This window comes from Xiphophorus maculatus, chromosome 11, assembly GCF_002775205.1.
Source record: "Xiphophorus maculatus strain JP 163 A chromosome 11, X_maculatus-5.0-male, whole genome shotgun sequence".
In the NCBI taxonomy this organism is placed as follows: domain Eukaryota; kingdom Metazoa; phylum Chordata; class Actinopteri; order Cyprinodontiformes; family Poeciliidae; genus Xiphophorus; species Xiphophorus maculatus.
In genome coordinates this window covers 9,268,060-9,556,417 of record NC_036453.1, presented here as the reverse complement: position 1 = coordinate 9,556,417, position 288,358 = coordinate 9,268,060, and the positions used below count along the sequence as shown (strand labels likewise).

At 36.8% G+C, this 288,358-nt stretch overlaps 6 protein-coding genes across 12 annotated transcripts in view; 3 read left to right on the top strand and 3 right to left on the bottom strand.

The window, feature by feature from the left end:
* The window catches only part of arl10 (ADP ribosylation factor like GTPase 10), a 16,163-nt gene extending 14,787 nt beyond the window's left edge, over nucleotides 1-1,376 (top strand). Inside the window, exon 4 of the mRNA XM_005800386.3 lies at nucleotides 1-1,376. This exon is cut by the window's left edge and continues 52 nt beyond it. Within this exon, the coding sequence (XP_005800443.1) occupies nucleotides 1-122 (122 nt within the window). The 3' untranslated portion in view covers nucleotides 123-1,376.
* Nucleotides 1,377-3,583: 2,207 nt separating this feature from the next.
* nop16 (NOP16 nucleolar protein) lies at nucleotides 3,584-9,945 on the bottom strand. Its single transcript, XM_005800370.3, has 5 exons — nucleotides 9,746-9,945; nucleotides 8,442-8,550; nucleotides 6,875-6,941; nucleotides 6,049-6,155; nucleotides 3,584-4,794 (listed from the first exon to the last, which is right to left on the bottom strand). The coding sequence occupies exons 1-5, from the start codon at nucleotides 9,850-9,852 to the stop codon at nucleotides 4,651-4,653; spliced, it is 534 nt and encodes a 177-aa protein (XP_005800427.1). The 5' UTR covers nucleotides 9,853-9,945; the 3' UTR covers nucleotides 3,584-4,650.
* Nucleotides 9,946-12,117: 2,172 nt separating this feature from the next.
* On the top strand, nucleotides 12,118-66,161 carry grk6 (G protein-coupled receptor kinase 6). Its single transcript, XM_023342716.1, has 16 exons — nucleotides 12,118-12,320; nucleotides 24,538-24,633; nucleotides 36,214-36,326; nucleotides 40,168-40,245; nucleotides 41,325-41,425; nucleotides 46,605-46,697; nucleotides 52,598-52,661; nucleotides 53,389-53,529; nucleotides 56,272-56,462; nucleotides 56,552-56,589; nucleotides 57,464-57,553; nucleotides 58,227-58,435; nucleotides 58,616-58,753; nucleotides 60,761-60,898; nucleotides 62,804-62,938; nucleotides 64,387-66,161. Exons 1-16 carry the CDS (start codon nucleotides 12,269-12,271, stop codon nucleotides 64,435-64,437), a joined length of 1,728 nt encoding a protein of 575 aa, XP_023198484.1. The 5' UTR covers nucleotides 12,118-12,268; the 3' UTR covers nucleotides 64,438-66,161.
* Nucleotides 66,162-76,946: 10,785 nt separating this feature from the next.
* On the top strand, nucleotides 76,947-97,556 carry prr7 (proline rich 7, synaptic). 3 transcript variants are annotated; one of them, XR_002753441.1, is made up of 4 exons: nucleotides 76,947-77,328; nucleotides 85,596-87,153; nucleotides 94,551-95,747; nucleotides 95,851-97,556. XR_002753441.1 is itself a non-coding variant. In XM_023341801.1 (4 exons), exons 3-4 carry the CDS (start codon nucleotides 86,691-86,693, stop codon nucleotides 95,105-95,107), a joined length of 1,020 nt encoding a protein of 339 aa, XP_023197569.1. In that variant the 5' UTR covers nucleotides 76,947-77,328; nucleotides 82,709-82,792; nucleotides 85,596-86,690; the 3' UTR covers nucleotides 95,108-97,556. The 3 variants fall into 3 exon arrangements, 2 of the variants coding, with proteins under 2 accessions (XP_023197569.1, XP_023197568.1); XM_023341801.1 differs by adding an exon at nucleotides 82,709-82,792 and having other exon boundaries at nucleotides 94,551-97,556; XM_023341800.1 differs by having other exon boundaries at nucleotides 94,551-97,556.
* A 4,674-nt stretch (nucleotides 97,557-102,230) lies between these two features.
* Nucleotides 102,231-192,651, bottom strand: dbn1 (drebrin 1). 5 transcript variants are annotated; one of them, XM_023342098.1, is made up of 15 exons: nucleotides 192,490-192,651; nucleotides 127,518-127,573; nucleotides 125,557-125,669; nucleotides 122,169-122,243; nucleotides 118,345-118,488; nucleotides 117,947-118,024; nucleotides 114,271-114,422; nucleotides 113,790-113,847; nucleotides 113,018-113,074; nucleotides 112,669-112,783; nucleotides 111,704-111,832; nucleotides 107,775-107,903; nucleotides 105,953-106,446; nucleotides 105,759-105,858; nucleotides 102,231-104,947 (listed from the first exon to the last, which is right to left on the bottom strand). In XM_023342098.1, exons 1-15 carry the CDS (start codon nucleotides 192,570-192,572, stop codon nucleotides 104,892-104,894), a joined length of 1,839 nt encoding a protein of 612 aa, XP_023197866.1. In that variant the 5' UTR covers nucleotides 192,573-192,651; the 3' UTR covers nucleotides 102,231-104,891. The 5 variants fall into 5 exon arrangements, with proteins under 5 accessions (XP_023197866.1, XP_023197868.1, XP_023197867.1 ...); XM_023342100.1 differs by having other exon boundaries at nucleotides 107,775-107,885; XM_023342099.1 differs by having other exon boundaries at nucleotides 113,024-113,074.
* Nucleotides 192,652-202,246: 9,595 nt separating this feature from the next.
* LOC102226906 (AT-rich interactive domain-containing protein 5B-like) lies at nucleotides 202,247-259,999 on the bottom strand. Its single transcript, XM_023342440.1, has 12 exons — nucleotides 259,755-259,999; nucleotides 230,264-230,416; nucleotides 227,974-228,081; nucleotides 218,623-218,830; nucleotides 214,841-215,071; nucleotides 213,011-213,117; nucleotides 212,448-212,595; nucleotides 211,214-211,266; nucleotides 210,865-210,962; nucleotides 210,575-210,764; nucleotides 209,732-209,941; nucleotides 202,247-208,986 (listed from the first exon to the last, which is right to left on the bottom strand). The coding sequence occupies exons 1-12, from the start codon at nucleotides 259,773-259,775 to the stop codon at nucleotides 207,841-207,843; spliced, it is 2,673 nt and encodes an 890-aa protein (XP_023198208.1). The 5' UTR covers nucleotides 259,776-259,999; the 3' UTR covers nucleotides 202,247-207,840.
* Nucleotides 260,000-288,358: the final 28,359 nt, after the last annotated feature.

Below are 288,358 nucleotides of genomic sequence, written 5' to 3'. Positions count from 1 at the left end.
ACGTCGTGACTGATGACAGGAAGCTGTTCCTCCTCGCTGCCCAGCTGGACGCCGAGGAAGCCAAGAGGAAGGCCTGCCAAGGTCTGGACACCGTCCAGGACCTCATCCTACAGCTCGTCTGATTTCACATGGACATGGGCTAACTGAGCCAGAAATAGAGCCTGTAAGAACATGGTTCACCCCTTTTCCTGTTTGGTGAGAGGTCTGCGCCGGACGAGGAGGTGATAGACGGAAAATCCTCCGCCACCATGGAGCTTTCATACAAACAGGAGAAGAAGAGGAGGAACACAAAATGTGAAATAGGAGATGAAGTTTTGATGAATTCAGGTCAAACTGTACCAGGTCTACTAAAGCTAAGTCATTTTTAACCAAGACATTGTAACATTTTATCTGGAGCTGCCACATATTTTTTGTTGGTTTCTTGTAGATGTTTTTATGCACACATTAAAGTGTTCATTCTCCTGTAGATTAATGAATGACACAAGCTCTATGAAATGATTTCCTAAGGGGATAATTACTGACTCCTGTGTTGATATTTTATTGATAGAGATTAAAAATGGAGGCCTATAACACTTTATACAACAGCCTTGCTGTAGCTATATAAAGACAGTTTGCTGTTGGCGATTGTATTTAAGGGGAAACTAAATGTATTTCCAGTGACTTTAAGTGTTTGTATTACATAATATTCTTAACTTTGTAATTTCCCAGCATTTGTTAGCCTGGTAAATATGCAAAGATATTACGAAGAGAGCTAAATCGCAAATTTAGTAGAAGGTCAAGAGGTGTTTGATAAAAAGTTCCTGAATATTCATTTTAGCATATTTTTACCTTTTACCTGAGAGCTTTTGAAAATGAACCAGATACCCACTTTGATTTATTATGGAATATTATTACACACTATAGGAATAACAATCAACTTTAAACACTGTTTTAAACTCAAAATTATTGCTTTATCATTTTACTGGAGTTTTGACACCACTTATGTTTGTACAAGTTTACAATTTAGTGTTCGCTGGAAAGTAAATTAGACTTTTTTGTTCTATGCATAAAATAATGAATATAAAAAATGTTTTTTAATGAAGACAATCAGTAATAAATTGTACAATTTCCAGTCTTTTCTGCAACATAGAGACCTTCTCTTTCACACAAATGAGGTTGAATTGATATATTAGGTAAAGCGTTGCTGTAACTTTAATCTGACATCTAAAATGTAATTTGTAGCTAAAAAAGGATTTTATATTTATTTGTGCTTTTTTTTTGTATTCTTTCTCTATATGTTGTGCTGATTACATGTTTTAGTCTAAAGAAATTTGATTGTATTCTAGTTTAAAATTGAACTTAAATAAACTTATGTGAATCTTATCTTTTCTGTTAACTGCTGCTGTGTAAATAAAATAGTTTGAATGACTGAAAATCATTTTAATTCCTTAGGAAACTGTCAAAAACAAGTCTCAAAAAAGGACCAATGCAGGATTAGATGAAATGAGTTGCTATTAAATTGTCCTTGAAAGCTGATGAGGAACACGTCGGGTAATTTAACAATGATTCCATTACTTCCCACATGATCAGAGTAGAACACAGGAAGCAATCAAAGATATCTAAGTGACAAGAAAATCAATCCATGTACAAATTTTAAACTTTTGAATTTTCCTTTTCTCTAATAAGAGAATTTAAATTTCTATAAAGGAAACTGGATACATAATACAAATCATCTATTTCCCTTCAGTTTTGTTGCTGTAAAATATTTATAAAAGCAGAAAAAAACAGGATTGAGATTAGGTCCATGTGGAACATTGTTTATTTAGCTTAAATTATTGATTTTAAATGTTAATGAGTTTTATCAGTGGTGTAGACATCCAACCCACTAGCATTGCTTATGTAACACTTAGCTAACAGCATAAACAAAACTACTGTTTACTCTATTTTTATTCATTTATGACTGCTGAATGGCTTTACCTCTTTAAAATTATGGTCAAATATTTGTTGCCTGGTACTCATTGATTTTTACTTGGTGTCTGAGGAATAATTGAGCCAAATCAAGTTACTGGACAATAACAAAGCCTAATTAAAGAGTTGACGTGGTATAAATTGGTAAAATGTATTTCAATTAAATGATTACAAACAAAATTCACCTACCTCAGCCAACAGAGAGTCTGAATTAAGGGGGTAATTATTTAAACTTGAGGGGTCTCTACTCTTAAAGTAGGAATGGCAACATCTATGAGAAAATATGTCTGTTTCCCGTCAGTACAACATTAAATTATCCAGCCAAGTAAACATCTGAGCAAGAGAGACCAGAGAACAACTCAGAAGGTTTGGTTGCATAATGATCTACAAGCCCCAGCAAGTGGCACGTTATCTTGTGAAGCAGCTGGAAAACAACTTTTCTTCCGTTTGCTGACAGACCAGATCAATGCAAACACGAGTCGATAAACCTATAGGCCAACATACCTGGCCTGGGGCAAAGTTCACCAACCGGTCGAGCAGGAAGTGCTCTCTTAGACAAATGTCAGTGTTTTTACTGGTGAGAGGGAAAAACGTGACGCAGTCGGGACGAGAGCTCAGAAACAAACAAAACCCTCCAGCTTGTACAGCTGTTATATCAGAGGGATTTCTGTGGATGATTCGTGATATCACAGCCAGTCAGGGGGCTCTAGAGTTCGTAAGATAATCACAAAATATTTTCCCGCAGGATCAGAACTGGAAATTTCTTGATATTTGCACCTCTATGTGAATTATGTCTCTGACTGTCCATCACGGGAGTATTTAACATCTTAAAGATTCAAAGCTTTAAAAATTCTATTTCAAACTTTTGAACAAACAAGTTTAAAATCTTAGTTCCTGAAAATCTGCGTAACTTAGGGCTCCAACTAACGATTATCTTAGGAATCAATCATTCGGATAACGGATAAGATACAAAATTTTCACTTTGCATATTTGTCATTTAACCGCTTAAGGAATTTTTAAAACATTACAAATACATAAAAATGCAAACAAATTGCTTTTTCAAATGATATTTTCATTTCCTAAAATGCAATAGTGTAGCATTCCTTTAGTGAACGCTTCATTTGTAGCAAAGGATGAATCTGCAGCTAAAAAATACTTTTAAACATCAACATGTTAAACTCTCAGCCATTTCTGTTAGATTTAACAATAGTACAGTTTTGGGCTGGTCTTTAATAATAGGATAGCAGAAAGTGCTTTAAAGATTTTTACAGAACTTGAACAAGGTGAAGCTAAATTATTCCACTTGAGGAATTCTGGGTAGATCATATTTACAGATAAAAACACAAAATGTATTTTTTTGTACAGTTTTGGCTTTATTGCAGCTCAGAATATACCGTTCATTTGGCAAAGGGCTTTTTTTTAAGTCTATATATTCCAGTTAATGATTAATCTATTATTTCAATAACTGATTATGTTTAAATATTTTCAGCCATAGTGCCATCCTATTAATAATAGGATGATGAAGACACGGGTTCATCAACGGCAGACTAACAGCCTTCAGTCATGTAGAGAGCAGGGAGATTAAATATTTACTCTCAAACTGATCTGAACAGAAAAAAAAAATCTTAAAGACATGTTAGATAAAAGTAAAACATTTATTCACAACATTAATGAAATTGACCAATAAATCAAAACATGACTTAGATCTCTGGAGGAAGTTTAAACTCTTTCACCTATAGAAATGTTGGTAATCCTCCAGGTTTCTTTTAAAGCTTAAGTCTTGACTGAGGAAATGGTCACTCCATCAACTTCTGTCTTTGTTGCCTTGGTGATATGTTTTGGGTTGTCACCCAGGACTCAGGTCCAACATCTGGACCCGAGTCAATAAACATCAATAAACAACTTTTCTTCCCGTTTGTGTGAAGGCTTTATGAAGCCAAAACCAATGACGGTATGAGGTCCTTCGCTGGTGGCGGGGAGTTTGGCAGTGAGCAAACAGAGATCCAGAGTATCTATCTATCTATTTCATCAACCTATAGTTGTGAGTTTTAGGCTGCATTCACACCAGCCCTGTTTTGATTTAATTGAATTCTGGTTGGTGTGCCTAGAAAATCCGGTTCTCTTGGGAAGATGTGAATACATAATCGAACAGTGATGCGTACCCAAAAAAGGTAACTCTAGTACGCATAAAAACCTCGGTGTCGGTTCCGTTGCAGTGAACTCTGGTGTGGTTCGAATACATATGTGAACGCCAAGTGGTTTCCATCTGTGGTTCTTGGTGCAGCGCCACCACAGGTGAGGAGGTATCAGATGAAAATGTAACACGTTGTCATTTTGGTCCCCAATTGAACCGACTCTACCAGACTAACACATCTGGAAACAATCTAAGTTGATCTCAAGTGGCAGTAAAGATGTTTTTCCGCTCTTAGTTGTTTTTGGTTCATTGTTGGTTCCTTCAAGGTTTGGTTTCCTGAAAATATTGTAATGACCAAACCACAACTGAAAATGTAGATACTCATGTTGACGAGCCAATGGGTTTTGAGCCGTTTATGATAAATTAAAAAGCAGTTTTTAAGAAGCAAGAACAAAATAGAAAAACTACAAACAGAGAAAGCATAAACACAGAGTCTCTGCTTGTTCATCAGTTTTTCCAACAAACAGCAGGCTGTGTGGCTCTGGTGTTCAGTCCCAGACCTGATGGCTCTACTGATCCATGGGCTCCGGAGCAGCGAGCGAGCTGACAAAGGCTTGGTAGAGCTGCGGGTGGCAGCGCTTGTACTCGTTGATTTTTCTCTTGATCTGTTTGGGTGTGTCCTGGTAGTAGTTCTTCTCATCTCGAGCCATCGCCTGCAGGAGCAACACAAAGAGGGACGATGAAGAAGGAAGTTTTCACACTCAGAAACAACCTGGACAAACGCAAAACAGAGGTTTGAAATGACAATTTGATTGAACAGATGTAAAAGAAAACCAGTTTAGTCTCATTCTGAAGACAAACAAACAACCTAGAAGGTCAGATAAATCCGAATGTTATTCTTTAACTCAGCTCTGATTTCAGTTCTCGTCATAGAAATGAACTCTACATCTTGTGGCACCGTTTAAAGCCTCAAATATAAAAGTGTGTTTTTCAGGGACACTTTTTGTTGCAAGGCGCAATCAGCCACAACTCACCAGGGTTCAGAGTCAAGGATGAAAGTCTTTCTGTGAAATGACTTCAATACAAAGAAATGCTGATGCTTCCAGAGAAGGCAGAGGAAGAACCACTGATGAAAATCCATTTGAAAGCTGCATGACCATCGGTTATGAAACATCTTTAGTCCCACAAGGCAATGGCTCCACACAATAGATAAAAGCCTAAAGTTTATGAAAGGTTGAACTCAATTAAAATTCTTAATCGCACAAATATGAACCGACAAAATATGACTGTCGTTTATCGCTGTTTGTGGATGTTGTTTATGTGTCACATTTACGGAAAAGAACTGAAAAGGATTGAGTGAAGACAAGCCTTTGGACCACTGGATGTCAAAATTGTGGACCGGGGGCCATTTTCAGACCTCTGCAGGATTTTGTTTGGCCCCTCAGTACGCAAGGATAGGAAGAGATTTTTACAAACAAAAATAATCGTAAACATATAGTAAGTATTGACTATGTCTCTGCTTTCATTGAATACACTTTGATAAAAAAAAAGATAAAAAGAAAAGAAAAATGAGGACAAAAACATCTTGGAAAATATAAACCTGTCTTCCAATACAGCAAGCATGCAAGACAATCAACAACGGCTTACAAAATCCTTTTCTAGAAAAATTTGACTGCTTTATTAAAAATATTGTCTATTTACTATATTACTGAAGAGATACAAACAACAAATGTCTTACGAAATATTTTTCATAGTTTTAACTATGAAGTCAAATTGTGGCCCTTTGGTTTTCTCAGCTTGACCATTTTGGCCCAAGTAGCAGAAAACTTGGAAACAAGTGGTTTAGGTAGAAGCAACAGGAAATAAAGTCTGGTTGTAAAACATACTGTCACACTTCCAAAGTTTAGAAGCTCAGAATAAGAGCTGAATTTATCATTTCCAGCCACCGTTTCTGTTTGAACCGTCACCTTGTAGTTGTCCTTATGTTCTCGGATCATGTGCTGGACGTACTCGATCAGGTCAGACGACAACGTCTTGGAGTCCTTCTCCTGAAGGCTGGCCTCCTCCTGCAGCTCTGATGGTGACCAAGCAAACCAAACATCAATCTTTAAAGATTTACTAAACATTTCAGTCATTTGAACCTTCGGAGCAGAAATATTAATTTATGGTCAAATTTAATGTAAAGCAGCCTCAGAACAGTTATTTAAACCTCACACAGCTTTATCTGTCTACTTCTAGTTTCCAGTGTTTAGTTAATGACTGTAATGGTTAATTTAATTGTAATTTTCCATTACAATTCTTGAGTTAATTCACAAAAGTAGGACTGCGGCTAATGATTATTTTATTAAACGATTAGTCTGACAATTAATTGGATAAAAAAAAAACTTGGCACATTTGACATTTTTTTCCTTTAAATACATTAAAAGATGCAAATAAACAATAAAGTTCATTCTTCAAACAAGAAAATAAACATTTTATTGCCTAAGATGCAACAATATAGCTTTCTTGTAGTGAATTTGGACTCAGTAAAGCTAAGACAATTCCACTTGAGGAAAACTTCTGGGGAAAAATTTTTTTACAGACAAGGGTGTTTTTATATTAAATATATTATGTAAAGTTTTGGCTTAATTACTTCTCTGAACGTTTTTTTCAGCAAACTGCTTTTTTAAAAAGTCTGTATATTCCAGTTAACAATCGATTACTGAATTAGTTGATGATTATTTCAATAATTGATTCATCACGTTTAATTTTTCCAGCCCTAGAAAAGTCCATGATGAAGATTCAGAAACTCACTGGTGAGAATGTAAGGTTTGGTGACGATGGGGGCAGGTCCTCTGTCATCGGTGTCTCCTCTGAGGAGCTGCAGGAACAAACACAAACACAGGAAGTAAGTAAAATGTATTTGTAAAACACCTATCACAAGCTTTAAAATCATAAAGTGCTCCATAAAGACACAAACATAAAGAATATAAAAACTGTCAGTAAAAAATCTATTTAAAAAAAAGAAAATCGCCCTAACAAGCCACAGCTCAGATTACCAAGCAGCAGCAGAGAGAATTGGTGATCTATTTGAACTCAGAGAAATGAAAAAGCATTTTTAAAAAGTCTGAACTTATCTTCAGAAGGGTAAAAAAAAAAAAAGACAGTTCAAAAATTTCAGCTTGAAAATATTCCTCTTAGGAAGCAAAGCAAATATGGGCAGTTTAAGATCTCAGAAGTTCAACGTGTAACATAACCATTATGTTTGTTTTTTTCTGAATTAATACATTAAAGAGTAAATGTATCAAACTGTTTAATAGAACAGATGCTGTTACTTCATTGTTAAAATTATTACGTATTTCCACTGTTTAAAACTGATTTTGGGCAGCATCATGCTGGTTTTAGGTGTGGTTGAAATGAGTAAATAAATAAAAAGGACCATGTGTGTTGGAGCAACTGGAGAGGGAGACGCACACTGTCCGATCTGTGCAGCGGGAGACTGGACTTGATTGAATGTTTAAAACTAGTAAAAAAATCAAAGAAAAGACATAAAACGGCAATCAAAGTTTGCCCCAGCGCCGCAGATTGTGTGTTTTAGAAACTGGATCGGAGCTTCCACCCAGGAAACGCCGCCTGGTGCGAGAGGACGCCACCGAGGGGGAAGACAGACGCTCCCGGTGCGATCTGGACTTTACTGTTCTTTTTGGGGATTTTTGGTGGTGCCACTCTTTTTTCTTATATTTTGGGGGGGAGGGGGTTGACGTTTTGGATTTTTTATTTTGGATTGGGACTTTGGATTAAAACGGAGAACTACTTCCAAGACTTTGTTTTGTTTTTGAGGATATGGAACTCGTTTGCAGACATTATTCTCATTAAAAAAAGAACGGGAATTTTTGGACATTTAATTATTTAGGCTTTTTATTTTTTGCTGACATAAACAAAAAAATCCAACCTATAATTATTTTTGAGGGATTTTTGGTTACTGATCTATTTATGAGAATAACTATTATTATTTCTTAGTGTTGTGGTTTATTGAATAAATCATTGATGCTAAAAATCAACAAATTTCATATTGAGTGGTTGGATATTTATTTTCTTATCAAATTAAATGGTGTAACTTATTTTACCTGATTCCTGTGACAGATTGTGAGTTCTGCTTTAAATCGAGCTGAATTTTACAAACGTTTGATTTGAGCTTTATAACCGACACTCTGCCGCCCCCTCCTGGCCTAAATCTGAACTGCAGCATCTGGTATTAACTGGAGGCTCTTCACTTAGGAACCAGAAAACATTGTATTTAGCTTTTAATCACTGAAGTTTCTGTTTACGCTCTTGAAAACAAAACCTTTGTGTCTCATTTAAGCCCAGCTGTTCTCCTTACTGTCTGTTTCTTTATGGGCACAGTCCGGTTGGGATCAAACGACAGACCCATCTCCTGCAGGTTCCTGGCCATTGATTTGTTGTTGTCCCAGGCATTCCTGATCTGAGCACTGAAAGAGAGAGGAAATATTGAAGACACACAGATCCAGGAACGACAAAATCCTTCCCACACATACCCAAATTTATTTACAAAACAAACAAAAGGCAACAAAAAGCAGCACATAAATCATGTGACAATAAAATATTTTACAAGATTTCTGCTCTTTTGAATTAAATTAGCTTGGCACAAAAACCGGGTCAGATCGACTTCTGTTCTATAAATGAAAGAGTTATTTATGACAGAGAATCAGGGACAGGCTAAGAAAAAATAAGAAAATAGAGATAATATTACAAGAAAAAACTGGATTAAGTCAAAATAATATGAAAATATTACCAGAATAAAGATGAAATAATACAAGAAGAAAGTTATATTATGAGAATAATGTTGTATGACAAAAACCCATTAAGAGAGTAAAGTCATAATATGAGAAGTCAAAATATTACAACAAATATATTGCACGTAATACAACATAATACAATACAGTTGTAACATGAGAATAAAACCATAATATTAATAGAATAAAGTCATATGACAGTCACAACATTATGAGTTTAAGGTCAAAATAATACATAAATAAAATCTTAACATGATAATAAGGTCGTAATATTACCAGAATAATACAAGAATAAAATTTGAATAATCTCAAGGCTGAAATGATCACTATTGTTTCTATCACACTTTTCTAATAACATACTCAGATACAGAACTAACCCTATGTTAACAGACATCTATTCTAATTTTCCAATTAACTGAAAAATTATCACTTTAAGACAGTGATCATCAAAATTAACAGATAAAATCTGTACAAGTGTCGGTACGTGTTTTTATTCCGTCTATAAAATATACTAATGTCACCTGAATAAATGGAATAAGCTATTTCGATTTTATGTAAATTTATTAAAACACATTCGTTATGAAAGTTTCACAGAGAGTATGAATCCTAGGAAACATCGGTCCAGATTTGACCTCTAGGTTCCAGGTTTAAAACCAGAGTAGGTCCGATATAGTCCGTAAAAACGGTCAAATAACCGGATATTTTACCCTACAGCGAAATCTAGGAGGGCTAATCTCAAATTTCACAAGTTTCTAAAGGTCCCGGTCAAGCGATTAGACCACGAGTGTCGAGAGTAAAACAGTAAAAACACATTTTAACATCCTGTTACGAACCCTGCTGCTAGCTAATAGCCGAATGGTTCGGAACTCACTGTTCAATCCTCGGGTTGGCCTTCTTCAAAAACTTCTTCTTCAGCTTCTTCCGGTCCGTGTTGTAGTCGAACCGCTTTCTTCTCTTCGACTGTTTGGTTTTCGGCATTTTTAAAATGTGAAAATTGCTTCAGAATTGAGACGGAGCAGCACTGGACTAGCGAGCTACACACAGAACGTGCAGCTGGAAACAGGAAGCACGTGCGTGCGTCTCCCCGGTCATGTGACTAGAAGCCACGCCTTCTTACATTTTTCCTACACTTTTTAAATAAGAAAATGTAACATAAAAAAGTAAAATATAAAACAAAACGTATAAAATGAACATTAATAAATATTTCTACTATAAAAACTACCTCAAAAAGTAAAGCAATACATTTTAAAACTTAAAACGTTATTATTACAAAACAAAGCTGACATTTGGTACAGCTGTAGTTAATCTTGGTTCATATGTACAATAACTCGGAAATCAAAATAAAACTTTGATTGTTCCTGGAAAGTATTTTTACTCAAGTGACTAGTGATTAATTTTAATGTAATTGTACAATAGTAACGGCGAAAACCATATTTTCCAAAACCAAATTAGTAATTGAAATTTGATTTTCATGTCTGATTTTCGTGACAAAAACAGCACATTGCTGATGTTTTGTTGACATTTTTCATGCTAATTTCCCATTATATGCTTTTATTGTCTGAAAAGTTGGACAATGATACATCCCTTGTGTCCACTTTATCCAAGTTACACATCGCACAAATATCGATTTGTGACAAGATCCTGTCACAAATCGTCACTCATGATGCACTTTCCTGGAAAAGCTTTAATCCTAAGGGATATATGAAAAATAAGCTGCTCATTAGAGTTATTTTATGCTAAGTGACATTAGCTGCTAATATTATCCTCTAGATGTTAGACTGAGTTAAAGCTTGTTTTAGAAACTGCAGCTCGTCTTAAAACATATTTTTTAAACAACTAATTCAGCATGGTCTAAACCCAGCCCTACAGATTTTCTGAGATATTAAATTATTTTTTGTATTTTCTGCTTACTTCAACCCCCTTTAACGAGCCAATAACTTTCAACTCTCTGCCCAATCTCTTCTATTATCAAAATGAATGACAAAACAATGAATGGCATTCCTAATGCACCTTTAATGCACTGTGGTCCTGACTTTATTGACCGGGGCAGGAAAATACACTTCCTGCAGAATGAGCGATGAACCTCAAACAGATTCAGCTTCACAAACAAAGTCATTTGATGATTTATTATACCTGATTATTCAAACTTGTGTCAATGAAATTCATGATGGTGAAAGTTTTTTAATTTTGTTATAGAATAATAAGAGAACCGAGCAGTGGGAACAGTTTGGAAACTGATTATTCCTTTACAGAAAAATATTGAATATTTTGATATATGACCCCTGCGACAGACTGGCGACCTGTCCAGGGTGTACCCCGCCTCCCGCCCGGAACGTAGCTGGAGATAGGCACCAGCAACCCTCCCGACCCCATTAGGAACAAAGGGTGACCAGAAAATGGATGGATGGATGGATGGATGATATATGACCAATTTTGGAATGTAATCATACAACTGTATAAATTTATTCTTATACAGTACACCATAACTCAGAACAAAAATATAATTAGATTGCATTAATGAAGCCGAATAAGATCCTTTTGGCCGAATTGTTCATAACAAAAATCAAAAGACTACTTCCTGGTAGCCAAATTGACCAGGAAGTATGTAACTACTCCAAAGTTAATACTTAATACTTGAGTAATCTTTTTAACAAATACTTTGTCCTCTTACTTGAGCAATTTCTTGGACAGCTACTTTTTACTTTGACTTGAGTAAAAATATGTGGAAGTACTGCAACTCTTACCTGGGTACAATTTTTGGGTTCTCTTTCTTTCTTTCTTTCTTTCTTTCTTCTTTCTTTCTTCTTTCTTTCTTTCTTTCTTTCTTTCTTTCTTTCTTTCTTTCTTTCTTTCTTTCTTTCTTTCTTTCTTTCTTTCTTTGTGTATTCTACCCACCTCTGGCCTAACAGAGTGGCCGTGTTGAAATTCCGACTTTTTAACTAGAACGCTCTTACGTCGGGCGTTACGTGAAACCCCGAGTTCCCATTTCCCAGGTAACTAGAACGGAGCGTTAGACAACTTTTAAATTGGGTTTGAAAATAATTTTGAGACAGAAAAGGAAAATTGGTCAGAGTAAGAGGTCTGTCGTGACATCTATGTTTTAGTCAAGCGGTAAAAATAGAGAACAGAGTGAGAGCTCTGTATTTTTGCTCCTCTATGACATTAGCAGCAGGGCGGAGAGGAGGAGGAGAAACGGGAGGAGGAAGAGGAGAGGAGGGGCGCTTCACGGGGGTTGGGGGAAAGCAAAGACAGGTTTCGGGTTTTCCTAGTTGACTGGGCGGTGGGCGGAGGTGGCGGACGGTGTACAGGAACTACAACCTACTGGGAGGGGGGTGGATCACCAGGAGCTGCTGCTGCTGCTGCTGCTGCTGCTGGAAGCCGGCTCAGCATCGACATGGAGCTGGAGAACATTGTCGCCAACACCGTGTTGCTCAAAGCACGGGAAGGTAAGGATGTTACTGGCCGGGTTGACTGCAACTCTCTGCGTGTGTCGTTTAGAGACAGCCCCGGTCCTACAGCCGGGTTGATGCCCCAGACTTGGGGGTTAGAGGAGGAGTTGGTGCACTTCCTCATCGCCTTGCTGTCAAAGCTGCTCTAAATATGAGGAGGATATGACTTGTTTTTACTGCCAGATAAACTCTGAGGGGGTTGTACTTCAGGAAACTGTCAATAACCGAGTACTAAACACAAAGTAGTTGCAATAATAATGCTGTGGATAAGTCCGGAAGACGCTGCAGCTGTGGAGTGAATTTGCAGCGGCGCATATTTTCTTTTTCTTTTTTTTTTCTCACGTTGCAGCATAGTCTCTGTAGTTTGCGAAACAGGATGTTGAGGCAGAGTGGTGCTGCGCCTTTTCGCTTTGTGCGCACATTTGGTTTAAACGCGAGGCGACCCTTTTTACAGGTGGATTTGAAAACCATGTAAAAAGTTCAGTGATTCAATTCAAAAAGTTAACTCGCCTATTTGATAGATCCTGGTGGATTTCTTTAACTTAGAAACAAAAAAAAATATTTTCATCTCAAAAAATTATATCAAGTATCTCATAGAGTCATTGTGGATGGTAGTACTGTGGGCAGAATGGATTTCCAGTAGCTGTCAGTCTTGCAACGAATCTGTAGAGGCCTCTGATTGAAGACTGTTGCCATATGACAGTGTTATGACTGTAATGACATGCTAACAGCTCTATTTCCATGCAGTAGAGATAAAATTTCATAGTAACATGTCCTGAATGACACAGTCAGCTGCTAGCGCCGCTTTTGCCGCTTTTGCTGCTTTTGCTGCTTCTCAGTTCATGTATTTGAGCTTTTGAGATGTTAATTAGCTTCTCCCAGTTGTGAAATCAACTCTCTGTTGCCATGTTTACACAATATTTCAACTGTCCAAAAGTAAAAAGAAGCATGTATCCTTCCAGGGGCACATTATCCAGAACCAGAGGAAATTGAAGCTAATGTAACAGAGCTCCTCCAACATCCTGTCACTGTGAGCGGTGCAATTTATTGTATTTTTCTTGGAGATCAGGGTTGGACTGAAGTATAAGTGAACTCTGTAGCTGGTCATAGTGTCTGAGCAGCTTGTCGACTAGAGAGAATTTGACAAGAAATGTCTTTTCCTTAAAGACATTATTTAGTTTTGAGGAAAAAGGAAAAGTTCAGTGATAACTTACAGAAGAAGAGTTTTTACCTTCCACTATTAACCTACCTTCCAGCTAGGTTTTCATGAAAAATTAATAAGATTTTACAAGATTTGGACTGTGGCTACAGTCAATGCTCAGAGAGCTACCACACACAGACAAATCCATTACATGTGTTAAATAACCCCTGAACAGGACACATCAGAGATGACCTGTCTGGGCTAAGGAGAACGGGCATTCAAAGCCCCTCGACTATTAAATGGTAAATAAACTGAAGATAGATAGTGCTTTTCTAGTCATACTGACTGCTGAAAGCGCATACACATCTCTGAATTTTTCCTTCCACTTAACTTTCAATATGCTTATAAACAGCACTGTGAACAGTGGGTTTCTTCAGCAATTATGTTACCGAACTTCTATGGTGAGGGTGTCAATGTTTGGACAAATGCGTACTAATCTATTTTTTACTGGTTTTATGTAATATTCTTCTCAGTTTTCTGAGAAGCTTAATTTCAGGTTTTCATTAGCAATGCTTCACAATTAATAGAAATAAACACTCAAAACATTATGATGTGTCTGAAGAATTTATATTAGTTAAATCAACTTTTGAGTTATTTCCTAATTTATTGCAATGCAGTCTCTAGGTTGGTTAGAGGAAAATGAGCAACACAGTTCGTGTCTGTTTAGTTCTTTAAACAGACAGAATATTGGTCCCTGTGACCTCTGACCTCCTTTAAGCATCCCTGAGTTTCACCAGACCTCTTGAGTGTGAGTGCAGTTTGTGATGTAAAGGCAAGTTGTTCAGTTTGTAGAATCTACTCCCATATATTAGCATGCTTTAGTCTATTAAAGGATGAACCCTCTGATTTTAAAGCTCAATGAAGTTGTTGTTGTCATGAACAGTTCAGCTTCAGATACCAGAACAGCTGATCTCTGAAGCAGAATCAGACTGTTCTGTGAAATAAGCGCTTCAGCTGCATTGTTCTTCATTGTCACTGTTTTGGTCAGAACCTGAACAAGTTTTACAGACAAATAATATTTCAGCTTCTAACAGGGTGATTTCCATGGATCTATCAGCCAAAAACCTGGGATTCAGAACATGATCTACTGAAGCATGATCCATTGTTCACGTTTTGTTTGATTCCTTTTCCTCAAAGACATTATTCAGTTGCAGTTCAGGTTGATCCTGTTGTAGTTTCACTGGACCGACAACTGCTCAGCAATTTCAAATCTGGTCTTTCTAACTCTGGAGTATTTTTGTGGTTTGGATGCTTCTGTTATCTTTGTCTCCTCATAGAGTGATTTATTTTCTAGCTACTTGAGTTAAGAAAATGTAATAATAATGTGGCCAACATTATGAAGACAACATTGTTTGTGACCTTTAAATACTTTCCTGTAATTCTGTTAGCGTGTAATTTCCTCTTGATGCATTTCCTTTTTCTCTCAATTTTTCCCAGTAATGGATGCTCAGCACCAGCCGACTCAAGTGTTGAGTTGAAACGTTTTCTGATTTAGATGTTTTCACAGTGACTCCAAAAGCTAATTGTTTAGTTTAATTTTAAGCTGTTTTTCCTTTTGAACATCTTACATCTGAAGAAAGATATAAGATTATGGAAGATAATAAATTAACAAAACTGAGGAAAAGCAACTAGGATGTACAGATAAATAGAACAGGGCCAGAGCATGTTCTGTAATAAAGAGGGAAAAACCCTAATGGCTTCATCAATGACTCCCTTTAGAAAGGAGGTGCAGCAAGCGCACACAAACCCTGAGCAATGGATACTTTCATAGAAACACACAAATTACTCCATCAACAACTTCTTTCAAGAACGAGTCAGTAAAAAGAGAAGCGCAGGGCCAGGGGTACTTTCTATGACAAAAAACAAAGATTCACTAATTTAGTAACAGTAATATCTCCATCAATGTTTTTTAAAAGAAAGAGACAAATAAAGAGAAGCACTAAACTATAGGTACCTTCTATGACAAAAGCAAAAAGAATGTACGTACAAAATTTGTACCAGCAATAGCTTCATAACTATTTAAGAAAGAGAAGTAAAGATACACACTGGCCAGTGGTACTTTCTATTTGAAAAAAAAAGAAAATATACTAATTTAGCACTTATAGACTCTATCGTTTTTTTGAAACTTCTAAAGAGAAGCACTGGTGCAGAGATGCTTTCTATCACCAAAACAAAACAAGAACATACTAATTTAGTACCAGCAAAAGATCTACAAATGTTTTTATAATAAACAAAACTAAGGAGAAGGACTGGGCCAAGGTTACTTTCAATGACAAACAACAACAACAAAAGAAAATTAATTTAGTCCCAGCAATAACTATAGATGTTTTTAAAAGAAACAAAGCTAAGTAGAATCTCTGACCCTGGAGTATTTTCTGCAAGAAAGAAAACACAGAGATAATGGGAGCAGGTTTTGCTTGTAATTCATCCTGAAGGGCCAAGAAAAAACGATTGATCTAAGTTTTACTTAGTTTTTCTGAAAAAAAAAAAAAAAATTATTAAAATTGAATAAATATATTTTGTTTCAAATTCCTTATTTCAGTCATAAACACAGTCAGTGCTCACTAAAATGTATGACAAAAGACTGACGGTCCAAATAGATTAATAAATTGGACCAAAACACAATAAAGTTTCAGTGGATTGGTCTATACTGTAAGTTACCTCCTTTCCACCACTATGGACTGACTTATAAAAACACCTTATAAATATGGTCTTTTTATAAGGTGTTAAATATTATAGACCTCACAACAAGGAACCAAACACTAAATGCAAATAAAATGCAAATGCTTCTTTTTAGGGTCTGTACTGCCATCGTCGAGTGCAAAAGGCAATAACTGTTACTTAATCCAGTTTCAAAATGACTCCATCCATCCTTATTTATGAAATTTAAACACTGCTCAGTTAATCAGCTGTTTGTTTTGTTGTTTTTTTTGTCTCTAAAGAGGCACCGTTGACCTTCTTGTATAATGCAGAAACCACACAGGAAGTACAGTGACAGGAAGAAAACTGTTGCAAAGATTTTTACTCTTTACAGCAGCAGATTGCAAATGTGGGAATGTTTCTTGTGTGACATGGAAAAAGGGAAATGGGCTCAGCGGTTTGATGAAGCACGCGAACATGAAGGGCAAAACAGGAGGCAAAAACAGAGCTTCTGTCCTTTTTAATGAGGCTGAAAGTCAGTTTGTCTGGCCTGAAAACTACCCAGTGCCTTTTGTTTTCTTTCTCCCAGACACGGTTCTCATCTTTGTGCCACTTTGTTAAGACCTTCACCTTGTGCTCAATTATGCTAAAAATATAGCAATTTTTACCAAATCGTCCCTGGATTGTTGGAAGAAATTGTCCCTGGAGGATGATTCTTTATGATTCTTGATGATTCTTTGAATAATCTGTATTCATAGCTGTGTTTTTGGGCAGGAAGCTAAGGCAGCTCCACACTTGAGTCGTCATGGTAGCTCCCATCTATTCTCCGGACATAGTCAGAAGGAGGATTCATCAGAGACAATAACTTTTCACCTGTTTTTTGAGCTCAATTTTTTGAATCCTGAAGACGTTGTCTGTTTTTGACACTTTTCTTGTCCAAAAGTCGTTGTCTCAGGTTGTTTACAGATGCACCACTGATGATTCTGCAGTTTGCTGGATACTGTTGGACATCCTGAAGCCTTCTTCACCTTGACTCTCTTGATGATCCAGTTGAACTGTTCTTTCAGCTATAGGTTTAGGTTGCATTCACACCAACCCTGTTTAGTTCATTTAAATCAAACTCCAGTTTGTCCGTCCGTCCATCCATCCATCCATCCATCCATCCATCCATCCATCCATCCATCCATCCATCCATCCATCCATCCATCCATCCATCCATCCATCCATCCATTTTCTGTTCACCCTTTGTCCCTAATGGGGTCGGGAGGGGTGTTGGTGTCTATCTCCAGCTACGTTCTGGGCGAGAGGCGGGGTCACCCTGGACAGGTCGCCAGTCTGTCGCAAGGCAACACAGAGACATACATGACAAACAACCATGCACACACACACACACCTAGGGAGAATTTAGAGAGACCAATTAACCTGACAGTCATGTTTTTGGACTGTGGGAGGAGGGGGTTAGCACGCCCCACATTTGGAGGCCTTAGTCCTTGACACGGACGTTGCTGGTTTGACTCCTGGTTCCGGTGACCTTTGCCGCATGTCCTCCCCCCTCCTCGCCCTCTTTCCTGTCTGCTTACTGTCACAAAAAAATACGAGCCACTAGCGCCGGAAAAACCCTTCGGATAAACTCCAGTTTGTTTGCCTAGAAAGTCCAGTTCATTTGGAGAGGTGTGAATGCACAATCAAAGTCTGACACGGACCGAATAAAAAAACCTAGGTCTGAATTCGGTTGAAGTGAACTCTGGTGCAGTTTGACTGCATGTGTGGATGCCAAGCAGACCGGAAGCTGCTGCAAAAGCAGGAAGTTTACTACATTCTGGGTAACTGCAAACAAAACAAATGCATGAGTCTAGAAATGGCTCGTAGTCTTTTACCAAAGTCAAAAGAGATATCCTCCAACTGCTAAAATCTAATAACGTTTTCTTTAGATTATTTTAGATGTCCTCTACAAAAAAAAAAATCCAAAAATAGACGCATTTTCTGCAAATAATTTGCATTTACTTTGTGCAGAAAAATCCATAAATTCATGGAATCCACTGTATGCAAGTCTGTCCCTATTTTATAATGACCAGCAATTCAGACATGACTGATTTCTGCTGAACTGATGATGTCACTCCGCTGACATAAAATTAGCAAAGCCATTTGGATAAACAGTGAAAATATATATTTTTTGTCATAAAGTAAACTTTTCAGGTTCATAAAACTCTTTCTAATGAATTAACCTGCCATCTGGTCAGTCTGCACAGCTGTAAGCGCAAACATATTAGCTTCAAAGTTTGTAAAAACATCATTTGTCACTACAGAACTGTAAATATTGACTGTTCAGATGCCAATGAAAGGCAAGTGAAAGAAAATGGTTCTAAAGGTTTCTGATCATTATGTTTGTTCAGTTGCAGTTTTTCATCTCCACAGACTCAAAGATGCCTGACTCTTTTGGTATTCAACCAAGTAAGTTGAATAGCTATTTTTCTCATGACGTTTCCTACCGGCATCAATTAGTACCCAAATAGAGGACTATGGGAAGCCAGGTCAACTCAAAACTTGTCTTTTCATGTCTTCAATGTGTTGCTCACATAGACTCTTTGTAGCAAACGTTGGTCATTTCACTACTTTGCCAAAACAACAAGGGTATGAAATGACAGTTCTTCATCTAACTTTGCTGATATGAAATGTAGCATTCTGCTACTGGAAGTTTCAAACTGACTATGCATCAATTCATACTGCCTACAGAGTCTATGGAAAGCAAGGAGGACCAAAAACCTTTGACTTTTCATGTCTTATACACATCATTTGCATGCCTTTTTATTCAATTTGATAAGAATGCATATATTACACTTGAACAACAGCTCAAAGATACATGAAAAGTTGTTTTTATATACCATACAGAACATTTTAGTACGTTTGGTGGCAATTTCACCATTTTGTACCTGACAAATTGTGATTTATGTGACATTCTACTTTCTACTCATATTTTACTGCAAGAAAATTTGGTTAAATAAATACAACTTAGCAGGAAGAAGCCACTAAGAGCTATTTTGGTTGTATCTCGGGAGAAAATAATAGGGTACAAGGCATAAACTATAGGTGAAAAATATTCTATTTATTTCCAAAATATACCAATAACAATATGAATTTACTTAGGCACAAAATGGAAGTAAGAAGGAACAAAATGGTAATGCTTGGGTACGAAATGGGGCTATGAGTAACTGATTTGACCCAGAACGACCGCAAACGTTCAAAACGTTTTGAGTTATCTAAAATGCGTGCGAGTTATACCTCCTGTTTCCTACTATTTCCAAACAAGGCACCTTCTCGTTTACAGCTTTTGAACACTCACCATCTTTATTCATTGTGAAATCGTACAATCATTGCATTTTTGCCATCTCTGCATAAAATAGTATTCATTTCCTGGAGGCTTTTGCCCAAACAAACAGTTGGAGGAAGTGTTTACAGAGAAAGTTACGGGGTTCCCATTTCCTATTTCAAAGGAAAGTTATTATTAGACACCAAAAACACATTTGTATTTGTTGAACTCGAAAAGTTATGGACTGGAGAGGTCTTGACAGTGTTGTACTTTCTACTGTCTACCATGCTGCCGACCACATCCTCTTAAATGAGATTGACTTTAAAAAAGAAAAGCGTCCTACTGCCAGCAATTTTTTAGATAATGTATCACGTTGAACTGAGACCACAGACACAAAGAAAACCTCTGTTGCGAAGGCTCACAGGAAGACACACATGAAGCCACAACTGAAAACTTCAACGCCTTCAGGGTTCGTATCACGCTTCATGATTTCTGGTTACTCACATTTCTGCTCTCTGGCTGTGAAAGCTTTCAATATCAGGGCAAGAAAACACTTAAAAGCATTAGATAACGGCTGCAGATGTTTGATGGTTAAGCACAATCCTCAAGTATTTTAGTTTTGGTTAAAAAAAAGGGGTCTATTTTTGTATAAAGTATAAGTACAGTCACATGTTAGAAATGGGAATATGTAATAAAGATCTTGTATAAGAATCAGTTGGGTTTGTATCCTGATGGGATAAGTCCAGGGTGAAACTGTTTTACCTTACATTTATAGGGTGCAACTATAATTGAACAAACAATGGAAAGAAGAATGTAGATAAAGCCTATGGTTATTTACAAAATCAACCATAGGACTCAAAAGTATGCAAACATTTTCCTCAAAGACCAGTGGTCAACAACTTTCAATCTAAAAAGCAAGTTTGGTCATTGGTACAGCTAAATATAATTTCCTAAATAACCATATAATAAAGAAAAGGTTATGCATTTTTGTCTGCTGTAGGAAACTTAAGATTAGAAATATATTGGGTCTTAAAATAAACTGCTACAAAAAAGGAGTTAGCACATTTTCTTACATTGTTTCTTTTTCTAATTTTTATTTTAGTAAGTTTTACATTTTATTTTATTTTTGTTAATTTATTTTTATTTTATGAAAACAGCTCTCTTGTAAATGAGGTCTTGAATCTCAACGAGACAACTTGCTTAAATAAAGGACAAATAATAATAAGAAAAATGTAAATGTAAAAAAAAATATATATATAAAACCCCCTAAAAAAATGTGATACGGTCCCACTAAAAACTATCCAAACTGTGAAAAGTCAACTTTCTACACCTTAAAACGCCACAGCGAGCTTCAACTTGAGCAGTGGAGGAAACTAAACAGTTTGTTGGTGCCAAACACTCACCATGTCAAAAAAAATGAGCATTACCTTTTAGATCTGGCATAGTTTCTTCTCTCAATGTAAAGTTTATTCAGCAAAATGATGTTTACTTTTTCCCACATTGTCTACCGCGCCTATATGACTTTGAGTTTCCTGTCAAATCTCCCTAACGTGCAGAAGAGTGTGCAAACATAAACGGTCTGTCTTCTAGTTGAGTTCTGAATGAGTTTCTTTTTTTTTTTGCAGTAAAATCAAAACTTTACTACTATTTCCATCCATATGAAGTTATAGCTATTAAAGAAAAACACAAAACAAGACAGTGCAACATAAATTAGGGCAGAGGGCATTTATTTTTTTCTTTTTTAATGGATTTTTTGGAACTAGTAGCCTCCATACACAGCAGATCAGACAGGACATTGGTAGAGACATTTTCCACATATGTTCCCATTCTTCAGACTTGAGGAACACAATTTGTAAAAACTATACGAAATAAAAACTACATCATTCAGATAAAGTGTGATGTACCTTGTAACATACAGTGGAGCCCTACCTATTTGTGGTTCACTATTTGCCAATATTTTTAATGAGATACATCTCCAAATTATTTGCAGAAAGTCTGCCTATTCTATTTGGGGCACTATTGACTGAACCTCCAAGAAAGGAGATATGGGAGACTGTTGATGTTAGCTTCTGCGCTAGTGCTTAGCTTAGTTTCTACTGTGCATATTAATTACTATAGGTAGTCTTCAAATAGGTAGTTTTTAGCAATTTTATTGAGTTGCAGGTAATTGTATATTCGTAGATGAGCTACTAACCAGCTAAACCATCAACCTAGACATTTACCAACTTACCATTAGCTGCTAGGTTGTTATTGGCAGCTCTTGTATTTTCTCTCAAAACAGAACATCTTCAAAGAACCTCCTTTGTGTAGATTTAGGGTCCAAACTAAAGCTATTTGCAACACTTGTTGCTGTTTGATAGTTTCTGCTTTTTGTTTTTGATGGACAATCAGAAAATACTTTTTTTTTTCATTTGGTGATCACTGTGTATAGTCTTACATGGTTAACTAACTAAATGCTGTACCATGGTAACCTGTTCAAACTAACATTTCATTACATCTGCAAGTTGCTACTTTTTTCAAGCACAGAGAAAAACAAAACTTGTTAGGGGAAAATTAGACCCAAAATGTCCGTATTTTCTATTCCTTTATGATCATAGTTATCCATCTTAATTGCCAGTACAATCTCTTTGGTTATCTTTAACACTGTGGGACAAGAAGACAATATATCGGCATCGACATCAGCATCAGTCATTTCCTAACTTACCAGTATTGTTCTGATAAGTCAATCTGGGTTGATATTAACAATCAATGTTTATTTCAATCATGTTGCCGTTTGTGTAGGAAAATATATGTAATATTGGTAAATAACTGGCATAATGGCAATATATCAAACATTGATACCGGCTCAAAATTTCTTATCTGTGTGTCGCGTTAAGGTATGCAATTTCTACAAATAATATATGTTAGATCACACCACTATGACTGTGATGTTAAACAAGTGTTCTGCTACCCCGTGGTAGTAAAAAAGGACAAATCTATTAAATTAGACTCATTTCAGTTTATTTATAGAGTGCCATTTCACAGCAAATATTATATTAAATAACCTTGACCTTAATAAATCAAATTCCAATTGAAGGAATCTATTATTATGAGTGTTAGAAGAGTTTGAAATGAAGTGTGTCTTTATGTTTTCAATGCCTTCTCAGCATGAAAACGAGAAGTCTGTTATTCACCCATTTATTAGAGTGTGGCAGCAAGGAAACATTACAAAAGCATGAAAGGCAGTGACTGCATGAGTTAACTTAAACCTGCAGAGTTTGGGTTTTGCAAACCATTCGTTTCGTAATTGTTTAGCCATATCGTCCCTGTAGTTAATAATATTGATATAATACTGATCGAGCAGACAACTACAACTCCAATTATTATTTTTGAAACTTATGTGAAACTTAGTTTCTGTGGCTGATCTCAGTCTTCATGCCAAGCTGGCTTTGCCCCCCGTTTGTCTTCACATCGTCACTTGAGCACACAACAGGCATTATTCATCAATCAGCTTATCTGTGACTGATATTATCTTCTGTTTCCTGGACACAGGCACCAAACATCTTGTTTGCAGTGTATCTATGACAATAATTGATTTTCTTAAGCACAGCAGCTGCTTTGTAGTATTTGAATACCCAAATCCTGGAGCGTTGCGTTGATTTCTCTCCACATCAGAGAAGTGCTGAAATAAACACACATTGAAGTTGCTGCTGCAAAACAACTTTATGCTATCAATACATACTTTGCACACAAGGTTCTGGACCATGACTTTTTGGTCCAAAGTAAGTGTGAACAGGAAGAAAGATTTGTAAACGACAGTAGAAAAGAAGACATGTACTATGAATAAGTATTTGTTTTACTATTATCTAATAACATCATCTTATGGTCAATGGAAATGCAGCTAATGAAATCAGTGAGCTAACTTCTAGTAGAAACAGGAAAACTAAAACTCACTCCAGAAAGTGAAACAATTTTCTGTTATTTTTGTGGGTTGTGGTTAGAATTGGAGGTATAAGTAGACTGAAGGGACAATAATGTGGGAAAACAAATTCATGTTAAGTCTTGAACCCTGCAGACATGAATCTACTACCCTTGTATGGATGGCAGTTTGGGTTTTTAGTTTCATCAAAATGTTTCTTCAATTTTAACGTCAGAGGGGGTATTTATTGGTCATCGTAAGCTGTAGAAAAAAAGAACGGCACTTCAAATGAAAGTTGTACTCCCCCAAGCTTCTTATGTTCTTTTCATCAGGTTGAAAACATGTTGATATTTATAGATCTACTGTGTAGCCCCATGTACATATTACAACTTAATTGTAATATTTCTCTATGAGAACAGGGTTGATATGTAATACTGTTAACAAAACAACTGTGAACATGGATGATTATTGTCTTTCTATCCCTTAAGAAAAGTTGTAATTTTAGTTGAAAATAAGACAGAGAAAGAATGAAACTAGAAGAGCCTTAAAATGTAAAATCCTGGCTGCTTCCTTTTAATCTCACCAAAACAAAATGAGCCTGCAGAGACTTGAAACCCTCTCAAAACTGAAGTAGCACAGCGAGCGTCGTGTCAGCTCATGTCCCGCTTCTTGCTTTGTGGTGAGTGAACTTGCACCAGAAACGCTGTTAAACGAGTCACAGGCAGAACATCAACGCAGAAAGGACAGGAACTTCCTCTGTCTTCTCTGGTTCCCACCGTGTTTCAGGCCATTCATCGCCTGGAGGGCTACCACAGTTCAAACCTCGTCACAAGCTAAGACGCACCAGAAGCCTGAAAGTAACAATTGATCTTGTGACCTAAAAGCTATCAACCAAAAGATAAAAAAACACCTTTTTCTGTCAACCTAGCATTTATTAAAGATTGCATTTTTTTTTTAAAAGCTACGAATTCATATCTTTATCACAGTATTGTGCTTTGGAAATTAAATTTAATGCCTGAGCTACAAGGATGCTTCACTTTAACTTAAATATTAGTGCTTGGTGGGAAGCTTAGAAGTGAAAGTGTGCTTTTGTCTCCATTTTCATCATTTTCATTGTGTTCAGTGAAAAAATAACCATTTTTATGTTTTGTTTATTTTTTCTTCTTAGGAGGTGGCGGCAACAGAAAAGGAAAAAGCAAGAAATGGAAGCAGATGCTGCAGTTCCCCCACATAAGTTTGTGCGAGGAGTTGCGACAGACCACAGGTAAAGCGGGCCTGGTCTTCCCTGTCTGCATCTTACCCTGCAGGGCTCTTCATCTCTGTCCTCTTTATGTGCCAGTTGAGTCAAATGCCTCTAAAACCAACTTGAAAATGGTTGACCTGAAAATGACCTTTTATCAGATCCAAGACAGGCCTACTGTACCAAAATATCCAACAGTCAGTCAAAACAGTCAAAACAGTCAGTGAAGTCTCAGTAGACAGAATTGCTTGCCAACACAATAGAAAACAATACCAGGTTGTGGTGTTCCACATTGTTCTTGTTGACTGTTGGTTGCTTTGGTTACTGCCAGATAACTCAATTTCTCCACACATAATGCCACAACATGGGACCCCTAGTAGTGGTTCTAGATTCTCCAAATTTTATGTAATTACATCCAAATTCCTTCTGGATAAAAAAACTTTTGTGTTAATCTACGTTCACAGAGCAACCAAATGTGATCAATCAGATTTTTTGCCCATGTTCAACCTATATCTGACTTTTTCATGGCAGTCTGAACAGATATTCAGATATTTTCATCCCCACAAAAAAACTAATTTATGACTCATCCACATGTGGTGTTAAATAGGACAACTCAAAAATATGCATTATTGTCCTTCCGCTTTACAGTCATTGACTTCCCTGTGTTGGTCAGTCACACAAAATCTCAGTAAATTAGGTTAAACTTTGTGGTTGCAATGTGACAAAATAGGAGCAACATTCTTGAGGTGTTACTACTTTACAGGCAGCTCTGCTTTATGAGTCTGTCAGGGATAAACTCAAATCAAGCTTGAAAGCAGTTCAGTCTTAGAGGAACTGAGTCATCAGTTATCAAGGCCAAACTTTGACAGACAGAAATTAGGATTTTAGCTTCGACATAGAGGTTTCAGCTAAAAACTGGTCCTCAACAAGCTGCTTCTGTGCCAACTTTTGCCCCATTCGGTGTCTATCTGCATAACGACACTGAATTCATACGTTAAGACAAGAAAAACGTCTTTAAAAGATACCACAGAGGAAATTGTGGGCAGAGCAGAAAGAGGAAGCAGACTGCTGCCTTTGCAAAGTTGCTTTCTCTATAACATACAAAAAAGCCGGTTACTGCATGTAACTGGCTAACCATCTTAGCTATTCAGGATAGCTGCTTTTTACAGTCCAGCTAATGGCTTTTAAACTAACTGCTACCCAGGGTCCAACCAGCGACTCCTAAAACTAAAGGCTTCACTGAAGCTAACAGCTACTCTGTCTCAAGCTAATAGCTCCTCAAGTTAACAAGAGCCTTTTCGTTACTCACCATCTTGATCACACACCATGAGTTGACATCAAGCAGCAGTGTAGCAGAAGAAAGAAATAGCGCGACAAAATGTAGGCATTTGTTGATTTTGAGTGAAATTCTGCAATGTGGAATACCGAAAAACAGGAGGAACTGTCTTGGCCCCTCAAACACATGTCCAGTTGGTACTTCAGCTTCTCAAACTGCATTTTCTTTAAAATATTTTAGTTATGATCTACAAAAACATGTTGAGATATCTTAGTTTTCCGAAAATAATTTGGAATCACAGTGAGTGGTCGTCCTCTGTTAAAGTTTGGAGTAAATCACACTAAGCACTGAAATTCTTCCACCTGCTGACATAAGATTGCATTGACATGCAGGATAAGGTATATCTTGGAGCATTTTAGTTAGCCTAATCTTCAAACAATAACACATTTTGTCACAGTTTGTGATATTGATCAAAATATTTACCTCTTAAAATAAATGTGTTTTAGCCACAAACAACTATCCAAAATAATTTTATTCTTATATTCCAGTGCAGAAACATGTATGGGACCATTTCTTTTTTTTGGTAGTTTTAAGGAACTGCATATAGTCATACCACTAGATGTTCCTACAGTAAACACTCATTCCAAATAACTATTGTTCCTCTGAGCCTCTGAATGTGGTAGCAGTAGTCTATTACATGTAGTAGTAACTAGAGCAGCAGTGAAAAGTTCAGAATGAGGTTTTTACTAAGTGGTGAATGATAGAACCAAATAACATTGATCCAAAATAATTTAGCTTTATCCAGGACAAAACCCCATGAAAACCAGGAGTGAGGAAAATAAAAAACAGAAAAAATATTCTGTGTTTTTTGTGTTCCAAAGCTGAAAAGCCTCACTTGGTTTGTGTTTGAATTTATGTCTTATATGGTAAGTCAGTGGCACCAGAAGCTGGTTTTACCCCTTCTCTCTGGAATTTGGTTTTTATGTTCAGGAGGTTTGTTGTTGGTAAAACAAAGAGAGGATTGAGTTTCTTCTGAGGAAGCTGTTGGTTTGAGATCCTTGGGCTGTTTTTTGAAGAAACAAACATCATCAGGGTCACTTGTTTCTCTATTTCTGTCTCCAGTTCACATTTATTTAAACAGTTCCAGTGATAAACTTGTATACCACATACTGATGGCCTTGTTCCTCTGTTTTTATTTTTAACCTCGTTCTGAAGAGATTTATTGCTTTAATTATGCTTGAACTGTGTTAGCTGTAAAAATGAGGTGGAAACAGAGTCTTTACAATCATTTTCATTTAGATTATTTAGTCAGTGTTCAAAAAATTATTAACCAGCATTTTTAGATTTACTTCTACCTTGTTAGATTATGCTCTTGTTCATTGAGGTTTATCTCTAACATGTTATTCCAAACAGTATATATGGGAATATTTGCCCCATGTTGTGTTGTTACCTCTCCTAAAGAACATGTGATGTTAGTATGGTGTGAACCGTGACGCCCATCACAGGAGAGTTCCAATTCATTTTCTTTTCCTAGCTTTGGGGTTTAATTTGGTTTGCTGTATGTATCCATACATAGCAACAGAGCAAACACACTGGCCTTATTGTTGGGAGGAAGAAGAGGCAGGAAGGCAAGGCAGATTATGACCTGTGATAAAACTGGTTTGCCTCAAGGAGTACTGTGGCGACAGATAGACAATAGTTCAATTAAATCTGGGAGAAAAGATTATTTTCTGTACTGTACTTGTTCAACTTCTACACTAATAAAGAACTTCAATAAAGGTCTGTAACCAAAAAGCAGGAGCTTTTGTTACATATTAGATACCCTTACATACAGTAAACAGGGTCTTAGCTTCATTCTGACATGAACATAGTCAAAATCACTGAGAAACTGTCAAGTTTTAAAAAAAATTGTTCTATTTAGTTGAGGAAAACAAAATATTAATAAAAAAAAATAAAATAAGCTGAAAAAATCTCTTTGTAGCTTTTCCTCCAGAAGGTTTATATTAATATGCTGCAAGCTCTAATTTGAATGAGTTAACTTGAACTCGTTCCCACACAGGCAGGAAGTTGTAGCTGTGAAAGAAAAAAAAAAAACCCGAAAGATAAACGGATTTTCGAATGACTTGTCTCAGAGATAGAAACCAATCTTTCATACGAAAAGGTTGTGCACAAGTGAATTACCAGAAGCTGTCAATATTTTAAATGCAACAAGAACCAGATAGATTTGCAGAAAGATGAGTTCTTTTTGTTAATCAGAAACAACTTGTCCTTTTCCGCCATCATCTTGCAACCATAGATTAAAACATATCGGCCTAAAAGCAATAGCCTACTTCTGTTTGTTGTACAATGATATCTTGTTCCTGGTGTGCCACAGATTTTCTTCCTTTGTTAAGAAACATCCTGTGGCTCAGACTTTAAACTAAGTTTAAACTGGGAACTTCAGCCACATTTCTAAAAAAACAAAAACAGGACTGTAACTTTATGAAAACAGATCTTTAGTTGCTTCAGAATGTAATTTGGTTATCTTGTGTCAAAACATGGGGTTGATTTTGTTTATAGTGACAGAAAATGAGAGAAAGCCAGATTTTGCTCTGAGATTCAAAACCTGTGCAGGAAATTCACTGCACGTGTGAAACTACCTGTTTCATAAGATCCAGTTTCTTCTGATTTACTAAGTCAGACGTGCATGAAGACAATAAAACAAACAATAATTCTACTACCGAAACTAAGAGAGAGAGTGTTATGAAAAATGTTAAAGGGTAAGTTCGATCAAAGATTTGCCGGTCTCGCTACTTCCTGAGGGCCTTCCTGAGTTATAGCTAACGGTAACCTGAGGGGAAAAGTTAGGGGCAAAAACCAAACAAAGACAAACTGTTTTGACTTAAAATAACCAAAGGGTAAAGTAACACAAACAACCATAGCAGCTAAAATCTTGCAGGTTGCAGGTTTTAAAACTCCAGGACTGCCACAAATCACCATCATGACTGACAACATGGATATACATTTTTATTACTTAGATGTGTTTTCTTTTTCTGAAATTGTTGACCAAATGTTGAGGTAAGAGAGTTCCACCTCTTCAGTCTGCAGCAGTTAGCAGAGTTCATTCACTGGCTGATTCTGTCTACACTATTTCAAAACAAACATGGCGGATAAAACATCTGACAATAAATTGAGCTGGGCTATACAAGATTTTTCTAACAATGTTTATATATTTACTTATATAAATTTCATTATTTAGTCAAAACCAAATTTTATGTGAATTTACCTTTTTCAGTCTGAAATTTCTGTTAAATTGTCAAATGTTTTTATTAAAGAAGCAAAACAAAACAATGGTAGTAGGTTATTATTTACCCTTTATTTTAGAAATGATGAGAGTTTAGACCAAGAAAAGAAAATCTGGTATTGTGGATTTTCTTGGCCAGTCATTTATTTATTCATTCAGTCACAAATCGCATCAAGTGGAGCACTTTAACTCAATTTGCATGTGATAAGCTTGGCGTTTTGTTATTGCCTAATGAAAATTAAACATCCTAAACCCCTTGAAAAGTCTGTCCTGTCCTGAAGCCTTTACACAGTCATTTACAACAAATTTGGACAAATGCATTCTTGTAAAAGTGGAATCTTTCTTCTTGGTGCATTTGAGTCTCTTTTGGGTGCAAATTGAAATGAAATTGGTTGAGATTTCATGCAGAAGTCTTGTGACATTTGCCCTTAGTAGCTTTCTCTTTCTTCTCAAGTTGAAAATGGTCTTTTGTCTTGAAGGAAAGAATGGAACTTTATTTGCTTTTGGGAGTTAGAACTAAGTGGATGTCAATGATGGCTGTGAATCAGAGTTTGACTGTTAATGGTTCCTAATTATCTCAAACAATAACATTATTAACATAAATGTACATGGATAGCACTTTATTAATCAAAATTAACTTAAAAAAACCCCACAATTATTCCACAGTTAGACATCAATCACAAAAGACCAAACTCACTAAATCTACTAATCCTAGCCCATATGATAGGCTGAGAATCACCTGATTTGTTGAGGGCAATAATTTTAGCATGACAGCATGAACGATCCCTCTACATGTAGAACAGTGGTACCAGTTTAACAAGACTCAAAATGACATTAGTTGAGGACTAAGTTTCAGAATACTAATATTAACACTAGCGAGTCTGACTAATGTATAGTACAACCTCTGAGCACTCTGCCTACCTCGACTAGGCAGAGTGATAAAATTGAGTACAGTGCTTCAGCATTTTTAAATATAGTAATTACAACCATGAGGACATTAGCTTAAGCATGCAAACATTAGCATCAGCCTGCTTGGTCAGCAAACAAACCTCTGTAAAGTGACACAATTTTAAGATAGTGATTTGGTGATTTTAACAAGACTAAAAGAAACAGAAAATGGAAAATAATCAATTTTTTAGTCATGAACATTAACTCCAAAATTCAAACATTAGGTTCAGGTTGCTCGGTCAGCTAGTTTGACCAACCTTGTATATAAGCCATCTATGCTCTGCATTTTTAATGAAGAGAATGGCTAAATGTTAATGTAGTGAGTATGCATTTTACTGCTCTGCTTTACTGCAAAATTTAAGAAGGCTCAAAATCCATCCCATTAGAATCTGTGGACATTAGCCTTAGCATACCAACATAAACATTAGCTTACTTGGTCAGCAGGTTTGACCTATCTATACACCCAACTTCTGTACACAGCCGTTGTACACTACTTCCATTTTAACCTACTTCCCTATGACAGATTTTACTGTTTGACTGGAACCATTTCTAGTGAACTGGACGGTTTAGTGGATTAAAACAAAGTACAGTTCAATTTTCAAACACCACTACAAAAAATCCTGACCTGCTATGTATTGTATTAGGTTCTCTTCTTAAACAGCATTTAAACATGTTGGACTGTCTTGGACGATATTGCAGTGTGTGTGTTGTTCTGAGGACCAATGAGAACACAGCCTGTCGAATGTGATGTGTAGCCATCCGGAGACATGGAGGGGAATCCAAAATACAGAACACAAAACAACTGCCATGGTGCACCAGAAAGTCTGATGGACGTTGGAGATTTTTTGCTGAATATTTATCACAAGCCATCACCATTGCTACTTTTGTTTAGTCTGAACTCGTGTTTGGTCTCTAGGGGTTTTGAGACATTTCCTGTGTAACAGCTGAACGTTTGTGAGTGAAACTGGATTGTGTGTATTGTGTTGTAATTGCCATGTGGCTTGACACCACACACCATAAGATCCAGCCTGTTATAGCAAAGATTTCTTATCATCTCTCACATTTTGAAAATCGTCTGACTGGTGTGAACCAGGGTTAGTTAATTAATTAAATAAGTAAATTTCCCTTAATTTCAAAGTTTTAACTTTTTAATGAGAAAACTCAAACATGAACATCGTGTCGGTGTTTGCAGGTCATTTGATCATTGAGGTGAATAAAATAAAATCTACTCCACCCCTAAGAGCTGTTAGGTTCAGTCCTTTGGTCCATTTGAGCTGCAGAAAGCTTTTATGTGCCCAGCAGATTTTCTAATTGATTTACATAAGAGAGGAACTGCAAAAGCCTTGATCTGATTTCAAACAACTGGCATCATATCATTCACCGTGGAGACCACGAGGCCCTCAGAGCCAACAGGTGCTGGGCAGCAGCCTCTTTGTTTGAATTCTGTGTTGGTTCTTCCAATTCTGGAGCTTCTTTTTGTGAACATCACACCTCCACTGATCTTTTGAGAAACCACCAACAGATAGATTCCAGAACCAATGAATGTCATATTTCATGCATGAGGATTTAATGTGGGACCGACTGAGCAGCTTTATGATGTATACTGAAGCTAATTATCAGGAAGAAAACCATAGTTTATGGAATTATCTAGAGTGAAGTGGACTATTAACTAGAAATGTTAGAGTTGCACAGATTTTCTGATTAACCATTCATGTATTCAGCAGTTTTTGGCTTTCTGTTTAATTTCCCTGGTTCTTCTCAGACTGTCATTTTCTCTAGCCTTTGCTCCCTTTCTAGTTGACCTTTCAGCTCACTTTGCAACAGGACGTAGGCGGAAGAAATGATCGATAATTAGAGTAAGGAGAGGAGAACAAAGAGGATGAAGACAACTAGAGCAGAAAACAGTTAGCAGAGAGAGAGAAAACAAGACTTTATATGGATAAACACAAGTTATAAGATCATTGAGGGGAAATGACTCAGTAGATGCTTCAGGAAAGAAATGAAAGTGATGCTGCAGCTGAGTTTTGTTTAATGACTGCATCAGGGAGAGATGGAGAAATGATGTTGCAGACGCCTAACATTTACCCACCGTCAAGCCTTTTCATTGGCATCTAAGGTTATTTTATTGTCATCGACAAGAAAGTTATATTGGTCCAGTTTGAATCCAGCATAATTCAATAAAAAACAAGAATTACAAATTCTGAACTGCTTCCATAAAGTTTAACATGATAAAAAATTCAAACAACAGTTTCAAAATCATTTCTCAGCAAGTATGTCTTTAAAGGTTTAATGAACTTTAATTATTGAAGTTTGGAATGAGCATGTTTGAAGGTTTTATAGAAACTGGGATGGATTTTTTTATAAGAAAGAAGAAGACATAGTAAACATGCTGAGTGGCTGATTGCTATAGCGATTTTCAGGTGTAGGCAACATTTCACATTATCAAACTTAACTAATAAACTAAATAAAAATTGTTTTTTAAAAAAGGACACATAAGCAGGTATTGGACATACTTTACATTCAGACATTTCTGTTTTAATTAGTGCAATTTGATGTAATCTATTTTCAGTTTTTCATTAGCTGCAAGCGGAAGATCATTATAAGTAACAGAAATAAAGGCTTAGTATCAGTCTGTGTGTATTTAATCACATAATGTTTCACTTAGTGTGTGGATGTATTTAATCAAACAGACATTCTTAACTTATTCGTAACTTAATTCACTATGAGTTGCTGAAATTTTACAAGAACTAAAATCTCTGGCAGCAAATCTTGGGATAGGATGACGTAAAATGTTTCTTGGAGTTTAACTTTAGATTGTGTGGCATCACACTTTAAGATGTAAATGTAAGATATAAAAATAGCAAAAACTGAAACTTTCAATTGTGTGAAAAACTGGTAAATGTATCAAAATGCCAATTCAGAAGTCCAGCCTTCTGGGGCCTTTTTAAACGCTCATCTGAGCTCAGATGAGCAGCAGTGGTGACGCTCATTTCTGTATTTGTCTTACAAATAAAAAGAAGACACAAAAATTAAAAACTGGTTATCAAGAAGGAATTGACTAGATTCATCTAAACCTATTCTCAAAACTGAGTCTATGACCAAAGAAAAGCCAAAGGTTCTAAATGACTAGTTAAGAAACAGGTGTGATGATTAACTCATTATGTTCAGACGCGAGAAATCAAAACCAACAAAAACAACTCATGGAACAGATGTGATACACGAGAACTGCATAAAATGAAACCAACACAACAAATAACACGAACAAAAACTGAAGAAATCTCATCTCTGGTCCAGAAATGCAACGTTATGAAAAACAGAACACCAAAGAACTCATGTACTCAATCCATAACAGTGAGACTAATTACGTAAATCTTTTCCTTTATAATGTTCATAATGGGGCTTCATTTTAAGATTGCATTTGAGATTATTGATTCCCTATTGATTTGTAAATTATAGATGGATTTTAAAGACCCTGTATTCAGGTGCGTGTGTTTTGTTTAAAAGATTAAATAAACCTGACAGAATTGAGTGTTTTCTTTATTTTATTATATGGAAAAAGTATTGCAGTGGGGTTTTCTCCCTATTGTTGGGTTTTCCTTAGAGCTGTGAGATATGGATTGCAGAGATATGTTTAAGCTGATTTGTGGGAAGGGATGGTCCTCACTGAAACATTTATTTGTGAGTAAAATATATTTTGCTGCTTTGCATCTGTTTGCATCTCAAATGCAAATCTTTTTCTCCTTGATGTTTAGTTAAACACACATGAACCCAAACAATGTGACTTCCAACAACAAAAATAAAGTTCCTATGAAACGATGTGTGAGATTATAGGTCAATCATTGTGTCTGCCTTAGAGTTAGTTGCAGTTCTTCCTTCATTTTCAAATGTTTTGCCCCTTGCTTGTCCTCTAAATTTAAAAAGACTTGACAAGACTTATCAGATCCTTTTTAGATATTTTGTGAAGTAGTGGCAAAGTACAAAACCTAGTGGAACCCCATAACAAGCTCCAAAGACCTGAAACAAACTTCTAGTTTAGATTTGTGGTATGATGGAGTGGTGATATAGCTAAGCAATTTAGTATTCCAGATTATATCTTTACTTTACTAATAAGTGTTGTTGAGTATCATATGTTCATTAGAAAAAAAAAATCTTATTGCTGCACGTCCACATATCTAGTGGATCATTATTATGATTTCCAAAGGCATGAACAATAACTACATTTAGAACAGCTGTACCAGTTTTGGTTCATCTAAAAGACCCAGAACACTGGCTCTAAAGGACGGGAATCGGAAACCAGGGGTTTAGAAAAATAAACAGAAATCTATGAGACAAATGGATTCCAGGTACTCCAGTGACTAAAAGACGGTCAATATTTGTTGTAATTTATCTGGTGATTAGCTTTGTTTATTTTATGGATTAGCTTAGATGAGTATCATCTACATAGTGCATTCCACATAGGTAAATAATAAGAGCAGAACATGCTGGTCCAAACACAAAATCCTGAGGAATTTCATTCATTTGAAATGTAGAAAGACTTAAAAAATCTGGAATTTATCAGAAAAACACAATTGAAACCCAATAAAGGATAGTATTTTAGTTCATGAGGGGGGATATTATCATTCATCGACAGGAGTTACTGTTGTCAATAAGATTTTCAGTGTGCTTAGCTGTCGACATCCAGTTTGTGTTTAAGTTGCAAGACAGTCAACCTTTCTGGGTTGAAACAGGAAATAGTAACTAGTTCACCTTTGCAGTACATCAACCAACATGCTGTTTTGAGGGTGTTGGAGCACAAGAAAATGTTTTTTCCAAATTAAAAAAATAGCAAAACAAATGGAAAAACTGATAATTGGTTTTGTAAAACCAGTTGATTGGTTTTACAAAATCGACATCTGGTATTTTGGGAGCATTAAGTTCCTTAACAGAGGTTCACATGCTTGTTATCTGACACCCAAATGGGCAAAATAAAATTAGCATAATCCAAACCACCAACCTTGCAATATGTAAAGTTATCAGCATTGTGGTGAAACGGGACTCAGATAGGATCTGCTGTATAACAGATGTGATAGATTTGCATAGATCTGTGATAATGTTTGCATGCACCTTCACTCTTACATACAGGAACATTGAATGCTTATTAAGTTTAATAAATGATGGCTTATCGGATGATTTTGAAAAAAAAACATAGGAGGAAAAAGGAAGACTCAAATGAATGTCATGGAAACTTTTTATAATTTTTTTGTTTTTAGGCTTCAGTGTGGATTTGTGTAGAGAAGGAAATGGGAAAACATATCAGACACAGAAAAAATGAATGGACAAATGGGCTAACATATGGGTTATACTAAGATATGATATTCACATCTCTGTTTGACTACATTTGAAACTCAGAATCTAAAAATAGCCCTAACTCACAGTAATTTCTTGTTCTAACCAATATCTGGTATTTTTGGATTAAAGAAACAGCATCCTTCATGTCTAGTCTGAAAACTTTCACTTCTTATGTCACACAGCAGTCTAGTTTGTCCAAAAGTCGTAGAAAAGTCGTAGAAAAACATGTCTGAAATCTACTAGAACTGGACAGAAGACTTAAAATCAGTCAAGGTAAACCAAAAAAAAAAAAAAAAAAATCTAAAGAAACTTCAGAAAGCCAAGAAAACTGTTGATCAACACCTTGAGAGACAGTCCAGTTGAGAAAACATGGTTTGAATAGAAACTTTTACAGAGGCACACACAAAGTGAGCCAGAATCACCATTTTGCTGACTAAATATGTTTATGTTTTAAAATGTGTTGGGGTTTGAGTCAATGAACTGATATCCCTCGTTGTGACAGGCTCACCAACAACCAGTTCATACCACCTGCAACTACTATCAACCATAAAGAAATTTCTAGAAAAATCATGAAACGTAAAGTTTCTCTTTGAGAGTGTCAACAATGCTTTCCATTTATTTTTGTATTGATTATGTTGGATTTTTGCTACAGCAAGAAATCCTAGCCATCTAATGTTTTCAACAAGATATTGGTGAAAAACTCTGACGTTTAGTGTGTATGATGTGTCCCGAGTCGTTTGTAACCTTCATCCCTTTGGCGTTTGTGCAGAGAAAGACTACAGCAGCTTGTGTGAGCGGCAGCCCATCGGACGGTTACTGTTCAGACAGTTCTGCGATACCCGACCGGAGCTGAGACGCTGTGTCAAGTTCCTGGATGCTGTGGTGAGACATTTGTATGATTGGTTTGTATTTGTCCTGTTCCTTAGAAGACTCACCCTTTAAGGTTTAACTGGTATTTCAGCTGAGGTCAAGTCGGCTTCACTTCTATCACTGATCTAAAAACAACTACGGTTAATCAAAGCCCATTATGTGATAAAAGATCAACACACTAGCTAAATACAAACACTGATGTCATACTCAACCGGAAGCTAAATAAAATGTATTTGATTTTAGCAGATATTTTAATTACTCTGCTGTTTGATTAGCTCTGCTTTCCAAAGGCAGGAAGTTCCAGAGCTAGGAGCCACCACAGAAAAGACTCAGTTACCTTTCGGGGTTAGTTTGGATCTGTGGGTCTCAAAGGCTGTGTTCATACAACCCAAATCTGACTTTTTTTTTTGCCTATATGTGACCGATATGATACTTTTTTTTACCGTAGTCTGAACAGCCTAATTTCAATTTTTCACCCCCCCAAAATATCAGATTTGAGCCACTCCCATATATGGTATTGAATGGATGTTTTTTGATTGTTTTCAAAGCATTTGGAGTCAGATCGGTTTTGAAATCCTCTGTTTCTGTTACTGAATTTAAAAAGAGGAGGAAATGAGTGTCCTGGTGTCCAGCTTGTGTTCCTTTTGTCCAAATTAATAAAATAATCTTTTCCTGAGAAAAGATGTCATACTCAGCTGGAAGCTAAATAAAATGTATTTTATTTAGCAAAATTTATGTAAAATAATCTTTTCCTGAGAAAAGATTATTTTATTACATTGTTAGACCTGTAGTAATATGTCTAACAATGTTACTACATTGTTAGACATGTATGTCTAACAATGTGATACCTAACATCACATTGTTAGACATGTTATTACATTTTATGGTATTTTTATATTTTGCTGACTATGGCTTTTATGTACAGGGTTACTGAACTAAACATATTTTTCTGTACAAGATGTCAGATTTCTCTATTTATTTCTGCATTTTATTTTTTTTTAGAACAAATAAAACAAAACTACACGTGCATGAATTGTAGTCGAGTCTCAGTATCGACAAATTCTACAAATAATAAAAAAGCACAATATTAAAAATGGCTTCCCAGTTTTGGGACTTGGTCACATTTAACATCTTTATTTACACTGAAATTGAATTAAGACAGCTTGACTCTTAGATGCTGAATAGGTTGCAGATTAAGGCAGTTGTTGCGCTTGATGTGATTTAAGGGTATTTGAGTGAAGGGGGCTGAGCAGAATGGCAAACTTTGCAGATTTTCATTTGCAATGGCATAAAGAAAGGTTTTAAAATGATCGATTTGTAAAAGTTTTTGTATACCAGGTGAAGTCTTGCTCACTAAATTTCCCAATGAGTGGCATAGAGAGGTATCACTGCATGAATAGATGACACATATGTCATTGTAATCCATAAAGACAAGTAGAACCCAGCATCAGAAATGTGACTCTGAGAAAATGTGCTTGTTTTATACTTTATTAAAGGACATATAACAGTACGCAGCTGAAAATAAAACCTGGTTCTCATGTTTGCCTTGATGCAGGAAGCTTTAATTATCCTGAAATGTCTGAATGAAGCACTCAAAGCTTGCTGAGAGCCTCAGGAAGTGGAGTTTAATGTGTGTTTAATGAAATACAGGAACTCTTCACTTCTTGGAGCAAACAGTGTCTGTGAGTCAGCGTTCCATACCTCCCATGTTGCAGAAACAAACTATGCATTTAGTTTTCCCTCTAATTCCCAACTCTAACTCGGACGGACTTTGACGTCTTTGCTTTGATGGTTTTTGTTCTGGTTCTCATGGAAAAGTATTGTTTTCACAGCTACTTTGGGGTTTTGTTGACGTCACAGAAAAATGAGAGGAAGCTAGGCTTTTTTCAGAACCGTGTCTGACAACATGCAACGGCTAATGAAGACCTTATCAGTCCCCCTTTCAGCCGGCTCCATTCTGACTCACTGACTTGTCCAAATGGCTTTGCAGCTTTCCAGCGGGCAATTATTTCTACCCATCCAACCGCTTCTAGGCTCTTCTCTAGGAGAACGGCGAGATGGAGAGGCAGAGTCGGATCTGAACAGGCTCTGCTGTCACTTAGCATGCATTTACTAGCACTCCCAGTGAGAGGAAGCACTTTGGATGTTTCCATTCAGGCTCATCTTACTTCAGGTCGACAGAGGAGATACGATCCTTTGATGTGTGGAGGAGGAAAATCAAAAGTTTGTGGCGATGACATTCACAGCACATTAGAAATTTTATCCTAAATATTTGGAAACCGATCAAGATGAACAAAACTGGCAGTATGGTTGTGTCAATCCAGGAATGATGCAAATTTGGCTCATCCAATACAGGTGCTTCATGCACATGGAGACTTTTTGTTTGTAATTGGGGTAAAATTACTGGCATAATTTTCTCACAATGGAGCATGTTAGATACAACACAAACTATGAGGCTTTTTATAACCAAGCTTTTATAATAAGTGGAACCTAGGGCTGGACAATAAATCCATAATAATATATATTGCAATAGACATGTAATTAATATCAATAGATATGACCAATAGAATATTCAACAATTTCTCTGAGCTCCTATTCAGGACTTTACTGCATTCTGGGGGATGTAGGCAGAGGAAAGGCTGTAACAGCTCAACCTTTCACGGACTGCTAAACAAGCGTGGTGTCCTGAACTAACTCACCCACTCTTTTGGTTACCTAGTAACTCACTCTTTCAACTTACTCAACCTGTTGAGTAAGTTGCGCAGCAGCAGTTTCAGGTTAATTGTGTCTCATAACTGCTTAAAAATAAAAAAACAACAGTGTGGAGAGAAAACTTTGGCTAAAACAGGAGAGGTGATGTCATCAGCTTGGTGTTATTTCAGCTATTTAAAACTAAAACTAATTCATACTTATCAATATCAACTGACATGAAAAGCTTATATCTGGATCAGTTTTTCAGCAATAACATCCAGCACCAGTAGAAACCCTTTTATCCAATAAAGACCAAATCAGTGTTTAATCCAATAAACGTGGCTAAAATATGACAAAATCCTGTAAGTACATTTGTTCAATCGAGCTCAAAAAATTTAAAAACTTGACGTTTTTCTTTCAATACAGCAAATGTACAAAACCTGTTTTAAGTTTTAGACCTACAATGAATAGCATCCCCTTCCTACAAAAACCTACTTTATTTGCTTGATTATTTATTTTTTATGTTTATTTTTGGTCCATGTGACAAAAAGTTTGGATGCCAATTCTCCATAAATATGACGGGTTGATTTCTTGGAGACGTTTTCATAAAAGTAAGAAGTTCTTTAGGTGGATCAAAATATTACTGTCGTCATTCCAGAAATGTAAATTGTACAAAGTGAAATTATGAAAAATGTAAGATTTAAAGATGAAAAGTGCTGCCTGAAAATGTGTCACCCAACAACTTCCACTGGGCTTGGATTTTATCGGGTTAATTTTTATTAATTAATTATGTAGATTTTACGCATAACATTTTTTAATGCAATTATTTACTTTTTTTTCTTCTTTTAAACAAATAAATGTTCTGGCCATAACCTTTGCATTTGCATGTTTCCAAATGTAGCCGTATGCCAAAGTTGCATTTAAGGAGGACTGGGCTAATTTTCAGTTTGTTTGTGACTGAACCACAATTACACAAACCACATGAACATAATCGGACATCCTGAGCTCTGCAGACCTCATTTAGTGCTGTAGTTCTGTATTTTTGAGCAAATGTTTCCTTAAAAACTCATTTAATCCTGCAAAAATGTAAATCCTTGAAGCTGGAATGCTCATCTTTTATTTCAGCACCACTAAATGCCAAACTCATTGCAAACGTTTTCAGGCGGAGTACGAGGTGACTCCAGATGAGAAGAGGAAGGAGTGCGGACAGGAACTCATCGACAAATACTTCAACCCAAAGGTATGCCCTTCAGCTTTTGATTCTTTAAATCGAAATTTAACATTTGTAACAGTGTAAAAAAATCTGCATTCCAACCAACATTCAATATTTGATTTTAGGTGCATCTAAAAACTGTAAATCAATAAACTTTAGTAGATATGATAATCTTACTCAACTTGATTGCATGTATTTTGCTGTTAATTGCCTGAAATTCAGTGATGTTTTTTTGGGGGGGGAGATTTTTGGACATGAAATTAATCATTCTTTTAAACAGATTTTTGCACAGATTGTTGGAAAATAATTTTGACTGTTTTTTCACTAGTTAAAGTGTCATGCCACTCATTTATACTTGCTTTTAACTTTTTTAAACCAAAACTAAATGAATAATTCTTAATATCTGCATAATTTATCAATTAAATAAATTTTAATATTCAGAAATAGTTTTTATTGACAAATGCTAACTTTTAACATGTGTAATATTGTTATTAATTATATTGTTTTATTTAGGCTGACCCAATAACAGATATTCTGTTCTTCAATCATTTTAATTGTATTAATTAATATTCAAATGGACAAATTCAGGAAAGTCTAAAAATATAAATGAAAAAGTCTATTATTAGCTCAAAATAATTATTAAATAAGATGACTTTAGAAACGGTAAGCTTAAGTGAAAAGGTAATGTGATTTATAAATAGTATTACTAATTATTGGTGTTTAGTTTATATAACTTAACACAATTTTTCTGACAGAGCTACAGATTAAATGTTTGTCCCAATTTCCTTTTATTGCCTAAAAGCAGAAACAAAATCTGAAATGTGTTGAAGTAAAAATAACTAAACAATCACATCCTCATTTTTCTGCCACCACAAACAGCTCTAGTATAACAACAGAATTATGGTTATGAATAAAAAAGTAATCTAAATAGCATATCTGTTGTCATAAACAGAATGACATTCCTCTGCTGACTATGAATTGTTTCTGTTTTTGTATTTTCAGACGTGTGTGAACTTGCAGATGTTTTCAGTCTCATTGAGAATCTCCTGCAGCTGGTTCACAGCAATTTTTTGTTGTAAATCTCACTTGTTTGTGTTTTTCTGCAGTCAGAGAGCCATGTTTCTGAGGTGGAGGCAGCCATGATGACTCAGTGTACAGAGAGGCTGCAGCAGGAAGCCTGCAAAGAGCTTTTCAAGGACTGCACCAAGTAAGGTCACAGTAAATGTAGAAGCAACTGGGAGTTATTTATGTATTCACAAAAATGTGACACTTATTTCCTAGAAAAATAATCATGTCTGAAGATATTTTCTGCATCCACTTTCATTACCAAACAAAATCATTTGGTTTGTGAAATATTAGAAATATTTAAAATTCATCTGGAAAATGTATCAGAGAAACCCTAAAACTATTACTGACATTACTGACAACACTATATATGGGCAGAAGGTTTTGCTTTCAGATTAATTACTGTAGCTTTTGGTGTCCCCCAGAGATATGTCCTTGGACTGTTGCCTTTCCCTACATATTATTATTTTTTATGAACATTTGTGGGGATGAGGGAACACAACCACCAGTGAATAGTTCCATCCATCCATTATCATACATCCTTGTCCCTAGTGAGGTCAGGAGGGGTGCTGGTGCTCAGCTCCGGCGGTCAATGACAAGAGGTGGGCTACACCCTGGACAGATTGCCGGTTCATCACAGAGCCAGTGAATAGTTGAAATCTGCAAATACTTGAGACACCTCTCAAAATGCTTACAACTGAAAAATGTAATAGTCCAAACATAAAATATTCCTTGATATGCATTAATACGCTCAGTGAAATCGTCTTAACACTATTGCAGAAACTAACATCTGTAGTCTTCCTTTGGTATACAGCCAGGGGTGGAAATTAAAAATGTTCTCCATCAGCCACAGTGGCTGGTAGAGAAATATTTTTACCGGCCACTAAGACATTTCACCAGCCACTGTTTTTTTTTTCCTTTCGATTACAAACCCCACAAGTACAAGCAAATTATAGAAAATGTATGATTTATTCTTAGCTCTATGAAAACCAATTTACTGACAATAAGTTTACCATACAGATGTACATATACAGAATAATTTAACATAAAGCATGGACACCTTAACAGGGTTGTAGTGCAATAAGTTAATTTGAAGTAATTACTAATGGCAAACTTTAACTACACAACCCTAACATTCTTGCAATCATATGTTGAACATTTCCAAATTTTGGCAAAATCTCTCCCTGATGGTATTTATTAAAGATGTGTCTAGTCATTTTTAAAATATTTATAAATTGTATCAATAGCTGTTTTCTAACTGTTATATTTGTTTTCCCTTACTTATTACAATTATTAATAAAATATCTCAGAACGTGTTCATAGGGCACCATAACTCTTCCTCAATCTGTCCCTGGTCACGTATCTCTCATCATCATCCTCCAACAATAATATGAATTGTTAATTCCCTCTCCTTGTCTGCTACTGAATCTCCTCAAACGGTCAAAGTTAGTGTGATAATTAACATATCGGTTAGTTTGACACATTTTTCTGAATGGGCTTATGCGCTTTTTAGCTTTTGTCGTAGTTTTTCTGACTTGTCTCGTATCCGCTCATTTTCTCGGACTCTGGTTAGCTGAAATGGCGCTATTTATAAACTTAGAGGGGAGGGACGGGTCAAGGAGAACAGATCTGTTCAAATTGTCAACGTTGCTCCAATTTACATGACACTTCATACTTTTACCCACATTTGGCCAGTGGTGGGTCAAACCCAGGGTTCACCCCTGTATACAGCCAATCAGAGTCAAGGAAAATAAATGTCACTCCTTCATTGACTGCTTTGCAAACACCAGCCAGTAGCATATTGAATAGCATTGTGCCTTAATATTTACGCTTTTTAACTTGGATCTAATATTTTAATGCACTCTATGAAAGACATATCTGCAAATAATCTGCAATTATTTCTCACAAAACATCCATGAAGAGTTGAGTCTGTGAATCGGCGGGGGTCCACTGTACATAAAATATAGTTTCTTAAACTTAGAGGGAGAAAACAAAATCTTACATATAGTGTGAGGTCATCAAACTGATTTTAACAAATAGATTAACAGGTTTTTCTAAAATTATTTTTATTCATTAAGAGAAAAAACGTGGTTAACAACCCTGAGCACTTTCAATAAAGTTTTAGTTAACTCTGGTTCAACACTGTTGAGCTGCATGTGATGCTAAAAGCTCTTGTGTTTAAGAGAAGCCGTTAACCAAACTTAATAAAGTCTTTAATATGCAGGAAAAAACAAGAATGGAAAGGGAGAAGAACAATAGAAAAGAATAAACTTCTTCCATTTGGGTGTAACAGTTAAAAATTCATGGCTTGGGCTCTGAGCGTCGTGTCACCGAAACATCATCTTCTGACAGATTCCTGAAGCAGTCTGACAACCGAGCCAGATCAGAGTAAACATGGAAATGTGCAGTTGGATGGGAAAGTGATGCTGGCTTTCAGTGCATGAAGACTCTAACTTTAAGTCACAAGTAGTTCTTGCGTTTGAGAATTAGACATAATTAGACTAATTTACAATGATTTATCACTGATCTTTGGCCTGCTCCAGTATTTAATGAGCAAAATGTACAAATATCTTCTAAATACTTTTGAAAACATTTGTTTGAGAGGTTCAACTCCAACAGTATTTGCTCATGAGTGATGTAAGAGGAAATCATTTGTTTATGCAAAGGCTGCTGTGAGCTATGTCAATACAGACTCAAAGAACTTTTTGAAAATAATTTTCTAAATCTTTTGAAACATTTTTTCTGTATCTAAAACCTGAAAACACGAACAACAGTTTTAGAGACTTGAATACTAACTTTATGTCAATATTCAGGAAAAGCGCAGGATATCACTTTTTCCTGATTGTTTATTGAAATAATGACAAAACTGTAATTTGACTTGAAAATCAGTGTGTAGCAAGCAGTTTGACCTTTAAGGACAAAAACATTTGAATAAAAATAAATGCACATGGATTTTAAATAGCCTTTAACAAAAAGTTAAACTTTGACCTGTGGATACGTCTGAAATCCTTCTTATGGCAGAAGTATTCACAGATTAAGCGATACAGCAATGTTCAAATGAAAACCTGTTATAAAATTTTGAAAATTGATCCTCATTCCTTAAAAAATACAACAGAGAAAAATAATATTTAGTTTAACTTCAAACAGAGCTGTCACAATACCAAGTTTTCTGGATGATAAATTGTCCCCAAAATTATTGCTATAAATGATAATATTGTTTTAAGATGTTTTTCATGTAATATTTTGATAATGGCACATTAATGCAAATTTACCCTCTCAAAGATGCATAAACTTTAATTTTGTAAAGAACGCTTAATACTGGAACTGGAAGATATTTTAAATATCCATAATAAAACACACCAACTAAAAGCAACAAAAATGTAAATAAAAACCACACATGACTGAAATCATAAATATGGATTATAAAGTATCTGTAAATAAAATTGCCCTTAAAAAAATATTTGTCAGAATGGAAATGATCAAACTCTTTTTATCTCATTATGTGATTAATTGTTTATTGCAACAGGCTTAACTTCAAACTTATCTTCTTATTTCTTTTACATCAACACACGGCCTTGTAGAAATCAATTTAGAGCATTTAAATCAGCAACCAGATAAACAGCCACCATCCACAAAGACCAAAATAAATAAACTTCCTGTTTCTAAAGATTCACCCAGACTCCTTTCACTGTGTGTGTGGTCTATAAATTTCATTACATCTGGGAATCCCATGACTCCAAATGCCAAGTGAGAATCACATTTTTTCATTACAACTCAGGCCATCAATTAATCATGCTGAATGAAGCTGTCTCACATGAAATGTATTTACAGTGTTCATAATTTGATCTCAGTTCCTGGAATTACATCTTGGTTAGATGGTTATAATGTCTTTTTGCTGTAAAAAAAAAGTCCAACGTTGAACCAGGATCAGCTGGAATGCAGAGGACTGGGAAAAGTTAAAGTTAAGGGATTAGCAGAGAATGAAAAATGGTTGGTTACAAGTTGATGACTGATCGAAGGAAGGTATGATAATTTACTGAAACCAGCAGAGACACAAAAGTAAAAAAAAATTATTTGCAACCGGGTTTTGTATACAATTTAAAAAAATTAAATAAATAAATTTGAGAATTTTACAAAAGCCACAAAGTGTATGGAATGTTTTTCAATAAAGGAAACTATAAACATTTTACTCAAAATTTCTAAATGTAGATTATGTTGCATTTATAATAATGAAAACTACAGTAAATTATGTCTGCTTGCTTTCAATGTTTTTTTGTAAAGACAATCACCATTTCTTTGGTTGTTCCACATACACGGTAAAAAACTGAAGGGACCCGGGCCCTTCAGTCAGTGGCCCCAAGACTGTGGAATAGTTTGCTCTTGCAGCTCCATTTTGCTGACTCTGTGGAGGTTTTTAAAAAGCAACTAAAGACATTTTTATTTTCCCAGGCTTCTATCTCTTGATTTTATTGTGTTTCTTATGTTGGTTTTATGTTTTGTTTGGTTTTAAGGTTGATTTCTGCTGTACAGCGCTTTGTGATTTTAGACTGATCTGTGACACACTGGGAAAAAGTAGACAGAAAGCTCTACAATTACATGTATAAACTGTACAACAAAGGTATTTAAAATTAAAAAGTTTGTGAATGTTTAAAAAATGTAGTGTCTGACATCATCCCTATCTGAACTGAACATTTCATGGAGAAAATATGTCAAATCTAAAACTGTGATGTGTAAAAACTGGTTACCTAATTCAGTCAGGTAAAGGTGAACTTTCTGTGACTCACTTAAACTGTGATTGGCGTTTCTGCTCTAAAATACTGCTGAATTATGGAGCTTCAAAAAGGGCTGGGTTGTCTCACGTCTTCATTAATTGCATAAATAACATGTGACGTTTTGCCTCCAATTATCAGATTAGAACCAGTCCAGTCAAGATTTGGTCAAATTTTGTTTGAGTTTTTCTAACACTAAATTGAGCAGCAAACCACAGATTGTAAGACAAACTCAAAATTAAGCGGAAATGGACCAAATATTAAGTAGTGCGAATGAGTGAGTTTGTATTATCTGATGTTGTATTTGAAGGAACTTAAAAGTAAGAACAGAAAATCAAACAAAAGGTAAAATTATCCTGAAGTGTGGCTCATTTCTCAAATGACAATTAACTCTTAATCCAACAGGTTTCATTTCACCTTAATCCATTTTAATAATTTTTACCCTTCAGGAATTTCCTGATTTCAGGCTATTAAATCTAAAACCAGCAACCTAAAGAAAAGTTGAATTCACTAATTCTCATTTTGTTTTTTTGTTTTTTGTTTTTCTTTCAGATTGATACATGACTACCTGAGCGTGGCGCCTTTTGCTGACTACCTTGACAGCATGTACTTCAACAGGTTCCTGCAGTGGAAGTGGCTGGAGAGGTAAGGCTTTCTAACTGTTTTTTTTCTTTCCCAAACATGGTACGAGTAGCAACATGCTCAGAGAAAGTTGCCTCACAGCTTCCTGTTCTCCTCTGGGTTACAACAACACCACCATGACACATTTCAAAAGACAAGTTGGAAATTGCCTAATGGAAAACATTCACTTTTCTGTTAAACTTCGGCAGTAAGAGTTCCTCCTATTGTTGCAGCAGTCTGAAGGTATTAGAACAACAACTGATGGTTTTCCTTTACTTTTACCAATAATAAAGGGATCCAGCAGGTTGGGTTACTTTTCAATTCTATGTGTCTATTCAAGACACCTAAAGTAATCCTACTCAATATGATTTGTAATTGAAAACATTAAAAAAGCAAGTTTAAAACCACCAGCTGCAATGATCTTTAAGGAAAATGGAAAAAAAATCCTGAATTTACTTTTCAGTACTTTCCACATATGGAAAAGTATGCGAAAAGAAAACTTTAGAAAAATATGAGTTTTTCCAAACTTTACTTTATATCCAACATTCATCACTATAGACAGAGGTAAATAGCTAAATAACCAGCTTCATTCCAAGTGAATTTATTCAGGTTCACCAAATGCACATTCTGAATTAAATCTATCTACCAGCCATGAATAACTTTATTGTCACATTTTGTTAATAATAAATAGCTCAATATTTAATGCATCAATTAGCAGGCTGATGCCAATGTTTTGCATTTTAATACTTCTCCCCTGTCAGTTTATTAACAGATCTGATTAATTTCTTCAGATCTCTTTGCTTACCTTGACTAATTGTGAATTTGTTGCCTAATTTAATTGCCATAATGGAAAATAAGTGAAATTTTGACAAAAACGGCAGTTCATTAAGACTGTTGTTCCACTAATGGTCTCATTCCCTGCCTGCAAAAAACTCTGCACTGAAACAGCAAAAATTACTACTTTGTTTTGCAGGTGCTTTTGGTTTATATAAAATATAAAAATTATTAATAACATGGCAAAACAAATACATATATGTGTGTAACAGGCTGAATATTACACAGGCTTAGACACAAACACACATAAACCAAACTGCTGCTGAAAATGTTGGTGATTTTCTTCAAAAAGATGAAAGAGTTAACTGATGAGTGTTAAACAGTTCATTAAGCCAAGTTCAAGTCTTGATAAAAAAACAATATTGTTAGGTTCAAAGGTCTCCAAAAACATTTTTTAAAATAATTTCTGGCCTCAGAGTGCCTTGGGATGGATGGATGGTCTCAGGTTCAGTTGAGTTTTTTTAGCATTTAATTTGGATAAAATATTGAAATCAGTTGGTGGAATCCTATACTGTAATGTAAGGAGGTCAAAAAATAAACAAATAAGGAAATGGTAAAATGAGTGTTTCTTTCCAGTCAGGGAGTTTTTCCTGGATCCAAATAGATGATTTCATGGTCAACCGTTCAGGTCTAAACCTAATTGTGGCTGAAGAGCACGTACAGTGTGAACTGAAATGTGCAACCCGCAACCGCAAGTATACCAAGATATTTTGGATAAACTAGCCGCCCAAGAGCACACGTGAAACCACAGCCCACGTTGCTGGTCTAATTCACGCCCATATAGTGAGAAACACACTGCAAACGCAGACACACCCAACGTGACTAGAACTGAACCAGACATTAACTGGCCAGAGCAAGACTTGACAATGGAGATGGGGCTTTACATTTCCTTTCATCTCCACTCTAAGGCCGATTTGCATGATGTCTATGTTGAATCTAGATACCAAAGTGTTGCTGCCATGTGATTGGCTGATTTGGAGGCTATGTTAACAGGTGTACCCAATAAAGTGGTTAGTGAATGTACAGTTCCTCCAGTAAGTCCTAGTTCTCTTTGAGGTTCTCCTTGTAGTTGGATGAACCTGGAAAATCTCCAAATGTGCTTTGAATCCCCCAATTCACAGCCTAAAATTGATCCTGAGCCGAGGTTCTACTCCAGTCTCCTCACCATTTTCTACAAAGGAAGCTTGTTTCAGTGGCTTATGTCTCAGGTCGTCTGTTGGTCATGATCCAACAGGGCACCTGCTTATTCTGCAGTCTGTTGGTCTGAAGCCAAATACAACACAAAGACAGTCTTTCCTTGTGTTATTCCTTTGGGGTTTCCAACTGTACAGTAATTACTAATGACTCTTGTGGGTTGAAGGACAAACAAATAATTTTTTGAGTTTAGGTGCTGAGAACAAAAATTGTAAGAAATCTTAAAAAACTAGGACATCACTGATGTGAAAACGGGTGACTCCAGATATCCAGTGACACCTGGAAGCTAACAGTCTGGATGGAGGCTATGGGATTTACTGTAATGACAAAAATCCAGGAATACTGGATTATAGTTGTGCCTGACCTCATTGTTGTGTTGGTTTTACCAAGCATCTCCTGCAAGACCAAACATGTTTCTGGATTGTAACTAAAAGCTGATTCTGGTTGGCAACAGAAAGTTGTAATGCTGCAGAGCTTTAAACCTGAAGAGCTTCACAGGCATCAGGACAGAAAACAAAACAAACAGAAAAAAAACACTTGCTAACAAGCAGCAGTTTCCCAATCCCAGGCTTTCTTAATTAGTAAATGACTCATGGTGTTAATGAGCGTAAACCCCAGAGACCTGTTCATTCACCTGCTTGAATGATCAAACTGGTCCAGAGGGGGATGAAGTGGGAGGCATGATCCCAGGAGGAACCAGATTGGTTGCTGATGTTGATTAAGAGAATCATTTGTCTTCATGAATCCAATCAAGATTCAAACCAAGCGTGAAATTTAAATTTGAAAACATACGGACCAAGAGAGTTGTTGGTGTTTCCAGATGTTTAGCAATTGGTTTTGATCAACAGCTATCCACAAGGTTTCATTTGCTCACTTTTAGACCAATGCCTGAACATGTTCAGAGGAATGTCTCATTATTTACCAAAGATCTCAACCACAGACAAACTTATCAGAAAAAAACAAGTTGAAATTTGCTCTTTTGACTCCAGCGGCCTCTAAACAAAGACAAGTTTTGTTTCTTTACATCAGAAGCTTTCAATCGTCTTACAACAAGAACCATAGAGATGTGAAGATTTCCACTCTAATGGACAACCTGCTTCAGATGACTATGAAATAAGTCTTTTCACTTCTGTGTTTTTGAAGTTGAATGATACAGTTATTATGTCCAAAATGTAAACATCACAATTGCTACACTGAGGGTCACTGTTCAGCTCCTTCTGATTGATCCAAAGTTGTTTCCTTTTGAGGAGGTCCATGTGGTTCCTCCAGAGAGTTCTGAGCATTGCAGCATCTCATGAGGAGTAGGACCAACTGTGCCAGTAATAAAATGTCTTAAACATTCCTCTTACTCCCACATTAAGTGCTCAGTATTTGGAAGCATGGCCAACATGGAATGGCTATATTTACTTACTCCACTGCCATTGGTAAAACTACAACGGCAGTGGTGAAACTCAACATTGTTCACAACTTCTTCTATGCTGGTTGGCCTGCATGAGATCCCTCCTGAAGAATCGAGCAGAATTGCATAGAAAGGCAATGGCCAGGCTACAGGTAGCAAACATCCGTCTTCTCAGCAACACTCCCCAGCTTCTTATAAGGGATATATAGTCACTTCGGAGAGATCTGGAAAACCTTCAAAGGGAGTTCACCTGCATGCATCCCTGACCTCCAGTACTGATTCCTTCTGATGCAGAGGAGCAGCAGCTCTACTTGGACTCTAATTGTGAGCCAAGCCACTCTTTTTAGCTGCTTGTATCAAGGATCTTGTTTTTTAGTCATGATTCATATCCCATGACCATAGGTGAACGTTGGGACATAAACAGACTAATAAATCAAGAATTTCACCTTTCAGCTCTGCTAATTCTTTACCACAGAGTAAGGATCTCTCTACTCGAGCCAAACCCCAATCACTTTATCATCTGCTTGTCTCTTGAACAAGATGCCTCCATGAAAAACTGATCCTTGAAGTGGAGAGAGAATCTCACTCTTTTCCTACTGAGATCCATGTCCTCAGAGTTAGCGGAGTTAAAGATCCCACAGAGGACAGAGTTTTTAACACTTTCTCATTGTAACTATAACAAGGTGGTTCCCAAAGAGCAATAGATGATGCATCTCTCAAGTACTGTATCTGGGTTTTTGACATTTGCATTTACAGTAATAAACATTTACAAGTTTAGGTATTACAGAGAGGTAGGGCTCTGCAACATCTCATCCACAAAGAAATTCTGATTATAGAGCGAGGCCAGACACAAGAGGATAGCTACCTTGATTTTCATACTGAAGCATGGTCCAAATTCTTTACAGTTTGTCCAATACAGTGCAGTCTGTCTCAACAGTCTGTTCTAAGGCTGAACATTAATATGGGCTGCCTGTTTTCTGACACTTTCTTTCTTTTAGTTTGATTCTACCTGGTAGCTGAAATAAAACAATATGAATTCAAAGGAGAAATAGATCTAGGATAGGTTAAACTTAGCTTCCAATAAGAGTTGGAAAGCTAACCTATTAGCATCAACAAACACAAGCTTACCCTTTGTAAGCAAGAGTTACAAAAGTAGGGTCATATGTAAAACACCAGTGATTTACATCAGCATTCAACTAAAACAAATGGTAATACTAAGAATTAGGGGTTTTGTAAAAATTAGGTCATCTAAAAAAAGTTGTGTGCAAATTCAGATAATTAAAAAAAAAAATTAAAGCTAGTACAAAAACAATTACATGACAAAATCAAAGAAAAAATCAGAAAAAAAACTTTTAAATTGCAACATTAAATTGCTTGTTTGGTCATTCTTCTGCTTTATTAGAAAACACTAATAATTAACGCTTTTGCTGACGGATGCAGTTCATAAAACCTTACACAGAATCACATGTTGTAGCTCAAAAGCTGAATGTTTTATATGCACACACTGTAGCTGCCTGGCTCCACAAACAATTACCCACAATTACGCTGACTCATGTATCAGCATGTTTTCAGAAATACTTCATCATCACTGAAGGGAAACCACAGCTAAGCAGAGGAGAGACGTTTACCTGTGAGGATTTCTACCAGAAATAATAAAAAAACAAACAAACAAAAAAAACCTTTTGACTGGTTGTAGAGCAACTAAAATCTTCTAAGGCTGATAACGATGATAAAACAGTATGAAAGTCTAAACGTCACTCTTTGAGTTTCCAGTTCTGACTTCAGATTTGGTCATGAAGGTGAACTTTGCTCTGGATAATTAGAAAATACCATCCAGGGAAAAGTATCTGAACCCTCCACAGATTTCTCCTGTTTTTACTTATTTGGTCACACCTAAATGTTTCAGATCATCAAAGGAATTTTATTAGCACACAAAGGTAACATACGTAAATACAAGAAACAGTTTTTGCCAACCCTTGGCAGCAACAACCCTAAAGTTTTTTTTGACAATCTCAAGCAAAGCGAAAACACTACACAGTGGTACCACCGCCTATTCATGGTATTTTCTGTGGTGCGTGACTTCAAGTATTTTTGGAAAACTTGCCTAGTTGCAGCTTTCCTTTCGTAGAGTAAATCTAAAGTTTTTAAAAGAAAATTCAGCTTGGCGAGCTGAGATACTCAGACAATGCTACTTGACTTGCTATTGGCTGGCATTTGCAAACCAGCCAGTCTAGAAGTGCCATTTATTTTTCCTGACATTGATTGGCTAAACACCCAAGAGCAGAGACTGTGCATGTTAGCTTCCGCTGTAGTGCTATTTTAATGCATATTATGGCATATTTATTGTTTTAACTATTAAAATAGGCTGTTCTGTTCTTAGAGGGGGTTTCAAGTACCTATTTGTAGGCACCTGTGGTCTCTAACGCCACAAATACCTGGGATCCACTGCTGCATACTACTTGTGTAATATAAGTAATTGTCTATCTTTGTCCAACAGGCAGCCGGTGACTAAAAACACGTTCAGACAGTACAGAGTTTTAGGAAAAGGAGGTTTCGGGGAGGTGAGTGCTGATTCTTTTCTATTAGATTTGGGTCAAACACAAAATGTTTAGCACCACATTTCCTCCCTGCATGTTGAATTATACAGAAAAGGGAAATGCTGTTTTTTAAGTCCCCAATTTATATATTTATATTCAGTATGAGTATGTTTTATATTTTAAATTAAAAGCAAAGCAGCCAAAATTTTCTCTCTTGCTTGTCTAGATAACAAGGAAATGTGCAGGGAGGTGCAGCACTTCTAACCAAATCTTGTCATTGGCATCTGAAAAGAGGAAGTCCACCACTGACGTCTGAATCCCATTAGACTCTGATGAATGGCATCTCTGTATAGCATATTTGTGTAATAAGCAGAGGTCTTTTTGATTCCATGCTAGCTCCAGGGCGATAGCAGATTAAATGTAAGAGCTTTGGGTCATGAGATAATGAGGGACATGAAAAGACACAGGGGTCAGGGTTAAGCTTCTGTGTTGGCTTCTGTGCTGCAAATGGTTACAAATATTTAGGATTGTGGTGAATCATTGCTGAGTTTCATTACTCAGTTTGGGTCAAGCTAAAGCTGTTAGATGACAACAGTAGCTTCTTTATGGCTATTGCAGTTGTTTTTCCTGCGTGGCATTGTTGTGCTAACACAAATACCTGTCAGCCCCAAAGCAACTAATCCAACCCCTGCTTTTTAATTAATGCTTTTGATTTTGCTTAGTCTAATAGATTTCTCTCCATTGCTCACAGGTGTGTGCGTGTCAGGTACGGGCCACGGGGAAAATGTATGCCTGCAAAAAGCTGGAAAAGAAGAGGATAAAGAAGAGGAAAGGGGAGTCGATGGCGCTCAACGAGAAGCAGATTCTGGAGAAAGTCAACAGCAGATTTGTTGTAAGTGGCTCTGAAGAACCGTGTTATATATGCAGTGAAATACTGCCACACCGAGGCAAAATTAGTTACCACAGGGACAATTATGTTCAAAGAGAAAGAGGGCTTTGAACTGAAAAAATAAACTAAACATGGCCTTAAAAGTTTTCTTACTACCTTTTTCTCTATTCTTTCCATATCATGGATTGAAATACTGTTGTTTTAATTAACAAAAACAACTATAAAAAGCTAACACTAGAAAAGATCACAACTTGCTGAGTTGAATTTTGTTTAAATGTGCAAAAGCTACAAAATCTGAAAATAAATTTTTTAGAGTTGTCTAAATCATTTCTGCTTGCTATTTATGAATTCATATTTCAGCTTGTCTACTTAAGCTATCTATTAATCAAATACATATATTTTTTATAGATATATTTTTTTTTCTGCTTTGTTTCAATTATTTTACACTCTACACCTCTCTAATCTTCCACAGCCTTGGCTTTGTATTTAGCAGTCAGGTAGCCATGTAAGACATTAGCTGTATGATTAGTAATTTCTAAGGACTTATACAGTGCGATTAAGTCTCAATTTATAGTTAATCTCATTTCCTTCTCAGTTCCTCTCTAAGTTAATTTTCTGTTGCTCCTTCCCTTTTACATTACCCATTTTCAGCTGCAGGTGCGTGATCACCAGTCTTTGTAACTTTAGCTTTTCGTTAGACATCGGCACCATTAGCGGCGCAATTATAATTTCTTGGTATTTTTAGCTTTAGTATTTTGATTATGTTCTTGACTTCTTCTTAAGCTTAGTATTCTGTCTGTGTGTTATGTTATTTTTCATTTGTGAGAGATTGTGATGGACCAAGCAGTTAAGGAACAGCCAGGCACCGGTTCAAAGTCAAAAATAATTGTTTTATTTAACCCAAAACAAAACTTGGGTAAATAATAGAAAAAATGACAAAATTTGGGCCCATAAAAGAGGTCAAAGTAACAGACATCAACTCAGACTAACTCAAAAAACAGACCTTCCAAACAGAGACAAAAGGGGACTTAAATACTGGCTGATCAGGCCACATACAAAACACAAAGGGGAAAATACACAGAAACCTAACTGAAACTAACATAGCAAATCCCATTCCCCCCCTCTGGATGATGAGTAATGGTGTGAACCAATTTGCAGTCTCAGCTGGCTTGCTCCACCCCTTCTCCACCTCTCTGCTCTCCTAAGGATTGGGCAGCCAGCACTTAAACTCAGAAACAAAACAAAGATTAAATCAAGCAAAACACAACAATATAAACTAAAATGTGCGCACTTATTCTAGAATACACTGTGATGTGTTGCTTTCTAAACAAAACCAGTTATTCTGTAAATTAAATCCTAAACTTAAAGAAATCCAAATATAAGTGAAATGAACTTATTGCGTGTGGTGAGAGTGAATATTACCACATTTGTGTGGCTGTAACTGCAGCCATCACAGAGATGTTTAGCAAATGCTTTAGCTTCACTGCAAGCTATCCATGAATTTAGGAACGCAGTTAGATGCATTTTAACTTTAGCCTTCAGAATGCTGCCTGTAACTTTTGCTATTTGAGAAGGTATTTATTTAATGATGTAAGAAACATCATTTTCTTTTTTTTGATGAATTTTGTTTTCTGTTTACTTTCTTTTAACTTTTGCTTTGGTATTAGCCATTCACTACTTTTGCTGTATTGTTAGCTGTCAGTTTGCATTAAGTTAGCTACATTTTTTTAAAAATTACTTAGGTGGGCGATTCTCTGAATTTGGTACATTTTGGGGTCTCAGGTTACTAAAAATATACCACAAAAAAATTGTTTTTCAACACTCCATCAATTGAAGGACTCTTTTAACCTCCAAGAAAATATGTCTCCCCACCTTATGCATGAAAACCCAAACATTAATACGAATTTCTTAGGTTAGGTTGCTTTAAATTCAACCCCATAACGGGACAATTTCATTCCTCTATCAGTATAACTCCATAACATAATTAAACTAATTCTTCCAGTTCCTTTGAGATCACCTGTCCCTTGAATATAATAACTAACTGTAAATATATTTTATTTGATTGTGATTCATAATAATTAGACTGACAAGTAGAATATGGCAACTTGATGTAAAAGCGCTTTTCACAAATTATGAAAATACACTTTAAAATGAACCTTAAATCAGGCTTTTTTATGTTTTGACTGATTCTTTAAACTTCGCATATCGCCCAAAAAATATTAGCTTAATATTTGTTGTTATAAAAAAAAAAATCATAACAATGTATCAAGTAACGGGGTTGAACCCAGTGTAAAAGTTGACCAGACTGTAACTGGGTTGAACACATTGGCTGGCTTAACAACAGTCCAGTCGCAACATTCTTGATTACTGAAGACTGTTGTGACTTATCAGCCCAAATACGACATACTTTATGATATTCTGGAGTTAAAAGGAACTCTTAAGTTTGTCTCTCCTCACTCTCATCAAGCATTGTTTTAATAGTAACAAAACCACTGTTTGTGTTTATATACATCATTAATATTATCACTAGATGTTTTGCTAGCACTTAAGCTGTTTAGTTTTTGTTTTTTTAATTGTGTGTACTTTATAACTTCAATTTTCTCTGTTCTTTTGTCAATCATGGTCGGAAGATATGATTTTTAAAAATGTAGTTCATGGTTACGTTTCGGTTGTCCTTTAAGACCCACTAAACTATAAAAGTCTTCAAGTGACATAATCTCTAAATCAGAGTTGATTTCTGTCCAGGTGAGTTTAGCGTATGCCTACGAAACGAAAGATGCGCTGTGTCTCGTGCTGACCTTGATGAATGGCGGAGACCTCAAGTTTCACATCTACCACATGGGAGATGCAGGCTTTGATGAGAGGAGAGCCGTGTTTTATGCTGCAGAGATCTGCTGCGGTCTGGAGGACCTGCACCGAGAGCGGATCGTCTACAGGTGAGCTCCTTTAAAAACTAAAACCAACTTCATCTTATTCATGCAGCCTCTCTCTGACTCTGGTTGCATTTTCTCATTCCGTCACTCAGGGATCTGAAGCCAGAAAACATCCTGCTAGATGACCACGGTGAGTCTAATCAACAGGTTCTCTTATATACTGTGACAGACTAACAGAGAGCATACACATCCTGTAAATTGAGCTGTAATCCACTGATAAACATGCTAAAAGTTATTTTTATACTTCTTAAAATGGAGACTTCACCTTTTTTCAGATAATTTTAATGGGCAAAAATAAGTACTAAAATATAATAGTTTTGAGGTTATAACAGCAAATACAAACTTTTTTTTGCAATAGTTATCTACATTAAAAAAATCTTTTAAAACTTGTAAGAGTTTTAAAAGACTTTTAAAAACTCATTCTTAAACTTAACTCATTCTTAAAAATTCATTCTTAAACCAATTTCTTATTTGAACAAAAATGGTTCAAATTAATTTAAGATAAAATGTCTCTATCCTTTTTTGCATTTGCCGTTTTTGAATATAAGCAAGTCTATTTCACTTTTAATTAAACGAATTTCTTACATGGTAACTTTTCCTGGAATTTTTTTCTTGCACATTATTTTTGATGCTAGATGACTGTGAAGTACATTTTCTGCTGTTGAACACCAGAGGGCGATCTGATTCTATCAGCACTGATGTGAGATCTGATATTAAAAATTAAATGTAAAGAAGTGTCTGTTTTGACATGCATAAAAACAAGAAGTATCTTTCCCTCTGGGTCAGACATTAGTTTATGTGATTAAAATAAGTGCTGCTTATATAATATTAAATTATATAAATTACACCACAGACATAAGAACAAATTTCTCCAGATACAGCACAAAGTTATAGTCCAGATAATAAACCCAAGCTTAAAAAGGAAAAAAAAGTGTTATTTAAAGCAATTATTATTTTGAGAACACATGTCTCTGTCCTGTATGTTTCCTTGTTTTTGTCTGTAGGTCATATCAGAATATCAGACCTGGGTCTGGCCATCCGTGTGCCAGACGGAGAAACCATCAAGGGCCGGGTGGGGACAGTTGGATACATGGGTGAGTATGTTTACTCCTGTACTTTCTGTTTCATTTTATTTGTTGAGTACGCAACACATTTTCATTTATGTCTCTTTGTGAAAACCTATCGATTTTTCCAAATTTTCATATTCAGAAAGCAAAATTACTTATTTATTTATGAACAAGATACAGCAACCTGAACACTTCCAAGCATCACTTCAAAAAGTATCTCTTCAGTTATTGTACCAATACCAAAAAATGTTTAAAAGTCCAACTTTTATGTTGAGTACAGGCACACCTGTCACAATAAGCAGTAAATTAATTAATTGCATGATAAATTAAAATAAGCTCAATAACTTAGATTTGCATCATTGTCTTAATCATGTCTCTATCTCTTTCTACCAAAGACTGAATGACAAAAGTCTTCAGTCTAGTGCAGTGGTCTCAACTGGCCCATTTTTAAGAGAACAGTATTATTTAGAGATTTCAGTATCCATTTCATTTGTCTGGTGTTTTGTTTATTTATTTTGATTCTGCTGAACCATTTCCATGTTGATTTGATCAAATGTTTGCAGCCAAAGTAAAAAAAAAAAAAAAAAAATATATATATATATATATATATATATATATATATATTTATGTATATGTCAGACTCTTCTCAAGTTTCTGGCGTCACCACAGCTTTAGCAGTTTTCCTCCTCATGTCGTTCAGCCCCAGAGGTGGTGATGAACGAGCGGTACACCTTCAGCCCCGACTGGTGGGCGCTGGGCTGCCTGCTGTATGAGATGATCGAGGGCCAGTCACCATTTCAGCAGAGGAAGAAGAAGATCAAAAGGGAGGAAGTGGAGCGGCTGGTCAAGGAGGTGCAGGAGGAATACTCCAGTAAGTTCTCTGAAGAGGCAAAGTCCATCTGTAAAATGGTAAGATTTCCATTTTCCCCTCATTTTATTTCATTACTTCTATTCGGGACTTTACTAATGATCCTTTTAATTGTAGTGTTTATAAAGCTAAGGTTTCAGGCTCTTATTTTGTAAAGAGTTTTTTAAGTTTACTATACATGTGCAGACTTTTTGAAATGCTTGATTTTGTAAACTCCTCAGCTGCTGGCCAAAGATCCCACAAAGAGGCTGGGCTCCCTTGGGGGCGGGGCTTCTGAGGTCAAAGGTCACCCAATCTTCCGCCCCATCAACTTCAAACGGTTGGAGGCCGGCATGCTACAACCACCCTTCATCCCTGACGTAAGTCCATCAGAATTACTGCAAATATTTACAGCAGGAAAATATAAAGTTGTTCTGAATGAAAACTATTTTTATTTTTTTCTTTAGCTTTGATCATTGGTTTCGCTCAGTTTCAGGAGAGTATCTTTAATTAATGTTACTAATTAACATATTGAACAAGTAATTGATGTCCTTGTATTCAGACATGAGACTTTCAGAAGCATTGGGCTCAAAAGTGCCGAGTTGCTACTATTGGCGAGGAATCTGATTGGATCACCTTCTTTAGGACAAATAGGATTCATCTGTTCCAACAAGCCTTTAGAATATGAGAAACATAATATTTAATAATCATTAGTAAACTTCATATCAGTCTGAAGACAGTTTGTCATTGATTTTGGTCTTTGAATAGTATATAATTCTTTTATATATAATGCAAAATATATTTCATATATATATATATATATATATATATATATATATATATATATATATATATATATATATATATATATATATATATATATATATAACTTTTATATATAACCTTTGATAGTATATAATTCCCCTCTGGCATCTCTTTCTTTTCACAGAGCTGTACTGTGTTTTGAGTCTATTTGACTTTTTCTTAATTTCACTTCGGAGCATTTTCTCCAGGATTTCTGTAATATTTTGAAGATTTTTTTTATAAGTAACATCATTTTTCTCTGACATTTAATAGCATTGAAGTTTAAAATTTCAAAGTACGATGATCCTAAAGTGACACTTTCCAGCTCTTCTTGAGGAATATAAGGTTATGTTTACACAGCAGATAAATCCGCTTTTTTTGCTGAAATGAGATCCATATGCGACTTTTTCACAGCAGTCTGAACAGCCTAATTTCAATCTTCAACCCCAAGACACTGATTTGAGTCATCACATATGGCACTAAATCAGATACTGTACATATCCAATAATTTTAAAAGTGTCTGCAATCTGAACAGTCATTTTTTCTGACTTTTTTTGTCATTGATATGAGACATGCGTCTGCACCAGAAGAAGCCAGACACGGTAAACCTGAATGTAAACAATGTGTAAAACTTGTAATTAGGAAATCATGAATGAAGTCTGAGTCAGTGAAGCGCATCACATCACTACCCCCCATTTGTGGCTCTTTCTATGCAGCCAAACAGACATCTCTGCAGAAGTTGCAGTCAATGCTTCACAAAGCGACATTGCTTTAGTTGTGCTTTCTTTTTCTGATCTTCCTATGTTTCGTTATGATTTTGTGACAAAACTGTAGGCTGCCATTGCTGAATAAATTTTAAAAAGTGATCCATAGGTGGCTCCATCCATTATTACTAGTCAGTGTGCCATCAGTCTTCTTCTGCGAATGTGGGTTGTTTGGGGTCATAAGCCACTCGCACAAAAGTTGGGTTTAATTACAAATATCAACAGTCATGCAAAAAAAAAAAAAAGAAAAAGAAAAAAAATCGGAATTGAACATCAAGACTTTCTTTGTGAACGTAGCCTTCAATACTGAAACAAGAACTTTCCTCTGATTTTTTTGGAGAGAAACTGCACAACATGTTGGGTTATGTTGATTGGTTTGCTTCAGTGTTTGTTTTCATTTCAAAATTTCAAATTGCACAAATAGTTTTTGCAAACTTTATTGAATTTACTCTGTTCATGTTTCTGGTTTAACAAAGTAATTATTTTACTGAAATACTCGTCTCATTCATCATCACTGTCAGTGATTTTAGATGAGATCAGGCTAATAATATAACAGAAGGAGAAACTTCCAGTGGGAAGCTCTTTAAATAGACACAGGAAGTGGAGTTAATTAATCTGTTTGAATCAGAATGTCGCAGAGGCTCAGGAGAGATTAAAATGTAAATTAAAGTTATTTTGAGACCTAATATCGTTCTAAAGCAAATTTTCAGTTCTGCAAAGGGATTTTCTTTTGTTTTTCACATCTTCAAACTGTTTGTGTCTAAACTCTGCTTTCATATGTGTTAATGCTGCCGTTTCTGTCCATGTTTATGCTTTCAGCCTCAGGCTATTTATGCTAAAGATGTGCTGGACATCGAGCAGTTCTCTACGGTAAAGGGCGTGGAGCTGGACCCGAAAGACGAGTCGTTCTACAGCAAAGTGTCGACAGGAAGTGTCTCCATCCCCTGGCAGAATGAGGTCAAAGCAGCACCCACCACAATGATGAGGAAACTGTTGAAAGATTGATTTTTCACAGGCATAGTTCAGTAGAAAGTTGTTGTGTTGTTGTTTTTGCTCTACCTTCAGATTTGCTAACATGAATAACCTTCAAAGGTTAGAGAACCTAATCCACAGCTTACGTCTCGTTAACATGTTTACACCAAATCAATATTTTCATAAGATATTTTTTCTTTCATTCTGGATCAAAATTGGCTCAGTCCAGATCAGAAATACAAAAAATGGTCATGTGCCCACTCTGCCAATAGTTGGTGATATTGTTATAAACTGAACTATATTTAGAGGCTTTTTGATTTGGTAGAGAATGGTTCTGTCCTAAATATTCCTCATGTGGTTTTCTGGAGATGTAGGAGAAATATCCCATTTATCTTAGTTGTTGAGGTCAATTTAAACAAAGAAATGGTAAATGGACTGAACTTATATAGCGCTTTTCCAGTCATTTTGACCACTCAAAGCACTTTACACTTGAGTCACATTCAGTGCCCAGTCACACTCACAAACACAAACACATTTATACACGATCAGTAGGCAATTTGGGGTTCAGAGGTACATCGACATGTGGCAGGAGGAAGCTGGAATCAAACCTACAACCTTCTGATTGCAAGATAACTACTCTACCATCGAGCCACAGTCGTCCTAAAGACAGTTAAAAAAGTAAAGATTATTCTCCCATGAAGACAAAAATATAAATAAATAAAAGAAATTATAGTAAAGTAATCTAAAGCAACATTTTTATATGTTTGAATAAAGCTAGAGAAGAGGGAAAAAATATATTTTACCCATCTTATGAGCCAGATGCAAAAAAAATCCCCTTCTCCCTGCTGCATATGAGAAATGACACTGCAGAATGAAACAACCAGCACAGTGTGACATGAGGAGAGGGTGAGATTTTTCTTATTAACATCTACCAATAGTCTTCTTTTTCTTTTCTTGCTTGTTAGTTTGGAGATAAATAAGCAACAAAATATCACAGGAAGTGAATTTATTTCCGAAGCATTTAAAAAGTGTTAAATATTGGCCAAAATTACTACAAACAACAACATGTACCTCTGGGTTGCCAGAAGACAGCTGCTCAGTCAGCTCAATCTTTGTGTGGCTCCACTAACAACCACTAACATTATTCAATAAGAATAATACATTAAAAACAGTGTGTTAGAAAACACCAGTATGGTATTTGTAAAATCTAAAGTATTAAAATTCATTGACATAATAAAATTACAGACAGTTCCAATTCTTTACAAAGCTAAAAAGAAACAATTAGCAGAAAACAATTATGTTTTGTTAAAAACCTACAGGAGCAAATTTCTAAGAAATAGAGGAATCAGAGTTTAACCTGTTCAGATTCAGAACTACTAGAAAATGCTTTTGTGTGTCAGTAAGTCGAATGAAACTGGAATAATTTGAATATTGAACTTAGACAACATTCAAACATAAAAGTGTTCAAACTAGAACATAAGCATATTATTATTGCTGGATATGATTTGTAATATTTTTACTTTCTTGTGTGTGTTTTATTATTAATGCTAGTTTTTTTTGTGGGTGAAATGTAAAGAAACCGTAATTAAAATTAAGTAGATACTATAATGTTGGGTTAACTATTAAATCCTAAATAAATATAGATATTAAATAAAATGGAAGATTATCTAGGCTGATAAGGAGTGGTAATATTGATAAAGTTATACTTCCATGTTCATGTTTTAAGTATTCTTTGTACATATTAAAAAAACAAACAAATAAGCATAATTTTAACGGATGACAGCAGGTGGATCTAATGAAAGGACCTGCTCAGTTTCATATGCTTCACAGTTAGCAAAACATTGATCTAAAATCATATTTTCTGACGTTTTTGTGCTTTGTTTTGTACAGATGATCGAGACGGAGTGTTTCTCTGAGCTGAATGTGTTTTATGAGGACGGCGCCATTCCTCCAGACCTGGACTGGAGAGGACAGCCGACTCCGACACCCAAACAGGGACTGCTGCAGCGGCTCTTCGGCCGGCAGGTGAGAAGTCTTAAAAGTTTGGAAAAGTAAATAAGAAGATTGCTTTTACCATTATTAAGGCTTGGATAAGTATGGAAAAGTGAACAAGGACAATGTGTTTACATTGATTTTGAATAATTGACATGCTTAATCTCATATTTGCCACAGTAGACATTGATTTTAACATTTTACCCATCAGTTTTTAGGTTTTCACTTCCTGAATAACAGCACATTTATTCAGAAATGTAAAATTTTTGAGCTTTACACCTTCTTCTAGTCTAGTCTGCAAAACCTAAATGGCCGGTCTTGCTTCTTGACGTTTCTTTATGTTCAAAGGGAGTGGTTCCTTTCCACTGTTACTACTTGCTTGCTTTCAACTCTATGCAGTGAGCTGGGTTTTCTTATGCCTACTTCAGTTTGGGGACTGCTATAATCTAATATCTTGGATATTCAACATGTTGGATTGTTTTGACTCAATATCACTTGGTGATATTGAGTCCACTTGGTGGTTGTCCAAGAACAAACAAGAACACAGCCTATCGAATGTGAAAGGTAGCCAATCAGAAACTGAGGTGACAGAAACACACCAGAATGTCTTAGTATCGTTTTTTTAAATCGTTTAAATCGTTGGTTTAAAATATAGTCAACCAACTACAGTCATTGTTTCTTCCCTGTTGACCATGTTTGTTTACTCTGAACTCACGTTTGGTTTAATTTTTATTTATTTCCCATTTCACATCTGAATGTTGAGTGAAAATGGTTCATGTGTGGCTCGATACCACGCATCATCAAAAATGCAAAAGCTAAGATATTTTATAATTATTTTTGGATTTTCTCAGGTTTAAAAAAAAAAAGTCTGACAATTTTAAAATGTGAACCATACATTAGATGGAAAAGATTTCCCAATTGAATATGTACAGTGAACCCCTGCCTGTTCATGATTCAGTTATTTATGAATTTTTCAGTGGAACATGACTCAAAGTAATTCACAGAAAATCCACTTATTCAAAGACTTTTTTGTAGAGGTTGTCTAAAGTGAAAATCCAGCTTGTGAAGCTTTATACTCTTGTGGCTGGCACTTGCAAAGCAGCCAATCCAGGAGAGGTATTCATTCTCCTTGCCTCTGATTGGCTGAATCCTGAAAGAGCAGAGTTTCAGCCTCTGTTGCAGTGCTAAGACATTTCCCACTGCATGTATTAATGCATATTGAGGTATATATGGTGTTTGAATATAAATATTTGTGGATTTCAGCCATTTGCTGTGTCTGTGGTACCCAGCAGGCTCTACTGTAGTTGAATTTGAATATTTCACTGAACTGATTTCCATATTAACTGCATTTCTAAATATAAATTAAATCTTTTTCATATTACGTGAACTAATTATACATTAACTGAATTAAAATGAGAAGAGCATTCATTTTAAATCGGATGAGTTCTCAGTTTCTGTACTCTCTCTGCCTCCCCCTGCAGGACTGCTGTGGTAACTGCAGCGACAGCGATGAGGAGCCCACCAGGCTGTGAACACACGCCCACCCACCCATATGAAATATGTTTTGTTTACAACTTTTGCACAACGTTTCCCAGAATGTATATTTTCAACATAGTCATAATGTTTGAATTTATTTAAAAGTGTGAAAACTTTGCTGTGGACACTTTTCCAACTGGGAACACAGATGGACAGAAAACTATTATGGTTTTGACCTTTATTGTCCAGGGGAAGTTTGCTTTCGTCCGCTGCTGCCGAGCAGCTCCTGCTGTAGAAGTGCCTTGCTTTAGGACACAGTGGCAGTGATTACTCAGGGAGGACTGGACGTTCCTCTCTCGTTCCCACGTTGAGGGGGAAGCCAGTGACTTTAAGCCCATGAACTGTGACCACACATGTCCTCCACATCCCTGTTCTGTTTTTTTTACTGGTTTTGTCAACATTTTCCCCTCATGTACAAATCTGCTTCTGCATATTTTATTTTTTCTTCCTTGTTGAGACAATCGGCTCCTCGTTTCGGAGCAGCTTCAGATAAACTCATCGTTTTACAGAGGTGCATTCAGACTTGTGCCTTTTCTTGTAAATCAAAGTGGTTTTATAAGAAACAACCACATTAACGGTTTATTCCTTACAGCTTGTTAGTAGTCGACTTGAATTCATCTTAAAACATCAGAAGGAGTGAGATCCTTTCCAAGACATTCAATGAAATTTCAAAATGTTTTTTTAAAGGGTTAGGGGTTACAGTTCTTTGCAAAAAAATAAAAAAATTCACACCTTTTGAACTTCCTCACAATTCCATATGTTACAGCTACAAACTGGAGAGTATTTTATTGGGATTTTGTGATAAGCCAACACAGAGTAATGCAAACTTTGATTGGAGGGAGGAAAATGACACATTTTTCTCTTCGCTTTGAAAAGAACACATTTTTCTCTTCTTGCAAAATAGATTTTGTTCTTAATGATTGTCGCCTGATTAAATTGCACACAGGTGGACTGTTTACTAATTAGTTAAGGGGGCTGTATACATATGAAGTGTATGTGTATCCTTTTCAATCCTCTTCAACCTTATTTAAGTCTGATCTCAAGTTCAGAAAACAACATATTCAATGCTGTCATTATTTATTAAACAAAAAACCAGAATAAGTTAAAGAAATGCTGATCTAAACTAAATGAGTTGGCTATACCAGAAAATTATTGTTGAAATTCCTGATCTTTTCTATTGTTACAGTTTGGATTAAATTCAAACCTTTTAATTTGCTGTCTATTCCTACCATGTAGATATGGTTTTATATTATAGTAGTCTAAGTTGAATAAATGTGCATTTTTCTGGTCATTTTCTGACTGGAAAACTTAGGAGATGTTTGAATCAAATGTGCCTTCACTGATCCATTAGTCATAAATCTTTTTCTTTTCTTTAATCTATTGTTTATTTCCACTGTAACCACTATAAACCAGTCTGTATCTGGAATTCCTTCTAACAATTTCAGATGGATTTGCTGTTATTTTCCTGTGTCTTAAACAAATAGCACCAATATTATTTGACAGACATTTAGCCTCTTGCTGTGCCTCCGTAAAGACACTCCTCCACATCATCCCCATCCAATCACAAGTCATTCTGAAGCTGGAATAATGACTGAGACATCCTGGTTTAATCCTCAGACTGCGGTGGGTCTGAACAGACATCGATATTCCTCTGCTAGAAAACCTTCAAAGAATATGGTGACTGTTTGTAAGCTATTAAAATGAGATACCTCTGACTGTCCATGTGGTTGACTTTTTTCCTCTTTCCTCTGTAGCAGGGACACAGAAACTGAATTTCTGTGGTGAGTGTCCTATGAAACCGATGTGAGTGCATCTATCTTTATAATCAAACAATAATTTGTGGTCTTAAGCGTTTATATGTCACACTCCATTGCAAAATTCGTATCTGGCATTCCTGCTCCTCACATGTGGAACACCAAGAAGGCCAAAAAGATCTGAAATTTCATGTGTCTTTCAATGCAAAGTACATTGTTAACACGTAAGCAACCACCCAGCATAAAATGAACCACACCGTCAGCAAAGGATAAATTGTTTTCATCCAATCAGCGTATTTCTTGGATGAAGAAGAGCCAATCCCAACCAACAGCTAAAAATATTCCAGGACGTGACAGAATTTACAAAACAAAACTACGCTTGAATTTTGTAGCCTAATATTATGTAGTTGAACATAAAAATATGTTTTTTTCTGTGCATTTCAGGTATTGTTGCTTCACTTTTTGAGCTTGAACACTTCATGATCTTCTGCCACAATCCCTTTCCAATCAACTCCCATCTTTTTCCCACTTTTTAAAAGCTTGCTACACCACTGAGATCAAATCTCTGGGTTTTTTCCGATGATATGGTCCCATTGGTCACACCAGATCTTGATCTATAGCTTTCACTGGAGCAGTTTGAGTGTGAAGCGGCCGGGATGAAGATTAAATTTTCCCCCAGTGTATCATAAGCCTGGCAGGCTTTACTTGCATTTCCACCAGGCTAAGTGTTGTTTGTTGATTTATTATATGCTTCTTTTTTTTTTTTTACAGATTAAACAGATTAGAGTCTCTTTCATCAAACGTTTGAAAGAACAACAGCATCATAGTATGGTCAATACGTGAACACTTAGGAAGACTGATATCAGTTGTGTTTTTATTCACTGTAGCTCCATAACTACTGCCTGTTTCCCCTCCTCTACATGCTAACAACTTCTGCAAATAAAGTGACATGTCAAGGATGCAGGACCAAAAAGTTTTGGCCACTTTAATTAGGATGATTGCAAAAACTTTATATTTAATTGAATTGTATTTTTATGTTTTCCTTTTTTAAAAACTTCATACTTGGTGTTGGGTATTGTTAGTAATGTCTTCCAATAACACATAATTACATAGTGATATTTTCAAATTTCCTGTCGACTAAAAATATTTTTAGCGCCACTGCCACCATGTTTTCCTGTATTCCTTGGTTTTATTGGCAAATGATGGATAATTAGGTGTAATTTCTGTCTCAGCTCACTTGTTTGGTATTAAGTTGCAGCAGCTTCTTCAATAGCACTAAGGTACGTCCATTATTCAGGCTTCCTTCTGTTTATTTGAATGTGTCCTGACGTTTCACGCCCACTGTCAAAAAAGAAAGCCGATACAATATTTATGCCAAGGCAGGTTAATCAACAAAAGGTGGTTCAGAGAGAAATGCGGAGTTCTGTCTGTAAACATCTGATTTTGAAGACACTAATAAATACTGTATATCTCTGATACATTTTCTTTCTCATTCAGCTAACAAATAACAAATAGAAACGTTTGGTTGATTTCACTTCAGACATTAAGAAAAAAAGGTGCTTGTTTGTGTTTATTTAGTGTATCTAAACTGGTTTCAACTGTAATATCTTTGCATGTCGTAGAGGCCTGGTTGTTTACTATTTATTGATTCAAGTGTGTTGGAGCCAAGACGCATTATAATGTTATACAAACGTGGAAACATAAAAATACATCATAAAACGCGTCTAGTGTAGATGATTTGGAGAGAATGAGTGAGCTAACAATTTAGAATACATTTTAAGCCAGTTATTGTTAGACTGAAGCAAACTATTTGTTCCAATAGTTCAATTGAACACAAAAGGAAGATAAAAGTATAAAAGTAGACGCCCACTGATGGTCTCTCCTACACAAACACCTTAAAGTCCATAATAAAGCCGTCATTCATCACCGTTTACTGTATTTGTCTTTATCTCCCTGCTGTTGTGTTACACTCAGAGTCTGAATCATCATCATGAATCATGATGGCAACAATGGAGCTGATTGCAGGCTGTTTTTCCTGATGATGGACTCTTCCATCATGTTGAAGACCAAAATGAAGCGAGGCGGCGGAGGTCGAGAGGAGGCCGACCCCTTCACCTGTCGGGGCGGGAGCTTTGAGGAGGGTGTGGGAATTCAACCAGCAGGAAGGAGACTTCTCACTGTCAGTAACATAAACCATCTAAAGTATCCCGTCAGTTTTGTGGAGAGAATATGCAATTTTCCAACCAAGTAAAATATTTTTTGTCCGTTTAAAGTTGGAAAGAAAAGCCAAGTTTTAACATATATTTACCTGAATGAAACCAGATATTTAAATCATAAGTTGGGCCCAGCTATAGAAAACAAGGTGTCTGTATGAACAGACACCTTGTTCATACAGACACTGTATGTAGTTTTCTCTGAACTACATACAGAGAAAAAATAGGAGGCTGGTGAAAACTCTGAGACCCAGAATGCAAATAATTGTTACAAAAACGGCTTTTCCCACAGTAAAATTCAAGCACTTTTCAAGGGAAGATTCAAACTTTTCAAGCACCACACTTTCAAGATAAAAACAAAGATAAAGATACAACTAAAAAGACAGTTTCAATTAACTATTATATGATATCATTCATTGCTGTCTTCTGATGGTATTCTACAGCATAAACCACAATATAGCAAAATGTAATGTTTTCAAATGTCTCTCTCACACACACCTCACACACCTCAATGTTCTGAGAACAATTAAAAAGTAATAATAAAATAAAACAATTTCAATAACCTTGTTTAGCATAACAAATATAAGCCAACCTCTATTTCAAATACTCAGGTCAATGTCTTTGAGCCATTAGGAAAAATAAACAGTTACAAAAAAAATATCTAAAAAATGTTCTTGCTACATTTTCTAGCATTCAGCAAGTAGAAATATATTTTTATAACTTTCCTAAAGCAAGAAAAGTTTTGCCTTACTTAACTTCTGACAGAGAGAAAAAAATGTCTCTCTGTTTTTATTAGGTGTATAAAAATATCTGGTTACTGTGAATAACAATTTCCACATTTAAGCTTTTAATCAAACGTTTCATTGCATTTTATTACAAAACTGTGCAGTTTGAGAATCAAGCACTTCTAAGGACTTTATACAGAAATCAGTCACTTTTCAAACCTTGAAATCAACAAATTAAAATTCAAGCATTTCAAGGATTTCAAGCTCCTGTATGAACACTGCATGTACTCAGGTTTCTTTTGTCTATTCCTATCATTTCTTTAATGATATGAAACATTTAGATGTGAGGAGAAATGAAAAAGACATAAACTGTAAGGGTTTTTTTCATAACATACATAAACATTTATTGAAACTTTAATATCAGGTTGTTTAAATGAGAAGAATCTAGTAAATATGTAACTTAATGCTTCATATCTACAATGAATCAGCTCGTTTACAGACTGAATCAAGTCTGAACTTTGTGTATGAGACGCATTTTATTGAACATCCAGCACAAAGACCTCCACTGTGTGTCGCTGTGTCATTTTTGGATCGGACGTCACGCTCTCACACTTCCACCCACACACACATTTCTCAGCATTGAGTAGTCTGCTGCTGTCAGTTGAAAGTCACTTCGTCCCGTAACCTCAGAGCAGCTACGTCACCTTGGACCCCTCCGGCCGCTGCTCGCTCCTTCTCTCCTTCATTGTCCTTTCTGACACGTTGTCCTGCCTGCTGGGTCAGAACCCAGGCCACTCTGCAGTGTTGCTCACTGGTCAGGTTTTTCTGAGTCAGAATAGCCTTGACAGGATGAACTGAACTTCTTGGATACTGACAAATGCAAGCAGAAATGAATAAATAAACAGCAACAATAAAGATGGAAGGTAGAGATTTTACCATCAGCACCACCAAGAAGAAATGTTTCAAAAACCATTTACTTTTGGAGATGTAATAAAATACCTGTGTCAACATGTGGAGATGTTGGAGGTTTACTGTAACTAATTCATTATTATCACAGTACATTTACGGTTTGCAATTAATGATTATTTTAGTAATCGATTGATTATTCTGATGAGTAATCAGATAAAAACAAACTGGCACATTCTGCTGATTTTTCATTTAACCACTTAAAACTTTTTATACAATACTTGAAATACATTAAATGGTCCAAATGAACAATTCAGTGTTTTTTTTAAAATGAGAAATAAACATTTTATTGCCTAAAATGCAATAACTTAATGTTCCTTTAGTGTATGCTTGATCATTTGTAGCAAAGGATGATCTGCAGCTAAAACAAAATTACCTCTAACATCAGTATGTAAAAACCTCAGCCATGTTTCCTCGACTTCACATCTAGACAGTGGAGGGCTAACCTATTGATTATTAATTGGATAGAAAAAATGCTCAAAATTAATAATAATAATTAAAAAAAAGAATTTTAATCTGGTGAAGATAAAACCAGAGGAGTTCTGGGTAGAACATACAGACACAAGTTTTTCTTTATTTTTAATGTAAAATGGATATATTATTATTTGTACAATTTTGGTTTAGTTACTGCTCTGAGTTTGTTACCTTTTTTGAGTCTGTATACTCCAGTTAATGATTACTCCATTATTAAATTAGTTGACTATTATTTCAATAATCCTCACCCTCATTAATCGTCATTAATTCATCACAATTAATCTGATTAATCGTTTCAGTCCTACTAATGTGGAAAGAAAATGTGTTCAAAATTCAGGATCTAAAATAAAACAGGATAGTTGGAAAGCTGGTAAAAGCAGAATGTGTTAGATAACAAATGATTTAAACAGAATCAGGATGCTCATGTATGTCTCTCAAATTATCTTTATATACTTACCTGGTCCAATTTTTAATTATTATTTCTTTTAGTTTTTTTAAGGACAGTAAAGAGATCATCAATATCCTGGCACTACTTTAAAAATAACTGCAGCCCAACAGTGCATTTAGTTTGAATCAGTACGGCTTGCCCTGTTAAACCCAGGACTACGATCTTATTTTCTAAATATCCTGTCAGTACCTGTATAATCCCTTCTTTATTACTTTGCTCATTATACCGTCATCTTCTGAGATCATTATAACTGTTATTTGCTGTGAGCCTGTGCGCCGAGCTTGTAACTCTTTCTACAAAACGATTATTATTCCCCACAGTTCCTAAGACAGGTCTCACTCACACTATAAAACAGACAGCCAGTAATCTGGACCAATTCAGTTTTAAATAAAAAAAAAAAAGTCATCAGATCAGTGTGTTGATAGGTTGAGCTTTAACATGATGCTAGAAGCATTATTTTTTAATTGCAGATGAATTCTTTGCTACAAATGATCAATTGTACAGAATGCTATGTTCTTACACTTTAATCAATAACATGTTTATTTTGTTTGCTTTTTTATGTATTTTTAATATTGTAAATAATGAAATAATTATTTACAAGATTAAATAATTAGTAGTTAAATGGAAAAACCTGCAAAATGTGAATTTGATTACTAGGTTACTTATCAGAACACTCAACTGAATAATCAATTAATAGAACAATCATTATTTGCAACTCTAAATTTATGTTTTATACTTTCAGGATTTTAAGGTTTTAATCATATTCATGTTCTTCATAAACAGCTGTCATGTTGAGATATTTCAGTCTGGATCAAAGTGTCAGACCGGTCTCTAAGCTCATGTCTTTAGGATTAAAACCAGTTTGCAATCTGATTCCTGCAGCTCCACATAAACCCACTCCTCTGTGTAGGTGGACTCCTATCAGTGGGGCCACGTCAGCTGTAAAACCACTTCAGAGCAGTTTCCACTCGGAGCTTCACTCCACCTGCTGGGAACCAGAAATGGCTCAGAACATTTTTAGAAACGCTGTCAGCCTGAAAACGAACTGCTACTAGGTTACTTCTCGTCTCAGCTGGAGGGGAAACGGCCGTGAATAAAACAGAGCAAAAACTCTGATGTTGTTAGAAAGAATCATAAACGATTCCCAGGAATGGTCGTAAAATGGCTGATGTTTGCAGGGAACCTGAGGTGTCATTCAGTTTACAGCTGACATGGCTACAACTGGAAGCTCTAACTTACAGAAAAATCTAATTTACACTGATTAAAACAAGAATTTTGTTACATTAAAGATAATCATAGTTTCCTTCCTGTTTCCTGCAAAATAGGAAGCTTTAGTACTAGATCACCCTCAGAATCCTGTTGACATTTATTAGAAATTTCCAATTGAAACTCGAAACCAGTCAGATTAGAACTCTGTTGGACATAATGTCCCATAAAGGCAAGAAACAGCACTTGGACCAGTGTCTCCATTTAGACATTCATTCTCTTAAATTGACTAAAATGACCACAATTATAATCACAAATGTTTAAATGAATTTTGATTTAAATGAAAACAAAATCCTTAAAACTTCCCACCAGTGCAGTCCATGTTTTGGACATCAAACAGGCTTTACATTTTATTAGCTACTCATAGGTAGTTAAGGTGGAACCAGGTTACATCAGCACTTCTTCTTCCAATATCTTATAAATATCTTAAATATCTTTTTTTTAAAAAGCCAAGCCAAAAGGGGAAAGAAATGGGTCATAAACGTTCACTAAAAAAACACATTAGAGCTTCTTCTATACAAATGAGATGTTTTTCACATAATTTCAACAATGTAAATGTCAGCAAAAGGTTTTTAATCTGCAAAATCTTAACAATTAAAAACAACTAACTGGAAATATAACAAAACCTACATCTTGCTTCTCTGGAACACGACTGCATTAATGAAGAAGTTGACACCCATTGGACTGTAGGGCAGATGTTTGCCATGGAGACGCAACACAAACCTGAGACGAGGCATTACTGACTGAGAAACTGCACTGATTGCTGCAAAATCATTCAAGATAAATCAAGAGGTGTGACAGATCTTTGTATCATTTGTATGCTTGGATTTATTGGTTAGAGATTTAATTACCAGGAAAACATTTTACTTAAAGATAGTAAAAAACAAACAGCAGCAGCAAAAAATAATAGCTAGCTAGCTCAACAATGCTAATGATAGTCATATTTAATGTGTATTATCAAAAGAATAGTTTATTACCTCCCGTCTCCTAATGCCAGTTATAATATGCACCACCTACATTCTGCTCAGGAGCTGCTGCAAAGCCTCCTGGGAAATAAACATGATAGCCATAGTCATTCATCAGAAGAACTACTGAAGCTCTACAGCAAGAAAATTGCTGCTTATTATAATCTGTAGTATGTTTCAAACTTGTGGTAACAGTGATGTGTTATTTCTTGAAAGCAACAATCTCTCCATATCAAACTTGGTTAAATTTATCCAACATATTTTGGTGTCAGAAAGTCTTTTCCTGTCAACAGTTCAGTATCCAGAAGGCTCAGTCCAACCTGACTGTAATTTGGAGCTAATGCACTCCTGCAGTGACTATGTAAATCATTTCTCAGAAGCTGGCGCTGCTGCAAAGACACCACAGTGTATACATGTTCACATTACAGAAACTAATACTGCTAATGTGTGCCAAAGTTAAAGTCACAGCTCAGTATCATTAAACACAGAGCAGAGAGCCAAGAGAGCCATGACAATGTCTCTAGATATACAAAAAATGTACAAAATAAATGGTAGAAGCTTTCTGGCCATAATAAGCAGTGACAACAGTTATAAGAGGAAAATAGTTTGAAGACTGTTGGAGTTAACTTTATGCCCTTGTTTTATTGTTTTATTGGGAATATTTGTATATTTAAATCAGCAGCAGACCTGATTACAAGTCTCTCCCAACATTACTATTTAAAAAACACAAACACATTGAGGAAATTCCCCCTTAAAATGTCCTTGCTCTTTGTGAAAACTTGAGTTTTGGCTAGCTTTTGGGTCTGAGTAGCTGCTAGCTTCAGAAGCTACTGTTAGGTTCACATCTGTAGCTTTCAGAAGCCATTAGAAGTGTTTGATTACTTTACTGTCACTTAAAACTTTACCATTACTAGTGCTGGATGATAGGGCTGAAAAAGTTATCATGAGGCGTTTCATAACAGTCGATATCAATAATTGTTGATAGATAATTATTACAATTTTTTTAATACTTGAAATACTGCCAAACTGTTGGTGTGACCTTTCCTGTGTTATGCACAGTTTTCACTCTACTTTGATGATTTATGAGGCTCAGTGGCAAAACCTAAAACTGCTGCTGTGCAAATTACTCAGTTATCCTACATAACCAAAGAAATGCAGGGAGTTTCCAGGAAACCAAGGAGTGAGTAAGTTAGTTGATGCCACCAAGCTTGTTTATCCGGCTGTGAGAGATTGAACAGCTAAAGCCTTTTCATATTGATCACGTGTCTATTGCAATACATAGTTATTGCAATAGACAGCCCTATCCATGACAGAGAAGACATTCATTTTGTCAATCCAAATGTCAAGTCAAATGTAAGAATAATCAGCTAAGTTAAAATTGGCCAAATCTAGTACTCCTTTCATTAAACATATAATTGCACAATTTGAGATTTGGAAAATACCTCTGCTTAATGGAGCAAATGTTCACAGCAAACAAAAAATTGGTTTATTTCTCAAATTTGCACTGGAAACACTTTATTCACATTACATGAGTAACATGATCAACAGCTGATCATGTTAGTTCTGATGTTTCCACTAGAGAAAACCACAAAGGAGAAGATGAAATAGTTTGAGGGATTTTTAATAACTTATCACGGGAACAAACTTATTTGTGTGTGATTTTAATTGTGCTTCTTATTCAGTGGAAACACCACAATTGTGAAATTGTTCTTTTGACATTAGCGGAATATCGACAAAGCTTTGCACACATTTGTAATGGAAATGCATCTAATGTTGCAAGCTCTGAGAGATTCCACTTCTGTCTCCTATGCAGAACTGTGTTGTGGATTAAATTAATAGCTTTCATCTTTCTGGTGAGTAGTTGTTCGGTTAAACCCTAATATCTGTCAGCTTGTGTCCTCAGTGATAATTCCTCCCTCACATCTCTGACTACTTTCTACTAAAGCTAACATCCTGACTAGCCCTACCTACTTCACACAATTATTGCAAAAGAAAAAAAAAGAAAACATTAGCCTATAAATACATCAAAAAGCAACATTTTATTCAACATGCTTTACCAAGAGAACCAAATGGCCCCTGCAGATGCGACCCACTTTATCACAATTTGAATGCTGCCTACTGGAGATGTTTGAAAGTCAAATTAGCTGCAGGTAAACTGAGATCAGGTGATGAAACCAACTTCAGTCACTTGCACTGGACCAGTTTGGACATTAACTGCTGGACTGACCAGAGCCTCACATGTATGTAAAGATTTTATTCATCATCACTAAGAAGCTTGAAGTTATTTATAATCATTTACTGTGAGGAACCCATGAAGGTTGTAGGTTGTAGATGATAAAGTATTTTACAAAAAGCATGGATAAGAGTTTAACAGAGGTATAACATTACTTATCTTACAGTGAACAGTCTCAGTTTGAGATACTTAATAAATTAAAGAACATTATTGTAATGAGTGGGATGTTTTGATTACACATCAAGTCAAAGAAAACATTTATGGAAACACTCAGTTAAAATAAATAAAACATCACAGTTAGTACTTTACTTATCCTATTGCTTATCGGAAAACTGAAGTTATTTTAGGAATGTAATTTACCAATGAGAAATATTCCTCATCCAGCATGATCCTAGTTTCATTAAATAGCAGCTGACAGATCAGATTTGCAGGATGGACCTGGTCATGCATGTATTTTAGTTTTCTGTTGTTGTGTATTTTCTATTTTGAAGTAATTATTTTGAGTTCTGGGTTCTAATACCAACCTTGATCGATTTGGATGGTCCAGCATGTTGCTTGGACTTTAAAAACCAGGACACTGGAAACGATCATCTTACCATTGACATCTACCTGATACTGACTGTAGCTGATATTTTGTTTTCTGTATGTTTATTGACATTTGTAAGAAATGCCAATAATGTGTTGATTTACCTTCTTTGCCTTTTTACGATTTAGTGAATCCATAAGTTATTTTCTTTCTACTAAAAACAGCGAGTCCATAACTCCATCAGTAAAAAGCCAGAATGATTGGCTTTTAAAATTCTAAAATTTCATCTAAAATAAAGACTGTTTAGTTGTTAAAACTATTTTATCATTTATTAGATTATTTCCCCCCCCCTTATTTTTAACTTCTTTTTTAGCTTATTATTTATAATCTATAATTTCTTATTTCTTGCTTTTTATTTTTTTCCTTAGAATTATCATTAATAATAATTGATTATTTCTTTTTTTATTTATTATTTTATCCGTATTATTATTAATATTATAATAAAACCGTTGTATCATTTGACTAGATCACAATATGGACTCACCCTATTTTAGAAATAAGAAATAAACATTTTTTCATAAATCAGTAATTATTTTTGCAATTATTTGTCTTTATTAATACTAACATGCATAATATTTATTTCGAATTTATTAATATTTTAATTTCATTATACAATAGTTTCCACAATTGTATTTTATATTTTTTAAAAAAGATGATTCCATAACTTTATCAAGACAAAGCAGCTTCAGTTCTTAAATATTTCTGTTTTTTCATGAATCGCTATTATATTATTCATTAAATGAGTTTTTATTAATAGTAAAAGCTTTTCTCAGGAGTGATGGGAGACACATACCAAGAGACCAATCAGCTGATATGTCAACCTAAACCAGTCTGCGCCTCTGGTGCTGCGTCCTTGGAAAACCCCCTGCTGGCGGTTTGATTTGTATTCCCATCCAGCAGGCAGGCAGGCAGGCGGAAAGTCAGAGTCACGAAACACTGATGAGAGAAGAGGGACAGACTGGATGAAGCAGAGGCAGGGAGGAGTCCTGCTGCCAAGGTGAACCTTTAAAGCTGCGTGTTGATACGGACGTGCCGAACAGAAGCGGAGCCGCGGATCGCGCGCCTGTCCCCGGGGTGACGGTCAGAGTGCAGCCGCTGGAATAACCTCACAGACACGGAGCCGTCTTCGCTGGAAGGACGCGTTATTTTTATTTTTATTTTTTCCCCGCGTGTTTGTGGACATTTTGGGGCATAAAGTTCGCCGCCATGGAATGAGTTGAGTGGTCTACTCCGTCGAGAGCAGCGGAGGGATTCAAGGTGAGTTTCTCCACAGTAACAGGAGGTTTATTACCTGAGCTGCCTCATTATTAGATCGTCTCATCATCATGTTTGCTCTCAGTGTCAGGATGACAGAAGAGACGCTGAAAGGCGTCTCAGAGGGTTACATAATGTAAAAAAACTCAACCAGGCTGACTGAAGGATGATTTTATGCCACATTAAATATGACTTATGGGCAGGGCTGATCTGAGGTTGTATGGAGCCTTAGGCAGAATCTGATTTGGGGCCCACTTCCTGTTCATAACCACCACTGACTGTGTTTTTATTGGAATACAATTTAATTAGCTGAGCTTAAAGGCAATTATTAATAAATTGTTATTGTTTGCTAAGATGGATTTTAAACAATTCAAAAATATTTAAATTAATCTATGCTGAGTTTTTTTAAAAAAAATATCATTCTTACTCTTAACAGGGTTCATACATTTCCCCACATTAAAATTCAAGCACCCTTTAAGCATTTCCAAAGTTAGTTTTCAAACTTTTACGGCACCACACTTTGTCTTCTTTAGTTTATTTGTATCGTTTTTAGCCGCCAGTTTCAATTCACTTATATGACATAATTTATTACTGTTATTAATAATGTCCTGTGATATTACATACATAGCAGGGATAAAGTAAGCTAAGATATAACAAAATGTAACAAAATTTGGAAAAATTTCTCTCACACATCACATTTGTTTCGTCTGAGAACAAAACAATTTTAACAAAAAAAAATCCCAATTTCATTCACTTTAATGTATAAAACATAAGACCACCTATTTTCATTTATACAGATCAATAACTCACTGAGTATAATAAATGTTCATTACATTGAACAAATCGTTTGTGTTCAGGCAAATTATCTTCCTGCTCAAACTAAATACTTAGATGCAATATTAATAATCATTTGACTTTCTGTAAGGAGTCCTTTCTCCTAAAAGATTTATTACAACTTTATTAGAAAACTGCAGATAGAATATCAAGCACTTTCAAGGACGATTAATCATGATTTGTCTATTCTTGAAATAATCGTCAACTAATTTAGTTAATCTAGTTCATCATTAACTAGAGCGTACAGACCCTAAGAAAGGCAATTTGCCTAAAGAGCACACTGAAAACAGTAATTAGGCCAAAGCTGTGCAAAAATGTATACATTTAGCATTTTAGGTAATAAGAAACAAACAAACAAAAAAAACTACAAATGATTTAGCATACACTAAAGGAATGCCATATTACTGTACTTTAGGCAACAAAGTGTTTATTTTGTTATTTTTTTAAAAAGGAATAAAACGGTTAATTTGCATTTTCTTAATGTTTTTGTAATATTGTATAAAAAATCTTAAAAGGTTAACTGAAATATTTGCAGATTGTGCCAATTTTTTCTTATTAATCCAAGCAGAACCTTTCCTGTATATTTTTCTAAAACATTATCTCCTAGGAATTCCAGCTAAGTCTGTATATAAACTCATAAAATAAAACACAATTTAACTTTATTGTATTCGTTTAGGAGGTCCAGAAAAGATTTAGGATTTTAAAACCTTGAAAATTCAGGAAAATCAAAGATTAAAAAAAAACAAAAGAGTCCAGGAAATGACACTTAGAGAACTGTCATAAAATATTGGCATATTTCTTCACTGCCTGCATCCCTAAAGCTCTACATGAGGAGGATAAGGCAAAAAAAAAATCAGATCAACAAATCCATCAGCTGGAGAACAACATGGATCTTGGAATTATAATCCCAAATTTTAAGTGAAATTTGACGTGCTGTGGTCTAGAGCCTTCAGGTAAGGACACAGATCCACCTTAAAACAAAGAGACTCCTGGTTTTGAATCCTGGCTGACATGTGAAGCTCTGTTTGTAGAAGCAAGACTTGTTGATCCACTGATTTCACGCATGTGGTATTACATCCCAAGCAATCAATGTGATATTAAAGCACACCCTGTCAAAATCCTTCTAAAACAGATGTAGAATTGTTTTTAACTTGTATTTTCTTGAGCAACGCGAGTAAAAACATCCAGAAATCCCATCCCTGACCAGCAGGAGGCAGTAATACTGGTATTAGCAATGCAACAGAGTAAGGAACATTCTGAGTGATTCTCTAAAGAAATTTGCCTGTCTTTTTAAACATTTGCTTTTAAAAAAGGGAGAGGGGATCTGGTCAAATAAGTTTACCAGAAGACAAAAAAATATCTCAGATGGGCTGCATCTAATGATTATTTTAGTAATAATTATTCTATTGATTATTCCTATGATTACCCGATCAATCAGATAAAAAAATGGTGAAATGTAGCAGATTTTTCATTTGACCACTTCATTAGAAATACATAAAAAAATGGAAATAAACAAATAATTTGTAGTACATGTAATACTCAAAATTCTGCTTCTTAAAACCAATGTTTGAAATGTTTTAAAACTATTTAAGTTTGAAATTGAATAGTTTTTGACTAATTCCATAGCCAGTATGTATAGAGAGCTGTAACTTCTCTGATCTGTTGAAAGGATTTGATACACCATATAAAACAGTCCTGTCATTTCAAGCAGATATACAGAGGAGCCACCAAAACACTTATGTTACCCCTTTAACTCCTCCCATCTCTGAAAAATCAAGTCTCTATCAGTTCACTTGAGATACATCAGGTAAAGGGGGGACACAAGGCTGGTCTAAATAGCCTCAGCATGTGGCTTAGCTGCGGTTTTGCTGCACATGTGTAGGTTTACGAGTGTAGAATGCTGTGGGTTATAGAGGAAATAAACAGAAGCTCCGTTCCACATCAGCACCTACAGATTGAAATACCAGCGGCGGTTCGACCTCACAGGATGAGTCACAATTTTTGTAAAGTACAACGGGCACCGCCATACGAGTCCTTAGGGAGGCTGCAGGGATGGGCAATGACACCAACACTTCCACTCCTGCTATAAATGTTTCTGTAATACAGTGGAAGAGTCCAGTCCAGAGAGGAAAACACTTCAGTTAGATGAATGTGCTTCAGATTGATGAAATGTCATATTTTCAGCTTAACCTACACTCATGATGTGGAATAATCTCAAGCAACAGGGCAACACATACACTGATTGTCTCTGCAGCTCCTTGCAAGCCTGCTGTGACTTTTTAATTCTCTAAAAATAGACAAACTGATTATTTTTATAGGTAAATTTAAGCAGATATCTTCTGAGATCAGCCAAAGTAGTTAATTTAATTGATTTCTTTCTCTAATATTCATTGTTTTTCTGGTATTTCTTGGTAATCAGCCGTCCATCCATCCATCCATCCATCCATCCATCCATCCATCCATCCATCCATCCATCCATCCATCCATCCATCCATCCATCCATCCATCCATCCATCTAGTGGGTTCAGGAGGGGTGCTGGTGTCTATCTCCAGTGAAGGTTTTGTCGAGAGGCGGGGTCACCCTGGACAGGTCACCAGTCTTGCGCAGGGTAACACAGAGACAAACAGGACAAACTGGTCATCAGCCAGTGTAAAAATATTTTGTACATGCTTTACCTCCTAATGAAGGCCACCTGCATCCAGAAAATACATATTCCACCATGAAAGCTTTACAACAGTTTAGGAAAAACAGGAAAACTTTGTTGAGGGATTAACCTGAATGACTCAGAATCACTGCCAGGGTTTAGGCAACAGGAATCACAAAACAGCTCATGGTGTCTAGTTGCATCGGTTGGTCAGAACTAACTTGGTAGCGTGGAAGTGGTCAACCTATTTCAGAGATGGCTCTTACTTAGAAAATTAAAAAATATTAAATCCTCAGAACAATAGATTCAGTTTCATCCTCATTAAGTATTTAGCAAAACTTCATTAAGAGTTTAAAACTAGAGCTGTGACTAACAGAACTACACTAGGATGGACATTCTTACAATACTTCTAATATCAACATGTAAGAAGCTCAGTCCTTTCTGCTTGACTTAACATCAATACAGTGTAGGGATGATCTGTACATTTTAATTGATATATTTGCTAGTCCCATGTTCAGGAAAACTGGTAAAAAAAAGCCCTGTTTTTTATTTAAAACCTTTTAAAATGAATGCAGCAGCGTATTTCAAAAGGAACTCTGAGCCACAATGTTCAGAATAATAGAAATGTGTTTTCAAAAGTCCTTGTGTGATGTTTAAGTACCGACTTGGTACAGTCCAGGCAGATCTGGTGTGAAACAAATAATGAATATTGAAAAAGTACCTCAGTACAGTGCCAGATATTGTCCATTGGTCCGCACTGGGTATTTTGTCAATCCAGAACTGATGATCACATCAAAAATGTATTCACTGGTTTAATGTCCTCAACATAAAAGGATGAATTTTTCTGAACTGTTCTGCTATGAATGAGTTTTGTGGCGTTTTTCACATTTTCATCAGAGGTGCCAATGAATGTAGAGGGAGCTGTAGCTTCTCTGAGCTGTTGAAAGGATTTTACATGTGTGTAAAACAGTCCTGTCATTTCAAGCAGATATACAGAGGAGCCACCAAAACACTTATGTTACCCCTTTAACTCCTCCCATCTCTGAAAAATCAAGTCTCTATCAGTTCACTTGAGATACATCAGGTAAAGGGGGGACACAAGGCTGGTCTAAATAGCCTCAGCATGTGGCTTAGCTGCGGTTTTGCTGCACATGTGTAGGTTTACGAGTGTAGAATGCTGTGGGTTATAGAGGAAATAAACAGAAGCTCCGTTCCACATCAGCACCTACAGATTGAAATACCAGCGGCGGTTCGACCTCACAGGATGAGTCACAATTTTTGTAAAGTACAACGGGCACCGCCATACGAGTCCTTAGGGAGGCTGCAGGGATGGGCAATGACACCAACACTTCCACTCCTGCTATAAATGTTTCTGTAATACAGTGGAAGAGTCCAGTCCAGAGAGGAAAACACTTCAGTTAGATGAATGTGCTTCAGATTGATGAAATGTCATATTTTCAGCTTAACCTACACTCATGATGTGGAATAATCTCAAGCAACAGGGCAACACATACACTGATTGTCTCTGCAGCTCCTTGCAAGCCTGCTGTGACTTTTTAATTCTCCAAAAATAGACAAACAAGATTATTTACAAGATTATTAAGATTAATAGTTACAAGATTATTTTTATAGGTAAAATTAAGCAGATATCTTCTGAGATCAGCCAAAATGTGGTGGCAAAACCAGGAACAAGTTGCCACATTGGAAACTGAGAAAAAAAGATAAAATCTTCCAATTTGTGAGAAAATAGTGATTTCAGTTGTTTTGTTTTGCTTTTGCAAAATACATTATTTGAAGTTAAAAAAACAATCCATGCTTTAATTACTAGGTCCTCATGAGTTTTTCATTCTGTGCACTGTCACTCCATGTGCTTTTACGAGTTTCTGTTGTGCATTTGGTTTCAGAAAGACGGTCAGGCCATCACCCTCCCCACAGAGCTGTCTCGCTGTCTAACTGTGATATCTGCCGCACTCCTCCTGAGAATCGCGGTAAGACAGCAGGAGTGTTAAGACACAGGGTCCATTGGACTCAGCAAGCTTTACCTTCTTCACGTCTTGCGGGGATCGCACCGACCTCACGTGCGCTTTCGCCCCTCGCTTCCCCGCTGTCTGACCGTGATGTCACGCTCCTCCTGAGCGTTGCACCAAGAGGTTAAACCTGGACCAAGTCCAGATAATTGATGTTTTTGTATCTGCCTTTTAAACAAGCTCTTCCCTTGCACTCTCAGCCACACTGCTTCCCACTTTCTCTGTTTTGATGTCGGCCAGTTAAGTCATCAACAAGCATTACCACAGTTAGCTGATAGTCTGCAGATCTCTATCGTATGCCAATTTTCTATAGTTTCTACCATATACTGTATGTATCACATGCTTTTGTTTGGCTTTCAGGCAATAAGTTACAAGTTACAAGTACAAGTAAGCACATGGCTCATTAACATCAGCAACACATCACTGAGTAACGGGCTGCTGGGAAAAAAAAAGATGTAGGAGATGACAGCATCCGAAAAAAACCAAAACAAAGCCAGGTCTACTTATTTGGTCAGAGGCACTTATGTCTGCAAAAATACTTTTTAGATTCTAACAAAATGAGTTTGAGAACTTTTATTGTTTTGAGAACATAATTAAAATACATAGCATGCCACTCTCACACAGATCTGAGCTTGCACTGCTGCAGCAGTAATGAGTACATGACAGTTGTGAGCAATGGTGTGCTCTGACTAACTTCATCTAGTAGCTGTAATACCTAAAATAAAATTATTTACATCAGGCTTTCTTCAGGCTGAAAGAAAACATTATCTAACATGTACATGTTTATTGTTTTCTTTTGTAGTTTGGCATGGTTTAATTCCACTTCAGGTCAAGGTTCACAGAAAACTATCTTGTGACAAAGGCTCACAAGATACACATTTGTGGAACAGACAGATCCTGATAAAATATATATATACATTTCTTTTTTTGATAATAATAATAATAATAATAATAATAATAATAATAATAATAATAATAATAATAATAATAATAATAATAATAATAATAATAATAATAATAATTTTATTTTAGGTATTACAGCTACTAGATGAAGTTAGTCAGAGCACACCATTGCTCACAACTGTCATGTACTCATTACTGCTGCAGCAGTGCAAGCTCAGATCTGTGTGAGAGTGGCATGCTATGTATTTTGTTGTTTTGTTGTCTCTAGTGTCCTTTCTTTGAAAGTAATTTGACAAGAAAGAGGGAGAAGACTTTCAGCAAATGTCACCAGGCCGGGAATCGAACCTGTGACCACCGGCACAAGGACTAAGGCATCAATACATGGGTCATACTGTGCCCCTGCACCACCACAGCACCCCATATATATACATTTCTAACTAGTTTTGGACAATATAGCAGAAAAACATTTAACTTATTAAGAAGATGATTTGACTGATAAGCCTTTCATATTAGTCAATATCAGTAATTATTGATAGTTTTTTGTTAAGTTAAACTGTTAACTGTGATAGGCTGTTTTATCCAGTTTCCTCTTGAGATGTTGTACTTATATTCTCCTTTCACTCCGTTTTTATTTTTAAGCAGTTACGAGACACAGTGGCAAAACTGCTACTGCACAAGTTACTCAATAGGTTGTTGCTAGAGTGACTAACCTATGCTAAACCCTTCCCAGAAACAAGACAGACACACAAAGTTTGGTATAAAAATATCTGAAACAAATGTTAACACCACCATCTCCACAGAAAGTCAGATCTGGACAGATAGAGGTCTATGGCCTAATTACCGTCTGTCTGTTTGGGGTTGTTGACATGGAGCCCAGCGGGAACTTCTGTGTTCAGAATTAATCCTTAAACTGAACAGAAGAGTCTGTGAATCACTGTGTAGAAACAGGACAGAAATTTCAGGATTTGCTGTTGTTCATTAGATTTAGTTTTGTGCTTTTATGACTTAAAAAACGTTTATCCATTTGTTGTCAATATCCTCTTCTCCTTGCATGACTGCTGGTGCCCATCTCCGGCTGGAGGCGGGGTACACGACAAACAGATTGCCAGTTCAGTCCATGGCAACATAGAAACACACAAGACAAGCAACACTCATAAGGGTTAATCCATTAATCAAACAGACTGGAACCCGCTCCAAAAGCAGGACATGGACTACAGCACAGAGCATTCTGAAATAAAAAAATTAAACAAAAACAAGCAGAAGCACAAGAGTCTAGTGCTACCGGGAGAAATGGCTCATGGTCTTTTACCAAATGCAAAAGAGAAATCCTACAGTCGCTAAAGTCTGACGCCACTCCATTTTTGTTCATATTTCATGATAAGGGATGTTGCGCTCAGTGTCTTCTTCAGTGGTTCTTGGTTCAGGTGAGGGTGGGGAACAGGTTTTTCAAATAGTTTGGTCTGTTTGACAGTGTGAAAGCGAACCGCAGCAAATGTTGCAATTTTGATCTCCATTCCCCTTAAAGGGGCAGTATTGTGTAAAATCGACTTTTTTGAGCATTACATCATGTTTTAATGTTATGACCAGTTTAATATGCTACACAGAAACATGCAAGACAAGCAACAATCAGTCAACAGTTGTGTTTTTGAACTCTGGGAGGAAGTGGAGATGCCCAGAGAGAACCCAGATTTGTTTTTATCCTAACCTGAACTTCATAATTTTGAGACGTAAGCTTCCAATTACCTCCTTCACTTTGGATATTTTATCTCAAAGCTCCTCTGTGGGCATGAATCTGATCAAAGCAGCTAAATGGTTTGTCTCTATTCCTCGCTATATCAGAAATGTCTGTTTCTGTTCGCAGAACGGCTGGAGAATGAAGAGTCCCACCGGGATCTAAGGGGGAGGAATTCGGCTTCCCGACGGTGTGGGGGAGACCCCCGACTCCCTGAAGGGACCAGCTGTTGGGCTGCGTGCGGATGAAGGCATCACTTCTGTGGGTTTTGGCGCTTCTGATTGGATGTCGCCTCCATTCAACCCTCCAAAGATCACAACCTGAAAGAAGACCATTTGTTTTTTCTCTGACAGGAAAATGTTTTCAGTCGTGTGGATCCTGCAGAGCGCTGTGGGGGCAATAAGTGGATGTTTGCTGTGGAAATGAGGAGGAAAGACAGATTTTGTCTTTGATTCTTTGGAAATAGGCCAACTGAAATGATTAATCGTTTTAATCATGATTAACCGAGCAACTCATGTAGTAATCGATTAATCATTAACTGGAGTATACAGTATAGAAAAAGGTTATTTGCTGAAATAGCATTTTCAGTAATTAAGCCAAAACTGTACAAAATATGTACATTTGCATTTAGAACAAAAATCCTTTGTAAATATGTTCTACACAGAACTCCTTCAGTGGCTCAGTTCAGGCTTCACCTGGTTCAAATTTTGTAAACAACAAAATCTTTTAAGCTCCTTTGCTATTCAGTTAATATTCAGTTAATGCAAAGAAATAGTCAAATTGCACATCATCAAGCTGTTTGATGTTTTAGGCAATAAAATCTTTATTTTCTTATTTAAAAGGGAAGTGAATTTGTTAAGTTGCAACTTTTAAAGCATTTCTAATATTGCATAAAAAAGGCTTAAACATGCTTAAAGATCTTAAAAATATGCCAATTTTTTATCTGATTAATCGTCCGAATAATCAATTACTAATATAATTGCTAGTTGTAACCCTATGAAATAGCAGAATTTTGAGGAGAGCAACATAAACCTCGACTGCTTTTAAGAATTTGATCAGCTGTTAACACATTCAAAACTATAACATGGATTGTTTTTAGCTGTTATAATAATGTCCATCACAAACATTCGTCCTTATTTTAATTTGATACTTTGACTTATATCAGTCTTCAAACATGTGACGTTTGGGGTATTTTTCAATCTGTCTCAAGCTTTATGAACTTGGATGGTCTGTTCTCCCTTTCATTGTTGTGAAGAACATTTTTTATCTCCTAAAAACATCTTTTATCTCCAAAAAACTTTTCTTATCTCCTCGGGCGGAGAATTCACTACTCTTCTTGTCACCGCCATGGTGATGTCCCAGGGCACCTACACCTTCCTGGCCTGTTTTGCTGGCTTCTGGTTGGTCTGGGCCCTCATCGTCATGCTGTGCTGCTTCTGCAGCTTTTTACAGCGCCGGCTGAAGCGGCACAGAGAGGACAGACTCAGAGAACAATGTTTGCGGGCCGTGGAGATGGAGCCGCTTTCTGCTCATCCTGCCGGATACCCATCGGCGCCGCCACCGGCGCAGCCTCCGCAGGTGCAGAGGGAGCCGCCACCGCAGATCTGCCCTTCCCAGATGCTGGCGGCGCCCGTCGCTCTGCCGGTTCCTCATCCGATGCCACAAGCCAACTGGGTCAGCATGCCAGGTAATGTTTCAAGGAGTGGCATGAGTGAGAACTTAAAAGCAACGTTTTATGTCCAGAAATTTGTTTCAGCACAGCTCTCTTGGGCTGGATTCACACCAGCCTTGTTTATCCACATTACTTGAACTCTAGTTCATTTGTCTGGAAAGTCTGGTTTGTTTCAGGAGGTGTAGATGCAAAAAAAGTAAACTCTGGTCCGCCAAAAAGCTTGGGTCTTGGTTTGGTTGAAGTGAACTCTGGTGTGGTTCGAATGCATATGTGAACGCCAAGCAAAACGGAGACCGCTACAAAAGCAGGAAGCGAACTAAATTGCAGGGCATTCTGGGTAGATACAACCAAAGCAAACGTGTGAGTCTAGAGCTAGTGGGACAAATGGCTTGTGGCCTTTTGCCAATGACTAGAGAACTCCTACACCTGCTAAAATCAGACACTACTCCGTTTTTGTTTACATTTAGAGATAAAGGAAATTGTGCGCAGTGTCCTCTCTAGAGGTTTTCATGTTGTTTCCCGCAGTACTTCTTGATGCAGCGCCCCCACAGGCGAGGAGGGGAACCGTTTTTTCAAAGTGTTTGGTTCATTTGACATAGTGCAGTGTGAAATCTCCACTTTGGAGCTGCATTGTTAAAGGGTTAATAGAGAAATGTTGTGATGACGTTCTGAAAGCAATCAGCATAGTGGTCACTACAGTGGACAGCTATCTAAAAGCCATTTTCTTGTGCTTCCTGTGGATTTTTATGTTATAAATGCACACAGACCACTGAGGTGGACATTAATGCATCATAAAATATACCATCAACTACTGGCCATCAGCTGCAAATGCAAGAAATTATTTTTGTTAAATACAATATGGCCGACAGACAAAAAAGCATGAGAACCGACCCGGTCCCTCCTTCTACTGTAGACGACTCTTGCAAGTTAAAAAAAATATTGTGACATCAGATAACCCCTAAGGAACAATACTACTGATGTATTTTTCAAATAAAAACTTTGTATTTGGACAAAATTATGATTGATCACATAAAAATATATATATATTTTTACAAAAAAATTTTCCTACCTTTTTTTATGCCTTAAGATTTTTTTTTTTGAATGGAAAAAAAATTTTGACACAAAGGATCATAATTCATGCATGAAAGGGTTAAAGAGACAGAGGCCCCATTTAAGTCATTAAATTGCAAATTTATTTTACGTTATGTTTGATCTTTAAAGTATTTTTATATCAACTGAAGGTAACATAGTTACTTGATGATGCTATAAAATGGCACTATGTCTGTCATGAATATACATAATAGTGCCCCTTTAAAAGACAGTTGAACGCAAATGGAGGCTATGATCCTAACATTTGTATTTGTGGAAATGTTATAAAACTATCACAAAAAGTGTAAATAAAATACATTCAAAGTTGTGTTTGTAACGAGACAAAATGTCCTAAAGTTGACCAGCTTGAAAACTTTTGCTAGGTGTATTTATCTGAGGACAAGATCAGAATTTCACCCACAAACCTTACATTTCCAGTTTACCGTCAATTCATGTTGGCCTCTTGAAGATTAAACTTTAAACATGTAATAACGCTGCATCACGCACAATCAGATTCTGGTTTCTTTGGGCATCTCAGGCCCCCCCAAAGGGCGTCATGATGACAGCTGCAACTGAGGCGTGGGTGTCGGCTGTGGATGCTGACCGTTGACAGAGTGAGTGACAACATGGTCTGAACCCCAATTTGATGTAGGAAGTAGCAGGGAGTCAGCAGAGCAGATTTGCACTAGTGCCTTGATACCTCTCAAGCATTTTATTATTCTCTCAATGAAAACCTTCTGAGATTGTTGTTTCAATTGTTTTAACCAATTGGAAACAATTATCATTTTAAGGTACTTTGAAACAAACAAAGCAATTCATAAGAATATTTCCCTCCTTCACACACCAAAATCATGAGCAGTAAGTAGAAAATTTTAATCCTCAGACGTTCCTTTTCCCTGCCAGCCTAAAGCATAACTGTGCAGCTTTTTAATCTAAATTTATTCATGAGATTTAGGCACTGCTTTACCTTCCCCTTCCTCACAAAGGTAAAAACTCTGTTTCTCAGAAGGAATTCAGCCTTAAAAAACCACAATCCCAAGCAGTCTGGCATGCGAAGAATCCAGAAAATAAAAATGCAGAGATGTAGCAAAATAATTGAATAGCTGGTGTGCAGCATTAAATACGAAGCAACTCATACATTTATCATTAATCATTCAGCATTATTCACCACCGGACAAAATATATGTTAAATACTGATGAATTCATGGTCATCTACAGAGTAAAACAGAAATAAACAGACTGATAAAGTAAGACTTGCTAATCCTTTTAGAACTCTGGATGATACTAACAAAACAAGAAGAGAAAAAGGAAATGAGAAACTTAAAGAAACTCCTGTCAGAGGCGTATAATGAGCAGAGAATCACAAAGAGGATAAAACAAAAGCCTGGAGTCTTGCTCACAAGGCAGACTGATGAAGAGCTCCAGTAACCAGGCAGCAGCACGAATAAAGCTGCACAATTCAGTTGTAGATTATGCGAATAAAAGAGAGCTGTGGAGATGCTCTGATCTCAAATTTTTAAAGGGGAAGAGGGAAATCTGCACCTCTGAGGAAATTAGGCTTCTTGTTCTTCTGTATATCATTTCAGTGCTGATGTTCAAGACTCCAGTGAGCTGGTTTAAATCAGCAAAGAAATAGATTAATGCCCTCACAGCTTAATATTTAACACTTCATAGTTAATTGGCCAGCAGGGGAAGGAAGAAGAGAAGGAAGTTGTGATTTTCCTTGCAGAGATTAAGACAACAGAAGTTATTGGACTGTAAAGTTCTTCAAAATGCAAAAGAAATGGAAATGAAGAAAAAACATTAAAAAAAGAAGAAAAAAAGAAAAAAAATCTAAATTTAAAAGAGTGCAGCTGCTGCCTGAAAACAGTGAGCAAACCAACTTCCTGCTGTCTTGTTGTGGAGGTGAATTCATGACGGAAGAATATAAGAAAGAAGAAGCTGCTTAGTAATGGAAGAGTGTGGCTAAAACATTGGTTGCTATGGCAATTTCAACCTTTTCAAATCAAATTTTGCAACTCAAACTGTCCAAGGTTCTTCTTCATAGATGCTCATGGTTGTGGGCAGGAAGGATCTCCTGTAGCAGTCTGTATTACAGTGACTCTGAAAAAGCCTCTAATTGAAGAACCTCCTTTGTAAATGACAGTAGAATGGTCAGCGTGGTTCGTAATTTTCTTGATTTTATAAAGAATCCTCCAGGGTCCACTGAGTATTTCTGTTTGGCAATGGAAGTCTGAGGAGTACAGAGTGAAAAGAAATCAGGCAGGAATAGCTCCCTGTGGGGCTCCTGACCACCTGGTTATACACCCAAAGCTTTGGTCTGTTCATCCAGGTGATTGTTGAGGCCTCCATCTGTGTCTTCTGGAATTTCTGACCAAGTAAATCAGGATAAATTATGTTAAACGTTCTGGAGAAATCAAAGGGCGTGATCCTCAGGGCTGCCTGCTTTGTCCAGATGACAGTGGGTTTGTTGAATCAGTATATGATGTCATTCAATGCCATTGTCAATTAATTGTTAACTGTTGTATACACTCAGCAAGGTCAATTGGTGAAAGGACAGGAAGAGCAGTAATTAAACCAATACTGTTAAAAAATATTGATACATGTGCTTTTAAGATAAAAATATAAATAATCTGTACATATATTGTAAAAAAGAACTAATCAAGAGGTAGTTTTAGCTCCACTAGGCTCAAAATATGTTAAAAAATCTATTAAGCACCTTTTGCTATCCAATTCTTAATTTGCTAATGTAAAAAATAGTCATCAGGTCAGCCCCCCCGGTACTGATATTAAATGAAGCAAAGTTGAGCTTTTCACATGGTGGAATGATATTTGTATCTGGAGATTCATCCTTTGCTACAAATGATTAAGCGTACACTACAGGAATGCTACATTATAGCATTTCAGGCAACAAAATATTTACTTGCGTGAAAAACAATTATTTAATGTATTTCTAACAGTGAATAAAAAAGGCTTAATTGGTTAAAAAAAATCTGCAGAATGTGCCAGTTTTTTTGTCTGATTATTTAATTAGCCATGAGAATAATCAATTACTGAAATAATCATTAGTTGCAGCTCTACTTCACAGAGACACAAACATTCAGGCGAGGTTGCGTTATTAACAGTAGCTCCTAGATTGCCATCATCTGTCCATCAGACTAAATCTGTGATTGTCCCTGTGGACACAAACGTCCACCTTGACGTCGGCGCTGCTGATGTCTCCATGCTAATGTTTATTTCAAGCCTCTGTGGCAGCTGCTCGTATTGTTTGCCGCGGCACGTTCGACATGAGAAACAATGAGGCTGGGTTTCTGTAGGTGTCTGTCAGCCCTGACGGGGGAGGTGATGGACTGCAGCCAGGTACACAAACATACACAAAACACATTTGCATCCATAAATACACCCAGCTCCATGGCAACAGTTCAGCAACCAGCTGTTAGTTTCCAACAGTGAGTGTACAGTAACTGTGCACAGGTCCTGAGAGAACTCATGTGGGTTGAAGCTGCTGCAATTTATCCTCATGTTTGGTTTCCAAAAATTTCCCAAAAATCAGACTTATTCAAAAGATTATCTCCCTTTAAAATGTTGTCTTTGTTCCATATGTTGTTTTCTGATTGCAGATAAAATTGAAAATTCAGACTGACGTGGCCTATTGAGACTAAATTGTTGATTCCCTTAAAACCCCACTCAGCTCATTCAGACTAGCTGGCAGCAATTAGCAAACATGTGCTAACTGTGTTTGTTAATTAGTATGTGTTTATAGCTACTTCTTTAATGAAAAGTAGCTCATTTATGAACTCAAATTTCTTTTAAGTCAAAATTAATATGGACATAATTTTTACAAGGAAACATAATTACTTTATTGTGCTGTAAAATGACACCATGTGCATGGATAAATATGTAATACCGCCCCTTTAAATGTTGAAGTCAACCATTACAACATCCAGATGGATGATGTAATGGTTGCATTATTTTAGGCATCATTTTAGGCTCCAATCTTAACTGACATATGGCTAAATAAAATAAAGGAAAAATAATATTGCATGGGTTTCAGACCTTCATTTAAATTTTAAGCAGTTTTAGTGTTGTAGTTTTACAGTTGTAGCCACCTTTGCACCTTTCATTGAAGCTTCCGCCACAGCTCAGGCACAATAATCAACCTTCTTCTATGTCCATCTGACTCCACACACTAAAATCCTGCAGAAAGCCCTTGAGCTGAGCTGAAAAGAATAGCACATAAGAAAGGACCAGGACTCTACAGTTGAGAAACATTGTGAGAAGTGAACTAGCCAAGGATTTCTCTCTTTGTGTGCTCTCACCATGTGAAATGATCCAGGACCAGACTAAGTGCTGTCCTACTGGGGCTGTACAAAGACTTACCAGCAGGGGTGCTGATGAGTGTGGCACAGCAGAATGTGTTAAACACATGAGAGTTTATGAACTCCATGTTGCACATTGTCACTCCTTGCCAGGACTTACAGTGTGGAAGTAGGAAGAAAAGATCCAACTTGGCTCAAGCAAACAAAAATAAATTATGACTAGTATACAACGAGTCATATCCCAAAGGATGGAGAGTATAAAAAACTTTAACCTGTGAAAAGAATGACACAAAAACCCTGACAGAGCTCTGCAAAAAATAAAAAGAATCTGCGGAAACTGTTTTCTTGATCTTGTCAGAGCGCAGAAAAAAAACCCACATGTGAAATCACAGCCTCTGTCACTCATTCACTACACTCCATTGTATATAATAAACAGTGTTAGTCAGTCATGAGCAATAAGTGGAGATCTCAGCCATCATCAGCACCGAGCCGTTTCATAACTTCGCATTCTCACCTCCATATCGTGTGGGTTTGTTTGGCATTTTGCTCCCGCCATGGGAATATCTGAGTGTGCGCCGCAGAAAAATACTGGATGACAAACTGCTAAACAAACAGTCAGACCAAAGGAATATGGAGAGCTGGGGTGCAGTTACAGAGTGATGAGACAAAGAACAAATCTGGATGCTTAGGAAAGATGGAGAGGGAGCTTGAGATCAGAGCAGCAAATGAACATGCTGTCATGTGTAACCCAGCAGGCAACAGGTTTATGATCGGTGTCCCAAAAACGCAGCATGTTTGCACACAGATGTCGCTGCAGCCTCGTTCTTGGTGCACGCAATGCTTCATTTTGTACCACCTCAGGAAAACTCTTTTCACGTTGCAATCATGGAGCGCTGTTTAGAAAATTTAAAGCAGAAAAAAATATTTAAAATGTCTTGTAAGAAGGCAAATGGATCTTCAAATAGCAACCTTGGGGTGCCATTTGCAGTCCTCTGAATTTAGTCCAGCAGAACTTTCTTTTAATGTTTGGTACAACACAAAGTATTCATCATTTATCAAACATCATTAAGTTTTGTGCTTTCATCTCATCCATTCAGCAATTTTTATTCTAAAGCACCAATTCATTAAACCTGACCAAATATCACAAGCACTTCAGAAGAGTGATCCATGTGCTCTTCAGTCTCCTCTAGGGACTTGGCCTTGGAGGGGAGGATGGGAGGAGATTTTAGGGATGTCTACATTGATTGCCCCCATTTCTTTAATTTTGGGTGATTGATGATTGGTCGATACTTACATGTGAACCCAAACTTATCCACCGATGTTTTCTTCAACCATAGGGGTTTGAGAGAGGGCTACGTTTCACAATACTCAGCCTACTGTTGCCAACTTGGCAACTTTTCTGCTTTATTTAGGACAGAAACAAATTGGTGCTTTTTAAATATCGATGATTGGCCAGAAAAATGAAACTGGTAGAACATATTTATTTTCCATTATCCAAATAATTCAGTAAAAATAATAATTCAGTAAAAAAATTGAATTATCAGGGTTTTTTTTACTGATAATTTGGTTAAAAAAAAAACCCTCATCTCTTATTAAGCACCTTTAACTGTCCAATTATTAAAAAGAATCACCAGATCAGCCCTACACTGTTGACGTTGAATCAAGCAGAAAGAGCTGAACTTTTCACGTATTAATGTTAGAAGTATTTTTTTGTTGTTGTATATGGATTAGGGTTTTATAAAACATTCAATAAAAGAATGTTATTGCATTTCAGTCAATAAAATGTTTAAAGGATCTGAATTAACTTATTTGTATCTTTTAATGTTTTTCTAATTTTCTACAAAATAAATTTAAGTGGTTAAATGAAACAACTGCAGAATGTTCCAAATTTTTATATTTGATTAATCTTCAGAGTAATTGATTACTAAAATAATTGTCAGTAGCAGCCATATTGAGGAATTGTATGCCTGATCCGTCTCTAAGCCAGTCTTTTCTCTCTTCCAGACACAGATGTATTTGGGAAGCCGCCTTGCTATGAGGATGCGGTCCTGATGGAGGACCCCCCTCCACCCTACAGCGAGGTCTTGGCTGACCCTCGAGGGGGGACGTACCTGAAGCCCGGCCCACTCCGGGGAGTGCCGCTGCCTTCCAGGGAAAACCCCCACCTGCCTCCGGTCGTCACATCCGAGACCAGCAAGCCCCCAGTGGCCACCGTGTTCCCTGACAGAGGTTACTCCTCGCTAATCCGCCTGCCTTCATCCCAGCGCTGGGACTCGTTGGGTCACCTCCTGTCCAACATGGACCTGAACAACAGCCTGACCCCACCGGGGGCGCGCTCGCTTCAGGTGGCCAACACTGCCGCCATGGCGACCATGCCGCGCAGGGAGTCTAGGACTCATTATGAGAGTATGCAAAGTGAAATACGGGGACTTCAGAGGAGCATGCGGGGATTTCAGGGAGGATTTCAAGGTATTCAGGGGGTTCATAGACTGAGAAGTCTGGAGCCTAGCTGTGGTATGCCAACCGCCTTCCCTTTGCTGGGTCGCAGCACTGCGGTCTGAGCCTGGATCCCTACTGGGAGCATCGTATCAGCCAGTAAGAGGAACTGGAAATGAACTCAGGAGTGTACTTACTTAGTTTGCAGAGCTAATGTGTGAGTACAGGAGGACACAAACCAGTTTGTACCAGTAGCTGTGCTTCCATTGATCATGTAATTATGAAATGTGACATTTGGAAAATAAATTTGCTTTAGGGAAATACACCAATTTTGAAAAAAAACTTGTTTTCAATAAAATGTTTTGCCATTAGGATGAAGTGGTTTGTTTGGCCATATCGAAATTGGTTTATTTCGCAAAACTGCATTGGAAACGTTTTTTGGCATCACATGAGTCACAATCAACAACTGGATGTTGCCACTAGTGCTAACCACAAAGAAGATAATAACATGTTTTTAATAAATTATCGAGTGAACAAACTTACTCACATGTGATTTCAATTGTGCTTCTTATTTAATGGAAACAACACAATTGCAAAATTGTGTTTTTTCAACATTAGCAGAATATTGACAGTTTTGCACACATTACAATTGAAACACAGCTACTGTTGTAGAGCTACAGCGGTGTTCTGCCATCACTTTTGCGGCTGACAGAGTTGAAGAACTTTGGAGGTGCAGAGGAGGAGAGAAGAAGAAGCCATAACGAGGTAAAGATGTGCAACAAATGATCTGCAAATCCAACCTCTCCTGGTCTTTATTTCCATCTCCACCTCCTCTCTCATTCATCCCTGATCTCTGCTTCTGTCTCAGAGCCACCCATTGTACCGGCCTGCTGTTGCCATGGCTCCGGAGAACTGCCTGTTTCCTTTATCTGCTCTGATTTTCTTTGTATCACTCGGCTCACAGTTTGCATCCTCTCAAGTACTGTGAGAATTAAGGCGTAGGAGAAGAGCACACGGTGACCTTCAGTGCGACCCAGACATCGTGTGACACCAAACAGAAGGCCAAGCTTCGTCTAAGAACGGAGAACAACTGCTCAGAATCAAGTGAACTTTGATTGTTGTTTTGTAACCTCTTTGTCATTTTCAGTGCTGTCTTCACCGTCAGTAGAGATTTGTTTTTTAAATTACATGACGTCAGCTGGATCTCTGATACGAAAAGGACCTTTTTCATGTACAGCCATGAAAGACAATCTTTGAAACATTGTCAGAATGCCTTTTTTCTTGTGTAATAAAACATTCTCATCAACAAGGTTTCTCCCCTTTGTCTAGGGAGCAACAAAGGGAAAAGTGACTATATACACTTCCTTTAATAGAACTAAATGCAAAAAAGCATAAATCAATCAGCTAGCTATCCAAATCAACAAGTTTTTCCTTGATTGACTCTAATTAATGATTGGTTACCCAAATATGGAAACATATATATATTTTCATATCCAATACATGCAAACTCATAAAATCTCCCAATATTTGGTCAATAAACGGATCAACCAATGCAACATTTTGAAAAGTTTGTAATTATGGAGTACATGAATAATAATGGATGAAGGATGGAAACTAAACTGGATCTCACCAAGCTCTGCAGATGCCTTGGTAACAAGACTTTCATTTGATTCATGTGTATTTGAACAGGAAGAAAACATGAGATTTACTTTTTATGTGAGGAACAAAAACACAGCTTTACTTCCACATTCATCCACCTGACCTTTTAACTTTGGGTAAAAGTAAATAGTCGTGATTTTCAAAAAATCCATCCTAAAAAGCATCGCCTGAGGTGAAGCAACTTTTAAATTTTCTGGCACAAATAATAGAGGCGTTCAGATGAACTTTTCTAACCTACAGCAGATGAATCCCCTGTTGGTTTGCCCTTTAAACGGATCATCAGCAATGATGGGCAAATTCTAGACTACAAAGCTAGATTTGACTTCACAGTCTCAGCCTGTAAGCAACAAACAGAGCAATTTATTTAAATGTCACATGCTCCCAATCCCTCATCGTGTCCCGCTGCTGCAAAATGATGCTCGTTATAAGGTTTTTATCAGGGTGAAGAGGCTCGATCATAATAATATCAGAGACAGTTATTATGACAAAGTAACAGGGAGCAGAATGAGGAGACGGAAGCATGTTGTTGATTAAAGTGACATTTCGTCATTCAATACACAGATATTTTCTGGAAGTAGTGCACAAATGAATAATGTGTTAAATTCACTTATAAATCACCTAATTTGTTATTTTTTCATTAATGTTACAATAATCAATACTCTCCAAAGTTAAAATGAAAGACTCAGTTTGTCAATCTGTATTCAAATATCACTTCATACCTTCATGTTTCCATTTTATACTCGTAAACAACCTTAGAGTTCAACCAATTTGGTTGCAGCAGAGAAACCATTTGACAAGATGATCAAATTTAAAGTTGCCAATAAGAACTTCCCTTAGTTCAAGTCTGAAATAATTTTTCGTAAGAAATGTTCAATTTGACATGTTCATAAGATGATTAGGACCTAATAGGTTTGCAGTTATAATTTAGATTTTATTGTATTTCATTCATTTATTTTGTCTTCAGAGTTTTTAAAGTTTAAATTTCATTGAAGAACTTTTAGCCTCAAATAAAAAAATAACTTTATGGGCTGTACAGTGGCGCAGTTGGTAGAACTGTTGCCTTCCAGCAAGAAGGTACTGAGTTTGATTCCCAGCCAGGGGAGTTTGCATGTTATCCCTGTGCATGCTGGGTTCTCTCTGGGTACTCTGGCTTCCTTCCACAGTCCAAAAACATGACTGTCAGGTTAATTTGTTTAGTGTGTGTGCATGGTTGTCTGTCCTGTGATAGACTGGTGACCTGTCCAGGGTGACCCTGCCTCTCACCAGCGAACGTTTGGTGTCTGTTCGTACCCACTAGGGTTTGTTCCTGAAACCACAATGTAAGAAAATGTAAGAAAATGGATATAAAAAAAAACTTTATATTGACCAGATTAATTAATCATTCACACACAGCCTTTCTGGAAAATGTTTTTTTAAAAGTGAACCTTTAAAAATGTGTTGTTAAATCACATTGGGATCAAATATTTGCGTGTAGTAGTGTAGTTGGTTTCTGCTTATGAAACTTTCCCCCTTAGGTCTTCTGCCATTTTTACATAAAATGCTTTAAGACAAAAACAAAAAAGAACATGCTAATGGAAGTTATAATGACAACTTTGGGAGAAATAGATGCATCTGAAAAAGATTTTGAAGGTTTTCAGTGGCAGATTGTAGCTTAACATCAATCAGGTTGATGTTAAGCTACCATAAAATAGGAGGTCGTGGGTGGAGAAAGAGCAGAACACCGAGAGGGAAAAGAGTAGCTGCCACGACGTTTATTCAACTTTTATTTTAACCGAACAGAACGCGTCTCGTCCTAAAAAAACAATGAAGAAGAAGGAAACAGCTCCTGTTAAAGGCACAGCACAATTTCTTAGCTATAGATCAACTTTAGTAAATAACTGTATGTAACCACATTAAAAGGAAAATGAAAAATAAATCATCTTACAATATGAGAAAATACTGCATGTTTACTTTTAATTGCCACCCATTTCTGAACAGAATATTAATGCAGTCATTGTGTCCTTGCGGCTGTGAAAGAAATGTTGCACCTTGGAGAAGCAGCACTTTTCTCCTCACTGTGTTCCATTGAAACAAGCTTCATTCTGCTGGAAGTTTTTCCTGTTAAAAGGGTTTTCTTTTCCTCTGTTGTTGCTTACTTGCACATTATAAGGGATTGCTACAAAGAGAATAACACAATGGACCATGCTTTATTCCTAAAAAGATTTTTTTTAACCTATTGACATTGTAAGCTGAACTTGCTTGACTTGTTTCAGGAATGAGCTGCAATGTATGCAACTGACTTTGGCCTCCTTATGCAAGTACAGAACCTTCTCCTTTGAAGCTGTTACTGCAGGTCCAAACAGGCAGTAGAGTCTTCTTAGTTTAACTCACCAATGTGCTGGTTCTGAATTACAGTATGGATGTTTTATGTTCTCAGCAAGGTTCAGTCTTTTAATTTGTGTTTGGACCAAATGGACTTGTTATATTTTCATCTGTATGCAAGGAATAGACCAGCACCTTCAGCTTCATAACCTTTTCACACCTTTAGAGCAATGTCTCCTGGCCTTGAGGAGACTGACAAAATCTAAGTGAATTTATTAGCTTAGAGACACATCTCACCACAGAGACAAAGTCTTCGATGATTCACCCTTTGAGGTTATATAAAGAGAAAGAGAAAGAAACCATTCAGGAGTGTTTTCCACAACTGCAAATGTCTTAAGTAACGAAGGGTCTCTGGAGGGGGAGCAGCACACACTCCTGGAAAGGATGTTTGCATCTTGTTCTTGGTTTGTTAAATTTTCCAACAAATACATTTTTTTGTAGAGGATAGTACAATAGGCAAAGTGTTTGTTCTGCAGCTTCATCACTGTTCAGATTTACCAATCAGTAGTTGGTAAATCTATTGATTTACCAATTGTCAATTGGGACAGCTACTGTGAAATAGATTTATGAACATCTATAGCAGTGGAAATGTAAAATAATTATTTGAGGTTAACATGTAACACATTTTAATTAATTATTTTCACCATTTCATTATTTTGGTGTGTATCTAATGAACCAACAGATTTAAATTAATGATGCACCAATCTTCTTTTCACTTTGCTTCAGAGGTTTAGTATTGGCTGATCCTGATACAGAACAGAGCTGAATTCAGCAGCCAAAGTAAAATAAATTATAAAGAAACTGAACCTAACCATAGACTGACTACCTTGGTCAAACATGTAAAAATAAACTTCAACAAACCATCTTTCAAATTGCTCAGAAAGTGAAATAAGAAATACTAAACATAATGTAAAAATAATAAAGCATGATATTACTCAGAGCACAAAGCATAGAATTATACTGAATAGATCTGCTCCTATGAATTAGGCACATTGTCACCAATACCTAATTTAGAATTTTTTTCAATATTGGGCCTTATACCAATATTAATATTGGATCGGTGCATCTCTATTTTAAATAATTTTAGGTACAATTTCATATATAAACATTGATTTACCAAGTTATGTATTTATTTTTTTATTATTTTATGTATTACAACACTAAAACTTCACGCTTTTCCCTAACCCACAAAAAGGATGAGTGCTACCTTTGTTTACATAATGGCAGTGATATGAAATGCAGGAGTGGTTAGAGAACAACCAGACTTTGCAGAAATACAGAAGGAACAGGATGAAGTAACACCTGAAAGTCTTCATTTCTTCATGTCCTCAGTTTCAGAAGACATTTAAGGATTTTGAGAAGGAATATTAACATCAGAAAGTGATAAAAGCTTCACTGAAACATTATTTGAAGCTTATTGCAGTAGAGCCGATAATGCTTCTTTGACAGTCTGACACTCAGTGTGAGTCCTGCTGCACAAACATTTCCACTAAAACAACTGAAGGAAACGGCTGCTGGAGAAGTTCCTTCAGCATCAGCCACGATCCGACTCTCTTCATCCAGTCTGGGATGGCATCTGTGAGACTGCAAGTTGCCTGGAAACCTGTTCAGCAGTGTTTGCATGTTGTAAAGTAACAGTCTCACCCATGCCACATCACTATGACAACAACAGAGAAAGGGATGTCCTCTGAGTTGGACTGGGTTATAATTTGCCAGAACAGGACTGTACTTACTTTATAATTGGATTGAAATAAATATTCTTTCATTGAGCTTGTTGGAAGAGTAGCTTAATGTTTTCTTGTTGCTCCCTCTCATCTGAAGGTTTTGGTTCCCTCAGGTCTGACGGTGATCTTGCTAATTCAGCCAACAACTGACTCATTTTCTGCTCCATGTTTCCTTGTCTGCTCTAGCTTTCATGTTTACATTTTTACTTATTCTTCTATGCAAACACATCTAAATCATCAGACAGCATCTTTGAAGATATGTTTTCAGGTCTCACCAAAGATTCTCAGTTAGATTTAGGTGTGGTCTTTGACTAGACCATTCAAACACAAACATCCTTTGATTTAATGCATTCCCCTCTGGCTGTTCTATATACATAATCCTGACTTATCCTGCTGGAAGGTGAATCTCCTCCCCAGTTTGAAGTTCATTGCAGATTGTAACGTAGCTTGTTCAAAAACAGCCACTTTGTTTTATAGACCCTCGGCTATTGAAAAACTATTGCTCGCTTGGACTTTGCTGAAGTTTAAAATTTTTCCCAATTGGCTTGTTTGTTCTAAAGTACAGACAAAGGCGGCACCCGGTGGTAGAGCTGGGACTTGCAGCGACTACTTCAGTTCAGACATTTTGCGAAAAGAAGCCGTTGAGGGGAAACAAAGTCTAAAACTGCGATATATCTCAGTATATCGATGATGAGAAGTTTCAAATCTATTGATATTGAAAAAAAAATCAAAAGGTGTTGATGAAGAGGAGAATTTAAAAGATTTTAAGGAAGATGGGTTGCTTGGATGGAAATTATCTAGGACTGAATCAGAATCATTTTCGCTGCAGTTTGTGACATGAGCGGAAAATACATTTTTCACACGATGAACGAAACTCTTTGGTTTGCAAATTTGAACTAACAGAATTGCAGATTGGAGAAAATCGAGCAGGGATTAAGTTTTTGAACACGTGACACAAGATTGGTTTTATTTTATTTGTGTTTATGTCATTGATTAATAATAAAAAGAGCAAAACGTTTCTTTCCAATTACAAAAAATATTTTCCGAAAACCTGATGGTTTTTTAGCATTTTATTTAGTTTTTTTTGTCCGTGATTTTTCCTCTCTCTTTTCTTTAAGTCAGTATTATTGTATTTCCATTCATTAAATTGTTCACCTCACTTTATTTTGCTTAAATTTATCCTTGGAATGTCTCACAAAGAGTTCTTTATACATCATATCATGTCTTTGCTTTTGATGTGGTGTACTTTAATGCAAAACCTGTTTCTTTTATACACTTTTTGTTTAATACAGATTTATTTAATAAATGTTTGACAATATTGTAATGATTATGTAAAATGGTGAATGTGATTTGTCAGTTGTCAAAAGACACTTTAGTTGTTTATAAAATAGAATAGATAAAAGTTCAATAAGTGTTGCTTTAACCAGCATTTTTATCACTTTAAGATTAGGCTGCAATGTGAACATGCCATGGACTTCTAGATAATCACAGACTCACACAAAGCTGCTCTTATTGCTTTTTTATTGTCTACAGGGATGTACAGCAAACAGATCAACACTGTTGTGCCAAAATCCAAAAAACGGGACCTGAAAATCGATTCTATCACACATATTGACAGGTTATTAAAAACATACAGCTTCTGCAAGCCCCCTTAAACCCAGTTTCCACAGCAACCAAACTAGTCATTTCTTAGCAACCAAACGTAACAAAATACTGAGGTGGTTCCTTTGTCTTGGCACAAAACAATATTAGCAGGTATGGGGCAACAATGATTTTTTTCTTTCATATATTTATATACTTCAAGCTGCTTTGAGTACCAGATGTCAGGGAAGTGTCAGAATTTATTTTTACGCAAACATGGTGCTCATTTACTCAATTTCTTTAGTTTATGTACATTTTCTCCTCCTGAGGGAAACAACTTTAAAAATTAAGTGTGGGACTCAACCAAAGACTGAGGACTAATCCATGTGATACACCAGAAACAACACATTCAAGGCTGCTGCTGTGCTGTTTGCTATTCTAACTGAAGGCAAAAGGAAGTTCGTCAAAACTAGTGGTTTTCTTAAAAAATAGAATAACAATTTTCTTGGTTAACTTTGTGAATAGATTTTTTAGGAGAAATTTACAGAATATATTAAGCTAATTACTGAACGACACACTAAGCTTTTCACTACATTTGGTTTCTGTCATCAGTTTACTACTTCTTCCAAAGTGTTGATAAAATTCATAACCAATACACATAACATGTTTGGCTTGATTGGAAATAAGTCTAGATTATAAACAGTATAATCAAATTAGCAGAGAAACACGTAGAATCAAATTTAGGTTAAGGACTGACCTAAATGTCAGACATATTACTCAGGTATACTGGACTACTGTTTAGCTCAGTATGCCTGAGCATACCTTATGGCAGAGTCACACTTCAGTGTTTAAATGGATCACAGAAGTATGGATTTTACCTAACTGAATTGATATTTTCACACCTTTTATTTTCACATTAATTGCAGTGAATGTTTCATGATTGTTCTACTCTGTGATGATGTCACACTCTAGTCCCTGACCCTGGGAAATATTAAAATATGTTTTACTTTATATTAATTTCAAGCTCTTACTTTTATTGCCGCATGTACAGTTTATACACCAAATTATAAGTAATTTTGTCTACTTTCACCAGATGTTATTCACATTGCTATAGCTGTTACAGCTTTCCATCAAATCTCTACTAATCTCAGATTAGATCCATCATAACTCTCACTATGTTCTAGCTCTGAATCTTCCTTGAAAAACTTGTCATATCTCCAACATAAAACACTGCAGACACATAAAAATTGATAGAAATGGCTAGAAGGCTTGTCCACCAAGTTTTTGGGACAAAAGTCATAACTCATAGGATTGAAGCAAAAAACATTTGTTTGATGCTAAAATTGTGTCTGTTTCTGTTTTTCTCCACCTGCTACTCCCAGAATAAAGGGAATCACCATAGCAACCACTAATACAGGATTTTCTAAGTGTCAAATTTCAGTCTCTCTGACTTTATATTAATTTATTATGTTAGATGTATATTCCTAATAGAACTAACAGAAGGAAATTTGATTGGCAAAACAAAACAAGGAAAGGCTTAACTAACGTCTTTCAATTTGGAGACAAATCCAGGACATCTGGTCTCCTGCAGATTAATACAAAGGCAAAAACAGTCAATTTAAAAAAGAGATAAAATTAAGCTGAACTTTAAGATTAAAATTACAAACTAGATTTAAAAACTAAGAAGAATAAGGCAACCTGCCCTGGGACAGAAACTTAGATTTTTGTCTACTGGAGACACTTTAACAGAAGAAATTTATTGCATTTCTATGCTCTTTTGAAAAAATTTGAAAAATATGTACAGTATATTTATCTAAACTGTTTTGTTTGTGTAAATATATAAGTGGTAAATTTGAATGAATCTCAGGCTCTGATGGTGAGGCTGCAGTTCAACCACAAGGAGGCAGAAGAAGCATAAAAATGCACTGGGACAGAAAAGAAGCCTTTTAATGTTGAACTCAGTTTTAAAATCATACAAAAGGAGTGAAAAAGATGAAATAAACGGCGCCACAGACTTGTTCAAAGGATTTTCAGTTCAGATACACCCGAATAAATAACTTTCCTCCATGAAGGTGAAGTCTAAATACATGATTAACTGAGCTGCAGAGGTGAATATGTTCAGGTATGAAGGAAGGAGAAAAGAAGAGAGTGAAGATAAACATGGCAGCTGTTTTCATCCGCTGGATTTGTTTTTTTTTTAGGTGTTATTAAAGCACTACAAACTAAGAGTGTGGGCCGCCGGCTGCACACTCAGCTTCATTGTCTCTAATGCAGCAGTGCGCTACGTGAAATAATCATGTACACAAATAAAACCCCTCAATCCAGGCTAAAACATCTGCATAGAAACGGAAAAAAAAAAATCAAAATAAATAAACACAGAAAACAGATCAGATCTGAGCCGTTTCAACTCAAATGGTGGCTACTGCTTCCTCTAAAAGATTATACTGAAAGAGTTTTAATGCAAGACCTTTTGTTATTACTTTTTTTGTTTGTTTGCTCTTTTTTAGAAAAGAAAGAAATCTGTTTCTTCATGAAGCTCGGTTCCTACTTCCTCCGTGTACAACGGTGATGTCAGAGCAGCGGGTTAGTCATCGTCCTCGTCAACCACAGGATCCGTGTCCCAGCACGTGATGTCAATCTCTGAGAGGACACAAGAACAGAAGCTGGTTTTATTCTCTGCAGAAGACAAACTTCTGACAGACAATGTAGCTGAGACTGAGATAGAAACAAGAAAGGACAAATGGGGTTTAAGATAAGCCAAGAAACAGCTGGAAAACTTTGGAAATATAAAAAAACAACAAGTGGCAGCTTGTGTGTTTGTGCAGATGTTTGTGTTGGATAAAGTGTGATACAATCCATCCATCCATCCATAAATCCATCCATCCATCCATCCATCCATAAATCCATCCATAAATCCATCCATCCATCCATCCATCCATCCATCCATCCATCCATCCATCCATCCATAAATCCATCCATCCATCCATCCATCCATCCATCCATCCATCCATCCATCCATCCATCCATCCATAAATCCATCCATAAATCCATCCATCCATCCATCCATCCATCCATCCATCCATCCATCCATCCATCCATCCATCCATCCATTCTTCCATCCATCCATCCATCCATCCATAAATCCATGCATCCATCCATAAATCCATCCATCCATCCATCCATCCATCCATCCATCCATCCATCCATCCATCCATCCATCCATCCATCCATCCATCCATCCATCCATCCATCCTAAACATAGTTAATCATAACAAAAAACATGTTTTTACCACAATGCAGCTCTTTTCAAACAGAAGCATTAATGTTATTTAAAAAATGAGACTTTAGTGGAAAATGTATCAGAGTAACTTCAATCTCTTAAACAATCCCGCAAAGTGAAATATAAACCATCATATTGTAAACACTGTTAAGATGAAAAGACCGGCCCAACCTGGAGGCTTGTTATAAAACACAGGTGCTGGCTTAGCTGATGACTCCTCTGATTGGCCAAATTCTTCCTCCTGTGATTGGCTGAAATAGCCCTCACTCGCCTAAAAAACAAATGAGAGGAAGGAAAAATAGATGACAAAACATAATAATGACAAAAAATTGTAGACAATCATCAGGAGCTTGAAGCCCTCTAACCTGAGTTCCTTCTTTCAGCAGCGTCTCCCCATTGGTCAGCAGCAGCTGCCCATCATCTGAATCCCGCCCCTCCCCAGAAGCGTGCTGCAGAGCATGCTGGTAGCTGAGGGTCATCTGGTCAGACCCCATCACATCCACCAGACTGGTGGGGTTGTCTTCGGCGCCGGTGCCTGAGCAGAAACTCCCATCCATCATCTCGTCAAAGCTGAGAAGGGGCTGAGGTCTGCCGCTACCGGCGGCTATGCTGGGTGGGACGTCGTCATGGAGAACATCGCCGTCTCCCATCAGGTCAACTAGATTAGATGAATGGGTGGAGGGGGTGGGGTTGACAGTGGGGGTGGAGCTGCTGTCCCACAGGTCCACCAGGTTGTCTGTCCCGGAGTCCCACGCAGAAACACCGGAGGGTTCACGGGCCTGTGGTGCGACGCTCTGCACAGGCTTGGTGGACGTCGACTCCTGGACGGGCCGTTTCTGTTCCTCCTTTGGCACCGAATCTGGAGGAAATAAAATCACAATCATTACTAAACAAAATATCCTCTTCCTCAATTGTTTTTTTTTTTTATTAATTACAGTTACGCCATGTAAACAGTACATATTAGACCCAAAAACCTAAAAATATTGAAGGTGTCAAACCTTCAATATTTTTATTGTCTGAATAAGTCTGAATCAGGCTTTTTCTTGGTTTTCAAAGTGGATAAGTAGTTTTAAGGATCCCTTTTTGAACACAAAAACATTTACAAATACAAAGCCTTTATTGCCATCATACATGTGCATGACAAAAGTAGAACTGGACTGTGCTCAACCTCCATTCATAAATCTATCTATACATATAAAAAATACCAATAGAACATTTCAGTTATATGGAATCAATGCCACTAAAACAGACAGACATTTCCATATATGGGTGATCTGTAACCACAACCTGTGAAGTCTGCCACGCTACACGTACATAAACACAAATCAGATCTTTTTTCATCAGGAAAAAATACATATTTAATGTGCTGAATTGATGTATGGCCACTTATTGAAAAACAGAAAAAGAATGGCGTGACCTTCTGCTACAAAGACAGTCTACATAGGAAACTTAAACTTTCTGTTGTCAGCCTAGTTTGGATTTGGTGAAAGCTCATAGTATGAATCCATGACAGAACCAGACTTGCCTTTAATTTTTTCAAAATCTTGTAATCTGTTTGTGTTTTCTAAACGTTTTATGTTTTTTAAAATGATTTCATATCAGTTCTGTAAATCCACTTAGTACTAAAATACAATATTTAAAGTTGGTGAAATCTTACATAACCTGCTGAGTCACTGGTAGCAGCTCTTCTTGTTTTAAGTTTAGCTTCAAATAAAAAAGGGAACCCAAAAGTCAAACAAAAACAAATAAAAAATCAGCTGACAGTAGGAGTGTTTTCTGGTTGTCAAACATGCAAATTCTTCTACATTTAAATGAGCTTTGAGTTGAAATCTTGCAGGTTAAAGAGATTCCTAATCTGGTGGGTACTTTAGGATGACTTGACAGGAAACTGTAAAGTAGAAGAAACCACACTGTCTAGATGTTCACATTTTGATAAGACAAATTGTACTTATGAAAGAATGCATAAAAATGTTTAAAAATAATAATGTCTACACTGCTGCTGTGGAAAAACGGTCTAGCCAGGTACAGTCAAGCTTTCTGTGTCATTTCCATTCTTTAAATGGTTTTCCTAATGGGACTCCAGCTGAATAATTAAGCTCCAAACAGGACAGGAGTTTCATTGGCTGAACCATCTTTGGCTAGGAGTAAATTTATGCGTCATTTCAGAATAGAGATGTTTCTTCGTACCCCACTCATCTTCTCTGTGGTCTTCCTCCTCCCTGTTAAAGTCCTCTTTGATTGGCGTAGTGACTATTTTAGGAATGGGCGAAATGGCGGCCATGTTGCGCTCTATGCTCACTTCATCATCATCGTCATCTGCAAAAAAAAAAAAAAACACGGACAAAAACATACACATAATTCACAGACTACTTTGTTTCCATGTATTTTCCCACTGAGAAGTCAAGTTCTGAAAAATATATTTAAATGAAGCATCTCTGAGCTGAATTAAACGTGATGAAGCATGATAAAGGAGAGGCTCCTCATTCACAGAGGAACCTTAAGTGATTCCTTCTTGATAATAAAGCGCCCCCAAGTTAGGGCAAACATCTATGGTGCTTTTTAATTCCTAATCAGGAAAAAGATTTTAGCTTTTGTTGCTTCATAATATTGCAAAAAATCCATAAGATTTAAGATTCACAGCATTCAAGATTGAAGGCAACTAGATTTCCTCTGTTCATTCCTCTGTTCAACATTCTTGAAGATGTTTCACCTCTCATCCAAAATAATTCACCAGTTCTGAACAAGACTGGTGGTTCAAGAGGGTAATGAAAAACTATCAAGATTTCAATAAAAAAAGAGGTTGCCTCTGGTTGATTTTTTCTAATACTTACACTGCAGCCTGGACTTGTCATTTACAGCTTGAAACACATGACCAAAGCAACTTACATGTTGCTAGGTGACATGCCTGGATTATCAAACTTCCATCTTTTGAACACAGTCTGTGTTTGTCACTTACACTTCACCTAACATCGACAGTTCAAGACATGTGACCAAAACAACTCACATGCTATAGGAGACATTTCTGGATTGTCAAGTGAGAACGGCACAAACATGGAACAGAACACACCATAAAACCAGTGATCGCATGACTTTCACTTCCATTACTGATCTCAACAACTCCATTAGTGTATTTATTCTTGAAATAAACTATAAACGTAACAACTTCAACTCATGTTCAGAACTGAGGAAAAGTTTTGAATGTGAGGTGAATCATCTTCATGAACAAAGACGTCCAGTTGATTTTAAGTTAATCACCATGGAAATAATCCTACAAATCATTGACAGGAATTGGTTTCACCACCATACATTTTAATTGTATTTCAGTGTTCCTTCACATTTTTCATACAAATTAGACTTTTCCACACTCAAATTTCCAAACTCTATGAGCGCTTCTAAAATAAAAAAAAAATAAACTTAACTACAATTTCTGAATCAGTAGTCAAGCTTTCAATATGAAAAATGAAAAAAGTAGATGGTGTCAGTTTTTTTATCATGACGTGTAGGAACCCTGACACCAACATCATCACAGTATCAGCCATCACACATTAAAACCAAGATGTTTCTCAGATGTTTCATTCATAGATGTCCAATGCACTCTAGTACCTGCTAACAAGAGTTCACCATCAACGAAATGAACCGCTAATGAAGGAATACAATAAAATGGCAGAACATGTTTAGAAATTATAAGATAAATCTAATTGGACTAAAAAGTAAGATCTTCAGATAATCAAATAACTTTATGCTAAAGCAAATCCAACCATGCCTTCTTTACAAGTAATTAGGATGTCCTTCTTAATTTTTTCTTTATTTCACGTTCTGTCCTGGTAAATTATCTGCCATTTCATTAACTACATTATTGTTGGCCATTTTCCGATAAAGTACATTTGTTTTAATGCCAAACTGCATTGTGGAAAGTGGTCAACAGAAACTCTGTAGTAATAAGTTGAAAGATGGAAAAAAACAATCACCACTGTGGTCTTTATGTTGACATTCACACAAAAACTACATGAACCTCCAAGAAAATCCACGAGTTCCACTGTCAACAAGCCGGAGACGACTGACAACATGATTTAAAACAAAAAAACTCACAGGTCAATTGGTCGGTCAGGATAAAAGGCAGCAGCAGGAATGGGTTTTAGAGGATGTGTTAGCAGAAAGGTGACAGAGTCCACAATCAGCCGGGCAAGATTAAAACAAACAAAAAAATCAGAAAGTGAATAAAACATTACAATTATTCTTCAAAATCAAACCAGAACCACCATAAAACAGAAACATTTATAGACTAGTTTAACATCAGACTGGACCACATCGAAAGCATGATGACAACATCCACTGAATCACAAAAATCCATAAATAAAGGGTTTACAGCTCCAAAGGACGACTTAGCTTCCACTGAAGACATTATAGTCAACAGGTTAGAACCAGTTTAATTCAGTCAAGTTGTTTTCTGACCAAATAATTGAATAATTTGATCAAAAATAATTTAATTCCAGAAGGAAAGAGCTGAAGGTGTTCCCAGGCTAGCTGAGAAACATTTCATAGTTTTCCTGATTCTCCAGTCAGTGGGAGCTTACCGACTCACTCTTAGTCCAAGAGGCAACCAAACCAGATGCCTGCACTACCTCCAGATCTAGAGGACTCTCCTTCTGTTTCTAATCTCGACCTCCTCACCTGTAAAATATCCTATTGTTGGTGCATCAGATTTAAGATTTGTTCATTTTTGCAGGATATATTTTTGAAACTAAGTCAGTGGTGTCCAAAAACATTTTATGATGTGGGCTGAAAAAACATCTTTTGGGTGCCCCCCCCCAAAAAAGTGAAAAAAAGGAAGCCAATATATATACAGTATATATACTGTATATACTGTATATATATATTTCTGCTTACCACTGACATAAGCATGCAGTATTTCAATTAGTCAAATAAAAGTCTGATTTTATTTTTTGAGGAAACAGACGCATAAATAAAACCAGATCCAAAGCTTTCAAATGGTTTTTTATATTTACCCCGAAAGGAAAAATTTTCACTTTTCAGCAATAACAAAATGATTTCATTCTTTGAAAAAATAAGCAAAAAACTTATTTACCAGTGTTTGTGAAAAATGTTGGACAATTGCACCTTACCAACTTCTATTAATATTGTTTAGAAAACGTCAAAACTGCTGGACAGATTGATCAACCTGCTGCTCCTATAACTTTGCAAATACATTAAAAAACATTTAAATATGTTCTTATCAATGATGAGTGAGATTGTGACTGATTGGCTGCTTACTACAAAGTATTCATTTGGACATTGTGATTGGTCTACACACTAAAAGCTTGAGGGATGCTATCATACTAGCTCAAATGTGAGGTACACTAAATTCCCAATATTTCTGAATATTTTTTTTCACAACTGATGTATTTTAATCATTCTGAAGATTCCTTATAATTATTTCGCAGTTTGATGTTTCATTTTTTTCAATTTATTCCAACAGATAATTGTAGTAATACTTATACAAAGCTATAAGCGTGACCTTGAACCACTGTTATTAGCAGTTAATATCTACATCAACTTACAGTTTAAATGTTTCCAAAAAACACTGGATTTAGTCACACCACGTCTGGTTTCGGGTAAAATTCATGCGATTGATGTGTTTTTTATTTTTCCAACTAAAAATTTTAAGAAAATAAAATAGTGTGATTAATTAAGGAATTAATACTTTGTTTTGTACCAAACAGTTTCCATTGAATTAAGTAATAAGTTTGCCATAGTTAAAAATAACATGTCTTCATCTGAATCAGCCGCCTGTGCCAGAGGGGGTGAGTGTGTGTGTGTGTGTGTGTGGGGGGGGGGGGGGGGGGGGGGGCATTTCAGTCCAGAGGCTGCAAACACTCCTGGTCTAAATGATATTCTCTCCCTGGTAGGTAAACATTTGGAAAAGCTCAAAATGATACATATTTGGGTTTTATTTGCAATTTAAAATATTTCCAAGCTTTTATTGATTTGTATTTTGAAAACAGGAAGGTGCTGTAATTACCTCCTGTTTTAATCTCATTTTGTCCTTAGTGCCAGGATAAAGGAGGTTGAGGACAAAAATCTTTTTATTTCCTTTTTCTGGCTCCTGCTGTACCTACCGGCTGCAGCGGAGGGCTGCTTCCGTGCATGTGGCGGGGTGCGGAGGGGCGACATGCCCCGGGGCGGGGTGGCTGTACTGGGACTGCTGGGACTGTGCTGCTGCTTCAAGAACGGGCTGTCCAAGCGGCCTGGTGGTCAGGGCAACACACGGTGGCCACACACACACAGTCCAACATGAGGCCACAGACAAGAAAACACGGACATGAAGCGACGCACCAGGTGTGACGAGACAAAAAGATGGCAGACAGGAAGGAGAAGAGGAAGTCAGGAGGTAAAAGGTTTATCGGGGTGTGTCCAAGCCCAACAAGGAGAAAACCCAGAGTTGAGAGATTCAAATTAAACAAAAGTAAGGATGGACAGAAAAAAGGAGAAAAAGACAGAAAGAAAAGCGATTAGTGTAATATACGGTATAAACACGATGACGACAGACAGGAGAAGCAGGAAAGTTTGACAGCTTCTGTGTGTGGATATTAGACGGTATGTACATAGTTTATGCTGCCCTGCATTGCAAAAATGTTTGTCTAACTAACTAACTGAAATTCGTATATTTAGCTTTGATCAAGCAGGTCGTCGATGAGATCAGAGGGTTTTGTTTCATATTGTTGATTCCGTCCGACAAGCGGTTTACACTTCAGTGTAACGAAGACTTTACGTCAAAGGCAAGGAGCTGTAAGGAAGTTTTGTACAGACACATTCCTGTAAATTAGAATATCACTGTGAACTTCATTTATTTCAGTATTTCAATTTAAAAATACACAGAGTGATATATTTCAGGTGTTTGTTTCTTTATTTTTTTGAACTGTGGCCCCGGTCGAGTTTATTTTTATTTTTTTTGGCTAACAGCCCCAAAAAAACCCTCAACATTTTCTCTGTTTCTCAAAAGTTTGACACAGACCTATCATAACCTTTTCAAGATTGCATAATAGGTCACATTTAATGAAATGAGGGACAGCAAAATGTTTACCGGTCCTGTGGATGGAGACGGGTGAGGTGTCCACACTGATGGTCATTGCTCTCTCCTTCTGCTTGAAAAATTCTCTAGGGTTCCCAGATCGCTGGGCGATGATGGCCTTCGCCTCCTGGAAAAGTTAAAATGCAGTGAATAACCACAAGTGGGCAGTAAAACAAAACCACTGGGTAATGTTTCTTTTGATTAACTGCCTGCTAATGTTTTAAAGAAATCCTAGAGCTTTAAACTACAGCAGTGAAGATTAATCAGCTCAGTTTCTTTTAATGCTTTGAGATTTCATCTTCCCTCCTTTGAATGGATTTGCTGCTGCAATTTGTGAGCTCAGGTTTTTCATCAAACTGACCTCTACCTCAGACTCCTTCTTGTCCAGGTTCAGGTCCTCGATGCTCGGTTCAGACGCCTGAAAAAAAAAAAAGAAGACATGCGTCTTTTTCACCAAATATGAAAGACAGAAACAAATACATACTATTACCAGTAGAGGTCAGTAGATGCCAAATAATGCTCTTTAGTATGAGCGTAGACTGAAGAAAATGCAAAAGATGAATGGAAATTAACAACAAAATTGGTTCTAAAGTAATCCTTGAATAAATATGGGTGCCGAAAAAAAATGTTTTGGTCCAAATTCAATTCATGTGAAAGTAAAAACCGAGAGAATCATTTTAAAGCTTAATTAGAGCCCATTAGGCTTTAACCCAAGAAATTGAACTGAAAGTTAAAACACTGATCTGCGATTATTTAAGTCAAAGTTTTCAAAGAAATATTGTTCATTAAAATTAATTAATTGTTTTATTTAATTCTAAAAGGAATCAATCCCTTCAGTACTTACACTCAGAAAGATGATTTTATTTAGTATAAATTTACTCTCAAGTTTATGACAAACCTCTCTCCATTTTCAACACATATATTCCTCTTTTTGAATAAACTTTCACAAATGCGTCAAACAAACATTGTGTCCCTAATAAGTCTCCATATTGGATGACTGTTAATTTCAGTTGTAGATCTAAATGCATAACTTGGGCATCAAAAGATCAAAAGATCACAAAGCCAATAACTGATTTAATGACTGATTTAATGCAACCATAAGTGATGATAATAAATTATATGACGGGACTCACTATGGTGGTCTGGTTCCGCAGCCTCTCTCTGGCCTCCTCTTCCTCCTGTATCTTCTTCCTGTTCAGATAAAATAAATAAAAATAAAAATAAATGCAAATAATAGTGTAAAGAGTATGTTTTTTCTACACCACTAAATCTGCTCAACACAAATAAACAAAAAGAAAATCCCAAGTTAAAAATTAAACATTTTAATTGTGCACTACCATCTGAATGAATTTTATTATTTAAATAACGTAGCAGAAACAGTCTGTGTGTCATTTTTTTGCTGCTGTAATTGTGTTGCTGCCACTTGCCAGGACACTTATAAGAGAGATTTCTGATCTCAAGGAGTTTTTCTCCTGGTTAAATAAAAGCTGATGATTTAGGACTCTTGATTGTTATATATATATTGCTATATTTCTTATTTGCAAGATTGAAAACATTATTCCCTGAAGCAGATTTGTTTCTGGAATGTGGAGAGGATGCTAGTTGGACGCCCACCTGTGCTCCTCGATCTGCCTCTCTCTCTCGCGGTACCTCCTCTCTCTGTTCTCCTGCTCCTTCCTCTCCAGCTCCATCCGCTCCTCCTCGAAGCGCTGCCGCTCCTCCGCTGCCTTCTTTCGCTCCTCCTCCTTCCTCATCTCCTCTTCACGCTGGAGAGCAGAGAGACCAGGATTTAAACAGTTTTTGCGTTATCATCCCAGAGTTTTTGGTCCAGTTCCTCGGTAACATTCCGTTTCTTGTTTTTTGGGATTCAGCAGGTGGAAGCAGAAAGAGCTGGCACCAAGTTTGGCACCAGGGTCCAATAATAACCAATGACGTGCGGTCAGGGGAGGTAGGTGAGGCACAGCCTCACCTGTCATCATGGAAGAATAATATAATAAGATAAATTGTATTGCTATTTTCATTCTGTGTTTTGTACTACAAAATATTTATTTTTCATTTAGCTTAACCAATTTTGGTTATTTTTTCTTCAAAATCGCAGAATTTTCGCAATTTCCCATTCACATGCTCGGAAACGAAGCTGGTGAGGCAGCAGCGAGCCGAGCAACCTCTCTGGACTGGTTGCTATTCTATGGGCGCATGTTCCTCCTGTCTGTACGTCGCCAATAAAATTGTTAAAAAACATTTAACTACAATATATTAACTGATTTTCCATCATTTAGCTTATCTATATAGTGTACAGTGTTTGTGGTCACCAACTGTGTGTAACGTGATTCGTGTGCTGAGGAGCGATCAGAAACGCCAGAGAACAGACTCGAGGTGAGGCCGGCAGTTTTCTTGCCTCATGGCAGGGGGCGCTCATGATCCCAGACTTTGTGACTCCGTGTCTACAGAGTGAGACAGTAACAGCGAGGTAGTGATACATACGGGAAGCTACACGCAACGAGCCTACGTGTAGCTTGGCTGATACAGAGAGAGAGAAAACGGTGGTTTGAGTTGTACTTCAACGGGTTTCCCCTTTGCTGTGCAGCATAGCACTAAATTAATGATATCTATATTTCCAAGTTTTATTGAGTTAATGGAATTATTCTACCTTGGCAGCACGGCTATGGATGGCATGTGAAAGTATAGTCTTTTTGCCCTTCAATGTTGTTCAATTTCACATGCACGAAATTTCCGTATGTACACAATAACATGCAGGGGGTCTTATGATTTTGATTAAATCAGAGCCTCACCAGCCATGAACCTCACCGCACGTCACTGATAACTGATATCACAACAAATAATTTTACTTTCAAAAGCCCAATGCTGTGATAAACTTACAGATTTGATGCTTAAAATTGAAGGAAGACCATTTTAACTTTAAATTTACCACCAAACCTGGCAGCTAAGCTTAAGCAATCTATAAAAATAAGCAAATAAAGAAGAATGAAAGTCCTATTTGGAAACCAGCATTTTATAGGATTACTTTATATAATTTATAACATAGTTTATGTTATATCATCATAACCAAAATAGTTAGAAAATATTTGAAGTTCTGTTTCCTAACTCTTCAATGAGAGACCAGTAAGCCTAACATTATGCAAGATGGAAAACTCAGCTTCACAATCGTTCATAAATTATGGTTTATTCTACGCCACAATGACTCAGCAACATGGAAAACTTTAGTTTTATTTAAGTCTTAAAAGTTTGTTGACCTGAACTTAGCTAATACATCTAAAACCTGATCGTCATTTATTTATTTATTTATTTATTGCCTTGTCTTCAAGAATAGTTATTTTTTTAATTTAGTTGTGCTTTCTTGCAAAATGACAATAAAAGGAATTCTGAATTCTGTAACAAAACAATGCATCTGTAGGTGCTAGGCTAAGCCAAGGTGCCATGTGTAGCTATCATAATAGCATAAACATGCCAAGCAGTGATTTGTACATGTATATTCACCGCTCTTTGTTAAGCTGCTTTCTGAACATAGTTTGATAAGAGTTAGATAAAGTAGATAAAGTAGTCTGTAAGAAAAAAAATGTTGTCACCTGCAGCTGGTAAGCTCAGCTAACAAGTTAAAAATAGCTAACCATTGCTAACAGTTAAATTTAACATTTCTGTTAAAATATCACAGGTGCTATGATAAGCATGAAAAAGTTAATAAACAGCTAAAAATACTATAAATCAAAATCATAATACATGGTCAAATTGAAATCTTTTGTAAAGTAAATTAAACCTTATGCTGGCTTTTTAGATGTGTTTTTTTAATGTTTTTTTTTATTACTTGATGAGTCTAGAATAGTTCTTGTGAATCCCAGTGAAGCTGGTGTTGAAAAGAGGTGAGAAGCAAAGTCATTGGTTGTCGATCCTCCGGCTGTTTTACTGGTGGCAAGTTTAGATGAAATATAAAATGACAATATGAATCATGGAGCCGCCGGTTGTCCAACAAATGTACCCTACAAATGAAAGAGAGACTTTAAAGTCGAACATGAAAATGTATTCAGAAAAAAAGTCTTTGTTTATCAAAAAGGATGTGATTAGTTTTTATGTTTCTCAAATGTAATATTTCCACTGCAGATGCAGAAAAGTAAAGAACAAGTTACTGCACTTTGAGCGAAGCGTTTTGCCCAAACTTATTTAAGCTGTTGAAAAAAACATTGTTTTCAATGTTTGTACAAGTAATGTAATGCCAAATGTATCAAATTTCATATCATAGAGTGAAAGTAGAAGTTCATTTTTGGGAATTAATAGAACTGACATTGGAGTTGCAGAACAATTTGAACATTTCCCTATTTTGGGTCATTTACCTGTACAAGATAAGACCAGCCGATATTTTCATATTTTACTCATGTTTGTTATGATCAGGAATGCTTTGATTGACTAGCTATGTGTTGGTAGCATCTCCACTTGATGAGATTTAGGGTAGGTCAACAGAACATTTTCTTTTCCAGCAGCCAGTGCATACAGTGGTAAAGTAGCTGACTGAATAAGCTGGAGCTCAACTTGGGTTCCTAGGTTACAGGTGGAGCTCTGCTGGGGTTATAAGGTTAGGGGCAGTCCCTGTTGGTTTGTGTTGTTGCATTCAGAAGGTTTTTGAAACTGCTCATTTTCCAGACACCAAACATTATTAACTTATTGCCAAAAACAGCTTGGTAGTTTTTTAAAGCTCTTGGTCTGTTTTTAGAAGCAGCAGAGACCTAAGTGGAAGTACAAACATGTAAAATGGGAATTTTGCATAATAGGTTCACTTTAAGAAAATTTTTTTTTCTCTGTTTTGTAATTTATTTGTTTTTGGTTTGGATTAGGAAACAGCTTCTCTTTTTTAAAGAAGCTGTTTTTTTTTAGCTAATTCAAAACTTATTGGACAGGAAAATGAACGTAAAGACAATAATGAAAAATATCAAAGAGATTATTGAAGGAAGAAAATAACAAAGGTAATCTCCAGCTTTCCATATCAGTCATTACAGATTTGACTCATCTGGTAAGAATGTCCACCCAGTCCACAAAAACAAAGAGAAAAAAATGTCCTTAATTCACATTATGAAACCTCTACAGACTTCTGCTCTTATCTCATGCCTAAAATATGTTTGGAAATGAAAAACTATGAGTAACATTCTCATTTTTTTAATAATCCTGTATTATGATAAATCATAGGTATCACATGAAAACAAAAAGCAGGACTAAACTCTTTTCCTAACATTTTCCTTTTGCATTTTTCTCTTCCTCTTCTTGTATTAGGTTCAGTGTGTACCTTGGCTTGTTCCCAAAACTCCTCTCTATTGATTTTCTTCATCTCCACCTCTGCATTAGTCTTCTGGTACACTGTGCCCTGCAACAGGAATGATGCACAGATACATATTTGTCAGCTAGTCATGTAATCAAAAAAGCACATCAACTTTGAACTCTCATTCTGATGTTGAGTTCTAACTTTATCATATAAAACCCCGACATTTCTTCTTACTTTTAAAGTAGAAGTATTATATATTTTAATTTCTTGACAGCTGAAATTTATGAACAGGTGTACAAATTCAAGAGAACAAAAATAAAAGCTAAAGGAATACATTTAAAAAATATACTTTTTTATTTTATTAAAAATGTCCAAACTAAAATAAATTCTGACTTGATTTTATGTTGTTCCTGTTTATGTACCACATCTCCATGCTCTTCATCTCGGGTTTTCAGGCGGCTCAGAACTGGGCTCGCCACCACTGCTGTCCCATTAGTTAGCCGCTGACCAATGGCTGACGGATCTATGTCATCCAGGCTGCTGGCATTGACAGTAACCTCCACACCCTGAAGTAAACAAAGATGAAAGAAGTTGGAAAAGAATGAATTTAGTTCTTTTTAAACAAACAAGATGTGGTATCAACAGTCTGTCTATTTGCTGCTATTTATTTAGATATAACTTTCTCCTAAATGTGAGAAATATTTCAAATTCTCTGCCAATAGGCAGCTACCTCGAGTCAAGCTATCAGCTACTGAAGCTAACAGTCACTCAGTATCAAGCTAACAACTACTGAGTCTAACTACTACTGAGGCTAATAGCTTCTTGGAATCAAGTTAGCTGGGTCATTCTCTGAATTCAGTGCATTTTATGTCTCACATGTTTATCTAAAAGATTTTCATATAATGCAAACAAAATTGTTTGAGAAAAATCAAGAAATGGAAATATCCATGTATCTTGGTAATATAACATGCAAATATATTTTAAAAATTATGTTTTGAAAAGTTTTATGGGTTGTTGAAGTGTAGAAATCAGCCAAATGATCATGTCCCCACTGACCAATGTAAATTTTTCAATGAATATAAAACAAATAAAAATAGCCAGTAGCAGTAAAGTTATTTCTACTAATATAAAAAACTTTTAGAATACTTGAACCTAAATAAAAGAAATATGAGAAAAATACATGAATTATTTACAAAATATCACTTTTTAATCATGTCCCTCCGGTTTTGTTCAACCCCATAAGAGCAATCCTTCCTTTCCTTTTTATAAATTCAGTTCAAGTTCAGTCTAATTTTCTCAGCACCCTGGAAGTGACATCACTTAAGTCTCTTCCTGCTCACAGTGTAAAGATAGATAAGTGTTAGTATAGTTTCTTACTTATATTTTATTATTTTTATCCATAGATCGTCATCGTCAAGCTCAACCTTTCAACATTGTTATGCATGTAAATGATATTTATTGTTGTTTGGGAAAAAGTAAAGAATTGTCTTTGAAACATATATTAATTTCTTGTTTTTATCATATCATATGTTGCTCCATACACTAGCTAATGTGGACTTATGGCAAGTTTTAGTGAAAATCTTCAACCCTGTAACATTCAACTCCGTTACAAAAACTGTGGTTTTGTTATGGAGTTGAATGTTGGACAGATCAGAATGTTCAACCCAGTTACAGTCTGGTCAACTTTTACACTGGGTTCAACCCCGTAATGTGATACATTGTTATGATTTTTATTATAATAACAGCAAATATTAGACTAATATTTGTTGGACTGTATGCAAAGATTAAAGAATGAGTCAAAAATATAAAAAAGCTTGATTTAATATTTATTTTGAAGTGTATTTTCATAATTTATGAAAAGCACTTTTTCATCAAGTTGCCATATTCTACTTATCAGTCTAATTATTATGATTCAGAATCAAATAAAATATATTTACAGTTAGTTATTATATTCAATGGACAGGTGATCTCAAAGGAACTGGAAGAATTAGTTTAATTATGTTATGGAGTTATACTGATAGAGGAATGAAATTGTCCCGTTATGGGGTTGAATTTAAAGCAACCTAAGTAACAAAGAAATTCGTATTAATGTTTGGGATTTCATGCGTAAGGTGGGGAGACGTATTTTCTTGGAGGTTCAGAGTCCTTCAATAGATGACTCTAAAATTGTGTTCAAAAACAAAATTTTTTGTGGTAATTTTTTAGTAACCTGAGACCCCAAAATGTACCGAATTCAGAGAATCAACCAGCAGCTGCTGAAGTTAACACTGTAAGTCAAGCTAACAGCAACTCCAGTTAACTGTTATTCAAAATTGATCTAAATGGTTTGCCTGGAAACCTATATTAATAAGTTAATTGCAACAATATATTTATTTGAGAGTACATTGTGAGACTGTTATAAAAACAGTCTCTTTGCAATTCCTTTTTTGATCAATAAAGAATTCCTGATCTGGATTGGAATGATGACATTGAATATTGCTAAACCTTTGCTGCTTTCTGGGGCTACACTAACTGTATGAACCAAAAGATTCTACCACTGTACAGACATGATGGATGATGAGTGATCATCTTGAACTGATGTTTCAGGATATACGGCAGGCCGGTGGCTGAATACATGTAATGGTGTTAGCATGACAACAAAGAATTGAATTGCTTGAAGTAAAAAAGATGCAACAGTGGCAAAATTGAAGCATAATCAAAATATATAAATGGCTCACTCAAACTCCTAGATTTAAAGTGGAGTTATTTCAGAATATGAAAGTTCAAGTATCTTGAATGGTTACAGAAAATATACAGACTCAAAAAAGGAACTATCCTTGGATCAGGAGTATCAAACACCTAACGGAGATATCAGGGCTGTAGGAAAGCTGCTGTCTAAATACATAGCAGAAAATTAGCATCTTCAAAGTTTTATACTGTATGTTTGCTAATGTTCCTGTTTAACACAACCAATCATGTAAGATTACTCTTAGAGTTTTTGGGGCTGCATGAAATTAATCTCAGTTCCTGCACAGCCCACTAAAGTGATAGAAACACAATATGTGCATCCCTAAAAGGGCTATTTAAAACCCTGCCGGTGTGATGAAGTTGGCTCTGTGTGGGAGAGAAAGCTGCCACTTAGAGTAATGACACTCCAACACACACTCAGCTCAGCTGCTAGAAAAAAATGTATAAATAAAACATCACCTCTGCTTTAATCTCCATCTTTTCATCTGCTTTATAAATCCTAAAATACACTCAGCCAGGTGTGCAGGAGGGAAACAAATGCTTTGTATATTTTCCTCCACACACAACACCATCTCCATGCTCTCAGCACCAATAGATTGCTTTAAAAAGAGATGCAATTTGTCACACACACTTGTTCCTCCTCTTTGATCCTCCTACAGGTTTTAATGCGATGAAGCTCCTTTCACTGCCAAAGGTTTGATGAAAACATTCAAGTTTTGTCCAAATTGACTTGGATATTTTGCAGAAGAAAAATGTTCTGAATCCATCCAGATGGAAGCCATACATTTGATGAAAAAAAAAAAATCCAAAGCAGTTAATTGTTTGAGTTAAAATGGAAGAGGATGCCAGTGCAGCCTTCTGTGCATTGACTGAGTACTGGACCAATATTTTAATCTTTGAGTTAGCTTCCCTCGCAGTCCGCCCAGTTCAGATATAAAGAAAACTCACCAACCGGTTGATTCACTAAACAACTGATGCCCTGCAACCTGCAGGTCAGGAGCTGCAAGGTTGTTTCTTTTATGCTTGACCTATGGCTAAAAATGACAAGAATCCAATTAATGTTGCAGCTTTTTAACTATTTACAAATTTCTTCCTGCAATATTTGCAATGAATTTTCACAAACAATGACACTAAAACTTTCTTATGTTTTTAGATCCGTTTTCCTTTATTTAAAATCCTAGAAAGAAAATGCTGATTCTTTAAAAATGATAAGAAATGTCCTGAAGTAGATACTTGTCTATAAAGTTGTACTTTTCCAAAGAGTTGTTTGACATTTGTGGCTTTAAACAAGTTTATTTTGGCTGTTCTTCTACGGAGATAGTTGTAAAGGTTTCAGACCTCTGACATAGTGCCTTGTAAAAATATTAATACTTTTTAAGCTTTTCTGTGAATTTTTTTGTACCACAAAAAAATTACGTATTTAACGTATTTTGTTTTAAGTGGTTACACTAGTGGAAGATGACTATGACTTTATATATTCTTATGGGTTATGTTGCTCATGAAAATGTGCAATTCTGACCTGGAAGAAGTCTGCAATGGTGGCAACGTGGCTGGCACAAGCACACTTCCTGGCATCTGGAACATCTTCTCCCACCTGCCACAGAGAGAGAGAGAAAACGTTGATTAGCTTTAAACAATGAGACCAAAAGCAAGGATTGAGTGACACCCCAATCCTTGCTTTTGGTACTTAGAGTAGATACTTATTGGCCTTAGTGCAGTTACTGGTTCCTCTCCAAAACAAACAGGTTGTCAATTCATTAAACAAAACTAAGGACAGAAGTCGTCTAGAAAGATCAAACTGGATTTCATTCTGGATTTCAATTTATTGGTGAAAATCCTAATAGTCCCATCTTATTCCTTTTAATATCAACACATGTATGAATATATTTTAGATTAAATGAAGGTTTTGATAAAAAAGTTGATATAATAAAGACATCAACCTACAAAACTACAACATTTCTTAAAGAATTCCACCTAATCCCTGGCGATACTGGGTAACCATGGTAAAATTTGAACTGTGTATCAGAATCTTCTGGTGTCAACGAATGTCAAAACTTTTTTTATGTTTTCAGTGTTTTATGTGGGCAACATCACAGGCTACACTAATAGTTTTAAAATTCAAATTCAGCACCACATATAGTGAACTGAAGTAAAGTTTCCTGCATGTTTGGGAGCATAAAAAAAGAAAGTGAGTCCTACAGCTGGGAGGCAATATGAAGATGTACACATGGAGATTAAACAATGCTAGAAATTTGTGTTTAGCAAAACGTGTCTTTTCTCAGAATAACAAACATCTGTGGGAAAAATTGAATAATTATAATAAAATAACACATCATACAGTAGCAAGTGGTTCCATCCATTGGCAACCTTAAAGAAAGTGTTAAAAACAAAGACTCCATTTTGTTTGTCCACTTTATGTGGTACACCTGTTTGATTGCTTGCTAACAAAACTTAACATAAAGTTATGTGGCATGAACTCAAATTTAGACATCAAATTCTTAAACGTGAGCATCAGAATGAGGAAGAAACGGGATGGCAGCTGTTGTCAAATACACTGGCCAGACTTTCCCAGAAACTCAGACTAATATTAACACTGAGTGGCTGATAATTGTAAGTTTTAAGTTCAGGCTGACTATCCAGCAGATGAAGTGAGAAATAAAAGTCCACTTGGGGAATAAAAGTTGATGTATATCAGCTGTTTTGCTGAGGAATGCATGGATGTAGGACAACTACAAAGTTTTCTCTGTGTGCCCAAAAGCAAAACCCTACTGGGAAACTTTATTACACCAAATCTGACTCTGGGCCTAAAATATGATCTGTAATTTATTATCTTGTACGTTCCTAAGAGCTTCAGTAAAACTGGACTTTTCTTATTTCTTGGACACAAATCTTTGACATGAACCTAAGAAACCTTTAGGATGAGAGTCTTGGATGAGAGAAACAAAAAAATATGTTTGCCTTCAACCTAAGCACTTAAAATTGTAATCTCATGAGTGACTGACACTGCACCAGCACATCTTGTATTTTAAAAATATACCAGGGGTCAAAGGTGACACAGTTTCCAAAGATTTTTATAGCTGCAGTTAAACAAAAAAACAGCTGTTTTGTTTAATAAAGATGGCGTTGGCCAATGAACCAATATAAAAAAAGGTTAAACCCCAGCTGCACTGAATATTTTAATTTGAATGTTTGTTTTTTTTTTTCAGAATTACTCATTAATTTTCCTTTTTAGTGACCGCATTCGAGTGCAGCTTGAGCCTGGCTTTGCTCTCGCTTGGTACTTTTGTTCATCTGTATGCGTCTCAGTTACTGAAACAGTTTTTTTTTATAACAGGCTAAATGTACTTTACTAATCACAACTCATTCATACCAGGACAAAGAAAACACAGTGAGCACCAATTAGATGGAAAAAACAGGCTCATCTCATCTACATTCATAACAATTTATCTAAATTTCATGTTTTTGTGCCAGGATCAGACAAAAATACAGCTGGAAAGTTTCATTTAGGAACTTTAATTCCCCCTTCTGGCCCAGTCCAGACTGGCTTGGCTCATTTGAACTCCGGCTGTTGCTCTTGTGGCTGTTTCTGTTGCTTGATGATGAAAAACACCAATGGCTGCGATCCCAGGCTCAATTAACCACCAAATGTCTTCCTGTCTGACTCTTTCAATCACTATTTGCTGCATTAATGAAAGGATCTCTGGGTGAAATTTTTTCCGCTCACCTCTGCAGATTGGGTCCTGGGAACTAACCAAAAAAAAGAAAAAAAAAACAGGCAGTAATTAAACATAAGCTTTCTTTCTTTCTTCGTCATTCTGCACTCTGTCATTATGTACTTGCTCAGTGAGCCCCCGCTGCTGTCAGGTCCACAAAGTAAAACGTTCATCTAGAAGCTCTCAGGAGTCCCACTGCGTTCAAATGCTCTTAACACGTTTTACTGAGACTTTCTCTGAGAATGAATGAGCTCAACTTCACAAATTATTCATGTTTTCTTTCTTTTGTCACCTATATGTTATGTGTGCTCTTACATTTGAGGTTGATTTAGCCTAATTTGAAGACATCAATTTGGCCTAATTATCAAAAAGTTGTTATTTGGCTAATTAAAGCACCAACATCAAATACATAAACGACACACTTTCACTAGTGTTACATTTTCTCTACTGTGGATAGAACAGTATCCTTACTTTATTGCTTCACTTTATTGAATAAGTCTACAAACAAACCCAAAGGACGAAAATTGATCTATAATAAATGGTGTATAATTGTAGAACTTCTCTTTATCAGTGCAGTAAAACTTAAAACTAATTAAGCTATATTTATCGCTGCACTAAGTGATTAGCACAATTAGCATCAATAACCTGTGAAGTAATTAGTGATATATTCACTACTATTAAAGTTTTCAGGCCTGTAAAAGAGCTGCCTCAATCTTGTTCAGTTTAGAGATTAATTTTTGAACTGGAGTGAAGTGGTCAAAAGATAAAACAGACAAACAAGAACAAGAAAGTAGCGTAGTTGTTTTTCATTTGTCATCGTACTGCCTGTTTCCATCTCCAGATATTTAAGTATAGTGATTTCCAAGAAAAATCTAAACAAAATCGTGTTTCATTGATTCTTGTTTGGACGCTCTTAGCTTTTTGCTTTCTATGTATTTAAAATCAAGTAGAGCAATCACACATATTTAAATCTAGATTATTGTGAAAGCATGACAACACCTTGATGAATCAAACCATCAGATCTGCAGCAGCTGTGCACTGAACTATGTTTAGATCAATCCCTGAAAGATAAGCTATTAAATTAAAAATGTGCTGCGAGTCCTTCTGACCTGGACATCCTTCTTTCAACACACCGAAGGACATTTCTGCCTCACTTCCTCTCCCTACCTCTCTCCCCCTCAAACAGCGACTCACCCAGTTGATGAGGATGTATCGTGGCAGAGCGGCAGTGGGATCCTTCAGGCTGCAGAAGCCGTACATCACACTGCTGTTGTCGAAGGTCAGTGTGATCTCTGCCAGACCTCCTCCTGCAGGACAAAACAGAGGAGAGGCTTTGGTTCCTCTTGCTCCGGCATCTGCAACCTGATGCTCCAGAGCTGCAAGTGGCTCTTTGGACCTTCCACACTGGCTCTGTGGAAGGTCCACAACATGCAATAATTCAACCAAATAAAATAAACTCAATAGAGTTGCTTCAACAAGTTACCACCACCTGTCTGCAGGTTTCACCAACTCACATTTAAGACCTTTCTCAGAGCATTATGAAGGAAATTTAAGACCTATGTCCACAGAAATGTACAAACTTCGTCCAGCCAACAGGCAATAAATTTGCATCCACCCATGATAGACTCAAAAAATGAGCTAGCTAGGTATATTAGCAGCTAGCCTAAACTGCCTCAAGTCACAGAGTGCCATGAAGACATCTGAGTCTGACTCACACTTTCGCCTGACAGAAAAGTCTCACTAAAAAAACAACAACATAGAATTGACAAGATGAAATAGCCGTGTCAAGATGAAATTGACACAAACTTACTTTTTAAAAAGAAAATAAGATATTTTAAGACCTTACATTTAGTTAGATGAATTTAAGACTTTTTAAGTATGCATGGACACCCCGATATTCATGTGTTAAAATGGTTCAGTCAAAGTCCAAACCAAAGTTCAGTTGAGAATCTCTGTCAATACTTTTAACATTCGTGTTTACAGATGTTCTCCATCCAATCCAAGCTGAAGATATGCAAAGTTGCTGAAAGCCCCAAATGCTTGGTGGTATGACCTGGGGTATTCAATACAAAGAGCCACATTTTGAGGAGAGATTTGTATGATTCTCCTTCTACTTTGTGTTGATTTGTCACATAGAATCCCAGTAAAACACACTGAGGTTTGCTTTGTAATGTGTCAAGTTAGAGCAGCATATAAAAACTCTAGCTCTTTGGGTATGATACAACAGGTTGTCCCCTGCTGGTTGAAGCAGATAGCTGATCTTCCTGGTTCTGGATTAGCTTTAGGTCTCTTCCAAATGTTCGTATTCGTATTGTATTTACTTGTGCACTCCTTGGCACAGACACAGCTGGAGTTTACAGCATCTAAATATTACCGAAAGCAGGACAATATGAGGTAATGCTTCTCTATAGCTGTGCAAAAAGGCACTGTTGTGTAATACAAACAAAAGCAGGAGCTTCTTTTCAAACTGAAAGCAAATATAGCTGCATAAACGTAAGATAACAGATCTGCTTTCAGTGATCTATTTGTTGCCAATGTGGGACATTTTATAACAAACCCGAGCTTCAGCAGTTTTCTCTCCTCTGGTATTGAAGCATTTGGTCCATATGCACATTTGCTAATTTATGAGGAACCATTCACACAACAGTTGCAGTGTCAACATGGCATCATGAATCGAGAATGAATCAAATATAAAGAAGAAGCCTTGGTCTGTTAGCAGCAGTGCACTACAAAAACAGAATCTTACCAAGTATTTTTGGTTTAGTGTCTGGTGCAAATATGAAAAAACATGGGAAAATGTTTTAAGTGAAATAATCTGCCAGTGAAACTAATACTTTTTAATCAATACAAATAATTCCTTTGTTATTACTTCAGTAAAACAAGCTTCTAGCTTCTACATCTTGCTTTAAAGTTACTTGTAAGTTAGTTTTGTCTTATTTCAAGTGTACTAAGATAATTGCACTAGAAACTGGGTCAGTAATATTTGGTAAGGTTTGACGTTTCGATGAAGAACCTGGAGAGCTCATCAGCTTTACCGCCTCGTGTCTAATTTTCCATTTAAAACACAGAAATTACAACAGCGATGCGTTCCTCCTGAGGGAGTCCCAGCAGAGACCACATGTGTGAAGGGAAATAAAAGAGATGGAAACGCGTACCTCCGGATGCAGCCAGTGTCAGGTCATTACTCTCATCCTCATAGGTGTACAAGGCCCTGTTGAAACACAGAGAGGGGCTGGTGATTAGGCAAAGATTCATTAGAAACACAGCAGTCACAAGAAATCACTGAGCTAATCAGCAACTTCCTGATAAAAACCCAGAAGAGGTAGAAACAGTCAACACATTTCTTTATGTATGTTTAGCTAAAGAAGAGCAAAACTTTTACATTTTTTTCTTCATACAGACATATTCAAGAATTTGTTGATAATCTGTGGCTGATGTCAGAATAAAATGGGATAAACATGATTATCGTTTAATAAATATTTTTTAAAGTCCATCAGATCAGAAGGAGACATTAAATGCATTAAATCCATTAAATCCATCCTGGAACTGAAGTGAGAGAGACCCCTGATATCGAAACCTAACGTCTACCTCCCAGTGTGTGTATCTGACCTTTATGTAAGTAGGTATGTCTCATTGAGATAAAGAATCTCTTGACATGAGAGACCTGGCCAAGACTGGCCAAGACTGGCCAAGACTGACCATAGTGCAACGACAGTTTCACATCAAAACTACAGATATCAAAACCCAGTTCAAATACAATATGGATAATAAAGAAAGAAGAAAAAACTAAGAGTCATTAAAGTAAAAATGGGATTAAAATACAACTTGATATTAGTCAAAGCATCTACAAAAAATACATTATTCACAAACTAACTAAGAGTGGCCTTAAATACATCAAAAAGACCCTTTCCTTTCTGAACATTTTTACATCATTTTCATATAACTTGCTGCCTTCGTGTTGCTGTAAACAGTCTTGTAACCCTTTCATTGTTTAGCTCTGTGATGTAAACATGATCTAAAGTCAGTTTCCTTCTATTTGATCAATTACTGCCTATTCCTACTACTGTCTGTTCTATGCTACAGTTTAACTAATCAAATGTTTATCATTTAAAGAATCTTAATTTTTAAAAAATCAGATTTAGTCTTTCATTCTTTTGCAGATCAACCTCTCCCTGCTGTTATAATCTCCATGAGAGGTTCTATAAAAGTATAGAGTTTGAATTGTAGATGACTGCTGGCCTCTGTTCCGTATTAAACTGCATGCCATGTGCTTCTGTGTGAGGATTATCAGCCAACCTCACACTGTGTGAGCCTGAAGCTTTAGTTTGGTCATACTCTGACTTCCTGCTGACCTCAGCTCGCCTCCCACCATCCTGTTTCTGCAGAATCACTTTGCAGCTTTTGTCTCTCTCTTGCTTTCCTCTCTGATTATAATGTCAGCAGAAAACTCTGCCCCTCACTCAGCTGTATTTACTCCTGTTAGGGGAATGAAACAGACATCTTGAACTCAACATGATTTATCATTCTGGGGTTAAATTAGGCAGACGATGCAACAACTCACCAGTAATTTGGATTGCCTACTTGCCTGATTGTAGTGCAAAAAGAAAGATGACCAAGAGAAAAACAAGCAAGAATGGCTGAACCTTAATCAGAACCAATCACAGCCTTGAAGGCAGACTGTCTTGAAAACATCTAACTAAGCTTGACTGTTACATACCAAACGCTTTCTGAAAGATTTTATATAAAGTATCAACTGAAATCCTGCCCTGAGTAAAATGTGCAGTCTTTATGCATGTGACAGAGAAGATTCTAGGTTTAAGAATCACCTAGTTGGAGCTACATTCCTATTTTTTTGTTTCCATAGCTTTACATATTTTAAATTATCCTCAAGCTGATTGACAGTTAAGCTTGTATTCTTTGATGAGTTGGCTCCTTTTTTAGCCTATTGGACTAAAGTAGCATCTGATGGTGAAGTGCTTTGTTTTTTGTTTTCTTTTCTTTATAGCCATCTATTAGCTTAGCCTAGCACCAACTTGTTCAGCAACTGTTTTGGTTGTTTATGCTAATTGTTTTAGCTATTTAGCAAATAATTCTTTAACATTTTTCCTCAGAAACCTTCATATATGGAGTTCAGCTTAGTAGCTCTATATACTGTTGTATTGATTGATTTTGCTCATTTTTAACATTAATGAGCTAATAAGTTTATTAACTTATGTCAAAACATTAATTCAGTATTTTCTACACCACGGGATTCTGGGATTAACTCTACAAGCCCCCACGCTCCATTTCCCATCCACAAAAAATATGGGAATAAAACTTGTCTTTGTAACAAAAAGCTGATGGCAACATAATGCAAACTGTAATGTATTTTTTTAGAAAGTTAGCTGTCATTTGTCAGCACAACATTAGCTCATTCCTTGAGCTCAGGAGTTGAGATGTTCTTAAAATGTACAGCAAATGAGTGAGAAAGCTTTAAAACAAAAGATCAAAGTCTGGCTTGAGTATTTCAACAACACTTACGCTGAGTGTTTATCCATCAACATATGCAGTTTGTATCTGCCGTTATTATCACTACAACAGTTACAGAAGAATGAGAGGCAACAGAAGAGTCCCACAGGCAGAAACAAACAGGCTGTTAGGAAATGATAAGATGACAAACAAAAACAGCCTGAGACAAAAGACGGAAGAGTTTAGGACTGAGATGGTGACAGAGCATGAGTCTCTGTCTATAAATAATTCTCTTTAAAGCAAACAGCAGCTTATTATTCATTCAAAGTCCTCATGACCTAGAAACTGCTCCGAGTGTGTTTGTCTGAAAGCAGCTGAGGACGAAGATGAGTGGAAAAAGAGAGGACACCTCATGAGAGGAAGAAAGGAATCGCAGAGAAAAGTGGAAAAAATGTCAAGATGGAACGATAAAATATGAGTTGAATAATGAAGACAGAGGAGGGCTGAGTTAATCAACTAATGAGGTTCCATCCAAAACGTTTTCATCAGAGCAGTGCGCATCCAATCAGGGCAAAACTCTCGTCTCTAACAGGCACTTTCACTGAGCAGAGCATCTATATTTTATTTCAAATACACATGAAGGTCAATTCATCCTTTTGTAGCTCTGAGCAGATAGTTTTCAATATAAATGCAGACTTTGTATGTTCAAAACTAGGGCTGGGTGATAAAACGATTTTATTGATATATTAAATTCTTGGTTTTTGAATATTTAATTTTTGAATAATTTGGATTATTTTTCATCAGTGCAGTTCAGTGATGTCAATACATGAACTATGAACACCTTGTGAAGTTATACTCTGGTATCTGTTTCAGATAAGGTTACAGATAAGGTAAAACTTCGTCTTTTAATGCCTCAGCATCAAATTATTATCAGAAGCAGGACTTTGAAATGTGTTGGGACAACAACAGGTGTATTTAAAAGAAAGAACCACACAAACTGAGCTTTCTCATTAAAAAACTATTTGTTTCTTGTACAGCATTTTTAAGTCGTTCATCTGGTGAAATAGTTTTTTATTGTGCTAATATTATGACTATATTCTCATAGCCTGGCCATGACACTTTGTTGTACAACTCACAGAAGAGATGATTGAAATAAAAATCACTTTTTGAAAACATTTTCTGTCATTTGTAATTTCTTCAATAGAAAAGGAAAAAAAATAAAATAAAAAAAATAAAATTGTAAATTAGATCAACTATGTTAAAAAAATGAAAAAAAATCAAACAATGACGAATGCAACCTTATGTTTGACATGTTCATGCCATCTAGACCGACACTTTCTGTGCATCAGACTGATATTCTAACAATTCAACATACTTTTTCGGGAAAATGACCACCAATTCAAGTTGTTTCTTCCCAACTCTGATGTATTTGCTCCTCATGCTGATTCTGTATGTTAATCTGATATCAGCTGAATGCTTTTCCCTCCCGTTGTCGGATTTAGAAACAAAAAGCCGTTTTGTCTGGCAGGAGAGAGAATCTGCTGTTCAATAAAACTGTTGCCAAGACAAATCAATCCCAACCCCCTCCGGTACACGCAAACACCCCTACAGGGAGCAGAACCATGGCAACCAGGCAGCATCCTCCCGTCATTATCTCGGTACCAGCGGTCTGTGACCTGAAGGGAGGGGTGCGGGAGAGAATGTAAAGATGCAAGGAGAATTGAAGGACAGTTGTGTAACAATATATGAGTCTAACCTGAGTGAAAACCCTGCAGGTCCTTCACTGAAATACTGTGGTGTCATGTTAATGAGAAAAACAGATAAACACGCTGATGCTGCATAAACTCAGAGTACATGAATTTTTCTGACTTTCACCATTTGTTGCCAGAGAGTAGTAATAAAAATGTGAAAAGTTAAAGTTTGTTGGTCATAATACAAAACCATCAAAAGGCCGAGCATTTCGCTTGTAGTTTTCTCATTTCAGTCAACATTTCTTATTTGGTAGAGGTGGGTTAAGCACCCAGAAAATGTACTCAAGTAAGAGTAGCTCTACTTCATTTTTATTACACTAAAAGTCAAAATAACCTGTCCAAGAGGGTACTCAAACATAAACAAGTATTTGGTAAAAAGGCTGGTCAAGTGCTGAGTAACTGACCAAAATAATTGGTCAGTTGGTGAATTGTTGGTTTCATTGGTTGTTCTTCATTGAGCAAAGTTTACTTACAACTCCCGGACCCGACGATATAAAATCTTCCCCCCCTCTCCTTCCCAGTCTCCTGTCAGCCTACTGTCATTTAAATAAGGGACACTAGAGCCCACAAAAGACCCCCTGGAGGGGTAAAAAAAAAAAAAGTTGCGCTCCGTGTCTTCTTCAGACACCAGGGAACCGTTTCCTTCACTGGTTCCCTGGTGCAGCGCCACCACAGGCAAGGAGAGGAAAAGGTTTTTCAAAGGGCTTGGTTAATTTGACACAGTGCAGTGTGAAACTGCACCTCACCAGCTGAAAATACGGTGGCCGACAGGTGCAAATGCGCAGCAAAAGAGAAAACATGCAAACAAAAAAAAAACACGCGCACAAATTAAATGCGGCAAGCAAAAAGCGAATAAAATGCAGCAAACAAAAAGAGAGACGCAAACAAAAAAGAAGACACCCCCGAATGAAATGCAGCAAACAAAAAGAGAGACGCAAACAAAAAAGAAGACACCCCCGAATGAAATGCAGCAAACAAAAAGTGTTGAAAACGGAAGTGCTCCAGACCACTAGGGGGAGTCAAAGAAAATAGTATTCATTTCTATGGGACCAGATGCAAGATTCAGAGAGATACCTTTACTTTCTTTCAAATTTCTTTCTCTGAATCTTGCATCTGGTCCCATAGAAATGAATACTATTTTCTTTGACTCCCCCTAGTGGTCTGGAGCACTTCCGTTTTCAACACTTTTTGTTTGCTGCATTTCATTCGGGGGTGTCTTCTTTTTTGTTTGCGTCTCTCTTTTTGTTTGCTGCATTTCATTCGGGGGTGTCTTCTTTTTTGTTTGCGTCTCTCTTTTTGTTTGCTGCATTTTATTCGCTTTTTGCTTGCCGCATTTAATTTGTGCGCGTGTTTTTTTTTTGTTTGCATGTTTTCTCTTTTGCTGCGCATTTGCACCTGTCGGCCACCGTATGAAAATGTAACAAGTGTTGCAACTTTAGTCTCCATAGTTTTTAGTCCAACAGAGCCTCAAAAACCACATGACTGTTCAAAATAAAATAGCATTTTATTACAATGTCTATTAAAAGATTTTTAAATGAAAAAAAAATCACCTTATTTTTGGAAAATCATCAAACTTTTCAATAAAAGTAAATTAATATATTTTCTTAAATTTAACTTTTTATTTAAATTTAAATTTTAAAATGCACATCACTTGCAAAATAAAGTAAAAAAAATTAACTCACAAAAACTAGTAGTATAAAGATCTGCTAATCTGCATTAATTAATGAGATATTTTACAAAATAAATTCTTAATAATTATTTGCCAAAGTTATTAGGAGCCACAGCAGACAATCTAAAGAGCAACAGGTTGCAGACTCCCGGTATAGTCAATGGATGGATGGGAGGAGATACATTTATAGTCTGATTTTTACACTACAAATAAATCACCAGAAGCTTGTCTACATTGGTTAACTGCAAACCCGTATTTCCAATCCTAAATCCCAGTTAATTTTTTCAATTAGAACACTCAACAAAACAGGCCAAGACACTGTTTGGACCCAAGTCTGCTTTCTCGTGCACATCATTAACCCCTTCTTCACATGCACAAAAGATTGCTTTTTTTTGGATGCATTCTGGCTGAGAATTTCTTTCCTTTAAATCAGTTTTACAACCTTTCAACTATGAAATGGATCAGTTGCTGTGAGGAATGCAAATTGGCCTAGCTCATGGGTTTGCAGGATCAGAGGAGCAGCACAGTCCAAGACAGTTCCAGTGAGTTTAAATGACTCAAAATGTGAAAAAAAAGACCCTTTTCCCTTTGGGTCTCTTGGACATAAGTTGAACGGATGATGTTACAAAACCAGGCAGTGAGCTCTCAACTGCTGTCAGCTCTCCTACAGACTCAGTGAATATGAAACGTCAGAGACACCAACTGCAAGTCTCATTTAATCGAGTCATCAGCTCAGACTAAGAGCAAAGAGAGAAAGAGGAGGGTAATGTTTAAAGGTGACCTATGCTTCCTTTAACAGGTTAGGATAGGTCTGTGGGTTACACAAAACATGTTTGGGGAAAAATAATTCTTAGAAAATAAGATTTTAATCTGCTCAGTTTTGCCTATTTTGAACTTTTTTCAGATTGAGTTGTTTTAGGGCTCTGTCACTTTAAATCCAAAATAAGTTGCTGCTGGCCACTCCCCCACAATTCAATGTTTACAGATGCATGAGAAAATGGCCGCAAACAAAGATGAAATTATCCAACCGTACATCTTTGAAAAGCACAAGTGAAGCCTCCTGTACAACCAACAAGAATGCAAGTGGTTTCTGAATGGTAAGTCAACAACTAAACACTTGTTTTTTATAGTAGCCATTGTATACGTAGTACCAAAACTGACATAATTAAAAATAAAAGCAGAAACATATAAAAGTTTCAATAAGTAAATCAATACACTTGAAATGCACCAATTAATTTTAGTTTATATATGCATTTTGTAGATTCATCGGTTTGGGCTATGAGTGTAATACTACCCAACCAACAGGTAGAAGTTGAAGTCTTGAGACACCGCCCCTAATATTTTGCATAATGAGGCAGAGATACATATAGTGAAGTAAAAAGAGGAGACAGAAAAATGTAAAAAGAAAAACTTAAAATAAAAGGAATGGTGGGGAGAAAACAATTAAAGAGACACAAATGCATCTGTAAGTAAAAGAAAACAACATTTCTAAAAACTAAAAATTTGTTGTGTAAAAAAAAAAAAAGCGTAAAAATGTCATTTGTTGGCATTAAGCCGTAAAAATAAAAATAGATGCCAAATAAATTATAAGACATAAGGAAAAGTTCTTCTTTTTAAAATTATTTGGTGCATTTTAAATTACTTCATTTATTTATTAGGCAATTTTTATATCTCTGCTTTTATTTTTGGTCGTTCATAATTTTGGTTTTAGGTGACCAGCTGTTTGGTGACAGGTTGGACTTCGCTGGGTTGCTAGGTGAGTGGCAATTCCTACTGATTTGTGAAGTTACATTCAGAAGGTTTGTGCAATGGCTCGTTTTTTTTCGACACTAAACAAATATTAACCTATTGCCAAAAAACGGTTAGGTGTGTTTTTATGCTTGTGGTGTCTCTAGAAGCAGTAGAAACCCATATGAAAGTACAAAATAAATGCATAATGTGAATTTTGCTTAACAAGGCCCTTTAAATACTTTAATAAAAGTTGTTGTTCCTGTGGTTGGATTTTATAGCTTGATTTACAGAGACAGAATCCTACATGGTGATTTAATGAGCTAAAAATGAGTCAGACAATGAGAACATGGAGTAGTGGATCATCATTCAGAGGGAATGACTGGCTCTGCTGTCGGGAAAGAGAGCTGGAATCTGGGAATGACGGATGTATGGACGTAAAAGTGAAACAGCAGCAGATTCCAGCGCGGTTCACTAATGGAGCAGGGTCTGAGCAGGATGCGAGTCCGCTTGCTGCAGATCCAGCCGTGTAGGTGGAGCACTAATGCCCTCTCTCAGGAGGTAAATGCTGCTTTGAAGCTTTTCCATTTCTCAGAAGTGTTGCCCACACAGTCACACAAAGGCACAAGAAGCTCTTAAGATACAAAGAGAATCAGTTTATTCAGCGTGCTAAAGGTCAGACAGTGTGAAAACTGCTGGAATGGTAGGATATAAATAGGATTTTGGACAAACTGTAGCAGCCAATGTGGACAAGACGCGACGTTTGAACATGCACCCTCGGTTTTTTATTCAAGCCTGTTGCAGCTAATCAGCCTCAAAATAGAAATAAATATGCAAGAAAAGCAGGAGAAACGGCACAGCTATGTGTAGTAGCGTGTTGCTGCCACATGAGGGCAGTCTGATGGAGAGGTGGTGGTTTATATGTTCTATTTCAGGGGTGGGCACTCCTGGTCCTCGAGGGCCGGTGTCCTGCAACTTTTAGATGCATCTCTACTTCAACACACCTGAGTCAAATAATGAGGTCGTTAGCAGGACTCTGGAGAACTTGACTGCACGTAGGAGGTGATTCAGCTGTTGGATTCAGGTGTGTTGGACCAGGGAGACATCTAAGAGTTGCAGGACACCGGCCCTCGAGGACCAGGATTGCCCACCCCTGTTCTATTTTGTGACATTAGTGAGGTCAGGGATCCTTTGTGAACCAGAGAGTCATTTTGCCTTTGGTCCAGGTAAACAAACTTTGTTTGAAGATACAAAAGCTACATGAAACAAATTTGTTTATTTAGCATAAATTATTAATATAATTTGATTCTATAATGAAAGAAAAGCAATTTTATTTTTATTTTTAGCTTTTAAAATAAAGTTATCAAACTTGCTTACAAAAAGAAATGGACACAATTTTCAAACATAACATAAAATAATAATAAAAAAGTATTACTATTATTATTATTTTTGTGGTTCATCAGGCTCCTGGGTGTGGTTCCTGTATCCGTTGAGGTGGTTCTTGTACACGCCTTGAACTTGATTCCTCTTTTATTAGAATTTAATAACGACACAGAAGTGCAAACTTCTGAAATGAAAGCAAAATGATAGTTGACGGCACTGCTAACAAAAAAATTAGCTATGCTAACTCTAAAGCAATTTACCAGAAGCTAATGCTAACGTGCTTACTTCAGTTCAAATTATATAAGCCTTTGAAAGACAACAACCCTCGAGCACCGGGTTAAATTTTACATTGTGAAGTCCAGACCAAAATCGAACTGAGAATCTGTGGCAAAACTTGAAATTTAACTCCGTCTCCATCCAATCTGTCTGTGACTAAGATATTTTGCAAAGAAGAATGGATAAAAATGGCAACGTTTGGACGATACCCCAAAGTATTTACAGAGAAAGGTGGTTTCAAATCATTGACTCCAAATGCACATGGGAATTTATTTGCATCATGAATCACTTTCCTTTCACTTCACAATTATCCACTATTTTGTGTTGGTTTATCACAAACAAGCCTCTAAAACATTCAACTTTCAGGCTGGGATGTGGAAAAATGAGAAGAGAACCAAGAGGAACAAACATTTCTTCACATAATTGTTTAAAATAAACCATTTTAAAAAATATGCAAACAGAACAGATATCACCTCCTGCCGAACAAAAGAAAAAAGCATTGAAGCTTTTGTATCCAGCTCAAACAAACCGTCTGCTTAGAGAGATTTACCCAGCAGCCACGTTTCAAACAGAACTCATGTTAACACGATCAGGCCTTTAACCAGCAATGAGACGAGGCAGCGCGATGATTCAGAGCAGAGATGTCAGTAAATCTGCCCCCCCAGTGAAAACAGATGTGGCCTAACTGCAGAAACAGACTCACTACAGAACAACACTGCATAATTTCCAGGAATATTTGCACATTTCACTTTGAAACTATTGACTCCAAAGGGTCTATATGAGCCTGAAACACCAAACAAGGTTCCTCTGCAGAACCATAATAAAACATGATAAATTAGTGAATATTCCTTCTACTTCTGCCTGTTTTTTTAGCTGAAACTGTACGCCTCCTCCTCATCTCTCCCACCACGCATCACTAAAAATTCTGCATACTTGTGGTTAATAATGCTTCCACCAGATGGAAAGTAATTTTCCCGAACTAGAAGCCGCTAAGGTGGTGATATCATTGAGGGAACATTTTCCATTTATACTCAAGAATTTGGTTCAGGCTCTTAACTTGACCAAGAAAAATCTACTTCCATTTTTGGGCAGAGGGCTTTTTGCAGATCTGAATCTGGAAAAAAGGCCGTCTGAACTGATTTTCTGTCCAAATTAGAGCAAAACACAAAGTATTTGGGTCCACAGGCTAGATAAATGAAGAGATTACCAGCTATAGATCAGTTATAAGGAGGATGGACCTCAAGTCTATCAACAGAAACACAATGAAAGTGAGAAGTTTAAATACCAGTAGAAATAATGGGAAATTAGCTTCAGCGTCTACACAAACAACTGGTTTCACTTCCATTTCAGACATATTTCAGGCGCCATGTATGGATTCAGTCCAACTAAATGTAGAGGAACAGGCAACCTGGAGGAAAATGGGGAAGACTCGTCATAAGACAAGCAGGAAGCAGGATTTCCTGAACCTGAAGTTTTCAGAATCTCACTTCTGCATGGCAAGACATCAGTGGTAAGAAACAAACAAGAAAACCTTGAGAAAACAAATGTGGACAACTACACAGTAACTAAATGTGAAATCACAAGTTCTTTGAGGGGCAAGTCCCACAAACGTCTCACGTCTGAGAGGAAATTACAAGTGAAGTCACAAGTCTTTTTGAGTCAAGTCAAATACAAGTGTTTGAGGTTTCATGTCAAATAACAAGACTTTGAGAAATAAATCCAGGTCAAACCTCAGGTCCTAATATTGTAAGTCCAGGTCAATTTTGACATTTTGAGTCAAGTCTAAGTCAAATCCATATATCATGCTTTTGTTGAATAATCCTGTGCTGCACCACTATCACTGTCAAATTCCTAAACAAATACCAGATGATGGACCTCCACCCAAAACACAAGAATATGGAAATAAACCTCTGTTCTTAATATTACTTACAGGATTGACACCAATACATTAAAATGACTGAAATCAATAGATACAATGTAAATTCTGATCTGCTGTGCATCTCTTAAGTATACAATATGGTGACGTCACAGACATTTAATGTCCCTGGTCATGATGCAACTGAACACTGTGATTACTGACCTCAGACTTCATGTTGCACAAAATGCATTCATTTCCTCACATTTAGACCCACATAACATGTTTTTAGTTTAACAAAGCATACATTACAAGATTAGAAACTGTGACAACTGCTTTAGTTGAAAAAAAAAAGTTAGTCAACTGTTGAATATAAGCCATATGCTCAGATTAAAAGGGAGAGTTTTTAAAATTAAAATTAAGAAAAAGGAAGACCATCTATAAATCACAAGTCATTTCAACTTTCGGGAAATATGCTACTTTAGTTTTTATTTGTATATTGCCTAAAGGTTTCATGTAAAACTTAAAGTGTTTTTGCCTCATCCAAGACCTAATTACTTTCTGTTTGTCCTGGAAGACATCAGACGCTGCCTTGTGGGGAAAAGCAGAGTGTTGTAGAAGGACAGGGAAGTCAAAACAGCCTCAGCTGTGGGTCCAGAGTCTGTCACAGCAACTTAGTCAGCAGGACGAGTCTCTGGTTCAGTTGTCCTGGGCCCTTAGGACACATCACCATCACTTTCTGAGTCCCTAATCAGCTCCCCAGGGATGTGGACCAGCGTGTCTTACTCCCAGAATGGAGGACTGGTTGACTCAGCAGGACAGACATCTCACACAATTCATTGTTTCTGTGAATGTGCTGCCATTGTTTCCAGGATTTTATTTAACATTCAGCATTCAGCCTCCTGCGCATAACGAGTTGTTTTCTTTAAATCGAAGGACAAGATAGATTTATCTTACTGAAAAATGAATATACACAGACAGATGAGCTGGTTCAGATGCAACCCAGGCTGGAACTGAAATGATTCCATGAAATCCAATAACTGGACATCAACTGATGTCACAAGGACAAAAAGACTGAGGAAAAGTTATTAAAGCATTTCCAAGCTACATGCTCAAAAATAATTAAAACTGTAAAAATTTATTGATTTTTCATCACAACACAATACAACTATGGTTGGACTCACAATGTTGCATTCTTCTAGCAGACTAGAAGGTTTGGGGTCAAAACTGACTGGTCATTTACGGTTCTAGTTGAACCTTTGATTCAGCTTATTCTCCCAGAGTGTGTTGGCTTTAGCCAGACCTGGGGGTTTAATTTGGAGCAATGTTAAGCAATGTTTGACTTCCTGGTTGCCTCCCTGACCAGTTTTCATGTTATCTTTGGCTCCATTTAAAAACAAAAAAACATCCAGTTTTGGTCCCAGATTTTCTGCATCAATAGCTAAATTGTGAAAATAGGCTAATGTCAGGGACGTTTGTACTGGGACAGCGGAAATTTACTTCAGGTTAGTTCGATTTTGCTAAAGCACAACAGGAAGTCATGAAGGTTAAGATTCAATAAAGGAAACAAAAGCATCCACTAACATTACCACTAAAGCCTTCTAGTGTAAATGTTTACTGATGACATGTAACTATTTTTAAATCAAAATAGAACAAGTAATGAAGTTGTAAATTTTTATTAACTACATACTAAACAATCCCTGATGTGTGCTGTTGCACCTCTACTAAGCAACACTGTTCCCTTACTCAACCAAAACACACAATAAAATGGACACCATTACATTGATCTGGTAATCAAACCAGTAAAAATCCAAACAGAGTTTTTTAGCCTGAAAAACAAAATAAACCAAGTTTGTTTTCTCTTATGAAAACACATAATAGGTATGGCGTGCTCTTAGTGAAGCTGATTTTATTATGAAGACGTGTGTTTAAGGCCAGAATGCCTCTAATATTCAGTGAAGGACTATTTTTACAGGCACAGACAGGTCAGTCCTGCCTTAGCAGCTCTTACAGACCAGCTTCGTCTGTTTCAGGCCTCACAATGGACTTCCTGTGGCTGTGGAGCCTGGGTCGGCTCTGCACCAAGCACATCTCAGCGCCAACCCATGCAGGGTCCAGAACAATGTTGGGCCACTGCCATGAAAGTGTAAACACCAGAGAAAACATCTAGACTGCAGATAGAAATGTTCATCTGGGACATGGTGGTCTGCAGAGAAGCAGAAAAACAAACCTCTGAGCTTTTTAGGAGCTTTTTCTGTTTCTTAGATAAACTGCATATCAAACCTTCCAGACGCTGCCAGAACGCATCTATCTGTCCTCACCTCGGATATTAAGAGCTGCTAAAACAGCCACCGGAGACCGCCGCACAGATGGAGCAGCTAAACCCTCGGTGCTGCACAGAAATGTCAAACATCATTCCCAACATTCCTGCTGCAAAACGTCCTTCAGGCATCCTCTCCACTTCCTCCGATAACACTCCCACTTTCCAGTGTTTGGGGAATATTTGTATCTACAGTTGGAGAGCTACCTTACCATTTATTGTTTAGATTGTCTCCTTTTCTCTGCAGAGTATGGGACTATTCTTTTCCTTAAAGCTTTAAGTTGATGTTCAGTCTGAAACACTACAAGCATAGCACCATGTTTAACCTAGAACAAATAGTTTTAAAGCATCTGGCCTAAAACAACATTTTAGCTGCTTTGGTGGATTTTGTGTTACTTTTGTACATCCAATTCTTTGTTATTCATTTCTATTTACGCATCATCAGCTTTTCCTAAAATCTTTTTCCTAATCTAACATCATGAGCTTAAGGACAGACTTTTAATGAAGACATGACAGTAGATGTGTAACAATTTCTAACAAAGCTCTTGAGAAGAGATGATACACAATGTTGGATTCTTAACATCAGCAATATTTTTAGGAAACCTACTAATGCATTTTTTAAAAAGAATAACAGACTAATGGGTTCATGGTTCATAATATATTACAGTGGCGACAACTACAAGCAGAAACTCACAGCAAACCTCAAAACGCGCTGCAAACACGTGAATGACGCAAAGTTCAAAACACAAACACAAAAACTAACAGAAAAATGCTGCAAACAAAGAATTAAATTCACACAAATACTGTCCAAATGGAAATGTAGCACCTTGATATTGGTACTAAAATTGGTATTTAAAGTATTTTGCATTTCTTAACGCAGTGATGATATTTTCCCAGTCCTTTTGAAAATGGTGCTTTGTTTAATGCTGAAACAGCCAACACATAAGAGGTAGACAGCGATGAAAACATAATTCCAAATAATTTTAAATTTAATATAGGAGAAAAAAGAATTTTGAAAAATTCAGCACTGAAGACCTCTGAAGTTTCTGTTTCTTTTATTTATTCTAAAATGAACAACGTTGGATTTTTGTTGTTTTTAGAAACTCTACCTTTTCATCACTTCTTTAACAAGGAAGTCTAGAAATGTGCAGCTGTTTCACTTCCTGATTTTAAATGTTTTCCTCCTGTCTCTTTACATCCTGTGGCTCTACGTGATCGTGTGTTGAAGCCGCAAACAGACCCTCCTGTGTGGCAGAGACTAAAAACAAAAAGACAGGATTTCAAAGGGGAACACACACAGAGACCCCCCTTATGAGTGGTGATGGAGCCCCTTCCTCTCAGAGTGGAGCCAGAGAAGCCCCTCATCCCACTGCCACAGTGGCCCGAACATCAAAACGCTGCACACAGGCGCTCACCCATTATGCCCACACACAGCTAGAGCTTCACATCGAGGCTGGATGTGAAGTAGGTCACATGACGTTCTCACAATCAAGCAAATTGCAGCACATCTGAGTAGATGACGCTGTTCACGTTTAGCCGTACGGAATCCGAGAGATGCCAAAATAAGTATGAAAAAATAAATAAGTAGAAAGATTAGAAAACAAATATATACCCTCAAAATATAAAAGAAAGTACAAAGTATCAGAACAAAACTTCTTCATGCATTTGTGTTTGCTTCATTTTTCTGTATATATATATATATATATATATATATATATATATATATATATATATATATATATATATATATATATTTTTTTTTTTTTTTTTTTGTTTGTTTGTTTTTATTTCTGCTACACAATATTTAATGGGAAATTATTTTATGGTATCTTTCTTTAAATTTGCCCAGGTTTTTATAGAATAGAATAGAATTACTTTATTCATCCCAGCAGGGAAGGCTATTAGAATTAATTATTTTATTTCTCATTTTTAATCATTTTACTTATTTTTACTTTTCACCACTCCACTGTGGTCTCTCTCTGAGGGCTTATTTACACATTTTATTATATTGCTTTTTAATGTAATTGTTTTTTAAACCAAGCCTTTTAGTAAAGATCATCAAAAAGCTTCCCTCAGATTATCATATTTACAAAAGACATTTTTTTGCATCTGTTGGATCAAACAAATCCTTAGAATATCTTCATAGAACTGCAGTGCAGTTTAAAATCCGCTGTGCAAATATTAAATATTAATAACAGTTCTTCCTTGTGTGGAGTCTTCAGATACACACATAAGTTTCTTTAGAGGTGTGAACACTGCGACCCAACTTTCACCACAGTAATGACACGTCCTGTGCTTTCCCCCCTCCTGTGAAATGATGTCATGCTCCAGTCAGCCATCACAGTCTACAAACACACACTGGTAGGAGGAGTTTTCAAAGAGCACACAGTCATCAGAGGAATGAGCTCATCCCTAAACACAAAGAATGAACAAAAATGTACTTTCTGAGAATTATTGGTTTAAGTTGGATTGGTGATGAACTTGAAACTGTAAAATCAGATCAACTTGGCCAGAGAGGCAAAAGGGTAGCCTTATAAAGTGTGTCTGTGTTTGTATGCATTCCAGCTTGACGGTTTGATTGGTGTGATTTGTCCTATTTGCCCGAACGAAATGTCTGGCATTCTGTGGGAAAACCCACAACACAGGGAGTGACTAATGGGAATTTAAGAGCTGGATATCTAGCTCTCTATGGACTGATGGCCCTGTTTGTTCAAAGACGACTTTATGAAAAAAGGGATCATTGGACTGAGAAGTTTGTTTTCAACCAGTTAAAGCTGGTTAAAAAAAGCCCAATAACTTTAGAACGGACTAACTGATGCAATAGAACTGAAGCTGAGCTAATTTTGCTGTAAGTATTTTTTGCATTGATTTCATGGAGTTTTGTTGTAACTAAACAGACCACAAATTAAACCTTCGATCAAAGCAGACCAAGTCAAGACTTAGTCAAGTGTAGAATTAACCTGATTAAAGTGAAGAAAGCAGTTCAATTAAAATGTACCAAAACTGTAACAAAATGGCTGCAGCTCAATTCACCAAGTCATTTCCTCATTTTGTAGCCCAGCTATTATGTTGCTTAAAAGGAATTTACATTATTTATCTGTAAGTAAATCATTTCATATATACACAACCTTTGCAAAAGGGATGAACGATTATTCAAATTCATTGTGATGAATTGAATATTGAAATAATCGTCAACTAATTGAGTAATCAATTAATAGTAAACTTGAGTATAACTTGAGTCAAAAAAGGCCACTTGCTGAAAGAAGAACTTCACAGCAGTAATGAGGCAAAAACTGTAAAAGTAATTTATATTTTTTGCATTTTAAATAATAAAAAAAACCTTTGTCTGTAAATCTGTTCTACCCATGGAACTCCCTGAAACTTGTGAATATAACAAGTTACATATTGTTAGATTCACCTGGCTCAAATTTTGTAAACAAAATCTGTTAAACACCTGTTACCATCCAATTATTAATCAATTAATCCAAAAAATAAAACACCTCAGGTCTACACTGTGTTGATTTTAAGTCAAGCAGAATGTAGCTTTTCTCATGTTGATAGAAATATTTTCAAGCTGCAGACGCATCCTTATTAGAAATGATCTAATAAGGATCATTTCCTTATTAGGAAATGATCCTTTCCTAAGGAAAGGATCATTTCTCTAAAAGAATGTCACGTTATTGCATTTTAGGCAATGTAATTTTCATTTTCTTTAAGGAGGAAATGAATTACTTCTTCATTTGCATCTTTAATGTATTACTAATATTTTATAAAATACATTTATGTGGTTAAGTGAAAAATCTGCAGCATGCGCCATTTTTTATCCGATTAATAGATTAATCAAATAATTGTCGGAATAATTGATTGTTAGAAGAATCAATGACTACTTTGTAAATCAGTTTATTGGTAGTTACGTTCTTGTGCTTTCTTTGAATAAGATGAGTCACCACTTTTTCCACAATAATAACTCCAGTGTGAAGTGGAGCGATGACCACCATGAGCTCATCAGGCTGCAGGTAAATGAATGCTTTGGTCAATATGAACCACTCTCAGTTATTTATGTCTAAAGTGGCTCAGACACCAACCCACAAGAAGCCTGTGTGGGAGGAAGGTGCATAATGAAACAGAAGAGTCCAAATGCATAGGAAGGTTATTTTTAATGGATGACCAGTGCTCCACATTCACCCTCCTACTGCTTTGTAGAGATCTTCTTCAGCTTAATGGAGAATCTTGGATTTGATCTGTCACAGTTTCTCTAAAAGGATGAAGGATTTTGTCATGAATTCTGATGAATCAAAGTGTCCCCAGAATTTAAACCCCCCCACAGGCAGCAGTTCGCTTTCAAACCAGGAAGGAATGTTTGTTTTGTGTGTAGATTTAATAAACTGGGGAATGTGTCTTTGTCTTCTTATGCTACTCTCCGTTTACTGCTACCTCGGTAAGCCCCTCCACCTAGGTATCGGGGAAGGAATTCACTTTTTTCCCTACACGTATTTCTGCACCTCGTCTCAGTTAAACATAAGTTACAAATGTACGCAAAACTTTGTCAGCATCAATGTGTTGAAAACACACAATTTTGGAATTGTGGTGTTTCCATTAAGTAAGAAATGAAGTTAAAATCACATGGGAATAAGTTCTTTGACGCGACAAAAAACATGGCACACCATCCTCCTCCTGCCACTTCCTGTCAACTTCTTCGTCTTTTCCTCCAGTAGTAACATCTGGTTGATTGTCACGTGATTTGTGTGATGGAAAAAGTGTTTCCATCGCTGCTTTGTGAAATAAACTAATTTTGATACAGCCAAATAAAAACACATCATTCTAGGAGCTCATGCGTGAAAAAATTATATCAAAAATTGTGCTTTTTCAAAATTGGTGTGTTTCCGTTAAGCAAATGTGTTTTTGTAATTCCAATTTGCCCAATTTTATGATCAATGAACAAATAGTTATAGGTATATTCGGTATCCACAGAAATGTCAGACTCATAGATTTATGGTTCCCAAAAGTGTGTAGTCTTACTAATTATATTTCTAAAAGGTTTATATACTGCAAAGCAAAAATGATTCTAGCATAGGACGGAAAAAAAAAATCCAAATTATTTTATGTTCCATCCTCATTTTCTCTGAAACTGGAGCAGCTGCTGTGATATTTACATTTTGATGGAGTCTCCGAAGTCTTGGCTTTATTTTAGTACCAAGATTATTGAAATAGAATTTGCAATTGTTGAAGAAAAAAACAAACAAATTAGATTTGGGTATTTTATTTCAAACACATACTTCAGAAAACTCTGCAGACAATATCCAAACTTATACTGACAACAGAAAGAGGGACGAGAGATTTCTCCATCCTTAACTGCTGCAGTGCCTGAGCATTTCTTCTAGCTGTTGAGTCTTTGGACATCAATATTTCTATGTATAACTAAAAGTGATAAGAGAACTGATCTGAACTGATCAGACCTGACATGACGGCAGAGCTACAAACAGGTTTGAGGTGCAGAATGCAGGACAACAAGATGGAGACGTCCGTCAGGAGGGACGTTCTCTGTCCGCCTCCGTCTCCTGCTAGCTGTTATCTCCTTGGGTAGTTTTTCTCGAGGTGACGTAAACAGTGAAGAGCTGTAATTAACTGCCGAACTGAGGCTCTGTGGAACTCGGCCCACCGTGGAGCCTGTCACACTTCACAACATCCACTCTCCAATTAGCTGTGACACTCCGCCTTAAGGCGGTAGTGTGTGTCACCTACCATGTGTGTGAATGTAAGGTTGTCACTGATGTGCAGAGCACCTGCTGGAAGTCGACACACCTGAGAACGACGAGGTCCAGGTCTGAATTACAGCCTGTTGCTCCTCTGTTCCTTTAAAGGTGACCTGTTATGCTTCCTTGATCAGGTTAGGATAGGTCAATGGGAGTTGAAAAACATTGTACATTACATGTTTTTTTTTGTTGTTGCACAAAATCATTCTCAGATTATGATTTTAGTCTGCTCAGAATAAAATGTTTTAGGACCTCTTTAAATCCAGATATGTTGCAGTTGGCCATGACCCAACTCAATGTTTAAAAATGGCTGCTGAAATGGGAGTTTTTTGGTTGTTCATACAAAATCCGACCGCAATCAGGCATCTGTGTGAACGGTTTGCAACCCCAAAGCAACCTGCACACGCAGAAGAAGAACACCAATGTTACACAGCAGTGCATTGTTTATGGAAGTAATAATAAATGCCGGCGTCTACAGGTTGATTTTAAAGTTGTTGAGCAATGGGAGCAGATAGTATTGTCACATCATAACAAGATGAAGGAAATTAATTTTTAAAAAAGCATAACTAATAGCAACAACATTTTGTGGAGCATTAATTGCAATTTCTGTAGAGAAGTCTGTTTGGATGTGTAGTCAGAACCAAGAGTGGTGGATTATGATGTGATGTGCTTCAGTGACAGACTTCTTTCATAAGTTAATAATTATAATTTATTTTCAGGCATTGTTTATGTCCAGACTAAATATGTCTGCCTTCTGCTGGTGCAGAATTATGACCCATAACTTGCACCAATTAGTTAAAAGTCGGACAAAATGCATCATGACTGTTCTGTCTTTGAAAACAATCAGATACAAATCTCTACTGGTTCCACATGTGGAAGTGGCACAGATCAGATTTTTGAGGGATGAAAAGATCAGACTGGATTTAGAAAGTCACGTATGGGTCTCATTGAACACAGCCTGACATCGTTCCCTTCATCTTTCCTCTCTGGCATTGTGTAACTAAAAACTCCAGATCATAGACCAGCAAAACACCAAAAGACAAAACAACCCTCATCCACCGCTTTAATAGAGGTGGTCACACCGATGTTGATCAGTTAATCAATGATTTGATCAGCAGCTCCTGATTGCTTCCTACTTCCTAATTGACTTGTTTACTTCTTTTGCATTGATGTAGTCTCATTTGTTGTTAATTTTATGGTGTTCTTTCATAAAGCCTTTAAAATCTGCACCCTAAAAAGAATAAGTTGTTGCTGCTTTGATTTTATTTTTATTTAAACAACGTGTGGCTTTCTGTATTCCAGCCTCGGCTACAATTCAGTTCGAATGAAACAAGCTGGATAAAAAGTGTTTTTATAAAACGATGTTGGTGTCTATTCATTCACAGGTGTCGATGCAGAAACCCCTGTGGACAGACATTTTAACCAAGAGTTGAAAGCTTTTATAAAGATGGAGGGCTTCATGTTCATGTTTTCAGTTGGGTTGCTTGGTCTTATCCATTGCACTTATTTATCTATTTATTTATCAAGTTTCATGTGTCTATATTCTTAAAAAAACTTTTCACAGTCCCATCAGCATCACAATCTGGAGGAGAAAATAGTATGTAAATATTCATTTTCAAACGTTTTTGTAATAAAGAATTGTTTTGAATTTAAAATAAGCCTTGATTTCAAAAGAAATCTGACATTTTAGATAATTCAATAGAATAATTGCACAGATTTATTTGTGCCTCATTGAAAATATAATGGAAAAGACAAAGATGAAAAGAACCAAACAATCACCAGCAGAAAAAGATTTTAAAAAATTGCTTAATTTAGAAAACCCATGATTCATCACAAACAGAAACTGAAATTATTTAAACTTAATTTTACAAACAACTATTTGATAAAACAAAATATTACTAGCATGTTTTGGTCTGATTCCAATGTGTAGATCCAAGAGAAGAACCTATGGAACAAATGGTTCCAACATAGTTTTAAATACAAAGCGATCCAGACCTTCCAGTCCTATCTGGCTCTTAATAACTTTTGACAAAAATTATAAAAAATTTAACAATGCTTGAAAATGTAAAGATAATAAGTTTTTAGCAGGAATATTTTTCATAAAGTATTTGCAAACTATATACTTTTTTTAACATCAAGCAAATATTTAACTGAAAACATTGTTTTTTTTCCACTTCCTTTAATGTAAAATTTTATTTATTTTTTAAAAATAATCCTAAAAAGCAAAAATATTTTTTTTTCTCTCTTTTAACAATCTAAACAAGTTTTCTATAGTAGATATTATAAAAACTGATAATGTTTTGAAGGGCTTGATAATTAAGGACATCATTGATTAAACTAATGAAAAAATAAACCAGTTATGGAGCGCTGTTTCATTCAGAAGTAAATAACACTAATTATCTCTCAGATTTTTTTTAAACTCAATTGTTAATAAAAAATTGACCAACTTTTTGTGGAAATAAACAGCCATCTCACACATGCACAACATAAATAAAAAAATATCCTAAATTTATGCAATATCTACATATATTGATCAATATTCATATTAACATTGCTTTTAAAATGTGCTATTGCTAACATCAAGACTACAGTATTTGAATTCGTCAACACTTTCTTTATAATTTACTCCTCATCAATAAAATATTTATGTATTTTACTTTAGTTTTTAAAAGATATCTTACAAGGTTGCTAAGTTAGCCATGCGGGAGTTTAGTGTGACACATAACTGATGGTCTGTTGTGGTGAGAAAATGAATTTTTCTGTAAATCATTTAGCGTGATGCGCTTTTCCCTGTAAACTGTGTCCAGGTGTTATTTCTCAGCCCTCTGTCTACCCTGATTGACATCGCTCCCCTCATCACCCCCGTTGGTTGGCCGCTGAACGTTATTGATCGGCTCCATCGATGCCGGCCTTCCCTTTTAACCCGGTTAGCTTTGTTTATGATAAGACCTGAACGCCAGGAACAGCGCTGCTGACCGAAGGAGACAAACAGCCAAAGACATGGATGTGCTCGGCTTTCTAGGAATTAGAAGTGATGATCCAATAAAGAAGCTCCTTGATGGACGAATGCTGAACTGAGGCCTTGGACATTTATCAAAACAAAGTAAAGATGAAGAAAATATCTTATTTTATGTATTTATTCATTAAAGTGGGGTATATCTGTATTTTTCTTATCACTTTGCATAGATAATCTGGTATCATGAAAGCGCTCACAGTTCTGGTGTGAATTTTTGCATCCTAAAGAGATAGCTTGGGAATTTTGAAGAAACAATCTTGAAACATCGATTCCAGTTTCATTAATCTGGTGGGTACAGCACTCTGTACAGGTGTCTTCCTAAACAATGGAGGATTTACTGACAGCCTGCTGGACAACTGCTGTGTTGTCTTATTGATGGTCACAAAATAACATAAAACAATCTATAACAAAAAAAAATAAAATTTTAGTGTATGGAAAAAACTGAATTTCATCATGTCATTGCATATACGACATAATTAACAGACAAACACTTGTCTGTCAGTCAGTGAGTAAATTATCAATATAATATACAAGGTTCGCCTAAATAAGTTAAATCAATTAACTTTTTAATAAAAGTTTGCAGTCCTATCAATATATCATCCAGGAAATGTTGCTTTAGTTATACCCAACTGCTTGTGAACAACTCAAATTGTACTGCAATACTTTTGTAGCTCTTATCTGATTATTTTTAATGATAATCATAGCTCTCAGAGTTTACAGCAGGGTTCTTGAACGCATCTTTAAGAGCCAGGATAACAGAATTATAAAGGCACAAAAGCTAAAACTGGGTGCAGATGTTTCTTTGGGTTGATGCTGTGCAGCAGAACTGCAGTTTAAAGATGCAGCAGTGCAGAGGAGGACAAAACAAAATCTGAAAAATATACAAAAACAATTTAATCTGTTGACTGTTTAAGATGTTTTGGATAAATATACATTATTGATGTGAAGTTGTTTATATTTTAGATGACCTGAGGAGGAGCAACTGCTGCTGGATAATGAGGTTATTAATACCTTCAGATCACTGCGCTTGCTGAGGAGGCAGATCACTATGTGTTTGAATGGCAGCTTAATTAATGCCAACAGCCTGCAGTTAGAACCAGGAAATGGAGTTCTATGACATCACCCATACACCTCCAGGTCAAAAACCCTCAAATTAACCCAAAGAAAAGAGTTAACACAAACTTTCCTTTGATTACCATCAAAAACTGTCTGAGATGGTCACAAAATAAATTGGAGATCAGAATCTGATCAACATGATTCCAGAACATTCCAGAACAGCTCCACACTCCAGCAGAACTTCAACAATCTTGGATGTTATGGCGTTTCAACAAGTTTTAGTTCCACCTGCCAACCTACACGTTGTTAGGCATTCTGGAAACAAAAAAGGAGAATTGTTTCTTACCTGAATGGGTGAAACAGCAGGAGAACAAACATGGAAGAGAAGAAAGAAAATGAGCATTAGCATCCTGCATTAACACTCTACAGTCAAAATACTTCTTTATTTCATTTAATTTCATCTTTATATTTAAATGTCATGATGATCATCAACAACCCGATGTGTGTGTAGCAATCTCTGATGATTTTAATTAGACTTCACTCTCTGCTACACATCCAGTATTTCAACAGTTTGTCAGCAGCTCTACTAGAGAAAACGAGATGTTGGATTTGTTTTATGCAAAAGTTAATAATTCGATATTGACTAAATATCAATCAAAAACTAATATTAAATTATTTTTGAATTATCACCCATTTGAACAACCAGTTTTCTAATGTCTATTAAACTGGAATTACAAATAAATAATAATCAAACTGAACATCTAAGTAAGGAAAACTGATAATTCTCTTCCTCATTCACAATAATTCTGCATTCTTACAGTTTACTGGTTTAAAGTTTACTTTATTATATCTCCACACTAGAAATTCGAAGGCATGAAACGGCTTCTCAAGTACAGCTGTGAATTTTGTTCCCAGCAAATCAATCAGGCACAAGCCTGACAGCATATTTACTCGACAGTCAGAGGAAATAAATGTGAAAATAAATGGCAAAAGGAATCAAAGATGACTTCTACGATGACAGGAATACAATCATCTCTGTCTTGAGAAAATAATGCTCTGCACTTCATAAATGGAGCAGCATTGGCTAAAGTCTAAAGAAAATGCAGAAATGAGCTGCAATGCCTCCCTGGGTAAATGTGGGCGGATCATTTAGATACAGAGCTGCCTGCTGTGTGGGAGGAACCACTAAAAGATTACAATATCTGTCCTGAATCAGCCTTTCAGCGCTTTATTCATCCAGCAAAGAGACTGAGGACTACTGATTTTATAGCAAGACATTAAAGTAATGCCAGTATACGTTAATGTTGAAGGGTTAACTTCAGTAAAACAAAAGATAAAAACTGAAATAGTTTAACCTGTCTGGTTGTCAGAAAATAATTAAAACTAGGTTAGCAGTAAAGAGACTATTAAATCAATAAGGGAAAAAGGGTAAACATTAGTAATAAAATAAAGAGTCCTATGTAAATGTGCAACATATTTATTAATCAATAATGATTTAAAACAAAAGAATTTGACCATTATCGTCTCATATTTTTCTCATAAGATTCAATTAACCAAAAACTTGTTGAATATCAAATACATCTCTAAAATCTGTTCTCTCAAACCTCCTCACAAGCGAAAAAACTCTACAACTGAAAAGCTTAAACACTTTAAATCCTATAACTGTTAAAATCTGACGCCACTTCATTTCGTTCACATTTTCTTGAAGAAGGAAGTAGCGTTCTGTCATCTTCAAAAGTGTTGTTTCCCTCAGTCGTTCTTGGCATTCACAAATGCACTCAAACCGCACCAGGGTTCACATTTATGGCACTGAGACCTAGCTGGTCTCAACACAATAGTGGACATGATGTGCAAAACTCATAGAGACATCCAGCAAATGGTGTTTCTTCCTACCCAATGCATCAAACCAAGCAACCATCTGCAGTAATTTCTACATACAAATTTCTTTTGCAAACAGAGGCACATTTTTTTCTGTATTTGTCCAGCAGGATCAACATTCTAATAATTTACACCTCCAAACTGCCAATACGGATAGATTCAGAGCCAGCTGCCTTCATGAAACCTGTCAAGATATTTTATTTTCAGCTGCCTGTGGAGAAAGATGACATACTTTAAAAACTAACGGTTTCATCAAGGCATTCCTTGATTTCAACTAGAGTTGCCAGCAGACGTGAGGCAATAATTCATCCCTGCTGGGGGAAGGAAAACCCTTGTTATTCCCACGACAGTACAGAGTACGGTAGATTATAGGATGAAGAGCTTGTGGCCAGAAAAGGAGAATGTGTGTCGAGATGTTTTTAGCAGGAGTGCAAAGAATGAGTCAGACAAAACTCGGCCAGTAGGAACGTCGACTCTGCAGACACAGATACTGAGACGGGGATGGGAGGAGGAGGTCAGAGACAGTTTTGTCTTCTGAATAAAAGGAGGAGTTTGTTTTCCTACAGTCAGTCTCAACAGAAACGTCTATTAGAGTTAGGAATCGGCTCTATGTAATGACAAAAAGACATGTTTTTAGTTATTACAGATAAGAAGCTGTCATCAGACCCAGCCTGAGCTCGGTGCCAGAACGCCCCATGGGGTCCCAACATGCTGTTTTCCTTGCAGACAGATGGCAGCGCTCTGTTCCTTACAGGCCAGATCCTGTTTGTTTTCTGTCTTTACGTCTGTAATTGTTGAGAGTGAGGAAGAGGAAGGACGGTCTCTGGTAGTGGTCCAACACAAGGAGATTTTCTTTATTATTGTAAAGAGATTTCTACTGTCTTCTTAAGGATGTCTTCTTCATCCTTAAGAACTGAAAAAGTGATAGTAGGAACATCTTCTAGAGATGTCATATTTGTACTTCTGGTTACTAAAAATGTTTTAACAGTTTCTCTCCCTTGGTGGAGCCATGAGTTAAAAACAGAACCTTGTAATTAAATATTGAAACTATGTGGCGCTGCAGTGGATGGTTCCAACCATTGAATTTATTGCAGCTGGAAAAAAGCTGACAGTGCTCTTGCTTTACTCCTCTCATCCCATCAAACCAGAATAGATTGGGCTGGAAGACTTGAGTTGTGGGTGTGAGCGAAGTGACTGACCAAAACTATGTAGTTGTACAATAACTGGAATGTAGTCTTGGGAAGATGTTAGCCGAAACATTACAGGAAGCCACGGGCCAAAACATGGAAAACAATGAGTTATATTAAACAAAATGATTTCACCACATATAAGTGAAAGTGGGACAACCACTGCATTGGCAGATAAACAACATACACACTTTTTAAGAGAGACGCCATTGATATAAGGACAATGTGAATATATTACAACACTAAGATGGATTAGTTCAAGCTTTAAGTGACACAGAAATGTAGCTGGGACTGTCTGGTGCTCCTAAGGCCATTTACAAGAACAGAACGGCTATCTTTCATCATTTACTATTTAAATCAGAGCAAGTAAATATCACACAGGAAGGTACTCAAGGTTTCTTTCTCAGGCCACTTTAGTCAATGTCTAAATGCACCCTCTAGTTTGAATCTGGCCTGACAGAACTTTAACTAAGGAAAAAGACACCGAACACCACTTCCTTCTTTACCAAATGGAAGTAATAAATGGAGTGGCATCAGATTTTAGTGGTTGTAGGATTTCTCTTCTGTCTTTGGCAAAAGACCACAAGCCATTTCTCCCGCTACACCTAGACCTGCATGGTTTTTCCCTTGTATTTACCCAGAATTCCCAGCGCTATAGTTTGCTTCCGTCTTCTGGAGTGGTCTCCAGTCTGCTTGGCATTCAAACTGCACCAGAGTTCATTTCAGCCGAACAGAGGAAAAGGTTTGTAGGTGCACCAGTGTTCCCTATTTTGTGTTCTCAGAGTTTTATTGTGCATTCACACCTCCCCAAATGAATTGGACTTTCAAAGCAAGCCAACTACAGTTTGATTAAAGTGGACCAAACAGGACTGGTGTGAGCGAAGCCTAAAACCTACATTTTAACATTCACATCAAGCCTGCTACTACATCAGCCAACTACCATCCTAAAAACTTTGCCATTGGATCATAACACACGTGTTGTCAAATCACTTCACTCTCCTCAAATTTTTAAAACATGATGGCCCCTCTGTTCCATAACCACCTTCCTGAAAATCTGGGATGTGCAGAAACTGTGGTAATTTGTTTTAAAATTAACATTTTAGCATTTGGTGCTTAATGTTTTCTATTACTATTCTTTTAATTATTTGTCTTTAATGAATATAAATCCTGTTCTAGTTGGTGCAAATAAACAAACTGTAATTCATCTGATATTAGACTGGCTGCCTCAAAGATGAGTGCTACTTTCACCTTAACCACAAAATAGCAGTAGAAGCAACAGGCAGTTCCTTAAAAGGTAATTTAATCAATAGGAAACTTTCTATCAGCACTGGGATTTTTCCATATCAGATCATGTATCTTGAATTGCAAAACAGAAACAAAAACCACTAGAGTCATATTTCTTTCACATGAAAGCAGATTGTGAGAAGATTTGATGCTTTCATGATTGTAATGTTTATGGGCTGCAATAATGCAGTGGAACTCGCATCTGAAATAACATCTGATATAATTCACTATGCAATTACATTTTTATGTATGAAAGTCATACTATTAAAAATAATTAAGAAATAAAATTTCTGTAAATATAAAGTTCCTGGAGCTAAACTGTCTTATGACCACAAATAAAAGTGAAAGATTTCAGTCAGACGTGGCACAGGGACCCATTAAACTGCATTAGAACAGCGGCTGGGTTCTGTACAGTCAAAAAAGTATAAATAAGGTTAGTAAACCCAATACTCCCTGCAGAAATAGCAGAAAAAAATTGGAAATCACAAACAGACATAGAAAAATGAGGAAATCAGAATCTATAGTTTCTCCTGACTCCAATAAGTTTGCAATAAATGAGTGAAACAGATGTATTTGGTATTTTAGGACATCTGGAGCACATCTAGCAACACCATAATTCAGTGATTTGCTACCAGTTATAAGAGTCCCACAGAGCACATCTCACTTTTTTCATTAGCATCTGCAACTTTTAAAGGAAGCTCACCATTTGTCCCTGGACTTCCAAGTTATTTGCTACATTTCAAGAAGTTTACCTCCAAAAGTTGGAATATCATTGATAAAGTTCAATATTTTTTAAGAAAGTGAAACAGGCTGGTTTAAGAGTAGCTTGACACGAGTAATGTGGGATTTTGTGGCCTGTGTGTCTGTTTCATATGTGTGTGATGGTATTTTCTGAGCTGTAGTTGTAACTGACTTATATACAGTGGCCTACAAATTAAATATGATCATTCAAAATGGAAGAGACAAGAAAGCAAACTGATACAGACCACAAAAGCACACTCTGGTCCGCTTACAAACCTTAGTCTTGGTTGGGTTGAAGTGAACTGTGGCGCGATTTAAATATGAATGCCAAGCGGACTGGATACCGCTGCAAAAGCAGGAAGCAGTTGATAGATCGGGGTATTCTGGGTAAATGCTACCAAAACTAACGCCTGATTCTAGCTCTAGTGGGAGAAATGGCTCATGATCTTTTACCAAAGACAAAAAAAAAAATCCTACAACAGCTAAAATCTGACGCCACTCTATTTTTGTTCACATTTTGTGAAGAAGGAAGTTGCGGTCACTGTTTTCTTCAGAGGTTTTTGTCTCGTTTCTTTCAATGGTTCTTAGAGCAGCGCTACCACAGGTGAGGAGGGGAACAGGTTTTTCAAAGGGTTTAGTTGGTTTGACAGTGCAGCTGCTGAAAATGTAACAAATTCTGCAATTTTGTTCCCCAATCAAAGCAAGTCTACTGGAATATCAAGTGTAAACACAACCTTAAAAGAAGCTAAATGGTTATATCCCTCATATGCAAACTATGTTGTTTACCGTTCTTTTTATTACCGTTAAAAAGAAACGGTAATGCAATGCTAGTCCAAATGACCCTGAACTGTCTCTTATATTCCATTAAAGTACATTTAAACAACAATTTTCATTAAAACATGAAGCAACGAGGGAATTACTTCCTTTAAAAATGTTGAAATTAAGCTTTTAGCAATAAATAATGGTGCTTATATTATACAAATGGACTTGGGTGAATAATTTCAACTTTTCCCCTCAAAAACAGAGAACAATTATTTAAGCTTTGTCCCAGTTAAACATCCAGATTTTATTGCTCTGAAATGCTGCTCTGTCGTAACATACAGGACATGTGCTGCGTATGAGGGGGATGGGCGTGATTTCTACCCATGATCAGAATGCGTATGTGTGCTGTATGACACGCATGAAGAGTTTTCTGATTGACTCAGTGTGACACATTAATGCATGTATAAAGGGCATGAAATGAGAACAAGGAGGTAAAACCATCATTCTGCCTGCAGCAGCAGCAGCTCTAACACTAGTATCATTAGAAAACCACATGGATCACGTATCTGAGGCGAGCGAGGGTCTAAATAATGCCGTCTTATCGTCTCGGACCGGTCCTAAAAGACATGAAAACACGTTGCCGCACAAAATCCAACATGTGCTCATCGGCTCTACAGTGTGATGTGCAACAGAGAAAGTAGGACGGGAAAAATCCTGCAGCTCAAGTGCCATTTTCTTAATGGTTGTTAGAATTTTCAACTATCGGTAAGGATTATTCAAATAAAATCACATTTACCTCTTATTTTAGCTGTAAGCTTTTAGGTAAACTTTAATGCCTACACACAACAGTTCTGTTTATTTCCATTCCTACAGAAATGTGTCCTGCTGCCCCAAATATTCGGAATGGAGCATCAAATATGAATCCAGTTGCTGCTGAAAATAGTCCAAGAAATGCCCCATTTGCTCCAGTTTTTTAAAGGTATTGCGAATGCTGCTGCATGTAAAAGCTAATGGTAGAAAGTCATAATTTATTCACCAAGTAAAACACTGATCACCTCAAAAGCCTTAAAGCTAATCCAGAACTTTCTAACATTACACTGCAAAAACACAAAATCCGACTAAATATTTTTGGTCTGGTTTATCGGCCAAAAATCATAGTACATTTGAAATAAGATAAAACTAACTTTCAAGTAACTTTTCAACAAGAGATAATAGCTTGTTTTAAGTCAATAATTATTAAGTAAGTATTCAATAATAATTCAGTCAATAAGTATTAATGAACAACATTATTTCACTTGTAGCAAGACATTTTCCCATGTTACAAGTGAAATAATCTGCCATTGGAACAAATAGTTTTTCATCAACATTAAGGAATTGTTGATTCAAACAAGCTCTATATGTTGCTGAAAACTTACTTATAAGTTAGTTTTGTCTTATTTCATGTGTACTAAGATATTTGGACTACAGGAACTACACAAAATATAATTCATTATGTGTTTTGCATTGTAGGACACTGGTGCATGTAGCAAACTACAGGAGGCTACATCATATTTTCCCTTCTTCAAAATGACTACACTTTGAAGAACCTTCTTTACAATAAAAAGAAGGTTTTGTAAAGCATGGATTAAGCTTATATTTGCAACTGGTAAGCAAAATGGCAACATAAAGACAACAAAAAGCCTAACAACTGAGATTTAACAGACATCATCCACTTTGCTGCTTTAGCTAGGCGCTCTAGTCAGATAATTTTCCAATGTGTGATCCCAATTTGGATAATTAGATTATTGCAGCAATGCTTTGAGTCATCAGACTCTTCACAATAAACCCAACATCCAACTGTTTAAATTTAAGCAGTTCAGGTACAGATACTCATTCTGATAAGAGCGCTGCAGAGAGAAATATTGGACTCCAGCATAAAATTTCTGGAAATTTGAGTTTGCTGGAAAAATAAATTATTCCTGATATGGAGGGTCTTCTATATCAGAATTTCAAGCTTTTTATGTTTTTTGAATGACAAAAAATTAAACTTGTTCTTGTGTAAAAACTTAAATATAAAAGTGAAACATAAAATGTCTAGAAAATATAATCAACCATTTTGGTTTTAATTACAAGGTTCCAAAATTGAGATGGCTTAAGATTTTTCCATCATACTATCTCTAAGATGTAAGTTTCTGCTGTTGAGATGCCAGAAGATGCTTTTCCACTACAACTGTGGCAAAAACTTTCAGATATTCTGCTAATGTAAAAAAAACAACAACACAATTTTGCAATTGCAGTGCTTCCACTAAATATGAAATGCAATTAAAAACACATGTAAATAAGCTTGTTCAAGTCATAAGTCATTGAAAAAAACATTAATCTCCTTGTCCTTGGGAATGGCTACACATTATTAAGTTAATTAATATAATCAAAGGAAAACGTCTGTGTAATATAGTGATGTAAAATGAGTTTGATTCAAGATCTGTGCCTTACAGAGATTTTACATACGCAACAAAAATTAAAAAAAATGGCCAACTTTCAGTGCGAAAGTGCTACATTATGTCATTTGTGTCATTTTAAAATTAAATTCCAGAAACTGCAGAGTCTTCTCCCAAGGTTCAAAAGCATCATGAGTCTGCAAAATAATAGTTGCTGAGTCGCTTCTTCTGTATTCTCACCAACTTAATGCCATTATTTAAATAGAATATAAACGGAGAAAATTTTTCTCACCAGTTAAGAACCTACAAGAGTTATGCTCAGGATCTTCGACTAACTCAGTTTTTTCAGTGCACTAATTTGATCTCTGCTTATCAATGTGAGAAAATTTTTATAGTAAATGCTTTAAGTGAAGTTTTGAGTTGTGTTTGAGTGATATTTTGAGTAAATGTGTGTTGTTGAACAAAAACAACACCTATTAGAATGAAAGACAATTAAAGTCAATCTTTTGCTTTTGTCATTCTGCAGCAACTCACATTATTAACTTAAAGAAAGTTTTCCAGTCTTAAATAGCATATTTTGGAGCTTTTTTCTTTACATTTCTACTCAAAAATGCTGATGGAACTGTCACAAAGCATTAAATAGAGCGCTGCAGCAATAAATCCCCTCGAACAGGTACCGAATGCCACAGAAATCACAAGTAATAAGAGAATGTGGCTGCAGGAGGCAGCGTCACTGCAGTCTATTTCTGTCAGACTCCCACTGAGAGACAAATGTGCTGTGCCAGGTTGTAACGTTCTGATATTAGTTTGTGTTGGTGAGGCGAAGACATTGTGTAACTACTGTATGTACCACTGAGAATCCATGGTTGGATAAGTTTGAAATGTGAAAAAATTACAAGATGAAATAGAGAAAAGAACAATAACAGAATAATCTCTCACTTTTTTTACCCTACAACAATGTTATGACTTATCTATGTGCCGTTTGCAATGATAGTTGCAGTTATTAAAGAAATATATGGCAGTTTTTACAAAAAAAAGAACAATTAATAGACTAGACACATATTAGAAACCAAATAACAAATTTACTCTGATTTATGAATGATTAGGCTGCTGGACTTTACTGCAAAGAACTGCTTGATGTTGTCAGTAATACACACAACCAGTTAAGGTCTAGTTGGCTTACACAAAGACAAACACAGCTGTTATTACTAACAACACAGAGATATTTATTTTAATTAAAAACAAGTATAACCTTAATTACTTCAGTTTATGATGAATTTATCCATACAGTTTTAGAATGCCATTAGATGTACCTTAGCTTACTCACATGCTACTTAGCATATGTGGTGATATCACTTCCATTTCAGTTGGTAGAGCTGCATCATGTGTATTACGATGTGGCTGTCCTGGTTTTAAGTTAAATTATCTGCTTTTCTCCCTCTTTTTCCCCCCATTCTCTTTCCTTCAAATTACTTTCAAACAGAATTCTATTGCAAAACAATTCTTTTAAAAATGCTACAAAACTTATGCCACACGCTAGTTAGCATGTATGAATGTAGTTTCTTCATTTGTAATAGAGTCTTCAATTGAATAATTCATAATAAAATGCAGACTAACTTGACTGTGCATCTATGGTGTTAATTATTTCCATGTATAATTAATTAAGCAATGAATTAATCCATTATTAGAATGCCACCACACATATGCCAGGCCATATGCTAATTAGCATGTATAATGTCAGTACTTTATGATTATTTAATCAAAGATTTGATCTACTTTTAAAATGAAACTGTTAATAGCCAAAATAACTATAAACAGTGATTTTATAATATTATCAGTTTTAGTGTGAACTAATTTTAATTAGTTCCATTCTATTTTTGGAATGCTATAAAACTTGGCCCATTTAGCTAGCTGGTATGGTGTTAAATATCTTAATATATAAAATATGAATCAGTTTAGAATATTACAGTTTGCAGCAACTAATCCAATGCTAATCAACATGCATGGTGTTAAAACATTTATTTAAACATTTTTGAAATGGTGCCAAACTTATCTGTAATTAACCAAATACTAAGAAAGTTAGCTGAAGTCATTTAAAGCTTAAAAAGCAGAGCTAAGAAAAGTTAATCTGTTTTTTCAATGCTAACAAATTAGGTTATTACTGGCTTGATTGCATTATGTTATGTTCTCTGCATTTTCTTTGGCAGATTCATGGTTTTAGACTGCTAAAATACTTGGCTATAATGAGCCATATGCTAGTTGTCCTCCTTGACATTTTATTATTTTTGAAAGATTGTTTTGTTTTAAGAGAACAAGAAACATAATTACTGTGTAGAATATAATGTAAATGTATGAAACACATTTCTTAATTTATTTGCGTATTACAGTTTTCTGACCCTTTCCTGTAGTTATTAACTTGTTAACATTTAGCTAAACTTTAAAAACGGAGGAAATGGAAGATGGTTTTAAAAAGCTTGTTTGAAGTGAATTCTTTGTTGTCCAGCTCGGAATGATCTCTTTGTGGTTTTAATGCAGTGTTTTCTCCTCTGTCTGTCAAAGTCCAGTTGTACCTCTAAGCCTGAGATAGGTTCGATGGAAACCACTGATGCAGTCAGCAAGACACAAAAGACCCATTTCTTTATCATTTTATTTTTCACTTATCTGTTTTCAATTACAGCTGCCACCCCATAGGCTTATTTTTAAGTCAGGGGATACATATAGTCTCTCTGAAGCATCTATCACAGAAGCTGCTGCTGGTAGCACACCGTTTCTACAATTTACATCTGAGTTTTCACACTGCTGATCGCATCCAGAACACGTTTGCATGGTGAAATAATCATCGATTTCCTATTTTCAGCTCCGATGAAAGCATTTGGGTACTTGTACAGTAAACAATTTTTTTTCATTACATTTTAGAAAATATGTGGGTGTGAAGAGGTGGAAGGACAAAAATAAGAGTTATCGAGATTACAGCTTTTTAAAGGAACACATAGAGAAATGTGTTTGGTATTACAATATCAGCAACACAAAGAGCAGCCAGGTAATTTAAAGCTTAAAAGGCAGGGAGTAGGATTTTAATATTTATTCTCAGTTTTACTGGAAGCCAGAGGAGAAATTTTAAAATAGGGTTGATGAGTTCACACCTTTCAGATTTGATATACTAAAACTAGTAAACCAAAAGCACTCTAAGCTCTAAAAATATACCCAATAATATCTAAAGCCTCCATGTTCCAGGAAAGTCTCTAAATGCCAGATATAAAATATACGTTTTGCAAAGTTAGCTTTTAGCTCTACAAAGTGACTTGTTCCAGAAAGTATGTGCCAGCCTGGCTTATGAGAGTACACTTCAAGTTCCAGAAAATGAACCGGCATGTTTCAGTACGGTAATAGGATGTAAAAAACAACATGTAAGTTCCAGAAAGAGAAAGTACCAACTTGAAAGATGCCTCATGACGCAACTCACTCCACAAAAGTTCTTGAGTTCTTCCAGTTGATCAGCTTGTAACGTCCAGCATGATACCCTGCAAGTTTGGGAAATCAACTCTAAGTTTTGAAAAGTCACCAACACTGAGGTGAGTAGATAGATTACCCGAAAACTGATCATTTATAGCAAAAGAAACTTCTAAAGCTAAAAAAATTCTAACATCAGCATGTCAAAATATCAGCCCTTTCTGATTGACTTAATATCAAGACAGTGTATAGCTGATCTGTTGATTTATTATTTGGATTAAACAATTAATAATTGGATAGCAAAGGGTGTTTCATAGAAGATTTTATTTTTTGTAGAATTTTAACTGGCAGAAGCTAAAATTATTTGAGTTCTGGGTAGAACATATTTACAATGAAAGTTATTTTGTTTTTAATATTTTTTATCGAAATGCAAAATATACATTTTTGTACAGTTTTGTCTTAATTACTGCTCTGAATATGTTGTTCTTTCAGAAAATCACCTTTTTTTAAATCCATATGCTAGTTAATTGGCTGATTTCTAAATTAGTTGACAATTATTTGAATAAATCGAATCTTTATGATTAATCTTTCAGCTCTATTTGCCTTCTTTAAATCTGACATTATCCTGCAGTGAATCTAAAAAAATCACTTCCATCTCATTTGCCCTGTTCTGCTCACCAGTTTCTGATTTTAGAGTTGATAGCTTCAGTCTATTTTCATCTTCTCTCTGCCTGACACCCAACACCAGAAAACACAACTGAGCCTTCCTCCAAACCGCCAAGAATGTCCTGGTTTTCATCAAAAAGAACAGATTCTCTCACATGAAAGTTGGTCTTTTCAAAATTAATGCTGTCCTGCTTGTGGATAAAAACAAACTCTTGGCAGCCGTAATGAGGAACAGATAAGAGATTTACCCAAAATCGCATCCTGTTGTGTGTTGCTGCAGGAAATTGGGTACAAACTGTAACAGACTGCAGAGTAAGCTTTACATTTTATATAACAGCATTTTCCTGAGCAGCTCCAGCTACTGACTTAGTCAAAGCAAAAAAACAAAAAGACATAATCTCTGTCTGTGGGTTGGGAGTTCATGAGCCAACAAGATGATAAGATGAAGCTAAGTTAAAGAACCGAGACGATAACAGGCAATGCTGCTTCATTTGGGTCCAGTGGGATTTTGAAGGTGTATATTTCATTAATGCCAGATTTTTCAGTTTCAGAGCTCTGTGAGCCTTTGCATCCATCTACAAATGGATTAAAGGGGTAATATTATGTATTTTCCAGGCATATAGTGCCATCTTAAAGTACAATCAAGTACCTATTCGCAGTTGCTCACAACATGGCTCCTCTGTTAACCCTTCAACATCACTTTTACCAGCGTTGCACTGAGAAGTAGCTCGCATTACGAGCTCAGCAGATGTGAAGTTCCACCAGGTGTTTGCTAGTTGCTGCTGGCTAGTCTGAAGGAGCTGACTTGGGGGGGGGGGCTGTGAAGCAGAGGCTCAGAAACTTGGAAGCTGCAGCCTTGAGAAGGAGCTGCACCTTGAAGGCGGGACTAGATCCACCCAGGCATTTTGTACAGCTGAGTGGTTGCCATGGAGACTAAAGGATTTCTCAAACATGCACAAAATAATCAAAGCAACAAGTATGTTTTTGATGAGCAAATAAAGTTATAACATGATGTAAAGCTCAAAAAAGTGGATTTTACATAATCCTGCCCCTTTAGGTTATGAACAGATGATCAGTTAAATAAAGGCAGAAAACATTTCAAACAATTCAAGAGAATATTAATTCTCCTTTATGATGCTCTGAGTTCTTTTGTTCAGATTAAGACAATAGCTAAGACAGTAAAATAAAATTATTCAACATTATAAACAGTGTATTAGATGAAAAAATAGGTTAAATGTGTAATTGTTTAGCTCAGTTTGATGATCACACTCCAACAGTCATCACTTCTGATATTCCAGAAATGGCACTTGAGCCATGACAGTTTCTGCAAGTGGCTCATTGATTTCAAGCTTGGCCTAATTGTAATCCTCCAAACGCCAGGAGAGACGAACTTAAAGTGAAAAACTCCAAATGTTGCTACTCCATCTGTTTTCCAATGTGTGGTGGGGAAAAAAAGCAAACAAAACAAAACTTTTTGAGATTCGATGGAGTGTGAGAGTGTTACGTTGTCGACCTTTAGGAGAGAGAGCAGCAGGGTTAGCGGTTCCCTAACAGCACCCAGATGGTCTGAGAACAACGTGTGATGTGCGAAAGCAGAAAGGAGATGAAGACTGTTACTCGTTCTCACTTTGATCTGAACAATTAACCTCTAAAGTCCCTCAGAGGATAGTGAACACAAACTTCATTTAAGAAAAATAAAATGGGAGCAGAAATGACAAAAACAACAACAAAGATAGACATAAAAAGACATAAGAGATGAAACTAGATATAAATTACTCTCTGCTGGAATAGTTATAAGTTCTCAAAAACTGTACAAACTGGCATTCAAGCTCATAAAACTGCACAGCATCAGGCTGATTTATTAAAAACAGATAGCCAGGGGAGAAAATCCCCCACTGCTGCTGAGAGAGAATCAAGATTTTCCTCTGTGCTTTAAACTGTAAGACAGAACTATTAAACACATTCAGCTGCTGCAGATAGACTTACAGGAAGAATTAGATTAATATGGTTCCTCAAGTGTTGCAAAAAACATTTCTTGTCTGAATCCACCAAAATCAAGAATGAATTGAAAAAATGCATTAATGACTAAATATAATTACTGGTCATGTATGTTATAAAACCTCTATTTTATTTGACTTTTTCCACTGGCCACCCATTTGGGTAAATGTGTTGGAATGTACATGAATATATTTATAACCTTTTGACATAATTTTCACATTTCGTATGTGCTTTTCAGTTGTTATTCAAATGAGTCAAAGTGTTTTGTGTGAAAATAACAAAATAAGACCAAAAACCAAGATTAGAATCAGTTGTGCTAAAGGCTAATGCTAACATCTAACAACAACTAAAAAACCTTGAGGCAATTGGTAGGCATCAATGGTGCCAAAAACAAGTGCTAATGACCTTGGCTACAGTTTCAAATCTCAGAGTAGTGTTGACAGCTATCACTACAAATGTAATAAACAACAGCTAATAGCATGTATAATGCTAAGAGCAAGTATTTGTGTACAAAAATACAGACACATCGTGTAAATTCTAATAGTACAGGAGACAATGCTAATGCTTGTAGCCTGTTACAGGCTAAAGCTAAAATGTTGACAGTACGGCACAGTAAAAGTTACTGCCAACAGTCCAAACAACAGATGTTAACGAGAGGGTTAATGTTGCTGAAAGCATATGCTCATAATTCAGAAATTAAAAAAGTTAAATAAAGAAAATCCCTAAATATAGCGACAAAACTATTAAGTTGGCAACAGTGTCATGACCAAGCAGACGTTAAAGAAGACAGTGGCTATTGACTAGAGTTCGAATTAGCAAACTACTATAGACTTATTTCAATTGTGCTAATGTTGTTAATGATGCTAAAGAATTTTCCCTGAAACCTGAAGTATTTCTACAAGTGTTATTGACCAGTCCTTGTAAAAGTAAAAAGAAAAAAATCAGTTCTTGTATAAATGAACTCAATGAGCTATTTTTCAAATATATTTTTTCTGTTTTATATAATCTTTTCTTTAAAATTGTATAAATCAGATAAGTATTTGTCTACCTCAGAGTGTGATTTTAAGTCCCACACAAACAATCCTAAATCTAAATGCAGTGGATGGTGTTAAAATTCAAACAATATAGCAAGCAACTATTTTTAACAATGCTACTTACTTGTGCTATACTGGGATTTCTTCATTAGATTAGATTAGATTAGATAGCATTTATTGTCATTGAACAGAATTCAACGAAATTTCCATTGCAGCTCCCGTGCAAAAGGTCAAATATATACAGTATAACCATTCATTTAAAAAATCATGTAAAAGGAAAACCAGAGCCCTTACAGAAATAAAATATGTTTGTCACTAAAATGGTCATCTTGAATATAACGGTTGCACTTTTAACAATCATTACAAACTAAACCCATAAACAAGACAACACTTAATTTGAAAAAAGTAAATAAAAAAATGGATGAAAATTAATAATAATACATTGACTTGTTTTGTTGGGTTCCACTGAGTGGTCAAAATTTTAACAACTTTCTCAAAATGTGCACACACTAAATCAGAAAAGTATTATTCACATACTAAAAAGTAACTATCAAAAGATATGTTTATAGAAAATTTTTATATGTCCATTTCTAGCCAACATGGAAGATCCCACATAAGAAGATCCTCCTAAAAAAATTTAACAATCTGTTTTAACAGTCTGATGGAAACACATGAAGAGACGAGGGAAGAGATGCTTGTATCCAAGAAGACAAAGACAGTAAGCAACAAACCAAACCTGCCCCTGTGTCTCGTATTCACCGCCCTCCTCACATTCACACACTAATAAGGCAGAGTGCTGAACTCAGCACAATGCAGGCCAAGCTGCCATCACCGTTTGTCTCTCTGCTCTCACTCTGTCCTTGTTTTAGGTTTTTATGTTGCAATGTTAGAACGTAAAGCGCAATAAACTTAGAAAACAACCTGCTTAAAACTGCAGCAGCACATTGCATATTCGTTGTAAATGTTATCTTTATCCCTTTGCTAAAGAACAGAGAATATTCTAACTTGTAAGAATAAAGGCAATGTAACCTGTAAATTCAAGAAAAGTAACATGTATGTATTTTGTGTGCAACTGTATTTTAACAGTTCTTTTGTTATTTATTTTGACTTCAGATTTTCTGTTTTATTTTACTATTCAGTTTTAAGCATTTGTTTAGCTTTTATTTTTCTGAATAATTGGTAACAGAAGCATAAGATAGAATGTTGCAAACATCAAAGATTTGAAGCACTTCTGTTCTGTGGAGTGAGTGAGTTAGCAGCATTTCATATTTACTGTTTTTGTCATTTTCAGTATTTTACTTTTCGCTTCCATTTTGTATGATTGCTACATTTTTTGCAAGGTTTTTCTGTTTCTTACAGAAACAGTGTTTGCAGATTGTTTCGCCCTTTGTGTGCATTTGCATCTCTTGACCATCGTAGCTTAATATTGACTCAAACGCAGTTATTATCAGCACAATACAAAATGTAGCAGCAACTCTGTGACACAATTTCTGAAGAAGAAAATGGCATTTTTTTGTTTTCTTTTTTTTCTTAATCTCTTTCTGCATTGCTAAAAAAATGTATGTTAAAAATGCATCTCACCGTCTCACCAGCTTCTAAATCCACTGCGAGAAAAACAAGGAGCTTTAAAAGGCTCAGAACAAAAGCACCAATCATCAAACACCATCGCAGCTGCACATGGATGCACAAATACAAGCCTCAAGGTGCACTCTCTGTACCAGCGTGCACAGTGAATGGCTGAACACAGAGAAACAGCACAAAGCATCTCTACTTCACCTATCCTCATGTGTGTTTTCTCACCGGAGGCCTCGGTAAGAATCCACTCTGCAGGGGAGACACAGCTCTGCCCTGCACATACAAACCAGCTGGATTTAAAATTCAAGCATTGCTGATCTAGCTGAAGATGTGCTCAGCATAAAAATAACAAATCTCAAACTGCACCATCACATAAACACTTTCCAAATTAATACTACATGATGAATATCAACTTGTTTTCAATTAAGATGAAAGGACATTTGAGGACAGGCAGACATGTAGGGGATCAGCTGTTTGGATCCAGCAACAAATCCAAAGCCCTGTTTCCTCTCCAGCAGACGGCAGAAGCCAAATCACGCAGACTCAGTCTCGCCAAAAAACCAGAGGGCAAACCGGCGCTGGCTGCCTGTAACTCAAACACCGCACAAAACGGCCGCCTATGTTCTGGAGCTCTGCATTCTGTTTAGTCAACAGAAACTTGCTTTACACCCGTGGCTCTGGGTGAAACCTAATACAAACTTAATGAGGGAAACATCATTTATTTTTTCTGCAGAGTAAGAGGAATTTCTATGCTGTCCGAGTTCATAAAATCTTCAACTAACCCCTGAGATACATCGCTCAAAGTCCAGAACATATATTAGGGCCCTCCTCTGCTTTACTGGTTGAAAACCATTTATGTTTATTATTGTTTTTATTTCAAAGAGTATTGTGGTGCTTAGAAATTTAAAAACATAGCGCATCTCCATCTAAGAGTAACCCAAAATACTAGGATTGATGTTTCATTAGAATGTTTCAAATAAGATAATTCTGTATCAATTTATTTAATATTTCAAAATGCGTATATTGCACAATACTGGTGTAGCAGATAGTTTTATTGTGGAATTTTACATATTTACATATGTAAAAACAGAGTGAGGGTCCCACACATGGAAATAAATCATTAAACAGTTGAATCTGCTCAAAATTGCATAAAATAATTATAATGAACTGAGTGAGACATTCCTCTGCTGATCCGGTCTGGAGGAGTTAATCACAGACATTTTAACTGTGTTAGCACATGTGCAGAGAGCAGAGGGATGAATATGCATGAGTCCAGGGAGGAAGGGAGACGTTTGAGGCACAAAGAAAGGAGGTCAGAATGAGCTGCAGCAGAACTAAACGAAAGCACACTCACTTTTCAAAACACAGCATGCGACGTAGTGGAAATGCTTCAACAAATAAAGCAAACATCATATTATACATTATAATTAAATGGAAGCACTGAGAAATATTTAGAAAAATTAAATAAATATCTATTTTTCTTCATGTAATATAAGATTTCAGTGCTTAAATAGGATCATTTTTATACATAATCAAAAAGAATGCAAAAATTTTTATCTTTGTACTTGAAAATTTCATAGTAATGCATCATGACTTATCACCCCACACAATGCTACACTGTATTTTGCTAATACCAGAGGATAAAAATTTTGTTCAAGCAAAATTCTTCTGCAGTCAGTGAATTGTCTTCCTAAACAGCAACATCATGTCAGAGATAACCAATCGGAGTATCTGATTTGGGTAATGCTAATACTGTTGCCAGGCAGATGTTCAGTTTATGAAGTCTTAGTGACCTTTATTGCATTTTGAACCCAGTTTAAACAATAAGAACAGGGCAAAAATGTTGTAGATTTAAATACATCAACAAAATATGTCTTCACTATTGCAGAATTGGTTTGGGTGGTAACATAACAATAATGCCACATTTACCAAGGTGTAAACAGGTTGTTGATTATTTTCCATAATGAATTGCTGCTACCAAGCGCTGGAGTTTAAAGGTGACCTATTATGCTTCCTTCACCGGGTTAGGATATGTCTATTGGCTACACAAAACCTGTTAATTACATCTTATGCCGAAAATCATTCTTAGACAAAGAGCTTCCAGTCTGGTCAGTTCTGTCTAAACATCTCATTCCTGTCAGAATGAGATGTTTTGGGGCCTCTGTCACTTTAAATCCAAATAAGCTGCTGGTGGCCACGCCTCCTTAACTTAATGTTTACACTCTCATGTGAAAATGGCTACAAACAAATGCCCAATCATACAACCGTACATCTTTGAAAAGCAGAAATGGAGCCTCCTGCACAACCAACAAGAATACAGCGAGTAGTTTCTGGATGGTAAGTCAACGACAAAACACTTGTTTTTTTAAAACAGCCATTGTACAGTGCACACAGCAGTAAAATCAGGTCACTAAACATGCTGGACCTTGGCTGGGGTTGCTGGGTAATATCTATTGTGTCCCAACAAATCGGAAGTTTTTGACACATCTAATTTTCCAGACACCAAACTTATTACCAAAAACTGGCTATGTGGTGCTTTGGGTGTTTTTGGAAGCGGTTGAGAACCAAATAGAAGTAGAAAAACATGCAAATAGTGAATTTTCCAGATGACATGTTAATGTTTACATTTGAAGGAAGCGGCCCTTAATCCTCATCTGCAAGTGCTACCTTTTTCTACAGCTGACCTAAATAAATAATAAAAAAAAGGGTTTCAAATAAAAATAAAAATGTTTCTATTTATAAATGACGACAAAGCTTCCGTTGGTTCCAGCTTTTCATCCTCCTACAAACCATCTCTGGTTGTGATTTAATCTTTCAAGAATGAATGACTTGTCAAAAAAAAAAAAAGAAAAAGCTTTTATTTGAAGCAAAACTCTGTATGAAACATCCTACACCTCTGCACCGCCTGTAAACTGCCGCCCTCCCCATAAATCACTGGAGATGTTGCATAAATCCCAAAGCCTCGGCCGTCATCCAGCGAACGTGTTGATGTGAGGAGAAAGAGAGAGGCCTCAGCGCATGCAAGAAGGGGGGTTAGCTGTATGAATACCAGCTTATTTCAAGGGTTTTTGGCACTTCTTTTTTTTTTTGCACCTGGATTTAATTTATAGAAACGTCTAGCAAGTGTCATTTTCTGCTAGAACATGATATCTGGAGGGAAAAACAGTGAGACAGAGCAGCAGCAAAATGATTCAGTCACAAAGAAAATGAAGCCAGATGAGGCAAAAAGTCAGACATGCTGGTGATGAGGATGGAGGCGGAGCCTATCGACATTTGGATTTTTTTTGTGTATCAGAAACAGAATATTGTGATGGTGAAGCTTTAGTTAATCGCATGATGGTAAACTGTTCACACTGTAGTTTCTTTCTGGTCAGGTTTAATTAGTAGCAACAACCCCAGCAGAAGTACAAAAAAAACACAAAAATCAAACGGATTTCAGCTAGAAATCTGAACTGAGCATTATGACCTGCTGCGTATGAAAATTGCCTTAGTTTCCTTTTTTACTAAATTTGCAGACATGGAAATAATCACACTCTATACTCCAGACTTTTAGACATCCTAACACTAAGTTTACTTTTAAAGAGTCTTAACACAAAACAAGATTATTAACAAATTTAGGAACTAAAAAACTTAAACAGTATATGACACAGACTTGTCTTTGTAACATGAGCTCAGAATAATAAGGGAATGTGTGAAAGAAGGAAGGATAGATAGGCATGTAGTATTTTTAGATTTTCCACAAAACCACATTAAGAACTTCCAAAATAAATGTGTTTGAATTGCTGATTGAGACAGCAGTGGCAGTTTGAGTGTTTTTCTTTCATCCTGGAAACCACTGTGTGATTTTTATTGTGTCAAAGCTGCTTTGTTTGTATTTAATGGCTTTGGCCTGGGAACTATTTCTGAATAAATGTGGAATAGACAGCATGAAAACCGTCTCAAACCAACTGTCTAAAAGGAGATATGTTATCTTCTTAAAAGTAGCTGAAAGACTAAGATAAATGGGGAGCAACTCAGATCTCTTAATGTCATTGTTTCTGCTTTAAAGGAGAGCCAAGACAAGAACAAAAACCCTGACAGTTAAACCACACCTGATGTTTGCAGCCTGATAACAGGGAAATAATTCCACTGCTCAGTTAGAAGAAGAAGAATGAGGATGATAAACGGGAAGTTTTGCCGTTATCACTGAAACTACTGCAGGGAGTTGAGAGAGTCAACAGTTTGGTTGTAAGTGTTACCACATCTTTGTCAGCTGGATGCCCAGGCCGTGGCTCTTCTACGAAGAGCAACAATCCTACCATGAGTTAACACTTGGACGAGTCGTGTGTGTGAAAGGCCGAGAGGGTCACCGTTAAAAAGAGATCGACTCAGTCAGCTGTGGTCATCTGAGGACAGAATTCTGCTCCGGTTAAACACAAGAGGAAGCAAACAGGGAGAACTTTGGACAGGAGGAAGAGGAGAGCTTAGGTTAAAATGAAGCTTAGGTGCAAATTCAAACTGGAAGACTCTTTTATCCCCACCAGGACCTGCTAATTGAAGCGACCCGCCTACAGACGTCGGCCTATCAACGCCGGACCAAGCCTCGTCACGTCCAATCACCGTCCAAGTCCCAGCTGATAAGGACCTCCACCCACAGTGTCCTTCGTTCTCCAGCCGAGCTCAACCCACTACCACCCCTCCTCCTCCATTCGCCTGGTCCTGAGGCCCGCTCCCTTCTTCAACCTCCACCACCAGTGCCGGGCCCTGGGGGATGACGTTCCTATCGGCATCGGGGATGCTCATCTGAAGCTTATCGCTAACGCTGCGATAACCGTTATCGCCTGCCGGGGCCCGAGCGCCAAAGACTTTAATTCCTGTATGTCAATAAACTCTTCTAATTGTCTTTTCTCTGTCTGAGTCTCTCCAGATTGAACTAGAAACATGTCAATCTATGATGGAATATTAGGGAGACTGTAGGTGGAAAAGGAATGAAATTAATTTCAGAAATCTTTTAGAAAAAACAAACGAACATTTTGAGTTTCAAGAGTGAAAATTTGCTGGAAAAAACTGAACTAGAAATTTTCTAGTAAAAGAAAAAAAATTGTTGACTTTTGGGAATTTAAGTTTGAGTTCTTGAGTAGCCTTTTTACCAAATACTATTTATCCTTATTTGGCTGATCGTTTTGGCAGAAACATTACTGAATGAGGAGACATACCAACAGATTAGACAAGCATCATCTATTTGGGACCCAAACGTTCCTTCAACACTACTGTAAAAATCTAAGATGCTTATTCAGCTGCAGCACATTTTCCTCCTGCAGCATCTTTGGTTTCCACTCACATCCTCATAGGATAATCAGTGCTGCTCCTCCACATGTGTTTAGTTTTGTCTCATCCACACATGTGGAAGAAATAACGGCTGTAGGCTGTTGGGGTGAGGCGCCGGCCTTCCAGAGATCGCTTCACAGCTGGGAACGCTCCTACTCCTCCTCATCCTCATCCTCATCCTCAGGAAGGTGATTTAAGAGTCTTCGTCACTCAGCTGTACACACTTAGCAGCTGGAAGAACTCTGAACTAAAGGTCAGGCCAGTTTAAACCTCACAACACACCCACACACACACAGCTGGACTGTTTTACGTCTGAAACTTAATGTGGCGCGAAAGTCCAACAGGGAGCTCCCTCAGCAGAGATGGCCACTTATAATCTAGTAAAGATTATGGGTAACGGCCGGTTGGGGAAATAAAGATTAAAGCAAAACATTGCAATGCTACAAAATTATAGCTTGTGTTTGAGTGCATTTTAGAGGACAACATTGTGACGGCTTCTAAAGAAAAAACTGATTTGAGGTTTATGATGCTTTACTACTTAACTAAAAGTTCAAAAATGGTCAAAGGAGCAAAACACAAAAGGGCCATATTGTACTTAAAAAAGATTGTTGATGCTTGTACAAACTAATCCACAGCAAAACACATTTTACATAAACTAACATTTTTTGTAATGCATTTTCACCTCTTGCCTTAAGTAAAAAGTTTTTAGCCACCAGTAAAGCAGTGGTGACAAAGTCTAAAAGAACTTTAGCAAAAACTTTAAAGGTGATTCAATCACATGGTCCATATAACTGAAAATATGCCTGTTTTTGGAAAATTTATTTAACATGTCAGAGTTTGTGATGAACAAGAAGCTGCCAGATTTACTTGACTTCTGTGTGGACTTCAGGGTTGCCAGATCTGACAGTTTCCAGGCAAAACATAAAATCCACCCAACTCCAAAAAACACACAAAAAAATTGGCTAAAATACCTAGTAACTGATCAAATTTAATAAAAATAAAATTGTATTGTAAGATTTTGTATTATTATTATTATTGTGTATGTTGTATTTTTCCTCTGTAATTGCACATGTTCAAATATTTCAACGGTGCTAATTTATGGTTCATGGTGCTGTAATGTGCTTTTCTGTTGGCATTGCTTGGGAACTTTCTGTTCTGAGTAGGTCAGAGCCAATGTGAGCTTCTAATCCACAATCTGATGTTAAATATAGTGTTATAAATGTACTTCATTGGCACTTGTAGATTGAAATATATATATATATATATATATATATATATATATATATATATATATATATATTTTTTTTTTTTTTTTTTTTTTTCTTTTTTTACCACATATGAGCTAATTTCTTTAGATTTACTGATGTGTTGGTAATATTGAACTCTGATAACTTGAATATTGTTGTAGAACATGGAAAAACTTGAGAAATGATGAAAGATCTCTTTGAATTGTAGCTTAAGCTTTATTGATATTAGCATCCTGTATTTTAAGATGCTTTACTTTGGTCTTATTCCAGGTCAGTTTTTTTCTTTTGTTATGGTGCACTTTTGGCCTGACCTCAAGATCACGCCCTCCAGAACTTGGATGGCGAGTCCCAGCCCAGAGGATCGAGTGAACCGGTAGATGGTGACCCGACTGGTCACTAGCAGTAAGACATTGACTGAAAATTTGACAGACACATTGAAAAGACAAAAAAATACTGGGTTATTTCTTTTCTTTTTTTAAAAAAAGCACGCAATTTTTGTTTATTTGTAAATGTGGATCCACAATATTCTCTATATTAAATTCTACTCTATCTTAAGACACTGTGTGCTCTCCTCTATTGTTGCTCACACCTAGGCTCCCGTGAATTTAGACTCTTCTGATCAGGCCCAACTTTCTTTATACTTGTGTAGTGTTGGTATTAGTCATTGAAGTAAATTAACTTACCTGCCATCTACTATTATCAAGTGTATTTGAAGTAACCTTTTTGTGGGTTACACAAACCTCTATTGTTACATGTGTTAACAGCGCAAGGTATAGAATATATATAAAATCTTTTATGTCCTATAGGTCAATGTCCTCATCTGTATGTGACCAGTGATATACTTTGTAATCCTCAATTTAGAATGTTTTTGGTTGACCTTTGTTATATTCACTAGTTTCTGTTGGAACTTTAAGGAAGTTGACATTTTGAACACAAAGCTTGTGTTTTTGTACCACTATATTCTTTTAAATGATGAAGTTGCACTCAGATTTCTGTTTTACAACACCTATTACGAAGTGACACTTTAAGCAATGACTATTAATAATTGATTATGTCATTCTAGACATTTCCAAATAAATGGACAAATAAAATGAGTACAAGGATAATTTGATTCAAATGTTCAGGTTTTGTCCTTTTCTGCCACACACCAACAACTAATTCAAGAACATCTCCCTATAAACACTTTATAAACCCACTAAAAGTTGTGAAAAGCAGCTCAAATTTTAACAATACACCCAAAGCTGTTTTTTCCAACCCAACATGTTCAAAAGAAGCCCAATTGGGCAGAAACACGCCCAATCTGGCAACAATGAGGACCTCCAAAGTAGACAAAGTAATGTACTTGCTTTTGTTAATCCTCTGAAGTTTTATGAGTGAAAATATATAGTGCATGGTTAAAAAAAATATATATTTCCTGACTATTCTTTTTTAGAAAAGGCCAAAATGTTTTTGTTTTTTTTAATAAATAGCTCAAACTGGCTTTTCATGTTGTTGTCACTAGAAAGACAAACCAAATTCTACTTGAGTTTTTCATAAAATAGGATTCTCCCAGATTTTTTATTTTATTTTTATGCATTTTTCTTGTGTGTACAGTTATAGACACATTTGCATTGGGTAAATGATTTTTTTTTTATTCACAGTAGATAGTTTCTATTGACTAATGTGTACATATACCAAGGATTTTCAAAGGAAAACATTTAGGATCCCTGTGTGAAGAAAACAATCTCTTTGTATACACGGTTATCATCACAGCGGGCTTTACTATAAGCCACCACTGTCTCATAGTTAAAAAGACAGAACTGTTCCACGTGGACAGCCTGCAAGAGACAAACGTTCAGATTTCTCACTTACGAACAATACATTCCTCACTACTGCATTGCAGCCCTCCGGCGAGAGCGGCAGACGCTTTTTTGTTCCAGTGAAAAGAAATCTGAGGGCCTTCATCCCAGAGGATGGTCAGACTGAACATCACAAGGATTCGGTTTTCGAGCCAGATCAGCAAATCCAACTTTAATCTTCACAGCCAAGGGTGAAAGGTTTGGGGAGATTTTCACTATGAGCTTATATGAGTAGATTTGGTTACTAAAGCCTCCAGACATACATTTACAGCTGCCTCACCAGAGACTGATGGTTTGGTGGTTTTAGGTTCATGTTCGGGAGCACTTTTAAATAGGCCAATGAGATAACAGGATATTGGCCAGTCTTACAGTCTATTTCAAAGCCTTAGCAACCAAATTATACAGCGCAGTGGAAACACTGGTTTTCCAGACACATGTAGGTAGAAACTATTTAGAATATAGTAATATTTAATTATTTCTTGCAGCGTGATAATAATGATAATACCAGTATGTGTTTTCAAAATATTTTGATTCATAATCTTTGGCTGGCACACTTCTGCTAATCAGCTAATAGCAGGCATAATTTTTCAGTTAACTCTTTTGCTAAATTTAAAAATGTTTAGCACACTTAGATTCTCCCAAATGATTTTTTCTGGATAAATTCTTAAGTGCTAATTTATTTGGATGATTAGATAACATGCAGTTATCTAATCAAATTTGCTGAATCTTTGGTTATTGACTAGAGGATTCTTCAAGTAGTCAGATATCTTATCTACTGATCTACTGCTTGATTTCTGACCGAAGCCCTACTGTGGTCAGACAGGCAAAATCAGCAACAGAGTTTGCAACAACTATAAAACTGAAACTATGATTGAAGCGTCTGCTCTAAAGAATTACTTTGTGAAGCTCAACCATACAGATTGGTGTGTAATGACACATTTGACAGTACAGAGGACGATCTACTATGCTGTGACATGTTATTGACATATAGTGTCTATCAACATGGTTGAACATAGTGCTTTAGCATTACCTTATGCTAAATATCATGATGGCATAGTGCTTTAGCAATAGCTTCTGCTAAATACTATGTTGATATTGCACGTTAGCGGAACTAGGTTAACACAACTAACTTTCTAGTTAGTAGTTCCTACCACTGATTATAATATATAATTTATGCTATTGTGAATTCAAAACGTCATAACCTATGCCTAATTATCTATTTACAAAATAAAAAGGACGAAACATGTCGGTCCTGTTTATAAGATGACCTAAATATTTTTCACTTGCACAGATACATTTGTAGCTTAGATTTTTGATGGGTGAGAGAAAAACATATTGTGGTCGTTTTGTAATGATTTGCTTTACACATCCACCAAGTTGGATTTTTCCCCTCCTGTCAGCAGTACTTCAGTATTTACTCCCCCCTCTATTGACCTCTTTAGCTACTAGTTTCAGTTTCTATCTCTCCCCAAATCCTCATCTGCTCCCTCTAAATCTCTTTGCTCCCTTCCCCCATCATCACTCGCTGATCCTGCCAGCAGTTTTTACCTCTTATTTCCCCCACTTACATTTATTCATGTATTCAGGTACTGCTGAATGTACTGGCATACTGTTAGACAATAATCGTGTCAATCTGAAGGTCTAAAATAATGCACTCACTCTTCAACCACAGTAATGCCAAGCTAATTGAAACTAATGTGCTTTTTTTTCCCCATTTGCATTATCTTCTTGTCAGGAGCAAACTTCACCTTGTGGTTTTCAGGGTTAATTTGTTTAATGTTTCAAACTAAAACGATTCAAAGCAGTTATCAACAGCAGATATATTCGTTTTAAACAAATGCATATTTGTTTAAAATGATGTCTTATAGGATTTATCTGCTCATTTAGGAGCAAATAAGGTTCTGTTTTCTTCAACAAAATCTACAGCTTTATTTAAATTGTCGATAGATAATTATTGATCAGTTTTTGTTTAAAATATCTGAAATACTGCCAAACTGGTGGTGTGACCTTTCCTCTTTTATCTACAGCTTTTTCTCCGTGCTGTTGTTTTTTTTTATTCTTTATGAGCCACTGTAGCAAAACCTGAAACTACTGCTGTGCAAGTTACTCAACAAGTTGTTACTAGGTAACCACACAGTGGGGGTGTTGCTAGGTATTGCTAGGTAACCAAAGAGTGAATAGTTGATGCTACCAACCTTAACTGGCTGTGAGAGGTTGAGAAGATAAGCCTTTACTCTGCCTACATCTCCCAGAATGCTGTGCAGTTCTGGATCAGAGTTCTGATAAAACATTCAATATGGAATATTCTATCAGGTGTATTATCCAGTCATATTGATCACATGTCTATTGTGATATACTGTATATTGTTATTGATATATAGTCCAATTCTATTTAGAAGGATTTAGATCTTTCTCCACATTTAAAAAAATACAATCTAAATAAACTATCAATTGTTTTTAATTGATACACTTTTTACATTGTTTATTATCGTTTGAGAGATGTATGTCTATTTTCTTGGTTGATCAACAGTCCTCATAGTGGTGATATCTTCTATTCTTTTACTGTAAAATCAAGCATTTGTTTCACAAAGGTCAGACAGCACTGATTTAATTAAAAATAGTTATGAAAATATAAAAGTTTAGACCAAACTGTAGAACATCCTTCACCTAATTTATAGCTAAAATCAGATGTTTCCTTATTGCCTGACTTTGAAACTGGACAAATTTTTTGTTGTTTTATTTCAGTCCTTTCCAGATCTGCCTGATCCTTGGGTGCCTAAAATTCTTGAGTTAAAACAAAGGAGTGAACAGAACCATTCCTCTTACCAGAGATTCTTTTATCTGTTCCACCGATTATAGTTTCCAGTTTTCAAATAATTTTATGTTAAATTTGTTGGGAGTATTGTCCACCTGCCAACACACACACACTGATGTCATCACACCCACCCTAAGAAAAACAATCCACACACACAGATAAGAGAGATGGGTTTTTACCCCCTCCTCCCAATCCATGGATCTTTCTCCAAGTTCCAGGCGGTGTTGGTGTGACTCAGAGATCTACAGAGGACAAACGTTGGCGTCCGTCCCTCCGTCCCGCCACTGTTTACTCAGAGAAAAGATGGGACAGCTGAGGAGAGCGCAAAGAGAATGCTTTTTGTGTCAGCAGGATGGGGAGAGGGAGGGACAACAAAAACATTCCAGGAAAAAAAATAGATGCATTTCTGCAACAGCTATGTGAAAAGACAGGAATAAACCTGTGAGAAACGGGAAACAGAAAGAGGTGGAAGCTTCACAAAACAGCTGCTCTGCTGTGACATAGACCTGCACAATCAGCAAATGAGCATAACACAATGAATGATATATTTTCTTCAAATTTAATAAAGCCAAAAATAATCACGTTATAACCCAAGTTGATTGGAAACAGCCTGCCGCTCTGAACAGATGACCATTCAGAAAGTACGGAATTTACTTGGAAAAACATAATACCAACATTTCCTCTTTTTAAAGATAGTAAAAATATGTTTTTGAGTAAAAGAAAAATAAATTGGTGCAGCAAGCAGAATACAGATATAAAACTGGAATTTAGAGTTTAAATGATTATTAAATTCAACCTGCTAAGATTAGCACTTGGTTTGGACTTTATGTGCAAATTTTTACCCAATCTGTAACTCAGAACTGAGCAAAATCCATACATATGGCAACCTGTGTGTCTCTCCTTGGTGTTAAGGAGCCTGAACTTCTTTAAACCTTTCCTGGTTTCCCAGCAACAAGCACAGCAGAGAATGGCTGCGTCTTTTTTTAGGTGACTAAACAAACAACATGTAATTTAAAGTGTACGACTGATTCTCCAACAAACCAGTTTCAGTTCCAGGAACATTATCTGATTCCACCTCAAGCTACAACTAGCAATTATTTTAGTAATCAAGTATTCTGAACATTAATCAGATTTTTTTTAAAGTGAAAAAAAGGCTAATTTAGCTACATGGCTAAATTAAAAAGATGCTCAGAAAACCTTTCAATTCTTTTTTCAAATAAATATTTTATTGTCTAAAATTCAATAACCTACCATAGCTTCAGTGAATGCCTGATCATCTGGAGCATAGCAAAATGTAAAGCTCAGTCCTTTCTGCTTGACTTATCAATGCAGTGTGAGGCTGATCTGTTGATTATTTTTGATTGACCCATTAATAATTGGATAGCAAAAAGTGCTTAATAGGAGTCTTTTGTAAAACTGCCCTGGAGGAGTTCTGGGCAGAACAAATCTACAGACAAATGTTTATTTCTTTTAAATCTTAGATGTAAAATGTATTTATTATTTTTACATTTTTAGCTTAATTTCTGACCTGAGTAAATTGTTCTTTATGCAAATGGCCATTTTTGTCTGTATATTAATATTAATCAATTTCTAAATTAGTTGGTGATTATTTCAAAAATCGATTGATCAGATAAATCGTTTCAGCCCTAATTCTACAGTCTCTCTAATAGAACAGTCAGCCAGCACTAAATTTAGGGAGCAACAATTCTAAGCATGTAAAGCGTCTTTGGCAGCATTATAGGCACATTAATACAATTTTTAAAAAGGATGCTGTTTCATAAGCCCCATCCTTGTTAACTTTTATTCTTAAATGACTGAAATCTTTCTTATTGTAGATCATTCCATTAAAGCCAACTAAAAACCATCTGCTGCTAAAACACTTAGAAATGGATAAAAGGCAAACAGAAACCTGAAAAGATCAACCATTACAGCCCACACAGGCATGCCTCAGTCTTTTCCAGCTCTTTTCAGTCATTTATTCACAGACTGCCTCGAGTTGTCACACAAGCGCTCTCAAGGTTGAGAGCTTCAAACCACAGATTCAATACAAATACGACTGTAATCACAGGCTTTTTCCACCTCACAGTCAGGCTGCGATGTTCTCTTTGCTTTCTGCAGAGCAGCCTGAGACAAACATCATCGCTTTAGGACAGCTTGACCACACCTGAGCTGGGAACCAACGATGGAGGAGGACAGGAGAAACAGAAAAACTGGCTGATGTTAATAAAGATCTGAAAAAACAGATGACATTGTCTAATTATACACAAATATGCTAATGCATAATCTACCAAGCACTCATGACATTATCTGTCCTATCCATATTTTTGTATATTCTGTCGTATTATAATGGCGGTGATGCTTGCCAGCAGGACAGAAGGTACCATTTAACCACAAAAGGAGTTTTAACTATTAAACCACTTTGGATGATTTATAACCAAGCAGAGATGTTCTTGAACAGTAAGCCTGCTAGATCACATCACTGCCATGTTCTCAAAAAGCTGACTTTGATCAATTTTGAACAGTTTTTTTTATTATTATTATTTCTGCTGTACCAAATGTACCACCAGCTGTCAGTAGATGGTATTTTTACAACCAATTTCTACTGGGGCTGAAAGTATTACTGAGATTAATCTTGACTAAGTCATCATTGAAGTAATACTCAACTAATTTAGAAAATTTAGGAAAAATATGCTCTGGTACAGTCTAGAACATTTTTTATTTTTTTTCCAAAGAAATAATTTTGGAAAAAACAAAGTAAACATTTGGACCTTTAATTAAGCCAAAACTGTGTAAAGTATATATAGAAAAAAAACACTTTTGTCTGCAAATCTGTTTTAGCCAAAACTTCTCAAGTGGGATAGTTTTAGCTGCACCCAGTTAGTTTATTTTCAAATTTACTAGAGGAGTAATAAAAAAAGAAAAAAAGACTTAAGTGGCTAAATGGAAAATCTGTATAAAGTGGCAAAAAAAATTTATCCGATTAATAGAGTGATAAAAGAGTGATACTATTTTTGTCTGTAGACTGACATTTTGCATCAGGCATTTGAAATATCTTTGTAAATGTATCCTTGAGAAATATGATCTGCACAGCCTGACATGGGCTGTTTTGTGGTTACAGTAAAACCAACATGAAAATGTTTGGCTCCAACCCAGAGTTAAGGAGATAAATGATTAACTATTCTCTTTTAAGTGAAAACCAATGCGACGGGTGTAGAATCTAGAAAACATTTTGTTTCTGTTGTACTAAACTAGACTGTACTAGAGCAGGTTTCTGTGTTGAGATGATGAGCATAACTCTAACAGACTTTGGCAGATGTCAAAATGAAACTGAACATCCTGTTGGTGTAAATCAAAAAAAAAAAGTGACACCTGCAGCTCTGAAATGAAAGTCTAAAGGTCGTGCTTTCAGGATGAATGAAGAAACTGTATAACCAGAAAGCACACCTCTTGGAAAGAAAAGAAAGTTAATGTTGAACCTGGAAACAAATCAGGAAGACTCATTTGAAAATTCCCCACAGACTTATGAATTATTGGATATTCTGTTTACTAACTAACTCACTTTCTTAATGTTAAAATGATAGTACTCGCATGATTTTGGAAGTGAATCTTATATAAGCTTCTCATTAACAGGCAGGTTTCAGGAATCTGATTTAGAAAGATCTCAGTTAACTTAAACCTGGGAAACTATTTCAAAAGCTTTCCTTGGTATTTATGATCCAAGTTAACATATTTTTGAGTAGTTTTAATACAGTCTGCATCTGCTTAGAACTAAAATGTTTCTCTAGAACAAAACAATGCATCTCACATAAACTCTGTTGGTTTCAACATTACACCTCTGCAGCTCTCTGTGTTTCAAATGAAATGTGTGAAATCAGAGCTAAAAATAAGGACTTCCTGTCTGCTTCTTTTCTGGTCAGTTTAATCGCTTCTTTTTTCAGTCCAACAAGACTGCAGAGAGCTCAGACAAAAAGCCTCTGAAAAGCTGTGAGGCTACAAGGAGTCATCTTTCTCTTGAACTCCGACCCTGAGCCTGCAGCAGCAGGATGACAGGCTGACACTGAGAGGCGACCTCAGAGCTGCTCACTTACAGGAGGGAGACGCCAAGGCAACCGGGCTGTCTGTCCGTCCGTCCATTTGTCCATCCAGTTTCTTTTCCATTTATACTTCCATTCATCCAATTTTCTATCCATCTGTTTCTCTTCCATCTTTCATTCCATTTTCAGACTCTTGAGCTCTTATTGGTTTCTGTTTCTGCCTCCATGATATGTACTTGAAGCCACTTTTCAGCCAGGCTGTTTTCAGACTGAATTCAAGTTTAAACTAAAGAGACTTTCTCTGAAACACTGGACTCCTCTCACTTTCTGTCCGTCTTCCGACTGATGGCAGCTCACCTTATCTGTCAGACTGAGCCCAACCACTCTATGAATGAAATGTTGCTTCTTTTAATGCTTGCTAACAATATTTTTTTTATTTAGTGTATATCAGCAAAATGTAAAACTCAGACCTCTTTGCTCCCTGGTGATTTACTGAAAAAGAAAGAATGAAATAGGCTTCCAGTCCCAAATAACTTAAGTAGCATCAAAGTGCTGAAAGCTGGCCTTCACATCACTAATTAAAGATCATTTTAATGAGCTCTTATTTACCCACAACCTTCGCTCAGGTGCTGCAAACCCTTTTAAATTAACTCCAATCTGCCCTCAAGCACCACTTTCAAATCCGACGACTCCAATCATTTGTTTTCTTCATTCACTTGCTGGTTTTCCTGCTTATTTTATCTAAAAATGCAATAATTCTACCTTCAGACAGAAATTTAAGGGAAAAATTAACAGGATCATAAACAAATTAAACATTGTACAAGGAAAAAGTCTTCTACTGAAGACAGTATGTTATGTTTTATAAAGCTGTTTGTGCAGCAGAAACCAAAGACAAGAACTTATCAGATGGGGAGTTTGAGTTGGGGAGGAGAGCAGAGGAAGAACTGGAGGGAACAGTTCAATAAATCTTCAGAGGAAACTATCCAACACCGACATCAAGTTTGATCTGAGTACAGATACTTCCTTCTCACATTCTCATATAAAGACACTCAGCATGTCTGCACAAAGCTCTCATTTGTTGGGTAAAGCTCCAATGTTGAGTCAAATTCAGCCCCAAGGTCTTGGGTCTGTTGGCTCCACTGCGCCAGTCAGCCTAAAGCTAAAGCGTGTTTGTGTACAGTCTTTATGTGGCTAATAAATATCTAAAGATCTTTAATTACAAATGTTCTGCTCAAAATTTCAGTTCAACAATTACAGCAGAACATCATCTCCGACGCAACCCTGCAAGTTCACTGAGCGGTTACTGGACGAGAGATGGGTTACACCCTGGGTCCATCGCAGAGGGACGGGACAGAAATCCATGCAGAACCACATACACACCTCCAAAGGCTTATAAAGACAATTACAAAGTCGGTTTTCCATCTCCTGAACAACATTAATAGGATCGAAAGACTCACGTTGTAGCAAGATCTAGAGAAACTTAGCGTGTTTAACTTCAGCCACATTAATTACTGCAGCATTATCTTCGCAGGTCTGTCGTAAAAAACAGCTGCTGTTGATCCAGAATGCTGCTGATCACATTCTCACTAAAACCAGCTAGATGGTGTACATCACCACATGTCCAGGTCCTAACATTGGCTCTCTGTAGCTCAGAGAATATTTTAAAATACTGTTGTAAGCTAACAACAAATACTGTTGTTAGTTTATAATCACTGAATTGCTTATCAAAATACATTAAAGGTCTACTGTTGTCTGCGATGGACTGCCGACCTGTCCAGGGTGACCACGCCTCTCGCCCGTTTACAACTGGAGATAGGCACCAGCACCCCTCCTGACCCCAGTGGGATAATGGTGTAAGAAAATGAATGGATGGATCTGCTGTTGTTATATCAACCTTTCAGACCTCTCAGGTCTTCTGGTTCTGGTCTGCTCTTCATCCCCAGGATCACAACCAAACATGGAGAAGCAGCATTCAGCTTCTGTGCTCCACAAATCCGGGACAAATTTCCAGAAAACTGTACAACTGCTAGTTCCTTCAAGTCAAGGCTAAAAAAGAATTTGTTTACAGTTGCCTTTGAGTCATAATAACTGGAACAATAATCAAAATATTTGCTTCATGATGGCATTTGACAAAATTCAGAATGTTTATTTCTTGCTACATTTTTCTTAATATTTGTTATTAAATTATGTTTATATGGTGCAGAGCTATGCTGCTGAAAACTTCTGTTCATATATACTAATCCAATGTAATCTACTAAATCATCTGACATTCATCTTGTTGTTTTTTCTCTGTAGCTAATCAGGAAAACGTCTGAGTTTCAGTGGATTCTACCGCAGGGCCAGTCTCCCTCTGATTTGTTGCGTCTGCCATCAGGACTATTGAGTGACCTCCTCGTTCCTCATTGTGAGGCCGACCTAGGACTGACACCGCCACCATCCCTCGAGCAATCTCACGTCTTCGAAACATTACCTAAAGGTTGTGACCTCATTCTGGTGCTGTGAGTAACGGAGCAGATGAGGCTTAGAGATGGCAGCCAGAAAAGGGGCTGCTGATGGTCTTTTAATGGATCATGAATTCTCAAGAGCATGCTCATGTTAGCTTAAGATGCTACTGTTGGCATCATACTACCATGTGCAGCGAAACCTAGCTTTAGCAGGCTAAAATAAACAGAACTAACATTAGCTTGCTAATGTTAGCTTTAAGATGCTTTTGTTAGCTTTATACTACCATTTGCATATTTTAGTTACTTTCCCCCAAAAGTAGCATAAAACAGAGATACTTGAAAACTAGAGATGAACATTTTTAAACATTAGCTAAATAAAACTGAAGTTTTTATATAACTATATAGTAAATCCTGCTGCTCAGAGGAAATAGGAGTTCACCTCTGTATCAGCTACCTTTTTAAAAACACTGCACGTTAAGTCCTGTTTTCTGAAGTCACCCATTTTGCAGGCAGATCTGACAGTGGAGGAAACAGAGACATCATTTAGTCTGAACTGGAGTTGATGCTTCAAATGTCACGCTATTAGGAAATTCTGTAGGTCTCAGTTGGAGACTCAGAGACACACAGCCTCAGAAGTGTGCGACAGCTATTCACTGAGAGCTTCATGCTGGTTTTATTCTCTACTAATTTTGACTTTTCATCCATTTTTTCCTGCATCCTTTGAGCCGCTGGTGCAAGGGATATAATTTATTTAATCCGATTCTAGAGCAGCTGTACCTCAAAGCATTAGTTACTAAGTAGAAATGTGGGCAGCAGGAGGAAAAGGAGGGAAGGAAAGCAGGTAAAACAGAAATTGCCTGATTGACTGATGAAACATTTCTAGGTATATCCAGGAAATAAACCGTGGTTAAAGCAGGATCATGCTGACTGGTAGAGGAGAGGTTATAGATGTTCAGAGCAAGAGAAGGACGGAAAATGTCAGATCGTGTTTTCTCCAGCAGGCATGATAAAAGCAGAAGCCTAGCTTTCTGCATGTTGTACTACTGACCCTGTTCTATATTAATCTGAGAGGCGATCGGCAGTTCATACAGCAGGGGGAAAAAAAACAATGTCTACCAACTGTTTTAAGGGCAGCGTTACAAGCTGAAGAATGCCTGTTGTGGAAATAAAGCAGAGGAGACAAGGAGAGATGAGAAAGAGACGAGACGGGGTCAGGAGGTCAAACCTGGACTGATTTTCTGCAACTTTGACCCCGAAAGTAAGTCAAACAATATTCAAACATCTGCATTCTCTTTAATAATCAAGTTTGTCTGAGAAAGAACTGTCTGAAACAGAAATGAGCAGCTTTTTTTAAACTGCTGTTAATTTTCAGATCATAAAAAATTTCACTCAATAATTTTTTTTAATTTTACCAAATAAGTGTTCTTAGATAAATTTGTTGTGAGTCACAGAAGAATTGCATTTTTTAAGCAGCCATTTGTTGCTGTGATAAAAACTAAATGCGATCCAAGTTTTCCATTGAAGGAAAAGCAAATATATGCTTTTTGATCAACCGTTTTGCAAAATTTTGCACGATATCTCAAAGTTATATATAGTTGGTCATTTTCCAGATATTAACCGATTCCAATTTCTCTTGACAAGCTGCATTGTTGGGAGAAATTGCTACTAATTTAAAATAAGTAAAAACCCTCCAGTCATTAATTGTGGTCATTTAAATTAGGATTATAAGTGGCACCAAGCTGCCGTGTTCAATGAATAAGTGTAATTACACAGTGATTATGGGGTTTAGCATCTTTCATAGGAGATTAGCATTGCTGGCCTACCTAGCGTTAATAAAACGTAAATTTCTTTCAACAGTTTAAGTCATGTTTCATTAGGTTAAAAGCTCAAGAGATACAGAACAAATTAACTGTGCCATTCACCCGACTTACTTCTGCTGGAAATCCTGCTCTCTCTCGCTCTTTCGCAGCCAGAATGAACTGCAGACAACTCTCGGTATGTTGCAGAAAAGACCGTTTCATATTAAGCTCTGTACCGACTATGTTGTAAAGGTTGCACTGCTCTCCTTGTTTAGATGTTTCCTTGTTGTCTAACCTTGAGTTGTTAAGCTATTTCCGTCCAACTGGCATGTGAATTTAAGCAATCTTTAAAAATTTCGCAAATGAAAGTAAATAAATAAATAAAATGCAAATTAGTCGTATTTCCACCTACTGGTTTGGAGTGAATCAACCAGCCTGTGTAAAGCGCAATAATGTCATATGTTGCCGCTCTGCATGGCTGTAGTAAACCAGCAAATGTTTGCAACGTCAAAACTTCTTCAGCAAACGTGTCTCCATCTCCACTTCTGCACATCAACTCTTTTTTGCAAGCATAAAAAAACATTTTGAGGAAATTATTTCAAATTTTGCTGTATTCATTAACATTTTCTTTCGCGATACTTCCAAATGAGGAAAACCCAGATACAGTCACCTGTAAGTTCATATTTTAAGTTGATTTACCATCTCAGAATATAAGAGCTTACAATATTCTCTCAGGAGAGACCAATACTCATATTTATTGACTTAATGTTTGACTTAGTATATAAAAGAATCTGGAAATCAGTTTAACAGTACATCAAAAGTCCTAAAAGGTTTGTGTTGGTTTTACTGGGTGAACCCGTCGTGTTTAGATTTTCACCCTCACATTAACATTCACACAGTGTAACCCTCCCTGTTGTCACTTGCTTGTTCTGCTTTCTCTTTCCAGTGAAACAGTTGTTTTCCCCTGCAGTTCCTTTCCTCAGACCCCTCTCCGGCCCTCTCCATGAATCCAGACAGGAAGTCACCTCAGGCACTCATAAATATACATTCGAGTGTGAAGGAGTCAGAGGTTTAAACAGAGACCAACAACAAGACTCCTGGTGATCGGCTCCATTTTCTTCTGCTTTTGTCGGCCTGCCAGAGGTGACTCATCAGGTAATGGCTTCCTCCAGCAGCTGGAGGGGGTCAAAAGGTCACCTGACAGCAGCTATAGATCGCTCTGCATTCCTGAGCGTCTGGAGATACTCTTGATATCAGATAACTTTGACTCTCTGTGCGAGCTTTGGAACAGAGGAAGACTTTATGGTCCGATCGCCTCGGGGTCAGGAGGAATAAACGGTGGCAGGCTTTGAACTGGATCCCATTTTCTGTTTATTTATTTATTTATTTATTTTTTTCCACCAATAAAGGTTTGCAGACCTTAGCAGCTCCCATTTCTGCTCTTCCAACAACCTTACAGTGAAAACTGTCTGGCTGTCAGAATTAAATCAGTTGGATAAAAATAAAGTATCTGAATTAAAGCTAAAAAGCAACAAACAAAAACAAATCTGTTATCTGACTCTGATCCAATAGTCTTGAAGTATCCACTTCAGGAAAAAACTGAATCCTTTTAGTTGTTCCAAGGACTAAACTAGTGACTAAATGAGATCGATCTTTTTCAGCTGTAGCTCTTCAAATGTGGAACAGTCTACGACTATCCATCATGTCTGCCAGCAGCGTGGGAGATTTTAAATCTCTAAAAACTAATTTGTTTTCCTTTATTTTAAGTCTGAGGTTATGTTACTATTTGTTTCTTATTTTTATTCTGTGTTGGTGTGTTATTTCTTTTATTTCACTCTGCCTATTTTAGCTGAGAAGTACTTTGGTCACTTTGTGTGAGATATTGCTGTACAAATGATGATTTCTATAGATTCATCTCAGTAAATTAGAATATAAGCAAGCTGTAAAAGTCTTATATAGACTTAGATCAACTTTGACAGCTTATTTCTGCTTATTTTGATAAGCAGAAATGAAAAATTTACAATGAAAATTTTACAATCAGTTTCTGAGAAAATTGGAATTTTACATAAAACCAATAAACTTTTTTTTTTTTTTACAAAAATCTGGGCGTAGTGTGAAGAAGGTCCATGTGCTGCAGTACGCTGTAGTACAGCCAAACCTTTTCTTTGTTTTTGCACAACATGGCAACATCTTATGGGTTGACAACAGCGGTGAAGACAAACTTCAACCCAACTGGCAATAAATTTACACTTGACTTAAAATTTATTACTATTTATTACAAGGTTCATATTTTTAACTGAATTATTGGAATAAAATCTTTTTGGAATTTACACATCAAAAATAAATGTTATGCAATTTTTGTTCCATAACCACCTTAATTTGGGCATTAAATGATGGTGGAGAATTTTTAATGTCATTTTAAAGCTACAATAAAGATGCAGAATGATAAATATGGAACATAAATCCATCTTTTAGTCTTGATGGTTGACGATTCTGAAATTATTGACATTTAATCCTGAGAACAGACCACTTCCTCTGTTTATCTTAAAAGACCAAAGGAAAGACAGCAGGTAAGATGGCGGTGTTTAGGTGGGGGTGACCCGTGTTGTTTGGGGTCAGCGGTGTTTGTACGTCTCTGTCTTTGTTCGGAGCCCATCAAGTGTAAAAATCGGGGGCAGGCCCGAGGCCCAGAGCATCGTCTCTCTGCTGCGGCATATCGAACACAAGGATACAAGGTCTCCAGAGGAGGCCTCACTCTAGTCCGAAACAAACTCACACTGGTTGTTTTTTATGGCGCCTCCAGAGATTTTAACAGGAAAAAGCATACTTTCCCATCATTGTCAACAACATAAATGTTACATAGAGACATTTCTGCATCACTGGGGACTGATGCTGCACTAAAGATTAGGAAACTGTCCTCTAAATGAACAAAATCCCTGACGAGGCGATATTTTCAGCGACAGCATCAATGAGTAAAGATTTTGAAGTAAAATTTGCTCTGCAGTAAATACTGATGCTGCTCTCCAGCTATCGCCCCAAAGAGTGAGAAATAAAAAAACATGGAACCAAAACCGATTCAAAGCAGAACCTGATTCACACTAATGACCAACAACAGATGGGAGCAGTTCACATTTCACCATAAAGATGGTGACTCACGAGTGTTTGACCGCAAACAAACTGGAAAACAGGATCTGAAACCTGAGCTTGGCCAATCTGCACATTTCACAGACTGCACCTTTAATCGCACAACATGACGTCTCGTTGCTTTATCGAGCACAAAGCTTACAGTTTAACTTTCAGATCGCTCTGCTAGAGGTCTGGTTTGACCTTTTCTGCTATGAGCAGCGGCTTCTTAAGAGAAGGAAGTGTCCTTCCTATTTAAAAAAAAAAACAAAAAAACGATCAAACCCCTAACAGGAGTGGAGGAAGAGAACTGAATTCGCCTGCAGCTACACAAAGCCAATGTTTTTCTTTGGGATTCACCAAAAACATTCCTGTTCTGGGTTGTGTAAAGGGAAGTCAGACCTTCAGGGCTTCCTGGTTGGATGAAAACAACTACAGAGGTATTGATTACCCTCAGCAATACCTGTTAATATTAGTTAGAAAGTCAGCATTAATCTACAACTGAAGGATAATGCCTCTTATCGTAGTATCTTATCCAAGTCAACACACAATCACAGCTCTGCTTAATTCTCAGTAGTGATGACCGTTGGAAGATTTAAAGAAGGATTATGTAAGAAAAACAAAATCTCTTTTTTGAATCAGTTGAAAGCCTCTGGAGGAGCTGCAGAGATTCACAGCTCAGGTGAGGAATGCAGAAATAAGAACAAAAATATAATTTTAGGTTCAATAAAAACACAATGTACAACTCTAAGACTGCACTGTATTGACAGTCAGTATTATGCTGTGGGATGTTGATCTTAAAGGGGCGGTATTATGCATCTTACAGGCACATAGTACCACTTTATAGCTCAATCAAGTAGGGTTGGGAGATAAATCCATTATCTCAAATTTTCTGTTTTGCAGATTTGGTTTTTAGAATTTTTTATTTATTTTCCACCAATGAACTCCTTGAGTTTCCATAGTGATGCTAACTCACCCAAGAACCAACATCTTGTTTGACAAGTGTGTTTTACAGCTACTGTTTATTTCAACTTTGAATTCAAGTCAACTCACAGATAGATTTATTGAAATAAAAGCCAGTTTTTAAAGATATTTTCTGTCATTTGTATTTTTTAAGGGGAAGACAGAATTGAAGATCAGATTAGGTATAAAAATGAAATGTTATTTTTGAGCCATATTGGCCAGCACTACAATCATGTTACCTTCAGTTTTTACAAAAATGTTGTACATGTCAAACATGACTGAAGAAATTTGACACTTTGAAACTGGAACTCTGTCTGTTTAAGAAGTTCTTGCTCTTTCCAACATGCTGCCTTCAGGATGCAACAGAGCTTCTACTTTTCTTAGGAGCTTTGAGTTCATATGAAGATTTCTCAAACATGCATGGAAGAATCAAGCAACACTCCAGGAGTGTTTCTGATGAGCGAATAACATCATAACAAGATGTAAAACTAAAATAATCCATTTTACATCATACTGCCCCAACAATAGTACAGAAAGAGTGTTGATGGGAATGTGGATGGAGCTACATGTGTTCGATTTTTGAGGTATTCCTGTGTTAGAATGGTCCAGTCAAAGTTCAGAACAAATCTAAGTGAATCAGAGGTTTAGTATAGAAATCAGCTTTTGATGCGGTAGTTCATGAAGTATTGATCTGGACAGCGTTTAAAGGAATTATCACTCAATTGAGTGATTCAAAGCCACAAAGAGTGATGGTGGAGGCCCCTCACCCCTCTGCCTCCTCCCACCAGCCTCGCCCCTCTCCTCCTCCCTGGTTCAGGGATGCTGGGGCTCAGCGTCCTACCCCCTACCCCCGCCACACACACGCGCGCACACACCCCACCCTGGACCAGGCCTTCCTGGCTCACCCAAACCTTGCCAGTCAACCCCTGAAAACTGCTCCCTGCTGGATTAATCTGCTGAAGCAACAAACAAAGCAGCCAGGATGAGACTCTGCAGTGCGGCTTGGAGCAGAAAGAAAAAAGCCCGGACAAACTCTCACTTCCACGGCTGCAAGGCTTCCTGCAGCCCCGCAGCTGATGGAGGAGAACAGCCCGGAGAACCAGAAAGTAAATAGTTTGGAGTCATAAAACCTCCGCACTCTACGCCGCTCCACATGGTATTATTATAATTCATAATGATGATGCGACCCAAAGGTGCCCCTGCGCATCCTCAACCCCGCAACACAAAAAGATCCAGAGAAAAGCCCCGCAAAGAGGCAGCGACACGAGGGGATGCGGTGGGAGGGCTGAGCTGTCCGGCTGCGGGACTCACCAGTCGGTGTCCGAGGTCTCGTCAATGACGCCCTGGTAGGCGGTCAGCAGGGCCAGTCTGTTCTTGGCGAGATTCACAGCCATGTTTCTGTCCCTGCGAGCATCCAGACCGCTGCTGATGGAGAGAGACACGGAATGAAACCACAGAGGAGGAAGAGGAGGAGGAGGAGGAGGAGGAGGAGGAGGAGGAGGAGGAGGAGGAGGAGGAGGATCTGATCTGACTGGTGGAGACAAAGAGGAGAGGGACAAGTCCGCGGGGTCCTAGAGCCAGATATTAGCTCCCTAAACCATGGAGAAACCCTCTCACATACCAAACAAACATGAATATATAAGAGGATCAGTACGGCAGAGAATTAGGGCCATTGTAGATAAAATGGACTCAATTTCTACAAATTTCAGAAATGTTGAGATCTCAGAAATTTTCTAGAAAAAGTTCTAGAAAATGGTCAGAAGTCGAAAAGTTTCGACTTCTGGAACTCGGAAATTTCCTAGTTTTTTCCTCAAGGCAACGAGGATCCAGGAAGATGCTAAAGCTACAAACAAAACCACAAGATGTTCAGTAATATGGAATCTGGAAAGAGACTTTGCTATGCTCTTTTTTTTTCGTTCAATCGTTAAATAAAAACAAAAAGTGACGATTTTCTTAAAAACTGACAGATTTTGGTTATGTGCAGAAAACATCTCAACACATGAGGCTCCAAAGCTCTGTCTCTGGTCTACTTTTAATTCAAGCTTCCTGATTATGAAAAAATAAATAAATAAATTTAAAAAAAGTTCATTTACCCTAATGGGGAATTAAATGTTGTATTATCCAAGTATCTTCAAAATGACATCTTAGCCAACTCTCTTAAAGAAACTCAACTGAAACTTTAGGTGGGCTTTATTCTGACCTGTTTGTTCTCTCCGATGAAAATCCAGAGCTTTTTTCATTTCCTCCAGAAACTAAAGTCTCTGATCTCCCTGGCTCAGCCTGACAGACTAATTTGTCCAGTCAGAGGCTCCTTTAGGAAAAAGCAGTTTAGTGTCAGCTCGCTCTGGATCTCGTTCAGAGGTGAAGAACTAAACTTGGAGTCCATTGCATCTTCTGCAGCCGCAGAAACGTGAAGGAAAGGCCGACTGATGTTTGTAACAGTTCAGCTGCCATGAGGTAATCCTAAATGTAGCGGCTAAAATCCTATATTTTAGGCTACTGGTTGTTATGCTTGAAAGGCGTTGGTCTTACGTGCGTTCAGTAGAGATTCATCATGCCGATCTTTAGTTTGACTTATAAAAAGGTAATTTATTGTACAGAACAATGTCCATTGTTTTGCTACTTCCATGTAGTTACACGTAAATTCGACATCAAACCCAAACCAAACACAGTAGAAAACTGTTTCCTCTTCCCATTAACAACACCTGAACAGAATCACGGTTGACCTTAAATACCCATCCCCCATCAGACACACAGAACTCAAAATGAAATTCGCCCCCTGGTGGCGATAAACACAGAAAAGCATAAATGGCTCCTACACTCATAATCACCGATAATTAGTTAAAAGAAACTCAGCTTCTGTGCATCTAAACAGTCAAATCTTCTTGAAATCCAATAAAAACATAAAGGTACTCATGTTGACACTGTAAGAAGGAACTTGGTCACTTGGGCAATATTTGATTTGATTTGAAGACGTTGGGTTTGTGGAGATTTGCAACAAGCGACTAATTGATATTCTGATGATTAATGATTAATCAAATTAAAAAAATAATCAGCACATTCTGCTATTAGAAATACATTAAAAGGTTCAAATAAATAAATAATTCAATTCCTACTTTAAAAAGACAGGTGCTAGAAAAGTAAAGCAATCAGCCTGACAAAATACTTTTAGTAGGATTTCCATTAATATGGACATCATATTGCAACCATCCACAAGTAATGACTGCAAAATCCTTTATTCTCTCCGCTGGCAGCACTGTTCATTCACTGCTAATGCTTTGCAAGATGAGAACCACTTCAATCATATAGCATGTGCTATATTTTAATTTGTGATATTACCCAAATAATTTTGCTTAACTTGCAACAGAGAAATCTGGAGAAACGATACTCTCATAAAGTGCGGTGGTGAAGTGGTGAGGTAGACCCAGGCATGGTGAGATAGGCACCATAATGGTTATGGTGAGAGAAATTATGGTCTAATGAAGATATATACAATAATCCAAAATCCAGGCAGCACAGACAAGCAGAAGGCTAAAAGCTCAGAGCTGGTAGCAACTGGAAACACAAAACATGACTGACATCAGACTAGACAGTAGCACAGACAAGGAAACAAGAGACACAGGTGGGTTTAAATACACAGGGAGACCATCAGGGGAAACCAGGATCAGGTAACCAATCAAGGGGTAGCTGGGACAACAGGAGACTCAACAGAACAAAGAAACCTAAATTAACACACAGAAAAAACCAAATCCTCACAGATACTATTCCAGGAACCTTGTTTGGTTTATTCCCAGCCTTTGCTAAAAAGCCCACTTCCTTCGGATTGGCTGGCACAGGCTCAGAAACATTCACAATTTTGCAACTGAAGGTGAAGACAGAGAAAAACAAAATATTAATTTTGGAAAAATATCTGAATTGACTTGAACAAGTGTTGAAACAAGAGCCAATACTGAAAAATCACAGCTGTGGTCCAGTCCTTGATCTTAGCATGCTCATGCTAGCTACAATTATAATGCTAACTTTGGCTCTAGTGTTCTAACACTAATCACAGTATGCTGAGTTTATTTAACATGATAACATTATCAGCATGTAAGCATTACTTTTAATGTGACAACATTGACAGAAAGGTGTTATTGTTATGCTAATTAGTGCAAGTAATTTAGCTGAACTTGCAGCAAAAATAACTTGAGAAATGATCCTCTGCCATCAACTTCAGTCAGTTTAAGTCTTTGCCAAAATCCCACTTCCTTGGGATTGACTGGCACAATTTACCACCTTTATATTTTTTTGCCTTCAGAACAGCTAAACAAAGTTGTTTAAAGCTACTAAAACTACATAACGCTTCAAAAATAGCAATCTTTTACAATATTGTTAAGGATTTTTAGAGAGAAAAAAATCTCTAAAACATTGTCTCAACTTTATAGTTGAGACAATGTTTTCCCTATAAGAAAATGAATATATATTTTTTATTTTAACTTTTCCATTTCACAAATTTTAAAAAGGACATCTAAAGACAGAACTTTTTTTTTTTACAAAATATAATTCTAGCACTACTAGTTGAAAAATCTGCTGATCTGCATTTATTTATGATTGTTACTTTTAAATAATTCTTTATCATTTTTTGCTAAAGTTTTTAGGTGCCACAGTGGAGTCTAAACAGCCACAGGTTACTAGCAGAATGTGCAGAGTTAGTATCTAGAATAATGTCTGCTTAAAATGTTTATTTTGGTAACATGATAAATACAATTCAGAAATTGTGAAACAACATAATTTACAACCTTCTTACTTAAAGTGGGGCAAAAAAGATGTTAAGAGAAATAATTATCTGATATAACTGAATCCTTACATATTATAACAAGGAATTTCATATTAAGGAGAAATGATGGAGCTACACAATCACACAAATCCAAAACGGCCATGATGAAATATCATATATTTAGATTCAGGGAACCATTCTCTGCATAAATATAATTTGTTGAGCTTAGAAACCTTGGAGGGGTAAAAGTTACAGGAAGAGAAAAAGATGAATTATTCAAAAAGTTTCATTTTGCACACCACTGCCATTTGTGCCAATTAAAAATCCCAACAGAACCAACTGCCCTGCTCCATTATCCTCCAACCTCTGAGAACCGAGGGGAAGGTATGTGGGCTCCGTGCCAGTCGGCGGGCCGGAGAGACAAACACTAAGGGTGACCCCGTGGCGGGCTGGTTGTCATGGCAACCAACAGAAGACCAAAAAAAAGAAAACCTTCCTAAATGTCAACTTTTCTGGGAAACGGAGAGAGAAGAACCTCATTTCAGACCATTGCTCACAAAAGCCCAAAGAGACGGGCTGCAAGGGGAATTCCTGGACTGTTAGGTCATTGGAGATCTGCTTTATTCTACAAATGATTTCCCAACTGGCCACCGTTGCTGTTTTTTATTGATCTGTGACAGTATGGAGAGGTCTTAAACTTTAAACTTAAGCCTAGAATGATATTACCACAGTAGACTTTTTTTTCACCTGCTCTTTCTTTCAACATTCTAGATTTTTAATTTGTACAAATCATTTTGTTCACATGCATCACGCAGACAAATAACTTCAATAGCTTGTATATTGTAGACATTTTTCTGTAATTATCCAAACCCGTGTTTGATAACGGGGTTTGGACAAAAGTCTCGTTTTCTAGGCAATGTAAAACATATGATGTAAATAAATGACAATGGACCTGTGACTGCATGTCTATTACTGATGACCAAAAATGGGTGAAGTAAGCAGTTTTGCTGTGCAGAGAACTAAATGTGAAAGTTAATGGGTAAAAAGAAACAAGCACAGTGTTGGAAAGCACATTCTCTCCAGGATTATAAAACTGGAATCTTTGATTTAAGGGAAGAAACTATTGAAAGGTGCCAAAAGCTAAGTTGAGCAGGGAGTTCACAGCCATTGATGCAAAAGGAGTAAGAAAATGTTTCCTTTTACAGATTTTCCATTTTAGGTCCTTGGTTGGCAGCAAATAGCCTGGATTTGCAGTCTGGATAATGTTTTCACAGCTTCTTCACATAGAGTGATTATGTATAAAAAAGTGAGACTTGCGCACTTGTTACGTCGTCAGCCAACATGAAGGAGTCTGGTGACAGTTGCTGGGGAAATGCTGTTCATCACAGCCAGCTTTCTGGTGTTTTCTTTATTATAGTTTGTCTCAAGTTTTGTTTGACATTAGCTGAGTTTCCATTATAAAAGTGCACAAAAGTTTGACAATATTCTGCTAATGTTGAAAAAACTATTTTGCAATTGCCGAGTTTATATTACATGAGAAACACAATTAAAAATGATATGAATACTTTTCTTGATGTGATGAGACGTTAAAGACATGCGACGCCGTCATCCTCCTTCCACTTCCTGTCGTTGTCTTCGTCGTCTCTGCCAGTGGAAACACCAGCTGTTGATCACGAGACTCATGTGATGCAAAAAAAAAATTTAATAAAAAGCTTCCATTGCAGTTTTGCAAAATATAATAATTTTGATACAGTTGAAAAATCCTATTGCAAAATCATTAAGAAAGAACATGAATTTTTTTTATTGCCGTTTTTACACTAAGCAAATATATTTTGTTATTCCAATTTGCACAATTTCACGGTCAAAGACAACAATGTTAGTGAAACATGCAAACTAGGCCGGTCATAATGCTTTTACATCTACAGGGGCTGTAGTTCTGCAGCTGATGCTCCATTACAAAATAAATTACAATTTCCTTATTTTCACTGTAATAAAACACCATGAACATATTTAATTTAATAAGTCAAATTTGAGCCGTGTTGGCAGTAAGATGCATTTATGTATTTTGTGCACTACATTTGAATTATTACCATCACTGTCAATTTTAACTGTTCTTTGGAAAAAAGAAAAAAATCATCCAACATTAACTCAATTATAATCTTTTTTTAATCAGTGTCAGTCAAATTGCACTGACAGAACTTTTGTATTTTTATTGCTTTAAATTCTGCCTTTTTTAACTGTTCACAAAGATTAAGATTATATCTTTTTCTCCTAGCTTTAAAATGGAACTCGTGAGAATAAAAGTCTGACTTCCAAAAGTTATCCACAGTTCTCTTCAGCAGAGAGAAGATTGATTAATTGACAGGAAGGAGTCAGATGGACAAACCAGAAGCTCACTACTGCAACTTCAGCATATTTATGATATTGATGTGTTCTTCTAAGTTCTTTGATGTCTTAGATAAAACCTCAAATAAAATCTATAGACTCAGAGATATTCTTCGTTTCGATTTAACCTGGTTTAGTTTAATTAGTCTCTAAACATTTTGTCTAGCTCATCTCTTAAAGATAAAACAGATCTCCATGTTTTAAACCTGCTAATGTGAAGCAGGTTTATCCCTCCATGAGGTGAAAATACCCTCTAATGTTTCCAGTCAAGAACAGATGTGGGCGTGGAGATGGATGTGAAACCAGATTAGGAGATAAAAACTGTGGGAGTGAAGCAAAGTGGGGATTAGCAGCTCATGTCTCCATCTGATCTGTGGGCTTTAAAATTTCATTCCTGTAGATTTCTAATAGCAAAAAGGAGAATCTGAGAGTTTCAACTGCACACTAATGCTATTGGTAAATGCTGGTTGATGCAATAGACTGTACTGCCACCATCTTGCCTGGTCTGATATTTGATGTTTTGGCTCACTGTATAGTCCCTCATTTTGTTTTAGAACTGATTGTATCTTCTAGTGCAGTGGTTCTCAAATGGGGGTACGCGTACCCCTGGGGGTACGTGGAGGTACTGCAGGGGGTACGTGAAGCTTTTCAAAATATCTTTAAAAAATCAGTAGGCTCCTCATAATAAGTCTTGGGAAAAATGATTTTGTAAAAAGTTCGATAAAATATAAATGTGTGTTCATGCACTGAATTTTATATTCAGTATTTACAGGGTATTTACAGCACTGTACCTCTTTTTTATTCCAAAAATGTTTTGCCCGTGTCAGGGGGTACTTGACTAAAATTATATTTTTAAGGGGGTACATCACTGAAAAAAGTTTGAGAACCACTGTTCTAGTGTATGTGTCTTTTTTTAACTTGCTGTAACATTAATTGCCTTTTGGGGTTTGGATAAACCTGAATATATCCATCCATCCATCCATCCATCTTCTTCCGCTTATCCGAGGTCGGGTCGCGGGGGTAGCAGCTTCAGAAGGGAGGCCCAGACTTCCCTCTCTGGGCCTCCCTTCTGAAGCTGCTACCCCCGCGACCTGAATATAATAATTAAGAAATGTAAAGGCTTTCAAACTGCAAAGTTGTAGCATGTCTCTGGACTTAAAAATTATGGAAAACATAAATTTTGTCTCAACAGCCCATTAATGTTGTTAAGGATTTCATACTTTCCAAAACAAAAAGCAAACAAACAAAAAACTACCACACACACAAAAAACACAGCTTAAAGTTTAATTCTCTAAATTCTATTCAAAAAGTCAGACCTTCATATAGATTACTCAAAGTAATAAGAAGCCTTTTTTTGTGTTAATTTAAAACTATCCAAGAAAAAAAAGGATTTGATAGAGAAATGTTATTTATTTCAGTTATATTAAGGTCTATATCCAATAATGGCGAAGACTGTCTAAAAGAAGAGTAAGTCTGAGAAGTCAACTGCTAAAGAAACTGGTTTTTCCGAACACACAACTGTCCTTAGAGGAAGGAGAAAAAAATGTTTGGCAGAAAAAAGGTGCACAGAACAGGAATATTCAACACCATGGGAGGGATGTGAAGCAGAGTCAAGCATCTAGTCAAGTTCATAAAGCATTTACTGCAGCTACAAGAGCTAACGCTAACTGCATTTCCATTGATCTTATAATTGCTCAAGTTGGAGTTATGAAAATAAATTTGCTTAATGGAATCACTGCAATAGTGGATTTGCACTTGTTCAACATTTGAGAATATTGACAAAGTTTTGCTCACATTTGTGAAGGAATGCAGGTGCAGATGCAGCCGGGTGATGAGCTGCAGCTGTGAAACACAGTTCATCTTACTGCGCCTTTCAGTTACAAACATCTGAGAAGAAGAAGACGAAGAGCCAGACCTGGATTGTAGCTCAGTGGTTCTCTGTTTAGATGAAAGTAAAGTTTGTATTTCATCTGAAAATCAAAGTCCACAATCTGGGGAAAGAGTGAGAGAAGTCATGTTGCTTGAAGTTTCCAATCAGTGATGGTTTGGGTTGCCATGTAATCTGCTGGTTCTGCTCCACTGGGTTTTCTATAATTTACAGTCAACACAACTGTCTACCAGGACATTAGAGCCTCCAAGCTTTCTTCTGCCAACAAACTTCATGGAGATTCTTCTCCAACACATCTCAATAAAATGAATGAAGCAGGAAGTGGCTTCTGGATGATCAACAACAAAACACACAGCAATAAAACCAGCTGACCAATCAGGGTAAGCTTCCCTTGCTACAGAAGGCAGTAACATTATATTCAGAAGATTATTGAAACGACTCATTTTCTAGACACCAAAAAACAATAACTTATCAATAAAATGGGTGTTTGTTTTTTTCAGATGCAGTCGAAACCCACGTGGAAGTACAAAATCATGTAAAATGTCAATTTTATCTAATAGAGCCCCTTTAAGGGGGCTTTTAAATTAATGTCATTGTCATGAAATTTGGTTAAAAACATTATGACCCCACCTTCAGGAATCAGACTCCGTGTTGTGAGCTTTGAAACCTGCAGCTTTAAAGTCCCAATGACAAAAAAAAAAAAGTGTCCAGCCTAAACTCGACCTTTAACATGGCGTTGCTAACAAAGCTCCTGCTGCAGAGTGAGGAATGTGTTCATTTCATCCACGGTGTGAAAGTTTACTCTCTGAATGTTTTTCCAATGCTGCCTTTATGAGTCCTGCAGGGAAGGAATGTGTGCAATTCCTCCTGAGCTCACATATCAGAAAATATCTATAACTTCTATGATTTCATTAAATGTCAGCATTCTACTGAAGGCAAAACTTAAAAGGCTTGAAGTTAATAAAAAAAGAACAATAAATAAAATAAGATTGGAGACTGGAGTTGTATCTCTTAACAAAATGTTTATTGGTGAAGGAAATGATTATTATTATTTTAGGAAAATAAAATCTGAAAGACTCCCCAAAACAAACCAGATGTTCATCAAAGATCTGTTTCCATCTAGTGAGTATTTCAGGGAATCACACTCTATAGAAACATTCTGGGCTTTTCAGGATGTAGAAACCCAGAACTTTGAAACAAGGTATAACAAAAAAGTAAAAAAAACACTAAAAATGTATATTATTTAAGAGGTTTTAAATTTTAAGGACCACAAATTTGATGCATATGTTCGATATTTAAAGTTTAAGTTTCAAATTTTGGTATAAAACAACAAATGTTTTTTGTTTTGTTTTTTGGATTAATATGTGACTTTCTCATCTGTACAATCATATTCAATAAATCAGAATAATCTAATGAGGCTTGTTTGTCAAATTAACAGTATCTTTTGAAAACAACCTTGAAATCAGATAAATCAGATGTTAAACTTCTGACCAATAGTAGTTTATTGGTCAGATGTAAAATTCTGATGTTAAATGTCTCATCTTCACTAACTAAATACAAAATCATCATAATTAAGGTTTAGAAAACCATCTGTGAGGAATTAATCTATATAACGTTTCACTTTGGGAAGCAAGTTACTAAAATAAATGATTTTAATAATCATTTATCATTTAATAATAATAATTAGAATGTTATTTCCAATAACATTCTAATTTACTGAATATGGCTGTTTCTTAAATTTTGATTTAGATCAGAAATTGGAAAAACAAATCACTTGACGGCCAGTAGAAAAAAGAATTCTCCTACATTACACTGAAAAAACAAGAATATAAAAGTATTTGAATTAAAACTAACAGCTGAAGATGTCTCTAAAGATATACATTTCAGAGCAAACTAAAGTTATGACTAATTTTGAATAATTTTAGAAAATGTGCTTAATTTCTAAAAAAAAAACCCAAAATGGATCCCCTAACTTTCATAATGGAGCTCTACCAGACATTTTTAATTTCTAAAAAATAAATAAAACCTTGAACTCAGAATTTATTAACAGATTACTTTTAATATAAATATACAGTGTTAAAATGGAATGGTACCTGACACTGAAAGCCTTTTACCATTAAAACAGGGAGGGGAAAAAAATTACAAAGGAGAAAAACAAAAACAGACCATGTGCTGTAAATCAATAACAATCAAAATAAAACATATTTTTAATCAAGCAAGAATTTTCTGGTTCCAATCCAGCACCTCGTGGAACACCGCCAATGTCTTGAGTAAAACTTGGGAGGCAACAGTCCAGCAGAGCTCGCTCTGGAAACACTCATGGAAAAGACGGTTTTATTTTACAATCTGTGCGTAAATATAAGCAGGAAATAAAATATTTTCTTCTTTAATTCTTATAAAAGAGATCTCAGACAGACATTCCTATTGTGTAACATCCAGTTTGTAAAGGTGCCACATGGAGCATTTTTCACCATCTGTATTTGGTTGATTTAAGCTACTGTTGTATAAAATGGACATTTGGGAAGTTTGCTCTTCAAGACAGTCCTGAAAGCTTATGGTGGTGGAGAGAGAATATTCTTTTAGATTTCAGCCAAACACATTTCTTCATTTTAGACGGAATTTCGATTCATTTCAGACAAATTTATCAATATTAAAATAATCTAAGTTCAAATTTTCCATGCAGATAATCAGTTATATACTGGTATACAACAATTTGTGCTTATTTCCATAAATTAAAACTTAATTAAAACGTAATTAAGCTTTTCGAAACAGTTCGAAAATGCACGTTTCGAATTTGCATTTTATTTTTGCAACAAGGTTACTTGGATTACAAAACCCTTTTGACATCTTTTATATCATAATGAGGCAAATTTTAGGGGAAATAACCAGAATTAAAAAAAAAAAAACTACATCCAACCATGAAACTAGGTGACTTTATGAGGGTTTTTTATAGAACTATTGAATAAATTCTGTTAAGATATGAGAGTATAAAGAGAAAACTATTTAAAAATGACTGAATTTTGAAAAAAAAAATAATGAAAATTGATATTTAATATAAAAAAAAGACTTTTTAGCTCCACATATTTTCATCTCCAAATCTGAAGCATTAACTGAAATTTTCACAAACCCACAAGTTCAAAACTGTCCCAAAAATCTAATTTCTTTTAAAGTATCAATGGTCATTTTGGTTATCCAGAAACTTTTCTTCATAAATAAATCAATAAAATACATAAGAGAACATAAGGCAAATGTAAAGATATGAAAACTGAGAAGCTTTTAGGGCATTTTAGGAAGCTGCAGAAGAGTCAAATTAATTCAACAATTCAAAGACGTAAAAATGTGACATGTAGCACCTTTATTTTGATCATGTATCATCATGAATGTCCAACCGACCGCTTGCCATCCCTTTTCTTAAATCTTGTAGGTCCGGTTCAGTCCAACACACGGAGCCGAGCGTTGTTCCGGTGTCGCGGGTCTTCTTTCATTAAATCCTCAACACGAGAATTTACAAAAACCCGCAAAGGCCATAAAGTTCAACAAAACTCACCTACACTGGGACCCCTTGTTCAAGTTGATGGCATGAAGGCTACTGAGCTAATTTAACTTTCATTCGCTTACAAACATTAACTCCAAATTTAAGTATCAGGCACTTATAAGTACTTTACATGAATGAGCAGTGCCGTTCAAGACTGATGCTGGAGTAGTGTGCAAAACACTGTAAGAAATCTGTATAACATGCATAACAAACTGTAAACATTGTGAAACCTATGAAAGAAAAAAAACTAGCTAGACTAAGCTTAAATATCCAAACAAAGAAAAAAAATTATACTAGTTTAAGAAGCTGAAAAAAAAGAGAATAAAATAAAATAATGAGTGGCATGTCATTATTATTCAATACATCAACAAAAAAGGAGCAAAAGAACTGAAGTCAAAGTTCAGGTGATTCTAAACTGGTCCAGTGGAGCTGTGTTTCACCTGGGAGGAACCAGAAGACTGATCAGACCCAGACCAACTTTAAAGGAACAGGTTTGGAAACTCAATTTTAAAAGCTGTGGTTATTAGAACAAGGATCAGTTTTAGGTTATGCATTTGTATGGCAAATGCATATTAAAGGCGCTCTACACAAAATGAACTGTAAGATTAACCATCTACCGTCACACTGATGATAAACAGGAGCTTTTAAAACAGTGTTGCCTGTGTAAAGCAGCAAGTTTTTAAATGTTTTGTGTTCTTAAAGCAACTTCAACTCAAGAAAAATGTTCACCATTAGCATCTTGGCGTACAAACAATTTGCTATTAACCGATTTACCAAGGTAAGTCAAAAAAGACAACTGATTGATAGGAATAACTGTTAAAATATATATATACTGTTAAATACAGAATCTTTGGAACAGTAATTACAATAAAAACTCTAAATGTCAGCATGCTAAGTTAAGAAAATTATCACCATTCTAGTAGCAGCAACTTTGAAGTGTTGTACAGATGAGTAGTCAAAATTTTTTATATAAACATACGAAGTGAACTGGAATCCCCACATAGCAGATTTGGGGTCTAAGGTAAATCAAAGCATGGCAAGCTAGCATGTTAAGCCAAGAAATGTTCCACTGTCCGTACAGTACCTGCAGTACAGATGTTTGAAACTCATCATGGTCATAAATTTCCTCAAAGGGCTGGTTGTGGCATAATGCTTTGATAAAACTATATTCAACTTTTAAAATAATATAGCTTTCTCTACATTCATTGAGTACTTCTTAAAATATACTTAAAAATTTTTACACTGATGCTTGACAGTATACAAAAAAACCTGATCAAATAATTAATCACACAACTGCTTTCTTGAAGTTCTATTCTGGAGTCTAGTGGGCCACCAAAACAGCTACGGCCGTCTGGAATTAGCCCACGAGCCTTGAGTTTGAAACATGCTGCAGTTTGATAAAACTGTTTAGAACAACAAACAGTCCAGCAAAACCAAGGTTTGGTGCCCGTGAATTAATAACCTAACAATGTCGGGTAAATCTCAATGAAACGCTAAAATGACTCAAGCTGTCAACAAGTCTAGCTGGCAAAATTATTACTGTTGTATCAATGATTAACAAAACCTTTATTAGTTAATGGTAATATGTATATAACACACAAAAATTAAGAAGGTCCAAAAAACATGATTGACCCAAACAGCTATTTTTAAAATCTGACGAGTCGTTTATCTGATGCATTAGGATATTAGCATGTTCAGCTAACCAACGTACTAAACTAAATGATGTATGGTAGCAATCTTTCTTCCAATGACAGTTCATATGTTAACTCAACACTTTCATGGAATACAAAAAATATGGTAAGCAGCTTAAAATGTGAGTCAGACATTGTTCCTAATGCTAACACCAAAGAGCATCATTTCATGTCAGTGCCGGTTGTTAAAAGCTTCTAAACAGCAGCTTTGTGGAGGACCAATATTATTTTTATCCTTCTTTCATTTTAAAATGTGATAAGCTCTTCAGTGAGCACCACTGTCCACATTATTTGTTCTACAAACGAGTTCCTTTAAAGCTCTCTGGGACCAATAAATACAGGTTTACTGATGTGATGAAGCAGAGCCAGACAGTAGTTACAGTAGTTACCCTGTTTGTGAAAAACATTACTGTGATAAAGAATATGTGACATTTGTAGTTTTTTTTTTTTTTGCCCCATAATTATTTTACAATAAAGAAGGAAAACAAATGAATGAAGTAAAATTGTAAAAATACTATCAATAGCAGAATTATACAGGAGTCTGGTGAAGCACTTTGGTGCATCTGCCCATATACTGAGTACACATTGTTTTGTCATGCAATCATTCACAAATATTTTTGCTGAACATGGAGCCAACAGTCAAACAAATCTGATAAAAAATAATTACTAATAAGCAAATTTTTTCATCTTTTAAAATCATTTCTTTAAAATATTTTCTCTGTGGATAAATCAATGTGAATTTTTCCACCTTTTAAAAACTTTCTGACTTGCAGCGTGACAACATTCTGAGCCTTGAAACAAGTCAAAAAACAATGTGGCCATGAGCTACATAACTAGGAAAAACAGCACCTATTAGTTCGAGTCAAATACAAACGCTGAGAAATGAGAGACAGTAAATTATAACTGGCATATGACAAAAAGCAAAAGGAGTACAGTAGGTGTGCAAATCTGAACCAGCATATGTGGTGTCAAAGCGAACAGAAAAGTGAGTTAAAGAGATACCTTGATGTTTGACAGCAAGAAAAGCGACATATTTTTTGATGCAAGATTAAATTTTAGTTTCTAGTTTCTAACAAAAGGCTTTAACTGACATGAAATTCCTGGAATCACAGGTGCATCTAAAGAAATTTAAAGTGAGAATTTAAGTTAACAATTCAGTCCACAAAGTGAAACTACAGAAATGTCATGGATTCATTACAGAAAGAGATTTATTTTAAGCATTTATTTCTGCTTTTGGTAATTATAGCTTACAGGTAATGAAAGCCAATAAAAATATACTCTAGTACATAAATGTTATGGAGGCAAGAAAAGGTCAATTGCTACAGAACTTGTCTATCCAGAGAGTGCTATAGCAAAGAATCTAAATGGAAAGTTTAGTGCAAGGAAAATCTGCTACTCCACAACCACGAGTTACACTTTCTGAACTGAATTTATGGATCAAAACAAACTCTTTGGTGATTTTCTAAGTTATAGAGGCGCACCTGTACAGCGCATGAATCCCAATATGGAGGCAGGAGTTGCTCACTCTGAAGCTGCAGATACAAGATTGGTTTTGATTTCAAACTTACTGATTTGGCAGCAGCCTCTACCTGCTGAAGAAGGAAGCTACAGATGTTGTGGACCATTCTGAGCATGCTTTCAACTCAAACACGTTGGGATAGATTTATAATTCTCAAACAGGGTATATTAAAAAATGGGGGGAGGGGGAGAAATGAAGAACCTGAGGTAGTTTAGACTGTCGGAGCTACATGTGGGATCTAAGAATCTGAACAGAGACAAAGGCGAGAGCAAGCCGACACGATGGTGAACCTGGTTGATGGATGTTTTGTTGAAACATCAAGGTATCTCCGTCTGAGTGGATGCAGGTGAAGCCGGGAATGGCGAGGGTCGCCGGCCCTTTAAGGCACGTTTGTGTACGTTTACATCAGCTAAAGAGCAGGACTGAAACGCTTCACTTTCACTGGATACATTGTGAAGACAGCTTTTCATTTTGAGCCCTAGAATACATTTAAACACTATCAGAAAATAAGTCTCTCCCTACGGACGTAGAGAACAATTTAAAAACGGTAATAGCGGACGACACCAGGGATGCTGTGGGAGGAGTCATGATGCATAGCATCACCCAAACATGATATCTTGTTCTAACTGTTGTTTTTCCGTTTCAGTTTCATCGGAACGTAGAGGAGAGAAGTGTATAGTGTTTCCGAGGGTTATGGCAGTGTTCAGGAACAAAAAGAAAATCATCTCCCGTTTTTGTTTTAACGGAAACTCATCTGTGATTGTCATGATTCGGTTTGATAACGTTCCTCCAGAGAAAATGGAAATGTAGCGAAATAAACGTCATTAAAGAAGCAAACGCCCGGCGCAGACGAGTCTCTGAGGTGATCCTGATTTATGGAAATAAACGCTAAAAACAGTGTGTGTCTGTGTCGGAAGGGCCGGCTCCTTTCAGCTCCGCGGGACCGGGACACAGGGTCGGATCTCGCTCCGGTTGCTCCTTCCCCATCGATTCCTCCTGTTTCTTTGCCTCCGTCTTCGCGCCTCCATCTCCGACTTCGGTCCTTTTGGTTTCGGTCGGAGGAGGAATTTTCACAAACCTCGTCCCGTTCATGTCTTCCTCCAGTTTCACCTGGAAGGGTGGAAGTCCGAGCAGGAAGGCCCTTATGCGGCTCGGGGAGCTCAGGTCTGCTGGCTCCTCCTGACCCCTCGCCTCCATGCTCTGAACACCGGACACCACCAAGGAGCTGGAGCGGCCCCTGAGGCTGAAATCCTGCGCTTGCTCCTGGGGGCCACTGCGTGGTCTCTTGGAGGACGACGGATCCGAGTTTCTGTTGATGGCCTGCGGACTCTGCTCGGGGCCCTCGGCGCTGGGCCGTTTGGGTGGTAAGCGTTTGCTGAGGTTGAGGGGCAGCGCCTGCTCCGGCGGCGGAGTGATGGGGGAGCAGGGCGGTTTGGTGCTCAGGTCCTGCGACAGCGCCTCCGACAGCCGGCGGGTGAAGGTCTGCAGTTGAGACGAGTCCAGGTGAGCTCGCATCACCTTCCTCACCTGGACGCTGCAGTCCAGGTTGAGAGGCAGGACGCGGAGTGGAGGCGGCGGGGGCCGGCTCCTGGACGCTCCGCGCTGACCCCCATCGTCTGAGCCGCAGCCGGAGCAGTGGTGCTGGTGGAGCTGGTGCAGCTGAGGCTGCAGCTGCTCCGAGCTGGGGTGTGGCGTGTCCGGGTTCCCTCCTTTGGGCTGGAGGGTGAAGATGGCCGGGTGGAGCTGTGCCGGGTCCTGAGGGGTCAGGGCGGGGCTATCGGGGCCCCTCTGGAGGCTGATTTGGCTCCTGAAGACGTCCAGAGGGCACACGCCTTTGATGGGGCTGAAACCGCTCAGTGAGCCGGTGACGAAGTGAGGGAGAGCAGGGATGAGAACACTGGGAGGGGGAGGAGCCACCGAGTCGCTGCGTTCCGACTTCAGCTCCGTCGTTTTGAAGGGGAGGAAGGAAGGAGACATGGGGGAGAGGTCAGGGGTCAGGGGCATGCTGAGTGGGAGGATGGCTGGCTGGATGGGCTGCAGGGACGAAAACAAGGATGGATTACAACATAAAACTGATCTTTCAAAGCTTTCTTTACAGAGTTTGGGAACTTTACCCAAGCATTTTCAAGGTACGTTTTCGCATTTTACCTGCACCACACCTGAACATCCAAACAATACAAATGAACACAAGAAAAGTTTCAAATAGAACTGATTATTGAAATAATTGATTTAGTAATCGATCAACCATTAAACTAAAAAAATAGGCCATTTACTGAAAAAACACTTGGAGCAGCAATAAAGCCAAAATTGTTATATATATTTATATATTTATTGCATTTAACATTACAAACACCTTTTTTGTCTGTAAATATGACCTACCCAAAACTCAAGTAGCAGTTTTAGCTTTTCCTGCTTCAAATTACGTTAAAATTTTTTTTTTTTTAATCTATGCACCTAAGAAAGTAACAAAAAAAGTTCTCTGTTTTCTGGCATTTACCGTAGTAAAAAGAAATTATTTTGGTACTTTAACTGACCTGAAACAAGAGAAGTTTGATCTGATTTCACTTCAGACAACGGGAAAAAAATGTGTCTGTTTTATTATCTTTAAATATTTGGTGTCAACACTCTCCAAATTTAGGCTTTTAATTAAACGTTAGATTGCAACTTTATTATAAAACTGTGCAGTTTGAATATTGAACACTTTCCAAAACACCTAAAGGATCATAAAGTCTGGCTTTGCTAAAGGAAACAGAAATGAGAGCAGCATCAGGACTTTTACCCGGTGTGTGCTGCTGGGTGTCGGTCCTCCTCTGCCTACAGGGGGCAGCAGAAGACTGTGCTGCTTCAGCTCCACCACTGCTGCTTGTTTGGTTGCTGTTTGCTGCTGAGCCAGCAGTTTGGCCTGAGCAATTAGCGTGGATTTGTTACGAGTTCCTGGCGGTCGGCCTCTGCCTCGTTTCACCACCATGGAGCCGTTTGGACTCAGAATCTGTTCAAGGACAAGAGGAGAAAAGGAAAAAGTCGGTTCTCTGGTGGGTTTAAAAAATTATTTTAGCAAATAGGAGTGCTAAAATGATTACAATCTAAGAAAAAAGTATGTTGTATATTCAGAAGAGTTCTTCAAAATGATTCTGAAAATCTGCCATGTCTGTCTGAAGTGGGCGTGGTTATTAAACCAAATACCTTTGATGGAGAAAAACTTTGCTAGTTTCAGTCACTCTACTTTTAACAAGAAATGAACAACACAACTTTTATCTATTTTCCCATAGAAAAACTTTTAATGTAGCAACTTAAAAATGTCTTTTAATCAATAAAACTTATTCAAATGAAGCTACATGCTGCTTCCATTAATCGAGTTTCTTATATAATGGAAACAACACTATTGTGAAATTGAGTTTTTCCAATATCAGCAGAAAATCAAAAAAGCTTTGAGCACATTTGTAATGGAAATACAGCAACACCTTGCTGTATTTACTAATTAATAACAGTTGTAATTAATAAGAATCAAATCAAGTTTTGATTTGATCAGCTGTGCTTTTAGCTTTTGAAAAGAACAGAAATAGGATAAAAATGACAGCAGAACCCAAGACTGGATGAATCGACCCTTCAGTGTGTGACTTACAGGAGAAGGCGGAGCTGCAGGTGACAACGTCCCCGTCCTCCTGTCCTTGGGTTTGGGTCCGGGCTTCCTGCCTCTGGGCAGAGGTTTCCGTCCTCGTATTCCTCTGGGTTTGGAAGGCAGTGGCACATCGGGGATTTTAAACTCTGCTCCTCCTCCAGCTCTCAGGTGCTCCTCATATGGAAGCATCAGTCTGAAAACACACACAACATTTAGAGGTTCTAATGGACAAGTTCCCGGTTTTGGATCCTGACGAAGGCAGTCGGGACGAGGGGGTTGTTTGTTCGTCCAACCTTTCATAGTGTCTCCTGGTGCAGGTAGCTGCGCTGGTGCTGCCTGGACATCCGCCCAGCTCGTTGTACACCACCTTCCACAGGCGGTCCGAAGTCACCTGACATACAAACACACAGAACAATAACCAGAGATCCTACAGGTATCTGCTCATCTTTGACTTTGGTTTTTGTTGACTCAAATGTTGCTGCACCATGTTGGAAGCTAAAAATTTGTGATGTTTTTCCTCTGATCCAGACCTTTCTGTAATATTTTTAAGTTGTTCGGATGTTTTGAAAGTCTATCAGAGGTTCACCGTTACATCTTTTCTGCTTTTTCAACAACATCTCAACAAAGGTAGATCAAGCTCACCTTCTTGTAGCCACCGAGCCGTTTGACCACCGAATACATGAGGAACAGGTCGACTGCAGAAACAGATCAAAAATGTAAATCAGGTTCAGCTCAGTAAGTCTGTAAGTTTCCTATTGAAGTAAAACTGTAAAACTACTGAATCCACATTTATCAAACTTATTTTTAAGCTCTACGATCGATACAAATGTTTCCAAATCAAAATTCTGCTGGTTTAACGTTTAATACTGAATGGAAAGTTCATATTCACAGGCAGAGACTCCAGTGCATCTTTAAGGTTTTTAGATAGATGACACCAGCAATTAAATAGCAGAGAGAAATAAGCAAGAGGTGGAAAAAGAAAACTAAAGTCAAAAGAAAATGTTCTAATGTATCAATAAAAGGTCAACACTGAGGAAAAAAAGGAAAATTTGAAAGAAAAAAAAGGAGATAAATGAACAAAAAAAAGCTAAAAAGAATGCATGGAAGGAAAATAAAAACAAAGCAAATGATTCTTAGTTTATTTAATTTGGTAGTTCTGTACTTTATGAATTAAACATTTAAAAAACACTAAGAACTCAAATCTTTGTTAATTTGTTTGCACATTACTGTGTGAAGACTTTTGTACCGGGAAAAAAAAGTTGGTAACACTTTATTTGGCGGATTGTGGATAAGCCTCACATAACACTGTTATAAACATGACTTAATGAAGTGTCATTCGGTAAATAATGATACTTTTAATGCAAAAGTTGATATTTTTATTGGACTTTTAATACAAGTCTTAATGTAACTCTGCATTGAAAGTGTCATTATTTACCGAATGACACTTCATGACAACAGTCATAGACATTCATAAAGACTCCTTCATGTTCATGACAACTATAAAGTCATGTTTATGATAGTGCTATGTCAGTCTTATGCACACCCTGTCAAAGTGTTACCAAAAAGTTAATTAACAACAATACAGACTGCAAAATGGTGATGGGACGAATTGACCAGATGTAGAGGAAACATTTTTTAGTTATAAGACTAGGAGAGAAAAGCTGAAAAGTAAAAGATAAGAAACTCGTAAAAGAAAAAGACAAATCAAATGGAAAGCGTCACAAAAAAATTATATAAAAAAACTTAAAAAGTATTAACAACACAAAAAAGGACTAAATAAACTATTCCAGAGTAACAACAGGAGATGATTTTTATTGAAGGAGTGAAAGAAAACTGAACAACAGAGCAGAGAGTAGAGGGAAAACAGAGGACTCACTCTTCTTGAAACCTAGGTTGGGAACTTTATGGATGGGCGATCCGTGGCGCTCCATGAAAACAAAGAGCTGATCCAGGAACAGCTGCTCCTCTGGATGGGGGAGCCAGCTGCCCTCACAGCCGACCTCCACACTGCCCATCACGTTCTCCTGCAGGAGGAAGAAAAGAAAAAGGAGGACGGTTTGAGTCAGTCCACTTTTAGACAGTTTTCTGTTAAAGACCTGCTTTGTCAAGCTTTCCTGAATAAATTTCCATATTTTCAGAAAAACGCAGTGAAAGTAGAGTGGGTTCAGTGTCAAACACTGTGAGGATCAGGTTCACCCACAACTTCAGATCTTCTCTGTTAACATTTTGTGATCAACAACAACAGTAAGGATCACTTTAGTTGATCTGCTTTGACTTCTGATACTATTTTTTGGTCTAACTTCTCCCTGAACTCCTGTGTCTTTATCAGGGTTTGGAAGGGAAGAATGAGCAGAAGATGTTTATTCAATCAGAGTTGGGCTCAATGAAGGCTTTGGCTTCAGATAGCAGAGAAAGGTTCTAGAACAAAAACATACCAACCTTCATCTTTTCGATCCAGGACTCTGGTTGGCCCGAGGTCGGAGAGTCTTTGCTGTCGCGACCTTTCCTCTTACGAGGTCGTCCTCGGAGACTCAGGGATGGACACCCTGCAAGAGAGGGACACGATGAGGACAAACTTTAAAAACAATAACAAAGTACTGCAGAATCTAAAAGAAAACATTAATCAAGACGTCCAGCAGGGGGCAGCGTTTCACAGGCAGGCTGTAAGGAAGGAAGTGACGTTTTTGAGTCTGTTAGTGACAGACAACAGAATTGAAATTATTTCTGAGGCTGCCAGAGTGTTCTCTGTGTTAACTCGATGTGGAAGATCATTTCAATTTCTGAACAGAAAAACCACAGAAATCAGTTTAATTTGGACTAACAGCAACAGATTAACCGCCTTAGTGGACAAACGGGACGGCGTGTATGTATGTGTGTGTGTGTGAAAATTATTTACCCTAATCAGCAACTAAAAGTCAGAGTGATATGAATAATCCTTAACATGGTGGTGAGGTTAAGTTAGTTAAATGGGGCTGAAATTATTAATCCAATTAATTGACTGTTGAAATAATTGTCAACTAATTTAGTAATAGATTATTCAATAGACTAAAAAAAATCCATTTGCTGAAAAAAAAACATATACAGAGAAGTAGTTAAGCCAAAACTGTACAAAATATTAATACATTTTGAATTCAAGATAAAAACTAATTTGCATGTGAATATATTTTACCCCAAATTCCACAAATGGCATAGTTATAACTTCACCCGGCTCATATTCACTAAAGGAATCCTATGTTATTCCATTTTAGGCAATAAAATGTTTATTTTCTTATTTTAAAAATGAATAAAATTGTTTCTTTGCATCCTTTAATGCATTTCTAATGTTGTATGAAAAAGGAATTAGTGGTCAAATGAAAAATTTGTAAAATATGGCAATTTTTAAAATCTGATTAATTGCCAGTATAATCAATTACGAAAATAGTTGTTAATTGCAGCCCTATTATTAAATATTGTTGAAAATGTAATTGTCAAACATTTGTTCATGCAAATTTTATTTAAAATGTTTCTCAGAATATTACACAAGAACAACAATAGTATATTTAACACAGAATATGGACAACTTTTCCTCACTCTGCTACTTTCTTCTCCTGCGACTCTCCTGCATTATTCAGTTATTTTAACTGTGAACTTGATGTTTTCTTTATTATTTGCTCTCCATAGAAGCTACATCTGGTCTTGTGTTTTGTTTCAACTGCGGTACCTTCCTGGAGGAGGGCATTGGCTGACATATTGCTGCCATCAACTAAATGTTCTCCCTCTCCTGCTATTAACTTTTGGTTTTTATGAACATAGAAAGTTCTCTTACATCAGTTCATGCGTTTATTTTTTGTGTCTGCTCTGCTCTGTCTTCTGAAACCTCCAGTTGGTCATGGCAAGTGACAGCTTGTACTGAGCCGTGTTCTGCTGGAAGTTTCTTCTTGTTAAAGGTGAATTTTCCTCTCCATTGTTGCTATATGAATACTAGGTGGAACATTCATATAGCAGCATGTAGCGATTGTCACTACATGCTGGTCCAGGAGGAGTGAATACTGCAAGTCAGTGATTCAATGCAATCTGCTGAATTTCTTTAGACAGAAACTTCTTAAACTAATTTGAACAATAAATTGAGATTAATTTGCTGTCTGATAACTAGGATCAACTGGGATGATTGTGTTATTGAATTGAAATGAGTTGTTGTTGCTAATTGCCGCTATACAAACAAAATGAATTGAAAAAAAGAATCTAAGCAGTAGATCTAAGCAGCCTCTGAAGGTTCCCAGTTTCACTCACTGAACTGCCAGGAGAAACAGGCGCTGCTCTCCAGTGTCGGGTGGTTGAAGGTGTCCCTGCAGTACATCACCCTGATGTTGGGCAGAACCTTGATGGCCCCGAGGGCCAAGAGGTATGGGTCCTGCAGTGCGGGGCCTCTGGCTCCATCCTGGATGCGTCTCTGCAGGGAGCGGAAGCGGCAGTACTGTGGGTAGCTAAGAACCTTGACAGTCTGCCGCTGCGACAGCTCGTCTGCGGGGAGACAGCAGAGAAAAAATGGCCGCTCAGAATCCGCATGGTGACCTCTGATCTGGCCTTGAGGAAAACACATGCTGCTGAATAGTGAAGCAACATTACTGCTGACAGGGTCAGAACTTTGATTGACTGATGTCTCATTCCAAAAACTCTTTTTTTTTTTTTTTTTCACTTTTCATAAAATCACATCCAAGCTTTCTCCAAGGAGAAACACATCAGCATTTAACATTGCAAAAATAATTATTACTCTACTGAAGAGAAGCTAATTTTTTAAATAAAAAAGAATCATGGTCATATTTGATCTTGTTTCCTACTACAGGATTACAAATATGAACAAAACAAATTTGTATGCTGATATAAAACTATTTCTGTACACATAAATATCAATATACAGTATATCTTGAAGAATGGGGGGAACTGTCAATATCTGTAGGTTTTTTTAAACAAAAATATACACACATCCAGAACAAAGATGAAAAAACTAACCTAAGCATGATTTTGAAGGCAGAGAAAAAAACAATTAAATCAGAAATTTAGATTTGAAGAATTGCAAAGACAGTTAAAAAAATCTTTTCAAACTTCTAAATCTTTTAAGATCAATGCACCAATCAGGAATTTTCTACATCAATGCTTTAGCTGAAAATTCAAAAAACAAACTGCAGCACAAGATGACAAGATGTCAGCTGATTGATTTACAGAATAGCTATACTGTCGCTTCATTCTTCTGTGGGAACAGCTGAAATGCTTTCACGGCATTTACACCCCATGAATATTTCAGTTTGTTTTATATTTCAACACCACCACTGAAAAGTTTGGACACAACTCCCCACTGAACAGGTCAAAACAAAACGTCCTGTTTATGACGAGAAAAATGAAACCAAACACACAGGAGATGAACATTACTGTTAATAACAAAAAAGTAAAAAGTTACTTTGCTGTTAAGAGTTTCAACTTTAGTTCTAAAAGGGTCATACCTCTTGACCCTTTTTTATGTTCTCTGGTGTTTTAAATGAGCTTTTTACATTTGCAAGTGCTGAATAATTAAAGAAGAAAAATCAAAAATTAAAAAAGGGACTTCAACATTTTCTGCAGATAAAAATGTTGGGGATGGTGGAAAGAATTTGCTTTGCACCATCCCAGGTCAACACTTTACAGAAGCAGCTTTTACTGCAGTGACAGCTGGAAGTCTTTTGTCTCTAGGCCTGTCGCGATAAACGATAAATCGATTAATCATACGATAAATTAAAACTATCGATGTCATTTCAATTATCGGTATTATCGTCTCTTCCGGCCTTTTTCTCTTTCTGTTGATGACACCGAATGAAAAAAGGCTCAACTCCGGTGCTCTCCACTGACCCCCCCTTCCTCATTTCCTTAGTGTAAAGCCCAGCGCACACGACACGATCTTAGAGCTGTCGGCCGATTGTCGGCCCATTTTCAAAACCTGACTGATCACACATTAGCCGACAGAAATCCTAGGTATAACGGTTCGATCGGGTTCGGTCCTGCCGTGTGGTGTCCAACAATGGGCACAAAATAATGGCTACAAGTTCAGTTAACTAATTTTAAAACCAGGCATTAATCAATGCTTTACTACAATCTACCTGCAATGCATGTGGCTAGTGTCAGCGTAAAGTCCTGACTGAATGAAAATCATTATAACCTATTTACGTCACGTTAACAAAGAACAGCTGAAAAGTTACCGGGTTTATCAACTGCGGTAGCAATTTCGCTCCAACTCCTCCTCTTGTCATTTCTATATTCTTTGCATGTTGAATAAACATTAATGTTGTTTCCACATATCATCTCCAATGTCCGCTGGACTTTGGGTTGTGCCGTGTCAGCTGTTTGGGATTTCCCTCTGTAATTTCCCTCAGAAAACACTGAGGAGAATCCACGCTTTCTGATTGGCTGCCTGTCACATTCAACAGGCTGAGTTAAGATCCCAGTCGGGAAAACCTCTGATTCGGATCGGAGCGGCAACGATGATCTACCGTAACACACCACACAATCTTAGAAAGACCTACGTTTTAAGATTGTCATAAGGGGAAAAATAGGAGCAAAAAATCATGTAGTGTGAACTATTGCATCAGGTAGTCGATGTGCCCATCTTCTCTATTTAAATCTAATTATTACTGAAGGGCAACATAATATACAGACTTCATAATCTGCAGTCTTTAGGTTGAATGCAGTATTTATTTCCACTTTGGCTTTATGTTGTTTAGTTTTTATCAAGTACATTTTTTATTAATGGAGACTGAGAATCCATTTTGTTTTTGGTTGTTTTGTTTATTTTGTTTATCAGTTCCAGTGTTAAATATTCTTTTGAAAATAAAGTGTATCTATCTTTGGCAGGAAATCACATGCATTATTACGTCATTTCCATTAAATCAGTGTAAAAAGGTCTTCAAACAATATTATCGTTCATCGCAATAATTTTTTGAGACAATTAATCGCTCAGCAAAATTTGCTATCGTGACAGGCCTATTTGTCTCCATCAGCTTCACGCACATGGGGAATGAGAACATTTTGTAAACTCTTTAGGAAAACAGCTCAGCATCAGTCACACTGGATGAACAGAAATTATTCTTAAACAGATTTTGTTCCAGAAGAAAATCATTCTCACAGCCTGATACTGCCATCACTATGTCTCATAATGGAGATGAATTGCTAAGAGTGAGTCACAGTTTTAGTTTTCTGCCACAAAACATTTTAGGTAAAAATCAAAAAGTTACATTTTTGTTTCTGACCAGACCTTTGAACATTTTTTTTACAGAGTTTTTATTTAACAAGTCAAGAAAGAAATATAAACTGTTAAAATCAAGATGTGATTTGGCAAATCAAGGACATATTTAATAAAGTAAACAGTCAAAACAGGAAATGGAGAAAAAAATGTCAGGAAAAGTTTGACATTTTTCCAGACTTTTTATAAAGGTGTAAAATAATAGAAGCAGATTCTAGATTTTTCAAGACTGCAAAGGAACGCCATAAATCACACACAGATTGGTTTTATTTACCAATTAGCTGATTTCTAAAGGAGGCAACAGATTTTATTTTGGGATACCAGAACAACAATCTATTAAAATCCCAACAAAATACATGGAAGTTTGTTGTTGCAATGTATAGAAATGTAGAAAAACAGATGGTTGTGAACACTTTTTCAATTCACTCCAACATCTCTGCTCTGCAGTGAGATTTGCAGCTGCTACACGTTAAAGCTAGCATGACTCAGTTTTTCCTCCAGCTCTTAAACCTCAGGGTTATCTCTCAGACTGAGAAGTGTTGCTGAAAAGCAGGAACAGGGAGCCGACATGGAACTATAAACTGCTACATTTCTGGTGCTGTAACTCCTGCACCAGAAACAGAAAGTTAGAGGACAGAAAATTCCCAGGGAGAAACATGTCTAGCTGCCTGCAGCAGCTCCAAACATATCCTGTATCGTTTTAGAAAAAGTTAGAAAACGAATGAAGTGGGCTTGACTGAAAACACTTTTCTTCTGCTCATATATTTATAGAAATTTATCGGATGTTTGGTTGCGTTTTCTTTACCCTCAGTTTTGACTTCCAGGAGCTCATTGTTGTTGCTTGGCATGCCACCGCCGTCGTCTCCGCCACTCTGTGGAGGTTCGTGGACACCGTTTGTCTTGACCACTAGAGGCATTGGGCCACCGCTCCACCCGGCTAGGTCGGCACGCGACCATTTCACCAGGTCCTCCACCCGTACCACCATCTTCCTGGACACGGCCAGTACCTCATCCTGATGAAACAGAACAGAAATTTGCTTCAGAATTGCTGGAACAGAAATGAAAGTTTCAAATATGCAGGATTAGTCTTTATCCACTTGTAGGTAAGAAATATACAGTGCCTCTAAAAAGTATTCACCCCCTTTGGGGGTATTTTATAATTTGGAGTCTGTGACTGACTTAAAGGGGTGAATACTTATGCAATCAACGTTACTTTTTTTTTCTTGAATGTCATTTCATAGAAATCAATTTCACTTTGACGTTAAAGGGCGTTTTCATAATTAAAAAAAGACCAATTTGTGATGGATTTTTAAGCAATAAATTGAGTGAAACATCCAAGTGAGTGAAAACTTTTTATTGGCATTATGAAGAGTGAAACTTGTGTTTTTATATCCTTTTATTAAGGTAATCAGGTTAAGCCTTACTGCTGATTTAAATGTTTATGATGATGGAGATTTCTGCTTTGTAAGAGTTCAATGCTACTGGCTTCAGAGACATCTTATGTCCTCTGAATTTAAGTGTCTCCATTCAGAAATGGAAGTGGATATATTTGAAGGTCATGTGACTGTACTATAAGGCTAATCAGATCAAATCAGGTGTGGGGAATGTAACGACATTAGATTATGATGGATTAGAACATCTGCCAAAGCACAGCATAAGTTGTAGTTCTTTGCTCTTAGACATTTTCACAGTTTTCCTTCATCTTTATTGATCTTCGTTCAGGATGGATGAATCTGTTACTGGTTTTGATTACTGGGTAGAAGCATACTGCTCTGTTTGTCTCTGCAGCTGCAAGCAGAAAGCAGTGAAAGTGCAGCCGGCCAATTTCAACCACCACAGAGCAGCAGGTGATAAATTTAGCTGTCCTTTGGCCTTTATAATGCTACAAGAAAGACTTCTGAAGATGTTTAGTGCTCACTACCTGCAGAGACGAATTATGACAGCACTCCTTCAAAGCAGTTATTTGTTGGCTAAGGGCTAATGCTAAGTAAGAAAACATTTAGCCGAATGTTTGCAGTTTTCTGACAAGTCTGACCCATCTGTTCAACTTCCTACTGCATCAGCTTGGTGAGATGTTATTTTTAGGAAAATAACATCAGGGTTCTATACCTCCCTTTTATATAATTGATGTTGCGAACCTTCAAAATAATAACCTGGATAAAATGATGAACTTTGAGTAGTTAACTGAGGCTAATTAAAACAGTATCAGCTAAATGCTTGGCATATGGGACTGCAGATTGAGGTTTACTGCTAACACATGTAAGGGCATAGAGTGAAAATTAACATAATTACTGATAACACATGTAGGGGCATAGAGTGACAGCATAAAAATTAACATTATGATGAAATTTTACATCAAATTTCTCTAGATTGAGAGGCTTTTCACTCTGGAACCCATACATTAAGGGTGTTTTCATATCTGGTAGTCTGATTGTTTGATTGGGAAACAAAATTGCAGCACTTGTTATTTTCAGCTGATGCGGCTGTTTTTCCCTTCGCCTGTGGTGGCACTGCAACAAGAATCAATGAAGGAAACGGCATGAAACCCTCTGAAAAAGTCAACTTCCTTCTTCACAAAATGTAAACAAAAATGGAGTAATGTCAGATTTTAGCAGCTGTAGGATTTCTCTTTTGTCTTTGGCAAAAAACCACAAGCCGTTTCTCCCGCTAGCGCTAGACACTCGTGTTTGTTTTGGTTGTATTTACCCAGAATGTTTTGCACTATAGTTGTCTTCTTGCTGTTGGAGCGGGCTCTGGTCCACTTGAATCCACATATGCATTCGAACTGCACTAGAGTTCACTTCAACCAAACAGAGACCTAAGTTTCTAAGTGGACCAAAGTAAATTTTTTGGTCCACATCAAGGCTAGATTACACGTTCACAGCTCCACAAATGAACCAGATTAAACAGTCAAAACTTTAAAAATCGTTTAGGGTTCTTCAACAGGAGTCTTCATGTGAACACGGATCGAAAACATTAAGAACTTTTGCTCAATAGGAACATGAAAAATAAAATGTGCAGCTCACATTTTATCATTGAGTGAGTTTTAAAAACCAAAGACACAGCAGCAATAATCTTTAATCATAGAACTTGTGTTCATAAATATTCGTTCCTTGGTAACAAAGTGCTTCAAGAGTTAAAAACCTTACAAAACTAACTGTTTAGTTCTTTATAATGTGAGACTTCAGTGTCACTGATAACAGACAGAAACCTGGACAAGTCAAAGTATCCGGTTTTTGATTTCTGCTCGTAGAAAAATACCTAGAGGCCTTGAATAAACCAGCTCTATTCAGCTCCTCCTCCATCCCACCTGAGCAGGTGAAGACATCGAGCTGAACGTGTTCCAACAGAAGAAAACACGAGGACACAAAGGAATCTACAGAGAGCAGGATAAGATAAGTCTGAACTGCTTAAGAAAGGTTTTGTGATAAAATATGACTGCAAAGTAGATGTTTCCAGCATTTCCCTACATTTTAAGATTTCATGTTCCAGTCCCTTTCCTCCAGGAATATTACGACAACTGGTCTGAAAACAGCTGTTTGAACAGCTACGCTTTAACAAAAATTAATAAAGAGATGTGGCCCCTTTGCTCGGCGACAGATGATGTCAAACAAACACACTAACTCATTGCAAAACACTCCAATATGAAACAGGAAGTTTATGAGAGGTTTTCTTCTCTTTCTGTTCCGTTGAGTCATTCTAGACTCTAGAGAAACACTATGAGCTCGACGGATTATGGAGGATTTACAGCCAAAGTCGTTGTGTTAATACAAGATTGAAACTGACACTATACCCAAATTAAAGACTAAAAAAAAATGTAAAAAGTTTGAATCCATGAAATCTTTCACAACAAAATATTTCTGAACGGTTGTTTAATAAAGCCTTCCTTGAATTGTTCTCTTCTCCTTTGATCCAATTATCTGCCTGACTTTATTGTGTGACACAACTACTAAAATTCAATGTTTCTGCCAATAGAGGTATACATTTCTGACTCATTTCAGGCTTTTCATTTTAGTCTGTTTTTCTTTTCCAGGGTGGAACGATTACCCAAAAATAAGACAATGATTTCTGCACATTCTCTTTAATCTAAATGGGATCACACGGTAAAGTATATACGTATACCCTGACTAATATTCTGTGAGATTACTGCAGTGAATAACAGAATTATAAATTAATATTTGACCACTTAATCTTTTATGGGTTGGTAAAGTTGAATGCATATATTTTCTAAGCCTGTATATTCCTGACCCTGTTTGAAATCAAATGTATGCACCCAATTCTATTTTAGTGGTATCATTATTAAATCTTGAAAAAGAATGATCAAAATGGAGTAATAAAACATTAAAACCAGGGGATTATGGGACAGAACTTGTAGCATCAGCCTGCATGAAGTGGAGCAAGAGTTAATGGCCACGTACACAGCTGATTTATCTCCACTGCAGCAGATGAAAATGTGTCTGAAACGTTTAGGAAGTCTGTGAAAAAGATGAGCATCGTCGTCTCTTCAGACGTCTGCAGGATGACAAAGTCAAACGGGTCGAGCTGCAGCTAAACGGCTGATCATTTAGAAACAATTGTGTGATCATCTCCACCTGCGCTTGTACTTCCTAATTGAAATATTTTGAACGGCCAATGAGAGCAGACCAGGAAACGTTTTAAAAAAACAAACTATTTAAACAAGTCTAACTGTAGCTTTTGCACATGAAGTCCTTCAGGTGTTCCTGAACAAACAAGCAGGAGTCACGAATCAGTTTACAGTAAAGGTGGAGCTGCAGCCGGCTCCTCCCGTTTGGTTTGTTGGTCGGGGGTTTGGCACTCCTCCAGTGACCTCCACCTCCTCTCAGCTGCAGCCAGCAGAGAGCTGCTCAAATTCCTGCTGCTGCAGCTCACAATGAGCTCATCCCAGGGAAAAATATGGCCAAACTCAACCTCTGGCCTCTATTTGTGTCTAAAATAAGCAAAGAAAAAAGGCTTAAAATATAGAAAAACATTTTAATATGCTAGCTAAGCTTTGAATTTAATTGAAATCAATTTCAAATGTTAAGAAATGGGAATGGGAATAAAAAACAATAGACACTAAAAAGGCAGAAAGCAACATTTGTCTTTTATTTCTGTCCTAAATTTGGCCACAGACTCTAAACAACCTACATTTACTTCCTGTGTGTAACTCAAACAGGAACCGGAGCTAGACTAACATGTTTTCAAACGCACCAGAAAGTGCAGATGAAACAGCTGATTTGGATTTGTGAGGATTCACAGATATCAGATCGCTCTGATCAGAACCAGAGAGATCCTGGGACACAAATGAACCCTGGAGGATCTATTGACAGACCACTGAGCTATTCAGAGAACAGAAATTCAGTTTAAACACATCCTGTCCTTTGTCTTTCCTTAATCCTGGTGAAGAAAACCACTAAATTAACAACTGAAACAACGTACTGCACTCAGGAATGGGCGGAACCGATGCAGTATCAGACCTGACATTCATGTATCGAATATTGGACTGAGGAAATGGAACATATTTTGACTTCTTTTATTCTGTGCATTTAGGCTTGCATTTAAAAAAACTTGCTGCACTCAATTATAAAATAAACATAATGTCATTGTACATAAACAGATGTTCTAAATAAAGAGTAGACAAATATTTTAGGTTTATTAAATATTTTTGGATCTAGACTGATTTATAAAACATTAAGAAACCACACAAGAACTATCAGCCAAAGCAACTCCTTTAACCTTTGTGGCTTCAGAAAATGAATTAGGGTAACTCAGAGACATACTTTAACAACAGATTATGACTCTGATAAATAAAATCTGCCAACATTGTGTCTTTTGGTTTGACTAGAGAACCTAATCTTTCATATTTCATGAGTCAACTGCTACAAATGGTAATTAGAACCATGATAAACTGAAGTAGGATGCAATGAAACATTCACAGAAAATACACAATTAAATGAAACTATACCAAACATTTAAGCATTTGAACAACTATTTATCTCCAAAAAAGATTGAGATACCAAGCTAGTAAATGCAATAAAAAAAGTAGGCCAAGAAAGGAAAAAAAGTCTTTTTATGCAATGCAATGCTGTAGCTGTGAATCGTGGAAATCTGAATGATTTGACTCCAGCCAGAATGCTAGTGCAACAATGGAGAACATTTGGTGGAATCCACAGTCATTTTCTGGCTTGTGAAAATGGTGCAAAAAATGATGGCGACATGGGAAGCTGCTCTGCTTCCCAATTACAAATGTGATGAACCTCCAGCTGCTGCCAATCAAACGAATCTTCAGCTGAGAAGGTTCAGTGGAGATCAAAGGCTGCTCTTTATGAAACAAGTTGCTTAAAAAAAGACATTTTTACAGCTAAAACACAGGATGTGGCAGCTGTCAGCTGAAGCTTAAAACCACAAAGAAAACTACTGATCATTGTTTGAAAATGAATGAACGTTGGCCCAAATTGAGCTGAAAACATTTAACTGTGGGTATAAATATGATGCTTATATAGCATCATATAGCAAAACTGATGCTTAGAAAATTTTAGAAGATAAGAGATGAAGACAGACTGTATTGACAGTAGGATCAGATGTAACTACATATTATTACTGAATTCACAAATTAATAAATGTAATTTAAAAATCAGAGACTGTTTTAGTCTTGTTAACTTAAAAACAAACACATCCCAGATCAATGTTTGAGTTCAGTGTTGAGACTTAATTTTTTTCCCCTGTTAATCTTATGCTTAATTTTTCTGACAAAAAAGTGACTGCTGATGTATCTATTCCAATGTAAATCACTTTCACTTTGTCAGTGAACCACTAATTAAAGTCATTTGTGCTAACCCTATGGTGCTAATCATAAACATTAGCGATGCTAAAGTGCCAATCATATTATTTTCACTGATACTAAGTGCAACGCCAACACGGAAGCTAAAGTTACAGAGCAAAATTCAGCCATACTATTACCCATCATGTGTCAATGTAAGGTTGCACCACAGCACATCGCCCACAATAAGGTCAAATTTGTTACTGCACACCTTCCTGTACAGCTTCAGGGAGTGATTCTTTGGAACAAACCTTTCACTCATGGTTTCAGTTTTATAGTTGCTAACTCTGTTGGAGATTTTACCTAATTGACCTTGGTCAGAAAGAATGCAGGACATCATCAACAAGGTATTCTGGGTACAGAATAATTGTCATTTTCAGCACTGCATCACAGGTGGAAAATGTGAAGAGAGGAAACACAATGTCTGTATAAACAGCCTTCATCCATTTCCAAATAAGAGCATGAATATAAAGATCTAACTACTTGAAAAATCGATAACGAAAACTTCAACAGAGAAGTGAAACTTTTTCAACTGAAAGTTTACAAATCACCCAAGGAAATTATCCTGAAAAATGTATTTAGGAGAAGTTAAGTGCACTAAAAATGTTCAAAGTTATCAAAAATGCTAAAGCACTAAAAAGAACGTCTCTCTGCTATTAGCGCATTGGCGGGAGTGTGTCCCACACTGTATTTTGTTGTTTATGTATTTATGGAAGGCTGGTTGCAGGTTGAGTTTTAGATATATAATTTAAACTCATCTTATAATCAGAAGAAATTCAGAATCAGCCTTGCTTTCCAATGTTGTGTTTTCAAACACAATCTTATTGAATTTAAAATTGCTGTTTCAAATTAAATAAAAACTCCGTATTACTACTTTTATACCTCAGATTTTTAGTTCAGAAGTTCAAGAAAATATAACTAATATGGATATGAATCCTTCATGATATTTAGTGTAAGAACTATTGATGAAAATTGTTACAAATTCCCCTTTTGGCTATAAATCTACCACTGCGTACAATCAGAGGCCTCCCAATGAGTATAAAATTGGCTATTTCAGAACACCAGCGACATTAAGAAGTGCAGTAGCACAGCTTAACAGCACACACTAATTGCATTTAAATATGCTCATATTAACCAATGCTATTATGAGCCTCTTAATATTTTTTTGATAAAAAATAAATAGTATTCTGGTTAAATGAATGAGAACATCACATCTTCCTTGGAGGGCCATAACTCAACCTTACAGTAGAAACACCATGTACAATTTAAATGAGTCACAGGAGTTGGACTTCACTTGACTAAAATGATATGTTGATTCAAGGTTTTTAAGAAAATTCCTGTTTAATGTAGCATATCTGCTACACAAAATCATTCCGATGTGAGATCACCGGAAAGTTCTGCCACTTGCAGTTTGACATTGTTTTGATGCGATCGATAGTTTTTGCACAGCAGCTTAAATTCCCACCCATTTCTGCCTGAATGTAGTGAGAATTACCATAGCAACCAGTGACTATGAAAATCTCTAATAATAAAGTGCTGTTCTTGAAATTCTGTTTTTAAAAGTGTTGATTATGGGTCTTATACCACTTAAGCTGCTTAAGAAAAAATGACAAAAATTGTCAAGAAACAGATGACCTTATAACTCATGCAAATAAACTACAGTCCAATTCCTGTAAAACCAACAAAGACATTTTATGCGAAATGAAATGTGGAAAATTTGGTTTCAGACAAGTCATAAGATTTACATTAGCTTCATTTCTACAGCAGACGTTCACATGGGAGCCGAGCATCGGACTGCATGTGATGAAAAACACTCCATCTCATCAGATAATAGTTTTCATTAACATGGCTGACTGTTGCAGCTTTGCTGCAGATTAAGCCAAATAAATAACATCTGAGCAAAGATGCTGAGTGAGTTTGATTTTTTTTCCAGGAGGAAATGTAGTCTGGATTTTAACCTGTTTAAATTCCTGTGCAGAGATGTTTGGTTCTAAAAAGGAGCCAGTGATCCTGTGGAGACGATATTATTAGATGTTCTTTAAGTGCAGCTCAGGCTATATTAAGGAGACATTTATTCTCAGTGTTAGTCTACAGCTGCAAGATTAGATTTCACATCGTTTACATTTCATTTATTTTCACAGTATTTGCCTATTCTAAATACATGTTCTTCTTAAAATTAATTCCTTTAGGAAGTACAGAAGGAACATTTAGAGTCTGCCGGTTGTCTTTGTGGTCTGATCTGCTGATTCTGATTATTTATAATTTTTCTTTAATGAATCAAAACATACCAGATGCAGAAACATTCAGGTTCATTCCTAAGAGTAGCTTTGAATCTAACAATAAAAAAGGAAATTAACTAAACTGGATTTTTATAATTTAGCAAAAAAAAAAGTGTGAGATTCTCAGAAATAAAAAGCCATTTTCTCAAAAAAGTGTTTTGTTGACCTGCAAAGTGTTATGCTTCCTTTCTGATTACATCTGCAATACAGTCAGATATGAGACAAATTAAAAGATCATGAAGGTTGGCGGTTTTATTTTATTGTTTATGTTTTCACCAACATGTCTTTGCCTAGTGAAAACAATGTTGATATTCAGAAGCAGTCCTGACTTATTCTGGGAGCTACAGATGATTGTGATGGCAAGAAGGCCTTTCAATCGCAAACATTTGGAGTTAATAGTTATTGACAAAAGATTTCCCCAAAGATCTCTGAGAAATTATTCTAAAAATTGCATTTTTCCATAAAATGTACAGTAGATATATATATAATTGTTTTCCAAAACTGACACTCTACGTGTCATTGCTTGATGTTAAGGGATTAACTGAAACTTTCCCTGTAAAACTGCATGTGTGAAGTAACGGAAATATGAAAAAATTTAATGCAAATTAATCCTGGCATTAAAATAAGTTTCTTTTTGAGTTTGAGGCCAAACCTCAAAGAAACCGCCTGTTTTGTTTTATTAACCTATCAGGCTTACTTCATTAAAATCTCTTTTGAGTTCTTTGACAACATGTGGAAAGCATTAAATATTTGTATTTTTTACTCTTTAATAAACTCAAGTTTAATTAATTGATTCAATAAATATAAACCCAGACATAAAGTAAACTTTGTATCCTTTAAAAATGCAGCTTTTAACTCACAGGAAAGGACAAGAAGTCCTCTTCAGATTCACTTACTATGAATCTGATTTGATTTTGATAACCAATAATAACGGGTTGATTAACGGACAATAAAAATCAGAATTAGGTTGATGAAAAAGAGATTGAGGAGAAAACCTTAAATAAATGATAGCAATTATCTCTAAATACCTAAAACAACAAAACCTTAAACGTGCTACCTCTCCATGCTCCCTGGTTCGGCCCTTTGGAGTGTCCTCAGGCAGGAAGTACAGTCTGGCGCTGGCCAGCAGGTGGCGCCGAGCCTGATCTTCCCACAGCAAGGTCACCTGTACAACAACAAAAACAGACCACAGCTGTTTTTCAACCATCTGAGAAACCGTCAGTTATGCAGCATCTGTTTAAATCACTTCAGATTCTGGTGAAGTTTTACTTTCAGTTTCATTGTATTGAATTCTGCTTTCGAACATCTAGCTGAATGAGCACAAAGCTGGAAACTTAGATGGTTTTTCTGGCCAAAACTCAAGCTCTAAATTGATGTGAACAAGCAGAAGAGGCAAACAGAGGTGAGTGAGGAAGATGACGATTTAAACGTCAAACAGATCAGAATTAAAGATGACATAAGTGAACTAAAGGAGGACAGACAGGACTCTCCACTGACTTTTATTGGAAGCTCACACTGAAACACCCGCGTCATCTGTTGGAGGGCTACTGGAACTTTGCAATCTATTCAAATGAATTTGAACAAAAGCTGCTCTTGGTGGAGCCTCAGGAAGCTACTATAGACACATTTTTTGAGATAAAAAATATTTGAAAACACCCCCCAAAAATTAATTGGATTAATCAAATATTGAAACAATCGTCAACTCATTTAGTAATCGAATAATCGCTAACTGGAGTATACAGATTGAAAAAAGGCCATTTGCTGAAAAAAAAAACAACCAACATATTCAGAGCAATTAAGCAAAAACTGTTTTATATATTGCATTTAATGTAAAAAAAAACAAACAAAAAAAAAAACACAAAAATATTTTCTACATTATTTTACAACCCATTTATTCACATAACGGATAAACAGAGCTATGGTGAAATATTCCATTGTGCGATTTATCGAGCCAATTGATATAAAGTATAATAATCTGTATTTTTTGTGGACAGAATCTTCAGGACAGTTTTTTAAAGAGAAATAATCTCAATAGAAAGTACAGTAAGTACTAATACTGTAGTTTTCCTCCAAAATGCTGCATCTTGATATTGTCAAACAAATCAGGTGCTAGTTTGTTTTTTTTAAGGTTTTAAAGGCTGAAGTGATCTAAAATATCAAAACTACTTCAAAACAGGAGAACATAAACAAAGATTTTGATGCTCCGCATGGTTTTGTTACAACAAGAACCATGCAGAAGAAGCTGATGAGACTAATCAGGGGACAGCTGATGAACCAGAAAAAATAAAATACACACTGACACACACACACACAAAGCCAATTCTAATTATTTTCTGAGGTTCAATAGACCGTCTGTCTGCTGCGGTGACCAGTTCTTCAAAAATATTTGATTAGCTCTATCATTCAGACTTTATCCAGAAGCTTATGAAATTAATTATATTTGGTCTGTTTTATTGACCCAATCCATTGAGCAGTAAAATGTAATATCAGTTACAGTAATACTCATAATACAGTGAATAAATGCTGCTTAAAGTTAAAGTAAGTCTCTTATTACTTCAACAAAAAAAAGTAGTAAAGTAACAAATGTTTTCTTAGGATTTGTATGATGATTTAAACTATTATGGTTTTAGTTAAAAGACAAATATGAGCTGTAGATTAGTTTATGACGGACAACAAATCAATCTCATCAATAAATCATTCATTTATGGAAAATCTGAATTATTTTTCCCACCAACCCCCTCCTTGGGCCTCCACAGTTCAGAGTGACGTCAGAGGCAGCCATCTTGTTTCACAGCTTTTAATCGTTTGGACTTTGAATTTAGGTAATCTATATGAAAATAAACAAATCTATCAAAGTGAAATGTTTAGCACTCTAACAGAAAGCCTCTGCATCCAAGAACCTTCTCCATTGTGTTCTACTACTCTTCTATTCCTGGCACCTTCACTCTATTATTAATGTATCTATAATAGTGGCATATTGACTCCTGTAGAACAGGACAGAATGTTCACAGATTGTTCTTTTTTTTTTTAACAAGTATGAGTATGAGTAAATGGGAGTAATGGTGAGTTTACTGCACTCAGTATTTTAGAATTGTTACAAACAATAAGCTGCTTCAAGTAACTTTAGTTGACTGATTAAAAAAAAACTGTTTGAACTGGGGTGTTTTGAGTTCAACGTAGCATCTTTGTTCTTCGGTCTGATGGGAGTCAGACAAGACAAGGTTTCAGAGCTTTTTCCAACACCAATTAGCTGCCATGAACAATGCACTCTCCCTCCAAAGGGAAACGTCTGAATATGTGAAGCAGCTTCAATAAAGGAGAGAGTCTGGATTAAAAAGGATTCTCACCTCGGCGATGCAGACGGGATCCTCCGGCCCACATTGGATAAAGTAGAACTCGCCAAGCTTCCACACCTGGAGCGGCCCGTCAGGCTGAGCTCTGCTGCTCACCGACTTGTAGAAGGCATAGCTGCCTCTCTGGCAGGAGGGAGCACCCACCCACTGAGGAGGAGGAAGACGACAAAGAGTTAACATGGAGCTCCACTCTTCATCACTTACCAATGTGAACAGCTCTAGAGCAAACCAGAATGCAGGGGCTCTTATGGTTTAAAACAATCTGCAGGTTTCCAGAAAAGTTTTGGTTCTTTTCCCGTTTAACATGTGTGACAACCATAACTCCTCGTTTTATCACAAAATAACTAAAACGATCCGGAGGGTATGACTGTTGATTTTTGTTTGGATTTCAAACATTTGTTTGGCAAACTTGAAACCTCAGTGACATTAGAAAATGTAAAAAAAAACACAAACTCCATAGACTAAACATGAGCAGAGCAAGACAAAATTCATGTGTCAACTGTATCCTTAGAAACTGAAATGCGGCAAAAACATCCTAGATCAAAAGAGAATCTCTAAATGACTCAAATATATCTAAAACTAAAAAATTTCCTACATAGTAAAGTTAGAATGTTTACATACTTACAGTTTCAAATCAATGGAATTTTCTATTGTACAGTTCTTGCATTTTAAACTTATTTTAAAGAAACGTCACGGAAACTACAGAAGGCAGCAGAGCTGTGCCTCTACCCCACCTATTGCTGTGCACTGCTGGTATTTGTTTGGTTGCAAGGAAGTCTTGGCTGGTTAGAAATATTTCTGGTATCCAAAAACAGAGCTATGTGAAGGAAATGAAACTGTAATGGGGCAAACAATTAGCAGCAAGTATAGTGAGTTCTTATTTTTATGAGCTCACTATGAAATTGTATGAATGTTTGTATCTTGAATGTTAAGGGACTTTGGATGGAAATTAGAATTTTGCTAAATCTTACATATTGACAACAACAATGTACATTCATTAATATGGACCGTCCTATTTAAATAAAATCAATTAAATAAATTAACTAATAAAATAAAATAAAATCAATTAATCGATGAGCAGCTCCAGTCAGCTACTCATCGATTACTTAGCAAAGTTAATAGATAACTTTGCTAACTCATCAGCTAATAGCTCGTTCCAGTTTTGTTACTCCATGAAAATTGGAACCTTTTGATAATAACATTCTGCATTATGAAATAACACAAATGATTCAAAGAACATCCATATTTGTTCTATTATTTCAGATGCAGTATTAATCATTTTTGATTTTTTTGCTACAAACTGAAACAATAATACACATCACAGTCCAGTTCACACAGGAAAGAGTGCTAATGTGATATGGGCCATGACATCTAAAGAACTCCACACCAAAGTAATGCAGGAAAAGTTACCAGAAATAAAATGCCATAGCTTTAAGATCTGCTTGCATACTTTTAGTCAGCAGCTAAAAAAACATTTAATGTTTCCTGTAATCTACTAAAGCATTGGAAAGCAGGTAGAGAGGTAAAATAAAACCATCCCATTTTATATGCATAGCAACGCCTAAAATCATAGTTAAACACTCCAACAGGAGGCTAACAAGCACCAGCTGGTGTTTAAACTGTGTAACAATTGAGTGGTAAACACACCGTTTTGCATTTGTACTTTGTAAGAAGTTATTCTGCTTGGGGGTTTTTTTTCTGGCCTTTTATTTTACCTAGGGTTCAGACTAAATTAACCAAAACAAACATATTTTTTATTTCCAACTATCTTTATAACAAGAGTGATGCCTGGAATTTCAACATTTTGTTCAACATGTGATATGAGGCACAGTTTTGTGCCATTTATATGAACAATATACAGTATATACAGTATATATACTATATATATATATATATATATATATATATATACAGGGGTTGGACAATTAAACTATATATACTGTATATATATATGAACTATATATATATGTATATATATATATATATTTTTTTTTTTTTCATGTTCAAGAGAAGTTCGTACAGATACATCTCGCTACTTGAAGGCCTCCTCTCTAATCGTCTCTCAATGGTTTGTTTATCCATGTCTGTAATTAATTGGATCACTTTCTGATTAAATAAGTGAAAAGAACCTAAACATTTGAAATTTGGTTACTTTTCCTGACATACAGAACCATAGCCTAAAACCTGAAATTGGTACTTAAGCAGAATTTAGAACATATAAATGTGTAATTAAAAAACTATTTCTCACTTCACAAGGCAGAATGGCAACCATTTAAAAACAAAAAAAGCCAACAGGCCTACAAAGTTATCAGTATTTCAAACTGCTGAGGAACAATGACATTAACCTCTTGCTGTGACCCCCTAAAATACTTTGTAGGGTATGTTCAAACAGAAATTTTGCCAATTACATGCAGCAAGGCAGCAGTTTCACATTTTATAAACAGCTTTCTGAACAGGAAATTGTAATATATTAAACAACTCAGGGAGGAAATGTTAAAAATTAACCCCTTCCACTGTTTAGGCTGACAAGGCAGCTCCACATCCTTTCACACTCACTCTGAATCTGTGTGTTTCAACCTTTATTCAAACTGCCTGAACGCCATGACATGCAGAAACCTGTTCCATCTGAATCACCCGCGTGGGCTTTTCCACAGAATTTCTTAATGTGGGGATTTAAAGAAAAGAAAAACATGGCACAACTTGGAAAAACATTTAAGCCCTAAAAGGAAAATCAAACCAATAAAATGTTAAATATAATATTCAGATGGGTTTTTTTTTTCATCTGGAATAACAACTCAAAGGCCACAGTTTTCCAGAAACATGTCATAAACTTATGAAATTAAGTTAATCATTCAGAGTGTGTATTGAGGGCGATCCAACATGTAAATTCAGGGACTTAGTCTGAACCTCTTCTTAATGACACTGCAACCATGTGACTAAAGAATTTACAAGCCTTTATAGTGTTGGTTCAATCAAACACTAGTGCTAAGTTTTAACTTTCTGAATATTTCAATAAGTTTTATTTTTATGACACTTTATATGAAGAGAAACACTTCCAGTCACTTCCAAATATATTTCAGTCATGACAATCATTCACATTCAATCCAATATCAAGGCATAAAATACAATTTGATGATAATTACATTTCAACCACAAGCTTAGCTAATGTAAACACGACATATTTTCATGTTCATGGCTTTCAAACTTAAATTGTAGGCTGCGGATGTTGTCAGAGAAAAAGCCAAGGCAACTTTATTTATATAGCACCTTTCAGCCAAAGACAATTCAAAGTGCTTCTACAAGAAAGTAAAAAAAAAACCCTGAAAGGTTGCAGCGTAAGCTGCCAGATTGTACGTCCAAGCCTGTGTCACACTGAGTGACATTTTTGTTGAAATCTGATAAACATTGTGCAAAATAGAACCAAGCATTTTAGGTTATTAGCAGAATCAGGGCCTTTTCATATTAAACAGCAATGAATTGCTGGATAAAATACATGACAAATGGATGGAAGGTTTAAAAATTAGCTTTTTAAATAATTTTCTTATTGAATGGGTAAATCCGTTTTATTATTAGACGTTTACCACTAAGTGCATCACATTATACAGATTGATTACCCACAGATGGAGGTTTGAACGCCTTAATTTCTGTTAATTTTAGAATATTACATTAGACCAATCAAAAAACTATTTTTAAAAACAGAAATGTGGGCTAAAAGAAAAGAGAAAAGTAGGCTTAAAATACTTCTTAAAGGCTGCCATTTTTAAAAGGTACTTTTGAGCTGACAAACGAGAGTCATCTGGATATATATTCTAATTTATTGAATATGACTGTTTGTTAGTACCCCACCTCTCCCCTGGAACATTAGCTGGAGATAGGCACCAGCCCCCCTCCCAACCACACTAGGGACAAGGGTGTTAGAAAATGGATGGACGGATGGACTGTATGTTACCAGTTTAACAGAAAGTTTTATTTGCTACTAAGCAACAAAGCAAAAACATTCTCTATTCTTCTATGTTTAGGATGCAAGAAATAAATAAATGAATATCCCTCTAACACAAAAATAGTAAAAATACCTTTTATTAATAGATGAATTTATCAGAAAGAAATTGCATGTTCAGTTCTACGCAAGAGGAAAATACAAGCTATGTTTGATTGTTACGTCTAACGAGGTTGAGGACGAGTCTGATTCAACTGCCAAACTCTCTACCCACTTCTCCAAAACAAACACAAAGGGACCCTGTGGCAACTACTAAAACTGACATAATGCTTCATTTCCCTCTTTACTCTCCTAGAACTAATTATTACAGCTCAAAATATGCAAGTTTAACAAGCTCTTTTGCCGCTGAAAAAAATGAAGATCTCCCAAAACAGAGTTTTAGCATTTTAAAATCAAAGCCAAAAACATTTGCAGGTGTAATGCAAGACATACTGTAAATTAACTGACTTTGGGAATAAAGCTGATCGAAACATGAATTAACACAATAACACTGCTTGGCCGTAAAAAAAAAAAAAAGATCAGAAGAATATCAGATTTTTGGTTCAAATTCCATTTAAATGACTTTGATTCTGCGGGTCAGCAGGTTTCATTTACCTTCACTAAAACCATCATTTCACAACTGCTTTCTGTATTTACTCAAGTTCTGCAAAAAAAGTGCAACAAAACAGGAGGAAATTTGTAAAAGTTGTAAACCTCTTGTGTGTATGTTGCATGCATAAAAAAGTGACGTTTATAAAATAAATGTGATTCTGATAGTGAAGAGACCCTTTCACTAATTCTACATCACTGATAACATCCAACATCTTGGGTAAATCTTGATACATTTGCAAATAAACTTGCTTCTAAACATATTTGAGGGCTATGTAAATTCCCCTTTCATCTGTCACACTTTTTTTTTTAAAATGACAAAATGGAAATCCAAATATTTCATTTGTTTCTTTAAAATTAGAAGAACATGCAATAATAACTATCAGTGAGTTGCAATCCTCACACATAGAGGGCGTTTTCATCATTGCTGGGGATTTTAACAAGGCCAACATGAAGACTGTTCTCCCTCACTTCAACCAGTATGTGGATTTTCCAACCAGGGGAGTGAATACTCTAGACTTGGCCTACACCAACATCAAAGAAGCATTCAGAGCAGCCCCCCGCCCCCACCATGGCTCTTCAGACCACCTATCTGTCATGTTAATTCCTGCATACAAGCCCCTGCTGATCAGAACAAAACCTACAGTGAAGCAGGTGAGAGTGTGGACTGAGGGGGCCATGGAGGCACTTCAGGACTGTTTTAAGTGCTCTGACTGGGAGATGTTCAAGGCAGCAGCCACTTACAACGACCAGATCAATATCGATGAGTACGCCTTGACTGTGTCAGCCTACATCAACAAGTGCACAGAGGACGTCAGCATCACTAAGAACATTATCACCCGGGCCAACCAACAACCCTGGATGACTAAGGAGGTACGGGAAATGCTAAAAGCACGGAACTCAGCCTTCAAGTCTGGCGACAAGGAGGCACTGAGGACAGCGAGAGCCAACTTGAACCGTGCTATCAGGTTAGCAAAGCGAACCCACAGTCAGAAAATACAGGAGTTCTTCCACGACACCAGCAACACCAGGAGTATGTGGCAAAGCATACGGGCGATCACAGATTACAATCCATCCTCCCCCCTAGTGGGCGAAGTTGATGCTGACTTTCTCAACGGACTCAATAACTTCTTTGGGAGGTTCGAGGCACTGAACAGTACTCCGGCAAAAAAAACTGTTCCCCACCAGGAAGAGGAGGCACTCTGCCTGGACACAGCCGATGTGTTGAAGACTCTGAAAAGAGTCAACCCACGGAAGGCCCCAGACCCTGACAACATACCTGGGCGGGTGTTCAGGCAATACGCAGGTCAGCTGGCTGGTGTCCTAACAGACATTTTTAACACCTCACTGGACCAAGCCACAGTGCCAGCCTGTCTCAAAACTGCCTCCATCATTCCGGTGCCAAAGAAACCTCAAATCACCTCTTTCAATGATTACCGGCCTGTGGCACTGACTCCCATCATGATGAAGTGCTTTGAAAGGCTGGTAAAAGAACACATCGTCTCCAGACTCCCCTCCACATTCGACCCGTTCCAGTTTGCCTACCGCCGAAACTGCTCCACTGAGGACACCATCTCCTCCACCCTACACCTGAGCCTGGCTCACCTGGAGGAGAAGAACACTCATGTGTGGATGTTGTTCCTGGACTTCAGCTCAGCGTTCAACACAATCATCCCACAGCATCTGGCAGGAAAACTGGGACACCTGGGCTTCAGCACCCCCCTGCGCAACTGGCTGCTAGACTTCCTCACTGACAGACCTCAGTCAGTCCGGATCGGACAACACACCTCCGATGTCATCACCCTCAGCACAGGCTCCCCTCAGGGCTGCGTCCTGAGCCCTCTGCTGTTCACTCTGATGACACACGACTGCGCCCCCAGGTTCGCCACCAACCACATCGTTAAGTTCGCGGATGACACAACGGTGGTGGGCCTCATCAGAGACGACAACGACCTGGACTACAGAGAGGAGGTGGAGCAGCTGGTGGACTGGTGCAGAGACAACAGCCTGATCCTGAACGTTGACAAGACGAAGGAGATGATCGTCGACTTCAGGAAGAACCGGCCCAGCCACGCTCCACTGCTCATCAACAGCTCGGCTGTGGAGGTGGTCAGCAGCACCAAATTCCTGGGGGTGCAAATCACTAATGACCTGACCTGGACTGTGAACACCACGTCTCTGGTCAAGAGGGCACAGAAACGCTTGTATTTCCTGCGGAGGATGAGAAGAGCACACCCGCCCCCGCCCATCCTCAAGACGTTCTACAGAAGCACCATAGAAAGCATTCTGACCAGCTGCCTCTCTGTGTGGTGTGGAGGCTGCAGTGCCTCCGACTGGAAGAACGTGAGGAGAGTGGTGCAGACAGCAGAGAGGATCATCGGGGCTCGCCTTCCCTCCATTCAGGACATTTCATCCCAGCGCTGCGTGTCCCGAGGCCGAAACATCGTCAGTGACCCCTCACACCCCCACCATGGACTGTTCTCCCTGCTGCCCTCTGGAAAGAGGTTCCGCAGCATCCGGTGCAGGTCCACCAGGTTCCGAAACAGCTTTTTCCCACTTGCCATCAGACTGCTGAACTCTTAACTGGACTGCACTTAAAATCTGGTCTCCACTTCATACCTTGCACATGTACAGAGCTAAGTAACTTCTATTTTACTGTCATTCCTGCACTTTATATTTTATATTTATATTCATATTTTATATTGTATTTTATTTTATTCTGGAGTAACCTCATAACATTGGAACCTCAAAACATTGTTCTGAGCCGTATGCAACGAAATTTCGTTGCATACACCCTGTGCATGCAAAATGACAATAAAGTCAGTCTAAGTCTAAGTCTAAACAGCTTCACTTAGGAAACTGTGCTTTTGAGTGACTTCTTGCACATTTTTCGGAACTATTCACAACATGCAAAGAACATGAGATAAAGCCGCTACCACGTTGGAAATTATGCACAGTGAACCAACAATTAGGTTGCTTAGTCGAAAGAAAATATTTTGTAAAATTATTTTTGAGGATTATCTTTTGGAATACTGTCTGCTACTTTGATTTCTTAAGGTTTTTATAAGCAGAATTATCAGATTTTATTTAAATTCATCTCCACATACAAGATTAAATGGATGTCATATGAGTTATACACTTTTTTCTATTGAAAAACCTTTTTCAGCTTTTTCATTGTTGGCTTAAAAAAAAGTTTACATTTGTTTTATTTAAACACACAACATGTAATTTGGTGTTTTTCCATACAATATGTGTCCAATTATGAAAATAGTTGGAGATTTCTTCTGTCTGTACTCATTACATCCATTTTATTTATTTGGAGATCATTACATTCTTTCTACAAATATTTTCTGGAATAATAATTTTAAACTCAAATTTTAAAATGGAATTATGCAAAAGAATGTTTTCATTGTGTCAGAAAAAAATGGTTCAAAATCAAGTATTTTTTGAAGAGAATACCAAATTGTTTGGTTCTAATGAGGAGTGATTGATATCAAATGTATTTTTTAGCTGCAGATGCATCCTTTGCTACAATGTATTAGGCATAAAAGGCTTTTTAGGCAAAAAGGAATCCTATATTGTTTCATTTTAGGCAATAAAATGTTAAATTTTCTTCTTTAAAAATTAATTTACATACGTTTGTAATGCATTTTTAATATTGAACAAAAAAAGTGATTAAAGGAAAAATAAGCAGAATGTGCCAATATTTTTTAATCCGATTAATTGATTGTCAGAATAATCAACAGAATAATTGTTTACTAAAATAATCGTCAGTTGCATGCTAGTTGGTACAGGATAACGGAGAGAGATCTACTGATGGCGTAAATTAGACAACTTTACATGAATGCTCAACTCTGTAGTAGTCTCAAAATATTAGAGAAATCATGCATAAGTTTATGAATTTTCTAAATATGATTTTACACAGGAAAAATACTGTGTAACACAGACTGCTCTTTCCCATAGTGTGCCAGAATCAGAAAGACTTTTAAAGGGTCCTTTACAGTTATAACCTGCTTTTTTTATTTTTAAATAACCTTGTATAAAAAAATGTAAAATCAACACTTGTTATATAGCACGTGAATCACATCAACATTCCAATAAACACATAGGTACGTCATACATCAGCCAGCTGCTTTTTGTTATTACTCTCACATTAACAACTCAGATTCACCAGAGCTTAATTTTTATGGCAAGTGTTAGGCGACAACTTCTGATTAGTCTTATCATACGTACTAAGAGGCAAAATATCATGGCAAAAGTCAGCAACACAGCTGATTACAGGCTTGGCAGCAGGCTGCTGGAGAAAAGTGGATTCAAGCAGAATGCTTTTTTGTTTCACGCAACAATGTTGTCTGTCCATTTCAATTATAAAAATTTGTTTTTCTACACTAAAGTTTGGCTCAATAAAATGCCAATTAGAAATTGCTCCAGCACAAAATTTTATTAATATTTGACTGTAGGTCACAATCTTTCGTGATCACAATATATATACTGAGGAACTCATTTAGTCAAAATCATGAATTGTTTAAGCAATTCTACATCTGAAGCCAGAAGAAACATGTTGGTGTCATTTACAGATGTGATGGCTGCAGTTACAGCCACACAAATGTGGTAATATTCACTCTCACCACACGCAATAAGTTCATTTCACTTATATTTGGATTTCTTTAAGTTTAGGATTTAATTTACAGAATAACTGGTTTTGTTTAGAAAGCAACACATCACAGTGTATTCTAGAATAAGTGCGCACATTTTAGTTTATATTGTTGTGTTTTGCTTGATTTAATCTTTGTTTTGTTTCTGAGTTTAAGTGCTGGCTGCCCAATCCTTAGGAGAGCAGAGAGGTGGAGAAGGGGTGGAGCAAGCCAGCTGAGACTGCAAATTGGTTCACACCATTACTCATCATCCAGAGGGGGGGAATGGGATTTGCTATGTTAGTTTCAGTTAGGTTTCTGTGTATTTTCCCCTTTGTGTTTTGTATGTGGCCTGATCAGCCAGTATTTAAGTCCCCTTTTGTCTCTGTTTGGAAGGTCTGTTTTTTGAGTTAGTCTGAGTTGATGTCTGTTACTTTGACCTCTTTTATGGGCCCAAATTTTGTCATTTTTTCTATTATTTACCCAAGTTTTGTTTTGGGTTAAATAAAAAACAATTATTTTTGACTTTGAACCGGTGCCTGGCTGTTCCTTAACTGCTTGGTCCATCACAACAGATTACTTTAAATCCAAATCCCACAGGGGTATGAATAATTTTGGTCTTATCAGCATGTTGTTATTCAGTAGGGGAAAAAAAAACACAAATCTCTGCTCAGACTTTACGAATCAGCTGTAATCCAAACCCATGTAAGAATTTGCGAACAATTTGTCCTGGCAGTTGATAATTTAAATCATTTACTTCCATCGGAGTCTCCTGTCTGATCATGTTTTATTTAAATAAAAACAGATAACCAGGTAACCATGGAAGCAAGCACAGGTAATACAGACCTCATGTTGTCATGCAACATAATGTTACATTTCTTTACACTTTTCTATTGTTTGTCAAAAACAGAAACCAGGGGGCAACAAAACAATATATTTTTATTATTTGGTAGTTTCGACCCTTTGTTTCCTGCTGAAGACTCATCTTTTAAAGATAATCAAGCTGATGCACAGAGAAAGCAGCACACATGCTGTTTTATACGGAACACGGCTGACAGGATGGGCTCAGTTTTTACAGCTCCACACTGCAGCAGCCGCAGAAACGCTGCTGTGGCTTAAACTGAAATCCATCATGCCGCCTCAGCTGCTCTGATCTCCTGTTTGCAGCTAAAAAAAATAGCAAAAAAAATGTGAGTCACAGAAACTTCACAGTAAACATAAAGAATGTACCAACAGCTGGAACTGGCCTAAAATATTAAACTGATATTTGAAAAAGATAAATATAACTGATTGCATGATCATTTTTGATTTAAGGTTATTATTAAACTATCGTCATGCTGCATAAATATAAGCACTGACCTTCTACAGGAGCTATGAGGTTTTTAAATGAGTGGTTCCGTCTAACAAAAAGCAGAAATATCCCATTTAGCTCTTATTCATTGTACAATAAACTATTTAATTTCCCAAAGTGTATTTGGTTCCGCTGTGACCCATTAAAATTATTACTGGTTATATGCCGTTTCCAGTATAGATCAATACAAAAAGAAGCATAAATAAATTATTCTATATAGAAATAAATATGTAATTTTGAAGAGAGCTTTTTAAGATTGGATTTTCAGAAACAGCAGAATTTAGTAGTTTTCTTTATATCAAAATGAAAGTACATTTAATCTTTTTGGAATCTTGGACTGATCCCAAAGAACAATAACTTGAGTTTGTCTACTTTGGCTTAATGAAGTTCTGACTATTTCAAATACATATTCAAATTAATCATTATACCATGGACCTTTGGTATTCACAGGGATCACGGAAATAACTAAATACTTGAGACACCCTCTAAAACACACACAATGACCTATAATAAAAGGTCAAACACCTAATATACATTAATATGTATTAAATGTATGTCATTTAGCAATATGCCAAGGTATTTTCTTTTGAATATGTTTTACGGGAAAAAAAAATTATAAAAATATAAAAAACTTACAAATTTATTTACATTTGAATAGGCAAGTTATGTTCCACAGAATTACATTGCATTAGATGCTTAGCAAACAGTAAGATCAAGGTATGTGACATGCCTGGAGGCTTCAATGGAGACAATCCTCAAATACTTTCATTTTCTGTTTTATTAAAAACTACTTCCTCCATTGTGAAATCTGAGGTGCATTTTCATGATTAATGTTTGCTGCATTTACTTAAAAAGCTTAGTGAAAATAAATTTGCATGTGGTAAAGTTAGACCTGTGTGAATTAATTGTATATTAAAACAAATTTAATTTCCATTTGCATAGTTTATTGTTTTTCTCTTTTTTCTCTCTCTTTCTTCTAAAAACTAGATGACAGAAGTTTTCAGGCTGGTGCATTGATCTCAACAAGCCCTTTTTTCTAAAGGACAATTTTGTTTACAGAGCCTTTATAATTCATTTTATTTCTTGGTTTTGTTGCTTTGTTTATTTATTTTGGATATTTAAAATGTGTTCCAGTTCCATTATTAAATCTTCATTAGAATTTAAAGTTTATTGATCTTTGAGAAGGTATTCTTACATTATTATTGTAATACCATTATATTATTTGAAAACAACAATATTATCTTTTATTGCAATAACTACTGGGACAATTTATCAGTCAGCAACAATTTATCAGACCTAATTGTAGTAGTAAAAATCAGAATTGTAGAAAAGATAAGATCCCAAAGAAAACTTGAAATCACCAATAAAAGCCTGACTGAAACCTCTTTGTGTAAAATATTAGAATGTTAAGCCTAAATTCAGGATCTGTTTGTTTCTAGATGCTTCTTGTTTTCAGCTTAATGTAGAAAAAAACAACAAATCAACTAAACTGATCGCAAAACTTAATATTTCATTCACAGGTTAAGTTACTTTAAATAGAAAAAGGTGTCAATTCTTACATTTGAGAAGCTCAATGCAAAAATACAGGGAAAATTGACTTAAATGTCCAATTAAAATAGATTAAAAATAGAAATATTGTAGAAGTTCAAGGACCTGTTGGAAAGATCTAAAATCGTGTACGCTTATATGAACTGTGATTAAAAAGAACAAATATTTATATTTTATGATAATTGATGTCTTTTCCATTGATCAGCCAATGCCTGCAACTCTGAATTTAGGCTTCCTCTCAGGGGCCGCACAGTTTTAACTGAGTTTTTCTTCCATGTTAAGTGTACAGCTATAAATCAGGCAGAGGTCTCTTTCCCCCAGCTTATTATCCACATGAAATAAAAGACCCAGTGTATGAGTTGAGGGTGTGGTCTACATTGGAGAAGATTTACCAAACAAAATGCATATAATTTATTTTCTCTGCTTTCCAGCCCAGAAATAGTCGGCAGGGGTGTGTATTTCCAAACTGCAGCTTCTCACCAGCAACCAGTCGTTCCTGTTCTGCTAGTAGTTGCCGTGACGTGAGCTTTCACCTCCTCTCTGCTGTTTAAAGGCTGAATATTCTCAAATTTTCACTCCCCTTTCTCCTCCTCCAGCACACCCTCCCCCTATTGTACCCACCACAGGCTGCCCTCCCCCCAGCCCACACCAGCCCTCGGAGCGCTGTGAACCAGCTGTGGCAGGCCCTGGATCAGTTTTACAAAGATAAGAATAAAATATCACAGCAGAGCAGAGACACTGTGTAAATCAACCTACATTGATTTATTTATTTTTTGTTAAAATAAATGAACTTCTAATAAATGACATCACTGTGATGCATTCAAGGACCTGTGGGAAAAATCAAGCGCACAAAGAACTAAATGACTACGGTAAAAGATCTCAGTGTCGTTTTTCTATATTCAAACTAAACATTACTCTTGCATACAACTGTAGAAGAAATATTAGCAAAGGTTAAAGAGTAAAAAGTGAAATTACAGAGCTGCAGTAGATGAAATTAAACACAGGGTCTCTATGAAAACTTTATGGCTCCATCGTAGAGACATGCTGACGATAAAACAAATACCAGACCAAGACAAACACCAAACACCCACAGAACAATTACAGCAACATTAACAGTATGAAGTCAGAAAACATGAGAAAAACCAAAATGACTTTAAAGGATTTAGGTTCAAATCCTGCTTTAGGAAATCTAAATTTTAAATATTTAATTTAAAAATGTGATTAAATAACTTGAACTTGAGAGTGTTTCAAGATTAGTCAAAGTTTATGTTTTATTTTAGATGCACCAGACATTAGAGTTGGCATTGTTCCTTTATTAATTCAGTTGTTGATTGGCAGATCAACATACTGTATATATAGATATATAGATTTTTAATTCCGCACTCATTCACTAAATCCATCAAAAGTAAGAAGAAGAAAAAAATCACAATTTTCAGTGTAGAACCCTTTTAATCTAAAACATGTCCTTTGATGTGCTTTATTTAAAAATAGAAATCACATAAGGGTTAGAGTTAGACTGATATGAAAATTTGGGACGAAACAGATGATACATAATTATTATATATATTTTCCTATCATTTCAACACTCAGGGAAAAAAAACCTTCGCACTGCTGACATTGCTTCATTTTAGGGCTGTTGTAAACAAATATTTTAGTAATCGAGTAATCTATCGATTATTCTTACAATTAATCGAGTAGTCGGATAAAAAAAAAGATAAAATAAAACATTGGTAAATCTGGCATAACACCAGTGTTATTATAAGATATCAATATCAGTCCAATTTTTCATTGTTGAGCATCCCTAACAGTTACTTTTTTGTAGTTTAGAAAACTAACCTGTAGCAATAATAGCTCACTTTCTAAGTTCACCTGAGGAAAAGTTACACAAAGATCTGAAATTATATTCAATTTAATAATAAAGAGGCAGCCTCACAAATACTCTTATAAAAAATGTCTATGCTCCAGCTTTTAGTTTATGTATTCATCTTCAGTCAGTTTAATAGATGAACTCTCACCTTGCCCCATACCTGTCAAGCTTTGGGTTTGAGAATACGGGAAATGAACAAACAAAGTAAGATGGGAGTAGAGGGGAGGAAATAAACCAGATTCCAGGCGAACTTAAGTCTGAGGGGGAAAGACGACGAACGTAAGAACAAGGGTTGAGGGGGTGAGCAATACGGGATATTTACGGCAACTTCGTTCGTCACACTCAGAAACTCGTCTACCAGTCATGTACCGCCACCCGTTTGTTCAGACCAGGATGATATGAAATTTATTGTGCAGTTCGTCCGTAAAGCTACACTTACAGTATAAACATCAGCTACTTACTCCTGAGTGCCCGCTGTGTTCAGTCTATCTGCTCACCTGTATAAATACTCCTGCAGCGCTCTTCGCTCTGAACCAGCAGCTCCCGGAGGAGAAAGGATGCCGTACTCCAGTCATTTTAAGCATGTCTATTGGTCACCCAAAAACGATGAAAACCCAGATATTATCATCAATCAATAAAATCCCCACGGGCCGAACTTGAAAATTGGACATTATGTTGCTAACACTTAGCTTTCGTCAAGAACACAGAGGCGGAAGTCAGAGCTCCGCGCAACGCAAATAATGTTCCGGCCAGAACACGGTGCGCTAAGTAATAAAACATAAATTAACAAAGCTTCAAGGCAGGTAAATTTTTCTCGAGGAATTTTAATAATCGAGGTACTCGAATCATTCAAGGAATCGTTTCAGCCCTAGAAACAAACAAATACCACTTAGCCAATCCCCTCCCCTCCTGAAACATAAACAGAAAAATGGTGGACATAGACATCGGTTATCAATAACTTATCAGGTCTCTATCAATAAGCTAAAAAAAATATCAACATCTGCCGGTATTGATGTTAATGCCAATACGTATACTAGGGGTACTGGACCAAGTTTGATAGATCAACATTGCTGTTATGGGCGATTGCCAATATTATTTATGTTTTACATATTTCCCTACCCTTTAAGAACCATTTAAAATGAGCATCACACCCACGGTTGCTTCTCTGCTTCAGTTAAACACCCCACAATCCTGCGCTGAATCACTATTAGTGATGACCAAAACAAATACCACATGGCCAAGACCATCTCGAAAAACCTACACACATGACCACAACACAGAAATAAATATTTGCTGTTAATATCGGCCCTGTTCTTACTTATTCGGCTAATATTGATGTTAATGCACACCTGTTAAAGACTCATCCTTTGATGTATAAATGGGTATAGTAATAACTTTATGCTGGGACAGAATTCTAGCAAACTATTTTCAGAAGATATCCAAAATTGATGACCCAAGACAATCCTACCAAACAGTAACAAAATGTATTTAAACACTCTGTTTAAATACATTTAAACAAATGTTCATCCATCTCGCAATTAAAAGGTAACTAAGATAATTTGGTAACACTTTATTTGGTGGAGTGTGAATAAGACTGACATGACACTGTCATAAACATAACATCTGTCATGAACACGAAGGAGCCTTTATGAATGTCTATGACTGTTGTCATGAAGTGTCATTCGGCAAATAATGACACTTTAAATGCAAAGTTGCTTTAAAAGTTGCATTTAAAGTCCATCAAAAGTGCCAACTTTGCATTATTTTATAAATAATGACAATGTCATGCAAAGTTGGCACTTTTAATGGACTTTCAATGCAACTTTTAGAGCAACTTTGCATTTAAAGTGTCATTATTTACCAAATGACACTTCATGACAACAGTCAGATATTCATAAAGACTCCTGCACGTTTGTGATAGACGTTATGTTTATGACAGTGTCATGTCAGCCTTATACAAAGTGTTACCGATAATTCAAATCAAACATCTACAAGGTCTTCTTTTTATACAATGCAAAAATATGTATATCTTACATTTTCTGTTAAAAATGACACTCTTTATAAAACATAATTGATACCTCTAGCGACAGTCAGAACTATACTTTATACCAACCCTACTGTTAGATTGGATGTTGCAAAGTGACAAAGCTAGTTTCGTTGCAAGAGTTATTGCTATAATAGTTTATTTTAAAAAATGGAAAAAGAAATTTGAATCAGCATGTACAGATTTTATTTAGTGAAGGATTTAAAACTAATAAAACCATTAAATAACTTTCTTCCTTCTATAGTTATCATGATTTATTGAAGAAAAAACATTAAATTGGAACCTCAGGCCTCAAAGAACGTTGAAAATTGGCCAGAAAAGCCTGAACACAAACCTAATCGCTTTAGGCATCAATAAACAAATGCTACATTTTTGCGCAAAATACGATTAAACAAAATTATTGTGTATGTCACACGACTTTTCTCAATATGCTGTCAATAGTCCATTATTGAAACATTCCTTCACAAAATAAAATTTGGACATGTTGTCTAAAATGGAGGATCCTTTACATGTTCTAAATAAACAACAATAATTTACTCTGAGCGATACTAAGTTTGTCACTTTGTGGCATCTCTGACGACAGTCAAGACATCAATTGGGTTTTATAAAAAGGGTTATTTTTAGAAGAAACTGTATGACATACATATTTGTTGCCCTGCATTAAAAGAAAACTGTTCAACAAATATTTTAAGTCAGAATTACCTAAATTACTTTCTATTTTCCAAATGCATGAATAATGACACAAGAATATTGTTAACTTTTTACAACGTAATAATTCTACATATTTGCTATTATTTGGTAGAATTCTCTTGGGCCAACAGTTGGTTACCTTCAACAGAAGCTAACCAACTTCTGTTTGGTTAGCTTCTGATAGAGTTTGTTAGAAGTTAGACCCTTTCTTCCTGACAGAACATGAGATATTTCCACATATTCTTTTCACAGGATACCATACGCTGTATGCACCAGTCCCTTCTGCATCTATTGACCCTTTACACATGACGTCACATTCTTCAGAACCCATTCCGTCATGACGGACATAAAACCAACCAACTTGCTCCTTTAAAGCCAGTCTAAAGACATCTGCAACCTAATATCACTTCTATTTAGTTACTTTCACTTTAAAAATGGTAATTGGGACCTGCGCGGCCAGCTACACAAACAGACAAGGATGCAAACCAAACTTGTAATTTTATATTACAATTTTTAATGAAGACAGAGAGGTGAGATAGAGCGAGCAAAATATCTGATTACTCTGATTAATCATAAAAATAATTGATACAGTAGTCGATTACTAAAATATTCTTTTACAACAGCTATCAGCTAGGCCTGTCGCGATAAAGGATAAATCGATTAATCGTACGATAAATTAAAACTATCGACGTCATTTTAATTATCGGCATTATCGTCTCTTCCGGCCTTTTTCTCTTTCTGTTAATGACACTGAATGGAAAAAAAGGCTCACCTCCGGTGCTCTCCACTGACTCCTCCCTTCCTCATTTCCTTAGTGTAAAGCCCAGCGCAGACTACACGATCTTAGAGCTGTCGGCCGATTGTCGGCCCATTTTCAAAACCTGACAGACCACACATTAGCCGACAGAAATCCTAGCTATAACGGTTCGATCGGGTTCGTTCCTGCCGTGTGGTGTCTAACAATGGGCACAGAATAATGGCTACAAGTCCAGTGAACTAATTTTAAAACCAGACATTAATCAATGCTTTACTACAATCTACCTGCAATGCATATGGCTAGTGTCAGCGTAATGTCCTGACTGAATGAAAATCATTATAACCTATTTACGTCACGTTAACGAAGAACAGCTGAAAAGTTACCGGGTTTATCAACTGCGTAGCAATTTCGCTCCGACTCCTCCTCTTGTCATTTCTATATTCTTTGCATGTTGAATAAACATTAATGTTGTTTCCACATATCATCCCCAATGTCCGCTGGACTTCGGGTTGCGCCGTTTCAGCTGTTTGGGATTCCCATCGGTAATTTCCCCCGCAGAAAGTGCGGAGGAGAATCCGCGCTTTCTGATTGGCTACCTGTCACATTCAACAGGCTGCGTTAAAGCGCCCAGTCGGGGAAAATCCCTGATTTAGATCGGAGGACGATCTACCGTAACACACCACACAATCTTAGAAAGATCAACGTTTTAAGATTGTTGTAACGGAAAAAATAGGAGCAAAAAATCATGTAGTGTGAACTATTGCATCAGGTAGTGGATGTTCCCATCTTCTCTATTTAAATCTAATTATTACTGAAGGGCAACATAATATACAGACTTCATAATCTACACTCTTTTGGTTGAATGCAGTATTTAATTCCACTTTTACTTTATGTTGTTTAGTTTTTTTTTTTCCAGTGCATTTTTTGTTAATGGAGACCATTTTATTTTCGTTTTTGGTTGTTTTGTTTATTTTGTTTAGTGTTCTTTTGAAAATAAAGTGTATCTATCTTTGGCAAGAAATCGCATGGATTATTATGTCATTTCCATTAAATCAGTGTAAAAAGGTCTTCAAACAATATTATCGTTTATCGCAATAATTTTTGAGACAATTAATCGCTCAGCAAAATTTGTTATCGTGACAGGCCTACTATCAGCCCTCGGTGTCATCGCGAATTTGCACCGAACACTTTTTACAAGGCAAGAAGACTAACATTTACATACTTTATAAGTAGGTATGATTACAAAGATATCAAATATCACATTATGGAGAAGGTAGGCATCTAACCATTAGTAACCATGGAGATAATGCCATACCATCATGTGGCAGAACATGTATGGAAAAATCTGGTTAGCATCTCATCTTTTGTACATTTTTAAGGCTGCTCCAGGGGAAACGCCGTGATATAAATCATGTGGTGTGAATTCAGGCAAAGTCTGCAATTTGATCAACACGTCAGAAGGCAAGAGGTATGAGTTGGTTTCTAAGCTAGCTATTTCAAACTTTTGTATATACCGCCATCTATGAGCCCCAGGTTCAGGTTCACACCTGAACGTAACACATGTTCACGTAGTTTGACTTGAACAAGTAGAAGCCATGAATAAACAGCCAAAAACAACTTTGGAAAACAATTTCATTTGCTCTGTTCAATACTCCCATTTCTCACTTCCGACATACGTCATGGTGCCTTGTCATGGTGTGATTTAAGTGATGTAGTTGCAAAGGGTCAATAAGGCCCACCCTACATTCACTGCTGCCCTCAAACTTAACAGCTGGGATGGTGTTTCAAGCTTCCCTTTTTCTCTCCCTGAATGTCATCAAACCTGACCCTGATACTGACTATAACAATTAAGTTATTTGTCCAAGAGTATATTTGAAAACTGTAATCTGGGCTTTTGTTTTTCTTTATGTAACAGTGTATTTGTGGGTGACTGGTCTTTTAGTCCATGTCAGTAAAGAAATCGTTAAGCAACTGATAATAACCCTTTTAGACTAGCTTTACCTAGCATCTTCACATTTCCGTTTGCTTTTGCTCTGGGATTGATGCACATTTTGCACCAAAACATGTTAATCTTGGGAAGCATTTGCCTGTGGTGTTTAAGTTATCGTTTTAAAATACTTTTACAGGTGTGTCTACAATCAACTAAAATGTTATGAGAAGCTCACATAACTGTGACATCGTTTGGGCTTTTCCAAACTGATTAAAGGCACATACAAGTCTCCAGACACTGACATTAGGGGAGCAGAAATAACTTGATTCAACCACTACTGCCTTGTTTATGCAATATTAGAAAAAAATTAAAAGACGTAAATGAACATAATTCAATTCCCTTTTTTAAGTAAGAAAATAAAAATGCTATTGAGTAATATGCAATAGCTTTCCTTAAATGGCTGAAGCTAAATCTATGCCATTTGAGAAGATTTGGCTAAAACATATTTCCTAGATGGGCATAATTGTCCTAAACATGTGTACAGAATTGGCTTAATTACTGCTCTAAATGTTTCTTTCTTCACAAATTGCCTTTTTTTGAGTCTGTATACTCCTGTCAACAATTAATCGATTACTAAATTAGTTGATGAATATTTCAATAATCTATTGATCACAATTAATTCTTTCAACCTTAATCTGGTTAAAAACAAACATCCAAGTCCTCTCATCAAACTTCTTCCAACAGCCAACCCAAAATCGTGGCCTGGTACGTGTCAACACTACTCACATCTAAGGCTGTACAATACATCACAAGTATATCATCTTTGAAATATCAGTGTGCAATATTTATATCGAAAAGGAGTGTTTGAAGTGAAGGAATTGTGCTATGAATTTGTATTTTTCATGTGCGATATTTAACCAGTTGGACAGCAGATTCTCACAACAGACACAAAAGGCTTTGCTCAAAACTCTGAAGACTATGATGGAAGTGCAGATGAGAAGGAAAATAAGACAAATTTCACAACTGATCATCATTGCAATATTTACCCATCATTATCATCACTGCGTTATTTTCTAATAGTTTTGGAGGGTTAAGATATAAATTTTATAGTTATATGTTTTTATTATATTTTATCCATCCATTTTCTAACACCTTTGTCCTTAGTGGGTTCAGGAGGGGTGCTGGTGCCTATCTCCAGTTAACGTTTCGGGCGAGAGGCGGGGTTCACCCTGGACAGGTCCCCAGTCTGTCGCAGGGCAACACAGAGACAGACAGGACACGCAACCATGCGCACACACACACACTCACACCTAGGGAGAATTTAGTGAGACCAATTAACCTAGCAGTCATGTTTTAGGACTGGAGTACCCGGAGAGAACCCACGCAAGCACAGGGAGAACACACACGCTCCATAAAGAAAGACCCCGGGGCCAGGAATCAAACTCAGGACCTTCTTGCTGCAAGGTAATATTGTATTGTATTTGACTTAACTTTCAGTATTTTTCTATGTGTTCCAAAACTTTGAAGCGCTTTTTTTTTTTCTTCAACATTAAAAGCCGTCAGACTGCTGCACAGCTTTCTGTCACATGCAGATAAAACAACGTACTTACACATATTTTATGTTTTTTAACCATTTAATGATTTTGGAATTTGGACACCAATATGTTGTGAATTCCAGAAAAATGGATTCTCATTTTTTGCATAACCTAGAAATCGGAATCAGTAGTAACTGCTTTGACTGTTCCATGTACTGGGAGTGGCATAAAAGAGGTTACTTTAATAATAGCCTTTATTAAAGCCACAAAAAGCTCAGAGAACAGTTTCCACATTTCAGGATTTTAACTTTAAACTGATATTTTAAAAACCAAGGCCAGACGTTCCCATTATCTTTTAAGAGACAAACAAACTTTTTGTGCAATATTTTGATACAGGTAACCTGAGGTTAATATATTATGTGCCATCATAAATACATGAAAACTAAATTAAATACATCAATGTGAAACTGACTCTGAACAGCTCTCCATTTTAAGGCTACTTGTACTCATTCTGAATACTCACTTTACTAAAACACCATGCTGTACTGAACGTTTCTGCCTTGTTTTCACTGAAATACAACAACCCTCATTTAAATCTAGGTTATTTTGCAGTTGAATGTATTTTTTAAATCAGTGAAATGATAGGACACATTATAGAAAATTTTAACATTTCAAGCAACACACATCAACTTGCTGCATGAAAATAATGCAGGAAGTTGATGCATTAGGTGCATACACCTTGAAGATTTGTGGATACACCTTTCCCTAAAAGAAGCACAACAAAAAAGAAAACTCTACTTCAGGTTCTTAGAGATTTTCTATAAATTTGTTTACAGTAACAACAAACAAAAGAAAATCATATTTTCTCTAGTACATGACGAAAAATTATAAACTGGTTCTGGCCTAAGATGGATCTATTGGCCCATGTTAGGTAAATACACAGGAATATCTCAAGCCCTATATGAATTGAATCATTCACCAAGAACTGGCAAAAAAACATTGGAACATAATTTTGATCATATTAAACAGTCCTAAAAGACAGTAGAAAGAAGTCCCATCTATTAATTCTAAAACTCCAACACTGAACATTGTAGTTGTTTTTGTACTTTTAAGCTTCGGTTACCATAAAATGTTAACACAATGTTTAAACTGTACCCACTTGGAAGTAGGGGTGTAGTGATACAATAATTTCACAATACGATGCAATATACAACATTCTGATCACAGTACGATATATATCACAATGTTTGGCAAACGATACAATTCTATACAATTCTTTGCACTTTTACGATTTTCTGAAAGATTTTAGAAGGACAGAGTGATTTTAGTGACATTTTGTGTTCCATAGACTTGGATTTAATTAACTGAAAACTGATTAAAATCACGAACTACACAATACCTGCCTCTGATTGGACAGAGTTTACTTATTTTAGCATAACTCCGGTTTAACTTGGCCTATTAACACAATTTAAAAACTGGTATGTAGTTTATAATGTGCACTTTAAGCACAAGACTGGGGGAGGCGGAGTCTTGCTGCCACGCCGTCACAAACCAGACATGTTAAAAAGACGGTATAAGCCTATGGACCCCTATGGTTTAATGTATTGATACTTGCAGATGAAAAATCGATACCTTCCAAGGGGAAAAAAAAAAATCTATAAATATCGTAGAATCGATATAATTATACAGCCCTACTTGGAAGATAGATTTGGGGTGGTACTAGAAAAAAAACTTAATTCCAAGGTGACTTTCAAACCTTTCAGTTAGAAATTGGTTATTTAAGGTTAAAAACAATATTCATGTATTATTTTTGTTCTTAATACTGCTGAATAATTATAAATAGATAGCGGTTTGATAGAAAAACCACTCAGCGTTACCCCCAGAAAACTTGCTGAGCCCAGTGGCCGGTGAGCTGAGGTGGTCCACCAGTAGCTCACTGTGTTTTTTAATAAAAGATGTTAAGTTGACAGGAAATGTAATGACATTCCTAGGTAACTAGATATTACTGGAAGACATTGTCAGTGAAATACTCTTTAAACCCACAACTATAGTGTTAAAAACGACCAATAAAAAATTTATACAATTAAAATAAATATCAATTATTTGCACTTCTGTTAAACTGAAATTAAATCAGCAGTTCCTCAAGGCACCCCAGGCTCTCAAGAGCCCCATAAATGCTAACAATTTAACACAGACCACATATATAGAAATTTGACATTTGTTTATTGAAAATGTCAATACTGTTAAATTTCATTTAATGGTTTCAGCACAGATAAAAAGACTTAAAAGTGTTTAACATTTAAATTTAAGATATTAAGGAGCTGGCAAGTTTACTTTGTAAAAGTGCAATAAACAATTTTCATAGTTCGATTGTTTTGCTGCCACAGCTACAATCTGATGCTATGAGTTTAAACTTTGAGTTTCAGCTCCGTTGTGTTCGTCAATGCATCTCAGTAAATTATAGTTAGCACTGATTACTTTTAAGGTTGGCCAATTAAACTACCATCCCTCTTCCAAATTTCTCTAAATCTATATTGAAATGCTGTTTGTGGTGCTGATGTTCTTAGTAGCAAATCAAATTCCCCCCTAAATCAAATTCTGCTCAAGGCCTCATACAATCTTGGGCCGGTCCTGCATGATGAGCTAAATCTGCTGCACTGTGCATCTCTCTGCTGGATACAGAGAGACAAACGGAGATTAATTTATGTGGCTTTAGTAATTCTTCCATTTTGTGCCTATTGAGTTTTTAACAACTGGTAAAAACTCAACCACAGAGACTGGTTTGGTTGACGGAGCTTTATGGGATGAGGGTTTTTTTTCGGAAACCCTTGCAGCCACACGCAGCAACTCTACCTGACTGTAAATAGAAAAAGCATTTGATATAGCACAGTTTGACAAATCTTGTCACTTCAAAACTTATAAAGGATAAAAAAAAAATAAAACCAGCATGCTGCGTGACTATGAGGCGAGTTCAACAGCTTCTCCACGGGCTGGACTACTGGCCCACTAATGCACCGAGGAACACAAGTAAACTTTACTAGCGCAGACAGAGCTAACAAGAAGGGTGTGTGAGATGTAAATGCACACACCGCACAGAATTCTTTGTTCACGTAACGTATATTAACAACGCACACCTCTGAAAGCGCAACTATAGGTTATATTTGCAGTTCACATTAAGCTACGCAAGCAGAGCAAACACATTGGCTTTTAAATTTGGCTCATACCTTGATAAAGAATTCTCCAAACAAACATGAGTTCTCACAGGGGATTGATATAAATCTCAATACAGGTGAGCCTGAGTCCAGTTTGAGTGAAAGGAGGCGCACGCAATCCGCGCTGAGGTAAACATCGGAGATCCAGCTGTGACTGTGCGCTAAGCAGCCAACACAGAGAAGCACCAGCGGTGTGATTAGTGCGCTCTCCTGCCTTTGAGCTCTGTTAAATGCATCAGTTATAAACCCAACTTTCAGGAATAATTCTGCCAGTGAAATGCACTATGCAGCAAAGATGCTTGTAGTCAGCTTATGCAAAAAAAAAAATAAAAATAAAAATATATATATTAAGCAAATTCTTTTTCCTTGCTTAAACAAGAAACACTCCAAAGGTTATAAATTTAAGCTTAATGCCTCAACAGCAAAATGACAGCCTGAAATTGTAAACTGTTCAAAATAATAAACTATAGAATGATAGAATAAGATAAGATGCCTATTCCTAAAACCTAAAAATCACATTTTAAAAAAGTTTTTTTGGGAGGAGGAATAATATGCAACAGAAATTTAATGATTGAACTTATTTATTTCAAAAGTACTTCAAAAGTCCCAAATATTTGTCTAAGTGTAATGTTACTAAATCTTTGAAGAACTACAGAGAAAGAAACAAAAACATATTTTGAATTTTTTAAATTGTCAAATGTCAATTTTTAATATTCCATCGCAATGAACAGGTTAAGAGGTTAATATGTCTATTTTAGTTTTAAAGATAAAAAATATTAAATTATTAAACAGTGAGTCAGCTATTCATCTTAGTTCTATTTGTTTGCATACATAAACATAACATACATATTAATGACAAAATGTTGCCAGAAAGATAGTTTCTGTCCAAAATGTTACATCTGATTCAAAAAACTTTAAATTGCTCACTTTTAGTTTTATTCATTATTTTGTCATTTCAACACTGACACTTTAATTTTTAAAGAAAAACAGAGCAGATATAATACACATCTACCAAAATTAAAGCAATCATAAACCTATTTAGTGTAATTACTGTCCACTGACTAAATATACAGGGGAAGGGAAAGGTAATATATATATATACAGTACAGACCAAAAGTTTGGACACACCTTTTAATTCAATGAGTTTCCTTTATTTTCATGACTATTGACATTGTAGATTTACACTGAAGGCATCAAAACTATGAATAACATGTGGAAATATGCACTAAACAAAAAAGTGTAAAACAACTGAAAATACCCCTTATATTCTAGTTTCTTCAAAGTAGCAACTAGGCCTGTCGCGATAAACGATAAATCGATTAATCGTACGATAAATTAAAACTATCGACGTCATTTCAAATATCGGCATTATCGTCTCTTCCGGCCTTTTTCTCTTTCTGTTGATGACACTGAATGAAAAAAAGCTCAACTCCGGTGCTCTCCACTGACCCTCCCTTCCTCATTTCCTTAGTGTAAAGCCCAGCGCACACGACAGGATCTTAGAGTTGTCAGCCGATTGTCGGCCCATTTTCAAAACCTGACAGACCACACATTAGCCGACAGAAATCCTAGGTATAACGGTTCGATCGGGTTCGTTCCTGCTGTGTGGTGTCTAACAATGGGCACAAAATAATGGCTACAAGTTCAGTTAACTAATTTTAAAACCAGGCATTAATCAATGCTTTACTACAATCTACCTGCAATGCATGTGGCTAGTGTCAGCGTAAAGTCCTGACTGAATGAAAATCATTATAACCTATTTATGTCACGTTAACGAAGAACAGCTGAAAAGTTACCGGGTTTATCAACTGCGGTAGCAATTTCGCTCCAACTCCTCCTCTTGTCATTTCTATATTCTTTGCATGTTGAATAAACATTAATGTTGTTTCCACTTCGGCTGGACTTCGGGTTGCGCCGTGTCAGCTGTTTGGGATTCCCCGAGGTAATTTCCCCTCAGAAAACACTGAGGAGAATCCTCGCTTTCTGATTGGCTACCTGTCACATTCAACAGGCTGCGTTAAGCTCCCAGTCGGGGAAAATCCCTGATTTAGATCGGAGCGGCAACGACGATCTACCGTAACACACCACACAATCTTAGAAAGACCAACGTTCTACGATTGTCATAAGGGGAAAAATAGGAGCAAAAATCATGTAGTTTGAACTATTGCATCAGGTAGTCGATGTGCCCATCTTCTCTATTTAAATCTAATTATTACTGAAGGGCAACATAATATACAGACTTCATAATCTGCAGTCTTTTGGTTGAATGCAGTATTTATTTCCACTTTGGCTTTATGTTGTTTAGTTTTTATCAAGTACATTTTTTGTTAATGGAGACTGAGAATCCATTTTATTTTTGTTTTTGGTTGTTTTGTTTATTTTGTTTATCAGTTCCAGTGTTAAATATTCTTTTGAAAATAAAGTGCATCTATCTTTGGCAGGAAATCACATGCATTATTACGTCATTTCCATTATATCAGTGTAAAAAGGTCTTCAGACAATATTATTGTTTATCGCAATAATTTTTTGAGACAATTAATCGCTCAGCAAAATTTGCTATCGTGACAGGCCTACTAGCAACCTTTTGCTGTGATTACTGCTTTGCACACACTCTGCATTTTCTTGATGAGCTTCAAGAGGTCGTCACCTGAAATGGTTTTCACTTCATAGGTGTGTCCTGTCAGGTTAATAAGTGGGATTTCTTGCCTTATAAATAGTCATGAAAATAAAGAAAACCCATTGAATTAGAAGGTGTGTCCAAACTTTTGGTCTGTACTGTATATATATATATATATATATATATATATATATATATATATATATATATATATATATATATATATATATAGCATTTATAGGACATGTGTGGTACTAAATTTCCGTCCATGTATTTACCAAGTTAATCATTTCAGTTTCAGGATAGCTGCAGGAAATGACCATAAAGTAAGAAAATACTTTAAAATTAATGTTATTCATTTTGTATTGCCAGTCAAACTGGAAATAAAAACATAGTTTTTAAATGCATTTTATGGTGATTGGTATTCTAGAGTCTTGATTATTTTATAATAAACTGTCAGTGTCAAATTTTATTCATAATTGGACCGCTTAAACTTTACTTAATTATTAATGTTATTTTTTAATTCTAAAAAATATTTTTAACAAGCCCATTGACTGAATTAAAATGTATATCATTACTTTTTCATTTTATTTGTATTTTTTTATGTTTTGTTAGCTCATTTATTATTGCTTTCTGATTATAATATTTCCTTTTTGGGCTCAAAATTAAAATAATTTTTCCCTTTATACTGACTGAACTGATTTTTTTATAAGACTGTCAAATTCCTTTTTTCAAGACGCCATGCACTTAATTACAAACTCTAAACATTAAATACCATTTAAATAAAACCTCATGTAAACCCAATGCTCTCATGTTTCATCAGATTTGCATATTAAACATTTCTAAAAACTGGTCACATTTAACAATTACTTTTTTTGTGTTGCCTAAATGAATAACTAATTTTTCCAGCTTTTCCAGTGATATTATTCATTTAGATTTTGATTTGCTTTACATTTTCTTTTTTGCAACACTGCAACATAAAATGGCTGCCAGTTATTTTGTGTGCACAAAATAACCTTTATAATAACTTCTGAATATTGTAGAAGCAAGCAATTTTAGGTATCAGCTGGATTTAAAAAAATATTTTTGGCACAGACCACCATCAGGCATGTTGCTAATTTATTCTATGATAGTTGAGCTGTAATTATGAGCAGTGAAACAAAGAAAAAAACTACAAGAAAGCAATTTATGTGTTGTTAACTCCCTAAATCTGCAGTGTGCATGTATTTAACTTGATTACAGTGACGATGCATGATAAATACCATCATAAAGTGAGCAGGCTGGGTAATAAACATACTATTATGCAGTGTGGCAGTGTTGTATGGATATCACAGAGCTCCAGTCTTTTTTTGTGGGCCTGGGGGAGGGCCAGCTGAAGCATTGCTCCAGCCTAGCGGCAGGCAGGAAAATAAAAGCAACATAATATAATCTGAGCAGTGAACACACACACACACAAGAATTTAAGATGGAAACCCTTAATCTGCACCATGCCTGCGTCAGTTCTCGTGATATTTCTCTCTTTTTTTTAAGTACAGTTTTCAGAACATGAGCGAAAGAGGAAGGAGGGAATTATACATGAATATTAATAATAACATGTCCCCTGCTTTGCACAATGAATAAATAAACCAACAAATAAAATCCAGCCAGCACTACTGACCTTGGCTATATCCTGTTATTGAAAAAAAAAACTGACAACTTCATCTCTGAGGAAAACAATACATACTACATCTCCATTTCTCTCCTGAATTAATATTTATGCAAGGATATTATTAAAAACACACAGCCAAACTAAAATAAAAAGATTTCTGTCAATATTAATTAGTTGTATATTAAGTAACCACACACACATATTCATTGCCCTATCTGAGTGTCCTCTGCATGTTTCTTGGCTTTTTAAGGCAGGACTATAAACCAGTTATTTCAAGTACAGAAACGTACACAATATTAACATTCCTCCTTAAAAACTGCTGGAGACAAAATGTCGGGGTGGATTTGGTGATAATAATATCAATATGCTGCTTCCTATTATTATTATTTCAACGAACTGCTCCTCCACCTACTAGTCGATGTCGAGTGAAATATATATATATATTTGAATGTGCAATATTGCGTCGGTAAAAATATATTTTTATAAAAAAAAATAAAAATGGCGACGCGGCGGTTAGCTAAAAATGTGACCGAGCTGAAAAAGTTTCCTGATATTTTCAGGCAGGGGGAGAAAAAAAAGGAGGGCAGAAATTTTTATTTTTATTTCAAGCTAATGCGGGTGGGGGTTGGTAGCCGGGAGACTAATGTCGACACGACACTCACACACAAAGAAATTAATCATTAACACGGAGAAAATATCTGCGATATTAAACTGAAATTTAACGGCTGCCTTCCAGGCGACAGCCCCGAAGAAATAACCAGTCTGTTTCGGCCTGAAAAGCACAAATATCAGCCGTTTATCTGCCACCTCCGGAGGTGGAAGAGGGGGGTTGAAAAAAAAAGTTGAGGCTAGCTGAATAAAGTTGTAATTGCAGTCAGACCAACTCTCGGTGGCTGATATGGGAAAACAATCAATACGACACGGCTAAATTCGGCTAAAATAAAGGCGGAAATTGAGTCGATTTTACACAGACGTATAGTTAAAATATCCCCGGGTCAATGTATGGTAAAATCTGCGTTCAAAAACGGATAAAAACGACATTTATTTAGAAATTATATCGGCGTTACCTGTATTGCATTGTGCTCCATTGCAGTCCTGCATTCCCTCTCAGTGAGGCCCCTCTCTCCAGTTACACCGCCGGGACACGCCGACACGCAAACAAACGCACCACAGAGGAGGAGGAAAAAAAATAAAAAAGAAAGGCTTTTCTTCTATTCTACTTTTTTCTCTTTTTCAAAATGGGTGGAAATGGCACGGGATCTAGGTGTGGCCAAAGTTTGCCACAGAGTACAACTCCATACGAAAATCACATTTAAAGGGGGGCATTTTTACTTCACTAACATGACGTATTTCCGACTGAAACGGAATACGAGGGCGGGGTTAAGGTAAAAAAAAATCTAAAATCGAATAAAAATCCATTACATTGTTCTTGCATTTACCAACACATTCTCGCTGATATTCTGAAATTGTCAAACCGCTCATCTCTCTGCAATCACGTAACTTATATTAACTTAGAATGTTAATAAAGTGCATTCACACACAACAACTTTCTTTAAAGTTAGCACCCTTAACACTTGGTTTATCAGCCTAGATCGTTAAAAGAATAAAGCACAACAAATACTGGCTTAGAGTAAAGCTTAACATACTTATCTATTCTCCCTGTTTTTGTTTTTCTTTTTACGAAGAAGTTTCCTGCTTACAGGTGGCAAAAGAAAAAGAATAATAGTCATTAATAACCGTATTAAATCAATCTTGTTTTACATTCTGCTTGATGTTTTTATAATTTATAATATTAATTTATAATATATAATATATAGCTACAAAATAATTTAAACTCATTGAACGTTTTCACATGTTACCCTTTTACCAGCCACAAGCATCATATCAATCCATGGCAATAAACTTGAAGGGAAATTACGCCTTTAAAAAAAAGAACTAAACATTTTAATCATCCAATCATATTCAACCTCTGACAGACCAAAATCATATAGTACAATTAACTGCTTTCAGAAGGTTCCCTGTGTAATTTAAAGTTAGTATAAATATACTAGTTCTCTAAAGAATTTAGTGAATATGCAGCATCACAAACACCAAGGAACAACAGACCACTAATGGGTACATTTGTACATGGTGTTGGTAGTATCATGCTTTTCGTCAGCAGGGATAAGAAAGCTGATCATAGTTGATGGAAGGTTGGATGGAACAGTCCTGGAAGAAAATAGTAAACAAACCTAAACAAAGAGCCCCTACCATTGATGGTTCAGATCAAAGCATATTCGTTTGTTAGAGGCCTAGTCCAAGGACATCAGCAAAGAGAAAGACGAGTTATTATAACTGACATTGTCATCACAATATTTTCCAATATCATCCCCACAATGTTTTTTGAATATTGTGCAGCTCTACTCCATGTTCAAAACTGGTACAACAAAAAGGCCTTGCAGGTGCAAGGTTCACACTGTTTATGTTTTGATTTGTAAAAACATTTGAAAACAGAGCAATGTTTTCCTTCAGTTTCACAAAAGTGGAAGACATTAGCAACGGCCTTAAAGTAGCAACCTCTACTGCCCATTTTATGAAGGATTACATTGTTTTCAGGATATTTGAAATCCATCATTCTATGGAGCAAAAATATTTTTCTGTCCATCCATCCACCCATCCATCCATCCATCCATCCATCCATCCATCCATCCATCCATCCATCCATCCATCCATCATTTCCAGTATAGTCCTTCCAGCATGTCTTGGTTCTTCCTCTGGGTCTACTCCTGGTGGGATGTGCCCTGAACTCTTCACCAGGAGACAACCTAACCAGATGCTGGAGCCACTTCAGCTGGCTCCTCTCAATGTGCTTTAAATATTTTTCAGAACTGGAAAACATGACCACTGGACATTTTCCAGACCTTTCAGGGCTTGATTAGAGGGTTAGTTGTTAAAATTCTTGTTAGGAAAAGATTGAATATAAACTGAACGAGTATGGCTTGGATACTCGTTCAAAGACTGAAGGAAAAAGTTTCTTCTCTTTAAGGAAGATGTGGCAGCACAACTCAGGTTTGCAAAGTTGAATCTAAACGAATCACGAGACTTCTGGAACAACGTCCTTTGATCAGATGAAGCCAGAGTAGAGATGTTTGACTTTAATGCACAGAACCATGTTTGGAAAAAAAAGAATCAAGTGTGAGCACACATACCAGATTTGTGGGTTGTTTTACAGCTATGAACTTTGGCACCATGTTGTCATTGAGTTTCCCAGTGTCCTTTGTGTTTACCAAGATTTTCTAGACTCAAATACTATTATGCTGTCAGCTTAAACCTGATCCTAACAGGGTCATCAACAGGAAAATATTCATAAACATTTCAAAAACCTGCAACACAATGTCTCAATATACCCTAAAAGTCCATCTTAAATGCAACTATTGGACATTAGAAGAGATATGAAGAAATTGAGCAAATATCAATGAACTGTAACAAAGTGAGAAAGAAAAGTGGGCCAAGGTTCCTCCATAATGAGATACTGAAGAAGTTAGAGAGAAAGACTATCAACAGTTACTGCTGCTAACGGTGGTTCGCATATGCTAAGTCTTATAATTGAGCGTGCTTCATTCTTATCATTAGTGTGAACATAAAGATGTCACATTTGTCTTTAGTTAGAGCCAGTTGGTACTTGGGAGCACCCACACATATTGTGTTGTAAAGAGTCTGTCCACATGCTGAGCAATGTCGTCTGACCCATCAAACTCCACCAGATGCAGATACTGTCTAATGCATTTTAAGGCTGACTTACTGGATACTCGGGTAAATACACCTCTTCTCCATGCGTGATGCCTGCACTGATGCCCTCTGGTGGCCACTCTTGACAATGACACCTCCTTGCAAATCAAATCTTTGCAATAGGGGTCCTCGACAGCTATTATCCTGCAACTTTTTGATGCATCCCTGCTCCAAAGCACCCGAATCATATCAATAGCTTGTTACCAAGCCTCTGCAGAGCTGAATGACTGAATGCTGAGGAGGGAATTTAACCATTTCATTCAGATGTGTTGGCACAGGGAGGCATCTAAAAGTTGCAGGGTAGTATTTCGAAACCTTCAATGTAAATGATCGTCTGACCTTCTTGGTGCTTAAATGATTCTGTCTGTTAGTGTAATTAATTATGGTCTAAATAAACAGTATTTGATGTGAAATGTCATCTGCTGTCATTGCTGTTTTTAGGGTAATTTTCTGTTTACTTTTGACCACATACAGCTGCTTCCACTTTAGACTCACTTTAGTCTTATTTTTTCAATATGAGTGCAAATTCAGGTCATGTTTGCCATTTTTCACATTTAATCCTTGTTTGTGATGTTTATTAATTACAGATGCTGATAAACAATTTTGCTCGATTTTAAACTCTTAGTCCAGCCAGTCAGCAAAGGATCCCTCATTTGACAAAAGCTGCTGTAACTAAATGATCTTTTTATTAGGGGCGTTTTCTGAAGCTTGTGCTCAGACTGGTTTGTAACAGTACACCCTTGGCCTGAATTGCAACTGGTGACATGTAAAACATGCAGGAAATAAATTCTGTTGTTGACTCAAACTAAAGTTGCAGGAACGTGTCCACATCAAATATTTTGAATTGATATGAAGGAAATTTTTTGTCAGCCACAGACTTTTTAACTTCATTTCATTCATTGGGTAACGTCAATGAATAAAGAAAGGACAAAACTCCATCAGATGCAGACACATCTACAGCTTAAGTTAAAGTGAAACTTCTTGTTTGTTATTCTGAAGTTCTGCTAAACATGCTGTGGCATTTGACACTGTTTTTCCTTGTTCTAACATTTCTGGCTATATTACTTTCACAGGGGTTTATTCTAGAAGAAAAATTGATTTGGAAAAATATTTCTTATGCCTGAGTCTGTAATTTTGTAATCATGCTATTTGCTTTTATAATTCTTTTCATGTTAGTTTTTAAAATAACAATTTGTACATGATTTTACAGTTTCTGTCAGCCTTATGACATCATTTAAAAAAACTAATCAGATGATCTGATCAGTTACTTAGTACTTGAGAAGCCTTTTTGCGACCCACCTGTGACCAACAGTATCTGAAAAGAGGAGAACCTGAAAAGAACCTACAAGGATCACTGTAAGATTAGTAAACTCCTTGGAGAAGGACCCCAGGCTGGGATTTGCATCCAAGATCTTGTTGCAGCAGTACAATACCAAATCAAAAATTAACAATGGATCTCAGAAATAAGAAGGAAAGAAAAACAGGTAGAAAATAGAATATTGAACACAAAGGAATCATTGGGGAAAAGGTGGTGGTAGACCTTGGGAGTAGGACTATTCTTTCACAAGCCAACACACACAGATTAGGGATGGAGCAATGCACTTTTTCACTTTCGATACTGATACTGAGCTTTAGTATTGGTCGAAACAGAAAAGCAGTCCTGAATTGATTTAAAACAGGTTTTTTTGAACGCAGACATGCTGAATAACACATTTATTGATAAACTTGCACCAGCATAGCACAAGTTTGGTCAAACAAATAAAAACAAGACAGCTTTAAGTTGCTCAGTCAGTGCATTTAGGTGTTAAACAGCCATGTTTTCATTATAATGTGTCCAAAACTTTGTCAATATTCTGCTAATGTCATAAAAACACAGTTTTGCAACAGCAGTGTTTCCATTAAATAAGAAACATGATTAGTATTATATATAAATACGTTTCTTCACATGGAAAACATGTCGCACCATGACCCTCCAACTGCTTCCAGTCATCTTCTTATTTATGGTTTGCACCAGTGGCAGAAGCATTATTTATTAACAAAAATAATAAAGAAATGGACTCTGACAAAAACAATAGTCAGTTTTTGTCTAAACTGACTATTGTCAACCATGTAAAAATAAACCTCAACAAACCTTCTTCCAAATGGTTCATAAACTGCAATGAGGAATTGCAAGACAACAGTGCTAACAACTTTTGTCATTCTGTCCAAACACCTTGGTCCTTGTTTTGTCTGAGAAACAAATTTTTCTTCTAACAGAAAAAGTTTATCCCACATGGGAAGCTGGTGAATTCAGTCAATCTGGAAGGTGTCCATCTGGAACAGGGGTAAAACTGGCCAAATTGTGGACAGTGTCAGCGGCTTTCCAGGGTCTGAGAGATAGATTTAGACAAAACCACAGAAAATACTGATGAGCCTTATTAAAATAAAGTAGCTTATGTATTGTATATTGAGGTAATAATACAAAACTGAAACAACTGACATTTCTGAACATAACATTTTCCAACACTGAATAAATTCATCAGAAATTCTAAATGTTTAATTCCGCAATGCAGTCCAAGCATTGTATTGTTGTATGTTAAGATGGAAATAACATTTTTAGATAAAAAACAACACTAAAAATCATTCAAAAACTCAGAAACAACCAATAAAATAGAGTCAGCATTATACAAATGATATACTCTTGTGGGTTAAGTATTTTGAATCGCTTCTCGTTCAATTTTGTAGGGTGGCTGTAACAGAAATTTCGGCATTTTAGCATATAATCTACTACCGCCACCTGCTGGCATGTTTGTTCTGTCAAACTATCGCTCTCGCGAGAGTTTCTGTGAGAGTTTGATGCACTTACCTGACTTTACTTATTAGCTAACAATCCCGTAGTCTGTGCTTCCTCAGCAGGCGCAGTTAACTTTCTGTTGTGAAATAAAATCTGCTGAGACCTGTCTCTTAGCGAGAACTCAGCCATTTATGAAATATGTGAAGGTGGTGTATTGTGCCAGCAATTTGATTTTTTACAGTTACCGTTTTCTAAAGCATCTTTCTAAAGATGAGAATGTGAGATTTAAGTGTCATGTAATGTGGAAAAAATGTAAGTTTATCTGGTGTTTTGAGATGTTAGTGTATAGAAGTTGATGAGAATGAGAGGGGCAGCAAATCATAAGATCTTATATCTTCTACCTGCTCCTTTTCAAACAGATCATGTAAAATTGCATGTCAGTTGTGCATAATAATTTGTTTTAATTTATTTTTCTTGTTTGCTTCTACTTTTGTCTGTTCGAAATAAATAAATATATAAATAAAACACTGCAATGGGCTGGCGACCTGTCCAGGGTGACCCCGCCTTTCGTCCGAAATGTCTCGCTGGAGGTAGACACCAGCGCCCCTCCCAACCCCACTAGGAACAAGGATGTAAGAAAATGGATGGATGGATGGATGGATAAATAAAATACATAAAGTCATTCTTAGAGCCACTTCAGTGCAGTCTTTTCACTCAGTTTCAGGACTCTTTACTTTCTACTTTGTTTTCAATAAAACAGAACTGATGCATTAGACTGATTATTTCTGTAGCCATTAAAATTACCCCCCCCCCTCCAAAACAAGGCAGTTATAGACAAACTGTCTTGACATACAAAACCTCACACGCCAATACAACAAACCACCACTAGGTGGGAGTACAACATGGATTTTCAGGACAAGTCACTAAGGGCACATTTAGACAACACATATCAAGTCGTATAGAAGTTTATCTATATACAATCTGACCTTTAAAGTTTTTTATTAGCACTTTGTGATGTGAAATAAAACCACGGATCTGTGTGTAAATTTAAAAGTTAGTCAACTTTCAGAAGGATTTATACTATTAAGAAGGATCAGCACTTAAGACTTGAAATTGTGTCTCTTTAAACACAATAACAAAATATTAAGAGAATGGTATAAAAAAAATTCAAAGCTAAACCATAACTCTGAAAGCCTGCACGCCGACCTTAAAATGCCAAGCAAATATAAAAGATCATGATAAAGCATTTTCACAAACAAATGTACGAAGGAAAATGTAAAAACAAAATGAAAACTGAGTAGTTGTACGGATGTGTCAGATTATGAAGTCTCTTATCATAAAAGGCTGTCTTCAGCCTTTATTACCAATTTTCTGTCAAATTTAGATCTGGACTCTACATAAGGCAGCAGTTAGAAACCTGCAGCTGTGGAGCCATAATGACTCTTACTAACTAAAATGACAAAGAATGAACTGTTTATAAATATACATATAACAAATGCGGGCCAATATTCTAATGAGTTGGCAAATACAAAACTTCAATTTGTTGAAAAGTAAATATATAGTTAGCAGCTATTTCATAGGAATGTACAGTAATAAAACTGTACATTCACTAAGTATTTGTAATTTTTTTTAACAGAAAGATATTAATTTAAACTCTTCTGTTGAAGCAATTTAAATGATTCTTTGTTTTTCATAGGTGTAGCAATACTCTCAATAACCACCAGAGGGAGCACAATAACCCATGTCCTCACAGTTCCCTCTACAAAGTCTCACCTGAGTCCTAATATTTCAAACGAGTCAACTTTATCAACGAAGTCCTGGCAGTGTGTGCAGTGTATAGTGATGGCATAGTTACTTTGAAAAAGTAACTTTAATCGGATTACTGATTACTCCTTGAAAAAGTAACTCAGTTAGATTACTTACTTGATTTAGAAGGTAACTAAGTTACATTAAAAGTAACGTTTTTAGTTACTTTCAGCAGCTGCTAACAACAACGCTGTGAAAATTACATTGATCTTTGCCAATATTGCATTGTAAGCTATTTTATAATGGTAACAGAGCTCTAATAAAAACAGAATGAGGTGTGGTTTGCAACGAAACCAGATTAAAGAGATGATCGCTTAATTCGATATTCACAAAAAAATGTTTCTTGTTCAGATCTGCGCCTCGCCCAGCTGCTTTTGCTGGAAAAACAGGATCTGAAATGCTGCGCTTCACTGCAATATAAACTGCTGTGAGCAGCTGTAACCAGCAGGGGGAGCTGGTAAACGTGTGACTAGAAGTCAAACTCCCTCTAACTTGCCAATTTCATTTAATTTTGTTTAACTTAATTTAATTAGGTTTAATTTCGTTTAATATACTTTAATTTAGTTTCAAATCAGCTGAATTTGAAAGCTGAATTCATTTTACAACATTTTCCATCCATCCATCCATCCATCCATCCATCCATCTTCTTCCGCTTATCCGAGGTCGGGTCGCGGGGGTAGCAGCTTCAGAAGGGAGGCCCAGACTTCCCTCTCCCCGGCCACTTCTTCCAGCTCTTCCGGGGGAATCCCGAGGCGTTCCCAGGCCAGCCGAGAGACATAGTCCCTCCAGCGTGTCCTGGGTCTTCCCCGGGGCCTCCTCCCAGTGGGACGTGCCTGGAACACCTCACCAGGGAGGCGTCCAGGAGGCATCCTGACCAGATGCCCGAGCCACCTCAACTGGCTCCTCTCGATGTGAAGGAGCAGCGGCTCTACTCTGAGTCCCTCCCGGATGACTGAGCTTCTCACCCTATCTCTAAGGGAGAGCCCAGCCACCCTACGGAGAAAACCCATTTCGGCCGCTTGTATCCGCGATCTCGTTCTTTCGGTCATGAACCAAAGCTCATGACCATAGATGAGGGTGGGAACGTAGATCGACCGGTAAATCGAGAGCTTCGCTTTTTGGCTCAGCTCTTTCTTCACCACGACGGACCGGTACAACGCCCGCTTAACGGCAGACGCTGCACCAATCCGCCTGTCGACCTCCCGCTCCCTTCTTCCCCCATTCGTGAACAAGATCCCGAGATACTTAAACTCCTCCACTTGGGGCAGGACACCCCCCCTGACCTGGAGAAGGCACTCTACCCTTTTCCGGCTCAAGACCATGGCCTCGGATTTGGAGGCACTGATCCCCATCCCGGCCGCTTCACACTCGGCTGCGAACCGCTCCAGCGAGAGCTGCAGATCACGACCTGATGAGGCCAGTAGGACCACATCGTCTGCAAAAAGCAGAGATGAGATCCTAAGGCCACCAAATCGGATCCCCTCAACACCTTGGCTGCACCTAGAAATTCTGTCCATGAAAGTGATGAACAGAATCGGTGACAGAGGGCAGCCCTGGCGGAGTCCAACTCTCACCGGAAACGAGCCCGACTTACTGCCGGCAATGCGGACCAGACTCTGACACCGGTCATACAGGGACCTGACAGCCCGTATCAAAGGGCCCGGTACCCCATACTCCCGGAGAACCCCCCACAGGGCCCCCCGAGGGACACGGTCGAACGCCTTCTCCAAGTCCACAAAACACATGTAGACTGGTTGGGCGAACTCCCATGCACCCTCCAGGACCCTGCCGAGGGTGTAGAGCTGGTCCAGTGTTCCACGACCAGGACAAAAACCACACTGCTCTTCCTGAATCCGAGGTTCGGCTATCCGACGGACCCTCCTCTCCAGTACCCCCGAATAGACCTTGCCAGGGAGGCTTAAGAGTGTGACCCCTCTATAATTGGAGCACACCCTCCGGTCCCCCTTTTTGAACAGGGGGACCACCACCCCAGTCTGCCAATCCAGGGGAACTGCCCCCGATGTCCATGCGATATTGCAGAGTCGCGTCAACCAACACAACCCTACAACATCCAGAGCCTTAAGGAACTCCGGGCGGATCTCATCCACCCCCGGGGCCTTGCCACCGAGGAGCTTTTTAACCACCTCGGCGACCTCGTCCCCAGAGATTGGAGAGCCCAACCCAGAGTCCCCAGGCTCAGCTTCCTCAGTGGAAGGCATGTTGTTGGGATTGACAACATTTTCATTTTGTAAAATTTGATTTAATTTAGAGTTAGCTCCAACCCAAACCCTTGAATGTAATTTAGTTTAATTTAACTTGGTTTATGTTTAAAGCACAAATTCACAACAAATAATCTGAAGACGGGTCAAGTTTGCAGTTATACATAAATACAATAAAATAAATCCACACCAATATGATACAGTCATAGTGACAAATTATAATTATTTAATTTGATCCTAAATGTAATTCAAGGCATTCTGTCATGAATTGCAGTGGCGAGGTGGTGAGGAAGACGCTGTGGGCCCAGGTTGAAATGAAAGAAGTGATGATTTTAATGATGAAGTCAGGAATACAAAGTCCAAAATCTAGGCAGCACAGAATGAATGGAAGGCTAAGGCTCAAAACTAGTAGCGACTGGAGACAATGGACATCAGACTAGACAGCTTGACACAACAGATAAGACAAGGACCCAATAAGGCACACAGGTGGGATTAAATACACAGAGGGTAATCAAGGAAACGAGACACAGCTGGGAACAATCAAAGGGTAGTCAGGACAACAGGGAGACTAAATTAACTGAAAGTGACACATAAACCTAAATTAACACAGAGAAAAACCCAAATCCTCACACATTCTCATTCTGTTCATTGTATGATTGTATAATAAGGTGATTCAATTCCTACACTCATTTTGAAATAATGGAAACGAATGACTCAGTTTCAAGAGGAAGAAACATGCAGCAGAAAATTGCTGAGCATCTATAGGCACCTGGGGTGAAAACGCAGCTGGTCCCAGCGTCAGTAGCTCAGTTCAGGAAAGATCAAAGATCAAAAGCATAATTATTGTGGTCATTAAAATCCTTTATGTGAAAAGAGCAGCGAGGATGTGAAGTCCAAAGCAAACAAAGAACATCTATCATTGATGTAGCTGCAAGGCATGAAACCAAATGTTGGGACTTTGTCTTCATGTCCTTGTCCTGTGAATCTATGCAAACAAAATCAGAGATGATTGGTTCAGTCAAATAAACAAAAATGTATTCAGAGAACAGGATGAACATACAACAAAGTCTGAAATGAACCACCAAACACAATGAACATAGAAATGCAGTTCCAAAGACAAAGATCCAATCATAAAACATGTAAATAAGTCCATTTTAAATATTTAAAAAGTAGGATTTTTTTTAACCAGAAATTTATTTATATTAATTTATAATTTCACCACATTTTCTGATCATTTCCTTTTAAATATGTTGCATATCATTGCTCTTTCCCTAAGTGCCCTTTGGCACTCAGTTTATTCAAATGCTTAACTTGTCCATTAAAGATTTCAGACCGCCATTTCAGTGATAAATGAGAATGCAACCTGAAATGAAAATATTAGTCTCCTAGCTCGCGTATTGTTCTTTTCTTTGTTCATCCTATGAGAAGAGTGGTGCTGTTTGGTAAATGTGACGGGCGCAACACAGCCATGAACACGTCTACTGGGGCATTTTGAGTTATTTACAACTTCTGAAAGTCTAAGCTTTCCAATGATGTCAAACACATGGAACTAAAATAAATTGTTCTTTACTACCAAGAGTGCATTAATAACTTTTAGGGCTATTTGTGATGAAGCAGCACAATGAAAGAAAAATAGACTTGAGTTTCTTTAGCAGAGACAAAAAAATCAATTTCTCAACGATAAAATATACAAGTAATCCATCCCTTTCTATCAATTGTATAATGTATTATCAATTGTTAATTTATTAATTATTAATTTAATAATTTAATAAAATAAAAATAACAATAGCTGTTGATGTGGAAGCAGAGTACAATTCATTACCAAGCAAAGTCATAAAAAGCAAAGAACAGTTCAGACTAACTGAGTTTAGTTCTACCACTCACCGCATAGAGCCGTTCAAAGGAATTAAATCGCTAGTGAATGACACATCAGCACTAGCAGCAGTGACGTGCGGTCAGGGGAGGCAGGTCACCCGTCATCATGGAAAAATAATCATATAATGATATATATATAATAATTATATAATGATAAAATAATTTATATTGCTATTTTCACCCTGTGTATTGTACTATAAAGTATTTATTTTACATTTAGCTTAACCAATTTTGGTTATTTTTTCTTCAAAATCGCTGAATTTTCGCAATTTCCCATTCAAATGCTCGGAAACGAAGCTGGTGAGGCAGCAGCGAGCTGAGCCTCACCTGGGATTGCCCTGGGACCAGGGCAGTTAACCTCTCGCTAACTGCCCTGGCTGCCATTCGATGGGAGCATGCTCCTCCTGTCTGTACATCGCCAATAAAATGGCTAAAAAGCATTTAATGTATGAACTGATTTTCCATAATTTAATTTGCACGACATTAATAATATCTACATGTCCAAGTTTGATTGAGTTAACGTAATTATTCTATGGCGGCAGCGCGGCTATGCATGACATGTAAAAGAATAGTCTTTTTGCCCTCCAGCGTTGTCCGCATGCGCGAACTTTCCTTATGTAAACAATAACATGCAGGGGGTCTGTATTTGTATATCTGATCATGAGTTAGTGCATCACCAGCTATGAATCTCACTGCACGTCACTGCGTAGCAGCCATGACGCAGCTTCCCCTGATCATATAATATTCCTGGAATTGTTTTCTTTCCACCGGTATCTGAAGCTTTTCTTTTGAGTGACTTGGTTTTACACCAGTTTTCCATTATTACTTTTAACACAATCCTTTGGTAAGCTAGCTGTAGAGCCGCACATTGAGCTCAGGTCACGGCAAATAAACTCTCGTTTACATGCAGTACATCGCGGACCACTAGGGGGCGCCCGTGGACCACAGTGGTCAGGGGACCACAGTTTGAGAAAGACTGGTTTAAGGAACTCAATGTTCCTGGTTTTTCACAGTTCGCTGGAAGTTTGTTCCATATTTGTGGTGCATAGAAACTGAATGCTGCTTCCTCATGTTTGGCAGGAGAATGACAAAGACCTAATCATAAAATATGTACATGTTTTACAAGAGAATATATATATATATATATATATATATAAACTCAGAAATGTATTTTATATTTTATATTAAGTTACATTATCACCACAGTTTTCTGATCATTTCTTTTTTCCTTATGTTCCATGTTGTTTCGAAACATCCAAGTGCCGTTGTACACTCAGTTTATTCAAATATTTATTCTTATGTACATTTTTAAATGTACAAGGAAATGACAATAAAATTTATGTCTTTGTTTCACTACTCCATTATAGATGTCAGACCACCTGTATTTCAGTGGTAAATGAGAATAAACAGCTACCATCTAAAATTAAGGATATAGAATAACTTTTATTACTTATTACAATGAAGCCCAAAATTATTTATACAGTTGGCACTGTCTTCATTTCATTTTTGTCACATCTCTTTATTTCTTAAGAGATGTGAAAGGCATCTCGTAAGAAATAAAATGTTGTAAAAATATTTTGTATTAAAAAGAATTTATCAATCTTTTATGTTTAGTTAATTTAAAAATGGCATACTGCAGATAGTTTATGTCCTCCTCAATAACAAATGAATGTCATTATTGGAATTACAAGCAACCTGATGAAGCCAATAGCACCACATCCTTTGCAAAAAGCAGAGACGTAATCCCTTCAATCTGTGCCTTGAAATTCTTTCCATAAAAGGTCCGAACCGAATCAGTGACAAAGGGTGTTTTGGCAGAGTCCAACTCTTACTGGAAATTCACCCAACTTACTGCCAATAATGCAGACCAAGCTCTGACACCAGTCATACAGGGACCTAAAAGCAAATTTCAAAGAGTAGTTACCCAAAGTACCCCAAAGTCCTGGAGTATGAGGTATTAGAACCAATTGCTGGAATTGACTGGAAAACTTGGTAGAAAACAAACCTCTGGTTTAGGAGACGTTTCTATGGGAAAAGAGTTCATGGCAGCAGTAGTTCAGTTAGAGGTCCTGTCAAGGAAACAAAATTGCTGAGCTAGTAGATCTGTGGGATAAAAAATAATGAACACACAGATGATCAAAGCACTAGCAGCTTCTTCAGTAGCTCAGTTCAGGAGAGATCAAAGATCAAAAGCATTATTTTTGCGGTCATTAAAATCCTTTATGTGAAAAGAGCAGCGAGGTTGTGAAGTCCAAAGCACACAAAAGACAACTATTGTTGACGTAGTTTCAAGGCACGAAACTAAACGTTTGGGACTTTGTCTTCATGTCCTTGTCCTGTGAATCTATGCAAACAAAATCAGAGATGACGACTGGTAGGCTGGTGGTTTAGCCAAATAAACAAAAATGTATTCAGAGAGACCCTGGTGATGGAAAACACCTTTGGACTTCGTGTTCCCTTGCCCGGATGCGGGTCACCGAGGCCCCACTCTGGAGCCAGGCCTGGAGTCGGGGCACGAAGGCGACACGTGCACTTGGCACCAAGACACCCTAGGCCACAGTTCAATGATCGACTTTGTCATCGTTTCATCGGATCTAAGGCCGTATGTCTTGGACACTCGGGTGTAGAGAGGTGCAGAGCTGTCCACTGACCACTACCTGGTGGTGAGTTGGCTCCGGTGGTGGGGGAGAATGCTGGTCAGACCTGGCAGGCCCAAACGTGTTGTGAAGGTCTGCTGGGAACATCTGGCGAAATCCCCTGTGAGACAGAGCTTTAACTCCCATCTCCGGCAGAACTTCGAACACGTTCTGGAGAAGGTGGGGAACATTGAGTCTGAGCGGACCATGTTTCGTGCCTCCATTGTCGAGGCGGCTTATCGGAGCTGTGGCTGCAAGGTTGTCGGTGCCTGTCGGGGTGGCAACCCTCGAACCTGTTGGTGGGCACCTTCGGTGAGGGATGCTGTCAGGCTGAAGAAGGAATTCTATTGGGCCTTTTTGGCCTGTGGGACTCTGGAAGCAGCTGATGGGTACCGGCGGGCGAAGCAGCATGCGTCTTGGGTGGTTGCTGAGGCAAAAACTTGGGCGTGGGAGGAGTTTGGAGAGGCCATGAGGCGATTCTGGTCCACCATCTGGCATCTCGGGGAGTGGGGTGGGGGGGGGGGGGTGGGGGGCGGTACAGCACCAACGCTGTTTATAGTGGGGATGGTGTGCTGCTGACCTCAACTTGGGATGTTGTGGGCTGGTGGGTAGAATACTTCGAAGACCTCCTCAATCCCACCAACATGCCTTCCACTGAGGAAGCTGAGCCTGGGTACTCTAGGTTGGGCTCTCCAATCTCTGGGGACGAGGTCGCCGAGGTGGTTAAAAAGCTCCTCGGTGGCAGGACCCAGGGGGTGGATGAGATCCGTCAGAGTTCCTTAAGGCTCTGGATTTTGCAGAGTTGTGTTGGCTGACGCGACTCTGCAATATCGTATGGACATCAGGGGCAGTTCCCCTGGATTGGCAGACTGGGGTGGTGGTCCCCCTGTTCAAAAAGGGGGACCGGAGGGTGTGCTCTAATTATAGAGGGGTCACACTCTTAAGCCTCCCTGGCAAGGTCTATTCAGGGGTCCTGGAGAGGAGGGTCCATCGGATAGTCGAACTTCGGATTCAGGAAGAGCAGTGTGGTTTTCGCTGGTCCAGTGGAAAACCACACCTGGTCCAGTGGAACACTCGACCAGCTCTACACCCTCAGCAGGGTCCTGGAGGGTGCGTGTGAGTTCATCCAACCCGTCTACATGTGTTTTGTGGACTTGGAGAAGGCGTTCAACCGTGTCCCTTGGGGAGGCCTGTGGGGGGTTCTCCGGGAGTATGGGGTACCAGGCCTTTTGATACGGGCTGTCAGGTCCCTGTATGACTGGTGTCAGAGTCTGGTCTACATTGCCGGCAGTAAGTCGGGCTCATTTTTGGTGAGAGTTGGACTCCGCCAGGGCTGCCCTTTGTCACCGATTCTGTTCATTATGTTCATGGACAGAATTTCTAGGCACAACCAAGGTATTGAGGGGATCCGTTTTGGTGGCCCTAGGATCGCATCTCTGCTTTTTGCGGATGATGTGGTCCTATTGGCTTCATCAGGTCCTGATCTGCAGCTCTCGCTGGAGTGGTTCGCAGCCGAGTGTGAAGTGGGAGGATCAGTGCCTCCAAATCCGAGGGTAGAGTGCTTTCTCCGGGTCAGGGGTGGGGGATGAGGGGGGTGGGGGGGTCACACTTGGGTGTGTCCTGCCCCAAGTGAAGGAGTTCAAGTATCTTGGGACCTTGTTCATGAATGGGGGAAGAAGGGAGCCGGGTGCTTACATTTAATTTTGGTTTCACAGTGATTCAACACATGAGTCAGAATAAACAGAATACATCTCCTCTGAGTTCCTCCTCGATGACAGAGTTTGTCATCCTCTCTAAGGGAGAGCCCAGACACCCTGTGGAGGAAAATCATTTCGGTCGCTTGTATTAACAATATTGTTCTTTCAATCACTACCTAAAGCTTATGACCATAGATGAGGGTGGTGTTAAGGAAGAATAATTTAAAATTAACTTTGGACAAAACGTTTGGCTCTCTCTTCCTTAAACTTCCGGGTCCTCCTAGCGGGCGGCTTGCAGGAACAAGGAAACAACAACACTGCATGTTAACGTCACAGAATCACAGAGTTTAATCCCATACAAAGCAACGCATGAATCAACACAAAGCTGCAGAGGAACAGAGATATGCATTCTTTACCTTATACAGACAAAGACAGACAAGACAAAGACAAAACAAAAAAAACAAAACAAAGACGCGTCTTTGGAGAGAGCGATGCAAAAAAGCAAAATAGTGGCAGCTCTCTGAATTTTTTACTCCTGACATGAAGTCTTATACTAAAGGTGTGTCTTTTCTTTTTAATATATTCACTTAAGGCGTTCCTCTAGTTGACCAACTGGAAGCTACCTGGGACACTCAGAGAAACTTAGAAACTCCCCCTAATTTACGCCAAAGATCAAAAACCATTTGCTCTCTGGTAAAACAAAAGAGCCAACAGCTGCGTCCTGACCCCCTGTGGTTCTTAAATCCAGTAATTTTGGTTCAAGGAAAGGTTATCTTTACAAACCCCAGTTTTGCTCCTCTACAGTCAGCACCTCAAAAGATTGAGTCCTGCCAAAAATAACACATAAAATCAACAGAACAAAATAAGGTATAATTCCTGAGCAATTTTCTAATACTAAACAAAACATTTTCATTCAAACAATTTCCATTTGATTCCGATGTAGTCACAGATAGTACAATTTTCAAATACATTCATCATTTACTAGATTAGTAGTTTTAAAATGAGATAATACAATCTTCGATAAAAACATGGTATTAATACTTAGAAAAATGTCTTAGAAATTAAATGTTAGTGGTTTCAACCTTCTATGTTGTATTAAGTTTCACACCATCCCAGATGTTGGTTTCTGGAAGGCTTTTGATCTGCTGTGAACAAAACAGGCTTCTCTCCCCCAAGCTCCAGTGATTCTGCCCTGCAGGATATGCTAATTTTATGGCCTCCTGTGCTCTGGCAACACAGCAGGAGACCCCATTGAGAGATCTGCATTTGGCCCCTGTTGTCTGAATGCTTGGTCATCTGGTTTAATTTTGAATGCTTAACACAAACCTGTTCAAAATAAAGAAATTTGTTCAAAATAAGAGTGTTCAATATACCTTTTACACATGCCGTAAGATTAACTGTATTAAGCACTAAAAATAATCATTTTTCCTCAACAGTGGGAAGGTAAATCAAAATAGAAAGCTTTGCCTTTTAACTCTTAACCACAACAGATCAGTTTTGAGCCAGCATCACAGCACAATTTTCCCGCTCCTATTTCTCTTCATTTGTGAACAAGACCACAAGAAACTTAAACTCCAGTTGGGAAGGGACATTGTCCTTGAACCAGAGAAGGGTCAAGGACTCTTGTGCCACTCTTCTGGCTCAAGACCATGGCCTTGGATTTGGTGGCAAAGAGCCTCATCCCAGATGCTTCACACTTGGCTTTGAACAGCACCAGTAACAGCTGTAGATTATGACTTGATCAAGCCAACAGAACCACATCATATGCAAAGAGTAGAAACATGAACCAACCAACACCATGGCTGCACCAAGAAATTCTATCCATAAAAGTTCTGAATAGGATCAGTGATAAAGGGCAGCTTTGGAGGAATCCAGCTCTCACTGGAAACTAACACGACTTACTACCAGTAATGATGACCAAGTCTGACACAGTCATAGAGGGACTCCACAGCCTTTATCAGATGGTCTAGTATCCCATACTCCCCACTACAATCCACTGGATTGCTCCAAGTCCACAAAGTCTATTTAGAGTTGGACTTTAGAGTTGGACTTGGGGGGTCTACTTCCATAGACCCTCCAAGACCCTGCTCAGCGTGTAGAGCTGGTCTTCCTGTGAATAAATTAAAATTTTCAACAATATATTAGTGTGTTCCCAAATGCATGAAGGTTATTAGAGCTGTTTCTCCACAATGTTCATTAGCTGGACATGCCTTACATAGCAGAAATCTGAATTTTAACAGCATGTACACTTTAATGTCCACTTTAATGTCCACTCCTGCTCTTTTTGACATATTGTAGTGATGGCTCACGAGATGACAGAGATGGATCAGAATGTTACTAACGGAGATTATTTTCTTTGGGGTTCATCAAATTTCCAGAAGTTGAATGGTATGAAATAAAAAGTGTTGAAAGTGGCACCTTCACAGGGAGGGGACTGTCTTGTAATGTTTTATTAGTATTTGTTTCTTTTGTCTGTCCTGAACATAGGAACTGCAGATGTATTCTGGACAATTAAAACTTTCACATAACTGGAGTTATATTAAGAAGTGACCTTTTGTGAACCTAAGACAATGTGTCCTTTCTTCTCAGCAATTATGGCTAAGGAATAGAAGCTCAGTTTAGAAAAAATTATTTCTGAGTAAGAGTTCAAATTGAGTCAACATGATTCAGCGAGATGGACAAGTTGAATTTGCTTTGCCTCTCTCATGTTCTGTCCAAATTCTTCCTATGCATCAGTGTCATTGTCATTATTGTCAAAATAAAGCATGGGCATTTGACTCTTTGAATGACAATAACATGCTGCCCTATGAAAAGCACAACTTCTTCTTTGGAAGGGCGGTGTTTGAGAAAGTCCAGCTAAAAGACAAAAAGAAAAACATATCCTTTAATTATCAGACAAGTTGGGACAGGTGGGGCCCTGACAACAACAGCGGTTTGACTTAAGTCAAACCGGCAGCGCTCTAAGAGTTGGATGGACACGCCCCGGTTTTACCTGATTTCACAAAGAAGTGACAGCAGTGTTCCTCTCTGAACAACAGGAAGAGACACACAACCAGGGTCCAATTTATATTACGTAGCAAATTCAAAACGGGTAGACTGTAGCAAGAAAAAGATGTGTCATAGTGTTGTCAGTAAACAGAAAGAGATAAAGACACTGATAAAGACGTTGAACCTATCTTTATTTGGTATCTGATCAATACCAAAATATGCATCTATACTAATTATGATTCAGTAATCAAATTTTTTTGTGGGACATAATTATAACTTATTTGCAGAAATGTTGCCTATTTACTGATTTTTCTTTCTAAAATATTCAAAAGACAAATGCACCTTGGAAAGATGAAATACCTGGCACGATGCTACTTGACATGCTATGAGCAAAGACGTGATAATGAATGACAGACTGCACAAAAGTCTAGGTTGGTGGCTGCTTTAAAGGTGACACTTTAAATTGTGACAGAACAGCTAACTCCATTAAGCATTCTGTTGACAGCATAGTACATTTGTGAGCAACCTCGTTTGCTCCAAATGTGACAGCTGTGTGCTACACATGTTGGGAATTTATTCAAGACAAGCACTCAGAAACATGCAAACCCACAATGTGACCCCTAATAACAACATCGAGTGCTGCTAATGTTGTCCTGGCGTGTCTCTGAGGATTCCTTCAGCTATTCTGGCTGAATGCCTGTAACACATAAATGCTCATTCTGTGACTGAGTTACATCCACATTTTCTATGTGTTTATCCACTCAAATGACATGGCATAATTAAAAAATAATACCATGGTTTCTGAGGTTTGGTTGGACAGAAGAGACCATGGATTGGCTGATCTGCTGAAAAAGTTGAGGGGAAACAGCAGGGCCAGATTTATAGGGATCTGGACACTTCAACTGGAGCCAGTTTTGGTTCCCTATCCACTAAGGGAAAAATCTTCTACTAATACAAATTGCAACACATTCACACATAGTCCTATATATGAATTGCTGCATAGTTGGCTTAATACATTCTCTGAGCAGTAGATCCATATCATTCCTCAAAAAAATGACTATGGCTTCTTAATTTTGAAATACAAGTATTGTTTACATTTATATAAAAAAAAATGTAATTCAATTTACTTGATATGGGCCTACAAGTATTTTTCATAAAGTTCAATGTAAAACAAGTATTCAATACAAATATTCTTATAATTGTTGGCTCCAATTTCCCCTGACCAAACTGGTTCAGGTTTGGAGGTCGACTTACCTGCACTCATCTTTTCAGTTGGTCACAAATCTTTCAGTGGGATCTAAACTGCAATTTGACAAATGTGATTGAATAATAAAGCATTAGACATATAGGTGTCCAAAATTTTAGATAAGAAAATATGTTAACATGTTGCTTCAACAGTTTCATAAAATGTTTTTTCTTTGTGATGCTGTCTGTTTTGTCCCTCCTGCCACAAAACGCTCCCAGTCCGCTCAGCCGATGTCAGTACAGAAATCTTTTTACTTTGCATTATGCCACGTTTTTCAGTTTCAGTAAAAATGTTTTGATGGTCTTTACTTTTTTTCTGGGGTTGATTTGCACATGTGCTTGCGCAAATGTATACATGTATACATTTGGACATCAGAACAAATTTTCTTCCTCAATTCTATGATTACTGGCCCTTCCTTTACTGTTAATAGTTTATACTTTCATAAAATTGTTTAAACAGATGAACAGACAATGTGTTACCTTAAAATCCTCTAACCGTTTAAAGATATAGTGACCTAAGTGTGTCATAACTTCTGAATGTAAAGAAAGTTTTTTCTCTTAGTGAAATAGGAAGTGTCTGTCTTTGTTTTGTCTGAGTAGTTGTATCGTTAAACCCTTGCTTTCAGAAGGATTTGCTTGAAAAAACTGTGGCTTAAAGGAGCTTAGTTTAACATTACAATAGGAGATGTTATTCATAGATGGTGAATCAATGTATTTGTCCAAAAACTTCTTGAAAATTAAACTGTGGTTTTATAAATACGGTAAAGGTCAAAAAAGCCAAATTGTGAATGATAATCTAGTATCTAATGGCTCACTTAGAACTTTTAATTGATTCAAATCGACTTTTGAGAGTGCACTTAGTTCTCGACATAGCTGTTACAGGTTCGATTCCAGCTTTGCTGCATGTCTTTCCCCTCTTATTGATTAAGTTAAATCAACTTAATAAATTAAGTTGGATAAACTATTTTCTCTTTTCAGTGTACACAATCTTTGAAAAACTAAAATAACATGTTAAAACATACATTTAAAATAATTTAAATTCAAGTTGAATTTTAAGTACAATGTGAGTGATAATGTAATTTTGGACATTTTAGTTTTTCAGTTTGGAACAACTTAAAGGTTTGAGTTGACTTTCTGTAGAATTTAGTCAAAGAGATTTTAATTATTAATTAGACAAAAATAAGTGATTTGAGTGAACCACTTAAATTTGTTAAACACACTTAACAAATTAAGTTATAAAAACTCAGTAAATTGGGTGCTGTGGTGGCACAGGAGTTAAGCACATCCCACATATGGAGGAATCAACGTGGCAGTCGTAGGTTCGATTCCCAGATGCTGACCTTTGCCACATGTCTTCTTCCCCTTTCTCTCATTACCCACTTTCCTGTCAATTCACTATCAAATAAAGGCCACTACAGCCAATAAAACCTATTTAAAAAACTCAGTAAATTGAATTGGACAAAGTTATTGAACTAAGTTGGATAAACATAATAAATTGAGTTGGTCAGACATAAGATATGAAACTGGCATTGAACGCAATTATTTCAAATAAAGTCAAAGTAAAAAAGTTTCTTTAATTTAATTAAGTTAATTCAAGCAAGTTAGATTTTTAATGTTTAAGTTAATTGAATACAAAAAAGTGAATTAAGTGAGATTAATGTAAATAAGTCAATGAAATGAACAACAGCCATAAATATTTTTTTGAGTGTAGTCATTATTTACCTGGAAGTAACATAGCAAGATATTGTGCATACTGAATTCACAAAGGATAGTTATTGTAGGACGTAGGTCCATCCTCTCTGCTGTTGTCAATACCAATGCTCCCAAGAAAACCCAGTATGATGTTTTTTTTTACATTTGTATATTTGAAATTACAATAAAGTATCTTTTATTATTCATTTTATCAATACACATTTTTATGTGTATAAAAGTTTGTACCGGTAATAACTTTGCAATACAAATTCAGTGCTTTGCATTGCACTGAATTCCCCTATTGAGTAACAAATAAAGGTTTATTCTGTTTTATTCCATGTAAACAATAACTGCTACTTGCTTTTCCAGTGGTGTCCTCCTCCCTGATTTTATATGTCAAGCCTCTTCTCATAGTCTGAAGGCAGAAGTTAAGTCACTTTCTCCAGTGAGCAGTGAATCTTGAGAAGTGGGACAAAATGGGTTAAAACTTTTCCAATTTTTAAAAAAATTATGTAGCACCCCACTGCTCTGTCTATTTGGGTTCGTTAAATTCTGATAGATACCACGCAGGTTTACCTATATTGAGTAATTCCTTACTCGTCCAATTGCCATATACTCCTTTGTTGTAACATAAATAACTCCAGACAACCAGCTACCTGAACAGTTTCTTTTAATAAGAACTTGGAAAAATAAAACCTTAGCTTCCCAATACCTCAAAATAATCAAAAAAACTTAAACATAGAGCAAGGTCATCAATTCCTCACACTAAATGTTTCCCAAAATAAAACTCACTTGACCCTTGTGTTTTTTTAAGAAAAACCCTTACTTTTAAGTGCTGTTTTACTATAACCAGAATTCCAATGTTGTCACTAACAGAACTCCGTACATTTACCGAAAATTTACAGTTCTAAACACAATATCACACATGGGCCCATACTCTCACACACACACCCACATACTGTCCGGTACCGGTTCAAGTTTTCGTTGCAGGCTTGATGAAGCTAGGGTACGATGTCACTACAATCTTTGTGTGATGTCTTCTCTAAAAACTCCAAGTCTACTTAAATTTAGCCTTTATATGGGTAACTGCTCTCAGACTCACTTAAACCCCAGATGGCTAAACCTGACACTGGATGTAAAGGAACATGTGAGAAGTGTTCGACATACCAGCTGTCAAAAATTATTGTGACCTGAGAGCCACTGTCCAAGAGAGCAGTGCATGGTGTTCCATTTACTTTAACATGAGCAGTCGCGGGTGGTCCTACTAGTCCTTTGGGCAGGTTCCTGTCCCTCGTTAACCTAAACTACTTACATAGATAGGAAATTCAATACAGTCTTTAAACAAATGAGATAATTGATCACACCCTATTTTTAGGATTTTAACCTATTTGATTCTTTAGTCTTTTTTAGCAGATGCCTTCAAATGTAAATTTCATTTAGACATTACTGCATTTCTAATGTCTAAAATTATATTTGGCACAATGTATAAAAAGTTATGAAAATTAATATGTTTAGCATAAGTTAAAGAGGAAATGTTGAAATATTAAGGCTGGAAACTCACCAGCTGTTGGCAAGCAGTTGTCCCCATCTTCTGAATATGCTGTTGGAGTGTTGCACTGAGAAGGGCTGAGGTCACAAGCAACACACTTCAGGCCATTTAGATACTCAGAACCAGATACTGTCAATAACAGCATGATGGGACAAAACACAACAATAGCTTATGTCATGATTAGTTAAAATCAGACTCAAATGCAGCAGGCAAAAACAACATAAAATACAGTAGATGATTTTACAAAACTGGTAACACAAGGGTAACACACAACCCCACGCACCCTCCACCCCCACACACAAAAATCCAAAACAAGTTCAAAAAATCCAAAACAAGTTCAAATCAGAGGCACAGCAAGTAGCAGAAAGGAAGAAAATGACAAGGAGAAAATGGCGTGAATGTCACGAGACAGACTGGCGCATTGTGACTGAAGTGGAGGAGCTCCTTCACTCCTCCTGAAATCAAATATGTCTGGAGGTAGAAAGTGGAAACAATGGCTAAATGAGGTAACTGATTGTAGGTATGAATTTTTGGAGCAGGAGTCAGGCTGAGGGGCGGGCAGAAGGTGGCATAGGAAGCTAGGAAGATATACAGAGAAACACAAAAGAGTGAGGGAGGAAAACCTGAGTGAAGTTGCACCCCTTCCCCATCTTCTTCAAATCAGACAAAACTGGTGTCAAAAGTTTGTGCAGCAAAAATTTTTGTTTGCACCATTGTCATTTTAAAGATATTAAGAAATGTTTCCAGAGATTATGAAAGGTCAACCAGCTCCCCCCATCTTCTTCAAATCAGAAAAAATTGGTGTCAAACATAGCACTTTGAAGAACTGCTACATTTTTGCTGGTTTGTGCAGCAAAATTTTTTGTTTGTGCTGCTTTGGCTTTGAATATATTAATGAAAGTTTAAAGGTCATTTTGGTTTGGTAAAATTTGGGAGGCTAGTTGATGTTTTGACCTTTAAACTTTCATTAATATTTTAAAAACCAAAGCAGCACAAACAAAACATCTTGCTGCATAAACCAGCACAAACGTAGTCGAGTTGCTGGACACCAATTTTGTCTAATTTGAAGAAGGTGGAAGAGGGGGCTGGTTGACCTTTCATGACCTCTGGAAACATTTCTTAATATCTTTAAAATTATAGTAGCACAAACAAAAAAATATTGCTGCATAAACATAGCACAAATGCTTGACACCAATTTTGTCTGATTTGAAGAAGGTGAGGGGGGCAACTTCACTTAGGTGGGAGGAAACCCAAGGGAGAAGGAAATAATTCTAATACTGAAAAAACATTAAGACTAAACAAAACATGATTAACTAGAAAGAGACAAAGACATGAAGGGGAAACAAAGAACCAAACAGAAACAAGGCTGATCTGAAAATATGAACTAAGGAACACAGAGCTAGAATAACTAGAGGGATGAAACAAAGAAATAACAACTAGAATCACTAGAGAATGATAGATGTAGATTCAGACAAAAAAAACACCTAAACCTAGAGTAACAAGATGAATAGAAACACTATGAGCGACTGAAATTAAAATAAAAACACATAAAAATGAGAAAGATCTAACAAGAAATTAATGACAACAAATAATCAAGAAGAATAAATTAAAGAGTAAACAAAAACACAATTTATAAATAAAATGAACAGCAAAAACAAAACCCAGAAACCTACAGTCATGACACCTTAATAAAGAGAAGATTTCAGAATTCTTTTTTATATTTTTTTTCTGTAATGAAACTTACAAGTCAGAGTCTGTGAGTTACAGTCGTTGGTGTTGCAACACTCAGCAGAGGCTACACCACTTTGGAAGCCCAGGATGACTGAAAATGTCTGACGGGGTGTTCTTGGACACAGAGAGGAAGCAGCCTTTGTAGATTTGTCGTTGTGTTGCTCCAGATGAAGAAGCTACAAAGTCAAAGAGCATTTGGTTCTTGTTAGAAAACAAATCAGACCTCACACCACCTGACCTGAATTTAGTTATGAAGTAAAAGTCAACATGAAGAGAGTGATACCTAAGACGGAAGCTGTTATACACATCGTTACTGAGCTGCATGTCACCGAAACTGTGCTTGAACATGTCGCATCTGTGCAGGTCAGACACTGCAGAGTTCCGGCTGGAATTAGAATTAAGTACTGAAGTGAAAAATATCTGTTTTACATGTTTTGATGATGCTCTAAGATAGTTGAAAGGCACAATATCTGATTTCTGAGTTAAAATTTTTAAACACAAAACTTTTATAAAATTTAATAATGCACTCTTCTTTTGTAATATTCCTTTCTGTTTTCAGACTTTTAATTTGTCACCTCTTGTGGATGTGATGGTCAGAGATATTGTTGAAGTTGTTGCTGCTGCAGCAGTTGTTCTGGTTGTAGTAGTTGGTGCAACTGTGGTGGTTGTACTTGGATTTTTGCACAGATCGGTTCCACAGCAGGTTGGTCCACTGGTGATTGAACCAACACTCTGCATGAACGGCAAACTTCCCAGACCTGCAGCAGCTGTACAGGTGTTTGGTGATGCACAACCCAGTGCAGGAATTGTGTTTGCTCCATTGTTCACTGTTGATGTTAAAAGCAGGATACAGTTACATTAATTCTTTATTAGGGCAATATAAACGAAGCTCAGTGCCACTTTGTCTGTTAAGTGAATAAATTGTTTTTAATAATCAACTTCTAACTGTCTAGCATACAGTACAGATTAAGCATTAATATTTGCTCTCACTGATATTAAGAAAAGTGTACTAAGGATTAGTCAGTATTTTGTTAAACTTACAAGTTGCTGAGAAGCAGTTGCTCTCATCTCCTGAACAGGTTATTGGAGTGATGCACTGAGACGTTGTGGGGTTACAAGAAATGCATTGAAGGGAGTTAGTGGGCTGAGAACTGGGGGCTGAATCAAAGAAAGACAGTGGAAGAGAAACTGATTAAATATCAGCAAAAAAGGAGAATCAGATCTTCTTTTTAACTCTTGATGAAACCTACCAGGCAGAATCTGTGAGTTGCAGTTGTCTGTGTTGCAGCACTGAGCAGATGCAATTGCACTTTGGGTTCCCAAGTTGACTGAAAAAGTCGAGGTGCCTGTAGCCGACTGCTTTTAAGAAGTGGGAGAAGCAATAAAACATTAAGACTAAACAAAACATGATTAAGGACGCTGCACAGGCTTTGTAGAGCTGTGTTACTGAAGTTCCAGATTGAGTAGCTGTAGAGTCAAGGAGATGTTTGGTGGTGTTAGAAAATACAGCAACCTCAATGCATTATTCCATCATAAAGTAAAAGAAAACATTAGCAGAACAATACCTCGGATGGTAGCTGTTATACACATCGTCTCTGAGCTACATGTTAGTGGTATTGTGCTTGAACACGTCTGGTCTGTGCAGGTCATACACGTCAGGGCTCCAGCTGCAACCACAGAATAAAATAAACAGCTCTTATTCTGTATGCTACCGATAATTCGTCTCTTACAAACTCAAACACACAAAAAATGAGCAGAAGTTTTAACATCTACATATCAATCTTCAAAATTTTAATTGTTAAACATTCTCACAAATAATGTTCAACATCTCAACATAATTAACATTATGTAAGAAAACGGCTGAAAACTACCAACGCCATTTGTTGAAGAGTGTTTACCTGTACTATAGAGCGCCCAGAAGAGACTCAGTACAAATATTAGCTTCATCATGATGATCTCGTTGATCCTGTAGATTAATGTTCTTCTCCCACTTCTTAAAAGCAGCAGTAGTACTAAAGTTTGTATTCAGTAAAGGTGACCTTGCTGGCTGGCCATGTTCGCATGAAAAATTCACTTTATTATTTTGTTTCTGTTCTCTCACACCTAAACACACCTTAACACACCCTTTTAGGCACGTCAGCATTTGAATGGTTAGAACAGTTCACAAAAACAATATAATTAAGTCATGTAATCCAAAAAAGCAAAAACAGACATCCCACAAATATCTTTCTCTTTTTGGTCTTCATTTTATATAAAGACCAAATACTTTAGTCATTTTCTAAAGCAGAGGAGTCAAACCTATTTTCACTTCGGGCTACATCAAGATCAAGTGTAAACATATTGATAATATTAATTGTGAAAATAAAAAATAATAAATAGCTGTTTCTGCATTCAATTAATTAATGAAGAAATCCTTCATTAATTAATGAATAAATCTTACTGATGTGTATTTATGCTGCAATATTTTCATATTGAAGTAATTTGGTGCAATGTAAATTAAATGAATTTATTTTTATGGATAAAATAATATTTAAGCACACAAATATGATTTTAATGTTTTATGTGTCCTTCTAGAGTCTATGGAGCCACATATATATTTATGGTGGCCCCGATGTGGCCTGTGAGCCTCTATATTTGCTTTTCTCCTTTAGAGAGTTTTCTAATCTGTTTTATTCTGGTGTACACATATGTTTAATAAGAAATAAATGTGTTTTAAAAGACTACTGTTTATACTGTAGCTTCTGTTTCACTGCCTCAACAGTGAAACAGTAGAAGCACACATCTTGCTTTATTTAAAGCAAGTTGTACTAACAACTGATCTGTGCATTTTAATAATATTTAACAGGCGTCTTCATCAGTCTTTTCCCGATTATTATCCATGGAGGGCACATATGGGGGAATTTTTCTGCCATAATTCAAGAGCACACATTTTCAGTCTGAAAACAGGATTTTATGTCTTTTGTTCTCAAAATTTTAACACTTCTGCTTACATTTTCATTTTGAAAGCAGGACTTCATGTCTTCCTACTCAACATTTGTGACGCTTGTACTCAAAACTTCTCCTTGCGCTCACACTTAGTCTCTGCTCAGACTCTGCTTGCTTTTGAAAACACCTTTTGGCAGTCGCCTGGCAATCTCTCAGCCAATAGAATGAAAGTGTAGCACTGGGTGCATTTGTTGTTTGTATTGGGTGTGCCTGTGTGGCTACTATCGATTGTAGTAACCTGCACCATCCACTGGATGTAGGGAGTTGGTTGGGTGAACAAACTCCTGCCTGAGATCAGTAGCTGTTAGCGATAAGTAGCACCTTTAAATCTACCTTTATACTGTATGCTTTGTATATTATGGGTCAGGGGTTTGTTGACTGGATGGTTTTAAATTAACTGAACCAAATGAAATGAAAGTACCCAACATAATTGATAAATAGAATAAAATCTTATCTAATTCAAGTAGAAGTACATTTTCACATGCAAAGTTTTCAATACGAACCAAATGGAATATACTTAAAATGAAAATTTCATTAAAAATTCAATACTTTAAATATTTTTAGGAATTTTTATTGTAAAAGAAATCAATGACACAAAAAGAAAATTAAATAGTTCACAAAGAAATTATTTATGTAATATAATATATATTAAATTTGATTGTTTTATTAAATAGTAATTTAAATGTTAAATAAAGTTAAAAAGCTTG

Bases quoted from the DNA above. Each gene is read 5' to 3' on its own strand.
- nop16 (XM_005800370.3), bottom strand. From the start codon at position 9,852: ATGCCGAAAACCAAACAGTCGAAGAGAAGAAAGCGGTTCGACTACAAC. The intron at 6,156-6,874 runs GTGAGTTTCTGA...GGTCACCATCAG, and splicing joins CAAACCTTACATTCTCACCA to AGCTGCAGGAGGAGGCCAGC. The intron at 4,795-6,048 runs GTGACGGTTCAA...TTGCTCCTGCAG, and splicing joins AACATAAGGACAACTACAAG to GCGATGGCTCGAGATGAGAA.
- grk6 (XM_023342716.1), top strand. From the start codon at position 12,269: ATGGAGCTGGAGAACATTGTCGCCAACACCGTGTTGCTCAAAGCACGG. The intron at 36,327-40,167 runs GTGAGACATTTG...AAACGTTTTCAG, and splicing joins TCAAGTTCCTGGATGCTGTG to GCGGAGTACGAGGTGACTCC. The intron at 57,554-58,226 runs GTGAGTATGTTT...CATGTCGTTCAG, and splicing joins GGGGACAGTTGGATACATGG to CCCCAGAGGTGGTGATGAAC.
- prr7 (XM_023341800.1), top strand. From the start codon at position 86,691: ATGGTCTGTTCTCCCTTTCATTGTTGTGAAGAACATTTTTTATCTCCT. The intron at 87,154-94,550 runs GTAATGTTTCAA...TCTCTCTTCCAG, and splicing joins CAACTGGGTCAGCATGCCAG to ACACAGATGTATTTGGGAAG.
- dbn1 (XM_023342098.1), bottom strand. From the start codon at position 192,572: ATGGCTGTGAATCTCGCCAAGAACAGACTGGCCCTGCTGACCGCCTAC. The intron at 118,489-122,168 runs GTCAGAATTGCA...TGTTTACTTCAG, and splicing joins CCATTGCAGACTTCTTCCAG to GGTGTGGAGGTTACTGTCAA. The intron at 111,833-112,668 runs GTAAACATTTTG...CCTGACCACCAG, and splicing joins CGTCTCCATCCACAGGACCG to GCCGCTTGGACAGCCCGTTC.
- LOC102226906 (XM_023342440.1), bottom strand. From the start codon at position 259,775: ATGGAGCACAATGCAATACAG. The intron at 215,072-218,622 runs GTAAAGAAAACG...GTCTCCCCGCAG, and splicing joins CCTGGAAGTCAAAACTGAGG to ACGAGCTGTCGCAGCGGCAG. The intron at 208,987-209,731 runs GTAAAAGTCCTG...TCGTCCCTGCAG, and splicing joins CACCCAGCAGCACACACCGG to CCCATCCAGCCAGCCATCCT.